At 46.9% G+C, this 243,793-nt stretch overlaps 5 protein-coding genes across 7 annotated transcripts in view; 1 reads left to right on the forward strand and 4 right to left on the reverse strand.

Moving 5' to 3' along the window:
• LOC140468043 (zinc finger SWIM domain-containing protein 5-like) overlaps nt 1-59,087 on the reverse strand; it is a 110,805-nt gene extending 51,718 nt beyond the window's left edge. The window contains exons 1-4 of the mRNA XM_072564216.1: nt 58,849-59,087; nt 53,714-53,915; nt 6,232-6,588; nt 527-675 (exon numbers count right to left, since the gene is read on the reverse strand). Of these exons, the coding sequence (XP_072420317.1) occupies nt 527-675; nt 6,232-6,588; nt 53,714-53,828 (621 nt within the window). The 5' untranslated portion in view covers nt 53,829-53,915; nt 58,849-59,087. The remainder of the gene's footprint in view (nt 1-526; nt 676-6,231; nt 6,589-53,713; nt 53,916-58,848) is intronic.
• A 62,240-nt stretch (nt 59,088-121,327) lies between these two features.
• Nucleotides 121,328-129,006, reverse strand: c46h19orf53 (chromosome 46 C19orf53 homolog). The gene is made up of 3 exons (XM_072564217.1): nt 128,858-129,006; nt 127,371-127,426; nt 121,328-121,581 (listed from the first exon to the last, which is right to left on the reverse strand). Exons 1-3 carry the CDS (start codon nt 128,949-128,951, stop codon nt 121,459-121,461), a joined length of 273 nt encoding a protein of 90 aa, XP_072420318.1. The 5' UTR covers nt 128,952-129,006; the 3' UTR covers nt 121,328-121,458.
• A 3,597-nt stretch (nt 129,007-132,603) lies between these two features.
• mri1 (methylthioribose-1-phosphate isomerase 1) lies at nt 132,604-142,291 on the reverse strand. Its single transcript, XM_072564218.1, has 6 exons — nt 142,011-142,291; nt 140,880-141,118; nt 138,692-138,861; nt 136,972-137,148; nt 135,388-135,612; nt 132,604-133,382 (listed from the first exon to the last, which is right to left on the reverse strand). The coding sequence occupies exons 1-6, from the start codon at nt 142,140-142,142 to the stop codon at nt 133,246-133,248; spliced, it is 1,080 nt and encodes a 359-aa protein (XP_072420319.1). The 5' UTR covers nt 142,143-142,291; the 3' UTR covers nt 132,604-133,245.
• An 8,101-nt stretch (nt 142,292-150,392) lies between these two features.
• On the reverse strand, nt 150,393-196,672 carry LOC140468047 (AP-1 complex subunit mu-1-like). Of its 3 annotated transcripts, none has more exons than XM_072564219.1 (12): nt 196,539-196,672; nt 187,188-187,344; nt 182,473-182,540; nt 180,955-181,085; nt 176,941-177,088; nt 172,492-172,618; nt 169,710-169,852; nt 165,446-165,517; nt 163,546-163,704; nt 160,960-161,085; nt 158,205-158,280; nt 150,393-155,894 (listed from the first exon to the last, which is right to left on the reverse strand). In XM_072564219.1, the coding sequence occupies exons 1-12, from the start codon at nt 196,578-196,580 to the stop codon at nt 155,872-155,874; spliced, it is 1,272 nt and encodes a 423-aa protein (XP_072420320.1). In that variant the 5' UTR covers nt 196,581-196,672; the 3' UTR covers nt 150,393-155,871. The 3 variants fall into 3 exon arrangements, with proteins under 3 accessions (XP_072420320.1, XP_072420321.1, XP_072420322.1); XM_072564220.1 differs by having other exon boundaries at nt 196,544-196,646; XM_072564221.1 differs by lacking the exon at nt 196,539-196,672 and adding an exon at nt 196,328-196,446.
• Nucleotides 196,673-214,632: 17,960 nt separating this feature from the next.
• LOC140468048 (erythropoietin receptor-like) lies at nt 214,633-238,267 on the forward strand. Its single transcript, XM_072564222.1, has 8 exons — nt 214,633-214,804; nt 222,530-222,665; nt 224,110-224,288; nt 225,719-225,870; nt 227,798-227,951; nt 229,348-229,435; nt 231,997-232,084; nt 234,179-238,267. The coding sequence occupies exons 1-8, from the start codon at nt 214,705-214,707 to the stop codon at nt 234,917-234,919; spliced, it is 1,638 nt and encodes a 545-aa protein (XP_072420323.1). The 5' UTR covers nt 214,633-214,704; the 3' UTR covers nt 234,920-238,267.
• The last annotated feature ends 5,526 nt before the right edge of the window (nt 238,268-243,793 follow it).

Raw genomic sequence — 243,793 nt, forward strand, 5'->3', positions numbered from 1 at the left:
ACTATCTATTGTCAGTGATACTAAAAAAGTCTCAAAGTGGCCAGAGACCAAAGGCGATCTGTGTATGTGGAACTGTACCAGAGAATGTTTTTTCCTTTTGTTCTCAAAATTGCTTGGAGTGGACGCGGTGATATCAGTGGAAGTGTAATAAGTCAGACATCTACTTACAGCCAATTGTATTCAAAATGCAACTCCAAAGCTTGCCTTTCAATTCTCCAGCTCTCAACAATTTCTCATACCTCACTACTTCCACTCTTGAAATATGGTCTGGAGGGAAACTACTCAACTGAAGCTAAAAAGGTCAAGGAAAGCAAATGACCAAGTGCATACCAAGGTCTCCAGACTTAGATAAGTGATGTCTGTCAAAAAAAAACTCAAGTGACAGTCCAGCAAGAAACAGATTTATTTTGACAAAGATATTGCTTTCAGAAACGCTGAAGAATGACAGAGATATTACAGAAAGCAGAGGCCTCAATCACCCACAATCGTGGGATTTTAATTGGTTGAACTCACTATGGGTGCTCACCTTGGCAAACATGGAGTGCAGCTGCTTACTAGCTCCGTAGTATCCACTGATTGACAGCAGCACTTTCACTTGCTCCTGTACCTGCTCTTCATCCAGATGCCAGCAGTTCTCAGCATCAATACTTGCACCTGCTGTAGGGTCAGGAGCACCTGCAATGCAATGTGGAAAGCATTTTCAAACTAAGCAAGGTACAGCCTGGCTTTTGTAAAACAATTACACACAGGGAGTAGCATCCTACTAAATGCAAAAGCACAGGAGACAGGTGAGATACTCAGGTGTACAACATGGAAACAGGCCCTTCAGTCCAACTTGTCCATGACGACTAGATATCCTAAACTTATCTAGTCCCATTTGGCCTATATAACGCTAAACTCTTCTTATTCATCTGCTCATCCAGTTGTTTTTTAATTGTTTAATTGCAGCAGCCTCCACCACTTCCTCCATACCTGCACCACCTTCTGTAATAAAAGTTGCCCGTTAGGTCCCTTTTAATCCTTTCTCCCCTCCCCTTAAATCTATGCCCTCCAGCTTTGGACCCCTCTATCTGTGGGAAAAAAGACCTTTGCTAATCACTATCCAAACTCCTCGTGATTTTATAAACCACTATAAGGTCACCCCTCAGCTTCCGATGCTCCAGGGAAAACAGCCTCTCCCTACAGCTCAAACCCTCCAACCCTGGCAACATCCATTTAAATCCTTTCTGAACCCTTTCAAGTTTCACAAAATCTTTCCAAAGACACGGAGACCAGAACTGAACACAGTATTCCAAAAGTGGCCTAATCAATGTCCTGATACAGCCGCAACATGGCCTCACAATGGCTGAAGCTGGACTATTCTAATAGGCAACTACGTTTTCAGACCAAACTGGCTTGTAACCTGGTGTCATTATGGACTTGGCATAAATTAAAGCACAATTGCAAATTTGCTTATCCAAGTTACATACAGTAAAAAAAACATGAAAACATTCAAAGTTTAAACAAACAAATATTGAGAACTCTGCCTTGTGCCTGCGTCCAGTTTTTAGGCAGACTCTCCTCAGAGTCTCAATGAGTTGAACGATATTTTATAGCGAAATTTAAAATAAAAGGGTTGTGTTCAGTTCATTTTCAAAGAATACACCCACCAATTCTTTTAGAAAAAAAAAGTCATTGCCCCATCAACAGAAATCAGCAGAGCGGGGACACCGTACAAGGTCATAGCAATTAGATCGGAAAGGGATCTGAACTGTTCACCAGCATCAGGGAGGCAGTGGCCAGAAAACTTACTGAATCAGCCACATATACGGTGTCTGCAAGAGGGATTCTGCAGTGAGTTGCAGAAATATTTAAGCAGCTTGGCCAGGACAAAAGCAGCCCACACTACATCTTTAATATGCACTCCCTCTATTAGCTGCACATGAGTAGTTTTATACTATAAACATGCAGCAGTGCGAGAAACACCAAAGATTCTGTCTGTGCTAACCAGCTAGAAGAGAGAGGACAGCAGCCTCCAGGGAACACCACCACACCAAAAGTTCCAAGTCATACAATGTTTAACTTGGAAATGTAATTCCTGTTCCTTTTTCGTTACTAGGTCAAAATCTTGTTACTCCCAACCTAACTGCAATGTGGAACTATACAGATGCAAGGAATGCAGCCACTGAGGAATATCAGCAGGTTTTAAGGAGGACCACCTCTCCAGACAAACATATAACAAACGTACAAGCATTCTGCTAACACTCGTGGTATACCGAGGAATGGTCACATGGGGAAGACATGATACAGCACTACCCACAACTGAGAACAAACAATCTTTGCCTCAGGTGGAAATAATGTCAGACATCACATTACTTTAACAAGTAGGCTGTTTGCTATAGCTCTGCTCAAATCAGAATCAAAACAGATGGCAGAAAGCAACCAATGTGCGAAGAAACATTGCCAAGACATTTTACGTGGTATAAAAGGGAATCATAGATCTTACTCCCCAGCACTCCCTGTTGCAAACACTGATACTCTATCCACCCTGCGCACTCTCACCATCTGCTGCATCATGGATTCAGAGAAACATTTCAACACTTTGAACACCCATCGGGGCAAAAGCAATAGCAGAATGGACCCACAACAAAAATATAATTTGTTAGGCACATCCCAATCACAATGTCCTTTCCAACTGCAGAGCTGGAAATCAGCCACTTCGTTCAAATGGGTAAAAAAAAGAGTGTGCCACCAGTGCATTGTAACATTAAGATCCCTTGATAGGAGGATGCACTGAACTGCTTTGATCTCGCAAGGCAGTACTGGAAAGGTCTCCTGAACAGACTTAACAATGCCCATCCCTTCAGCAGGCTAACTCATCGGCATGACTTGTCATTGCCCAGAACCTGCCCCAAGGGCAATTCAGCCATTCTGAACAGTACATTCTGATCATTATATAATAACCAGCTTTGCCAAGAGAAAAAGAATGCTCATATAATCTCAATTTTTTAATACAATCAGGTTGAATGCGTTGCACGCAAATTTGATGAGCAGTTTTAAACATACTCTCGCTGTGTACAGATTAGCCCTGCTACAGATTCACTTCTATTTGTAATAAACATATGACTTAGCCCACCTTCAGAACTGGGAACAAATAGCTATTGGAGTGCGATCCTGATCAGAAGTAGTTTAGATAGTGCCGACCAATTTGTCATCTTAAATATGAAAAGCCAGATACAATAAAACCTCAGAAATCAGCCCTAACCATTTGCAATCATTCTATGAGACATTAAAAACTGAATACTTATAAAAGGTGATGTTACAATTCCCATGACAGTACTCAAAAGGAGAAAGCAGGTTTGCCCAGTGGCCTGGCCAATTCCTCATTTAACCAATACCACGAAAAACAAACATTATTCATCCAACAGCCAAATGTTGCACTCCAAAGCAGTTGGCACATTTACCAATGATACTTCAAAAATAATTCAACATGTGAAATGCTTTGACAGTTTCCAACATTTTTGCAAGTCCAACTCTAAAGCTGGTATAATCATTGGCAAAAGTAACGTCAAAGTCAACATAGTCCCAGTGGAGCAGAGGGCTGCTCTCTCATTGAAAGAGATGACTGGTGGCGGTTTAACCTGAGGGTCACCACACCTCAAGTGAGGGAGAGATTGAGGAGGAATGTCCTTCGTGGTAACCTCAGTTGTTGCAGGACCTGCAACCAGTGCTGTTAAAACATCTGACCCCAGTATATCCGTGCTACTCATACCATAGAGAGAACATTATCATCAGCCCGAATCACAAACGCCCAGCCCCTCATTGCCAAATGCTCCTTACTCACTGGTCAGTTGAACCACATGACTTGTAAGCTATGTCACATCTGAATCAGAGATGATCTCCAGACCACACCGCCCACTTCAATCTTTGTAATATTGCTAACTTAGTCCCTGACGCAGCCTCAGCCTTCTGAAAAAGAACATTCTGCAACACAAGCCTGGACTATTCCAATTCTCTCCTATTAGTGGTGCCACACTCTAGCTTCATGAACACGAGCTCCTGAAAACATGGTGCGGCCTGCAACTTAACTTGCATCAAATTCTGCTTACTCAGCCTCTCACACTCACTGAATTACACTGATTTCCTGGTTCACACCCCCCCCACCAATTTTTGCAACCTTGACCTCTTACACATTCAATTCTCATGGCTCCACCATCCATGGTCATGTCTTCAGCTGCTGGGGTATCAAGGTTTGGAATTCGACCCTAAAACACACTGCCTCTCTTTCCTCCTTTGTGACCCTTCTTCAATGTAGACCAAAACGGTCTTAATATCACAAGTCAATTTTGTTTGACACTGCTTCAGAGAACCACCTTTAGACATTTATGTTAAACGGAGGACATTTAACAGTTCCGCACAGGAAGACCTTTCAGCCCACCATGTCTGCCCCTACCATGAAGCTATTCTAAACCAACCTCATCTGTCTGTACATGAACAGCTTATATTTGTAATGTGCGTTTACTCAAATAGATCTCAAGTCCATTCTGATTGTTATGTTCTACACAGGTCTGGTTCCACCCTACTTCAGCAGAAAGATGGTATCCTGTTCCTTTCTCCATCTGCTTAGTTAGCTCCCTGTTAAATAGACTTGCACATTGCAATTCCAGATACACATTCAGTTCGACAAGAAATGCACAGAAACTGAAGACGTGGCAGTCTTGGAAAATAAGCCCCATTAAAAATCTTGCTCTAAATAAAAAGGGTACAATTTAGGAAGTGCCTGAGAATGCTAAAATGAAGAACAGAGATGCAAACTATGGAAATGGTTTCTCCACGCTTGGCAAGCATCCACCAAGAACAAGTGTGGGCAGACTCAACTTCTCACATCATAATCTTGCCCCAAAATGCAACAGTAGAGCGTCAGCACAGGTAACAAAATGGCAAGTATACACTTTAGGACCTGCACTGAAGGCAGAATGCAGAGAGCTGTCTCCTACGTTGTGCTTTGTGAAGCACCAGATTCCAATTAAATTCAGGCTCAAAACAGAAGGGGATGCTTTTGTTTGTGGAGAGCAGTATAACTAGAGGCTGTCATTATGAAGACAGTCATCAAGAAATCCAATAGACAACACAAGTTGTTTACTCAGTGGTGAGAACGTGGGACTCACTGCCAGATATAGATGTGTTTAAGGGGAGGATGATCAAGCAAATGAGAGCTTCAGAACAGGAAAGAGGAAAGGAGAGTAGAGTGGGCCATAAACACTGGCACAGAGTAGACCATAAATACTGGCATGAACTAGTCAGTTGAAACACCCTTTCACTGTCTCTGTCTCTGTATCTCTCTCACACACATAGGAGGTGGGGTCTATCTGTTTGTCTGTCTCACACACACACACGGGGAGTGGGGGGGTTGGTGCCATTCAGCCTTGATCTGACTTTGGTCAGAGTGCCACATTCCCGACAATCTCCGACACTCTTGGTAGTCATCAAATTACCTTGGCTTTAAAAATATTCAATGACGCTGCCTCCACGATTTTTAACTGAAGAGAATTCTCAGGAGTTTCCAAGCCTAGAAAAATGCCAAGTATGATTTAGAACGGAAGACCCCCCCCCCCCAACCATTGCAAGTCCTAGTTTTAGTCACCCCAAGGGCAAACATCATTGTCAATTCCTCTCAGGATCTTAGGCTTCAGTGAAATTACAACTCGCTCTTTGAAACATTAATAGATACAGGCTCAGCTTGTCCAATCTTTTCTAATCAGATCGATTCAACTGATAGCTGGTGTGAAGCTTTGTGTGACCTGACAAAACTTGAGAGCAAAAAGAAATTAGAGTCCCAGACCTGAACAAAAATCTTCATCTCAAGGATATAGATTGCTTAAACACATACCAGCCACCAAGCAAGATGAAAGTACAACAAAAAAAAAGAAAGAAAATGCAATCCAAATAAAATGTGAATACAACACAGCACATTCATAGAATCATACAATGTGGAAACAGGCCCTTCGGCCCAACAAGTCCACAGCAACCCTACCCAGACCCATTCCCATACACTTACCCCTGATTAATGAACCTAAGCTACACATCCCTGGACTAAAAACTCAAACTATGCTCCACTTAAAGCTACTAGCATCACCATGAAGATCAAACATCAAATGCAAGCATCAAAACTGCTGTTTAAACTCAATTGGACCAACAGCAAAGTGACAGATTTGTGACAGATCTAGCCGAGAACACAGCCATGCGCCTTACCGTGCACTTGATTAATTTCTGAACAAGACGAGAGAATTTCATCAGCCAGTTTCTGTGCGGTTGGAAGAACTTCTGTGTGATGAGCAGTGATGAGGTACTGGACGAACTTCTGCAACTGGTCGCGGTTCATTTGCGAGAGCGTTTCGGAGATGGGGAGCCGCAGCTCCACCTGCTGAGCCTTGCGGATTCGGTATAGGGAAAGGGCCACTACATGGCCACAGTAAAAGATGTCCTTATTACCACAGCCACACGTGACAGAGGTAATCTTGCAGCGGTCAAAGCTGATGGCAACTTTGTACATTTTCTCAGGTTCACCCTGGTTGGCGAGCTCAGTCACAGTTCCACTCAAATGAAATCCTGTGAATAATAAACAATAAGCATTTAAGAACAGACCAAAAAAAAAATCAAATTTCAACTGTGCCCACAGGACTGAAAAAGATGAATTAAGCATGTGTCATGTTCCACTATCTAGTGCTAAGAAGGGGTGGCATGGTGGCTCAGTGGTTAGCAGTGCTGCCTCACAACGCCAGGGCCCCGGGTTCAATTCCAGCCTTGGCCAACTGTCCGTGGAGAGTTTGCACAGGTTTCTTCTGGGTGCTCCAGTTTCATCCCACAGTCCCAAAGATGTGCAGGTTAAGAGTGAATTGGCCATGCTAAATTGCCTATAGTGTTAGGTGCATTACTCAGAGCGCTTCAAGCGACTGTTTGTGTGGAGTTTGCACATTCTCTCAGTGTCTGCATGGGTTTCCTCGGTGCTCTAGTTTCCTCCCACAGTCCCAAAGATGTGCACGTTAGGGTGAATTGGCCATGCTAAATTGCCCGTGCTAAATTGCCCATAGTGTTCAGGGATGTGTAGGTTCGGTGCATTAGTCGGGGGGGGAAATGGGTCGGTGTGGATTTGGTGGGCTGAAGGGCCTGTTTCCGCACTGTAGGGAATCTAATCTAATCAAACTAGAGGACAGTAGGCTATGTCCGCTAGAAGGATCCAGGTTTAAATCTCACCTAGGTTCTTAAATCAGTCCAGGAATTAGGTGCCCTGTTTTGGTTGCAGCAGCCCTTTTGCTTGTGTGGTTTTTTTTGGGTGGGGGAGGAGTGTGGTCAACTCCTATTAAATAGGCACAGGAAAGTAGGATACTAGGACAGGATCTTGGCCGCATTGCAGCGTCCCCCTGAGGTTAAATAGCCTGCCAAGTACTAAGAGATGAAATGAAGTTTCGGCTTGGCTGTGGCCCAACCCAATGAGACAAAGTCTCCCTTCTTTCCAGGCTTGGAGAGGGGAAGAATTTGGAGCAGGTTCACAATTACACAGCACAGAAAGTGCCCACAGTTGGGTCACAGTATGGTCATTTCCACAAGGGTTTTATTTTAACTCAGAGCTTAAGACAGCAGCATTCATGAGTATGGCCCCACTTACCAATGATCCTTCTCTAGCTCCTACAACAGACCAGCCAAGCTAAAGAAGACAACATTGTCAAATTCAGGGAGCTACACCAGTCTCTTGGAATCAGTGAGGAGGGGGTGTCGTGGGGAAGGAGAGATACAACATATCAACGGTGTGTGCCTTGAAAGAACTGCAAGAAAATCTGGGGTCAGACAAACTTGTTGGGACAGTACTGACAGCTTCACTCTATTCGGAGTATGATAATCCTCACCCAAAAAATGTGCTCAAGAGCCAAAGTAAAATACCTCCAAACAGAGTAAGTTATCTCAAAAGCAAGGAGGAAAGGATTATTCGATGCAGCTTCCTGACAGTCCAGTGGCTCAAAATGTTTCGCACGTGGAAGACAAACCACATGATGAAAATGAAAACTTCAGAACGATGATATTTTGATAGCAGGTTGGTCGCTGCACCAATGCAAGTCACAGCGTTGCTGCAAGCTGGAGTTAAACACTAAAGTCAGCCAGCATGAAATTACAAAGCTGAAGGAGACTGGAGACACTAGGATTTTAAAAATCTGCAGCAGAAACGCAGTTCAACTTGGATTAAAAATGGAAAGCGCTAAAACGAGGGGGCTTTGCTGCTCTGAAGCGACTCCCAGATATACAGCTGGACACAAAGAACCAGCAATGCTGGATTCATACACACTCACAAACCAGGTAAATGCACGCACATAAACCGTGGAAATCTGATACATTAAATTAAAAAGAACCTTTTTGCAATCTTAGTAGTTTCGAAATCTAAGCAGAAATAGTTCACAAACCTCCAGTTCAGAGCTATTTTTAAACAAAGGTATCCACTAATTTCTTCAAAACAAGAGTGTAAATTGTTCGCACTGTAATACACACAACCGATCGCGACAGGAGAAGTGGGCAGCTAAAACAATGCAGTCAAACCTGGCTCATGCTGCAGACATTGCAAACCACTGCTAAATGTGTTTTTTTAAAAAAAGGCCATTAGCAATGGAACTGCCACCCCTCAAGAGGGTTTCACACCAATAACTTGTTCCAGGAGAGTGAGGAAGGGGAATGAAAATGAAGCCATTTTCACAAATGCCTCCCTTGTTGAGAAGGTAATTGATGCTCTCAGCTGTGATGCTCACAGTACCACATCACACCTCCATCATCCTAATTCCCCAGGAGGAACCAGCCTATCCCCAGGCTCTGCTGGAAGCTCATCTTTCCTTAATTAGTTTTAATAAATGAATCGATGGCAGACAGATGACACTGGTCCTTAGTTTACTGGACGTCTATGGAGTTGCACTGACTGCAGTAGAGGGGTGGGTAAGGCAGGAGTTGCACATTCCCTGGGGAGCAATCAATCAGCTGTCTCAAGTCTCAACTCTGTCCAAGGCAAGGGGGAAAAATAAAAAGTACAAAGCAGTCAGTACTCAGGACCCCACAGCAATTGCCAGAGGACTGAATTATGGATAAACCTGTGCAACATTATCTCCTGGGTTTGTAGGTAGGTTTAACAGTTCAGCACATTCACTTTGTAGACATTAGGATAACAGACACCAAAAACAGACAATTACAGCTTTTGCTCCTTTTAAAAAGTTTTCAAAAACTTGTTAGTACTTCTTGGCCTCAGCTGTTCCAATCAAATTCAGAAAGGAGGTCAAAACTCTTGTTATTGCATGCTCCTGCACCAAGTAACAAGCTTTAATTATTATGGAAATTTAAATCCATGCAATGTACGAATGGTTAACACGAACAATTAATATGCCACTAGGAAAGTGCGTTTTTGCACATCAGGCATACTTCGTTCAAAAAAAAAATTTAAATTAAATGGGGCTTTGCCTATGAATACTGCACTCTGATGCAATCAGCTAATTTCATCCCATGAACAGTAAACTTTGCTCTCCCAGCAACTTAAAGTGCACACTGCTATAATTGTGTTCAGCATGCAGTGCAGCAGTAAACAGCTGGTCATCTGCTGTTCAGCGAACATGAGCTATCTGCTGATTGCAGTATTTAAATCCATTCTGTCCTGACCCTTCTCCCTACAATGCCCATTGCAATCTTTTGTCCAAGTTTCATCTGCAAGCCAGTGTAATATGGTTACACTGGCTCACATTAAGCTGCCCTTCCCATTCAAACTGTTCAGATCAAGTTCAGATTTCTATTTGATTAATGCATGTTCTACAGCAGGCAGTAAAGAACAGGTCGGACAGGCACAGACCCAATACTTTGGAAACAGTTTGTGGGACGGATTGAGTGGCGTCAGTTTCCTCCACGCTTAAATCAGATTTCAGTTCATCAAGTGCTCTGACAGACAAGGGTCTGATAATAATGGTAAGATCCTGGGGAGTGTTGCTCAGCAGAGACCTTGGAGGGTAGGTTCGTAGTACCTTGAAAGTGAAGTCGTAGGTAGATAGGATAGTGAAGGCGGCATTTGGTATGCTTTTCTTTATTGGTCAGAGTATTGAGTAGGTGAGTTGGGAGGTCATGTTGCAGATGGACAGGACATTGGTTAGGCCACCTTTGGAATGCTGCTTTCAATTCTGGTTTCCCTGCTACAGGAAGGATGCTGTGACACTTGAAAAGGTTCAGGATTGATTTACAAGGATGCTGCCAGGGTTGGAGGGTTTGAGCTATAGGGAGAGGTTGAACAGGCTGGGGCTGTTTTTCCCTGGAGTGTCAGAGGTTTATAAAATCATGAGGGGCATAGATAGCATGAATAGCTAAGAACCTTTCCACAGGGTGGGGAATCCAGTACTAAAGGGCATAGGTTTAGGGTGAGGGAAAGATTTAAAAAGGACCTAAGGGGCAACATTTTCACGCAGAGGCTGGTGCGTGTGTGGAATGAGCTGTCAGAGGATGTGGTGGAGAAGGAAGAGGAAGCCGGGCAATGCAGGGGTCGAGAGATGCTGGGGTATGAGAACTAAGTGGGAAGAGCACTTAGAATTTATTGTCATAAATATTTTTCCAAGAAAGATACAATGAAAAGTGTTATAAGTTGCCCTACCAGGAACTGACTTGCCTTCCAAGTGATATTGTGATTGACTACAAACGGATAGGTTGGATCCAAGAATGAATTCTTCAGAGAACACAGAAAAGAACAGGATAACAGTAGAAGCCACTGCAGACTGGACCACAACTGGGCAGTCGAAAAAGGAATCTGTCAAGTGCAATCGCATTCAGTTGGACACCTGCGGCTTGGAGGAGGATTTTGCCAGGTGCCATCTCAAAAACTGAACACAGGTTAGGGAGAAGAAGGATGCATTTACCTTTAACAGAGTCATTATCTGCGACGTCTGAGACTGCCGCAGAGCAAAAACATGACTGCAGGTTCTCAAACATGAAACTGCAACAAAGATGAGCACAGAAACATGACAGGACATTCAAGGATGGTTCAAAAGGGAAGGACAGAACATGCTGGAGGAACTCTGGGGGTCCAGCAGTATCTGCAGCATTCTTCCTTTATTTTGGTTGAGAAGGAGGAAGAGGTGCTTTCTTTTGGGAGAGAAACAGTGATGACAAAGTTGAAGGCAATTTACTATTCTCTATTCCAGGTACTTTAAAACAAAGAGGGATAGAGAAGTTAGGTGGTGAATAATTTAGTTGGAGTCGGGTTAAGGAAGCAGGTGCGGCAATGAAGTTAACAATATTGAGATAATTACATCAATTTTGACAATCAGGCTTTGATGCACTGCAAGCTTCGTTCAGAGAATTTCAGCATTTTCTCCTGGTATTTCTTTCCAAGTTTAGGTGCTCAGAACAGACAAGAGAACTGCCATACTGCAGTCAATCTTAATTCAAGAAGCAGCTAGCAACTCTTGCATAACTGGGCAGAGGTGGAAATAGGCAGCAAGACGCGATCAGTTATGTTGAGGCTGGATGGAAGAAAATAGCGAGCGCAATGCTAAATGCGGTCACTATATCATGGCAGACTGGTACAAAAGGTGAAGTCACGTGGTATTAGGGTTGAGCTGGAAAGATGGATACAGAATTGGCTTAGTCATATGACGGCAGCAGTGGAAGGATGCTTTTTGGAATGCAGGGTTGTGATTAGTGATGTTCCACAGCTAGCATTGCTATTTGTGGTCTATGTAAACGTTTTGGAGGAAAACGTAGCTGATCTAGTTAGAGGAATCTCGATTACCTGAAAGACACGGGCAGCAGTAGTTCGCTTGGATAATCGAATGCTGGATAACAGTTTAGCCAAGCATCGGGACCTTACAGTCTTCCTGGATAATCTGATATTCAGATAAACGAATGCTGGATAATCAAACGTCAGATAATTGAGGTTCCCCTGTAGTAAGTTTGTGGACAGTTAGGACTGTCAGAGGACGCAACAAGATATAGGTCAGTTGGAGGCATGGGCAGAAAAAAGGCAGATGGAGTTTAATCCAGACAAATGTGGTGTGATGCATTTTGGAAAGTCAAGTACAAGTGAAAATTATACAGTGAATGGCAGAACCCTTAGGAGTATTGATATGCAGAGGGATCTGCGTATGCAGCTCCACAGATCACTGAAGGTGCCAGTAGATAAGATAGTAAAAAAGGCTTATGCATGCTTGCTTTCATTAGAAGGGGCATTAAGTATAAGGATAGACAAGGTGTGTTACAGCTTTATAGAACTTCAATTAGGCCACACAGGGAATATTGAGTACAGTTCTGGTCACCACACTACCAGAAGGATATGAATGCTTTGGAGAGGGTACAGAAAAGTTTTAATGTTGCCTGCTATGGGGGAATTTGAGTTATGAAAAAGAGGTTGGAGAGACTGTGCTTTGTTTCACTGGAATGTTTGAGGTTGAGGAGCACTGACACAGAAAAAGGTTTAGAAGACTGTGAATGGCATGGACAGAGTGGAAAGAATGAGGATGCAGGGTTCAATTACTAGGGAAAAAGGTTCAAGTTGTGGAGGGATTGGCGGGGAGGGGGGGTTGTTACAGATGTGCAAGACAAGTTTTTCACACAAAGGGTGGTGAATGCATTGCCAGAGGTGGTGGTGGAAGCAGATACAATGGAAACATTCAAGAAGCGCTTGGATGAACACACAAATAGGAAGGGAATAGAAGGATATGGATCCTGTAAGTGAGGACAGTTTTAGTATGGAAGGGCAAAGTGCACACTTGGAGGGTCTAAGTCCCTGTTCCTGTGCGATGTTGCTCTTTGTTCTATGTATGCATCAGCAAGATTAAAGGCCTAGTGGGGAAAAAAGTATTTAATTGAAGTCATGCAGCAAGCTTGTAAATCTTGAACTTTTGCTGATAAGTTATGTACCTTGTTAGAATTTTGAGAAAAACCAAATGATTTTATTCTTCAAAAGGACCAGGTACCTTTCACTAGCCAAACGCTGTTTGTTAGGCAGTGACAGATAGACCCATCCAATCCCCAGCAAGTGTAATAGCCATCAGTGCAATGCATCAACTAAGTTCCCATCTAATTTTCACCTGCAAGACCTCGAAATGGTTTAGTCTGGGACTCCAGCAAACAGGCCTTAATAGCAAGGGTCAAGAGGCAGATGACTGACCTCAGACTCCCGAACAGAGACAAGATAGTAAGACAATGGCACTTGCTTATTGCTAGTCAACAGTCCTGTTGGCACGATTGCCACATACTTGATGCCACACAGGCAGACTGTAAGCCAAGCGCTGCAATTCACACCAAACAGAAAAGGAGACTGAATGGCTTCAGACTTGGTCTTGGGTCTAAAGAGTTTTCACTTTCACCATTGGTGGCCATGACTTCACTTGTCTAAGTCCAAGCTCTGGACTTCTGCCTTTAAGCCTCTGCTTATCTTTTATCTCAAGGCTCCATTTCAAAACTTACAAAGTGCTTGGTTACATAGCTTAATTCACACATTACCAAACACAATTCACACAAACACATGCTGGGGCGAAGAGGAGATTCACCAGCATGTTGTCTGGGAGCATTTCAGCAAGGAGACGCTGAATAAGATCAGGTGGGTTTTTGTTTTGGAGCAGAGAGCGCTGATAAGAGGTGGGAAAAGATGACAAGGGGCACAGTGAATAGAAAGCAGCTTTCCCCTACCCCACCTCCTCTTTAGTCAAAGGATCAATAACAAGGGGGCATAATTTTAAAATAGAAGGCAGGACATTTAGAGTGGATTGGAGGCAAAGCTTTTTCATCCAGAAGGTAAGCTGGAAAGCATTGTCTGGGAAGGAAGTTGAGGTGGGAAACCGTAACCTTTAAATAGTACTTGGATAAACACCTGAGATGTCAAAATTTAAGGCAGTGGGCAGAGTGCAGAAAAGTGGGATGAAATAGCAGTCATTGTGTATTTTTGGCAGAGAAGAGAAGGCCTTCTGTACTATATGATTATATAATTTAAAAAAAATCTCCCTCCCAATTGAATTTGTCTCTTGCTTGGGATGCAGCATCTAATATTCAGGGAAGGCTCTAACCACCTATTCATCCACTGAACTTCAGCGAGTCAATGGTGGCTTTTCTTGCCCAACATCATCTTTCCAGCAGTGGTCAAGAAACTATTAAAGGGGAACAAATGCCAGGAATTCAATCCCCTCCCCAGCTTCCCCACCTCTCTGCAAATTCAGAACAACTGCGCACCCAACATAGATCAAACTGAAACCCATAGACTTGGCAATTGCCAATCAAATCAGAGCCATTACCAAACATTGGAATCAAATGTTTCACTTTGAAAAAGGAGGGCAGTACCTTTTACTCTGGGTGGGGGAGGTGGCAGGGGATCTGTCACAAACATAAAACACTTCATAACAGTGCGAAGGAGCCAAACAAAAAAAATGTCCAATTTGTTGGTCATAAAGAAAGAAAAATAGTATCTTAGTTCATTAGGGAAGGGAGCACACCGCACTAGCTCACTTCCTAATATTGGCCAGCAAAGATCCAAGCTGCATGAACAGCACAGTTATCGTGCACTTATCAATAGGAACGCCAAGCAAAGGGAAGGAGTGGATTGGTTAGCAAGTCCCTAATGCATGTCCGTGCACGCAGTGGGGGTCTCAGAGGAGTTCAGGAAATCCAAACTGCTCCCTGAGGAGCCATTACAGCTCTTAGAACAAAAAGGCATATCATTGCTGCAAGCTATATAAAATGACATCCTTCTCTCTGGAGAGAAACACTTTATCCCCTGCCAAAGTCGTAAGGCTCTTTTTTGGTCAGGACTGACTAGAGCTTAGTGTGTGCAGCTTATGTAAATCAAATTTACTTTAAAAACTTCATAACTGTGACAGAACTGTGCAAAAACCACTTCTTCACCCTCCCAGATCTTAGGAAGGTCAATTACAAACAATACAGATACCTCAAAGTTACAGGACCACACATGGGAACGGTGCTGATCACTGCAAACTGAAAATTTTGCGATAACTGCTCAATTGGAAACCAGCTACATTCAAGACCCAAAATAAGTCTCAGCAAATTTACTCAACACAGACACCAACGCTGAAAAACAGTTGAAGGATAAGAGAGAAGGATGCGTACATTTTCCAGTGAAGAAGAGAGGCATGTCCTCTCTCGGTCCAGATTTTCTGAGTATCCATTTTCGATCTAAGATGTTGAATTTAGGGGCCAGTCAGAGACAGGAGCGTAGAAGTCCAATGACAGGAATAAAATCTATAGATACAAATGTGAGTGTATTTTAAAGTTTGCTAAACCCAATTTAGATGGACACATATTAATAATATGCTGGGTATGAAAAATAAGTTTGAATTTTATTAAATATGTAATGACACACCAGGTGCAAAACCAAAAGAGAGGAAGAACATAAGGTTCCTGTTTTATCAAGAAATACGCAAGCCTCGCTCTAAAGTTGACATCCACTGCAACTGTGCCAGAGCTCAATCCAGTGTCCCTGGCTTTTCTTCTTAAATAAATCAAATCTGTTTTAACTGAAGCACAATGACATTTTGCAGCTTGCATGGAGTGTTTGGGAGTGTAGAACGCCCCTTGAGGATGGCAGCTTCACAGAGGGAACAGATTTCACATGGCCTGGCGTGAAGGGATCAGTTTCTGAAGATAAACTGGATGTCATTCCAGTCAGGTACAAAAGCTGTGGGGTGGGGAGGGTCACCACTAAACAAGGATATTCCAAAACACAGTGGGAAAAATTAGTTAGATCAAGTCCTTCCAACTTTCACTACTCCATGTAAGGTGACAAGAAGCGGGTTTCCTTTGCATAGTTAGAGGGGAATAAAATATGGTAGTTAGCAAGGTAGAGCAGAAAGGGTTGTTTATTTCCTCTAATCAACCTGCTCAGAGATGTTATTATGCACCTCTTGAGCAAGTGGAACTTGAACCCAGACCTCTTGGTCCAGGGGTAGGGACACTACCACTGCGCCACAACAGGACATCGGATTCTCTGTTTCACCAAGTCTTTTACTGGAAAGCAGCAACCATTTCAATTCAGCCCATAACTGGCCTGCGATTTCTTCCATTGCCAGTAGCAGGTCATTAATTAACAAACTGCATGGCAAACCCATTGCAAAAACCCCACTGCACTCGAGAAACTAAACAGATCAGCTGACGAGGAAAATATATGAAGCGAAATAGATGAAGGCGTTTCAATGAGCCTCAGGAAATGGTTACAAGCTCAATCTCTAGTCTACTGCTTATTGATGGGATTCAGCCCAGTGTACAACTGACCTTGGGAAATAAGTGAAAAGTGATACCTTACATGGCGAGCATCAAATACAAGTATCAAAGCTTGCCATACCATGCTTTCACTGGCAGTCAAATGGGTTTTCCAACTTGCAAAATGGCTTCTACGATCACAGTAGTTAAGGTGACTAACTTAGTCAGTTGCCAAATGAATGCTGAGCACGCCCCTAAGACTAAATATGTTTCCAACAGACCTGGTTTTCCTTGCTCCCCTGCACTAATTAATACAGCACACAGCATCTTTCATTTTCCAACTTGAAAAGATCTGCAGCTCTTTCATAGCTGTCCTATGCCAAGACAGTAAAAAAAAGACTCATGTTCAACCAGTATGAGAGAAGCTTTTCCAACAAAATTACGACACAAAAAGGAAACACCAGAGGAGAGCACCGAGTTTGGAGAGTTTTTGTTCGTTCCCAACAGTTGCACGTTCACTTTGCTGATCATTCACTGGCTATCTCAAACAGTTGGCCTGCAATCATTAAAATTAGAAGAGGTACAATTTTCTTGACAGAGCAAGTATTTCAAAGCTTATTCCTATAACTGTTTCTAATAGCAACCCTGGCCCCATATTTCAGTTGGTGTCCAAGGTCACTACCTTACCAATCATTCCTTCATGTATGAGCTACACAGCAAGTCTGTTTTATCCAACGGTGGGTGGGGGGGGGAACAATCATGGATTCTACCCTCACAACACATCCCAGCACTTCAGGAGTTGACAGAAGCAACTATTCCACCTTTTTGACAAACTAAATCTCAGTCTTTCATATCCCTTAACCCCACGCTGCCTCTGTACGGGACAACAGCAGCTAAGAACTACGTCAATGTAATGTCATAGAGATGTACAGCATGGAAACAGACCCTTCGATCTAACTCTTCCATGCTGACTAGATATCCTAACCTGACATAGTCCCACTTGCCAGCATGTAGCCCATATCCCTCTAAACCCTTCCTAATCATATACCCATCCCCCACCCCAGGGAAAGACCTTGTCTGCTTACCCTATCCATGCCCTTCATGATTTTATAAACCTCTATGAGGTCAACCCCCTCAGCCTCCGACACTACAGGGAAAACAGCCCCAGCCTATTCAGCCCCTCTTTATAGTTCATTCAGCCCCTCTTTATAGTTCAAATCCTCCAACCCTGGCAACATCCTTGTAAACCTTTCCTGAACCCTTTCAACTTTCACAACATCCTTCCAATAGGAAGGGGACCTGAAATGCACGCAATATTTCCAAAGTGGCTTAACCAACAGCTGTACAGCTACAACATGACTTCCCAACCCCTGCACTCAATGCTCTGACCAATAAAGGAAAGCATAGCAAATGCCTTCTGCACCATCTTACCTACCTGCAACTCTACTTTCAAGGAGCTATGAACCTGCAGTCCAAGGTCTCTTTGTTCAGCAGCACTCCCTATGACATTACCATTAAGTCCTGCTAAGATTTGCTTTCCCAAAATTCAACACCTCACATTTATCTAAGCTAAATTCCATCTGCTGCCACTCAGCTCATTGGCCCATATGATCAAGATCCCACTGTAATCGGAGGTAACCTTCTTTGCAGTCTACTACATCTCCAACTTTGGTGTCATCTGCAAACTTACTAACTATACCTATTTTCACATCCAAATCATTTATAAGAACGTGTAAGAGATGAAAGCAAAAATCCATCATTATCACTTTTAAAAAATTTAGATTGGAATTCGACGCCCACAAATAAGTGAATCATAGAATTCCTACAGTGCGGAAACAGGCCATTTGACCCAACAAGTCCACACCGACCCTCTGAACAGTATCCCACCCAGACCCATTCTCCTACCCTATTACTCTACAATTCCCATGACTAATGCACCAGACCTACACATCCCTAAACACTATGAGCAATTTAGCATTGGCCAATTCACCTAACCTGCACACCTGGGTCTCTGGCACCGTGAGGCCAGCAGTGCTAACCACGGAGTCACCGTACTGCCCCAAGTGTTCACACATAACGACACAATGGTCAAGCACCAAGACTAAGCTTCTAAATGAATGCTGCCTTCAAAAGCACAAATTACAAATTAACATTGGGAACTCCATTTCAAAAAAAAAAATGACAAGTGGTTCAAGATTTTGGAAATGAGCTGCTTTGGCTACAAAATTTTAATTGTGCTCAACTTGGAAAAATTAAACGACTGACCACTGTGCAAAAGATAGAAGTGCGCTTATGCGCAAAACAGAGCAAGCTCCCATCTCTCCATCTGGCTGGCTTTAATTTCCTTCTTTCCAATTGGCTGCAGCAGCTCATCTGCTGCCTCTTCAGAACAGGAAACAGAGGTATCAGCTGATGACCTTCCAAAATGCTAATTCGGTCTCCATATGGCTACGCATTAATACAGTTATCACACAGCGATGAACACAGGGGCTCAAATTGAAATCTCATACATGTACGTCTCCATCTGAAATCATAGCCCCAGCTAAAATGGGAACACATGCTGCGAAACATTATCCTTCACACGACCATGCAACTGTTTCTTGCTCCATTGTCTGCTGCAGTCCCACACACACCGAAACACCCAGTGCTGGGTGCACATTTGCAAAGCCAGGGCAACCACTCTGAGTGCCCCAACAAAACAGCTGGAAGTGTAAACAAGTTCCTCGGATGGCAGTGACTTTAAATAGCCAAGTGCATTGTCCATTGTCGCGGCTGGTTTAATCCCATTCTTCCACAACCCAAATGCACTGACGTGCAATAGGTCAAGTGTGACAGCCACCACTGAACCGACTTCTGCAGTACTCGCGTTCCAAGGCTCAGCAGTTCTGCACTATTCTGAGCCATCTTGCTTGCTACAATATTCACTGCTGTAGCACACATTCTGTAACACTCACTACAGCAACCGCATTTTCAGAACCAAAGTTACCATCAACACATTCAAGCGTTAATAATAACAGGTCACTCCAAGGTTAATAAGTGCCCTTTGTGGGGAAGAAACAACACACTTTAGCCAACTACTAGTACTGCTTTGAGGATAGGCTGCAGAGCTGATAAAGAAAAACATTAGAAACGCATGTGAAATAGAAAAACCAGAAATAAGCAGAAATAATGCTACGTAGCCCTCCTGAACACAATCAGAACCTCCATGTGCACCAGCCCATGGAGATGTGCAGAGATGTAAATCTACCAAATGCAAACATTGTTTTTATATTTGCATTCCACTTTTAGTCCACTGTGTAACTACTTTTGGTTACAGATCTTTAGGCCTGAATTCAGATCCAGAAGACATTGTCCAGGTAAATTCAACTTTTAATGATAACATTAAAATAGAGAGATACAAGCAACATTTGAAATGAAAATGGACAAGATTTAATTGGAGCTCATACCTACACCATGCACACCCCAGTAAACAGTTAATCACCAGATTTTATTTTTCAGGAACTAGTTTTCCCAGGGAATGCAGAGGAGAGCCCATTCCAACTTATCATAATACAAGGAATCAGTGGGGAAATGACAGAGAAGCAATAGCTCCTCCCTAAAAAAAACTGCAGTGTTAACTATCAGCACATTTCAATATAGCAGTTGTGCAGAATTCACTTTTTTTTTAAAAATGAAAGTGATATAAGTCTGGGTTATAAAACAAAACATCTGAAGTACCAGACCAATTTAAAATATAGTTTGATGTATAATTGGTCCCACCTGAATCATCAACCGATGTCAAGTACAAACTAGTCTGCCGCGCACATCAATTGCAAGTTTACCCCATTTCATCCCTTCAAGCTTTCCTTTGACTTCTGGATACTGGCCATGGCTCAGTTAGTAGCTGTCTTGCCCATGAGCAAGGTCATGGGTTCAAGTTCCCATATCAGATAGCTGAGCACAAAAATATATGCTATCACTGATGAGTGCTGTATCGTCAGAGGGCTCAGTTTTAATCTTTTTCCTAAAGCTACATCTCACCGTTGAGACAAGTGCTAAAGATCCTTTGGTTATGATGGACCAGAAATGGGATGTCCTGGTCAATATACAACCAATATCAGATGAAAGATGATCACATTGCTGCTCAGGGGACTGTGTACATTTGGTTGCCATATTTCCTGTATTGCAGCCAAAGAATAGTTACTGTTTTATTTTGCCGAACAACATCCAGAAATTATGAAAGACGTGACAATGCAACTGCGGGTCATCAGTGAGAAAGTCTGAAAATTCAAGTCCCTGTATCCAATTGGTATAACCAACAACAGTGAAGCCCTATCATTCTGTTACAATCACTAACAGCACTGGGCAACTAATGATCTCACATAAGGACGGAGTTTCCTGATCACTCGCATACACAATAATGTTGCAACTTCAGACTGTAGTAGACAACGCAGAAGAATTCTGCGACCATCTCCAGATTGAAGCATCATATAGATCATTCGCATTATCTCCAATGGTCACAACATCAGAGAAGTCAGCTGTGGGCCAATTTGATCCACTCCAAGTGCTTTCAAGAAACAACTCAGTACAGTGAATACTGAATATATATCTTGACAGTTTCCAGATGGACAGAGATACTGCAGAATCAGCTATATTTCTAGCTAAGCCATTCCTGTGAAGCTACATACCAAGATCTAACTTAAATGGAACACTGCCTGGATACAAAGTTCACTAAAAGTAGAACAAATATATAGACCATTCAGCCATTTTAAACCTACTCTGCTATTCAACATGATCATGGATGATCTCTTTCCTTTTCGAATTCCACATTTCCCACCTACCCTCAATAACTTTAGATTTCCATGCTTAAGACTTCATACATCTGTCTTAAAAAATATTTAGTGACCTTGTCTCCAGCACCTTTGAAGGCAGCAATATGGCACGACCAGGAAAGGTTTCCGTGCCTGAAAGGGGATCCATCATTTTTAAAACAATGTTCCTTGTTCTGGACTGATCCAGGTGAGGAAACATCCTTTCCACCTTGTCAAAACCATTCACTATCCTCCACACTTAAATCAGGTCACTGCTCATTCTAGTGGTCTCAAGTGAAAAGGAAGCCTAATCTCTCCAAATCATCCCCAAGACTACCCATTCATTCTAGCCTGGCACCAATGCATGCACATCCGTTAAGTAAGGAGACCAAAAACCGCACAGTACAAGAGATGTGGTCACACCAGTGCCTTATGTAACAAGCATAAAAGTGAGATGTTATGTTCAAATCCTCTTATAATAAAGGAAACCATCCCACCAGCTTTCTTGATTACATGCTGTGACTCATGCAATAAAGCACCCAAGTCCCTTTCCACCTCAAATCCTGCGTTCTCCATTTAAACTTACACTGCTTTTTAATTGTCCCTGCCAAAATAAAGAACACTGATTTTCTGCAAGCTGCCAGCTGCCTGTCCTCTCACTTAAGACAGAAAATTCCACCTGCAATCTCCTCCTGTCATCTTCACAGCATTCAGGCCTACTTACCTTGGTGCAGTTGGAAAATTGAGGCAGCTTAATTCTCCTTAGCCAAGTTGGCGGTATAAACTGTAAAAACCCAAGGCTCCAATTCAGACCCAATAGACTTGACTCATCACATTTTGCTAATCAGAGATCCACTTGCATACGGTGGCTTTTGCCAGTGAGCCAAACTTCTACCCATATCAATATTACCCACTATACCACCAGAGCTTTTACTTACCATAATAAACCTTTGTGACACTTTGTCAAATGCTTCCTGGAAATCCAAGCACAACATAGTACAGTACTGGGTTCCTAATAAAAACATACTGTATTCCTTCAAATGGAGCTCACTGACAGAACCACGGCAACTCTCCCCAACTGCCTTGAAGCTTTTGGGATGAGCAGCTAAAGGCTCAATTCTAGTACCTTCCCACAACAGATGCCAAGCTAACTGGCCAATGGTTTCCCAATTTCTGTCTTTCGCCCGCCCTTACTCCTTGAGAAATAGTTATTTTGGTTACTTTCCAATCTGATGAACCCATTACAGAATCTGGGGAATTTTGGACAGTTAACGCCAATGCACCAACTACCTCAAGAACAACCTCCTGTCTGGACCCAGAGACTTGACAGCCTGCAACTCCATCAATTTGCTTAGTACTGTTTCCCTCGTGATTGCCATTTCATCAAGATACCTTCTCCTTTCCATATCCTAATTTACGGTATTAACATAATTTTGTGTCTTCACCTACCGTGAGCTTGTTATTCTCACTCAAGGACTAATGTTCACTTTACTCACTCTTTTCCTTTTTAGAAACCTGTAGAAACTCTTGCTGTCTGCTTTACATTTCTAGCTAGCTCTCAAATTCTAATTTCCGCCACCTAATTAATCTTTTGGCATTGTCATTGTTTATATTCTGACTAATCATCTGACCTACCACGCATTTATACCGATAAGCTTTTTCCTTAAATAGAATATAGATGGGGGTGCTCCTTTTAGAGATTTTCCTTTAAGTACATATTCTGTGTATTCTGAAGCATTGCCATAAATGTCTGCCACTGCGTGTCTCTATTGATCTAAACCAGAGCCTAGTATGCCAATTCACTTCAGCAAGCTCAGCTTTCATTACATAGTTGCCCTTATTTAAGTCACAAGTATAGTCGCAGCCCCAATCTTCATCCTTTAAAACTATGTAAGACTCAAAAAGATTCCAAAACATGCTGCTAAGAAACTCTCTCAAAAAGCGCTGTCAACTCCTTATCTAGGCTACTGCTACCAATTTGATTTTTGTAGTTTGCGTGTAGATTAAAGTCCCCTATGAACAACAACTATCCTTGAGTCACAAGCATCCAATATTTCTTCTTGCATGCTTTGCCCACACTGTGGTCATTGTTAAGGGGCCTATAGGCCACACCCATTGGTAACTTCTTTCTCTTATTCCTCATCTATACCCAAACAGATTCCATTATCTGATCCAAGGTCATCAACTATTATGCAAATGCCATCCTGAATATTGCCGCCATTTCACCTTTATCTCACTTCTTCCACCTCTTCTTCTTGAATGTCATAATTCAGTATTCAGGGCGTAATCCTCATCATCCTGCAACCATGTCACTATAATGTGTATCAGATTGTACGCCACCATTTACTTTTACTTTGACTTTGTGATGAATGTTGCACAGATACAGAGCCTTCATTTTTGTTCAAAGGCATTTTAGGTTTTTGCCTTGTATTTTCTGACCCTTACTGCAATGCATAGCTCTGGCTAGATGAACCTGATGATTTCCAATTTAATGATTACCTCTCATCTTTAATCTTTGGTAGATTGCAACTTTACACATTTGACACCTTAGCCCCACTACTCAGATTAAAACACCGTCCCTCCTGTAGAGAGAGTTATACAGTTCACAAGGACACTGGTCCCAACACGCTTCAGATGTACACCGCCCCAGTGCTGGTGCCAGTCATCCACAAATCTGAACTCACTTCACCGACAAGTCTTTGAATCCAGTGGACTGGGAGTCAGAGTTACACAGCATGGAAACAGAACTTTTTGGTCCAACTATTTGCCAACCAGATACCCTAAATTAATCTAATTCCATTTGCCAGCACTTAGCCCATATCCCTACAAACCCTTCCAATTCATATACTTACCCAGATGCCTTTTAAATGTTGCAATTGTACCAGCCTCCACCACTTCCTCTGGCAGCTCATGCCATATATGCACCACTCTCTGCATGAAAAAGTTGCCCTTGGGTCTCTTAAATTTTTCCCCTCTCACCCTAGTTCTGGATCCCCCTACCCCACGGAAAAGACCTTGCCTGTTTACCCTATCCATACCCTTATGATTTTATAAATCTCCATAAGGTCACCCCTCGGTCTCAGATACTCCAGGGAAAACAGCCCCAGCCAATGCAGCCTCTCCCTTTAGCTCAAATCCTCCAACACTGGCCACATTCTTGTAAATCTTTTCTAAACCTTTTCTAGTTTCAAACATCCTTCCAATAGGAGGTAGACTAGAATTGGACACAATATTCCAAAAGTGGCCTAATCAACATCCTGTACAGTTGCAACATGACGTCCCAACTCCTGTACTCAATGGTCTGACCAATAAAGGAAAGCATACCAAACGCCTTCTTCATTATCCTGTCTACCTGAGAGTCCACTTTCAAAGAGCTGTAAACCTGCACTCCAAGGTGTCTGTTCAGCAACACTCCCCAGGACCTCACCAGCAAATGTATAAGTCCTGCCCTGATATGCCTTTCCAAAATGCAGCACCTCTCATTTATCTAAACTAAACTCCACCTGCAACTCCTAGGGCAACATAGGGTTATGCTTGGGCAAAACATTTTCTTTTGAGAAGGTGTTAAATCTAAGAACTATTGGCACAAACACAAAGCTCTTCAATTCAGAGCAGAGTTCAAAGTTATTCCTGTCCCAATGTCCAGACATCACGAAGACAGCACTCGAGCAGTCAATATGTTCAAATGCTACTTAAGATGTGGTGTTGGTCTGAGGCCATGAGAAACACTCGAAGCCATCTCAATGCCATGACAATAAATGGCCGGTCTATTCATGTACATTCATTGCACGGCTGCTTCACAGCTAAACCAACTGCACGTGGCAGTAAGAGCACAAGGTGAGTCACAAGTCACTTTCAAGTCCTGGCTGATGCACTTTTAAAAATGACAAGAGGACAACGCAGTATTCTTATTTTAATTAATTTATTCTTAAAATCTGGTTCAGTTGGTCACATTTATATTGAACACATTTGTAACAGAGCAGGAATGGCTCTGCAGTGTCGCAGTACACCAGAAGGTTAAACCTGATAAGACTTTCACTGACAGACTGACAGGACAGTATTTTCACTTCCAAATGAATAATTTCACTATCAAATGTGCTTGCCTCTTGAATGCAATTTGAATACTGCATTTCATTAACAGATTTAATTGGTTGTTAAGACACTGGAAGATCTGAACAATGGCTTTGGGATGTTGTGGAGGGGTGGAGAGAAGAAAAAGAGAAAAATTTTCATAGCAAATTCTTGCGACAAAGCACGGTGTTGTTATTGGACAGCATTGAAACTGGCTTCACATCTAACAATAATAATGATCTTCCATTTTTAAAAAGCTACAAGATATGATTTCTAAAATTTATAACAGGGGCAAGAGAGCTGAGCAAATCCATTTGAGTAAGGAGAAAGGATGGACTTAATCTGGCCCATTAAGTGTGAATAATTCCATACATCTACAAAGCTCAGACAGCAGAGTTTCACCAAAAAATGTATTTCCACAGCTGCATGAAACATCAAATTGCATTTAAAAAGGGACTTGGTAAGATTGACCTTAGCAGGGTGTTACAGTAATTGTTCAGGCCAGCAAGTTGCCCACAGATTCCACAGGGATAAATAGACACTGGGTGCTTTCATGCAAAGAGATTGATGAATCATAGAATTATGTTCACTGTAATAGGGAGAATGAAGGCACTGAAAACTGACTAAAAACAGCTATGTAATCCAGGAATGTACTGCAGTTCTAATCATTTCATGTAACAGGACCCCAGAACAGTGCATCAATTGCAAATTTCTTTAAATTATAGATTATGAAGATGTGTTTTGCAGCATTTAAACAGGCTGATTTTCTTCCTGCAAAGGGTCATGGCTATTGTTAAGTCTGTTCCACTCTTGCAGAAAGCTCATTCATACAGATATGATGGAATGAAAGCTAAATGCTGAACATTTCTGCAGGAAAAATGTGCTGTACTGCAACAGAAAGCAAACGTGCTTTAAATATCTAGGACAGGCAAAATCACCTTCAGTCAGAACCAACTGTCTTTTTAAAAGAGAAAAGCTCTGATCAGTGCTCAGAATGGAGGACAAAAAAAACAAACAGACTGGGAGTGGGGAAATTGGGTAGAGAGTAAATTGAAAGAAAATGAGCAGATTTAAGAATTAACAGAAGTTACATAATACCCTTGACCCTGTTTGTCATCCATTTGAGATCATGAATCAGTGTCCCTTATGCATCAATCTTAACTTCCTATCCCTTCAATTACAAAAATGTTATCAACTTATTAAATTTAGCTTTAAGTGACAACTGAGGGGAAGAATTGTGAATTTCTATCATCCTTGAAACATGACAATTTCCTAATTTCATTTCTGAGACGGTCTGAATGCAGTGTTTGGACCTTCTGAGACTCCAACGACTGCAAACAGTTTTTCTCGACATTCGCTAGCCACTCCCTTTTAAACATTTTTTTTTAAATTCCAAAATTATGCAATGTTCAGAATTCCAGAGAATATAACTCTAGTTTATGTAGCTAAACCTCAAACGTAACCCTTGTAAATCGACATTGCATGTCAAAAGAGTCCCATAGTTTTGACACCCTAGACAATACAGAATCAGAACAGGATAAATTGAATGCATTAACAGAATTAAGGACCAAAAGTTTATTCTGAATCTGCAGTTACTACGGTCAAAAAGGTTGCATGCACTGCTAATCAATCAGATGATGTGAAACAGCAATCTCAGTCTTAGTCATACATCATGGAAACTGACCCCTCGGCTGGTCCAGTCCATGTTGACCATAATCCCAAACTAAACTCGTCCAACCTGCTTGCGCTTGGCCCATATCCCTCCAAACATTTCTTCATGCACTTTTCCAAATATCTTTCAAATGTTGTAACTGTACCTGCATCTGCCAGTTCCTCTAGAACACAGGTGAGGAATCTTTTCATGTTGGAAGGCCACATTATGTTGGTTGTAATCTAATAAGGCCACATCCAAGAAACTTCAATTACATATTCTTCAAAATTCACATAATTTTGTAAAAATCTAACTACTATTGTCACTTCAAATGGAAAGCCACGTGCACTGTTGTCAGAAATTGATAAACATTGCCGCACTGGATACCAGCAGGCTCTCACCAACCAGCCTCGGGCAGGAGCAGCACCAGTCAGGCAGGGAAGATAATGTACATTCTAGAGCCACATTATAACTAAACCATGAGCATAGCAGGTGTCGAAATGGCCCTTATGACTTACTAATGTTTTTAATTGTGGCGGTCAGTTTGTGAGGATTATTTCATTGAATTTTCTTTTACTTTCTGGTATTTTAAATACATTCATTTTAAGATTAAATGAAAAATAAACAACGAAAAAAATTAATAAAAAAATTTGTTCTGCAAAATTTGGATTCGTTCAAAAGGCCACACACAAAGGCCTAGACGGCCACAGGTTCCCCACCCCTGCTCTAGAAGTTTATTCAACATACAAACTACCCGGTGTAAAAACATTGCCTTGTATGTCTTTTTGAAAATCTCTCTCCCATTACCTTAGAAATATGCCTCAGTCTTGAAATCCACCACCTGAGGGAAAAGATACCTGCCATTCACCTTATCGATATCGTTCATTATTGTTATAAACGTCAGTACAGTCACCCTTCAACCTCCAATGCTCCAGTGAGACAAGTCCCAGCCTATTCAGCCTTTCCTTATCTTGTAGATACTTGTGCAGAGGTCGAATTTTGAAAACTTTTTTAAATCTGAAATTAGTGGGTCGACTTATACACGAGGTATTGTCTGAGGGGATGAATATTTATCTACAAAACAGACAAAATGGGAAACTTACATTCCTGGCAGATCCCGATCCCAGGTTCTGGAATGTTCCCTGTAATACGTTTGGGCTGCAGTAAACCGCGGGTAACTGAAACTGACTCCACGGAAACGGCAGTTGCCCCATTACAGTAATTCTGAAAACCTGTGACGGCTGGCAGACTGGTAGACTTGGAACATAGCAGTACAGCCAGCAGACTGGAAAGTCAGAGCGGAGCACAACGGGCAGGGACACACACTCAAATGTTGATCTGTAATTGTGAAGAACTAGGACCGACTTATATGGAAAATACAAGATGCTTGGGCCAAAATAAGGAGTCGACCTATACACAAGTACATACGGTAACTCAAAACCTCCGTTCCTTGCAACATCCCAGTAAATGTCTTCTGAACCCTCATCAGCTATAACAGGGAGACCAGAACTCCAAAAGAGGTCTCACCAACATCCTGTACAACCTCAACATTATGTCCCAACTCCCATACTCAAAGGTCTGAGCAAAGAATGCAAGCGTGCTAAACGCCTTCTTAACCCTGTTCTCCCATTCCCCCTGGACATTATTCTTCCTTGAATTGATAAAATCAATACAATTTAACTCAATAACATTTGTTTGCTCGAATGACGGGGATTGCACTCGAAAACAACCTATTGGTGCGTCAGACTTTGGACCAGCCAGAGGAAGTAATACAGTTTCACCTAAAATAAAGTGTCATTCAGAGTACATGAAAGAAGTGCCCCATTGCAGCAGAAGCCTTCCTGAGAATCTGATAACCAGCCACAGAGGCTGAGCCAACAAGGTTTCTGATGTTAAATGAGTGCATTTGTGAAATGGACAGCTCAGAACCAGAATGAGTATGCAAAACAATATAGTATGGGTCTGTCAAACATGTTACCCAAACTTTCAAAGCACAAGTAACTCCTGAATCTTGAGCTTTCGATCACAATTTGCATTGCACATGTAAAAAGACCATATTCAATGCTCAGTAGGAGTGGACTGCATCAGAGGCAGCTTACCAAGCTTTCATGCAACCATAGAGTCATAGAGATATACAGCATGGAAACAGATCCTTCGGTCCAACCCGTCCATGCCGACCAGATATCGAGGGCACTCTAAACAAAAGAAAATCCTACAACACATGAAGGAGGGATGTTTTAAGCAAGTACACCATGAACGATGGTTAAGATTGTATAAGGCAACCGAAACCATCCTTCTCACCAAATGTACAGCTCCCATGCATTTATAAAAGGTAGTTGCTTCAGTTCCCAATCTCACCCAAGACGATGGAGGAAGAATTTAAAACATCAGTTCAGCATCTCATTTGTTACGCAAGCATGTTTGGTGTAAAAAAATTGCAGGTACGCACGCATGAAACCTGGTTCAAATCCTTCCCGCCCTATCAGGTTGCTCATGAAACTTGCAGCTTGAGCAATAAGACTTGATCAAGGGGCCCCTGACCGTACTCACAAGCTGATGTTCCATTGGGACAGGCTGGATTCCATTTGTACATCATGGAAGCACTAGCACTCATTTATCAAAATCAGTCCCCAGGACCAGAAAAATATCCAAGGAAACATTGGAACGCTCTGTGTGTCAAGTCCTGTCATTGCACCATTACTATAAATGGAGGTGACTGCAAGTTCACAGAAGTTTCTTGGACAAAAAGCAGTTCAGACAAGATTCACAATTTATTCCTTGAAGGGCTTACTTTATCAAGAAAAGCTGAATAGGTTGCAGAATCCCTACTCAACTAAAGAATGAGGGGGGTTGAGGAGGAGAGGCACGATTGTAAAACAAGTTGCTAAGGAGACTTGGTTGGGTGGATTTAGAGCATGCTTCCCCACAAAAAGGAATCTGTAACAAGGAAGTTTTGATTTTAAGGGGGAAAAAGTATCTCTATCATAAATGGAATATGAAGGAGATGGTTCTCTCAGAGGGTCGTTAATCCGTAGGATACTCTTCCCCAGGAAGTAATGCAGGCCACTGAATGTACTCATGGAGGAGATGGATAGATTGCGATAGTCAAGGGCGGAGTGTGTTATGGGGACAGGCGTGGGAGAGAGAGAGTGGACAGCAGACCACAACCAGTTCAGCCAGGACCTTAATCAAATGACCTGCTCCTGCCTCCAGGCGACATTACTATACTGCAGGAGCTCAATTCCCTGGTGTAAAAGCAAGTGCTCTCAGAAGAAGGGGAGAGAACTGAACATTTTACAGAATCAAAATGAATGAGAGCCAGCTTTTCAAGCCTGCGCTGCCATTCAATAGCCACGACTGATCCTCTATTTCTAACTGCACTTATCCATCTGACCCCTCCTGTCACTGTGCTCAAATCTCAATCTGAATTTTCAAAATACTCAAAGTGGCACAGACCTTCAAAAATACACAGTCCTTTAAAAAGGAAACACTTTCTTCTCTGCCCAACAACTGATCAAGTGTCAAATCCAGCTACCCAACAAGAAATCAATAAAGCATGGCAAGCTGAAATACAAATGAAGAGGAGAAAGCAATTAGATTCCCCTGCATTTGACCAAAGAAATATTTCCTTTTTAATTTTCTATTCCCAAAGGAAGCTGCAAAACTTAATAAGAAACTGAAGAAAAATCATTAGAATAAAATGATTAGCTCATCAAACTGGACAATATCTTAAGAACTGCAAACAAGTCATTTTCCACCTCAGAACAAAGCCACTATTTACTGAGCCCGGTATCCAGTGTTTGGAAGAGAGGATTTAAGGAAGGGTCTCAAAGCTTTGCATCAGTGATTCACTGGATCTGAACTGTGGAAACAGCACAAGAAAAAAAAGTTAGGGACGGATGTCAGAGTAAGTTCAGTTTGACAATAGTGGATGTTTAGACTCAGCAAGGGGTGCAAAACTCCAGTTTCAGTTCTGTTTAAAATTCAGTTTTTCAGCACTGGGTCATTCTTCCCAATGCAAGCCTTGCAAGCAAATGTCAGTATTATATCCTTCTTTGTGGTCACATCGCCTCTTCCCTCCCCCACTCAAGACAAGGGTGATGTCAGTTGTGCATGCAATCCACTCTGGCGACTTGTCCTATCTCTATCTGCACATCGCAACGTTAAATTATACCATAAAATTGGATTTATAAAACAAACCAACACACTTCACATGCCTGTCCTCCCCTGTGCACAGTCAAAGAATAGGCATGAAGGCGTAATGCACGTCAGATTTTACAGCTTGCTGGAAATCCCTTGGACTGGCGACAAATTACGCAGGCTTTGGACCACCCAATCACGCTTTACAAATGATCCCATAACATCGGAAACATCAAAAGCTAGTTTATATAGTGAGTGAAGCAAAAACCACTAAAGCATTCTCCATAAAATTCTAAGTGGTGAGATGAATGTATGTAGCGTATTATTCAATCCACTAATTTGAAGAATTCTGATTCACAGAATGACAGAAGGAACTGAGTTTCAAAAAGGTTTACAGTTTCACAGTAAATAAAACTAATCGTGACCAATTCCAAGCGCTTGATGTCAAAACAGTCAGCAATTATGCAACAGACAGATCAACAGTGTGCTCCAGCAAACAGTTAAAACCTCATCCACAACAAACCCAGCTAAACAAACAAACGTCAAATCCCACTACTCAGTTTACATGGGGCTGCAAAGTTAACATAGCTCTGGGTTTCTTGAAATCTTAGGCTGGGAACAGCAGCCCCCAGATCAGTGAAAACTCAGTGGAGGGAAGTATTAAAAAAAGGCATGAGAAACTAGACGATCATTGAACTTGCATAAAAGCCGCACAACTATTGAACAAATCAAGATAACAGACATACACTTGTACGTAGCTTTCCACAACTAGACATGCCGAAAGCACTCAGCATTTCTGAAGTGTAGTCATCACTGTAATGCAGAAATTAGGTCAAACGTGAAGTACAAAAAACATTTTACACGATGACAATGTGCTCCAATCATCACAAGCAACAGGAGTTGCCATTTTCCTTTGCTCTGTGTATCACTGGCCAGTTAAAGGCTTTATGGTGACAAGATATGTAGTTTCCAATGGCACTTGCATGCTTCTGCTCACGATTGTTTCTAGAGTACCACAGATGTGACTCCAAAACACAGGCAATATGGAGTAAACGCTGTTTCACAACTTTAGGGCACATTCATATCAGGAAAGTGGGTTGAAGCAAATCAGTTAAGAGTTTGAAAGGCAGCATGGAGTTGCTGTCAGAGTTTGGAAAGATGGAACAGGGTGTTTTGACTGGTTTGGGGGAAATTCTGTGCAACTATTGTGAACTTTCAAATCTCTCTTTTAAAAGGAGTCGTGAATGTATTTACAACTTCATTTTCAAAGAGTCCAGTAGGGCAGAAGGGTCACCACGCATAAGGATCACATCAATATTCTATACGTTGAACATCAAAGTTTGAACAGTTCCTTTTTCCTGAGGTATTATTTCCCTGCCTGCTGCAGGTTTGGTCCAATGCTTACCCCGTAGCTTCACCGAAATTAATCTCTTGAAACTTCCCCTGCAATCAGATGTTCAATGGAGAGGAAGAGTACTAGGTGACAGCTGGCCCTTCCAATTGCCTGCACAGACTCACTTCTTCCCAGTCTATGGAGAAATGACACACCAAGCCAACATACTTTGAATCACGTTGAAGTGTGATTTTCATATATGACGCTCGATCATTTTACATTGTTAATAGCTGAAGAATAAGCTACAACCACCTTGATTGTACCACACACTCATCCCCCGATACAACGCAACTTAAAAACTTATTGCCAGCTATATTTTAATCTTCAGTTCAGATACACAAAATATGCCACCCATCTTGTTTCACTACATTTCCCACAACACCTCTGCAGTCCAGCACACCATTATTGGAGAACTCAAATTGCATCAGTGTTTAGGGTGCATCTTCATTCCAGAACAACATATATAGCTAGCTAATAGACTAACTAGTGGACCAAAGCAAGGTGAGCAGACTCTTGTAGAAAGTCACTATGTGCCATCTCAACTGGGTTTCTTGTTCCTCATGTCCCACACAAGAGCCCACAAAGGAAATATAAAGTAATGCAAATTACAAAGCAAGATCATGTCATATTCTAAAATAGCATTTTCACAATGCTGTACAGGACTATGCAAGTACAAAAATTAATACTATTTCATACAAATGTGTTTCGGCAACTTTCATTTCTAGGACTGTTAATGCAAAATGATATCGCCCAGAGCACTTGGAGTCATTTAAAGGAGATACTGGAGCAGATGAGCAATATCGTGGTCAGTGGGGTTTCTTGGGGTAGAGAGTTTAGCTGAGAATTCCAGAGCGTTGGGCTCAGGGAGCTGAAGGTTTGGTCACCAACAGAGCAATCAAAATTCAATAGCTTCTGGGTTGAGAGGAGATTACTGATTAGAAAACGGCATTGCAGAGGGATTTGAAACTAAGACGTTTTTGAATCAAAGTACTGATTAACCTCTTAGAAATACTTTGCATTTTAGTAGTTAACATGGTGAAAGGCTAGGGCTGAATTGAGGAGAGGATGTCCAGGAAGCAGACATGGACAGAAGGATCTCTTTCTCCATACTGTAAAAACTGACTATGAACACCAAGACCGCATCATAGTCCCAGATATGCCTTATGGTTTAAAATTAGGGACAACACACAAGCTTCTTTCTGGGCCAGTTATAATTTACAAGTGTGATCGTGTATTACCTTTAACATACAAAAACAGTGCTCCATAGATTACTGGGGCTGATGGAGATGTCAGGAATTTGAGGTAGATTTGAAGTACAGGTGAAAATCCAGGACCGAGGCAATTGAAAACAAGGGCAATGACTGGCAGCTCAACAAGGGGCTAGAATCAGAACCAACTTACATCTTGCATTTAGGGACATCTTTTTTTAAAATTGCTTAATATTTAATTAATGTAAAACTCTGAATTCTTAAAATCCCAATTAGAAACTTTTTGTTTTAAACAACAAGAGTCCAGACCGATGACTCAATTTTCGGCAACAAGCACACCAAATTCTCCATCTTCAAGTGTTTGCTTCATTATCCCGTGCTCTGCCACAAAATGAGTAACAAGAATGCAATCATTCCTGCTGCACAACAGTCACTTGCTTCACCAAAGTCTTACAGGCAACTAACAAGATATCAGGTATCCGAGTCATTTGCACAGAAGAGTTGCTTTTTGAGACTTGGCACTTGCAGTTCATAATCGGGGATTCGGGATCTTGTAGGTGGATCAGTGCTTAGCCACAAAATAGCATACCACACAACCTCACTATACTCGCCTTTACCCTGATTCTGTTACAATCAATCAGTGATCTATGCTCCAATGCAGCGATAACAGCTGTCAGCACCCTACACAGATTGGCCTGGGGAGCCCAAATATTTCTGTCTTTACAGGCAGCTCAGGTACATATCACTTCTTACGGTGCCAAATCTGAAACCAATGCCTCCATTAAACCCAGCATGCTCAAGTTGCTCAACGCAACAGCTTTATTTTTGAATCATCAACTAACGAGGCAACAGCAAGAACAGCCCTTATAATCTTTGAGGCCCATGCAAGTAAAACAGGACAAACGAGTGTGTTAAGCAGAACCAGAAGCGGTGTTACATAGAAATGATTTGTACAACCTATGTGGGGCCTTGGAACTGATTGTTCTTGAGAGCAGGCAGTTTCAGTGGGTTAGTCAGCCCTGGGAGTTTCACAGCGCACAGTCTAATCTGAAATGCAAGATACACAATTCCAAATGAATGTTTAAATTGTCAGGATCAGGCTTCAAGGCAAATGATGTGCCTCCTTTCCTGAGTGTGTCAGGCCAACTGCGGCACCTCAAACAGGCATCTACACAATCGGTTATTCAACATCATTCGCAGACTACGATTGGGGTCCTCAAAATTGTGGTTCTGAAACAGACCTCAACACTGTCAGTTTCCTGGCTTTCACCTGATCAGAGAGCAAAGTCTGGCTCTGAAAGTACAGTCATAGTACACAAAAGAACAGCAATATCTAAGCAGCTACTACAGCAGATTTGAAACTGAAATGCAGAAATAAATTAATTTGATTACTTGAGCAACAGCATTTCAGCGGAAAATAAAAGTAGTAACTTTGAAAACTGCTAGACCACTGAAAGACAGGAAAAAAAATCATACTTCTACATGGAGTATGTTTGACATTTGGCACTTCAGAACTATCCAGCACTAAAGCAGCAACAAGTTACACCTCTATGCCCTATGCTAGTACTACAGAGGCATCATATACATTGCAGAGAAAATCTGCATGAGCATGGAACACAAGAGAACAGGGCATGACACACAGTTCCACAAACAGCCCATGACAGCAACATCCTGCATTATTTCAGCATGTTCACAGGGATGATGTGGGGTTTAAGAGTATTAGAAGTTAAGTCCAATCTTTGGCCCTGTTTAAAATCAGAAATTCAGAGAATTCCTAACACCATGCAGGTCTGATGGGGATGTTTAACTAAATGTCTGAACTACAGATTGATCATCAGGCACTCTGTTCTAGTTTTGTTCTGCACTAGAACAGTGCAAGGCAGAATGCTGACGAGCATAAACCAACATCCCTGTGAACATATAAGGCAGGATGTTTCGACAACGTGTGAAGAACAACAGGACCTTAATCGGATGGGCCAATAGGCCGAGGAGTGGCAGACAGAACTTAATTTAGATAAAAGCAAGGTGCTGCATTTTGGAAAGACAAATCTGGGCAGGGTTAATACACTCAATGGTAAGGTCCTGGGGAGTACTGCCGAACAAAGACACCCTGAAGTGCTGGTTCATTGTTCCTTGAAAATTAAGTCCCGGGTACATAGGAGAGTGAGGTGTAAAGATTAGAGTGGTGCTGGAAAAACGCAGGTCAGGCAGCATCCAAGGAGCAAGAAAACAGACGTTTCTGGCAGGAGCTTTTTATCATGCCCTTCGCCGACCTGTGAACTAATCTAAGCCCATGCCCCTTCACTATCCCATCATCCAGGGACTGTTTAAATTCCCCTAATGTGGCTGAGTTAACTACATTGACAGGCAGGGCATTCCACACCCTTACCACACTGTGTAAAGAACCTGCCTCTGAGATCTGTCTTAAATCTATCACCCCTCAATTTGCAGCTATGCCCCTTGTACAAGCCGACGCCATCATCCTAGGGAAAAGACTCACTGTCCACCCTATCTAATCCTGATCATCTTGTATGTCTTTATTAAATCCCCTCTTAGCCTTCTTCTCTCGAATGAGAACAGGCCCAAAGCATGGAGGAGTTGGACTGATGGGTCTGCTTCTGCGCTGTACATCTCTATGACCCTATAACTTTCCTCTGTTCCTCTTCATTAATTTACTGTCTCTTTAAAGGGAAGGATTGCTGAGGGAAGGGATAAATCTGAAATGAGAGGAGAGAAAACAGTATAGATTACTCAAACCTACAAAATCCAAACTAGTCACATTACATGAAATTTTAGTTGCTTGCCAGAGGATCTGCAGCTGTGAGATTTGCTTAGTTCAAAGCCACTGGAACAATGGCAGGCTCTAATCTAATTCATTGCCATTTCCCTGGTCACATAACTCACCAGTAACACACTAGCAAAAGGGGTGAGTCAGAGGGGAGGGTCACAGAAACCTACAGAAAGACTGAAACTTCCTGAACTATTCATATACCAGCTGCTAAATATTCCCTGGGGTAACATTTAGATAAATAAGCTACCATCATCAAACCACTCTCATAACAAGCTTTTAAAGTTGAGAAACTCAGATCCATCGAGGCACTTAAGAACGGTTTCAACTTGCTGTGGCAAAGTGGGTAACTAATTCAAAAGCCCACACTGAGTAATGTTTGCTTATGATACAAGAAATAAAAAGAGCTAGCTAGAAATGCAGTAACTGATTCACAGCACAGGACAGATTTTCAGAATTTAAAACCATTTATCTTTAGCTTCCAAAAGGTAGAGACAGCATAGCCAATACAATACTGAAGTATACTCGTTCACTCAGTTTAAGCTAATCAATTGCAGTGGCGTCACTGGGCTGAATACAGGACACTACAACAAGACTGAGGTCCAGGGAATTGGAAAATGGGTAAGAGATTGGTCCCTCCCAACCCCCGAAGAGTTCTCTCCAGCTTAAAACTCAGGAACCATGACAAGCACGCTTTTACCAAAGCAAACAGCAAAAATGACTTCATTATTCCAGTAGGGAGAAGTCTGACATTTAATATCTATTATCAAGATATTACTAAATCTGTAAGGTAGTAAATGAGGACTTGGACAAGGATTAACTCATGGAAGAAAGGACGTATTAAAGGTAAGCTCATACCTGAAAGACTGGATTTTCTTTTTTTGCAGAGCTCACTAGCACAGCAAATCATGAAGTGATGACCAATATTATTGTCGTGTGTGGACTTCCAGCAAGCATTTGATAAATAACCATAAAAAATGGCACACAATTATCAGAAACCTTGTGACAAGCGTCAATTAGTGATTTTCACATAATAGAGGAAGGATAAAAGGCAGACTTTACCATAAATATCAATGCTTTGGTCAAGAGGAAGAGGATATGAAAGTTTGCAAATAAAAGTGTTAGGAAGCTCCATGTAATGCGTTGATAGAAGCTGGGGATTACATGAACAGTTAAAATTGTGACAAAAGTTGTCCAATATGGGAGCGCAAGCATTGCGATCTGAAACAAACCAGCATGTTTTCAGAGCAAGAAACTAGCAACCATGGAGCAGCGAATATCATTTTAAATGTCTGCCGACTGAAACCACTAAGCTTGTGCACTGGGATCAAACTAACCAAGATGTTGGCCTTCGGAGTTAGAAATGAGAGAGGGGAATTCAGCCATGCTGAATCATGGCCAGGCCAAAAGCTGAAGTACTCAGTTACATTCTAATGTAGTAAGTCACAAAGAGAAATAGAAACTTAGTTGGAAGGGATGTAACAAACTGACATGATTCAGTATCAAGGGTCAGATGATCAGGACAGACCATTGACTTATATTCCCAATAGTAAATATGATCGTTTAGAATATTTCAAATGAAGGAAGGCAATTCTATGTAATGGGAAGAGCTCTCACTGTATATGATTGCAAAATTGGAGCTTTCAGGAAAGAAATCAAAGCCAGCACTCTCATAAATGGCATTGAAAATATGCAACATGGATACTGGGTCATAGAACGTGCACCAATAGGAGAGAGAGGATTTGCTGGATAAGAACATAAATCACATAATTTTTCTGATCCCCCAAACTGAGGGCAAGTGGCAGCTTGTGAAAAAAAAGCCCACTGTTGTGTCAGTGATGTAAACAGCATTACTAGCCACTGATAGTTAAACAACTATAGAGCTACACAACAGGAACAACACTCACATATCTAGTGACTGAATAACCTGCAGATCTCCTACCGAAGCCAGACTTCCAGAAGAGATTTCAGGCAGCAATGAAACAGTTTGAGCTGACTTGAAGAAAGCTAAGCGATCAAAAGTAAACACGACCACCCTGCAATTTGCATGGAGGCTTTTCACGGCAAGCAAGAATAAAAGACAGAGCGATCCAGAGAGTAGGTGGAAGTCAAATCCACAAACAAACTGCTTGATGCACAAGGACAGGCATTACTTCAGAAAATGAAGGTGTTTGACTCCAAGTTTGGAAGAGTCCCAACTCATTTGGCCCAGTTAAGATTCCCTAGGTTTTCATTCCTCTTCAATGCATGTTACAAAATTTCAACAGGAAGTACAAAATCAATCTTGGTGCAAGTCCAGAACATCCTCTCTTATACAGGGTGCGAGACTAAGACGTCATTTATTTTGTAAAAGGGCAGGTATAGGCTGAGTGAAGCAATTTGTCATCAGGTAATTAAAAATAGCCTGAAGCACAAGAGGATTCCCAGCTACTTCCCTCAGCTCATATTTTCAACAGATACCATTTCACTTAAACCTACAGTCCCATCTTGGCTCGCAAGTAGAAACAGAACATGATGTGAGGGAAGGTATAACTTTTACTTAATATCGGGGGAGTAGTAGCATAGTGCTATGATCTTGACTAATGCCCTGTGGCCTCTTCTATATTGGGGAGACAGGCCACCTACTTGCAGAACGTTCCAGAGAACACCTCTGGGACACCCGGACCAACCAACCCAACCACCCTGTAGCCCAACACTTCAACTTCCCCTCCCACTCCCCCAAGGACATGCAGGTCCTTGGACTCCTCCATTGCCAGACCATGGCAACACAACAGTTGGAGGAAGAGCGCCTCATCTTCTGCCTGGGAACCCTACAACCACAAGGGATGAACTCAGATTTCTCCAGTTGCCTCGTTTCGCCTCCCCCCACCTTGTCTCAGTCAAATCCCTCGAACTCAGCACTGCCTTCCTAACCTGCAATCTTCTTCCTCACCTCTCCGCCCCCACCCCACTCCAGCCTATCACCCTCACCTCGACCTCCTTCCACCTATCGCATTCCCAACGCCCCTCCCCCAAGTCCCTCCTCCCTACCTTTTATCTTAGCCTGCTGGACACACTTTCCTCATTCCTGAAGAAGGGCTGATGCCAGAAACGTCGATTCTCCTGTTCCTTGGATGCTGCCTGACCTGCTGCACTTTTCCAGCAACACATTTTCAGCTCTGATCTCCAGCATCTGCAGTCCTCACTTTCTCCTCGAAGACTAATGCCCTGGGAACATGGGTTCAGATCCTACCTATCCTACTGGTGATTATGTAACCATTGCTGATAAATGTAGAGTCCCATCTGGCTCACTCGTGTCTTTTAGGGAAGGAAGACTAGCATCCTTACCAAATCTGGCCTTCATGTGGCTTCAGACTGACAACAATGGAATTGACTCAACTAACTGCCCCCTGAAGGCCTTAGCAAGTCATTCAATTTGAGCAATTAGGATTGGGCAATTAAAACTGGTCCAGCCACCCACACCCATGGATAAGATTTTGAACTAGTGACATAAAGTCTGATTGCATTCCCCAAGGGATTTAATAATTCTATTAAGTATTTCTGCAGCCATGGTGATTTATTTTCAAACAGTATTAGGAGACACAACCTGGAGACTAATAGTATCACTTACATTGGGAGAGTTTAGGAGTGAAGTAATTAGTAAGCATTAGACTTTCACATTGGAGACATTGGAAATTTTGGGACCTTGGGTGAAAATAGCATGGCAGAAAGCATTTCAGTTTATTTAAGCAGTTTGTAGAAGCAATGCGTAAAACATTCGCTGCTGATGAAGGGAGATAATTTTAGGACTTGAGAAAGCTGACTTCAGTGTAAAGAGTTCAGCTCGACCAGAAGTGTTGGTTAAAACCCTGAAGGGGTTATTTGAAGATGAGAAAAATTTAAGCTCAGTTGTATCAGAATTCAGGAAGAGAGTCAGATTCTCAAGGTGGTGAATTAAATCCACACAGTTAAATTAAACCCTGTATGTGAAAGGGGGGAGAAAAAAAACTTCTGAAGAGAGTACTGAAAAGGGAATGTTTTTGGAAATAATGGATTTGTTTTTTACCAGGCGCTCTGATAAACCAAACTATTTCAATGTGCGACAAGTTTGTCCTATTTTTTGGAGTCAGAGATGTACAGCATGGAAACAGACCCTTCGGTCCAACTCGTCCATGCCCACCAGATATCCCATCCCAATCTTGTCACACCCGCCAGCACCCAGCCCATATCCCTCCAAATCCTTCCTATTCATATACTCATTCAAATGCCTCTTAAATGTTGCAACTGTACCAGCCTCCACCACTTCCTCTGGCAGCTATTTCCATACACACACCACCCTCAGTGTGAAAAAATTGCCCCGTAGGTCTCTTTTATATCTTTCCCCTCTCACCCTAAACCTATGCCCTCTAATTCTCGACTCCCTGACCCCAGGGAAAAGACTTTACCTATTTATACTCAATTTCGTAAACCTCTATAAAGTCACCCCTCAGCCTCCGACGCTCCGGGAAAACAGCCCCAGCCTGTTCAGCCTCTTCCTATAGCTCAAACCCTCCAACCCTGGCAACATCCTTGTAAATCTTTTCTGAACCCTGTCAAGTTTCACAACATCTTTCCGATAGGAAGGAGCCCAGAATTGCACGCAATATTCCAACAGTGACCTAACCAAAATCCTACACATGAACTTGCTTCATTGTTGAACCAAAATCTGCAGCATGATATGTTTGCTGCAGTGAAAAAGACCTTGATAAAACCACACAAAAAGATTCACCAAACCAGATCAGTCTTTCTTGTCCAGTAATAACATGAGATGGGGATCATAACAGTGGCCTCTGGCTAATTAGTACATAGCTCCCTCCATTTCGTAGCTCTCCCTTTGAACATGCGTTAACAGAAAGGGGTTTGACAATACCCAAAAGACATCCAAGACCTCTGAAGGCACTTCCATATCTACTGAAGTTAACATTTTTCAATCTTATAAAAGCTCCTTCACATTACAGAAAGGACCACTAAATTACAACACCCATTTCCAGCACACAAAGAAAAACAGCGATGCCAAATGCAACAAAAGTTAACGAACCCTGTCTTTAGAAAGATCTTTTGTAACATGACAATGCTTACAGTCCAGGCTTGCCCAAAAACAAAATATCCAACATTGCTAACATAACTCTGAAAGGAGCCCCAAAGGAAAATCTAAAGAGTAGGCGAGAGAGACTGGGGATTTTTTTGTTTGTTAAAACTCTTCTTCTGCCAGAGACTTTGGTCAGTGTAATGAAGTTGGTGGCAACAAAGCATGAAGGAGGGAGATAAGACTCAAACCTCAGTTTCACTGTACCTGGTGCTGGCCACCATCTTAATTTGAGGAACATGGCAAGTTTTGGGGGGGAGAGAAGAGAGAGAAATGATAGAGAACACTGAAAATTAATTAAATATAAAATGGCTGGTACTAAAAAACAGATGGCAGTGAGACGTTTCAACTTTAAGCCGTGCAAACCTGCAGTTCAAGCACATTACAGGCAGAAGGGAGCCTGATGGACCTCACTTTTTTTAGATTTCCATTCTGCCATTCTACTCCTCCCTCTAAGAATGCAGCTCCTGTTAGTGCTCAAATACATCCTCCTGATGAATCCCACAGGGGACTGTTGTCTCAACTTCACATGTGTGAAGCACCTCTTTTTGATCTACAGGCACGTGAAATTATCAATCTCGAAGACTAAGCTATCAATCACAGTCAGGGGTTGCAACAAGACACTTGGAACAAAAGCTGAAAATGTTCGTTCAAACACAGCTTTCGTTCAAGGCTGTGCTAACATCCTTAACTGTGCTACCCGTAAGTCCAATGGTCACTTCCTTTAGCTCTTTAAGCAAGGGGGTGGGGGTGGGGGGAGATAAACAGCTTTTATGCTACAGTTGAATACAGATCAACAACCTTTTGTGCAAAATGAAAAGGCTGTGCGTAATTGTAGGACAAGGCACGTTATTTCGTTAACATGCAACGGCTTTAAGGATGAACAGTTAGAACAACTGAAGCTGGAGCAAAGCAGTATTTAGCCTCTTTCTTTAAAGATGTATAAAAATAAAACATCTACTAGTGTGATTGCACTTTTCCCTTGCCAACCGCTGATTGGAAGTTCCAATTTTAGCAAACAGGAACTGCAGGAGCCATGAGTAATTGCGTTGTTTCCTGAACAATTTTCTCTCCACACCTCATCTCTTCTCGGCCTACAACTACTTCCTTCCAGGGTTGTCTCTGATGGTCACTTGAATTCACCACCATCCATCCACCCACCCACCCACCCCACAATCCCTTACTTCCCAACAACTGTTCCACCTTCAGCCAGAAGCTTGACACACTGGAACTGCTTTTACTAAGGAATGGAGAAGTAAAGGAATTGAAAGTCCACCTCTCTGATCAGATGGTCACCTCTCTTTAAGCAAAATTCCAACGTACTTCAGAGGTGAGATGGCTTTCCACCAAAGATGCTCTATAAATGCAACCTCCTTTATTAAACTAAACAATCCAATTTAAAATTGCAGAATTGAACCCTAGTTAAAAAGGGGGAAATTCATTTTAGCTAAAACTGCACAAGAAAGTAAGTCCAACTTTTGCATGGAAAGTGGGACTAACGTAAAAATTTCAAAATGTCGTATTCCAATTGCAGATTGATAGTAAGGTGTAAAACAGTTGACACTGAGGAACTGGTTTGCTGCATGGTCTTGTCATTTCAGGATCTGGGACCGCTGACATGGGCCAAAGGGCCACTTCACTACCACACGAGTCTACAGTCACAATCACTAAGAGAGTGACACGGACAGGTTCAATTTTAGAAGAACGGAAATGAAAAGCAAGGGAAATTATGTTAAACTTGCACCACCAGTGGTCCATCCACTTTGTAGAAAGGGTTGTTGTTATATGATGGTTAAAAAAGTAAACTTTTACCTTACATTATCTGATTTTAATACCTGGGAGCTTTCTCAGATGACATTTTAAAAAAGGAAAATGCTGACATGAGCTAGCCAAAATGAACACCTGACAACAGTCAACACCAGATCACAAAACCATTTGAACTGAAATTAACATCTCTAAATTGCAGTCAGTCCTGCATTGCGTTTGATTATGTGAAATTTCCAGAATGCTGGGGGAGATGAAAGACCTGTCTGCAGAAAATCTGCCTTGGAAAAGCAAAATTAAGTCAGACAGAGGAATACACAGATCAACTGCTTCAGGAAACAGCTTTCGGCATTGTGGAATGATAGATTCATAACAGAACTGGAAAGTTAGCCTCTTGAAAGAGATGCTTGGTGCAATGCAAATCCAAAGAAAGCATGACTAACTTCACCAATACACAAAATACAAGCCATCAAACAGCCATGGCGAGAGGATAAACCGCACAAAGGTGGTTAAAAGGCTCTATAAACTGTAGTGTCTTGATCATGTATTGTGATGGAAGTTTCCCTTAAATTTTTAGAATATCATTCTCTCAAGGAACCAGTTAGGAATATTGTGAATCCACTTCAGTGTACAACAGCTTACACAGACAAGGAGGTGGGGGTTAGAATTTTTAAATTAGTGAAAAGATTATTCAATTGTGCACAGCATTTACACGGCTGGAGTACTGTTTACTTTCAGTGCATCACAACTGAAAGAATGGAAACGGAAATTAATTTGTTTTGTGCAAATGATAGCAAGTGAACCAAGTTGATGTAGACCTCTGATGGTTTAGATGGCTGCATGTTTGAATCTTGTTCCTAACCATATACTTAAAACTGGTTTTGGAAGGAGTGAAAATTACTTTCAAATTACTGAATAATAAAGACATTTTCCTTGAAGGCTCTATTGGTGGACAGATTGCCTACTGTGTACAAGGTTTTTATGTTAGTTTGTCATAGTTCAGATTCTGGAAGTCCTGAACCCACTAGCTGACATGTATGTTGATATTCAACTGGCACTGCTAAAATCTGACTCCTTTAGGCTCACAGCAGTCTTGGAGGCCCAGTTGTCTCAGGCTATGACTACATCACTCGCTCATTCAGGTATAGTAGACTCTTAACAATCAGGGGATTAAAAAAATACAACTTTTTATTTAACTAGGCCGTAAGAAAACAGAATCTGAAGGAAATCATGGCGGACCAAATTCTGTCAGCTGGGGGAAAAAGCCAAGTATTGTCTTCCAGCTCTTCACTGGAGGAATCTCAACCAAATCTTGATGCCATGCTCTTTCAGCAATTGCTCTACATTTTCATCGGAAACATCTGGTTTCTCTTGCAGACACGAGGACAAATCGCCTCTTCTGTGCATTTTCAAATTCTAAAAGATACTACAGGGTGACTCCCAGATCAGCGGAATCATTTTCCACTGTTTCAGTTACCCGCGGATTACAGCACCCCAAACATATTAGAGGAACCAGGGACTACGAGGCTACTATTTCCCATTGAAATGAATGGGTTCGCTCCAACCTGTGGTTTCAGGTTTCCGCAGTAGGCCCCGGAATGTATCCCTTGTGGGTACGGGGAAGGTTGACACTACTGTATTGGCCTCCGTTACAATTGTTGACAAAACATCCCATGCTTTAATAATTTGCCACTGATTTAATTACTTTTCATGAAGAAAAAAGCTTCCACCCCCTTTCAATATCAAAGCCCTTGATATTAAAAACAATTATTTCTTCCCAGGCCTGCCTACACGATCGAGATCCAGGATAACCCCAAAACTGATGTGCTCACTCCCTCGAGAGTTACTGCCAAACCTGCTCAGTTCCTCCAGCAATTTGTTCATTTCAGATTTCCAGTTTCTGCAGTATGTCACTTTTAATCACCTCATTCTTATTGACTCCGATCCAGAGTACCCATGAATTCACCAAGGTGATGTTATCTCCACGCACAATTTATACCTGGTTTAAAAGAATGGCCTTTAACATTTCCACAGAAATGATTCCCCAACTGGGTCACCTAACACTGACCAAATGCAGTTGGCACCCGAGTAGAGACCAGGGAAGGAGACCGCGAAGCAAAGGTAACTTGAGGTCAAGCAATTGGAAACATTCAAAACCAGTTAGAATCTCCAGGGCCCAATGTCTATCAAGCCACTACCTGACAGATAGTGTTACAAAATATTTGACCTTGGATTAGATTCCCTACAGTGTGGAAACAGACTCTTCGGCCCAACAAGTCCCACTGAACAGTAATCCACCCAGACCCATTTGCCTCTGACTAATGCAACTAACACTACGGCTAATTTAGCACAACCAATTCACCCTAACCTGCACATCTTTGGACTGTGGGAGGAAACCGGAGCACGCAGAGGAAACCCACGCAGACACGGGGAGAAAGTGCAAACTCCACACAGTCAGTCGTCCGAGGCAGGAATTGAACCCGGGTCCCTGGTGCTGTGAGGCAACAGTGCTAACCACTGAGCTACCATGCCACCCTTAGCAACTTATCCAATCCAAATTCTGGACTTTCCTCCAGTGACCTCTTAAAACGTGCCTGTGAACTGAGCTAGCACAGGACCAGACCAGGCTGAAGGGTTTACACCTGAAACATTGATGCTGCTGTTCCTCACACTCGGCCTGACCTGCTGTGCCTGGCCAGCTCCACATTTTTCGACCCTGACTTCTCAGAGTCTGATATGCAGTTACTTAAGAGCAATCGCTTGACAAAAACACTGAAGGGCAGTCAGTACTTGCAGAGCCATGTCCAGGCATGAGTCAGCACCGTTAGCAGGGTTAAACCAAGTTTCCTCTGTAGCTTTGCCCAAGGCCTGAACTGCAAACGACTGCAGCATTACTACAGCACCTGCTGAGTAAGCAGAGCTGCTCTCCGCTAATGTCTGTGCGTTAGTACACAGTTCACACACTGATCACTTCAGACTGGCCATTCTTTCACCTACTTGGATTAAATTAGCCTACCAAAGCACCGCTGTGCAAGACAGATCTTCACTCTGTGTCTGAAGACATCACATTAATGCAATCATTATGCATTCTTCCTCCCTTAAAAAAGGTAACAAAAGACAAACCACAGCACAACAACAACAACAAAAGAACAAAGCATTCGGCATGGGGGTGCTGTAAGGAAGTTGTCACAGTTAAAAATACAAAGAAATTCACAGCACACATACTGAGGCAATTTCAGAGGAGGGGACCTTTAGCTTGACAACATTCGGACCTTTCATCAGAATACAAGAATACAGCTTTAGACATCCAAACAGTTAACGGAATTCAATAAACAATTAAAATGCTGGTCTAATAGTAATCGCAGAACCATTTTCAACCAATCTTGTTCATTAATGTCCTTTAGGGAAGGAAATCAGTATCCTTGCCCAATCCAGACGGTATGCATCTCCAAACACACAGTTAATTCTTAACTACCTTTCAAAATGGCCTATCAAGGTACAGTACTCTGGCCAAGAATGCTAAATAACTGTTCAGTTCTGGTCATCCTATCACAGGAAGGATAGTGTCAAGCTGGAGAGGGTTCAGAAAAGATTACCAGGATGCAGCCAGGAGTGGAAGGTTGGAGGCTGGATAGGCTGGGACATTTTACCTACTGGAGCATATCAAGATTATGGAGTGATCTCACAGAGGTTCATAAGATCATGGAGAGTATAGATAAGATAAATGGCAGGTATCTTCACCCCATGTTGGGAGAATTTAAGACCAGTGGGCATGTATTAAGGTGAGAGCAGAAACATTTAAAAAGGTCGCGAGGGGCAATTTTTGTATTAAAAACAGAGGGTGGTTCACGTGTGGATGTGGGTACAGTTACAATGTTAAACAGACATTTGGATAGGTACACAAACAGGAAAGGTTTGGAGGTATATGTGCCAAGCGCAGACACACGGGAGTAGTGGACTAAAAGGTCTGTTTCCGTGCTGTATGACTCTTTGACTTGCTCAAAAGACAAGAATTTTTTTAAAATTTGAACCTTTAATTTTTCAGAATTCCAGCAAATGTTCAACAGTTTCGATGTCCTAAATTTTTAAACATTTGCTACTTCTCGTCTGTTATGTCAGCATGTCGACCTTCCTGCTCTCCCATTCCTCACAACAGACCAATAACCATCAGGCATGCCTGCCCTTCAACAGAAGCGCCCTCATATTCATGGTACATCATGCAGCTGATTTCTGGCCTCGTGCAAGTGTTTGTAACAATCAGCCACCCTGTACATCTTTAAGGCACAAAACTAAAAACAACTGCAGATGCTGGAAATCTGAAACAAACAAATTGCTGGGGAAACTCAGTGGGTCTGGCAGCGTGTGTAGAGTGAAGAATGGTCACTGGACTTGAAACGTTAACTTTCTCTTTCCATCTCCAGCAACTTCCAGCTTTCAGACACACACTTATTTATCTGGCAGTAACTGCCTCAGATACCTGCAGAAACCTCAGATCGCAGAAATTCATAACTCAAGACAGCCATTTCAGTGTCTATCAGAAGCAATTCTAGATTTTCAAAACAATAGGCACCAAGTAAGTTCTTTTCTCAGACAAATAAACTTTTCAAAACCTGTAAGACATTCCCTCCATACCAGGCAACTAGTAAGTCTCCTCTGAACCCTTTCCAATGCTTCCACATCCAGAAACTGTATGCAGTACTCCAAGTGCAGCCACATTAGAGTTTTGTACAGCTGCAGCATGACCTCGTGGCTCCGAAACGCAATCCCTTTATCAATAAAAGCTAACACATCATACGCCTTCTTAATAACCCTACCAACCTGGGTGGCAACTTTCAGGGATCTATGGACATGGACACTGAGATCGCTCTGCTCACCTACACTACCAACTGGATAGACATATGGACGAGAAAGGAATTGTGTACGATAGATGGGTTTCAGTTTGGTACCACAGGTCAGCGCAACATCGAGGACCAAAGGGCCTGTACTGCGCTGTCATGGTCTACATTCTATGTTCTGCAAAGCCTGACATCTTTCCCAAAAGACATCCATCCTGCCCTAAACCTGAGTTTTAATTTGAAAAGGGAGTCTTAAAATGATATGCACTTTGTAAAACTGGGGCAAGTTTGACCTGTTGGAGCGGGTATGACAGCATGACCCTCTAGGGTCAGTACTGGTGGGATGTAATTTTAAACAGAAGTGGAAACAGAACCTATAATTTTTTTTTAATTCCTTTTGAGTCATTTTTGGGACACAGGTTGCACTGGCTAAGACTGCATTAGCTGATCCCCAATTGTTCAGAATGCAGATGTGAAGAGTCAACCACACTGATGAAAGTGTGGAATCACAGGTAAGCCTGACTAGACAAGGATAGTAGAGTTCCTTGCTTACAAGAACACAAATGAACCAGACAGGTTTTTATGACAAATGACATAAATGACAATGCTTATATGGCTACCACTTGGCTAGCCTTTTACACCAATTCATTTTTCATTTAAATTCCTCGTCAAAGTGAGATCTGAACCCATTTCCCCAGAACACAGGCCGGGGCTGAAAACAAAAAAGGCAGGAAATTACAGCAGGTCAGGCAGCAGCCTTGGAGAGCAAGCTAATATAGAACAGAATCCCTACAGTGTGGGGACAGGCCATTTGGCCCAACAAGTCCACACCAACTCCAACGAACATCTCACCAGGACTCGTCCGCCTACCCTATTCTTGTAACCCTGCATTTCCCATGGCTAATCCACCTAACCCGCACATCTTTGAGTGTGTGGGAGGGAACCAGAGCACCCAGCAGAAGCCCATTCAGACACAGGGAGAACTTACAAACTCCACAGTCACCAGTGGTCAAAACTGAGCCCAGGTCCCTGGTGCTGTGAGGCAGCAGTGCTAACTGCCGAGTCTAGATGTCTCAGGTCTCTGAAGAGTCATCGAGACTAAAGATGTTAGATTGCTCTTTCTCCACGGATGCTGCCTGAGCCACTGCAATTTCCAGCATTTTTTGATTTCAGTGCAGATTCCAGCATCTGCAGTAATTTACTCCTACGTAGGCCTGGGCTCCTGGGTGACATTGCCACTACAGTACAATCTTGAATATCTGAATGACTCAGGAGGGGAGTATTTTATTCGGATAATTGATCTGATTGTAAAACAAGTGGTAATTTAGGAGTGCTGGTCATCCGAACATGCCTCAGTTATCCAGCCATAACACTGTTTAACTGATAACTGATCTGATCGTAAACAAGCAGTAATTTGAGTGTCAGTTATCAAACATGCCTCAGATATCCAGCAGTGCACGCCATATTGCCGTTTAACTGATAACTGACTGCAGAGTTGCCTAATGCCGTTTTTACGGGACCTTGAGATCTTGTTTGGATAATCTGAAATTCAGATAACTAATAGGTTCCATAACAGGGTGCACTGTTGTAGAACAGGACTTCTGTATTAGAGCTAACAGAAGCACATTGAATCAAATGGCCTCCTTCTGTGCTGAAACCTCAATGATATAGGAACATTCATCACACACTCCCCTCTGATAGAGTTATAATATACCAGCAGATATCACCTGAAGTGTATTAATTAGACTTTGTCGACAATTGGCAAACTTGTATGCACACCTGTAATACTGGAACTAAATTATTCAGTATCAAATTTTACAGCAATTAACAGGTTGTTAGATGTGAGAACAAACATCCTCTTCATCCACTACAATGAAGCTAGTTTAAAGCAGGGTGTTAAAGCATTTGCCTTCACGTCAGTGTGCAGGAGGGAGCCTGAGGGACCGTGGAAGTTTAAATCGAGTACCCAGTAATTTGTCTTTTCAGATACCGAGCAATCTTCCCATTCTGACCTCTGGATTTACCAGCAGTGACATAATCCTGTCAAAAACAGACCTTCAAAAACCTCCAGGCCAACAGCATCAACACAGGACCAACAAGCAAGTGCATGTACACACTGGTCTGATCTTCAAAAGTCTGGAACATCAGGGCCTGAGCACTAAGGCCACAGGCCCAGCTTAGAGGAAATAAGATGGAAAAACGCAACATTAATTCTCTTTCTATTATGGCGTAGGTCAGTATGGGTATTCAGTTCAATTGCAGGTACACCTACACTAAATGGATTGCTGCGGCTCAAGGTACCAGTTCACCACGACCCTCAAGAGCAACCAGTGAAGGTCAGTAAATGCTAGTGCTACCCATATCCTGCCAATGATTTAAGCAAGTCAGGTATCACTACAATTCAAAATGTGATGCCCTTGCTTCTACCCCAACCCACATAAAAGGCTTCCAACACTCACATTTGAGCCTACTAATATCTTCTTTTCCCAACATTTGGATTTTTCTTAAGTTAACAAGTAACACGAGCAGTAAATGACCAACAGAATTAATGAATCAACCAGCTCTTCCTACCCTAATCACAGGATGGCCACTTTTCAGTCCATCACCGTTGAATCCCACAAGTTGAACGGCTTGTTTGGAAAGGCAGAAACGACAGAACTGCATGATACAGTTCAAGCAAATCATCTAAGCAGACACCTGCCAGTGGTCTCTGAGGGACCTCGCTATACATTATACATAATTATAGACCCCAAACAAAATCAGTTTAGGGAAACCCAGAGGCCAACTACTCAACACAGGCAGAAGTCACTGGTGGAGTGAGTGCAGAAAGGAAACCTGGATTATTTACTGGAGATTGAGAAGACGGAACATTAAATACATACATAAATTTGCCACCCCTCCACTTTAAGCCACCACTACATGGGTCCATCGCACAGATATTGGCACGTCATAATTAAATACCAACAGGGAACAGCTTTCATGACTGTTTGATCCTCAGGGCAACTGGTCTCCGTGTCCCATCCATAGCCCTGCCCGAGACCCCACTCAGCTGACAAGAAGGGTTCAGTGCAGGAGCAAGCAATCAATACAGGATTTAAAAGGAATCTGGATTCACATTAAAAAGGCGGCTGCAAACAGAGAAGGCTGCAGTATGCGAACAGCAGAACGTGTGTACAAAACAGCTGACTGGCACGTCAAGGCTGCAACAGGTTGTCTGCGCGGCAGGCAGCTTTGCATACAAGTCAAATTCTACTTTTATGATTCAGGTCATTCATTATCCAAGGCCCTTGGGTACATCCTAAACTTTATTGCAAATGTAACATTTGCGCACGTTTGCCAAAATTATTCACTCTCATGCACTGCTGGATTGGTTCAGTCAAGTGACCTTGCAAGTGCAAAAAATAAGCTTGTTAAACAATCCAGAAACAGACACCTGCCCGTGGTTTCACAGGGACCTCGCGTATGAATTATACATAATTACACACCCCAAACAAAATCAGTTTAGGGAAACCCAGAGGCCAACTACTCAGCACAGGCAGAAGTCATTGATGCACTGTTACCACACAAAGGGAAACTGGATTACTGACTCATCGTCTAATCAGCTTTCAGAACTGTGCAAAAGGTTCGCCTGTTATGCAAGCACTAGAGGCGTTGATTCTTGTACAAGCCAGACAAGGAACTATAACTCAATTTTAACAAAAAAAATCCACAGCACATTTTCAGAGGTCAATCGAGATTGAACTTGCTGGGCTTATACAGCTTAGCAACTTTGGAGGAGGTGGAAATTAAACCTTTTTTGGTAATATCACCAGGGTCCTCCATTGAGTAAATATATTCCATTTCGCCTTGCCCCAACACTCCTCCAAAACCACCAACTCAATCGGAACATCAGAACGCCTTTTAACAATTCAAATGCTTTTATTTAGAACGTAGGGGTAGGAAATTTGACACCTCAAGTCAACTCTGCTATTTTATAAGATCATGGAAGGTCTAGTTGTGTACTCAACTCCACTTTGCCTGTCCTGCCGATCCCCCCTCCCCAAAAACTCTGAACTCCCTTATTCTCCAAATATCCAAACCAACAGTGAATGCATACAACAGCCAAACATCCATTGTCTTTTTAAGGGAGAGAATGCCACATGCAAATGACCTTCAGGGGAAAAACATTCTCCCAATCCCAGGATTGAAAGAATGATATCTTATTCTTAAATGGCGCCCTCTCAAAGGGAAGCCACCTAGTCAGAATCCACCAAGCCTAATCGCCCCCATGACCTTACATTTCTCAACAAACTATCAGATCATTAAAGCTATCACAACCAGACAACCACCCTGTTCACACACCTGCAGTAAATGGGAGCAGAAACCTTGGCTGGTTTCACACTACAACTCCCATCTCCAGCAAGGAGATTAACACAGCCTTTTCCACAACTGCGGGATGGGTTTTCCAGCTATGAGGCACTCTTGTGAATTATCGGCCGTCACATTTCTTTTGATTGCAACAATTTCAGACAGCACCCTGGAATCGTTTATCCTCACCTCAGAAAGCAGATGGAAGCCAAGGTTTACAACTCATGTGAAAGAGTACAACTCCAACATTCCTGACCCTCATTCCTGATGAAGGGCTTATGCCCGAAACGTCAACTCTCCTGCTCCTCGGATGCTGCCTGACCTGCTGTGCTTTTCAACTCTGCGATGTGGATAGTCATGCGCTGAACTTAACGTGGTATTATTACAGTGACTTCAACTCTGATCACCAGCCTCTGCAGTCCTCGCTTTCTCCTGCAACTCCAGCATAGTATAGCACTCCCTCAGTATTGCCGTGGAGGATGGGCCCCGATTCATCACTAAAGATTCTAGAGGAGTTCAAATCACTATCATTTGGTGGAGACAAGGGCGGTCCCCAGAGAAAGGTGGCTGCTATGGTGGCATTGTAATCTCCAGATGCCCCTGCTATCTAAGCACAACAGAAAACAAAGACCACTCAATATCTTAGACTATTCAGTTTAACATTGAGAATATGGCACAGCCCCATCGGTGATGTCTTCCTTTCAACTGTAGGTTGTTCCCCAAGCCCATATGAATTCCATTCGTTATTTTTTCTTTTAATTTATTCATTTGCAGGATGTGGGCATTGCTGGCTGGGCCAGCATTTACCCAGCTGTCCCTAGTCGCCCTTGAGAACATGATGGTGAGCTGTCTTCTTGAACTGCTGCTGTGAGTTAACCCACAAAGCAGTGAAGGAGGGAATTCCAGGATTTTAACACACTGACACTGAAGGAACAGTGATATATTTCCAGATGAGGATGGTGAGTGGCCTGGAGGGGAACTCCAAGGGAGTGGTGTTCCCATATATCTGTTGCCTTCGCCTTACTAGAAGAAAGTGGCAAAGTGCTGCACTGCCATCATCTTTGGACCAGACTAGCATCACAAAGGAAAAACAGTATTTTTCATTCTGATTTTTTTTTTGCATATTATTAAGTGCCTTCTACATCTACAGGTCTCCATGGATCTGAACCACAAGCTCCTACAAGCAGACCGCATGAAGAAATAACACTTTGTCCAAACATCCTTTGGGACATTTCCACTTCTGTGGAAATATGCAGCGCTTATGCAAGGTAAGTGCATGTGCGTAAGCATCTCACTGTGATAATGTCTTAACCAAATAGAGGCGCGCCAACAGACATGACCTGCTGTGTGTACACACATCAAAATTTGATTAATTTTCTTCAGATTTACAGCATTCAACAAATCTTGCCTGCAGTTACTTGATAATGTACTCACCTACTTGCAGCACCCGATCTATGGCTCCAGTTTCCAATAATCGCAATCCTTTGTTGAAGGGAACTTCACCATCCTTCTCCCCTTCCTGACACTGATAGCTAAGTGATGAATACATGCAAATCTCTCGCTCATTCCTGGGGAAGGACCAGAAAATAATCCTCCGTTGAACTGGCTCCGGAATACGAGAAAATCTCTCCTCTACCTAAAAGTGAAATATTAACAGAATAAAGGAAACAAAAATTGAACAGTACGGTAGAAACAATACAATGCCTACTTCAAAACCTTAAGACAACACCAAGTGAGGAAGGCACTTCCAAAATGCATTGTGGTTATCAGAAATGGCCAACTGAAAATTTAGCTTTTGGAGTTTAAATCAAAGTAATATCCTTGCTGCAATGTTCAGTGACATTCTGAAAAGCAAACCAATCCTATGCGGACCAGAATGGTAACCACTGACAATTACTATCCAGCAACAGTGCAGACCAAGGTGCCCCCTTTAAAAAGGGTAGATAGTTACTTAGGCTCATCATCAGTCACTCTCCCATCTTCTCAGCCCAATCCTGTCCTCTTTAACCGCTGTGCATTCCAAAGCCTTTTTTTAAAAAGCCTTCTCCGTGACTCACGAGAAGTCAATTAAGGAAAGCCATATGAAAGGCAAGCGACATGGTCACTTGGCCCATCAGGTCCATTCTTTCCACAGATCATATTGGGATAAAATATACGTGGACAGCACCCAAACCACTAAACTGAAGTGCCACATATTTTCCCCTTCATTATTTGTTGGCAGTTCAAGTCCCAAGCTTTTTACGCAGCCTCTGCACCAACAAACATAATCGCAGACTTCTTTTAACCTATGCAAAGTGAGTACTTCACCTGCTGATTACATTACTGACCACTTCAAGAAGCAGCCAAAAAGGTGGGGCCAGTGAGCTAATTGAATTTCCACCATAATCACGAATCATCCCAGAGCCAACATGCACACTTGGAAATCAGTGATGTTAGTGTCCAAGCACTTAAGGCACTCGCTGTAGCTCCACTCGCCAATACCTCAATAAACACGTTAGCCCATTTATTTTATAGGAATTTGATATGAGAACACTGGGCAGCTGTACAACATCAGCAACAGCCTTACATGGTGGAGTGATGCCAATACACTGAGAAACATTGCACTTAATTCAAGATTCTTAATTTGATACCTCAACCTGCCTCCCACCTTCATGGATGTCCAGCGAGAGAACACCCTTCGGAGTAATAGAATTACCTTCAAGATTTATTCTTGCCACACTTCCCAGTTGCCCACCTTACCAAGACTCTAGAGGACAGGGTTGACATCAAAATGCAATGAGAGGGGAGAAAGGCTTAAAAGGGACCAGAGAGGCAACTTCTTCCACACAGAGGGTGGTTCTTATGTGGAATGAAGTGCCAGACAAAGTGGTAGATGCAGATATAGTCACAACATTTACAAGACATTCGGACAGACACATTAATAGGACAGATTTAGAGGGATATAGGCTAAACGCAGGTAAGTGGGACTAGTTTACTTTAGGAAACTTGGTCAGCATGGACGAGCTGGACTGAAGGGTGTGCCTCCATGCTGTATTACTATGTGAATGCACAACATGCATTCACGTAGCACCTTTAAGGCAAACATACCAAGGTACTTCACAAGAGCATTATGAAATAAAATCTGAGTTACTTCAAGAAAGGATTGTTAAAGGAGGGACAGACAGTGGAAGCAGGGACACAAATGGTTAGAAACTGGGCTCGGCTTATACAGCAAGCAATGTAGGTCAGCAAACCCATGAGGTGACAGGCAAATGGGACTCGATGGGAGTTTGCGCATTGACAACAGTTTCAGAAGACTGACAAAGAAATGCCAGCCAGACTCGGGCGAACCGAACGCGCGAGAAACCTCAAGTGAAAGGACATTCCAATGTTGTAAATGGGTTCAGAAGACACTCACTTAAGCATCATTTCTGACTTTGTAAGAACCCTTTTGATGGTGACAGCCTTTAACCTCCCTCATTGACATCTGTTATTCTGCAAATAGCATATTGTAGCAACACTACAAGAAACCACAAACCACGCTATTTTTCTTGGAGATTTCCACTTTGAAGTGGAAAGGCTTTGTTATGGTGCCCTGGTAGTTGCTACAGCTCCAATCGCCTTGAGACAAAATTATGCCAGTCCCAAGATTGTGGGATTGCTCTGTCCTGGGAGGACAGAGGGGTGGGGGACAGAACATACTTCCACACCCACTAATAACCAGGCTGCATAATTAAACAACCACTTTATAGAATCGACAGTTTGGAAATTTTTACGTTTAAAGGCAGAAATCAAGGACGGCCCAAAAACTGTCAATGCAGTGCAGATGAAGCAGTCAGCAACTTCAATCTTTGAGACAAATCAATTTCAGATGAGAAGCTCCAATCAGAAAGCCAAATGCCAGATTAAAAAAAAATCAGCATGTACACGGAACACAATGCACAGCTGGACTGATAATAAGAAGGTTTTACAATTACAACTGGGTATGGCAGAATTATGAATTTAATCTGAGATTTATGAAGCTTGCGACAACACCCCAACCAAAAAAAACTTTGAAGTCATGCTGGACCTATATCGTGTGAACAAGCCATTTACCCACTGACTTGAAGTGGTCAATTTCTGGACTGAGGCTAGCAATGAAAGACTGAACAATCTTTAAATTAAAAACCATTTCAAATAGGCTCAATTTCTCTCCCTTCCCACAACTTTTTTTTCCTTGAAAAAGAATCTGCATGGGCTCAAACTCTTGTGAACAGCTTCAGCAAAGAGACTGAAGTAACAAAGTCAAATCTGAATCTTCACTGTTCTGACATTGCTTGACACTCAGACCTCCTTGCTGGGCTAGCAGCAAGCCCCCAGGGAGGAACTGAACGAGGGTGGGTAAGGAGAGAAAAGGGGAATTAAAAAAAGACTAAAGAGGGTGTGGATTTGAAGTCTGACACTTCTTCAGTAACATGCATCTTCTGGATGTTTCATGTGAAAACAATGAATCTCTCCGCAGATAAATCTACAGGCTCATATATCACACATCTGCTCTCAAACAAAACTTACAACCATGCAAAATACATTTCAGAACACGCACTACAGAAATCAACTGTGATATTCCGCATCAGAAACTATGTAAAAACAAAAAGGCCACATTCTCCACGAAGGCTCAACTAGCTAGATTCTCATTTCAGGCAAACAATTCTGTGTGTCAATTAATTAGAATATTTTATCTGCTTTCGTGACAGCCAAAGGAGAGCCCTTCCTTTTCTCCTGATGTTATGCCCTTTGCTGGCTTGAAATAGCTTTGTGCAAATTAAATCAACTTTACAAAACAAAATTAAGAGTCAATTCAAGCTATTCGCAGACCGCTTCCGTACAAACTTGCTGGCAAATAACTTAACAAAAGCAGTCATTACTGTTATCTGCTGGATTACAAAAACCCTAGAATGCAATCTGCAGTGAAATGCCAGAGTCTCTCACTAATACCAGCGCTAAAATTAACTGCAGACACAAGGGGAATTATACCCAGAAATGTGATGACTTCGACTGTAGGAATCAATTCTGGGATTCATGATCATACAGGAAGAGGAATAAGGGGAAGGGGGGAAAAACAGAAAAAGGAGGATACTTAAACTATTCATCTATTTAAAATCATTTTAGATGACCCTGTACTGGACAACAGACTTTAACCAGTACGTTCAGTTCACAATATCAAATTTTCACTCAATTTTCCCACTGCTCCTTGATTACAATTCTGTTAAAACCTGTTCTCCCTTTTTTTAAAACAATTTTACAAACTACCCCCCTCCACTCTCAGGATACAGTCTAATCCTCCAATTTTCAATTAAACAGATTACGAAAAAAAACCCTTGCCAGCTTTAACAAAAACTTTATTTTTGATTATTCAATCTGGGCAGCGAACGCAAAAAAGACAGCACTTTTTTGTGTGGGGGGGGGGGCGAAAGAGAAGAGGAAAGACCTGGACAAACTGCAGGTTTCTTAAAAAAAACCCTTGTTATGACTTCTTTTAGAAACAAAAACTTCAATTTCTGATTAGATTAATGAGGAGGGGGGTGTGTGTTGGGGGAAAGAGAAGAGACCATGACAAACTGTATGCTTCTTTATTAAAAAAAATCCCCCTCGTAAGGATTTCTTTTAAAAACAAAACTTCAGTTTCTGATTAGATTCATGAGGAGGGGTGTGTATTTGTGCGTGTTTTTGTGTGTGGGGGGGGGGGGGGAAAGAAGAGAGAGAAAAAAGACCCCACTTTTTCTGAGTGCGTGGGATGGGGGGGGGGGGGGGGGGAAGAAGAGAGAGAAAAAAGACCCCACTTTTTGTGTGTGCGTGGGATGGGGGGGGGGGGGGGGGAGACAAGAAGAGAGAGAAAAAAGACCCCACTTTTTCTGTGTGCATGGGATGGGGGGGGAGACAAGAAGAGAGAGAAAAAAGACCCCACTTTTTCTGTGTGCATGGGATGGGGGGGGAAGAAGAGAGAGAAAAAAGACCCCACTTTTTCTGTGTGCATGGGATGGGGGGGGGGGGGGGAAGAAGAGTGAGAAAAAAGACCCCACTTTTTCTGTGTGCATGGGATGGGGGGGGTGGGGGAAGAAGAGAGAAAAAAGACCCCACTTTTTCTGTGTGCATGGGATGGGGGGGGGGTGGGGGAAGAAGAGAGAAAAAAGACCCCACTTTTTCTGTGTGCATGGGGGGGGGGAGAAAGAGTTTTATTAAAACAGCAGGTCTTTTTCTTAAAAAAAAAGAGAATAATCAAAGTGGAGCTTGAAATTCAAATTCTTTGAAATTAAGGGAACAATTCGAATGTGCAAAGTGGGGGATGAAAAAAATCGAAGTAAATGGGGGGGGGGGAAGAGAGAAGAAATTAAAAGAAAAGCAAAAAAAAGGGGGGAAATTAAATTCAGGAGAATTGATTGAAATGAGTGTTTTGCTTTTTTTCTGGTGAGATGAAAGTTGAGAGTGTTTGTGGTGGTGGATTTGGACAGGTTCTGACAGCTCAGGGTTTTATTGCCTATTGTTTTCAGACCCCCCCTCTCTGGGTTGTTTCAGTAATTTGGTGTTTAATTCCCCCCCCCCATCCCCCTCACCTGCTCGAAGGGCCATTTCTCCGCCACTCTCTTGGCGCTGATGTCCAGCAGGGTGTCGGGCTTGTGCAGCCTGCCGTGGGCCGGCTTTGTCTGGGCCGCTCGAGCCGCTGCGGCCGCCGCGGCCGCCGCCGCCGACGCCGCCGCCCCGCAGTCGCCCAGGCACAGCCGCTTGGCCGGCGGCTCCGCTCCGCCACCGCCGGACGCCGCCGCCGCCGTTGCTGCTGCCTCCGCCGCTGCTGCCGCCGCCGCCGCCGCTGCTGCTCCACCGTCCGCCATCGCCGACGTCTCGCTCACAACTGACCGCACGCCGGCTCCCGCGCGCCCCTTTTATAAACTCGCCCGCGCGCCCGCCCCCGCCGCCGCCGCTGCTCCCGTCGGCCACGCCCCAGCCCCAGCTCTCAGTGGCCGGCCGCGCTGCCCGTCATCCGGGCGCCACGCCCGCCCCGCCTCTCAGGTGATCGGACGCGCTGCCCGTCATCCGTCCGCCCTGCCCCCTCACCGTCAGCCCCGCCCACCTCCCCTCCCAGTGGCCGGCTGCGCGCGGCTCCACGCCCGTCCGCCCCGCCTACCCCGCTTCCCGGTGGCCGCCAGCCCCGCTTCCCAGTGGCCAATTCTGCTGCCCGTCACCCGCCTATCCCACTCCCAGTGGCCGACGGCGCTGCCCGTCATCCGCCAGCCCCCCCCACTTCCCAGTGGCCGGACGCGCTGCCTGTCACCCTCCCGCCCCACTTGCCAGTGCTCGGGAGTGCTGCCCCCTCCCCCCGACCATCTCGGCCAATTGCTCAGTCAATCATCCGCCCCCACCAACACTCCTGTTACCCTATTGGTCAACATTGCGCCCAGTTACACCTTCATCCTGCCCTCCCCATCCTCCAATGGTCATCTGCACTGTCCATCTCTGTGCTGCGCTTTCCCATTGGTCAAACATCCTATCCATTATTTACCAACCCGGCCCAACTGCCTTATTGGTTGGTCCTTCCAGTCGCCACCGCCGCTGCACCGCCCAATCCACAAACGGGCTGCCAAATGGGCCCGCCCACCGAAGGCGGGGCGAGCTGTCAATCACCCCCTGAGTTTCCCCACCTCCCCAGCTGCAGGAGAATTAATGATGTGTATTATTGCAGCCTGAGTCAATCATGCTCATGTCTGGGGCAGTCTGGTCTGGGGTATTTTAAATCATTGCCAGACAGGGGAAATAAAAAGGAACTGTAAATGTGCAGCATTCAAACTACAAAAAAAAGTCATCTTAAGCAAACTGCGTCAGCAAATTCTGAAAATCAAGTGCAAACCCTCCAAGGTCCCAGATTCAGTTCATACGCTGAGTCAAGATGGGTTTGGGTGGAATTAGCAATGGTTGGTCTCGCCATCCACTAAGATAAAAGAAATCACTCTCTGATTCCAATTATCAGGACTAGACAGCGGTGCTGTGGCCATCCCAAGAGGAAGGACTGGGGCTCAGCTGCAGGCTTTAGACTCCATGGTCATGGAACGAGTGGCCGACATTCATGACTAACGGGGAGGGATACCAGGGGAAAGCAGGGCCTGTGGAAAACGCGCACCCAAAACCCGTGAGGAAGCTGATGGAGGGAAGAAAGCTGGCAGGAGGGGAACGAACACGGCAGCAAGGAGAAAGTGAGGTCTGCAGCTGCTGGAGATCAGAGTCGAGGGTGCGGCGCTGGAAAAGCACAGCAGGTCAGGCAGCATCCGAGGAGCAGGAGAATCAACAATTCCCGATGAAGGGCTCATGCCCGGAACGTCGATTCTCCTGCTCCTAGGATGCTGCATGACCTGCTGTGCTTTTCCAGCCCTCCTCCCCACCCCATCCAGCGCAGTCAAAGCCCACCCAGATTACCCAAAGAAGAAAGGTCACTCTGGGCTCGAAATGTTAACTCCGCTTTCTGTCTCTGCACAGATGCTGCCAAGAGCTACTGAGCTTCTCCAGCAATTTGTTTTTGTTTCAGATCCACAGTTCTTTGTGTTTTTTGGATTATTGGTCATTCATAGACTCACTACAGCATGAAGACAGGCCATTAGGCCCTTCGAGTCTGCACTGACCCTCTGAGGAGCATTCCACCCACTCTAACCCCATAATCCCACATTTCCTATGGCTAATCGACATAGCCTACCCATCCCTTGACTCTATGGGTAATTTAGCATGGCCAATCTACATAACCTGGACATCTTTGGACTATGAGACAAAACCAGAGCACCCAGAGGAAACCCACAGAAACACTGGGAGAATATGCAAACTCCCCACAGACAGTCACCCGGGAATGGCACCCAGGTTGGTGGCGGTGAGTCAGCATGCTAACCACTGAGCCACCACGCTGCCATTGATCATGTTATTCCTAAAACATATACACCAGACCTTGCTTTTAGTAAGATTGTATATTTGTCAAAATACATGTTGACAATAGATGTATTTTAATTTATTTAAATACAAGTAGATAGGATAGTGAAGGTTTGGTATGCTTTCCTTTATTGGTCAGAGCATTGAGTACAGGAGTTGGGAGGTCATGTTGCGGCTGTCCAGGACATTGGTTAGGCCACTGTTAGAATATTGCATGCAATTCTGGTCTCCTTCCTATCAGAAGGCTGTTGTGAAACCTGAAAGGGTTCAGAAAAGATTTACAAGGATGTTGCCAGGGTTGGAGGATTTGAGCTAAAGGGAGAGATTGAATAGGCTAGGGCTATTTTCCCTGGAACTGATAGAGGTTTATATGAGGAGCTTGGATAGGATAAATAGACAAAGTCTCTTCCCTGGGCTGGGGGAGTCCAGAACTCGAGGGCAGAGGTTTCGGGTGAGAGGGGAAAGATATAAAAGAGACCTAAGGGGCAACCTTTCCACCCAGAGGTTGGTGTATGGAATGAGCTGCCAGAGGAAGTGGTGGAGGCTGGTAAAATTACAACATTTGAAAGGAATTTGATATATGAATAGGAAGGGTTTGGAGGGATATGGGCCGGGTGCTGGAAAATTGGACTAGATTGGGTAGGGATCGCTGGCTGGCATGGACGGATTGGACCGAAGGGTCTGTTTCCATGCTGTGCATCTCTATGACTCTATAACTATTCGCTAATTTCTTTTTCATTCAAGGTATTCTGTTGTTATAGCATCGGGTGGTGTGGAACATTTATGGAACTGCGCAATGGGTGTTTAAATACCAAATCCAAATTCTGGGCCAACGCACTAATCTTCTAACTGGCAATCTCACATACTGGTAACAAGCTGTTAGGTAAGAAAAGTTGAATTTTAAAAAAAGCTTAATGTGCATGTGGTACATGAGATGCTCTGCAGAGGCTGGATATTGGTGAAGAGATCATTATTCTGAATCTGCTTATACTTGAACTGAACAGTTTTGAACTATTTGCAACTGATACCGAATGCCTGAGAATGGAAAGTGACCCATTTCTAGCTGTCACATCCCTTTTTGATCAGTGCCACAGTCTGCGTTAGGTTTTAAAACAGGGTTAATAGAAGAGAGAGAGAGAGAAAGAGAAAAAAACAAGAACTTGTTGTTTTTCTCAGTCATACACACATCCCAAAATAACAGCCCATGTCTGTCTCTGGAGACACTGGACAAAGGAGAGGCCATTCAGCCCTACTTGCCTATTCTATCATTCACTTGGACTGTCGCTGATCTTTGCATTAAGTCAATTAACTCACCCTCACTTTGTTTTACCGGCTGTATAAAAATCTATCAGTCTGCGCCTTGAACATCAGTTGACATTCAGGAGTTGGGTGGGTTGGGGTTGGGGTTGGGGTGGGGAAGAGAAACTTCTAGATTTTCCATGTCTTTTGTGTAAGAAACTGTTCCCTGATTAGCCTAGCTCCTGTTTTAAAGCTGTGACACCTCCCCCCCACCCCGCCAGCCTTGTTCCCTATCTCAGGAAATAGTTTTACCGTGCATACCCTGAATTATTTAAATACTTTGATGAGATCACTCTTCAGTAAACCAGATCAATCGAACCACCCCCACAATCTAACTCATTTTAAGTCCTGGTATTATTTCTGGCAAATCTGCCCTGTTACTCCCTGCAGAAAATTGAACAAAGTACTCCAGATGGGACCTCACAAACGCTCAGTAGGTTGATAAATCATTTCCTCACAGTTGTATCCTCCTTCTATTTTGGTAACGATATACTAGGTTTTAACGATTTATGCATAGAGACAACTAAATCCATCTAGCCTGTAGTCGTTAAGAAAATATTCCAAATTTTGCCCTCAAACCCAAAGAAAATGGCCCCACCCTGAACTCTGTGATCCCATCACTTAAGTCCAAGTCCCATTGTAAGTTCCTCATGTCCACACAGCCTCTAACTCAATGTCAACAGCAAATTTGGAGATACAATTCTCTATTTCTGTAGAAATACTTCAGAAAGCTACAGGACAGAGGGGTTTGGGAGTCCTTGTGTATGACTCACAAAATACTAAGTTCGATGGGTAATGGGGAAGGCAGGTCAACTGTTGACCTTCATTTCAAAGAGAATAGAGTTCAAAAGCAGTGAGGTTTTGCTAAAACTACATGGCACTAATTTAACTAAGATAGACTGTGTCTGAAATGAAAACCAAAAGATCTGCAGATGCTGGAAATCAGAAACAAAAACAGGTATTGCTGGAAAAGCTCAGTAGGTCTGGCAGCATCTGTAAAGAGAAATCTAAGTTAATGTTTCAGATCCAGTTCCCTTCCTCAGAATGCATTAAAATCTTGTCTTAATTTTTTGAATCTATAATTAGGATTGTTTTCATAATCATAGATCCATAGAGATGTACAGCACGAAAACAGACCCTTTGGTCCAACTCGTCCATGCCGACCAGATATCCTAAGTTAATCTCGTCCCATTTGCCAGCACTTGGCCCATATCCCTCCAAACTCTCCCTATTCATGTACCCATCCAGATGCCTTTTAAATGTTGCAACTGTACCAGCCTCCGCCACTTCCTCTGACAGCTCATTTCATCCACGTACCACCCACTGCGTGAAAAAGTTGCCCCTTAGGTCTCTTTTAAATCTTTCCCTTCTCACCTTAAACCTACGCCCTCCAGTTCTGGACTCCCTCATCCCAGGGAAGAGACCTTCTCTATTTATCCTGTCCATGCCCCTCATGATTTTATGAATTTCTTCAGCCTCCAACGCTCAAGGGAAAACAGCCCAAGCCTATTGAGCCTAAATGTTGGGAGCAAGTGGCCTCCCTACAGCTCAAACCCTCCAACCTTGGCAACAACCTTATTTCTGAACCATTTCATGTTTCACAGACCAGAATTGCATGCAATATTCCAAAAGTGGCCTAACCAATGTCTGTACAGTCGCAACATGACCTTCAAATTCCTACAATCAGTACTCTGACCAATAAAGGAAAGCATACCAAATGCCTTCTTCATTATCCTATCTACCTGAGATTCTACTTTCAAGGAACCATGAACCTGCACTCCAAGGTCTCTTTGTTCAGCAACATTCCCTCAGACATTACCATTAAGTGTGTAAGTCCTGCTCTCACAGGAACTCAGACGAATGGCGAGGGGGAATCTCATAGACACATATAAAATTCTAACAGGACAGGGTAGATGCAGGGAGGATGTTCCCGATGATGGGTGCATCCAGAACCATGGGCCACAGTCTGAGGATTCAGGGCGGACCATTTAGGACAGAGATGAGGAGGCATTTCTTCACCCAAAGAGTGATGAGCCTGTGGAATCCATTACCACAGGAAGGAGTTAATGCCAAAACATTAAATGTATTCAAGAGGTGGCTAGATATAGCACTTGGGGTGAATGGATCAAAGGTTATGAGGAGAAAGCAGGATTAGGCTGTTGGGTTGGACAATCAGCCAATGGTGGTGATAATTGACGGAACAGGCTCGATGGGCCGAATGGCCTCCTCCAGCTCCTATCTTCTATGTTTCTATGTATAGGCGCCATGATATGGCAACATAAACACTTTTCACGTTTTTTTTGTGTTATGCTTTGTTCACAATAAATGACTAATTCTGTTCTCAATTAGGCCTCTGTTCCTGATGAAGGGCTTTTGCCCGAAACGTCAATTTTCCTGCTCCTCGGATGCTGCCTGAACTGTTGTGCTTTTCCAGCACCACTCTAATCCAGAATCTGGTTTCCAGCATCTGCGGTCATTGTTTTTACCTAATTCTGTTCTCAAAGTCAAAAAAAGAATTGTGAAAAGTTTTGTGTCCCCCTTAGCTAAGGAAAGACAATGCAGTCCAGAGAAAGCTCACAGAGTTGAATCCAGGCTTGGAGGGTGTGTCCATCAAGGACAGATTGAGTTGGTTTGGCCTGAACCCATTGGAATTTAGATGGATGGGAGGTGACCTTATTGAAACAAACAAGATTCTGAGGGGATTTGACAGGGTCGATGTGGAGAAATTGTTTCCCCCTTTGGGAGAGTCCAGAAAGTATCATCTCAGAATAAAGACAGAGAGGAGGAGGAATCTCTTCACTCAGAGGGTAGTAATCTGTGGAATTCTTGATCGCAGAGAGGCTGGCAAGACTCGCTCATCCAAATATATTCAAGGCTGAGATAGATGATTAACCAGTTAAAGGAATAGATGATTAACCAGTTAAGGGAATAGATGATTAACCAGTAGGGAATGAAAGGTTACAGGGTAGAGGCAGGAAGTGGAGCTCAGGTTTATCAGATTGGCCATGACCTTATTGAAAGGCTGAGCCGACTCGATGGGCTGAATGGCCTCCTGTATCGTATGATCTTTATTCCTTCACGTCATTAAGTATAAGTGAAGCTGAGACCTCAGCACATATCAGAGGAGCAGCACAAGTCGCATTTACCCCGAGGGACAAATCTTCTATCCTGCCTTTCTGATACTTGCCTCCCGTCAATTATGAAGGCACGAAGATGACTCAGTGCACACTCAGTTTTGCTCGTCACCTCCCATGCGAACTGTATTGGAATTCCACATAAACAGCAGCTATTGGTGTTTCCCTAGTTATGACGCCAATATCCTCCACTCCTAAAGGGGAAAGTTTAATAAAGCTTGTTTGGGAGAGGCTGTTCTCATATTTCCATTTCCAAACAATCGCACCCACGTCTGACTGTATGCATTAGCTCTGAATGCATTGAATGGTTAAGAAGTCACTGTAATTATGCCACTTTAAGTTCAGTGCATGACTATCCACATAGTCAAGAGTGTGGGGTTGGAAAAGCACAGCTGGTCAGGCAGCATCCAAGGAGCAGGAGAATCGATGTTTCGGGCATAAGCCCTTCATCAAGAATGTGGGCCAAGGGGGTTGAGAGATAAATGGGAAGGGGGGGGTTGGGGGGTGGAAGGAGCTGTGAATGCAATAGGTCGATGAAGGTGTGGGAGAAGGTGATAGGTCAGAGAGGAGGGTGGTGCGGATAAATGGGAAAGGTGATGGACAGGTCAAGAGGGCAGTGCCGGGTTGGAGGCTTGGGACTGGGAATAATGTGGGGGGAGGGGAAATGAGGAGACTGGTGAAATCCACATTGATCCTGTGTGGTTGCAGAAGATGAGGCGTTCTTCCTCCAGGCGTCGGGTGGTTAGGGTGTGGTGACGGAGGAGGTGGCCCAGGACCTGCATGTCCTTGGCAGTGTGGGAGTTGAAGTGTTCAGCCACGGGGCGGTGGGGTTGGTTGGTACAGGTGTCCCAGAGATTTCTCTGAAATGATCCACAGGTAGGCGTCCTGTCTCCCTGATGTAGATGAGACCACATCAGGTGCAACAGATACAGTAGATGACATTGGTGAAGGTACAGGTAAATGTCTGCCAGATGACTATCCATATAGTCTGACAATAACAGGCGAGTGACCAAGTGTGGCATCAAGGAGCCTTGGCAAAACTGGAATCAACGAGTATCAAAGATAAACTCTCCGCTCGTTTATACTGGTACATGGGAAGACAGTTATTTGTCAATCATCTCTGCAAGAGTTCATCATGGTAGTGTCCAAGGCTCAACCATCTTCAGCTGCTTCATCAATGACCTTCCCTCCAACATAAGGTCAGAAGTGGGGATGTTTGCCAATGATTGCACAATGTTCAGTACCATTCGTGACTCCTCAGATACTAAAGCAGTCCATATTCAAATACAACGGATTCTGGACCATATCCAGGCTGAGACTGACAAGTGGCAAGTAACATTCGTGCCACACAACTGTCAGGCAGTGACCATCTCCAATAAGAAACTAACCACCATCCCTTGACATTCAACAGTATTACCATCACTGAATCCACCACTGTCAATATCCTTCGGGATTACCATTGACCAGTAACTCAACTAGACTAGTCATGTAGACACAGTGACTACAAGAGCAGGTCAGAGGCTAGGAAAACTGCAGTGAGTAACTTACCTCCTGACTCCCCAAAGCCTGCCCATCATCTACAAGGCACAAGTCAGGAGTGTGATGGAATACTCCCCACTTGCCCTGGATGGGTGCAGCTCCAACAACACTCAAGAAGCTCAAAACCATCCAGGATAAAGCAGCCCACTTGATTGGCACAGTACCCACCAACATCCACTCCTTCCACCACCGACGCTCAGTAGCAGCAGTGTATACTATCTACAATATATACTGCAGAAATTCACTAAAGATCCTCAGACAGCACTTTCCAACCACAACCACTTCAATCTCGAAGGACAAGGGCAGCAGACACAGGAGAACTCCACCCCCTGCAAGTTCCCCTCCAAGCCACTCCCCATCCTGACTTGGAAATATATCGCAGTTCCTTCACAGTCACTGGGTGAAAATCCTGAAATTCCCTCCCTCTTGGCATTGTGGGTCAACCCACAGCACATGGACTGCAGTGGTTCAAGAAGGCAGCTCGCTCCCACCTTCTCAAGGGGCAGCTAGGGATAGGTAGTACACGATGACCCAGTCAGTCCCAGGAATGAATTAAAAAGGTCAGAGAATTGATGCTTATTATTGGGCCGTGAACACGAATAAACCCAGAGAAAGCAGCTTCCTTATAGCTGACAAGAAGTTTCTGAATCATAGGTAACATTGTATTCTTGCACATTGATCCAGGAGCTGATCCATGTTATTGTGCTGGGGTCTAACTTTACTCTGTGTCTTCATAGATAAGGCAGCTGAGGGACCCGTTCACCTCTCTCACACTGGGGCCCACTCCCCTCTCCTTCACACTGGGGCATGCTCCCCTCTCTCTCGCACTGGGGCACACTCCCTTCTCTCTCGCACTGGGGCCCGCTCCCCTCTCCCTCGCACTGGGGCCCGCTCCCCTCTCCCTCGCACTGGGGCACGCTCCCCTCTCCCTCGCACTGGGGCCCGCTCCCCTCTCCCTCGCACTGGGGCCCGCTCCCCTCTCCCTCGCACTGGGGCCCGCTCCTCTCTCCCTCGCACTGGGGCACACTCCCCTCTCTCTCGCACTGGGGCCCATTCCCCTCTCTCTCGCACTGGGGCACACTCCCCTCTCTCTCGCACTGGGGCCCATTCCCCTCTCTCTCGCACTGGGGCACGCTCCCCTCTCCCTCGCACTGGGGCCCGCTCCCCTCTCCCTCACACTGGGGCCCGCTCCCCTCTCCCTCGCACTGGGGCACACTCCCCTCTCCCTCGCACTGGGACCCGTTCCCCTCTCTCTCGCACTGGGGCCCATTCCCCTCTCTCTCGCACTGGGGCCCATTCCCCTCTCTCTCGAACTGGGGCCCACTCCCCTCTCTCTCGCACTGGGGCACACTCCCCTCTCTCTCGCACTGGGGCCCGCTCCCCTCTCCCTCACACTGGGGCCTGCTCCCCTCTCTCTCTCGCACTGGGGCCCCTTTCTCTCTCGCACTGGGGCCCGCTCGCCTCTCTCTCGCACTGGGACCCGTTCCCCTCTCCCTCGCACTGGGGCCCATTCCCCTCTCCTTCACACTGGGGCACACTCCCCCCTCTCTCTCTCGAACTGGGGCCCGCTCCCCTCTCTCTCGCACTGGGGCCCATTCCGCTCTCCCTCACACTGGGGCACACTCCCCTCTCTCTCTCGCACTGGGGCACACTCCCCTCTCTCTCTCGAAATGTGGCACGCTCCCCTCTCTCTCGAACTGGGGCGCCATCCCCTCTCTCTCGCACTGGGGCCTGCTCCCCTCTCCCTCGCACTGGGGCACACTCCCCTCTCCCTCGCACTGGGGCCCGTTCCCCTCTCCCTCGCACTGGGGCATGCTCCTCTCTCTCTCTCTCAAACTGGGGCCCGCTCCCCTCTCTCTCTCACACTGGGGCCCGCTCGCCTCTCTCTCGCACTGGGACCCGTTCCCCTCTCTCTCGCACTGGGGCACACTCCCCTCTCCCTGGCACTGGGTCCATTCCCCTCTCCTTCACACTGGGGCACACTCCCCTCTCTCTCGCACTGGGGCCCGTTTCTCTCTCGCACTGGGGCCCATTCCGCTCTCCCTCACACTGGGGCACACTCCCCTCTCTCTCTTGCACTGAGGCACACTCCCCTCTCTCTCACACTGGGGCCCGCTCCCCTCTCTCTCGCACTGTGGCACACTCCTCTCACTCACACGATTGCAACAGGCTCCTCTTACCAAGTCAGCAGAGTTAGAGATGCCTAATGTCAGAGTCCATTCTTTTGTGCGGCCTAGCATTGTGACTCATACATTATTGGGTGTAACTGACTTGGAGCTGTCCAGCTTTAATGCAGTAAAGCATCTCAATGCTTGATACGGAGATACATGACGTATTGGGATAGATGGACGAAGAAAGGGCTTTAACAGCAAAGGGATGGAGAGTGATTTCGGGAAGGTTTAACATCAGTAGTAGTGGCAATAGTCCATAGGCTAGCTCTGGCTAATATTCTGTTCCCACTCCACATTTCTATCCTTCCTTTGACATCCTGCAAGAGCAAACCTCTATCCATCCCCGACCCAAATCATTTCAGTAATAGAGAATTTGAAAGATTCACAGCCTTTTGTGTGCAGAAACTTCCCATCTTGATTCAAGAGCTTAGGCCTGTGATGGTACAAGTGAGGAAGGGGTTGTGGGGGGGGTGGTGGGGAACACACAAAGAGCTGGGATGGGGGTGGGGAGACACAGAAATGGGGGAGAGCTGGAGGAGGTGACAGAGACTTGGGGGTGGAGGGTGAGGTGTGGGAAGAGGGTAGTCTGCACAACACTATCTGTGTGGGTGCCAATATACCTTTCGTGACCAAGGTTCAGCTCAGGGACTATGGATAGAATTTGAGCACACAGAGGAAACCAAGTGCGAGGTGTGAAGAAGCTAACAGCTGAGGTATTCAAGAGCAGCGCTGATGAGAAAGGTACAGTGCAAATAAGGACATGCCTCACACCTCCCATAACAAGGTGTGAACTGAAATCAGGAAGCCATCTTTGAGGGGATGCAACCTCATTCATGTCTGTCGACTAGAGTTTTTATTTCTCACACAGCTGGAGGGGCTAATTTAAAATCAAAGCGAATACCATTTGACTAAATGCAATACACAATATCTTGCCCCTCCGAGTGTCCTTGAACAATCCATGGAAACAAGAACTGAACAGATAAAGCCTGGAGGCCAGATTTACCTTTTGTGGGTGTCAGAATGACTTGCAATGGAAAAAATGAGGCACATGCAAGAGGGTAGGAGCCAGGCAGCAATAAAGGAAATAAACAGAGAAAATAACATGAAAGAACTGTGGGAAAGAGAAAAGCGCAAGTTAAATCTCTGGGCAGAGCTCCAAAAAACCTGGAATAAGAAATAAAATACTTTGACAAGTGGCCGGATATCAGTTTCTGTGTTCTCCTCACCCTGCCAATGTCGGGGAAATACAGAGAAACCCCACTCCTTCTTAAAAGTTAAAAATCACACAACACCACAGGGCGCCACGATGGGTCAGTGGTTAGCACTGCTGCCGCACAGCGCCAGGGACCCGGGTTCGATTCCAGCCTCGGGTGACTGTCCGTGTGGAGTTTGCATGTTTTTCCCGTGTCTGCGTGGGTTTGCTCCGGTTTCCTCCCACACACCGGCCAGGTGAATTGGCCGTGTTAAATTGCACATAGTGTTAGGTGCGTTAGTCAGGGGTAAATATAAGGTAGGGGAATGGGTCTGGGTGGGTTGCTTTTTGGATGGGCAGTGTGGACTTGTTGGGCCAAAGGGCCTGTTTCCATACTGCAGGGAATCTAATCACCAGGTTATAGTCCAATGGGTTTATTTGGAAATATGAGCAGAAGGAGCAGTGCTCCAAATAAATCTGTTGGACTATAAGTGTACAAAGGTGCACAGGTTAGGGTGGATCGGCCATGCTAAATTGCCCATTGTGTCCAGGCTAGGTGGGTTAGCCATGGGAAATTCAGGGATAGGGTCTGGGTGGGATGCTCTTCAGAGAGTCAGTGTAGAATTGATGGGCTGAATGGCCTGCTTCCACACTGTAGGGATTCACAAAACAGTCCCATGGTCATCATTTGACTCCAAATTCCAGATTTTCATTGAATTCAAATTGCACCATCTCCCATAGTGGGATTCGGCCCCAGGACATTGCCAGAGTCTGTGGATTAATGATGGAGGGATAATATCACTTGGGCATCCCCCCCGCCCCCGCCAAGGGGGATAACTGCTTCTAATATCCTGGGCATGTGAGCGACTTCCATATGTGGGTGACCACCAGAGTTTGCCTAGGCCTGGATCCCCTCTACAAATATTCCTCGGGAGACATCACATCGTCTATTCCTGTAGTTTATGATCAAGCAGCTTAGATTGGAAACCACCACCCCTCAGATAACAAACCTTCCCACCACTCCCATTGCCTGTCCTTTCTATCTCAACAATCTTGTCTTTGTTTGGCAGATACACACACAGTTCTAACATTGCGTTGGAAAGAGAGCACACTTATTGATCATGAGCTGCATTGGGAGTGTCAGTCTAGATTTTGTTCGGGTCTTTTCCACAGCATTAGGGAGTCCAGAACTAGAGGGCATAGGTTTAAGGAGAGAGGGGAAAGATTTAACAAGGACCTAAGGGGCAATATTTTCATGCAGAGGGTGGTGCGTCTATGGAATGAGCTGCCAGAGGAAGTGGTGGAGGCTGGTACAATTACAGCATTTGGAAGCTATCTGGATGTGTACATGAATAAGAAGGGCTTAGAGAGATATGGGCCAGGTGCTGGCAAATGGGACTCGATCGGTTTAGGATATCTGGTCAGCATGGACGAGTTGGGCAGAAAGGTCTCTGTTTCTGTGCTATATGACTCTATGATTCTGCTAATGGGACTTACAGTCATAGAGTCATAGAGATATACAGCACGGAAACAGACCCTTCGGTCCAACCCGTCCATGCCGACCAGATATCCCAACACGATCTAGTCTCACCTGCCAGCACCCAGGCCATATCCCTCCAGACCCTTCCTATTCATATACCCATCCAAATGCCTCTTAAATGTTGTAATTGTACCAGCCTCCACCACTTCCTCTGGCAGCTCATTCCATACACATACCACCCTCTGTGTGGAAAAGTTGTCGCTTAGGTCTCTTTTATATCTTTCCCCTCTCACGAAACGCCTTCTGCACTATCCTATCTACCTGCGACTCCACTTTCAAGGAGATATGAACCTGCACTCCAAGGTCTCTTTGTTCAGCAACACTCCCTTGGACCTTACCATTAAGTGTATAAGTCCTGCTAAGATTTGCTTTCCCAAAATGCAGCACAGGGACTTAAGCTCTCAATCTTCTGATTCAGAGACCAGAGTGCTCCCAACAATTAGGCCACTTATCAAATGCAATCAAAACACACAGACATTCAGCCCCTTGAGCCAACTCCACCATTCATTAAATCATGGCTGATCAGTTGGTGTTCTAAATCCCACATTGCCACCTTCCCCTATAACCTTTGACCCCTCACCTAACCCCCCCCACCTTAAAAACTACTCAACATCCCCACCTTCATTATTTCTGAGGCATAGGGTTCCAAAATTCTCATGAGGAAATAAAGAAATCGAATCTCTGATCCCTAAAAGGATGACCCTTCATTTTTAAAACAGTGTTCCCTCATTCTGGGCTCGCCCATCAGTGTAAAGATGCTTTCCCATCTCACCTTGTCAAGACCAGTCTGTCATGTCAGCTGGAGTGGAGTCAAGCCTGTCCTGTCCCAAATCTACCCTCGGAAGCCAAGCCACTGATTTATCAGAAATCCCTGCTATATCTTAATGGATGCAGGAATTCCCAATTTTGCGCCTTCCCTTCTCGGGTCAGGCCACGCGTCAATCTGTCTCATCCACCACACAAGACAGGACCTCTCTTGCCCAATGGTTCGTAACCGTTAGGCTGCCATACTTCGCTGAAACACCCTGCTCCGACTTTTTAGCCGTGTTTCAGACTTGCCGATTGGCTACCGCTCCCTCTTGGCTGAGGATCCCAACTTCCAAAGTGACCCCTTACCCTTCTCACCGCTGCTTGATTAGCGACGGGCAGCAGGTCTTTAGGCTTCTGCCCGACGGAAGGTCAAACAGAGTCCCGTCCGCAAAACAACTGCTCACCGCCAGGAAGTTGCCAGCCTTGCTCACAGGACAGCATTCCGGGAGTGAGAAATCTCCCCTCCCTACAGCTGAAGGGGACTCTAACCCACTGACTCACAGCATCACGTTCTCACTGATGGGAGCTGAACGTTTGAAGTTTGCTTTTTGTCTGTTATTTGACGGAATTTTGAAAATATTTTCTGGTAAGGTCTCGACTGAGCTCCATCTGCCACATGTGTTCTTTATTGATGGAACGCCAAACAGATGTATTGATTGTACAAAAAGAGTAAAATTGGACCGCAAACATAAAAATAAGCTAATTTTCATCCTCGAGGCATTTTGTCCCAACCTACAAGTTTGAATTTGCTTCAATAGAAACAATTAGACAACATTAGACACACTGTTGTATTACATCAGACACTTGGGGGGGGGGGGGGGGGGGGGAGGTGGGCGTATTTGTTTTCTTTCTTTTAAATATGAGGATTACTTTCTGCTTCCCACCTCTTCAAAAGTTGAAAGCTCTTCAGACATCCTTGAAGTCAATCCTTGTGTGTCTGAATCCACACTGGCTTACATCAGCATTGTACCCCAATTCAGATCGTCAGTTGCCAAATCTACTTCTGTTTCCTGGCTGCTCACTCATGACAATTCTTATCTTGTAACGGTGCCTCGGCCCTGTCTCTTGGTCTGGCATGGCCTGGTCTGTCGATGGTTCTTGCTTGTATCTCAGCAGGATGCTGGAAGAACATAGTAAACCAGGCAGCATCAGGCAGTGGGGAAGTAAACATTTTGGTTATAACCCTTCTTCAGGACTTTGGGGGGGGGTGGGGCCGGGGGAGGGGTGGGGAGGTGAAGGGAGAAGGTAATGCTTAACATTTTTTTTCCTAAACTCTGCTTCATTTTCCACTTTGTACCTGTTTTTTTTGTACCCAGGGATCTTTGTATCTAAGATGGTGGTGAAAGGTGTGGGGGTTGGAAGGGTTATGGATGGGGAGAGGGGCAGAGTGGTGAGGTACTGATTGGTGAGGACAGGTGGTGGGTACAACCTGGTTGGTCGATGGGAGGAATTAATCTGATTGGTAGATGGAAGGGAGGGACGGTAGGTGGAATGGAGGGGAGAGCAGCTAAGGTTTCCCAGAGAGCAAGACAAGCTGAGGCCTCTTCAAAGACTGCTGATCTTTTCACATAATTCCTTTATTTTTCACGTTTAAATTAAGAAAGCTTTACTGTTAACTATTACCTTATTTATTTTTCTTTCCACTTATTCTGTGAATTTTTTTTCTAAACTCTGTTTCTTTTTCCATTTTGTACCTACATTTTGTTTGTACCCAGGTATCTTTATATCTAAGATGGCACCGTGTGTGGTGGCATGATACACTTTTCACCGTACTCCTGTGCTTGTGACAACAAAATCCAAATCTAATCGAGAAATGATCGCACGGAGACAGACCATTCAGCCCATCACATCTGTCATCTAACCAGCCCCCTTGATTCTCAGCCCACCTCCCAGCTCCTGATCCATAGCCTCACAGGTTCTACTGCTTCAGGTGTTGATCCAGGGTCCCTCTTCAGTGAAAGGAGGGTTTCCACCTCAATCATTGGACTGGGCAGTGAATTCCAGACACCCACCAGCCTCTGGGTGAAAGCTATCTTCTCCAATTGCCTCTTCTCAGCCCAGTACCAATCATCTTAAAATCTTGTGCCTACGCTGGTAACTGACCCACGTCCACATTATCCAAATCTCTCATTATACACTTCCATTAAGTCATCCCCATTGGTCTAAGGAAAACACCTCTAGACTACCCAATTTTCCCTCACAGCTGCGATTTTCAAGTCCTGGTGACAACATTCTCATGGGCGGCACGGTGGCTCAGTGGTTAGCACTGCTGCCTCACAGTGCCAGAGACCCAGGTTCAATTCCCGCCTCAGGCAACTGCCTGTGTGGAGTTTGCACGTTCTCCCCGTGTCTGCGTGGGTTTCCTCCGGGTACTCCGGTTTCCTCCCACAGTCCAAAAAATGTGCAGGCCAGGTGAATTGGCTGTGCTAAATTGCCTGTAGTGTAGGGTCGGTGTGGACTTGTTGGGCTGAAGGGCCTGTTTCCACTCTGTAAGTAATCTAATCTAATCACAAATGTCCTCTGCACTCTTTCTCAAGAGCAATGATGTCCACCTTGTAATGTTGGGACTAGAATTTTACACAAACTTCCCAATGTGGCCTGACTAGTGTCTTTATATCATTCAAGCATCAAATCCCTGCTGACCCAAACCTGATCTAACGAAGGAATGTATCCCATGTGCCTTCTTGCCCATCTTGTCCACCTATCTCCAATCTTCCATGACCAGTGGACGCACATTCCTGGGCTTCTCACTCTCTCTACCCATTTCACTATCCTGTTTATCAGGTTTCTCCATGCTTTTCTGGTCCTCCACAAATGCATACCCTCTCGCTACTCCTGACTGAATTCCATTTGCCACCTTTCCATCCACTCGACCAACACGGAGGTGGTGAGAGGGTCCAAAAACTGACCCTCATACCTTCAGACGGTGGTCTTTCCTCACTGCACCTTGGAGGCAGCTGCCCCAAGCTTTAGTGCACCCCTCAGCACGTAGTCCTGGACCTTGAACTGTGCCACTCGGTCAGGATCAACTCCTTGCTCTGGAAGACCAACAACTTTCAAACAGACCAAAGAGTGTCTTTCACCGCGTTGATGGTCCTCCAGGCGCAGTCAATGTTTATGTCAGTGTGCGTCCCACAGAACAGACAGTAGAGTACAGAGTCCAGGTTATAGTCCGACAGGTTTATTTGGAAGCACTAGCTTTCGGAGTGTTGCTCCTTCATCAGCTGATGAAGGAGTGGCGCTCCAAATGCTCGTGCATCTAAATAAACCTGTCGGACTGTAACCTGGACTCTGTGCCCTACTGGTGTTGTGTGAGTTTTAACTTTGTCCACCCCAGTCCAACACCAGCACCTCCAAGTCCTGAAACCCATTAGTTATTGCTGTAACCTCTTGTATCCTCCTCTCTTTTCACGACTATTTGTAATAGTCCCCTGAGAACGCACTGCTTCCCTCAACTTTCATAACTCCTCAGAACTAACCACTTTGACCATTCTTGTTTTGGTGTGGATTTGTCTGTTCAGATAAGGTGAAACCTCAAGGTGTTTTTCAAACACTATGTATTAACACTGCATCCATGGTGATAAGGCAGCAAATATCGGTGCCGTGAGCGATTCTTGTTCCAACCTCTGAGCAGAGTCTCGCTATGTGTGACTGCTGATGTGACTGCTATATCACAACACATCTGACAGGCTCTTCTGCACATGCCTGAAAGCTTATGTCAGCAACATTTTCAAAGCAATTCCTTCTCATCACATCCAGTGGGACTTGCACTTCACATTAAAGCTTGTATGTAAACTGCCCAGCTATAGGAAGGATATCATTAAACTGGAAAGGGTGCAGAAAGAGATTTACTAGGAGCTTGCCAGGGTTGGAGAGTTTGAGCTATTGGGAGAGGCCGAGGCGTGATCTTATACAGGTTCAGAAAATCATGAGGGGCACGGATATGGTAACTAGACAAGGTCTTTTCCCCGAGGTAAGGGAGTCTAAAACTAGAGGGCATAGGTTTAAGAGAGGGGAAAGATTTAAAAGGGCCTATGAGCTATTTTTTTCACACAGAGGAAGTGGTGGAGGCTGGTACAATTACAACGTTTAAAAGGCATCTGGATGGGTATATGAATAGGAAGGGTTTAGAGGGATATGGACCAAATGCTGGCAAATCAGACTAATTCAGATTGGGATGTCTGGTTGGTGCAGATGCGTTAGACCAAAGGGTCTGTTTCCGTGCTCTATGAACCTATGTGAGCTGCTGTGGAGAGAAAACAGGAAGAAAATTGGAAAATTAAAATTATCCTAATGTTGAACCTTTGAATATGGCAGTGTAAACTCTCTGTACTGCAGGTGCTGGCCTCGTCATATCAAAGAACTTTCCTTAGGGTGTAGATTTCACATAAATCTGGGATGTAATTCAAACATAATTGAAAGAAAATGGATGAAAGCATGAAAACTTTACTCGTTCTTATAGTGGTCCTCTGCCAAAATGTTGCAACATAACTACATAATCTACGGTACGTTTTATACCCCGGGGCAGTCACTCTACAGCTGCTTTGAAAGTTCACCAAAAAAACCAAAGGGAAATCTAAAATGTTACCTTTTCTCTTCAAATTCTCAGTTTTCTCAGGACAGAAGCAGTTCCTTATCCAGCCTGAAGTACAACTACAAGAACTGATAAGCACGGATCCTACATTACCGCTTCCTAACAGACTCCCTCTGCTGGTACATGTGCATATGGTAGCTTCCAGTGGACAAAAATGCACAAATGCAATTTTCTCAAACATCTTACTGTGCTGTCACATTCCAGACAGATTTTTACTGCTTTGCTCTTGGCCATCCCATTATCAACACCTCTCCGAATCTTCACCAAGAGACGTCAATCCAAGTTTTAATTAATTGAGCTCACCGGATAAACGTGTCAACTGACCATAAGATCGGTAAGAACAAAGAAACATTCAGTTTGTGTGGTGGGTCAGTTCGGCTAATCCTGGATGAAGCAACAACTCCACACCTCACCTCAGGAGCAAGGGGCTTTCCTGCACCAAACTCGGATGTAAACTCCCAGGACAGTGCCACCTGGTGTGCAGCCTGAGAAAATATCTATTCTGACATTGTTAAAAATCACACAACACCATGTTATAGTCCAGGTTATATTTGGCAGCACTGGCTTTTGGAACACTGCTCCGTCATCAGGTGATTGTGGAGTATGATGGTGCGTGATTTTTAACTTTGTGCACCCCAGTCCAACATCGGCATCCCCAAATAATGTTAGATTAGATTAGATTAGATTACTTACAGTGTAGAAACAGGCCCTTCGGCCCAACAAGTCCACACCGACCCGCCGAAGCGCACCCAGCCATCCCCATTCCCCTACATTTACCCCTGCATCTAACACTACGGGCAATTTAGCACAGCCACTTCACCTAACCTGCACATTTTGTTCTGATATTGCAAGCTCCCAATTCTCTCTGGGCGAAGAATTTCCTTATGGATTTTCTGCTGAGTTTCTCAGTGGCCATCTTACATTGATGGACTCCACTTCTGCTCTCCCCCTGCAAAGGAAACACTCTATATCCACTCCATTAAACTTTTTCATTGCTCCCCAATTAGGTCATTCTTTGGCCTACACTTTATGTTGCTGATGTAGGCTTTCAGGCATGTGCGGAAGAGCCTGTCAGATGTGTTGTGATATAGCAGTCACATCAGCAGTCACACGTAACGAGACTCTGCTCAGAGGTTGGAACAAGAATCGCTCACGGCGAAGATATTTCTTTCATGACGAGATTCAGTCTCTTCATCTTTACCAGATTAGTGCTTCGTGCAATGGCTCCTGTCTTCATGGACTGTATGTTTCAATAGACTCAAGCCTGCATTGTTCTATCCTCTTGGCGTCGTCAAGACACAGTGGGTCAGACTTGACTTTGGACAGGGAACTGAAGAGAATGAAGATGAATTGCAAAATGTCAAAGGAATCTGAACCCTTCGGGGGCTAAGTCTTAATGCAAGCAATTCACCTGTATGGTATCTACATTTATATAGCGCCAATAAGGTTGTAACATGGCAAAGCTTGGCACTGGGTCACACTAGGGAACATCAGGACAGGTGGTTGAAAAGGAATAGTTCATAAGGACATTCTTTTAAAGTTCATTTGTGGGATGTGGATGTCACTGGCTGGGCCAGTATTTATTGCCCCGTCCCTAGTTGCCCCTTGAGAAGGTGGGGGTGAGCTGCCTTCTTGAACCACTGCAGTCCATATGCTGTAGGGTAGACCCACAATGCTGTGAGGGGGGGAATTCCAGGATTTTGAACCAGCGATAGTGAAGGAACGGTGATATATTTCCAAGTCAGGATGGTGAGTAGCTCAGAGGCGAACTTGCAGATGGTGGTGTTCCCCTGTATCTGTTACCCCTGTCCTTCGAGATGGAAGTGGCCGTGGATTTGGCAGGTGCAGTCTGAGGATCTTTGATGAATTTAAAGGGGGATAGAGAGGCTGAAAGTCTCTTCAGGAGGGAATGCCACATTTGGTTGCTAGAGAGATGACATCTACAGCCATCAGTGTCCAAGTACAGGAAGAGAGGGCAAAGCAGTACCTCTTGGTGGGTTGGAGAAGGTGACAGAAATAAGGTGGGTAAGGCTAGGGAGGGAGTTGAATGCATCAGGTCTTCAAAGTTGAGGCATCGCTGACCCAGGAGACAAAGTAAGTCAGGGAGATCATGGGCATTGGCTAAAGAGGATTGGTACATGTAAGGATACAGGAGGTAGTCTTCCATGTGCTGAAGTTTACAGAGAGATGGGAGGTTAGCCAGCAGAGTATTGGAATAGTTAGCATGGGAAAAGCCATGCAAAGGTTTCTGCGCTGTTTTAGTCAGAGATAGAGAGAATCCTGATAGGTATGGGGATCAAGGGTTACAGGAAGAAGGCAGGAGAATAGGGTTTGAGAAACACATCAACCATGATTGAATGGGACAGCACAGACCCTATGGGCCAAATGGCTTACTTCTGTTCCTGTATCTTGGGGTCATATAGGAGGGTTGCTTTTCTGGGACTCGCCACAAGAACACAAAGCTATGGTCAGAAAACTTTGCTTGTACAGGGTAGGAGATATTTCCAGACAGTTGCAAGTAAGGTATCCAGTTTTCCCAGACAGGCGCAGAGGTACATCCCCTGTGATTTCATTTCACATCTTTTAGCATTACAGGGCATTCTCAAGTTTCATAAAAGGAACCCCTGCTCCACTTTATGATCAGAGAGCAGGGGTCCACCAGAAGATATTTTGTCGTTCACCAAATAATACCCTAAATTTAACCCATATGAAATGTTAACTCTGCTTTCTCTCCATGGATGCTGCAAGACCCGCTGAGTTTATGTTTTCATTACGTACCTGTTATCCTTTTAACAGACACTGGATCCCATGATGTTTCACACAGGGATAAGTATAAAAGATAGATATAAATACATGGAGCTCCTATAATTGGGCGCTATGGCAGCTCAGTGGTTAGCACTGCTGCCTCACAGGAGCTGGGTTCGATCCCAGCCTCGGGAGACTGTCTGTGTGGAGTTTGCATGCTCTCCCCGTGTCTGCGTGGGTTTCTTCTGAGTGCTCTGGGTTCCTGCAAAGATGTGCAGGTCAGGTAAATTGCCCAAAGTGTCCAGGGATGTGCAGGCCATGTGGTTTAGCCATGGGAAAGGTGGAGTGATAAGGTATGGGGGTTAGGTCTGGGTGGGATGCTCTTCAGAAGGTCAGTGTGGACTTGATGGGCTGAATGGCCTGTTTCCACACTGTAGAGATTCTATTCTATTCTTTTCAAATCTTGGATACTGTCTCAGGGACTGAGATTCGCTATTTGCATTGTAGCAATATCACAGCTTCAGCCACTCCGAGTCCCAGACTAATGCTCTGAGCGCATGGGTTCAAATTCCCACTGCGGGAACTGGTGAAATTCAACTGGAATAATAAACTGGAATCGGAAGCCAGTCTCAGTGAACTAATGCTGAAAAAAAGCCTCCTTCTTTCACGAATGCCCTTCAGGGAGAGAAATGTGCTGCGCTTACCCTGTTTGACACTACATGCGACATGCTAAACCCACAGTAATGTTGCTGAGTCTTCTGAAAGACTCAATTCAAGGACAGTTAGGTATGAGTAACAAAATGCTGGGTCTGCCAACAACGCCCACACCCCATGAAAGAGCAAATTAAAAAATAGCGTATATGCTGCACGAGAATCGAAGTACAAGGAAGTTTTGGGATCTGCACAGCATGCAATGCTTTCTCAGTGTGTACAGAGTCCAAGTAATGACTGTACATACGATGAAAAAATAGACATTCTAACAGCCTGCAATTGACAACAGATGGCAAGGAAATACCCACAGCTTTAACAATCTATACATCTAAAAACCCATACCACTATACTGACTGTAGTAGCGCTAATCAAAAAGGCTAATGGAATGTTGGCGTTCATCTCAAGGGGGCTGGGGCTGGATTACAAAGGAGAGGAAGTAATGCCAGACTTGCACGGAGCTTCGGTCAGATCCCATCTGGAGAACAATGTTCAGATCTGGGCACCACATCCCGGGTCTCAGCCTGCTGATTCACCGGGGTTTAATACATGCGAGGATACGTTGCCTGGCCTTGGATTTTATCCCCCCAACGAGCTTAGAAGGTTGAGGGAAAGAATTCCCATGGTGTGGTGGTAGTGTCCCACCCACTCTCCCTTCCCCCCAAAAGGTATCTATCTCTCCCCCCAACACCACTCACCTCTGGGCTCTCCTTCCCCCTTGCCATCACAATGTCCACCACCGTCCCCACTCCTCTCCTCCCATTCCTCATAGTGGTGCCCCCTGGATATGTGGACACTTGCTTTTAGACCAGCTCTCTGGTGAGCAACATGAGAAAACAAGTGTTATTAATTGCAGCAATTATTTATAACAATGTCATGGTGGCTCAGTAGTCAGTACCGCTACCTCACAGCACCAGAGACCCAGGTTTGATTCCAGCCTCAGGCGACTGTCCGTGTGAAGTTTAGCACGTTCTTCCTGTTTCTGTTGGGGTTTCCTCCAACTGTCCAAATGATGTGCAGGTTAGAGTGGATCGGCCATGCTAAATTACCCATAGTTTTCAGGGATGTGTAGGTTAAGGTGGATTGGCCATGCTAAATTACCCATAGTGCCCAGGGATGTGCAGGTTAGAGTGGATCGGCCATGCTAAATTACCCATCGTGCCCAGGGATGTGCAGGTTAGGGTGGATTAGCCATGCTAAATTACCCATCGTGCCCAGGGATGTGCAGGTAGGGTGGATTGGCCATGCTAAATTACCCATAGTGCCCAGGGATGTGTAGGTAAGGGTGGATTGGCCATGCTAAATTACCCATAGTGTCTAGGGATGTGCAGGTTAGGGTGGATCGGCCATGCTAAATTACCCATAGTGTACAGGGATGTGTAGGTTAGGGTGGATTGGCCATGCTAAATTACCCATAGTGTCCAGGGATGTACTCTTGGAGGGTCAGTATGGACTCGTTGACTGAATGGCCTGTTTCCACACTGTATGGATTCTAGGCTTACTGCATTCGATCATTGCAACAAATGACTTTACCATTCCAGGTTATTCTCACCAGCTGACCTGATGGGATTTGAACCTGCGTCAGCAGTGCATTATAGCCCAGGTCTCTGGATTGCAAGTTCAGTGTTAATCCCACCATCTCCCCACAATGATAGTCCTAACAAGCTGCAGATATCTAAGTTCTTCAGGGCTGATCCTACAATGCCTTCCTTGGTGACATCCAATTATTTCCACAATTATTGACGTTTTATTTATTTATTCATTTTGTGAGACATGGGCATCATTGGCTGGGCCAGCATTTTATTGCCCGTCCCAAGTTGCCCTCGAGAGGGCGGTGGTGAGCTGATTTGGAATCCCTACAGGATGGAAGCAGGCCATTCAGCCCAACCCTCCATCCCACCCAGAGTCATTCCCCTACCCTATCCCTGTAACCCTGCATTTCCCATGGCTAAAGTGCTTAACCTACACACCCCTGAACACTATGGGAAATTTAGCATGGCTAATTCACACTAACCTGCACATGGCAGCACAGTCGTTAGCACTGCCTGCCTGACAGCCCCAGGGACCTGGGTTCAATTCCAGCCTCAGGCGACTGTCTGTGTGGGGTTTGCATGTTCTCCCTGTGTGGATTTCCTCTGTGTGCTCTGGTTTCCTCCCGCAATCAAAAGATATGCAAGGTTAGGGTGGATTGACCAAGGTAAATTGCACCTAGTGTTCAGGGATGTGTAGGTTAGGGGCATTAGTCAGGGGTAAAATGTAGAGTAGTAGGGTAGGTGAATGGGTTACTCTTTGGAGGGTCAGTGTGGACTTGTTGGGTCAAAGGGTCTGGCTCCACACTGTAGGGATTCTATGATCTTTGGACTGTGGGAGGAAACCAGAGCACCCAGAGGAAACCCCATGGGGAGAATGTGGAAACTCTGTAGACACAACCTCCCGAGGCTGGAATTGAACCCGGGTCCCTAATGCTGTGACGCAGCAGTGCCAACCACTGAGCCATTGTGCTGCCTTCTTAAACTGCTGCAGTCCACCCATAATACCAGTAGGGAGGCGATTCCAGGGTCTTAACATTTTCCAGTGCATCCATAGCTTCGTGACTCCAAATATTGAATTTGCCTTGTGCGACCTTGAATCTCTGTTCCCTCCTCCTTCTCTCACAGCCTCAAGAATGTTTCTTGATTAACCTGTTCTCCATCATTTACCACCTCATACATCCACAAGCAGATCACTGACAGCTTTTTGCAAGCCTGAGAAGGATCTAGTTTCCCTTGTCTTTTGGTGCATGTCAAAGCCTCCAACCCTCGGCTCAATTGCTTAGCAGTCTTTGTGTTTTATTTGAAATCTTCACCCCTCTTCCCAAAAGCAAATCGCAGAAAAAGTCAAGGAGCAGTGCCATAAAACAAGCTATGACGAATCCCAAATTTCAGCCAATATAGATTACCTTTGCAGAAGTGAGCTTTTCTCTGATAAACTTAATGATGTTACGGATCTAAATGCGAAAGACAGGGTTAATACACATATGGCAACCACTGAACAATGCCAAATTAAAACATTTGGCAGCCATTTATGTATGACTTACAATCTCCCATCTTGTTGTGTTAGCAACAGTCTTTAATCTTTGGATCTAGTTCAATATTTGGCATTATTAACCATGCACAGACCTCTCTCCTTACATGGGCTTTCAAGGCTTTTATCACATCTTCCGAAACCACTTCAGAGAGAAAACAAAATCGTAGTTTCCAATGAAAACTCCATTGAGAAGTTGAGCACATCCGTATTTAGCTGTGATTTACTGCAGCTCATATAATAATCCTTCACTCCATGCCAGAAAACTACACGTTAGTAGGCTATGTTAAAACAGAAGTTTGGTCCCTTTAAGGCACACAATTCCATCAAAGAAAATCTCTTACACAGCACACCAGCAAAATATATTTCAGGGGAAGCTAAAGCAACAAATCACAAGATTAAACTTTTCCCATTGTTAGCCATTAACAGTCTTCATTAACAGCTATTCACCTCCTAGACACATCATTATCCTTTGTCTATCCAACTGTTCTCTCTCTTTAAACTCAATCCCTTTCTCCTGTTTACTCCCTACCCCCAAACCCCACACTATTTTCTCCATGTAACATTTTCCTTCTGAGGAAGGATCACTCAACCTGAAACATTAACTCTGATTTCTCTCCACAGATGCTGCAAGACCTGCTGAGCTTTTTTTTAAGATTAGATTCCCTACAGTGTGGAAACAGGCCCTTCGGCCCAACCAGTCCATACTGACTCTCCGAAAAGTAACCCACCCAGACCCATTTCCCTCTGACTAATGCACCTAACACTACAGGCAATTTAGCACGGCCGATTCACCCTAACCCGCACATCTTTGGACTGTGGGAGGAAACCGGAGCACCCGGAGGAAACCAACGCAGACACAGGGAGAATGTGCAAACTCCACACAGACAGTTGCCAGAGGCTGGGATTGAACCTGGGACCCTGGTGCTGTGAGGCAGCAGTGCTAACCACTGAGGCACCGTACCACCCCCGCCTCTGTCTCCTGCAATTTCTGTTTTTTTTTCACCACGTTAAACTTCATGCAGTCACAACTATAGACTCTATCTCCTCTGCAGAGGTTACAGAACAGGTTCACCAGGATGTTGCCTGCAATGGGGGATTTTAGCAATGAAGAAAGGTTGGATAATCTGGGTCTGTTTTCCCTGGAACGCAGGAGGTTGAGGGGATGACCTGATAGAAGTTTGTAAGATTGTGAACGGCATGGATAGAGTGGAAAGTATGAGGCTTTTTCCTGGGTGGGGGGGGGGTCAATTACTAGCGGACACAGTTTCATGGGGTGGTGGGGGTTGGGAAGGGGAAATTAAAAGAGATGTGCGAGGCAAGTTTTTCACACAAAGGGTGGTGAGTGCTTGGAATACGCTGACCGAGGAGAGACAAAACAACTGCAGATGTTGGAATCCAAAGGAGACAAGCAGGAGGCTGGAAGAACACAGACACAGCAGGCCAGGCAGCACCAGGAGGTGGAGAAGTCAATGTTTCGGGTATAACCCTTCTTCAGGACACAATATCAGCATTCAAGAAGCACCTGGATGGATACATGAATAAGAAGGGAATAGGGGGATACAGGATCCTGCAAGTGAAGACAGTTTTAGTATAGAAGGGCAAAATGTGTCAGCACAGGCTTGGTGGGCTGAAGGGCCTGTTCATGAGCTGTATTATTCTCTGTTCTTGCTAAGTGACAAAAAATGGCCACTTGGCACAGTAGCAAGGGACATCAGAACAGATAAACATGAAATTATTATATCCCCACTTATGGAAAATATTTGAGTCTCTATAGAATTATACAGAGCAGCGGTGGCCATTCAACCCATTGTACCTTTTCCTGGTCATTGATAGAAGCCTTCAGTTAGTCCCACTCTCTCTTCCTTCTCACCAAAGGCCATGCAAACCTTTCCTTTTCAATTAATCATTCTGCCACCAGTCAGTGTGTTTCAGATCAAAACAATCTCGTAAAGAGTTACATTTGCATAGCGCGTCGCAGAGCTACTTGATGCTTGACGGCCAGTGAGTTACTACTGAAGTGTGGTCACTGCTGGAGAAACTCATGTAACAGCATATGTGGGGACAAGCGAAACACTAGAGACGTCAAAATAACGAAAGGGGCAGACAGTGGTTGGGGGGAAGGGAGGGTGAGATGCTGCGTGCTTCTTTCTCTGTCAACGTTTGACTTCAGCTTGTTGTCAGGCGATGAGATTTGAGAGCTACAGGCTACTTCTCAAATCCACTCCCCCCCCCCCACCCCCACACCTTGCCTCTGGTGGGCCAGGGTTTCCCAGGGTCTCGGTGAGGACGCTGCACTCACTCAAGTCGGCTCCGAAGGTGCCCGTGAAGCACGTCCTCTGGCCTCCTGTGGAGGGCTCTCTCACCGTCGTAAAGGTCCAAGTAGGACGCTCCTCTCAGGAGTCACGTGCCAGGCACAGGGATGGCATGACCCGCCCAGTGGAGCTGAGATACTGAACCTTGTTGTCACTGGCTGATGTTGGATTTCCAAAGCTTGGAAAGGAGCCCGCGAATGTCTGAGATCTCATCGAGGGTTTTGATCGTAGGTTGGTAAAGGACCTTTGTCTGATGGATTGGCAGAGACCAGTCCCTGCGCGACCCATAGAGTCATAGAGATGTACAGCACAGAAAGGTTGAATCCATTTGATCCAACTTGTCCACGCGGATCAAACCTAATTCTAGTCCCATTTGCCAGCCCATGGCCCATATCCCTCTAAACCCTTCCTATTCATATATCTATCCAGAAGCCTTTTAAATGTTGTAATTGTACCAGCCTCCACCACTTCCTCTGGCAGCTCATTCCAGACACGTACCACCCTCTGTGTGAAAAAGTTGCCCCTTAGGTCTCTTTTATATCTTACCTCTCTCACCCTAAACCTATGCTCTCTAGTTCTGGACTCCCCCATCCAAGGGAAAAGACTTTGTCTATTTAGCCTATCCCTCATGATTTTATAAACCTTTGTAAGGTCACCCTTCAGCCTCCAATGCTCCAGGGAAAACAGCCCTAGCCTACTTAGCCTCTCCCTATAGCTCAAACTCTCCAACCCTGGCAACATCCTTGTAAATCTTTTCTGAACCCTTTCAAGTTTCACATCTTTCTGATAGGAAGGAGACCAGAATTGCACGCAATTTTCCAACAGTGGCCTAACCAATGTCCTGTACAGCCACAACATGACCTCCCAACTCCTGTACTCAATACTCTGACCAATAAAGGAAAGCATACCAAACACCTTCTTCTCTATCCTATCTACCTGCGACTCCACTTTCACTGAGCTATGAACCTGCACTCCAAGGTCTCTTTGTTCAGCAACACTCCCTAGGAACTTACCATTAAGTGTATAAGCCCTGCTAAGGTTTGCTTTCCCAAAATGAAGCAGCTCGCATTTATTTGAATTAAATTCCACCTGCCACTTCTCAGCCCATTGGCCCATCTGATCATGATCCTGTTGCAATCTGAGGTAACCTTCTTCACTGTCCACCACAACTCCAATTTTGGTGTCATCTGCAAACTTACTAACCATTCCTTCTATGTTCACATCCAAATCGTTTATATAAATGACAAAAAGCAGTGGACCCAGCATAGTGTTCCGCAAGGATCTGTTTCGGGACCATTGCTGTTTGTCATTTTTATAAATGACCTGGAGGAAGGGTTAGAAGGTTGGGTGAGCAAGTTTGCGGATGATACGAAAGTCGGTGGAGTTGTTGACAGTGAGGAAGGATGTGTCAGGTTACAGCGGGATATAGATAAGCTGCAGAGCTGGGCAGAAAGGTGGCAAATGGAGTTCAATGTAGGTAAGTGTGAGGTGATTCACTTTGGTAAGAGTAACAAAAAGATGGGGTACTGGGCTAATGGTCAGATACTTGGTAGTGTGGATGAGCAGAAGGATCTTGGTGTCCATGTACACAGATCTCTGAAAGTTACCACCCAGGTAAATAGTGTGGTGAAGAAGGCATATGGTGTACTGTCTTTTATTGGTAGAGGAATTGAGTTCCGGAGTCCTGAGGTCATGTTGCAGTTGTATAGGACTCTGGTGCAGCTGCATCTGGAGTATTGTGTGCAGTTTTGGTCACCATACTACAGGAAGGATGTGGAGGCACTGGAACGGGTACAGAAGAGGTTTACTAGGATGTTGCCTGGTAAGGTAGGAAGATCGTATGAGGAAAGGCTGAGGCACTTGGGGCTGTTTTCATTGGAGAAAAGAAGTTTTAGGGGTGACTTGATAGAGGTGTACAAGATGATTAGGGGTTTAGATAGGGTTGACCATGAGAACCTTTTTCCACATATGGAGTCAGCTATTACAAGGGGGCATAGCTTTAAATTAAGGGGTGGTAGGTTTAGGACAGATGTTAGGGGTAGATTCTTTACTCAGCGAGTCGTGTGTTCATGGAATGCCCTGCCAGTAGCAATGGTGGACTCTCCCTCTTTATGGGCATTTAAACGGGCATTGGATAGGCATATGGAGGATAGTGGGCTAGTGTAGGTTAGGTGGGCTTGGATCGGCGCAACATCGAGGGCCAAAGGGCCTGTACTGCGCTGTATTTTTCTATGTTCTATGTTCTATGGATCCTTGTGGCACTCCACTGGTCACAGGCCTCCAGTCTGAACAACAACCCTCCATCACCACCCTCTGTCTTCTACCTTTGAGCCAGTTCTGTATCCAAATGGCTAGTTCTCCCTGTATTCTGTGAGATCTAATCTTGCTAACCAGTCTCCCATGGGGAACTTTGTCGAACGCCTTACTGAAGTCCATATAGATCACGTCCAATGCTCTGCCCTTATCAATCCTCTTTGTTACTTCTTTAAAAAAACTCAATGAAATTTGTGAGACATGATTTCCCACACTCAAAACCATGTTGACTATCCCTAATCAATCCTTGCTTTTCCAAATACGTGTAAATCCTGTCCCTCAGGATTCCCTCCAACAACTTGCCCACCACCAATGTTAGTCTCACCGGCCTATAGTTCCCTGGCTTGTCCTTACCACCCTTCTTAAAAAAATGGTACCATATTAGCCAACCTCCAGTCTTCTGGCACCTCACCTGTGACTATCGATGATACAAATATCTCAGCAAGGGGCCCAACAATCACTTCCCTAGCTTCCCACAGAGTTCTAGGATACCTGATCAGGTCCTGGGGATTTATCCACCTTTATGCATTTCAAGACATCCAGCACTTCCTCCTCTGTAATACGGACATTTTTCAAGATGCCACCATCTACTTTCCTATATTCTATATCTTCCATGTCTTTCTCCACAGTAAACACTGATGCAAAATATTCAATTAGTATCTCTCCCATCTTATTAGGTCCACACCACCGTTCCCCAACCCCCCCACTCCCAAACCAACCAACCAACCCTCCCTCCCCTCCTGGGACCTTCCCTTGCTGCTGCAAGAGGTGTAAACCCTGCGCCCACATCTCCCCCCTCACCTCCATCCAAGTCTCCGAACATCCTTCCACATCCGGCAGAGATTTTCCTGCACATCCACCCACTTCATCGACTGTGTCTGTTGCTCTTGATGTGGTCTCCGCGACATGAGGGAGACAGGACGCCAACTCACAGAACGTTTCAGGGAACATCTCTGGGAGACGTGCACCAACCAACCCCACCACAAGTGGCTGATCACTTCAACTCCCCCTCCCACTCCTCAAAGGACATGCAGGTCCTGGACCTTCTCCACCACCAACTGGAGGAAGCATGCCTCATCTTCTGCCTTGGGACCCTTCAACCCCACAGCGTCAACGTCGACTTCACCAGTTTCCTCATTTCTCCTGCTGCCACTTTGTCCCGGGTCCAATCCGCCAATTTGGCCCCGCCCTCTTGAACTGTCCTACCTGTCCGTCTTCCTTCCCACATATCTGCTCCACCCTCCTCTCTCACCTATCACCATCACCCCACACTGCATCTAGCTATCGCCTTCCAAGCTAGCTTCCCCCCAGCCCCACCCTCACCCCCACCCCCACCTTCCTATTTATTTCTCAGCTCCCTTCCCCACCACCCCCAAATTCCTGATGAGGGGCTTATGCCTGAAATGTCAACTCTCCTGCCCCTCGGATGCTGCCTGGCCTGCTGTGCTTTTCCAGTGATACACTTTGCGAGTCTGATCTCTGGGGCGGCACAGTGGCTCAGTGATTAGCACTGCTTCCTCACAGCGCCAGGGACCCGGGTTCGATTCCCACCTCGGGCAACTGTCTGTGTGGAGTTTGCATGTTCTCCCTGTATCTGTGTGGGTTTCCTCCGGGTGCTCCGGTTTCCTCCCACAGTCACAAAGATGTGCAGGTCAGGTGAATTGGCCGTGCTAAATTGTCCATAGTGTTAGATGGATTAGTCATGGGTAAAATGTAGGGGAATGGGCGAGTTGCTCTTCGGAGGGTCGGTGTGGACTTGTTGGGCCGAAGGGCCTGTTCCCACACTGTAGGGAATCTAATCTAATCTTCAGCCTGCGCTTTCTCCTTTGACTCATGGACGTTGGGCCCACGCTCTCATATGCCTTGGTGGAGGTGTAGGAGACGACTGTGAGCTCAGAGGCTGCACTGACACAAACATCATCTCCTTCCTGTAGCTCAGAGGATGAGATGGGCCTGGAGCTGAGCTAAAGGTAGATGAGGATGACCAAGTCTCCATGTGTTTTGTGGATAAGTTTCAGTCCAGCAAGGAGTTTGCTGAGAGGTGAGGTTGAAGATTGCAGCGAGGAAGATTGTGATTAGATTAGATTCTCGACAGAGTGAAAACAGGCCCTTCAGCCCAACAAGGCCACACCGACCCTCCGAAGAGTAACCCGCCCAGACCCTCTGACTAATGCATCTAACACTATGGGACAATTTAGCATGGCCAAATCACCCTGACCTGCATATCTTTGGACTGTGAGAGGAAACCAGAGCACCCGGAGGAAACCCACCCAGACACAGGGAGAATGTGCAAACTCCACACAGACAGTCACCCAGGGCTGGAGTTGAACCAGGGTCCCTGGTGCTGTGAGGCAGCAGTGCTAACCACTGAGCCACCATGCCATCCCTTACTTACTTGACTCTACTCCCAATATGAGCTGGGGTTTGTGGTGGATCCTAAGCTTAGAATTGAAGAGCAGGCAGAGGATGGTGACAAACCCCTGGGAATGGTGCAGAGGAAACAGAATGTAATCCATCATGTTTGACCTTGGGTGAGAGATCCCAGAAGGGTCAGTACGAGGGTCAGCGCTGCCATCTGCATTTCTCTTTAGTTGGCAAAAGGTTGAGATCATGTTCGAGGTGCCCCTTTGAGGGTGGGCTTACATCTCTGAAAGGAGAGAGAGAAGGCAGTTGAGGAGGATTCCGCAATCAGTGACCAACAGCCAGAAAATGCCTCTGCAGTTACAGTAGCGGAGATGGTCAGGATTACGGAGATTACTCCGAGATCTATTGACATGCTGCTCCTCCTACCAAAAGGTGATAGAGATGTCATGGAATCACGCTCATTGTATTTTGACAGGGATTTCATCTGCTCCTGCGGTCTTGTCTTTTAAAGAGGGATGAGTTTTTCTCCCCCCCAACACACCAGGTTAGAGTTGTGCTGAGATGGTAAGGGGTAGAATGCTGTGGGATAGAGAAAGCAGGGTCTCAGCCATCACTGCATGAACCCCTTAACTCTCAACGTTGATGGTGGTGTCAAAGGTAGAGACCATCAGGGTCAGGTTTGTCTTGCTTGCTGGTAGTATAGTCACTTCCCTCTGCAAGGAACTACAGAGAGTTATGAACACAGCCCAGTGCATCCCACAGATCAGCCTTCCTTCTAGTGACTCTGTCTATATTTCCCACTGCCTCGGGAAGGCAGCCAACACAATCAAAGTCCCCTCCCACCCTGGTTATACCCTCCTCCACCCTATTAACACATCCCAACAGGTTTAAGAAAGCTTCATCCCCACTGTTATCTGGTTTATGAACAGACCTCTCATCTATTAGAGTTGGTCTTTCTCTGTAGCTGTAACACTATATTCTTCATTCTGTTCTATTATCCTAATGTACTTATGCAAGGGATGATTTGTCTGGAAAGCATGCAAAACAATACTTTTCACTGTATCTCGGCACATGTGACAATAATAAATCAAATCAAATTTACAGGTATATCCTGAAAATGCCCCCTTCTCCTAACTCCCTGCCTGCCAGGAGATAGCCAATCCTTAATCCATACTAAAGACCTCCAGTACCATGGACTCTTATCTTATTAAGTAGCCTAATATGTGGTCCATTATCAAATGCATTTTGGGAATCCAAACATATTATATCGACACGTTCCTCTTTATCTATCCTGCTCCTTATGCCCAGAAGTTGGCGGATGACACCAAGATTGGTGGTATAGTGGACAGTGAAGGAGGTTATCTAAGATTATCACGAGATCTTGATCAATTGGGTCAATGGGCTGAAGAGTAGCAGATGGAGTTTAATTTGGATGAATGTGAGGTATTACATTTTGGTAAAACAAACAAGTGCAGGACTTATAACAGTTAAAAGTAGGGCTTAGGGAGTGTTGTAGAACAGAAAGACCTAGGAGTTCAGGTGCATAATTCTTTGAAGATTGCATCACAGGGTGGTTAAGAAGTCATTTGGCATGCTTGCCTTCATTCTGAATGTACGTTTGCCTTCATTGCTCATATGTTTGAAGATAGGTGTTGGGACATTATGTTGAGGTTGTATAGGATGGTGGAGAGGCCTGTTCTGCAGTACTGTATTCAGTTCTGTTATAGGAAGGATATTATTAAACTGGAGAGGACTCAGAAGAGATTTACCAGGATGTTGCCAGGAATGGAGCATTTGAGTTATGTGGATAGGCTGGGACATTTGCCCCTGGAGTGTAGGAGGTTGAGGGGTGACCTTATACAGGTTTATAAAATCACGAGGGGTATAGATAAGGTGAATAGCTGGTGTCTTTTCCCCAGGGTGGGGGAGTTTCAAGACTAAGGGGCATATTTTTAAGGTGAGAGGGGAAAGATTTTAAAAAGATGTGAGAGGTAGTTTTTTCAAACAGTGAGTGGTTCGTGTGTGGAATGAACTGCCAGAGGAAGTGATGGATGAGGATACAGTTACAAGTTTAAAAGACATTTGGGTAAGTTCATGAATTAGAAATATTTGGAGGGATATGGGTCAGGAGCAGGCAGGGTGGGACAAGTTTATTTTGGGATTATGGTCAGCATGGACTGGTTGGACTGAAGGGTCTGTTTCTGTGCTATAGGACTCTAGGACTCCTCAAAGAATTCCCATAAGTTTGTCCAGTGTGATTTTGTCTTCATTCTGACTCATCTTGATTGTATAATTCTAAATGCTCAGTTACTACAGCCCTTATAATAGATGCTAACATGTTCTCAATAAGACATTAAAGCCAACTGCCCTACCATTAGAGTACTTTTGCCTGTGTTTGAGTAAGGGTGTTACATTGGCAATTTTTCCAGGATCATAAGATTACTACTGCTACCTATCTATCTACTTGTATCTACCAGTGCCTCCACTATCTCTGTAGCTACTTCTTACAATATATTAGGGTGCAACCAATCGTTCCAAAGGACTTAGCAGCCTTTAGCTCCATTAGTTTCATTAGTACATTTTTTTCTAATAATACTTATTATATTTATTCCCTCTTCCCACGTTGTCCCTTGACTCTTTAGCTGTTTTTGGAATGCAATTAGGGTCTTTCTTTATTAAGTATTGATTCAACCGGAACAGTCTCAACAAACACATCTACCACCCCCTGAGAAAAGGAACAGGAAGTGACTTCACCACAGGAAATAACACCACCACAGGAAATGACATCACCAACCCAAAGAAACTCAAACATATAAATAGAAAGCAGGAATTTTCAGCATTGCTTCACCTGAGTCCCACCGATGATGTTACCTAGTCAGGTGACAAAATGTCTGGAAATGAACCTTCCCACTCAGCGAGCAAACCTACATACAAAACTTCAACCTGAGCCACAAATCTTCCCAAACTTTATTCAACTCCCCTGCCATTTCTGGGTTCCCCATTATTGTTTCCCCAGCCTTATTCCCTAAGGTCCCAACATTGACTTAAACCACTCTCTTCCTTGCTGTCTGTTTTGATTTGACTTCCAAGTTCATCCTCAAAGTTTATTATAAAACCATAAGACATGGGAGCAGAATTAGACCATTTGGCCCATCAAGTCTGCTTCACCATTCAATCATGTTTCTCACCTCATCCTCCTGCCTTCTCCCCTTAATCCTTGATCTCCTTACTAATCAAGAACCTATCTACCTCTATCGTAAGTACACTCAGTGACTTTGTCTGCACACTATTCTGTGGCAATGAGTTCCACCCTCTGTCTGAAGAAATTCCCCTCATCTCTAAAGGGTCACCCCTTCACTCTGAGTCTGTGCCTTCAGGTCCTAGTCTCTCCTAGGCACGGTGGCTCAGTGGTTAGCACTGCTGCCACACAGCACCAGGGACCTGGGTTTGATTCCAGCCTTGGGTGACTGTCTGTGTGGAGTTTGCACATCCTCACCGTGTCTGCGTGGGTTTCCTCCGGGTGCTCTGGTTTTCTCCCAAAATCCACAGGTCTGCAGGTCAAGTGAATTGGCCATGATAAATTGCCCATCATGTTAGGTGTATTAGTCAGAGGGAAATCTAGGGTAGGGGACTGGGTCTGGGTAGGTTACTCTTCGGAGGGTCGGTATGGACTTGTTGGGCCCAAGGGCCTATATCCATACAGTAGGGAATCTAACCTTATCTACTAGTGGAAACATCTTCTCCACTCTATCCAGGCCTCTCAGTATTCTGTAGGTTTCAATAAGAACACCTCCTCATCTTTCTGAACCCATCAGGGACAGACCTGGATTCCTCAACAATTCCGCATATGACAAGCCCTTCATCTCCCAGATCATTCTTGTAAACCTTTGTTGGAACCCCTCCAAGGCCAGCACACCCTTCCTTAGATACAGGGCCTTAAAACTGCTCACAATATTACAAATGTGGTCTGACCAGAGCCTTATACAACCTCAGTAGTACATCTCTATCCTTGCAATCTAGCTCTCTTGAAATGAAAGCTAACGTGTATTTGCCTTCCTTACTGCCAAATGAACCTGCATGTAAACCTTAATCGAATCCTATATAAAGACACTCGTGTCCCTTTGTGCTCCAGATTTCTGAAGCCGTTCCCTATTTAGAAAATAATCTATGCCTCTATTTTTCCTATCCAAGTGCATATTCTCACATTTTCCCACATTGTATTCTATCTGCCACTTGTTTGCCCACTCCCCTAGCCTGTCCAAATCCTTCTGCAGCCTCCCAGCTTCCTCAACACTATCTCCACCCCTCCACCTATCGTTGTGTTATCTACACCTTAGCAACAATGTCCTTAATTCCTTCATCCAGATCATTAATGTAAAACATGAATAGTCATGGTCCTAATATTGACCCCTGCAGAACTCCTCTAGTCACCGGCTACCATCCTGAAAAAGATTCCTTTGGCCCCACTCTCTTGTGACGAGACGGGGTAAATCTCTCTGCTAATTTAAACCAGCAACATGGAAAAGATTCACCCCGTGCTGTAATCTGTTAACATTCCAGAGGCAAAGAATGATCCCAGAGTTCACTATTTAAAGTAAAAATTAACGACGTTATTCTTTAAGTCCATCAGAGAATATTAAAACCATCAACTATTTACAACTCCTTTCTCTTAAACCTATCTTTTACCTCCCACTCGACAATACTAGTCTGATTAAAAAATACGATTAAGATTTACAAACCAGTCAGCTCTGCCAATTCTTCTTTGTAGATTTTCCTCTGTAGGTTCTCTTCAGGTTGGCTTCGATGTTCTGCTGTGCAGACTCCCCACAGACGGTACCTTTCAGATAGCTCTTCAGCTGGCAGTCTACATTTGTTGGTCTTTGGTAATTCTCCCCCTAACTATTCAAAATGTCTGGTTTTATACCACAAAACATTGGATTGTTTCATTGGTTTTAATATTATCAGAATGCTAAATTCAAATTTGATTGGATTTTGGCATCTTGGGCATAATTTAAACTGAATGGCTGAATTTGAATTTGTTTTTGTTTCGTGGCAACCCATCTGCTGCTATTTGTTTCGACCAAGTGTTACATTGTTACCATGTTCAGGACTCTCTGTGCTTTGTCAGTCGTTGCTAGCTTTTCAACTCTCTTAAAGGTACTGTACACCTCAACACATCATAACACTCTGCCTTCTGCCAGTCAGCCAATCCTCTATCTATGCCAGTAACCTTGCCCCTAACACCTTGGGCTCTCACGTTTTTTAGCAGCCCCTGTGCGGCACCTTGTCAAAAGCCGTGTGGAATCCAAATAGATCACATCCACTGGCTCTCCCTTGTCTACCTTGCTCATTACCTCCTCAAAGAATTCTAACAGATTTGTCAGACAGGACCTCCCCTTGATAAAGCTGTGCTGACTGAGCCATATTTTGGCATATACTTCCAAGTCCTCTGCAATCTCATCCTTAATAACGGACTTTAAAATCTTACCGTTGTCTGGGTTAGAGTGGTGCTGGAAAAGCACAGCAGGTCAGGCAGCATCCGAGGAGCAGGAAAATCGATGTTTCAGGCATGAGCCCTTCATTAGGAATAGAGGCAGGGCGCCTGCAAAGTGGAGAGATAAAAGAGAGGGGGGTGGGGGTGGAGAGAAAGTAGCATAGAGTACAATAGGTGAATGGGGGTGAGGATGGAGGCGATAAGTCAGAGAGGAGGGTGAGGGAAGGTAGCAATGAGTACAATGGGTGAATGGGGGTGGGGATGAAGGTGATAGGTCAGAGAGGAGGGTGAGGGAAGGTAGCAATGAGTACAATGGGTGAATGGGGGTGGGGATGAAGATGACAGGTCAGAGAGGAGGGTGGAGTGGGCAGGTGGAAAGGAAGATAGGCAGGTAGGACCAAGGTCAGGCTATCTTGCCGATAACTTCCCATCTTCTGCCTCCCTCTCTTCTTAAACAAGGGTGTAAAGTTAGCTATTTTCCAGTCTTTTCAGACCACTCCTGACTTCAATGATTCCTGAAAGATCACCACTAAAGCCTTCACAATCTCCCCAGCTTTCTCCTTCAGAACACTGGGTTGTAGCCCATCTGGTCCAGGTGAACTATCCACCTTCGGACATTTCAGTTTCTTTTGCACCTTCTCCTTAGTGATGGCCACTGCCCTCACCTCTGACCCCTGACTCTCTTGGAAGTTCTGGTATGCTGCTGTTGCCTTCCATTATGAAAACTGATACAAAGGACATATTCGGTTCCTCCATTAATTCTCTGTTTCCCATTACTGCTCTTGCCTTTCTCTTACCTTGCGTACATCGATAAAAATCTTCTTTTATATTGCTAGCTTGTTTACCCTCATATTTTGTCTTGGAACAAAGAAATTTTACAGCCCAGGAATAGGCCCTTCGGCCCTCCAAGCCTGAGCTGATCCAAATCCACTGTCTAAATCTGTCGGTCAATTCCTAAGCATCTGTACCCCTCTGCTCCCCACCTACACATGCATCTGCCCAGTTGCATCTTAAGTGAATCTACCGTGCCTGCACCTACTACCTCTGCTGGCAATGTGTTCCAGACGCCCACCACCCTCTGTGTGAAGTACTTGCCGTGTGTATCCCCCTTAAACTTTTCACCTCTCACCCTGAAAGCGTGACCTCTCATTATTAAATCCTTCACTCTGGGAAAAAGCTTATCTCTGTCTACCCTGTCTATACCGTTCATGATTTTGTAGACTTCCATCAGCCCCCCCCACCCCCCTCAATCTCCTTTTTTCTAATGAAAACAATCCTAACCTACTCAAACTGTCTCTTCATAGCTGGCAAGTTCCATTCCAGGCAACATTCTCGTAAACCTTCTCTGCACCCTCTCCAAAGTGTCCACATCCTTTGAGTAATATGGCTACCGGAACTGTACACATTATTCTAAATGTGGTCAAACCAATGTGTACAATTTTAACATGACCTACCAGCTCTTATACTCAATGCCCCGTCCAATGAAGGCAAACATACCATATGCCTTCTTGACCACTCTATCCATCTGTGCAGCCACCTTCAGGGTAACAATGGACCTGAACTCCCAGATCTCTCTGCTCATCTTCTTCTCCCTTATTGCTTTTTAAATTATCCTCTGTTGATTTTTAAAGGCTTCCCAACCCTCAGGCTTCCCACTAATCTTCACCACATTGCATGTTTTTTTTTAATGTTCCCCTTGACATCCCCTGTCAGCTGTGGTTGCCTCGTCGTCCCCTTGGTATGTTTCTTCTTCCTCGGGATGAATCTCTGCCGTGTCTCCTGAATTACCTCCAGAAACTGCAGCTGTTCCTGCTCCACTATCTTCCCTGCCAGACTCCCCTTCCAATAAAAGTTGCCCCTGAGGTCCCTTTTAAATGTTTCCCCTCTCACCCTAAACCTATGCCCTCTAGTTCTGGGTTCCCCCAACCCGGGGAAAAGATCTTGTCTACTTATCCAATCCATGCCCCTCATGATTTTATAAACCTCTATAAGATCATTCCTCATCTCCGACGCTCCAGGGAAAACAGCCCCAGCCTGTTCAGCCTCTCCCTGCAGCTCAAAATCTCTAATCCTGGCAACATCCTGGTAAATCCTTTGAGGTTTAGTGCCATCTGTTCAGAAATTATTACAGGAACAGTCGGGACTTGAATCCAGGCCACTTGCCTCAAGAGTAGGGACATTACCACCATACTACAAGAGACCAGCAGGTAGTACGGTGGCTCAATGGTTAGCACTGCTGCCTCACAGCACCAGGGTCCCAGGTTCAATTCCAGCCTCGGGCAACTGTCTGTGTGGAGTTTGCACGCACTCCCTATGTCTGTGTGGGTTTCCTCCCAGAATTCAAAGATGTGCAGGTTAGGTGATTTGCCTATGCTAAATTGCTCATAGTGTAAGTTGCATTAGTTAGAAGGAAATGGGTCTGAGTGGGTTACTCTTCAGAGGGTCGATGTGGACTGGTTGGACCAAAAAGCCTGATTCTACACTGTAGGGAATCTAATCTAATTCTAGCCAGCTCCACCCTCATGCCTTTGGAGTGACATTTACTGAACTGTAATAGCATTGCATCTGACTCCACCTTCTCAAATAGCAGGGTGCATTCTATCATATTGTGGCCACTGCCCCCTAGAGATTACTACACCTTCAGCTCCCTCAGCCTTATTACACATCACCAAATCCAGAATTGCCTGTTCCTTATTGGGTTCGACCACAAGCTGCTCTAAAATAAAAGTCTCGTCGATGTTCCACAGGTTTCTTGGGATCCGTTACCAACCTAATTTTCCCAGCCCACCTGCATATCAAAGTTCCCCCATTATAATTGTGTGCCTTTTCTGTCTCCTGACTTATTTTCTTCCCCACACCCTGACTACTGCTAGGAGACCTCTACTGTCAGGGTCTTCTGTCCTTTGCAGTTCCTCAGCTCTGCCCACACAGATTCCTCACCTTCCGACTCGATATCACCTCTTGCTATCAATTTAATTTCATTTAATTTCTACCTCTTCCATCAGACAGAAGATACAGATGCTTGAACACATGCAGGAACAGCTTCTTCCCCGCTGTTATCAGACTGCTGGACAGACCTCTCAAATTTCAAATGTAATGTTGACCTTTCTACTGTGCAGTCTAACCTTATATGACCCTTTATGTCCTTGTTTCATCGTAGATCATAGAACCCCTACAGTGTGGAAACAGGCCATTTGGCCCAACACGCCCACTCCAACCCTCCGAAGAGTAACCACCCAGACCCATTCCCCTACCCTATTACTGCCTCACTGCTGCCTCACAGCGCCAGAGTTCTGGGTTCAATTCCTGCCTCAGACGACTGACTGTGTGGAGTTTGCACATTTTTTTTTGGGCGGCACGGTGGCACAGTGGTTAGCACTGCTGCCTCACAGCGCCAGAGACCCGGGTTCAATTCCCGCCTCAGGCGACTGACTGTGTGGAGTTTGCACGTTCTCCCCGTGTCTGCGTGGGTTTCCTCCGGGTGCTCCGGTTTCCTCCTACAGTCCAAAGATGTGCAGGTCAGGTGAATTGGCCATGCTAAATTGCCTGTAGTGTTAGGTAAGGGGTAGATGTAGATGTAGATGTAGATGTAGGGGTATGGGTGGGTTACGCTTCGGCGGGGCGGTGTGGACTTGTTGGGCCGATGGGCCTGTTTCCATACTGTAAGTAATCTACTCTACATTTACTCCTGACTAACGCATCTAACCTACACATCCCTGAACACTATGGGTAATTTCCCATGGCCAATTCACCCTAACCTGCACATCCCTGAACACTATGGGGCAATTTCCCATGGTTAATTCACCGTAACTTACACATCCTTGAACACTATGGGGCAATTTCCCATGGCCAATCCACCCTAACCTACACATCTTTGGTCTGTGGGAGGAAACTGGAGCACCCGGAGGAAACCCATGCATTCACAGGGAGAATGTGCAAACTCCACACAGTCACCCGAGATGGGAATCAAACCCAGGTCCCTAGCGCTGTGGGGCAGCAGTGCTAACCACTGAGCCACTGTGCCTCCCCTGATCTGCTATGATCTGCTTGTATTGCTTGCAAAACAAAACCTTTCACTGTAGTTAGGTACATGTGACAACAATAAATCAAATCAAAATCAAATCAGATCTTACCAACAAGGCAAACCCACACCCTCTCCCCACCTGTCTGTCCTATCATTAGATAAGTATCCTTGGATATTGAGTTCCCGGCCCTAATCTTCTCACAGCCAGGTCTCTGTGCACCATACTCACCAATTTTAATCTGTGCTACAGCCTCCCTTACCTTTGTTTCATATACTGAGGCGAGAGTGTGGTGCTGGAACAGCACAGTCAGTCAGGCAGCATCTGAGGAGCAGGAGAGCCGATGTTTCGGGCATAAGCTCTTCATCAGGAATGACAGATGAAGGGCTTATACCTGAAACATTGACTCTCCTGCTCCTCGGATACTGCCTGACCTACTGTGCTTTTCCACTCTCGACCCTGATCTCCAGCATCCGCAGTCCTCACTTATACAGTGCGCATTTAGAGACTCACCCTCAGTCCTGCATTGACAGCCTCCCTTGCTATACGTGTCTCCTCATCTGCTGTGTCTGAAGTTAGATTCATGACCCTTCTCATACTCTCGTCCTGGAAACTTTCATAACCTGTCCAGACTTGCCTTTAACGTTTTCCATAATTATCCATGCAACGGAACTGACCCCCCACACACTTGGTCTGGAGCCTTATCCACAGATCCATTTTCTCGTTAACCTGCTTGAGTCATCTTGCGTTAGCTTGAAATCTTTCCCAGTCCCTCTAGCTTACCACCAGTCTCTGCCGCATGCCACGTTTTTTCTTTCCTTCCACATTTGATGCCTTCAGACCATTCCCATTGACAAATCCCATCGTCCAGATAGGCCACTCCCCGCCCGGCTGGCAGTGTCCAAGAGACAGGGAAGGTGAATGTTTGGGGCTTGTGTAAGTCTCAAGCACCCGTTCTTTGTCTCTTCTACCTCGTGAGGCTGTTACAGTGGATACGCCAATTAAAATACCTCCCACAGTTTAAAGATGAGCAGATTAGGTGAAGTGACCATGCTAAATTGCCCGTAATATTCAGGGATGTGTAGGTTAGGGGGGATTGGCCATGCTAAATTACCCATAGTGTTCAGGGATGTGTAGGTTAGGGTGGATTGGCCATGCTAAATTACCCATAGTGTTCAGGGATGTGTAGGTTAGGGTGGATTGGCCATGCTAAATTACCCATAGTGTTCAGGGATGTGTACGTTAGGGTGGATTGGCCATGCTAAATTACCCATAGTGTTCAGGGATGTGTAGGTTAGGGTGGATTGGCCATGCTAAATTACCCATAGTGTTCAGGGATGTGTAGGTTAGGGTGGATTGGTCATGCTAAATTACCCATAGTGTTCAGGGATGTGTAGGTTAGGGTGGATTGGCCATGCTAAATTACCCATAGTGTTCAGGGATGTGTAGGTTAGGGTGGATTGGTCATGCTAAATTACCCATAGTGTTCAGGGATGGGTAGGTTAGGGTGGATTGGTCATGCTAAATTACCCATAGTGTCCAGGGATGTGTAGGTTAGGGTGGATTGGTCATGCTAAATTGCCCGTAATGTTCAGGGATGTGTACGTTAGGGGGGATTGGTCATGCTAAATTACCCATAGTGTTCAGGGATGTGTAGGTTAGGGTGGATTGGTCATGCTAAATTACCCATAGTGTACAGGGATGTGTAGGTTAGGGTGGATTGGTCATGCTAAATCACCCATAGTGTTCAGGGATGTGTAGGTTAGGGTGGATTGGTCATGCTAAATTACCCATAGTGTACAGGGATGTGTAGGTTAGAGTGGATTGGCCATGCTAAATTGCCCCATAGTGTTCAGGGATTTGTAGGTTAGGGTGGATTGGCCATGCTAAATTACCCATAGTGTTCAGGGATGTGTAGGTTAGGGTGGATTGGCCATGCTAAATTACCCATAGTGTACAGGGATGTGTAGGTTAGAGTGGATTGGCCATGCTAAATTGCCCCATAGTGTTCAGGGATGTTTAGGTTAGAGTGGATTGGCCATGCTAAATTACCCCATAGTGTTCAGGGATGTGTAGGTTAGGGTGGATTGGCCATGGTAAATTACCCCTAGTGCCCAGGGATGTGTAGGTTAGGGTGGATTGGCCATGGTAAATTACCCCGAGTGCCCAGGGATGTGTAGGTTAGGGTGGATTGGCCATGCTAAATTACCCATAGTGCCCAGGGATGTGAGGTTAGGGTGGATTGGCCATGCTAAATTGCAGCTGAAAATGTGTTGCTGGAAAAGACCTGAATGACCTGCTGCGCTTTTCCAGCAACACATTTTCAGCTCTGACCTCCAGCATCTGCAGTCCTCACTTTCTCCATGCTAAATTGCCCCATCGTGTTCAGAGATGTGTAGGTTAGGTGCGTTAGTCAGAGATAAACGTAATGTAATAGGGGAATGGGTTTGGGTGGGATACTCCTCAGAGGGCCAGTGTGGACTTGTTGGGCCAAATGGCCTGTTTCCACACGGTAGGGATTCTATGATCTATGATGAAACAAGGACATGAAGGTCATAGAGTGAGGCAGACAAGGTTATACTGCACATTGGCAATGTCAACATTAAATTTGAAATTTGAGAGGTCTGTCCAGTGGTCTGATGACATCAGGGAAGGAGCTGTTCTTGAACCTGGGAGGTTCCCTCTGGAAACTGCTAATTCCCGAATTTTAATCCGATCTGGTCACACTTCCCAGGGCCCTGCCTTTGATCCTCTCCATCCCTTGTTGCTGTCTCCGTTCATTAGCTATGCTCTGTGTCTCTGACCACAGCAGTGATCTTCGACACAGAGATCCAAGTGAGACTTTAATCTCTCTGAACCGGTGCAAGTGACAGGAAAAAGCCCATTTGAAATCAAAGGTTTTCAAATCCTTAATAAGAGTTAATCAGACTAGAATGGGTAGGGGAGAGGAAGGAGAGGTGGAGCTGGGAAGACTGTGGAAAGAAGGAGAAATAGAGAGTGGAAATTGGCTGAAACACTGGGCTCAGAGTACAAAGACACCACTAACCCTTGCTTGATTACTCCCTCCACCCATTTGGAGTATCATTGTTTTTCACATTTCTTGAAAGCTCGACTGATTTGGAAATACGATGCAAGCATATAATTGGCCTTGAGCAGAGTCGATGCTAATTCAGACGACCACAGACCAATTATTTCCAGCTCGGCTCTCTTTCAGCACGTATATTGGCACAAAACGCAAGCCAGAAAGTCAAAAATCCACAGGCACCAATTTGTTTCATTACAAAATATTAGGTTGCAACATGTATGGCTCCTGCGTTTCCATTTTACTCGCAATTCTCCTGTCTTCAGCAGTCCCCTCAGGGTCCAGGATGACATGTTTCCATTGTAGAGGGGTGTGTGGGTTCTGCGTTTGCTGAATATTCCAACCCTGGCAGCGCAGACTCTGCCCCAGACTTGGCAGGCAGTGTTTGAAGAGGTTGGGTGAGTGGGACGCTCTGGTTCATGGAATCCTTACAGTGTGGAAACAGGCCATTTGGCCCAACAAGTCCACACCGACCCTCCCAAGAGTAACCCTACATTTACCCCTGATTAATGCACCTGACCTTCACATCCTGGACACTATGGGGCAACTTAGCACGGCCAATCCACCCTAATGTGCACATCTTTGGACTGCGGGAGGGAAACCGGAGCACCCCACGCAGACACGGGGAGAACGTGCGAACTCCGCACGTGCACAAAGCTGGACTCGAACCCAGCTCCCTGGCTCCGTGAGGCAGCAGTGCTAACCACTGAGCTACTGTGCCACACTTGCCCCTGCTTTGCACTTGGCCTCCACTTGCTCCACTGGGTGATGCTCAAAGTGTTTGGTATCATTGCGAATGCTTCTTCTCCAGTGTTTGGCCCGCGATGGCGGGGATATATTGCATTTATTTCGGGAGGGCTGCCCTTGCGACTTTTCCTCTGCACCCCCAGTGATCTCTTGCCACTGCAGAGCTCAGAGTAGCGAGTCTTGTGTTGAGCAAGCAAGTCACGTGGGCCTATCCATCAGGCGTGGCCAGTGCCCCCACATTGGGAGTGTTAGAGGACACTCATGTTGGGTCGTCCATCCTGCCAGTGGATTCGCAGCTCGACAAGGCGGGAAAGCTTACCTTTGCATCCAGTGACTGCCAATGGACTGTCTCCTGTGACAATATTTACAATGGAACTGCTGTCCATTAACTGTAGCACTATCACTGTAACCAAGTGCGAAAAGTTATCATTTCCTTTACGATTGTCGATGTCAGGGATTTATCGTTTGTTCCCTTCCACAGTGACATTGAGTCAGAGAGACGTACAGCACAGAAACAGACCTATCGATCCAACTCGTCCATGCCGACCAGATATCCTAAATTTATATGGTCCCATTTGCCAGCACTTGGCCCATATCCCTCCAAACCCTTCCTATTCATATACCCGTCCAGATGCCTTTTAAATGCTGCAATTGTACCAGCCTCTGCCACTTCCTCTTGCAGATCATTCCACACGGGAGAAAGTGAGGACTGCAAATGCTGGAGATTAGAGTCAAGAGTGTGGTGCTGGAAAAGCACAGCAGGTCAGGCAGCATCCGAGGAGCAGGAGGATTGATGTTTCAGCATAAGCCCTTCATCAGGAATGAGCCGGAATATCGATTTCCCTGCTCCTTGGACGCTGCCTGACGTGCTGTGCTTTTCCAGCACCACATGCTTGACCCTGAGCTCATTCCATACACGCACCACCCTCTGCATGAAAAAGTTGCCCCTTAGGTCCCTTTTATATCTTTACCTTTTCACCTTAAATCTATATGCTCTAGTTTTGGACTCCTCTATCCTGGGAAAAGACCTTGTCTATTGAGCCGATCCAGGCCCTTCAAGATTTTGTAAACCTCTATAAGGTCACTCCTCAGGCTCCGACGCTCCAGGGAAAACAGCCCCAGCCTGTTCAGCCTCTCCCTGTAGCTCAAACCTTCCAACCCTGGCAACATCCTTGTAAATCTTTTCTGAACCTTTCAAGTTTCACAAAATCCTTCCTATAGCAGGGAGACCAGAACTGCACGCAATATTCCAACAGTGGCCTAACCAATGTCCTGTACAGCCGCAACATGACCTCCCAACTCCTGTACTCAATACTCTGACCAATAAAGGAAAGCATACCAAATGCCTTCTTCTCTATCCTATCTACCTGCGACTCCACTTTCAAGGAGCTATGAACCTGTACTCCAAGGTCTCTTTGTTCAGCAACACTCCGTAGGACCTTACCATTAAGTGTAGAAGTCCTGCCCTGGGTTGCATGTTGCCTGCAAGGCTGGCATCCCTAATTGCCCTCAAACTGAGGAGCTTTTGATGCCTATTTCAGAGGGGAATTTGGAGGCAACACTTTTACGTGAACCCAGAGTCACATCCAGGCAGCAGAACCTTTTCCCTATCACACACAGGTGAAACAGATGGGTTCTTACAGTAATCCACGATGGTGATCATCAAATCCCTACAGTGAGAAAGCAGGCCATCAGCCTATTGAGTCCACACTGAGCCCCCTAAGAGCATCCCATACAGACCCATTCCCCTACCCCTTCATTTCCCATGGCTAACCCACCTAACCTACACATCCATGAGCACTATGGGTAATTTAGCATGGCTAACCCACCGAGCCGGCACATCCTTGAGCACTGAGAGCAATTTAGCACGGCCAAGCGTGCACACCTGTGGACTGTGGGAGGAAACTGGAGGAAACCCACACAGACACGGGGAGAATGTGCAAACTCCACACAGACAGTCGCCCGAAGCTGGACTCAAACCCGGGTTCCTGGTGCTGTGAGACAGCAGTGCTAACCACTGAGCCACCCTGCCACCCCAAGTTCCTGGATTTATGGTCCAGATTCATCCATCGGAATTTAAGTTCCACCAGGGATTTGAACACCAGGTGCTAGCCTGGGACTTGGGGTTACCCATCCTGTGAACTGTCTCGTATAATTGAGGTGTTAAACCACGGGCAGTGTGGTTTAAAATACTGTCTGCCTTTTCTCCCTTTCTCATTTGGTCGGATAGTTCAGTTGGCTGGTTTGTGATGCAGTGTGACACCAACAGTGTGGGTTCAATCCCCACACCAGGTGGTTGCCATGAAGGACTCTCCTCCTCAACCCCTCCCCTCGCCTGACCCTCAGGTTAAACTCACCACCAGCTACCTCTCTGTGAGACTGTGATGACTTGATCTCATCCCTGACCTTTAACCCTATTTCACTGGAATTCTTTACTTGAACCTGACATTTTGTGCTTGCTATGTTTTGGGATATCAGATAAAAGTGGGTGGTCATAGAATCATAGACTCCCTGCATTGTGGGAGTAGACCATTTGGCCCATCGAGCTTCCGAAGAGCATCTCTCCCAGACCCACAATGCCCCCACCCTATCCCTGCAAACCCTGCATTTCCCATGGCTAACCCAACACATGTCCCTGCACTCTATGGACGATTTAGCATGGCTAATCTGCCTTAATCTGCACATCTTTGGATTGTGGGAGGAAACCGGAGCACCTAGAGGAAAACCACACAGACACAGGGAGAATGTGCAAACGCCAGACAGACAGTCGCCCAGGGCTGGAATCGAACCCGGGTCCCCGAGGGCTGGTATGCTAGCCACAAGAGAGCTCTGAGAAGGAGGATGGCCTCTTTGTGAACCTCCCCCTTTGAAAGAAAATTGCACCTGGATCGAGAGGAAATGTACCATTGCCGATTGAGTATAAAACGCAAGTTCAAAAGGATTGGGGCTGGGAGGAGCTGGGTGGGTGAAAAGTTGAAAGATATACTGTGATCTCACCGCGTGTGTACTTTAGAAAGTGGTTAGGAGCCTTGCCAAATCCGTTGGCACATCCTTCATATGCAAGACACAAATCAGAACTGGTTCAGATCCAAGATGGCGGCGGAGGAAGACTCTTCAGCGGGAGATCGTCTGCTCCATCGGTTCCTTCCCTGTTCTATTCTTACTCTTTTGTGCTTTCTGTCCTGTTCTTTCTTCTCAGCATGAACTCAGACTCCCAGCCTCAGAGTGGACTCAGACTCCCAGCCTCAGTGTGGACTCAGACTCCCAGCCTCAGTGTGGCCTCAGACTCCCAGCCTCAGTGTGGACTCAGACTCCCAGCCTCAGTGTGGCCTCAGACTCCCAGCCTCAGTGTGGACTCAGACTCCCAGCCTCAGAGTGGACTCAGACTCCCGTCCTCAGAGTGGACTCAGACTCCCGGCCTCAGAGTGGACTCAGACTCCCGGCCTCAGTGTGGACTCAGATACCGGCCTCAGAGTGGACTCAGACTCCCGGCCTCAGCATGAACTCAGACTCCCAGCCTCAGAGTGGACTCAGACTCCCGGCCTCAGAGTGGACTCAGACTCCCGTCCTCAGAGTGGACTCAGACTCCCAGCCTCAGAGTGGACTCAGACTCCCGTCCTCAGAGTGGACTCAGACTCCCAGCCTCAGTGTGTACTCAAACGCCCGGCCTCAGAGTGGACTCAAAAGTGCCGGCCTCAGAGTGGACTCAAACGCCCAGCCTCAGAGTGAATCCAGACTCCCGGCCTCAGCACTGACTCAGACACCCAGCATCAGTGTGGACTCAGACTCTCGGCCTCAGAGTGAACTCAGATTCCCAGCCCCTGCACAGACTCATATTCCTGCCTCAGTGTGGACTCAGACTCCCGGCCTCAGAGTAAACTCAGACTCCCGGCCTCAGTGTGGACTCAGACTCCCAGCCTCAGCGTGGACACAGACCCACGGCCTCAGTGTGGACACAGACTCCCGGCCTCAGCGTGGACACAGACCCCCGGCCTCAGCGTGGACACAGACCCACGGCCTCAGTGTGGACACAGACTCCCGGCCTCAGCATGGACACAGACTCCCAGCCTCAGTGTGGACACAGACTCCCGGCCTCAGCATGGACACAGACCCCCGGCCTCAGCGTGGACACAGACCCACGGCCTCAGTGTGGACTCAGACTCCCGGCCTCAGCACAGACTCAGACTCCCGGCCTCAGCGTGGATTCAGATTCCTGCCTCATCATGGACTCAGACTCGCACCCTCAGAGTGGACTCAAAAGCCCGACCTCAGCACAGACTCCCGGCCTCAGCATGGATTCAGACTCCCAGCCTCAGTGTGGACTCAAACACCCGGCCTCAGAGTGAATACAGATTCCCGGCCTCAGCACTGACTCAGACACCCAGCATCAGTGTGGACTCAGATTCCCGCCTCAGAGTGGACTCAGACTCCCGGCCTCAGAGTGGACTCAGACTCCCGGCCTCAGTGTGGACTCAGACTCCCGGCCTCAGAGTAAACTCAGACTCCCGGCCTCAGTGTGGACTCAGACTCCCGGCCTCAGTGTGGACTCAGACTCCCAGCCTCAGTGTGGACTCAGACCCCCGGCCTCAGTGTGGAATCAGACTCCTGGCCTCAGACTCCCAGTCTCAATGTGGACTCAAACACCCGGCCTCAGAGTGGACTCAAACTCCCGGCCTCAGAGTGGACTCAGACTCCCAGCCTCAGTGTGGAACCAGATTCCCAGCCTCAGCGTGGACACAGACTCCCAGACTCAGCGTGGACACAGACTCCCGGCCTCAGCACAGACTCAGACTCCCAGACTCAGCACAGACTCAGACTCCCGGCCTCAGCACAGACTCAGACTCCCAGACTCAGCACAGACTCAGACTCCCGGCCTCAGCACAGACTCAGACTCGCATCCTCAGTGTGGACTCAAAAGCCCGACCTCAAAACAGACTCCCAGCCTCAGTGTGGACTCAAACTCCCAGCCTCAGAGTGGACTCAAACTCCCGGCCTCAGTGAGTACTCAAACGCCCTGCCTCACCAGAGACTCAGACTCCCGGCCTCAGCGTGGACTCAGACTCTTGGCCTGAGAGTGGACTCAGACTCCCAGCCTCAGTGTGGAACCAGATTCCCAGCCTCAGCGTGGACACAGACTCCCAGCCTCAGTATGGACTCAGACTCCCAGCCTCAGCACAGACTCAGACTCCTGGCCTCAGCATGGACTCAGATTCCTGGCCTCAGTGTGGGCTCAGACTCCCGGCCTCAGAATGGACTCAGACTCCCAGCCTCAGTGTGGACTCAGACCCCCCGGCCTCAGTGTGGACTCAGACTCCCGGCCTCAGTGTGGACTCAGACTCCCAGCCTCAGTGTGGACTCAGACTCCCGGCCTCAGTGTGGACTCAGACTCCCGGCCTCAGTGTGGACTCAGACTCCCGGCCTCAGTGTGAACTCAGACTCCCGGCCTCAGTGTGGACTCAAACTCACGGCCTCATCATGGACTCAAACTCCCGGCCTCAGTGTGGACTCAGACTCCCGGCCTCAGCACAGACTCAGATTCCCGGCCTCAGTGTGGACTCAAACTCCCAGCCTCAGCGTGAACGCAGACTCCCATCCACAGTATGGACTCATACTCGCGGCCTCAGTGTGGACTCAGACTCCCAGCCTCAGTGTGGACTCAGACTCCCGGCCTCAGTGTGGACTAGAACACCCAGTCTCAGAGTGGACTCATACTCCCGGCCTCAGTGTGGACTCAGACTCCCGGCCTCAGCACAGACTCAGACTCCCGTCCTCAGCGTGAACTCAGACTCCCGTCCTCAGCGTGAACTCAGACTCCCGGCCTCAGTGTGGACTAAGACTCCCAGCCTCTGTGTGGCCTCAGACTCCCAGCCTCAGCCTGGACTCAGACTCCCGGCCTCAGTGTGGACTCAGACTCTTGGCCTGAGAGTGGACTCAGAATCCCGGCCTCAGCGTGGACTCAGACTCCCGGCCTCAGCACAGACTCAGACTCCCGGCCTCAGCGTGAACTCAGACTTCTGGCCTCAGCATGGACTCAGATTCCTGGCCTCAGTGTGGACTCATACCCCCGGCCTCAGAGTGAACTAAGTCTCCCGGCCTCAGCACAGACTCAGACTCCCGGCCTCAGCGTGGACTCAGACTCCCAGCCTCAGCGTGGACTCAGACTCCCGGCCTCAGTGTGAACTCAGACTCCCGGCCTCAGTGTGGACTCAGACTCCCGGCCTCAGCACAGACTCAGACTCATGGCCTCAGTGTGAACTCAAATTCCGGGCGTCAGTGTGGACTTAAACTCCCAGCCTCAGCGTGAACGCAGACTCCCATCCTCAGTGTGGACTCAGACTCCCAGCCTCAGTGTGGACTCAGACTCCCGGCCTCAGTGTGGACTCATACTCGCGGCCTCAGTGTGGACTCAGACTCCCAGCCTCAGTGTGGACTCAGACTCCCGGCCTCAGTGTGGACTCAGACTCCCGGCCTCAGTGTGGACTCAGACTCCCAGCCTCAGTGTGGACTCAGACTCCCGGCCTCAGCGTGGACTCAGACTCCCGGCCTCAGCGTGGACTCAGACTCCCGGCCTCAGTGTGGACTCAGACCCCCGGCCTCAGTGTGGACTCAGACTCCCGGCCTCAGTGTGGACTCAGACTCCCGGCCTCAGCGTGGACTCAGACTCCCGGCCTCAGTGTGGACTCAGACCCCCGGCCTCAGTGTGGACTCAGACTCCCGGCCTCAGCGTGGACTCAGACTCCCGGCCTCAGTGTGGACTCAGACTGCCGGCCTCAGCACAGACTCAGACTCCCGGCCTCAGTGTGAACTCAGACTCCCGTCCTCAGTATGGACTCATACTCGCGGCCTCAGTGTGGACTCAGACTCCCAGCCTCAGTGTGGACTCAGACTCCCGGCCTCAGTGTGGACTCAGACTCCCGGCCTCAGAGTGGACTCAGACTCCCGTCCTCAGTGTGGACTCAGACTCCCGGCCTCAGTGTGAACTCAGACTCCCGGCCTCAGTGTGAACTCAGACTCCCGGCCTCAGTGTGAACTCAGACTCTTGGCCTGAGAGTGGACTCAGAATCCCGGCCTCAGAGTGGACTCAGACTCCCGGCCTCAGTGTGGACTAAGACTCCCAGCCTCAGTGTGGCCTCAGACTCCCGGCCTCAGTGTGGACTCAGACTCCCGGCCTCAGTGTGGACTCAGACTCCCGGCCTCAGTGTGGACTCAGACTCCCGGCCTCAGTGTGGACTCAGACTCCCGGCCTCAGTGTGAACTCAGACTCCCGGCCTCAGTGTGGACTCAGACTCCCGGCCTCAGTGTGGACTCAGACTCCCGGCCTCAGTGTGAACTCAGACTCCCGGCCTCAGTGTGGACTCAGACTCCCGGCCTCAGTGTAAACTCAGACTCCCGGCCTCAGTATGGACTCAGACTCCTGGCCTCAGTATGGACTCAGACTCCCGGCCTCAGTGTGGCCTCAGACTCCCGTCCTCAGTGTGAACTCAGACTCCCGGCCTCAGTGTGAACTCAGACTCCCGGCCTCAGTGTAAACTCAGACTCCCGGCCTCAGTATGGACTCAGACTCCTGGCCTCAGTATGGACTCAGACTCCCGGCCTCAGTGTGGCCTCAGACTCCCGTCCTCAGTGTGAACTCAGACTCCCGGCCTCAGTGTGGACTCAGACTCCCGGCCTCAGCATGGACTCAGACTCCCGGCCTCAGTGTGAACTCAGATTCCCGGCCTCAGTGTGAACTCAGACTCCCGGCCTCAGCACAGACTCAGACTCCCGGCCTCAGTGTGAACTCAGACTCCCGGCCTCAGCACAGACTCAGACTCCCGGCCTCAGTGTGAACTCAGACTTCTGGCCTCAGCGTGGATTCAAACTCCCGGCCTCAGTGTGAACTCAGAGCCCTAGCCTCAGCATGGGCTCAGACCCCTGGTCTCAGCCTGGAAACAGACCACCGACCTCTGCGTGTACCCAGACTCTCAGCCTCAGCGTGGACTAGGCGTGGCTGTCTCCCAGCCTGGCTTGGTGATCTCTCAGTGACCCAGGCTGACCTCAACATGGTTGTCCGATCTTGAGGTGACTCTAGAGCAGTCTCCCAGCCTCAGGGGGATGAAGGTTAGCCCAGCATGGAGTCAAGGCCTGGTGCACACTAAAAGATAGGTGTGGACAGGGTTTGTAGGAGTGTTATTCCAAGTATTTTACTTCTTTCGTTTTCTAATTTATTTCCCCCCTTAGAATTTGTACATACGAATCTGTACCATTGCATCTGAGATGGCGCCCGAATTGTAAACTTCTCACTGTCCTCATTTGAGCGCATAAAGTAAATTCTAACGCACGAGTTTATACTTCAGCAGAGGGCCCACTCAGTTCCATGGAGAAAGCAACAGACTCCCCAGGTTTCCAGGTCATTCGAAAAAGTTCCCAGACTTGGAACGCATTCCTAACAAAAGCGGAAAGTGCTGGAGAACTTCGTCAGGACTAACAGCGTCTACGGGGAGAGAGCGTACAAATGTAGGGAAGTGTTGCTTCGGGAATTTAGTGCATATGGCATCCAGTATGGCCTCCTGTACGTGCGGAGGGAGGTAGTTGTTGTCCTGGAGGCAGTTCAGAGGAAGTTCACTGGAGTGATTCCGGAGGTGAAAGGTTTGTCTTGTGAGGAGAGATTGAGCAGTTCAGGCCTATCGTGTCTTAGAGTTTCGAAGAATGAAGTCGACGGATGAGGAGATCTAATCGAGGTCCATACGATGCAGAAGGGGATTGGCAAAGTAGATGTAGAAAAGAGCCGTTTAAAACGCGAAGACATAATTCCCAGGTGAAGGAGTGGGGATACTCAAAACAGAGATGAGGAGAGATTACTTCTCTCAAAGGGAAAGAATCTGTGGAAGTTAGAGTGTGGTGGATGCTGGGACATTGAGCAAATTTAAAGAGGAGATAGATTTTTAATCAGTAATGGGTTAACAGGTTAGGGAGAGCAGGCAGGTTAGGGAGTTGAGGCTGAGATGAGATGATTGTATTGAATAGCAGGGCAGGTTTGAAGGGCTGAATGGCCTACTGTTTCTAGCTCTATATTCTTACCGTCTCGTACAAACACGGCAGCTGCAAGGACAGAGGCGAGGAATCCTGCAGTGAGAAACTCCCCTCCTGTCTCCCCAAAACCTGTCCACCATCGATAAGGCGCATGTCAGGAGTGGGGTGGAATAATCGCTATTTGGCAGCTCCGATAACACACGACGTCACCTGGGACGAAGCAGCCCGCGTAATTGGGGATGCAAAAATACAACAAAATACAGCGAGAAGTTTCCATTTGTCACTTCTGAAGAATATGGGAGAGAAAGCCTTGAGTCTGTCTAGTCCTGAGCTAGCTCCTCTCCGTCGATGACCCTTCCCGCTCCTGCTGCCGTCTACACCAGACCCCAACAACGTCGGAGTCGCCGATCGACCAGGCGCCATCTTGGGCATCAGGCCTACCCTCCACTGCCTGTGGTGGGCGCACCGAGGCCAGGGGCGCGTCTCTCGCCACTGGGCCCACCTCATCAACGTAGCCATGATGTCCTTTCACCGCCTCCAGCGACAGACCCAACCCAACGACCCTCGGGCGCCTACCTTTGATGATGTGGCCCCCCGGCCCCCGATTCCAAGGATGGACACCAGCTCGGGAAAAGCAGGTCGGCGCTGACTGTCCTCCGCGTGCACCCGCCCCATCCCCACCTCCCTCAGACTCTCACCTCTCAGGGACAAGGGAAGTGAGCCAGAAAAAAGAATAGAGAGGGGATTTTCAAAAAAAGCAAAAGGGGTGGAGGATCTGAGCTACAGGGAGAGGCTGAATAGGCTGGGGCTGTTTTCCCTGGAGCGTCAGAGGCTGAGGGGTGACCTTATAGAGGTTTATAAAATCATGAGGGGCATGGATAGGGTAAATAGACAAGGTCTTTATTTTACCATGGAGGAGACCAAAACAAAGGTGAGAGGGTCTTAAGGGGCAACTATTTCACACAGAGAGTGGTGCGTGTATGGAATGAGCTGCCAGAGGAAGTGGTGGAGGCTGGTACAATGACAACATTCAAAAGGCATCTGGATGGGTGTATGAATAGGAAGGGTTTGGAGGGAAATGGGCCAAGTGCTGGCAAATGGGACGAGATGAATTTAGGATATCTGGTCAGCATGGACAAGTTGGACTGAAGGGTCTGTTTCCGTGCTGCACATCTCTATGACTACAGATAAGGCAAATGGCAGGTAAGGGATTTCAAGACCAGGGGGCATATTTTTCTGGTGAGAGGAGAAAGATTCATGAAAGAAATGAGGGGCAATTTTTTTTTACACAGAGGATGGTTCGTGTGTGGAATGAACTTGCTGAGAAAGTGGTGGATGAGGGGACAGTTACAACATTTAAAAGACATTTGGATAAATTCATGAATAGGAAAGGTTTGGAGGGATATGGAGAAAGTGAGGACCGCCGATGCTGGAGATCAGAGTCGTGAGTGTGGTGCTGGAAAAGCACAGCAGGTCAGGCAGCATCTGAGGAGCCTTCCTGATGAAGGGCTTATGCCCGAATCGTCGATTCTCCTGCTCCTCAGATGCTGCCTGACCTGCTGTGCTTTTCCAGCATCACCCTCTTGACTTGGAGGGATATGGGCCAGGAGCAGGCAGGTGGGGCTGGTTTGGTTTGGGGATTATGGTCGGCATGGACTGGTTGGACCGAAGGGTCTGTTTCCGTGCTGTACAACTCTGATGACTAAGAGGAAAAGGCAGGAAAGTGGAGTTGAGGATTACGAGATTAGTCACGATCTCAATGAATTCTAGCGCCGAATCGATGGGCTGAATGGTCTGTACTTACTCCTAGCTGTGACCAAATGACCCAAGGGCTGACTGTGAACACACCCATCAGTGGAGCAGGAAGGAATCAGTTGTCCTGGTCATGCCTGTAGAATAAACCATGGGCTCACTACTTGAAGGGAACTGCAGACGAATATTTCTCGAGTTCAATTTATTTCGAGGACTACTTTAGAATTAAAGCAAATTGTGGGGTTCCACAGCCTTAACATTTTCACTGGTGTTTCATTTTGTCATTAAAGGATACAATTACCTTATTAAGCACATTTTAAAAGTTAACTGAGAGTTTAATTACATACACGTTTGGAAACCGCAAAGTCAACTGAATTAAAATCACAGTGAAATTAAAGGATTACACAGTACGTTCTCTTGCACAGAAAGTCACTAAGGATATAGCCGGGTTAGGAAACAAATATTACTCCGTGGTGCCGTAAAATGTGCAGAGAAGGAACTTAGACACCCTAAAGCATACCAGGATATTCACCAAAGCCAGCAGAGGGATTTCCATTACACTTATGGAACACCAACATAGTCACATCAGCGTTGGCCTGGTGCTACTGGAGCGCAGAGGAGATTGCAGAGGATCAAAGCACTCACCCTTGGATCATCGGGAGTTGCCATGGGTTAAGCCATGAGGTTTAGTCTTTCTATCATGTCACGGCAGGATAAATAGACAAGGTCTTTACCCTGGGGTCAGGGAGTCCAGAACGAGAGGGCATAGGTTTAGGGTGAGAGGGGAAAGATATAAAAGAGACCTAAGGGGTAACTTTTTCATGTAGAGGGTGATACGTGTATGGAATGAGCTGCCAGAGGATGTGGTGGAGGCTGGTACAATTGCAACATTTAAACGGCATCTGGATGGGTATATGAATAGGAAGGGTTTGGAGGGATATGGGCTGGGTGCTGGCAGGTGGGACTAGATTGGGTTGGGATGTCTGGTCGGCATGGCGGGGTTGGACCGAAGGGTCTGTTTCCATGCTGTACATCTGTATGACTCTATGACACACCTCAGGAGTAGGCGGGACCTAAACCCAGGTCTTCCAGCCCAGAGGCAGGGATACTACCACTGAGCCACAAGATCCTTCAGGACAGGGTGTCAATGGATGGGTGCCATGGAAGGGTTGACAAATCGTTCCCTAAGAATTAAGCATCCACTTGGACATGTTACTGGGCCAGCAGGCTTGAACTAACGCTCAGGCGTTATAAGTTCAAATCCCATGTAGGGAATGAATGAATTGATTAATCTGGAATAAACAATGGAGTCACGGAAAGGGCCATTTGGCCCATCGAGGCTGTGCTGACCGGTCTACACCAATCCCACTTTTCAACACTTGGCCGGCAGCCGTGGATGTTACGATGTTTCAAATGCTCATCCTCAATGACTCTCCCCGGCAGATCCTTCCAGATTCCCACCCGACACACAAAAACCCTCAAATCCCCTTTAAATGTCCTGCCCCCCCCCCCCCCCCCCCACCTTCACACTATGGACGCCCCCTTGTTATCGACCCTTCAACCAAAGGGTTCTTATACACTCTGCTCAGGCCCCTCAGAATCTTCCTCACTTCAATCCTCTCTCAGCCTTCTGCGTTCCAAAGAAAATTACCCAAATTTATCCAGTCTTGCGTCGTAGCTAAAATGCTCCAACTCAGGCAACATCGGGGCAAATCTCCTCTCCGGTGCAATCCAGTGTGTTGCCTTGACAACCGTATCCTACTGCCTTCTGGGAGCTGTGGGTAAGGTTTCGGTTGAGGGAAGGGAAGGAGGATCCAACAAACTTCAGCGGCGGCTATTGTTACCGCAGGGCTGGTGACTGCAAAGTTTCATCTCGCGACTCCATTCGGTGTCCCCACCCTGACTGTGGACATCCCCCAGGTGCCATTGTGGTAACCTAAGGGGGGACGCACAGTCCACTGCACCCACTGTGTTCAAAGTGCCCCCTGCTCCCACTGCCGACGCAACGCACCCTCAGACAGGGCGGGGTAAGCAGCTGACTTCAGAGCTTGCCCCCTCACCCCCCCCCCCCCCCCCACTGCCCGACTCTCCCGAGAGGGAGTACCGCACGCTCTCACGGACACCGTCCTCGCCATCTGGTTGGGCGCTGTCGACCCAAACGTTTAAAGGCCCTGCATCTGCCTGGTGGCCTGGCAGGTACTTATCCGGCAACCGGACGTCATCGCGCGTGTGTCAGAGCTGGCTGTGCATCAATTGGTCGCCCGCGTTACAACAGCAACTGCAAAACCCACGCCATGGGCGCTGCAGTGCCTTTGGACGCCCTGGAGTTGTGAAAGGGACTGCTGAAGTTCACCCGCTCGCCTTCCAGTTTCCAAACGTGCCTCAGATTATATGTTTGCAATAACGTTTGGCTGCAGACAAAGGCAGACATATGGCTCTGCTCTTAAGTGTATGCTCCAAAGTGCGTGATAATCAGAGCAAATTTCACAGCAGTTAACATCTGCCTTTTATATGCAGCCTGTGTATAATTACCAGCTATCATTCGCTAATGCAAAGTAGCAATTCATGGCACAGTTACCACTGTTTGTTTGGATACAAATCTCTCCCTCAAACATCGAATATTCCAGTCGGCTGTTCTGGACAGGACAGGATTTTTGCTTTACAGAATGTTCCCTCTGCATGCCAACCTTGACGATGATCTGCTTGTGCCGACTCGCACCCACAATATCACAGCTGGGTCAGGTTGGAGCTGCAGAGCTCCGGACACATTTTCAAAGAGTTTCGTTAAGACAGTCGCAGAACCCACTCGGTTGCACCTTGAAGCCTGAAGGTCCGATGGGATTTACAATGTCAACAGCTTGCAAGCCAGGTGAACGGCGGACCACGTCGGGTATATTAAAACACACAGGAACAGAAGATCTGTGCAAACTTCCAAACACAGTCAACACTTTCAAGGCTGGCCTCAAGGGCTTGACTCAAACATGTTAGAGTATCTTTGGCCCTGTTTACATTCAGTAATAACACGTTGTGTATCGCTGCTGGGAGCAACATTTATGCTGGCGTACAAAGTTAAAAATCACACAACACCAGGTTATAGTCTAACAGGTTTAATTAGAAGCACACTAGCTTTCGGAGTGTCGCTCCTTCATCAGGTGATAGTAGAGGGCTCGATCGTAACACAGAATTTATAGCAAAAAGTTGCAGTGTGATGTAACTGAAGATTTTTTAAAAAAGGGTTTGTGATTTACACATGAAAGAAGTGAAACTATCACTGTATTCTAACAGATACAATTCTTCAATGTATAATTTCAGTTACATCACACTGCAGATTTTTGCTATAAATTCTGTGTTACGATCGAGCCCTCCACTATCACCTGATGAAGGAGCGTCGTTCTGAAAGCTAGTGTGCTTCTAATTAAACCTGTTGGACTATAACCTGGTGTTGTGAGATTTTTAACTTTGTACACTCCAGTCCAACACCAGCATCTCCACATCATGCTGGTGTGGCGCTGCCACCTAGTGGTAATGCTGTTTTGTCTTGTTCTCATCAGGACATTTCACACAAACACCAACTCAATGGGAAAACCAACACCTCTAAGGAGTGAGCGCTGATTGCTGGAATCTGACTGGAGAATGCACTAGCTACTGATGATTGACAGTTAATTGCCGGGGCTCCGTCTAAATTTTAATCCAGGTAAATTAACGCAGATGGGCCAAGGCATTGTCCTGGGAAATAAGGCAATGAATAGTTGTCACCTATTACGTTGAGTTGAGGCAGCCGCAGTGCACGTACATGCCCATTCTGCTTGTAATCACCACGGCTCTGTCTATTTAAACATGTAGTTTCTTTAATGCTGATGTGCATCACTCTGCAAGCCCAAACTGATAGTCTTAAGTCCATGGTCAGCGTAACTCTTTGCACACTTAGGATTAGCGAGTTTTGAGAAGATTTGAAGCTCAGGTTGAGGTTCTGGATGTAGGTTTGCTCGCTGAACTGAAAGGTTCATTTTTAGATGTTTTGTCTCTATACTACATATCATCAGTGAGCCTCCAGTGAAGCGCTGGTGTTATACCCTGCTTTCTACTTATGCATTTAGGTTTCCTTGGGTTTGTGATGTCATTTCTTGTGTTGATGTCATTTCCTGTTCTTTTTCAGTAACTTCAAGTTGTCTCAAAGCACTTTACATTCAGGTTGAGTATTCTTTCCTCAGGCACAATTCTTCCCCGCATTACAGCCACGACATACTGTGACTGTCAATGGGTGCAAATCAGTGAAACTAGTCATGGCCCAAGGAGTTTACTGGTGGTAATTGGGGACCAAGTCGATGTGTTTGTTGATAGAGTTCCGGTTTGGTGTTATAACCTGGGTGTGAGAACTGGAGTCCTCACTGTTTTCTTCATCATGTGATCTTAACCAACTTTCTTCAAAACGTCGTCTGGTTTTACATGGAAAATAGCAACCTGTGTGGCCCCCATTACAAATGAGATCTGAATACAAGGGAAACTGGATCAAGCTGAAGAGTTGGGATTCAAAAACCATTTTTGTTTTAATTTAACTTTTTTTTTCCCTAAAAAAAAATTATTTTGTGCGACAGAGTAGCACTGGCAAGGCTGGGAGTGATTGCCTAATTACAATGCCACCAATTTTGGTGCTGTCCAAAGCAGAGTAGACAGTGAAGAAGGTTCTCAAAGATTACAAAGAGATCTTCATCAATGGGTTGAGAAATGGCAGAGTGAGTTCATTCTGGATGAATGCGAGGTATTGCATTTTGGTACAATAATCAAGGTTATGGCTTATACAATTAATGGGTAATGCTGCGGAACAGAGGGATAGAGGGGGGCAGGTACATAATTCTTTGAAGTTTGCATCACACATAGTGTGGTTGAAAAGGCGTTTAGCATGTTTGCCTTCATTGTTCAGTCCTTTTGAATACAGGAGTTGGGACGCCACGTTCGGGTTGTACAGGGCATTGGTGAGGCCACATTTGGAGCACTGTGTCCAGTTTTGATCGCCCTGTTCTAGGAAGGACATGATTAAACTGGAGAGGGTTCATAAGAGACTTACAAGGATGTGGCCGGGTGTGGAAGATTCAAATAGACTGGGACTTTCTTCACTGGAGGAGATTGAGAGGTGACCTTGCAGAGGTTTATAAAATCATGAGGGGTTTAGATAGGATTAATGGCAGGTGACCTGTCCCTAGGATGGGGATTTCAAAATTAGAGGGCATATTTTTTTCAGGTGAGGAGAGATTTTAAAAAAATGCATGAAGGGGAAATGGTTTTTGAGAGCGGTTCGCATGCAGAATGACCTTCCCGAGAAAGTGCTGGATGTGGGTAAAATTACATTTAAAAGACATTTGGATAAGTACATGAACAGGAAAGGCTTGGAGGGTTATGGGTCAAGAGCTGCCAGGTGGGACTAGTCTAATTTGGGATTATGGTTGGCATGGACTGGTTGGAAAGAAGGTAAAAACAAAGACTGAAAGAAGGCTGAATAACTGGAGGCTCTGTTCCTGTGCTGTATGACTCTGTCACTGTATAACTAAAGGATCTGTTCCTGTGCAGTATGACCCTGTGACAGTATACCTGAAGGCTCTGTTCCTGTGCAGTATGACTCTGTGATTGTATACCTGAAGGCTCTGTTCCTGTGCAGTATGACTCTGTGATTGTATACCTGAAGGCTCTGTTCCTGTGCAGTATGACTCTGTGACTGTATACCTGAAGGCTCTGTTTCTGTGCTGTGTGACTCTGTGACTGTATAACATGAAGGCTCTGTTCCTGTGCTATATGACTCAGTGACTGTATAACTGAAGGTTCTGTTCCTGTGCTGTATGACTCAGTGACTGTATAACTGAAGGTTCTGTTCCTGTGCTGTATGACTCAGTGACTGTATAACTGGAGGCTGTGTTGCTGTGCTGTATGACTCTCTGACTGTATAACATGAAGGTTCTGTTCCTGTGCTGTATGACTCTGTGACTGTATAATTGAAGGCTCTGTTTCTGTGCTGTGTGACTCTGTGACTGTATAACTGGAGGCTCTGATCCTGTGCTGTATGACTCTGTGACTGTATAACATGAAGGATCTGTTTCTGTACTGTATGACTCTGTGACTGTATACCTAAAGGCTCTGTTCCTGTGCTGTATGACTGACTCTCTAATCCAGTGACAGTGACACTGTGTGCATGATTTTCTTTACAGCATGTGCTCAAAAAGAAACGCCCAGTCAACACAATGCAAAATACATTTTTTTTAAATGAATGAATCAAAATGTATCCAAAGAGGACAAAGGTATATTGGCGATATCACTTTGCAAGCTTTGCTGAGCTTCTTTCCGATATCTGGATACATTCCAGGCTGGTAAATGTCTAATTGTTTGCCTTGCCCTTCTTCTGTGGCGCTTTGACAATGTTCAGTTTCTTGGGCATGTTGGAGCTAGCTTTCATGGTGACATCATGCTCAATCTTGTTCCTTATAGCAACTTCCAGGTTCTGCGGAACAAGTTTAAAAAGAAGCAAAAGAAAGTGAGGTCTGCAGATCAGAGTCGAGAGTGTGGCACTGGAAAAGCACAGCAGGTCAGGCAGCATCTGAGGAGGAGAATCGATGTTTCGAGCACGAGCCCTTCATCAGGAATGAGGTTTGTGCCCCAAGGGGGCCGAGAGATAAATGGGAGAGGGTTGGGGCTGGGGGGGAAGGTAGCTGTGAATGCAATCGGTAGGTGAAGGTGGGGGTGAAGGTGATAGGTCGGAGAGGAGGGTGGAGTGGATAGGTGGGAAGGACGATGAACAGGTAGGACAGGTCATGATGGCAGTGCTGAGCTGGAGGGTTGGATCTGGGATTAGGTGGGGGGAGGGGAAATGAGGGAACTGGTGAAATCCAGTTTGATTCAGTATGGTTGGAGGGTCCTTCCTCCAGGCGTCGGGTGGTTAGGGTTTGGCAGTGGATGCCCAGCATCTGCATGTCCTTGGCGCAATGGGAGGGGGGAGTTGAAGTGTTCGACCATGGGGCGGTGGGGTTGTTTACTGGGTGTGTCCCAGAGATGAAACGTTCCGCAAGTTGGCGTCCTGTCTGCCCAGTCTAGAGGAGGCCACATCAGGAGCAATGGACACAGTAGATGACATACTTAGAAGTACAGGTAAATCTCTGATGGATGTGGAAGGCTCTGTGGGGGCCTTGGATGAAGGCGAGGGGGAGGTATGGGCGCAGATTTCGCACTTCCTGCGGTGGCAGGGGAAGGTACCGGGACGGGCTGGTGGGTATGGATCTAACGGGGGGGGGGGGGGGGGGGTCGCAGAGGGAACTGCCTTTACGGAAAGAGGTTAGGGGTGGGAAGGGAAATACATCCCTGGTGGTGGGTCCCACCCTGTCTCCTGTAAAAATGCTATCCCTTATTCCCAATGCTTCCACATCTGCTGCATCAAAACCAATTCCACCACAGAACATCCCAGATGGCCTCCTTTTTCAAAGACCGCAATTTCCCCTCCCACGTGGTCGACGATGCCCTCCAGCACATCTCTTCCCCTTCCCACACCTCCACCCTTGAACCGCAACCCTCCGCAACCGCAACAAGGACAGAAGCCCCCACTCCCCCACCCCGGTCTTCACCTTCCCCCCTACTAACTTCCGTATACATCGCATCATCCTCCACCATTTTCTCCACCTACAAACGGACCCCACCACCAGGGATATATTTCCCTCCCCACCCCATCCGTGTTCTGGAGAGACCATTCCCTCTATGACTCCCTTGTCAGGTCCACACCCCTCACCAAACCACCCTCCCCTCCCATCACCTTCTCCTGTCACCGCAGGAAGTGCAAAACCTGCACCCACCCCTTCCCCCCTCACCTCCAACCGAGGCCCGAAAGGGTCCTTCCACATTCGACAGAGATTTCCCTGCACCTCCACACATGCCATCTACTGTATCCATTGCAATGTCTCCTCTACATTGGGGAGACATGACGCCAACATCTCTGAGACACCTGCACTAACCAACCACACCACCCCGTGGCCCAACATTTCAACTCCCCCTCCCACTCTGCCGAGGACACGGAGGTCCTGGGCCCCCTTCACCGCCGCTCCCTCACCACCAGACGCCTGGAGGAAGAACGCCTCATCTTCCACCTCAGGACCCTCCAACCCCATGGCATCAATGTGGATTTCATCAATTTCCCCATTTTCCCTCCCCCCATCTTATCCCAGTCCCAACCTTCCAACTCGGCACCGCCCTCTTGAACTGTCCCACCTGTCCATCTTCTTTCCCACCTGTCTGTTCCACCCTGCACTCCACCCTATCACCGTTACCCCCACCTTCATCCACCTATCACCCTCTCAGCTACCTTTCCCCCCTCCAGCCACACCTCCCTCCCATTTATCTCTCAGCCTCCTTGGGCCACAAGCCTCATTCCTGATGAAGGGCTTATGCCCGAAACGCTGCCTCTCCCACTCCTTGGCTGCTGCCTGTGCTTGTAAGAGGAAGTAGTAAAACGCCTCGAAAAGACTTGCAGCCTTAATGCATGCAAAGCTTCAGCACTGCACGAGAGTAAAACATCTCCTTCTGCAAGCCTTCTCTGACCGCCATGCCAAGGGGCACAGAGACAAAACACAACCAAGTGTTGGCAACACAAACACTGCCTGGGCAGCCCGCCAACTTATAACTTCTGGGCACCAGTGGGAGTGGTCAGTGCATTGAGTATAGGAGTTGGGAGGTCATGTTGCGGCTGCATAGGACATTGCTTCGGCCAGTTTTGGAATACTGCGTTCAGTTCTAGTCTTCCTGCTACAGGAAGGGTGTTGTGAAACTGGAAAGAGTTCAGAAAAAAATTACAAGGATGTTGGATGGCTTGAGCTATCAGAAGAGGCTGCATAGTCTTGGGCTGTTTTCCCCTGGAGCGTCAGAGGCTGAGGGATGAACTTATTGAGGTTTATAGAATCATGAGGGGCATGGGGAGACAAGGGCTTTTCAGAGGCCTCTAGTCCAGAACTAGAGGGCAGAGGTTTAGAGTGAGAGGGGAAAGATTTAAAAGGGACCTGAGGGGCAACTTTTTCACACAGAGGGTGGTGCATGAATGGAACAAGCTGCCAGAGGAAGTGGTGAAGACTGGTACAATTGTAGCAGTTAAAAGGCATCTGGTTGGATGTATGAATAGGAAGGGTTTGGAGGGATATGGGCCGGGTGCTGGCAGGTGGGACTAGATTGGGTTGGGATATCTGGTCGGCATGGACGGATTGGACTGAAGGGTGTGTTTCCATGCTGTATATCTCTATGACTCTATGACTAATTACAGCATCTAAAAGGCATAAGGATCGGTATATGAATTGGAAAGGTTTAGAGGGACTTGGGCCAAGTGCTGGCAAATGGGATGGGTTGGACCAAAGGTCTGTTTCAATGCTGCACAATTCCATGACTTTCTGACCTCTGAGGGAAGCTTGTCGCGACGTGGTTGGCAAACAGCGCGGGTAAACGTGGCCATGTGTTGCTCCAATGGGCTGTTTGGGGTAAAGTTAAAGGTCACGACAGCATTCCCCCTCCACTCCACACACAGGAAACTCACTGAATGTGAACAAACCCATCTGGAGTGCATGTGCTGAATGCTCCTGACCATCCAAGGAAAGAGCTGCAAATGTCTCACAGCATAGAAAGTTGGATAAGGGAGCAGGCCATTCGGCCCCTTGAGTCTGCTCTGCCATTCTAGATCATGGTTTGATCATCGACCTCAATGCGATTCTCTCGGACTTAATGCCTTCAATACCTAATTCACTCGATGACTTGATAGGCTGGGACAGCAGGTTGGGAGGTGACTTTATCGACGGGGGGTGGGGGGGGGGGGTAATGAGGGATATAGATAGAGTTGGTGGTAGTTGTCCTTTCCCTAGGACAGGGGAGATTTCAAGACGAGCGGGCACATTTTTAAGGTGAGAGGAGAGAGATTTTAAAAAGTCATGTGGGGGCAAATGTTTTACCCAGAGGGTGGTTGGTATGTGCAACGAACTTCCAGAGTCGATGTGGGTACAAATTACAACATTTAAAAGGCATTTGGATAAGTCGATGAATAGGAAAGGTTTGGAGGGATATGGGCCAGGAGCAGGCAGGTGGGACTAGTTTAGTTTGGGGATTCTGTTCAGCATGGACTGGTTGAAGGATCTGTTGCCGTGCTGTACGATTCTATGACTGAATCTTCACAGCCTTCTGGGGTGAAAGGTTCCAAAGATTCATCTCCCTCTGAGTGAAGGAACTTCTCTTCATCTTAGTCCGAGTTGGAAGTCCCTCAGTAATCGGACAGGGAGCTTGCAATGAGCAGCAGCCCAGCTTGCTAACTCTCCGCTCGGTCTGCCAAACAGAGAGACCTGCATTTATATAGCGCCTCTCATGGACCGCAGGGCATCCCAGGAAGCACTGCCACTGGTTTAAAGGTAGGAACCGCCCAAAGAGTGACGATGAGTAAGAGCCACTTTGAGATTATTTTGTGAGAGGTTACAGGACATCACAGACAGAGCCCCGGGAAGACGGGGAACTGTTTCTCTACGTTGCAAAGACAGTTATGGAGGTTACGTGGTAAGGTACTGTTTGAACCCATGTGACAAACACTTACAAAGATGAGAAAGGGAGAAATCCCAATCCCATTGGGTGTATGCGTCCCCCAACACACCAGTCAACATTGCTCTCTGGCTACCTCTGCTGGCAGAATTGCAGCACTGCAGCATCACCCTCCCTACCTTTACGGCTTGTTACACTCTTGAGTTGGGTTCAAGTCCTTGCCTGGCAGGAGAATGGGAGTGAATCAGCACCTGAGGTGGGCTGAGGGAGGTCCTCTCATCCTTCCCGGATTGGAAAGCGGAGGAGATAACCTCGCTGTTCCAGTAGAGCCAGAGAAGGTGACGCTGGGGTCTGGCTTAGGCAAATAAGGGATATGTGCTCTGTCCCGGGCAAAATGGCAGGTGGGTTTGGCATCGCAGGGGTTAAAGTTCTGGAGAAAGAGGGGCGAATGGTTGGGGGGGGGGGGGGAACCTGTGAGGGCGATGGGAAGGAAGCAAGGAAATTTGTTGGGCATGTCGAGGATGTAGATCTGCAGTTACGGAGACAGGGTGTGGGAGTAGGCCGGATTAGATTGCCCTTTGGTGCATGGCCATGGAGTTGAAAAGCTGAATGGCCTCCCCCTGTACTGGAAACGACCATAGAGGCCGCCCTGCGGCCCTCGCACATCGAAGGCGTGCACCGAATCCCTCCCCCTCCCCCTCGTTCTCTTCACACACACTGGGGTGGGGCCAACCAGGCAGCTCCCATCAACTCTCCGACCAAAATCTGCTCACAGCCTCAGCTGGGGGTGGGGAGGGGAGGTCACAGTCTCCCCTTGGGAATGAGAGGGTTCTGCAGTGAGGCCCCCACTCCCGAGATCTGAGATCAGAGGCGCAGCTAACGCTAAACACCCCCCCCCCCCCCCCCCCCCCCGATTCCGAGTGCTTTACTACGGTGTGAAATGCTGTCATCTTCAAAACAAAGCCCCGCTCAAATCCACAGGTGGCTCAGTGGTTAGTGCTGCCGCCTCACAGCGCTGGGGTCTCGGGTTCGATTCCCACCTAGGGCGACTGCCTGTGTGGAGCTTGCACATTCTCCCCGTGTCTGCGCGGGTTTCGTCCCACAGTCCAAAGATGGGCAGGTTAGGGTGGACTGGCCATGCTAACCTGTCCCTCAGCGTCCAGAGACATGCAGGCTCGGTGGACTAGCCATGGTAGTTACAGGGATAGGGTGTGGGTTGGATGCCCGATCTACACACCACCGATTCTGAGAGTCTAAGGCTCGAATCAAATTGAATTTATTGTCACGTGTACCGAGGCACAGTGAAAAGTTTTGTCTTGCGAGAAATACAGGCAGATCACAGAGTTAAGTAGCATAGATAGTAAATAATAGGTAAACAGCAACAAAAACAACTCAAGGATTGGAGATGATCGTGTAATCCTCCCTCCCAGAGAGTGAAGGCTGGCTCACTTTATGTACACCAGGCCGAGTTAGGATAGATTTTTCGTTAAGCGGGGAGTCCAGGGTTATGGGGGACAACAGGAATGCAGAGTTGAGGTCACAGTCACATCAGCCAAGATCTGGTTGAAATATGAAACAGGCCTGATGGCCTACTCTTACAGCCAATTCTTATCATTTTAAACTGTCGTCCACGCACTGAGATAGATGCAACCAACCTTCTATTTCTCCTGCTCTTCAGTGTTTCCCCACCTACTACACACAGGTTAAAATACAGCTGTAAACACGCACTCATTTCAAAACACGTACCTTCTTCAATTTCTGCTGTTGAACAACTCGAGTCTTTTTTGGAGCGATTATTCTCCCTAACAAGGAGTGGGGTAAGGGAAACAAAAGAAAGGTTATCAGCCAGGGAAACCACAAATCAGTGGGTACAATTCTATGAAGGGGGTCAGTTGGCTGGGTTGCGATGCAGAGGGATACTATCAGCGTGGGTTCAAACCCCACAACGGCTGAAGTTATCATGAAGGACTCTCCTCCTCAATCTCTTTCCTTGCCCGAGGTGTGCTGACCCTCAGTATAAATCACCACCAGTCCTCTTTTGCTTTCTAATGGCAGAGAGCAGCCCTTGAGTCCAGCAGAGTCCTGTTTCTCTGTCCGCAGAAGCTGCCAGTCCTGCGGAGTTCAAGCAGCAATTTCTGTTTAAGCTTATTTCAGATTTACAACATCCACAGCTCTTTGTTTTGTAATGCAAACCTCAAGGACAATGGCAAACTTAAATTTACTGTAACCAGGCTTGATGTCGAGGTGCCGGTGTTGGACTGGGTGGACAAAGTTAAAAGTCACACACAACACCAGAAGTGAAGTGAAACTAACATGGTCATTCTAACAAACAATCAAGCTTTTTTTCAATGTATAATTTCAGTTCCATCACACTGTAAACTTTTGCTATAAACTCTGTGTCTTACGACCTTATACTCCTCAACCACCTGATGAAGGAGCAGTGCTCCGAAAGCTAGTGTTTCCAGTTAAACCTGTTGGACTATAACCTGGTGGTTGTGTGATTTGTAACTTTGTCCACCCCAGTCCAACACCATCACCTTCACATCATTGTTCATGAGGAAGGATAAGGAGCACAATAGATACACAATGGAAACGTCATCGTCATCTGCATAGTATCCGCCCAGGGCCAACAGCAGCCCCGCCCCTCACCCAGGCCCCGCCCCTCAAACCGAACCCCTTTAACCCAAGCCCCGCCCCTCTCCACAGATCCCGCCCCTCACCCAGGCCCCGCCCCTCAAACCGAACCCCTTTAACCCAAGCCCCGCCCCTCTCCACAGATCCCGCCCCTGACCAGACCCCGCCCCTTAACACAGGCCCTGCCGCTCACCCTGCGCCCCGCCCCTTAGCACCAGCCCCGCCCACACACTGCGCCCCGCCCATGAATCCAGGCCCCGCCCACACACTGCGCCCCGCCCATCAATCCAGATCCCAGACACCAGGCCACCCAGCTCAGACCCCGCCCACAACGCACAGGGCCCCGCCCACAACGCACAGGGCCCCGCCCACAACGCACAGGGCCCCGCCCACAACGCACAGGGCCCCGCCCCCTCCCCCTCCCCCTCCCCAGGTTGTGCCCAGCTCCTCCCCCCGCCCCCCAGGCCCGGCCCTCTCCCCCTGTCGCGTACCGCGGCTCCCGATTCGCCCCGGGATCGGAAGCAGGTCCCCCGCTGCCGCCGGCGGGACTATCGTGATGAGGGCGTCCCCTCCTGCATTGCCGCAGATACATCCCTCACCTCCTTTCCGGGGCTGAGCGACTCCGCCTCGCTTCCCCTTCGGCTTCTTCCCCGCCGGGGCCCGCGCCGCCAGCTTCAACCGACCCTGCGCCATGGCGACCAGTTACAGCGGGATTGTGGGATAGTGAGGGGCGCGGGATAGAGCATTATGGGATAGTGAGGGGCACGGGATAGAGCATTATGGGATAGTGAGGGGCGTGGGATAGTGCATTGTGGGATAGTGAGGGGCGCGGGATAGAGCATTGTGGGATAGTGAGGGGCGTGGGATAGAGCATTATGGGATAGTGAGGGGCTCGGGATAGAGCATTGTGGGATAGTGAGGGGCGGGGGATAGAGCATTATGGGATAGTGAGGGGCGGGGGATAGAGCATTGTGGGATAGTGAGGGGAAAGGGATAGAGCATTATGGGATAGTGAGGGGCGGGGGATAGAGCATTGTGGGATAGTGAGGGGAAAGGGATAGAGCATTTTGGGATAGTGAGGGGCTCGGGATAGAGCATTGTGGGATAGTGAGGGGCACGGGATAGAGCATTATGGGATAGTGAGGGGCACGGGATAGAGCATTATGGGATAGTGAGGGGCGTGGGATAGAGCATTATGGGATAGTGAGGGGCGTGGGATAGTGCATTGTGGGATAGTGAGGGGCGCGGGATAGAGCATTGTGGGATAGTGAGGGGCGGGGGATAGAGCATTGTGGGATAGTGAGGGGCGTGGGATAGAGCATTGTGGGATAGTGAGGGGCGGGGGATAGAGCATTGTGGGATAGTGAGGGGCGGGGGATAGAGCATTATGGGATAGTGAGGGGCGGGGGATAGTGCATTGTGGGATAGTGAGGGGCGCGGGATAGAGCATTGTGGGATAGTGAGGGGCGGGGGATAGAGCATTGTGGGATAGTGAGGGGCGTGGGATAGAGCATTGTGGGATAGTGAGGGGCGGGGGATAGAGCATTGTGGGATAGTGAGGGGCGGGGGATAGAGCATTATGGGATAGTGAGGGGCGGGGGATAGAGCATTGTGGGATAGTGAGGGGAAAGGGATAGAGCATTTTGGGATAGTGAGGGGCTCGGGATAGAGCATTGTGGGATAGTGAGGGGCTCGGGATAGAGCATTGTGGGATAGTGAGGGGCTCGGGATAGAGCATTGTGGGATAGTGAGGGGCTCGGGATAGAGCATTGTGGGATAGTGAGGGGCGGGGGATAGAGCATTATGGGATAGTGAGGGGAAAGGGATAGAGCATTTTGGGATAGTGAGGGGAAAGGGATAGAGCATTGTGGGATAGTGAGGGGAAAGGGATAGAGCATTGTGGGATAGTGAGGGGAAAGGGATAGAGCATTGTGGGATAGTGAGGGGCACGGGATAGAGCATTGTGGGATAGTGAGGGGCACGGGATAGAGCATTGTGGGATAGTGAGGGGCGGGGGATAGAGCATTGTGGGATAGTGAGGGGAAAGGGATAGAGCATTATGGGATAGTGAGGGGCTCGGGATAGAGCATTGTGGGATAGTGAGGGGCGGGGGATAGAGCATTGTGGGATAGTGAGGGGAAAGGGATAGAGCATTGTGGGATACAGGAGGCCAATATGAATGACATTGTGGGATATTGAGGGGCAATAAGTAGCAGCATTATTGGATAGTGAGGGGCAATGGAGAGGGGGCATTGGGATAGTGAGGTGCATTGTGGAGGGCAATGGATGGGGGCATTGTAGGATAATGAGGGGCAAGGAAGGGGGCATTGTGTGATAGTGAGGGGCAATGGAAACAGAAACAGGAGTAGGCCATTCAGCCCCTGAGTGCAGATGGGTACTGAGATTAGAGTCAAGATCAGTGTGGAAAAGCACAGCAGGTCAGGCAGCATCCCAGGAGCAGGAAAATCAACGTTTCAGCCAAAAGCCCTTCATTCAGCTCCTGAGCCTGTTCTATCATTCCACGAAACCATCCCTTAAACTGTTTGCTTAACAAGATGTATCAATCTCAGTTTTAGATTCAGCATCCAGTGCCATTTATGGGAGAGAGTTCCATAATTTGTGTATAGAAACTTTTTTTAACATCTCTCTCTTGAATGGAATGACCCCTATTTGTAGAATTCCCAACCAACAGAAATAGTTTGTCTCTATCTATCCTGTCTTTTCCCCTTAATAAACCCGGCTATGGCAATCTGTGCAAGACATGCCAGATCACCGACATATATATTATCATCACACGTGGGGACACCACCCACCACATACACGGCAGGTACTCATGTGACTCGGCCAATATTGTCTATCTCATATGCTGCATGGTATTATTGGTGAGATCAAGCAGATATTATGATAACAGGTGAATGGTCACCGCACAGTTGGGTACACTTCAGCCTCCAATTTTCGGGTAAGTGTCCTCCAAAGGGGGTTTCGAGAAACACAACAACACAGAGCAGAAACCGATAGCCAAGTTGTGTACCCCTGAAGATGGCCTCAAACATGTTCTTTGGTTCATGTCGTGCTAAATGTGATCCCTCCATCTGTATCTGTAAAATTTTCCTTACTGTCCTGTTTTGACACCATAACTTGTCATGATCTCTCCATCTCAATTCGTTTGTACAGTTTTGGATTACTTGTTATATCAGTCAAATTCTCGGCATGAGACTCTTATACCAAGTATGTAATTCTAGTCATTTGGTTTGTCTCCCGCAGCAGTTTATTTTCAATTTTTTTGGAATTATCTTTTTTACATCAATAAATTGGATTAAACGTCACCCCTCCACTTCTTATTCAGCTGTTGACACTTTACTCACACTGTCTGACACTCTTGATCACCTCTTTATTTGGCCGGTCAACACTCTACTCACACCATTTGTATGAACTTTGGTTCTCTCCGATTATAAAATCTGTGTCTGGGTGCTCTCGACACTTCACCTGACGAAGGAGCAGCGCTCCGAAAGCTTGTGATTTTGTATAAACCTGTTGAGCTATAACCTGGTGTTGCCATGTGACTTCTGACCTTGTCCACTCCAGTCCAACACTGGCAACTCCACATTATATTAAGAGCAGGGATGACGTGGACCCCCCCCCCCCCCCCCCCGGCATGAGGAGTGACGGTAGTGAATTGTGTAAGTGCATTTGAGGGATGGCTGGACAAGGAGACGAGGGAGAACGGAACAGAGGTTCATTTAGAACACAGAACAGTACAGCACAGGAAGAGGCCCTTCAGCCCACCATGTCTGTACTGACCATGATGCCATACTGAACCAATCCCATCCCTCTGCGCACATCTTCCTATTCCTTGCCCGTCTGTCTAAATACCTCTTAAACATTGCTATCCTATCTGCTTCTCTCACCTCCCCCCAGCAGCACATTCCAGGCACCTTGCGTTAAAAAAAATTACCTCGCACATCTCTTTTAAACCTCCCCAAACCCCCCCTCACCTTAAACCTGTGCCCCCTCGTATTTTCAGCCTGGGAGACACTCCGACTATCCACTCTATCTGTGCCTCCTTATTTTATACACTTTGTCAGTTCGCGACCCCTACCGCGGTCTCCAAAGCGAGAAACAACCAAAGTTTGTCCAGCCTCTCCTTATGACTAATACATTGCAATACAGGCAACATCCCGGTAAAGCTCTTTTGTACCCTCTCTAAAGTGTTTAGGTAGATTCAAATGAGGGATGATAGAAGAGAGGCTTGGCTGCGGTGTCAACATCACCAGATTCTGTTTGTACGCCATCTTAACATCACGGAAATAAGCAGGGACATCGATGCACACAAGATGATGCCAAATCAGTTTAAACCAGCATCCAGTTTATTGTTAAGGACAGACAGGAAAGAAAATAGAAGATTTGAGATAAATCTTGAGATCACGTTCAGGTTTAGGAGAATCTCTACAGATTGGAGATTCGGCCCATCAAGTCCACACTGACCCTCGGAGTAGCAGCCTGTCCCTCTACTCTATCGCCGTAAACCTGCATTTCCCATGGCTAATCCCACTGAACCTACACATCCTTGGACAATATGGGCAATTTAGCACAGCCAATCCACCTGACCTGCATATCTTTGGACTATGGGGGGAAACTGAAGCACCCGGAGGAAACCCACGCAGACACTGGGAGAACGTGCAAACTCCACACGGACAGTCGCCAGTGGGCGGAATCGAACCCAGGTCCCTGGTGCTGTGAGGCAGCAGTACTAACTGCTGAGCCACCGATGTGGGGCAACACAGTGGCTCCATGTTGACGATTTTCAAAAACAGGGAACATGCGAGCGAATTCTCTGGTTTGGGGAACATAAGGAAAATCAAGTGATGAGCAAGCATTCAGCAAAAATGAGGAAGGCTTCCGATGGTAAAAAAAAACTGAAATGTGAGAATCGAAAGGGTCAGGGGAGGAAGGGGCGAAGAGGAGGTGTACAGTCAGCAAGTGTGGCTCATGTCCCAGTCTGCATTTTGTCAGCCAGTGCTTTCTGAAGTTTTCTGGGATCGTGAACCCCAAACTCCGTGATGATTCCCGCCGTGATGAGGCTGTGAGGCGTAATGTCAAACGCGGGATTCCACACGCCGATACCTGCAGATGACAGAAAGTAATCCCTTTTGAATGAAAACGGTTTTTCCTTATGACAGTGCTGCCCTTTGGTGCCTTGTCACAGTTCTATCACTGTCACAATGTCAGCTTTGATTCAGTTGGTACAGCGTTAGATGGATGAATCATAGAATCCCTATTGTGTGGAAACAGGCCATTTGGCCCAATGAATCCACAACAATCCTTTGAAGAATATCCCACCCAGACTTATTCCCCTACCCCATTATCCCTGACTAGTGCACCTAACCTACACATCCCTGAACACTATAGGGCAATTTCACATGGCCAATTCATCTAACCTGAATATCTTTGGATTGTGGGAGGAACTGGAGTACCCAAAGGAAACTCACACAGACATGGGGAGAACATGCAAACTCCACACAGTCACCCAAGGTCGGAATCAAACTGGGGTCGCTGACGCTGTGAGGCAGCAGTGCTAACCACTGAGCCACCATGCCAGCCTACACTGCCTGGAATGGGAAGGTGGTGACAATTTGACAGTGTCATTGGATTGGAGACCCAGGCTAATGCTGGAGGGACATGGCTTCAAATCATACCACCCTCGCTGTTGGAATTTGAACTCAATGCATAAATCCAGCATATGAAGCTAGCCACTAGTAATGGTAACATATTGAAACCCCATCTGGCTTGTGAATGTTTACTCTGTCTGGACTTGTTGGGCCAAATGGCCTGTTTCCACACTGTAGGGATTCTATGATTCCGTCCACTGGTAAGACATAGGATGCTGAGCTGCATGGTGTAAAGACAATTCCTCCATCAACATCGGCAAAATGAGGGAGCTGGGCATTGACTTCAGGAAGCCAGGTGGACAGTCTGCTCCTATGGTGGGAGATGGTCGAGAGCATCCGATTCCTGGGAGCGACAATCACCAACAATCTGTCCTGTTCCACCCACATAGAAGCTGCAGTTGAGTGTGTGATGCTGGAAAAGCACAGCAGGTCAGGCAGCGTCTGAGGAGCAGGAGAGTCGACGTTTCGGGCATAAGCCCTTCATCAGGAATGCCCTTCATCAGCTCATTCCTGATGAAGGGCTTATGCCCGAAACATCGATCCTCCTGCTCCTCAGATGCTGCTGTGCTTTTCCAGCACCACATTCTCGACTCTGGTCTCCAGCATCTGCAGTCCTCACTTTCTCCACATTGATGCTGTAGTCAAGAAAGCACACCAACATCTTTACTCCTTCAGGAGGCTAAGGAAATTCAGCATGTCCACAAGGACTCTTAGCAATTTTTATTGATGCACCACAGAAAGCATCCTATCCGGACGCATCGCGGCTTGGTACCGTAAGAAAGTACAGAGAGTTGTGAACACAGCCCAGTCTATCCCACAAACCAACCTTCCGTCCGCTGACTCTGTCTACACTCCCCGCTGCCTCGGGAAGGCAGCCAACATCATCAAAGACCCCTCCCACCCCAGTTATACCCTCTTCCACTGTCTACCATTGGGCAGATAATAGAAAATGTTTGAAAACACCCGATTCAAGAACAGTGTCTTCCCGGCTCTGATCAGACATCTGAACAGACCTCTCATATATTAAAGCTGATTTTTCCCTGCACCTTCTCTGTAGCTGTAACACTATACAGGTAGCCCCTGTAACTTTTCGCAAGTTTGCTTTATGCCACTTTACTTTTACGAAAGACCTACATTAGTACCTGCTTTCGCTAACCGGAAGAAAGCCGAAGAAGATTTTCGCTTTTACAAGGAACGGCAAAATCTTTCCCATGTAAATTAACACTTGTTCGCTCTACACCATTTCAGCTTACAACAGGTTTCATAGGAACGCCCTACTTTCGGATAGCGGGGAATACCTGTATTCTGCGTTCTGTTCTATTACCCTGACATACCTCTGTAAGGGATGATTCACCTGAACAGCACGCAGCACAATACTGTTCACTGTATTGTGGTACAATGTGACAAGAATAAACCAAAACCTTCAGGGTGAAGAGGACTGACCTGCAACTGCTTCTTACCTGGCGCAGCAACACGGGTCCCATTGAAGTCCGTCAGCTCTTTGCCAGGCCGTTCCTCGATGACGATCTGCTCCCCGCTGTCCAGCGTCAGGTCACATGATGAGCTCGGGGCTGCCACGTAGAAAGGGATGCGGTGGTGCAGAGCGGCAATGGCCACCTGGTAGGTCCCGATCTTGTTGGCTGTGTCGCCATTGGCCACCACCCGATCGGCCCCCACCACCACGGCTGCGTGCACGCACAAGGTCGGCCGGTTAGTCGCCCGTGCGGTGAGACGCCGCCGCGCCCTGCATCCGCGGAAACGCTCAAGTCAAACCGGAACCGGCCTGATGGCCGGCACCTTCCCCCACACAGAGCCGCCAATCAAATCCATACCCCCAGACAGAGCAGCCAATCAGATCCATACCCCCACACAGAGCCGCCAATCAGACCCACACCGTTCACACAGAGCCGCCAATCAGACCCATACCACCCACACAGAGCAGCCAATCAGATCCATACCCCCACACAGAGCCGCCAATCAGACACCACTCACACAGAGCCACCAATCAGATCCATACCCCCACACAGAGCCGCCAATCAGACCCATACCACCCACACAGAGCAGCCAATCAGATCCATACCCCCAGACAGAGCGGCCAATCAGATCCATACCCCCACACAGAGCCGCCAATCAGACCCATACCACCCACACAGAGCAGCCAATCAGATCCATACCCCCAGACAGAGCGGCCAATCAGATCCATACCCCCACACAGAGCCGCCAATCAGACCCATACCCCCAGACAGAGCCGCCAATCAGACCCATACCCCCAGACAGAGCAGCCAATCAGATCCATACCACCCACACAGAGCCACCAATCAGACCCCACCCCCACACAGAGCGGCCAATCAGACCCATACCACCCACACAGAGCCGCCAATCAGACCCATACCCCCACACAGAGCCGCCAATCAGACCCATACCCCCAGACAGAGCAGCCAATCAGATCCATACCCCCAGACAGAGCGGCCAATCAGATCCATACCCCCAGACAGAGCCGCCAATCAGACCCATACCACCCACACAGAGCCGCCAATCAGATCCATACCCCCACACACAGCCGCCAATCAGACCCATACCACCCACACAGAGCCACCAATCAGACCCCACCCCCACACAGAGCGGCCTATCAGACCCCACTCCGCACACAAAGCCGCTAATCAGACTGATACCCCCACACAGAGCTATCAATCAGACCCATACTGCCCACAGAGCTGCCAATGGACACTATGCATAATTTATCATGGCCAATCCACCCTAACCCACACATCTTTGGACTGTGGGAGCAAACCGGAGTACCTGGAGGAAACCCACGCAGACACGGGGAGAACGTGCAAACTCCAGACAGACAGTCGCCTGAGGCTGGAATCGAACCTGGGTCCCTGGTGCTGTGAGGCAGCAGCGCTGACCCCTGAGCCACCCCTCTCCCAGAATCAGACTCCATCATTAGGAATGAAGAGGGGGTGTGTCTCACGCGACCGATACCACCTCTGCCACACCCTGCGCTGTGACCTCCCCCTTACCCCCACAGTTTGAGGCGTTACCTGATATCCTTTTCTCCTTCATCGCCATGGAGACCATACTGTCGGCGATGAGCGTGGCTGGGATCTTGTCATGCACCAGTTCGTAGGCTGTGAGCCTGGCCCCCTGGTTGTATGGCCGAGTCTCTGTACAGTAAACGTGTTCCAGACGACCCATGGCCCACAGCGAGCGGATTACACCTGTGGCGGGGGAGGGGCAGCCAAAACCAATCAATACTTTTGACCAATCGCGTTACGACACACACATCTGGTGCAGGCCCCAGTTCTGCAGTCATACAGCCTTCGGCCCAAACCCAACCCATCCCATTAGTCTGCGCTTGCCCCATGAGCCCTCAAAACCGTTCCCCTTCACGAGCCACCGCGCCACAGACCGCTCTCCAACTTGCAGTTGTTTAGCGACGTCCCAATGCCCAACGGCCAGGCAAATTTTGATCCTGAGCCACCGGACTTTTATGACAAGTGTGCAGATTTTGAGCAGTGAGAGAGAGAGAGAGAGAGAGACGGTCTGAGAGGTATAGCAAGGAGGAGCCCAGAACCCCTCAATAGATTGTAAGAAGGTAGTCTAGACTCTAATGTGCTGAGTCCCAGATGCAGTGTAACTGCTCAATGTTAAGCAAAGCACAATTTATTCAAACACTATAGTTAAAATGCAAACAAAAGAATGGAATTTCAAATAACAACTCAATTGGAAAACTTAACTTAATAAGAGATACAGTAAAACTAATACCAATTAACTTTTCCAACATAGGAGAAAGTGAGGACTGCAGACGCTGGAGATCAGAGTCAAAAAGTGTGGTGCTGGAAAAGCACAGCAGGTCAGGCAGCACCCAGGGAGCAGGAGAGTTGATGTTTTGAACATATGCTCTTTCTGATATATATAGTAACATCTCACAAACACATCCCTTGGCAAAAATTCAGAAAAACAGATTTGACTCCCAGGTAACTCAGCAGCAGAGAGCAACGCCAGCTTCTAGCTGTTGCTGAGAGAGGGTAAAGATAACTGCTATTTATACAAAACCCCAGCAGCTCGGCCCATGTTGAGACTCCAAATGCAACTGCTAAACCTAAAATTAAAAAAGAATTCTAGAAACCCTGGTCTGAGAGAATGGCCACACCCAGCCAGGCTGCTTCTATTGTTCCAACTTTAAAAAGAAAAGAAAAATTTCCTGCTTTCAAGTAGACAGCTCACTACTTCTATCTTAAAATCTCTCCTTAAAAAAAAGGACAAACTAACTTTGTAAAGAGGTGCTGGAAAAGCACAGCAGGTCAGGCAGCATCCGAGGAGCAGGAAAGTCAGCGTTTCAGGTAAAAGCCCTTCATCAGGAATAGAGGCTTTTGCCCGAAATTTCGATTTTCCTGCTCCTCGGATGCTGCCTGACTTGCTGTGCTTTTCCAGCACTACTCTAATCTAGACTCTGGTTTACAGCATCTGCAGCCCTTGTTTTTTACCTAACTTTTTAAAGACACAGCATTGTCACAAAAATGTTAATGAACCAAGCTTGAGGGATCCGTTCCCAATCCAGTCCCCAAGGTGTGACAGCTGAAGGGGGCGGGGGAATGTAATCAGGGATGCACAAGGGTTGGTATGAAGATACTCTGGAGGTTATAGGGCTGGAGGAAGTGACAGAGATAGGGAGGGACCCAAGGCACAGCTTGGAGAGCTGAGGCAGAGGAAGCAAAAATAAAAAGCCCGGGGGGGTTCGCAAACAGATGCAGGTCTTACCCAGTGCTGTACCATATCCTGCAGTTGCTAGTGAGCCGGTGTTACAATGCGTGAGGATAACTACTTTGTCTGTGTTCGCCCTGGAGATGATGTGTTTCGCCCCGTGGTCTCCAATACTTTTATTGTCCCGGATGTCCTTCTCCAACATGGCCTCGCATCTGACAATCAGACTTGATATGGGGAGGATTAGCAGCTGAATAAAGTTCACAGATATGGAGGCTGGTACAATTACAACATCTGGATGGGTACATGCATTGGAAGGGTTTATGGGACCAGATTAATGTAGGATATCTGGTCACCCTGGACGAGTTGGACCGAAGGGTCTGTTTCCATGCTCTATGTCTCCACAGAAATACGAGGAGAAAGTGATCACTGCAGATGCTAGAGATCAGAGTCGAGAGTGCGGTGCTGGAAAACCCAGCAGGTTCAGGCAGTATCCGAGGAGCAGGAGAATCGACGTTTCGAGCAACAGCTCATTATCAGGAATGCTCTTCATCCCATTCCCGATGAAGAGCTTATGCCCAAAATGTCAACCCTCCTGCTCCTCGGATGCTGCCTGACCGGCCGTGCTTTTCCAGCGCTACACATTTTGGCTCCGTAGAAATACTGATTGTGGAATGCAGTGGCGTAATGGGAATGTGCAGTCCAGAACACCATGTTAAAATTAAAGGGCTCCTGTGGTACAGTGATAGTGTCCCTAGCTAAGAGATCCAGGATCTTGCTCCAGTGTGTAATAGTGGGCCGATTAGGAAGCTATCTCTCCTCGCGGACCCAGGTTCAAAGTCACGCTCAGAGGGAAATCAGTGGTATTGTTACTGATCCAGCAATCAGGCTAAACGGTTCAAATCCCACACCAGCAACTAGCGGAATTTAAACTCAATTAATAAAATATTGAAATAAATGCCATTATCAGAGGTGATGACCATAAAATTATCATTGATAAATTGTTAAAACTCATCTGGTTCACTAACGTCCTTGGTGGAAGGAAATTGCCATGCTTAACTGGTCTGGCCTACATTGACTCCAAACCCATCGCAATGTTTTTGACTCTCTTATGTCCTCTGCAGCAGTAAGTTTGTTCAATGTTTTTCAAAATAAAAAGGCTACTGCTTGCTTGAGAAATGTTGACCAAGACATCAGCAGAATTCTTTATCTCCCCTGTATTTTGTAGACATTGTGTGTTTATTTCGACTTGCATTTCCGTAGCACCTGCAGCGCAGCAAGAGAAAAATGTCCCAAGACACCTCCACAGACAAGGTTTGACTTTGGGTCACTTTAGAGAAAGGCGTTGCGATAGGTGGATGAGGGGTTCGGCTTTAAGGAGCGGCTTAAAGCGAGAGAGAGGTGTCCCGAATTGGGAGTTTCAGGTAAGAAGTCCTGAGTTTAGGGTCCAAATAAGCGAACGCTCAGATGAAGTTGGGGATGGATGAGGATCTTGAATCGGAGGTGGCACTGAGATTACTGGAGAGGAGGTTAAGGAGACAGGTACTAGCTGATGTGGGGGCCAATTAACTCATTGGTTGGATAGTTCTGAATAACAGCAACGGGCATGGGCTCTGTTCCCACCAGGTGGGCCCAGGATTTGTGCTCTTACCCCGTCCCTGACGTTCAAAGGCAAAAAAACTGCCAAGAGCATGGTTCAGGATGAAGTGTTGACTGAAAATGAGGAGAGTATTTGCCATTGAGGAGAGCACGTGTGAATTAATCAACAGGAAGGGAAGTGAGAGGATGAGGACTAGTGCAGGGTTAGGGCTATGATTAGAATTCGGTGTAAGGTGAGGGTTTGGGTTAGAGTTAGGGTTCAGGATAAGGTTAGTGTTTGGATTTAGTTTCAGGATAAGGTGAGGATTTAGACCTGGGTTCAGATTAAGGTTAGGGTTTGGGTTAGAGTTAGGGTTCAGAGTAAGGTTAGCATTTGGATTTGGGTTCAGGATAAGTTTAGGGTTAGGGTTCAGGCGGATGTTTGGGTTAGGGTTCAGGATAAAGTTAGGGTCAGGGTAAAGGTTTGGATAAAGGCTAGAGTAGGGGTTGGAAGATGCTACATCACCTGTAAAACAGTACATTGCTCATCAGTAAAGCAGGCCGGTTGTGAAGTCCCCTGTGTTGATTTGAGGAGGAATATTCAGATGCAATCCCCATTCCCATGTTGTTCCCTCTCTCTGCAGGGGTCGCTTGGTCTCCCACTCACCTTTCTTTGAAGCTCTCCGCTGTGGAGTCCGGCCGCTCGGCCTCATGTGACACAAAGTCAGAGAGATCCCGCGCTGCCCGGGCCATGTTCACCGCCGTGGGCCTGGAGGTCACCAGGTATGCCAGCGACTCCAGGGCAAAGGTCACCAGGTCGTCCTTCGCGGCTCCCTCCTCTCTCCGGTCAAGTTCCACGGCCAGGCTGAGGCAGCCCACAATTGCGATGGCAGGGGCACCCCTCACCTGGCAAGGGCACAGTGAGGGGCAGGGGGTTAGACATGGCAACGTTAGACAGGAGCCCCAACCCAGGGGTTGGGAGGAGGACAGAGCGAGCACTGCCCCGAGGTGGAATCACACCATGAAACTGTGGGGCAGAAGGGGTTAGTGAAAAATCCAGGAAAGTGGGGCTGGGGTTAGTGAGGCTAACGCCTTGCCTCTACCCCAGGGCTGGAGATGGAGAGGGGAGGGTGGGGGAGGCAGTACTGAGTACAGGGGAGTGGGAGGTGGGTAAGTGGGTGCTGGGATCTGAAGAGCAGCTCGTTCAGTTGGTTCCTGGGGGTGGGTGTGAAACAGGAGCCAGGGTCTGATGACAAGGGAAGTTTTTAACAACATGGTGAAGGGAACCACATAGCAAAAGCAGGATTTCAGCTTCATATTTCCCCATACTCCCCCTCTTGTCCCACTCTCCATTCCCACACTCTCACTCGCTCACTCTCCTCCCTGCATCCCCACTGTCATCCTCTCTCTGTGTCTCACCCCCTCCATTCCCACACACTCACTCTCTCTCTCCTCCCTGCATGCCCAGTTATCCCCTCTCTGTCTCTGTCCTCCCTGCATGCCTAGTCATCCCCCCTCTCTCTCCATTCCCACACTCATCCCCTCTCTCTCCATTCCCACACTCTCCCCCTCTCTCTCTCTCTCCATTCCCACACTCTCCTCCCTGCATGGCTACAGCCACCGTCTTTCTCTGTCTCTCCCTCCTTCAGTCACTCTCTCCCAGTTGCTGTCTCTCGTCCTCCCCGCGCCTCCTTTTTATCCCTGTACTTTCTCTGTCCTCTCCCCCTCTCTATTCCTGCATTCTCTCTCTCCCTCCCCAGTACAGTGGGAGTGGAAAGGCCGCGATGCAGACCCGGACCTGCATTTCTCTAATGGCCCTCCATGCAGCTTCCACGCCGGGGATCTCCTGGTAGACGCTGCGCTCCGGCAGCAGCCTCTGGTTGAGGATGTGCAGGCTGCCCCGCCGGTACCTGACCGCCTCCAGGCTCATTGCTGCCGGCCAACAGAGAGACTGTGTCCCGGGGCAGGTATGCACACGCTCCGGCTGGAGTAGTCAAGAGCACAGGGGCGCTGATCCTGCTCCTAGCGGGGCTGACACTGTAGCCCGTGTTTTAGAGATTGTTACAGCTCACTCAGTACATTTGTTATAACTCACTGAATACAATTGTTACAACTTCCTGAATACAATTGTTACAGTTCACTGTGAATGCAACTGTTACAACTCATTCCTAATACATTTGTTACAACTTCCTGAATACAATTGTTACAGTTCACTGTGAATGCAACTGTTACAACTCATTCCTAATACATTTGTTACAACTTACTGAATACAATTGTTACAGCTCATTCCTAATACAATGATTACAACTCACTCTGAATGTAATTGTTACAACCCATTCTGAATATAATTATTACAGTTCACTCTGAGTATAACTGTTACAACTCTGAATATAATTGTTACAGATTATTCCTAATACATCTGTTATAACTCACTGAAATCAATTGTTACAATTCACTGTGAATGCAACTGTTACAACTCATTTAGAATATAATTGTTACAGCTCATTCCTAATGTATTTGTTAGAACTCACTGAATACAATAGTTACAGCGCTGAAAGTAGTTATTACAGCTCATTCCGAATACAATTATTACAACTCACTGAATGTAATTGTCACAACCCATTCTGAATATAATTGTTACAGTTCACTCTGAGTTACAACTCTGAATATAATTGTTACAGCTCATTCCTAATATATTTGTTATAACTCACTGAATACAATTGTTACAACTCTGAATGTAATTGTTACAGCTCATTCCCAATACAATTATTACAACACACTCTGAATGTAATTGTTACAAATCATTCTTAACGTAATTATACAGTCATAGAGATGTACAGCATGGAAACAGACCCTTTGGTCCAACCCGTCCATGCCTATCAGATATCCCAACTCAACCTGCCAGCACCCCACCCATATCCCTCCAAACCCTTCCTATTCATATACCCATCCAGATGCCTTTTAAAAGTTGCAATTGTACCAGCCTCCACCACTTCCTCATTCCATACATGTACCACCCTCTGTGTGAAAAAGTTGACCCTTAGGTCTCTTTTGTAACTTTCTCCTCTCACCCTAAACCTATGCCTTCTAGTTCTGGACTCCCCCACCCCAGGGAAAATACTTTGTCTATTTATCCTATCCATGCCCCTCATAATTTTGTAAACCTCTATAAGGTCACCCCTCAGCCTCCGACTCTCCACGGAAAACAGCCCCAGCCTATTCAGTCTTTCCCTATAGTTCAAATCCTCCAACCCTGCCAACATCCTTGTAAGTCTTTTCTGAACTCTTTCAAGTTTCACAACACCTTTCCAATAGGAAGGAGACCAGAATTGCACGCAATATTCCAGCAATGGCCTAACCAATGTCCTGTACAGCCGCAACATGACCTCCCAACTCCTGTACTCAATACTCTGACCAATAAAGGAAAGCATACAAAAGCCTTCTGCACTATCCTATCTACCCGTGACTCCACTTTCAAGGAGCTATGAACCTGTACTCCAAGGTCAGCAACACTCCCTAGGACCTTACCATTAAGTGTATAAGTCCTGCTAAGATTTGCTTTCCCAAAATGCAGCACTTCGCATTTATCTGAATTAAACTCCATCTGCCACTTCTCAGCCCATTGCCCCATCTGATCAGGATCCTGTTGTACTCTGAGGTAACCTTCTTTGCTGTCCACTACACCTCCAATTTTGGTGTCATCTGCAAACTTACTAACTATACCTCTTATGCTTGCATCCAAATCATTTATATAAATGATGAAAAGTAGAGGACCCAGCACCAATCTTTGTGGCACTCCACTGGTCACAACTCACTGAATGTAATTGTTACAATTCACTCTGAACATAAATGTTACAGATCACTCTGAACATAATTGTTACAACTCACTGAATATAATTGTTACAGCTCATTCTGAATATAATTGTTACAACTCATTCCAAACGTAATTGTTATAACTCACTCTACAATTGTTACAATGAACATTGCAACCATTTCTGATCAATTCTGAGCTTATCTCTCATCATTGGTTTGCACATCGACATAAAGGATCCAAAATAAGATTGCACAAGAAATATGTGGATTATTTTCATCAAATTTAGAGAATAACATACAGTTTAATCTCATTGCGTCCATTGTGAATTATCTGTTGGGTCAGTTGACTTTACCCCAGTGTTGCAGATTTGGAGTTGGGGCTAGGCTGTGATATCAAGCCCTGAAGTCTCCTTAGTTCCCTTGATCATCTACCCAGTATTTCTCATGTGTCCAATTATGATACTGTTAAAACTACCAGTCCTGAGGCCTGGTCATATGCTCTGGAGAATGCAGGTTCAATAAACCTGAGTGGGAAACCAACACAGACAGTGCTGGAGTAACGCAGCAGATCTTCCAGAGTCTGAGGAAAGTAAGAATCAGAGTTAACATTTCGAGTCCAAATCAACTCTTCCCTTTTTTATTTATTTCAGTTTTCCAGCATCCACAGTTCTTGTTTTTATTGGAGTATAAAACTATTTTCAGTCATGGTGACCATGAATCAGGCTGTTGTTAAAAAACAAAGGTTGGTTCACTCGTACCCTAAGGTAAGGGAAAGAAATCTGTTTGTCCTTACTTGATCTGGCCGACATGTGACTCCATGCTCGGAATCCTCTGGTAAGTAACTTACCTCCTGGCTCCCCAAAGCCTGTCCACCATCTACAAGGCACAGGTCAGGAGTGAGATGGAATACTCCCCGAGGAGGAAGTGAACATTGCAGATGCTGGAGGCCAGAGTCGAAGAGTGTAGTGCTGGAAAAGCACAGCTGGTCAGGCAGCATCCAAGGAGCTCGAAATGTCAATTCTCCTGCTCCTCAGATGCTGCCTGACAGGCTGTGCTTTTCCAGCACCACACTCTTCGACTCTGGACTACGCCCCACTTGCCCGGATGAGTGCAGCTCCAACAAGACTCAAGAAGCTTGACCCCATCCAAGGCAAAGCAGCCCACTTGATTGGCACCACATCCACAAACATCCACACCCTCCATCACCAAAGCTCAGTAGCAGCAGTGTGCACTATCTATAAGATGCAGTGCAGAAATTCACTGAAGATTCTTAGACACCGCCTTCCAAACTGACAACCATTTCTGTTTCGAAGGACAAGGGCAGCAGGTATCTGGGAACACCATATCCTGCAAGTTCCACTCCAAACCACTCACCAGCCTGACTTCAAAATATATCACTGTTCCTTCACTCTCACTGGGTCAGAATCCTGGAATTGTCTTCCTAAGGAAGCTACCGACACACACGGACTGCAGTGGTTCAAGAAGGCAACTGACCACCACCCTCTCAACAGGCTTGTTTAAAAACTACTTGATTGGATTTATTATTTTCACATGTACTGAGTTACAATGGAAAGTATTGTTTTGTGTGCTGTTAGAAACAGGAGAGGAGTGGTCACACTGCTTGGAGTTTTCTACTGGCCTCCGCAGAGTTCCAGGGAGGTGAAAGAGAGGATTAGCAAAATGATTCTGGGTAGGAGTAAAAGGAACAGGGTGGTCATTTTGGGGGACTTTAACTTCCCCAACATTGACTGGAAATGCTATAACTCTAGTACGTCGGATGGATCAGTTATTGTCCAATGCGTACAGGAGGGTTTCCTGACACAGTATGTCGAAGGGCTGACAAGAGGGGAGGCCACACTGGATCTGGTGCATGGTAATGAACTAGGCCAGGTGTTTGATTTAGTTGTAGGTGAGCACTTTGGAGAGTGCGACCATAATTCAGTTAGGTTTAGTTTAGCGATGGAAAGGGATAGGTACATGCCACAGGTCAAGACTTATCGATGGGGCAAGGGCAATTATAATGCGATTAGGCAGGAATTAGGATGCATAGAATGGGGTAGCAAAATGGGGGGGGTTCCGACAATGGAAATGTGGAGCTGGTTTAAGGAACAGATATTGCGTGTCCTTGATAGGTATGTCCCTGTCAGGCAGGGAGGAAGTGATAAGGTAAGGGGACCGTGGTTTACAACAGAAATTGCATCTCTTGTTAAGCAGAAGAAGGAGGCTTATGTGTTGATGAGGCAAGATGGTTCAGATGAGGCGACAGAGAGTTACAGATCAGCTAGGAAGGATTTAAAGAGAGTTAAGAAGAGCAAAGAGAGGACACAAGCAGTCTTTAGCAAATAGAATAAAGGAGAACCCTAAAGCTTTCTATAAGTATGTGAGGAATAAAAGGATGATTAGGGTAGGAATAGGTCCAGTCAAAGACAGAAGTGAGAAGTTGAGTGTGGACCCTTTGGAGAGCAGAGAGGTGCTAAACAAACATTTCTCATCAGTTTTTACTCAGGAAAAGGAGACTATTATAGAGGAGAAGAATGAGGTACGCGATATTAGACGAGAAAGGCTCGAGATTTGTTACAAAGGGGTGTTATCAATTTTAGAAGGAGTGAAAGTAGACAAGTTCCCTGGGCCAGATGGGATTTATCCGAGGATTCTCTGGGAAGCTAGGGAGGAGACATCAGAGCCTTTGGCTTTGATATTTGAGTCGTCATTGTCTACAGGTTTGGTACCAGAGGACTGGAGGATTGCAAATGTTGTGCCTTTGTTCAAGAAGGGCAGTAGAGATGACCCAGGTAATTATAGACCAGTGAGCCTTACGTCTGTTGTAGGAAATGTTTTGGAAAGAATTATAAGAGATAGGATTTATAATCATCTAGCAAGCAACGATTTGATTTCAGATAGTCAACATGGTTTCGTCAAGGGCAGGTCGTGTCTCACAAACCTCATTGAGTTTTTTGAGAAGGCGACCAAGCATGTAAATGAAGGTAGGGCAGTTGACGTGGTTTACATGGACTTCAGTAAAGCCTTTGATAAGGTTCCACATGGTAGGCTGTTGGAGAAAATACAGAGACATGGAATTGAGGGTGATTTCGCAGTTTGGATTAGAAACTGGTTTCTAAAAGAAGGCAGCGAGTGGTGGTTGATGGTAAATATTCAGCCTTGAGTCTGGTTATTAGTGGTGTGCCACAAGGATCTGTTTTGGGACCACTGCTGTTTGTCATTTTTATAAACGACTTAGACGCAGGCATAGGTGGATGGATTAGTAATTGTGCAGATGACACTAAAGTCGGTGGAGTAGTGGACAGTTTGGAAGAATGTTACAGGTTGGCGGGGGACTTGGATAAACTGCACAATTGGGCTGAGAGGTGGCAAATAGAGTTCAATGCAGCTAAATGTGAGGTGATGCACTCTGGGAAGAATAACAGGAAGGCAGAGTACTGGGTCAATGGAAAGATTCTTGGTAGTGTGGATGTGCAGAGGGATCTTGGAGTCCATGTGCATGGATCCCTGAAAGTTGCCACCCACATGGATATTGATGTTAAGAAGGCATATGGTGTGTTAGGTTTCATTCATAGAGGGATTGAGTTCCGGAGCCGCAATATCATGCTGCAACTATCCAAAACGCTGGTGCGGACACACTTGGAATATTGTGTGCAGTTCTGGTCCCCATATTTCGGGAAGGATGTGGAAGCATTGGAAAAGGTGTAGAGGAGATTTACCAGGATGTTTCCTGGTCTGGAGAGAAGGTCTTATGAGGAAAGGCTGAGCGACTTGAACCTGTTCTCATTGGCAAGAAGGCGGCTAAGAGGGGATTTGATAGAGACATACAAGATGATCAGAGGATCAGATAGGGTAGGCAGTGCAAGTCTTTTTCCTAGGAGGATGACATCAGCGTGTACGAGGGGGCATAACTACAAATTGAGGGGTGATAGATTTAAGACAGACATCAAAGGCAGGTTCTTTACTCAGAGAATGTTAAAGGTGTAGAATGCACTACCTGCTGATGTAGTCAATTCAGCCACATTAGGAAGATTTAAACAATCCTTAGATTAGTACATGGATGATTTTGGGATAGGGTAGGGGTACAAGCTGAAAATAGTTTACAGGTCGGCGCAACATCAAGGGCAGAAGGGCCTGTTCTGCGCTGCATTGTTCTATAGGTAATAGAAGAGTGCAGAATATAGTATTACAGCTACAGGGAAGCTGCAAAGATCAACTCTAATATCTGAGGGGTTCGTTCATAAGTCTGATGAGCTGTTCTTACATGTGTCGGTATGTGTATTCAAACTTCTGTCTGATGGAAGAGGGATCTTTGATAATGTTGTCTGCCTGCTTATGGCAGCGGGAAGTAGAGGTGGAGTCAATGGAACGAAGACTGGGATGGACTGGGCTGTGTTCACAACTGTCTGCAATTTCTTGCGATCTTGGGCAGAGCAGTTGCCATACCACGCTGTGACGCATCTGGATAGGACACTTCCCATTGCTGTGTGTTTGGTAAGCGTTACTCTATTGGGGCTGAGGGAGAGGCACGGCTGCAGGGAAATGTTTCAGACGTGGAGTGAGCATTCAAGAAGGGTTTGTGTTATACTCAGTAAGCAGGTGGAATGGAGAAGACCTGTTTGAGGTGGTTTTCACCAATTTGTTAAGGGGCCTGTTTGCATTCGAGTGGCCTCAGTAAGAATGGTGATCACAGTGACCCAGAAATACACCCTCTTGAGTATCAACTGTGTGAACTCTAGAATACAAGCTGGAGTGGTGCAGTAGTAGTGTCCCTACCTCTGAGCAAGCAGGCTTGGGTTCAAGCCCCACCTGCTCCATGGATGTGTCGACAAATTTCTATTCAGAGTGTTTAGGGGTGGGACGGTAGCTGAGCGGTTAGCACGGCTACCTCACTGTGCCAGGGACCTGGGTTCGATTCCACCCTCGGGTGACTGTCTGTGTGAAGTTTGTACGCTCCACTTGTTTCTGCATGGGTTTCCTTCAAAGATGTGTGGGTTAGGGGGGATTGGCCATGCCAAATTTCTGTTAGCATCCAGTGATATGACAGCTATGGTGGATTAGCCATGAAGAATGCGGTGTTACAGGGTTGTGTCTGGGTGGAAAGCGGTTTGGAGGGTCAGTATGAACTCAATAGGCCGAATGGCCTGCTTACACACTGTAGGGATTCTATGATTCTGCAAAGGTATCTTTAAGGTGGCACGGTGGCTCAGTGGTTAGCACTGCTGCCTCACAGCGCCAGGGACCCAGGTTCGAGTCCCACCTCGGGCACCTGTCTGTGTGGAGGTTGCACATTCTCCCCGTGTCTGTGTGGGTTTCCTCCGGGTGCTCTGGTTTCCTCCCATAGTCCAAAGATGTGCAGGTCAGGTGAATTGGCTATGCTAAATTACCCATAGTGCTAGGTGCTTAAGTCAGGGGTAGGTGTGGGTTGGGATTGGGTCTGGGTGGGTTACTCTTCGGAAGGTTGGTGTGGACTTGTTGGGCCGAAGGGCCTGTTTCCACACTGTCGGGAATCTAATCTATCTGAGTTCCAAAATGGTACACCATCATTTGCTGTGTGTTTTAAAACACAAATTCATCTGATGGTTTCTCCCAGTATGGTTACTGCAGTCTTTATTAGAGGTTAAGAGGGGGATTTCCAGCTGATTTATTTTTATTCCCTCTGAGACAGAGACATCACAGACAACTGTAACCCCACACCCCTGCTGAATGCAGCTATCCCAGTATGTGGTCTTGAGCACCATAATAAGACAACCTCAATTTGCCATCAGGAGATTCACACCAAAGGCTCCTGGGATGACGGAGCTCTCCTGAGTTGAGAGAGTTCATAGAATTCCAACAGTGTAGGCCATTCCACCCATCGAGTCCTCACTGCTCCTCCGAAGAGCATCCCACCTACTCCCACCCCTCTACCCCGTAACCCCACATTTCCTTTGGCTAACCCACCTAGCCTGCATAATCCCTGAACACTATGGGAATCTTGCACCCTTAGGGTTCCAGACTAGATTAGATCCCCTATAGTGTGGAAACAGGCCCTACAGCCCAACAAGTCCACACCGACCCTCCAAAGAGTAACCCACCTAGACCCATTCCCTTCTAACTGATGCACCTAAAACGATGGGCAATTTAGAATGGCCAATCCACCCTGACCTGCACATCTTTGGACTGTGGGAGGAAACCGGAGCACCCGGAGGAAACCCATGCAGACACGGGGAGAATGTACAAACTCCACACAGACAGCTGCCCGAGGCTGGAATCGAACCTAGGTCCCTGCAGCAGTGCTAACCACTGAACCACCATGCCACCATTCCGTTCAACTTTACATCAACAGCAAAAATGAGACACAAGAATCCAGCAGCAACACAGCGAGTGCCTTCCATCTGTTTATTGACATTAACTGACGTCACAAAAACATTAGCTTTCAGGGACACCCAAGTCCCTTCATTGGTCAATGCAAAATTACAAAGGGGTGCTTTTAGTAACATGACAAACCCCTTAGCTTTTTAATTCATAAAAACTCCAAAAAAAATTCCGATTCATGTCGCCCACGTACTCACGATTTTCTATAAACGAAAAATAACAAACACGAAAAGCAGAGAGATCCCCCAACCTCAATATGATGTCAGCCAGAGGTCTTGCTGATACGAAGAATGTATAAAATTCATGAGCTTTCAGCTATACAGTTTTAGATCATCTGGCGAGTCAGTGCAATTAAAGGCAATGGAATAAACTCCATTTTTATTTTCAGGGAAAAAATTACAGAGATGAAAATAAGTTGACGTGGTTTGGCAATAAGAAGCAAACTCTTCACCTGGAGAATGGTCAGTCTGTATCATTTCCAAACAAATGGAGTAGTAATTGATGTGAATTGTGTTGGTGACCTTAAGAGAGAGCTTGATAAACACAACTTTGAATATAGGAGTTGTGAAGTTATGTTGTACAAGACATTGGTTAGCCCACTATTGGTGCACTGCATTCAATTCTAGTCTCCCTCCTATAGGGAGGATGTTGTGAAACTTGCAAAGGTTCAGAAAAGGTTTACAAGGACGTTGCCAGGGTTGGAGGGTTTGAGCTATGGGGAGAGGCTGAACAGGCTGGGGCTGTTTTCTCTGGAGCGTCAGGCTGAGGGGTGACCTTATAGAGGTTTATAAAATCATGAGGGGCATGGATAGGGTAAGTAGACAAGGTCTTTTTCCCTGGGGTCGGGGAGTCCAGAACTAGAGGGCATAGGTTTAGGGCGAGAGGGGAAAGATATAAAAGGGACCTAAGGGGCAACTTTTTCACACTGAGAGTGGTACATGTGTGGAATGAGCTGCCAGAGGAAGCGGTGGAGGCTAGTACAATTACAGCATTTAAAAGGGTATATGAATCGGAAGGATTTAGAGGGATATGGGCTAAGTGCTGGCAACTGTGACTAGATTAATTTAGGATGTCTGGTCGGCATCAACGAGTTAGGCCGAAGGGTCTGTTTTCATGCTGCACAGCCCTAAGATTCTAAACAAGAGAGGAACAGAAGATGACGTTGACAGTGGAGATGAAGTAAAATGTGCAGAGGGTCACGTCCACTCACATTGCCATCAAGAAAGACTTTTAATCCCCAGTGTTTTGTTTGAAATTGCATTTAAATTTCACCATCAAACCGACATCCTCAGACTATTGGGCCTTAGATTCTTAATTAGGCAGAATGACCTGTTGCTCCCCTCCCTCCCCTTCCCCCACTCCTTATTAGGGCTCATCCCAAACGATTTAGTGAACTTTACAATCTGTGGATGCAAGTAAATACCTGCTGGAGATCAGAAAATTGGAACAGGAATTGCTGGCGAAACTCAGCAGGTCTGACAGCATCAGTGGAGAGAGAAACAGCGTTAATGTGTCATGACTCTTCCTCAGAATGGGACACTTGCGCCTTCAGCGTTTCTGTTGCCCAATGAAGATGGCTAGGGTTTGGGGAGTCTTGAGGAACTTGGACGAAACCAGGGTATTTAGCATTTACAAAGTCTAAAACGTGGTTCTGGAGAAGGGGATGGAATGGGTCACGTGATGAGAATGAGAGAGGAGTGAAGAAGCTCACAGAACACTGAAAAGATCATCAGGGATTATTTTCAGGAAGAAGGCCTCAGGGTCACGTTGACCAAATTATATGGCGTCGGGACATGCTGGAGAAGGTAGTTCAAGGAAGATCAGAGCAGAGACGAGGATGAAAGACAATGATGATACTTGGAAAACAAAAGCGGGTGGCTCTTCCAATTGACTGAACCAGTCCACACTGGTGTTAATTGTCACAAAGCTAGTCCCTTTTTCCTAAAAGTAGTTCCTTGGCTCAAGGAGACTGTGCGCTTGATTTTTTTTCAGGAGGGGTAATAAACCAGGCTGGGCTCCGATCAATCTGGTTTGGTACAGAGATGAAAAGGATTTTGACAGGCCTTTTGTTTACATGCGAACAGATGAGACTTCAGGCCAAAGTGGTCATTCTTTAGGGGAGTGGTCAGCACTCTTAGCTGAGCTGAGCAGTTTTTAGTCCAGTCTTGAACTGGTTGGAAGTTCAACAAGGAGCTGTGTGGAAACTCTCTCTCTTTTCTGCCCTTTAACTTCAACCTGTAAGTATGTGTTCCATTTTTAAAGGGGGTTTGCTTATTGGGACTGTACTGCATATTCGGAACAGCATAATTAAGTCTAGTTAGACAGACTGAGTTCTGTAGGGATTCTTTATTCTGTTCTTTGTGTTTCGTTGTGTAATTTTGTGAATACATTTTTATCTATTTTAAAATTTAGTAGTCAACCTAGCTACCTCACTCAGTGTAATTTTCACTGCACACTTAATGAAACAAATTGCAAAGTTAAGGTCTGGGGCTGCCTGCTTAAGAATGTTTTGAGTGGTCTGGCCTCATCTATAACGTAATGCTCCAATCAAAATGGGGAGGCAGTAGCATAACAATACCGGTGAGTGCTCACATGTGGCTCAGTGGTTGACACTGCTGCCTCACAGCACCAGTGTGCCAGGTTCGATCCCAGCCTTGGGCAACTGTCTGTGTGGTGTTTGCGCATTCTCCCTGTGTCTGTGTGGGTTTGCTCTGGTTTTCTCCCACAATCCAAAGATGTGTCGGTCAGGTGAATTGGCCATGCTAAATTGACCATAGTGTTAGGTGAGTTTGTCAGAGGAGGGTGGGTTACTCTTCAGAGGGTCAGTGTCGACTTGTTGGGCCAAATCGCCTGTTTCCACACTGTAGGGAATCTAATCTAAACACGTGCATGGAGTTGCACAATCAAAAAAGCACACATGCCTACAAACTCACTCACATGTACAGAAGCACAAACTCGCAATCAAGAATTGGCACACAGCCTGTCTCACACAGTTAAAAAAAAAACAATACCGGTGACTAGGCTAGCAATTGTGACCCTCGGGCTAGTGTTCTGAGGATATCAGTTCAAATCCCAACATGGCAGATGGTGAAATTTCAATTCAGTTTTTTTAAAAAACAAAAATCTGGTGTTAAAAGTCTTGCTTAATGAAAACCAGGTAACTATGGGTCATAAAAACTCAGCAGCTTCCCGAATGGCCTTTCCGAGAAGGGAAATCTGCCACCCTTACCTAGTCTGGCCTGTGTGTGACCCTGGACCCACAACAACATGGGTGACACAGTGTTGACTTGAATTTTAGTAAAATCTTTGTTAGGGATCCACACGATAGACTAATCAGTAAAGTTAGATCATATCTGATTCAGCGTGAGCTTAACAACTGGATACAAAATTGGCTTATAGTAGGAGACAGAGACTGGTGGTGGAGGGTTGTTTTTTTCAGACTGGAGGCCTGTGACCAGCAGAGTTCCACAGGGATTGGAGCTGGGTTCACTTTTGTTTGTCGTGTATATCAATGATTTGGACGAGAACATAAAGAGGTGCGATTAGAAAGTTTGCCGATGACACCAAAATTGGTGACATAATGGACAGTGAAGAAGGTTACAAAGATATCTTGATGGATTGGGTCAACTGGCCGAGGAGTGGGAGATCGCGTTTAATTTGGATAAATGCGAGGTTTTGCATTTTGTTATTGCAAACAAAAACAGAACTTTTACAATTAATGTTGAACAGAGAGACCTAAGAGTTCAGGTACATAATGCTTTGAAATTTGTGTCACAGAGACAGCGTGTTTAAGAAGGCATTTAGCACACTTGTCCACATCACTCAGATATTTGAGATGTTCATGTTGAGGATGTGCAGGACATTGGGTGAGGCCTGTTCTGGAGTACTGTGTGCAATTCTGGTTGCCCTGTTATAGGAAGGATATTATTAAACTGGATGTTGCTGGGAATGGAGAGTTTCAGATATATAAAAAAAATAGACTGGATACTTTTTTCACTGGAGCATTGGAGGTTCAGGGGTGACATTGAAGATGTTTATAAAATCATGGGGGGGGGGGAAGGCCAAGATAAAGAATGACCAGAATCTTTTCCCAAGGGTGGGGGAGTTCAAAATGAGGGGGCATATCTTTTAAGGCGAGAGGAGAAAGATTTAAAAAGGACAGGAGGGGCAACTTGATTTACACAGAGTGTGGAATGAGCTGCCAGAGGAAGTGGTGGATGTGGGGACAGTTACAATGTTTAAAAGATATTTGGATAAGTACATGAATAGGAAATGTTTGGAGGGATATGGACCAGGAACAGGCAGGTGGGACTAGTTTAGTTTGGGGATTATGGTCAGCATGGACTGGAAGGGTCTGTTTCCGTGCTCTAGGACTCCGTGTGGTTGGCTCTTTGCTGCTCTTGGAATTTTTTGATTCCTTACCAGGCTGGTATTCATTGCCCATCCCTAACTGCCCAGAGAGTTGAGAGGCAACCACATTGCTGTGGGTCTGGAGTCACATATGGGCCAGGTTGGGTAGCAATGGCAGATTTCCTTCCCTGAGGGGCATTAGCTTTAGTTCTGCACAACCTCAACAAGACGTCCCAACTCCTATTGTCCAAGATCTACTCAATGCAGGCCTTGGAGTGAAGGGATTTTTTTCTGTGCTGTATGACACAATGATTCCCAATTAGGTTTAGGCAATAAATGCTTCTCATCTTTGCTCATCTAAATCCAGGATTGTTACTATCCATTTCTTGCCCTCTCATCTGCTTCCCCGGACATACATTTACACCATTCACTTCAACCTCTGCCCCTGGTGGTAAGTTTCTCAGTCTTATTTCTGTCCCTAGATAAGGAAGTTTCTCCTGAATTCCCTGTTGGATTTCTTGCAAACTACCTTATATTACATCCTCTAGGTACTGCCCTTCCCAGTGTAACACTCTCTCGGTTTCCAATCTGACAGCTGCACAGTCATTTCCAACGAAATCGATGCTTTAATTTCCAAGTTTATAATCCCCAGGAAGAAGAAATCGGAATTCGAGTTCTCAAACCGCTGAGCCGGGACATTTCCAGGTTACGAGTGCATCACTTTAAGACAGGTGCCTGGCCAACCAGGGGTGACATCGGGAAGCATTTGGGATTCTCAAAAGGTCAAGCACAATCTTCAAGACGGTGAGCGAGTTTCCGTCAGGAAGGACGTTGAAGGGACGCGGAGCAAAGGTGAAATGGACTTGAGCGTTGAGTCGGTCTAACAGGACAGTCTCAAGGGGCTGAACAGCCTTGGCATGCTTGCATGGTACTACATCAGGCTGCCTTCACAAAGTATTTGCTGCCAATCTCTACTCAAGAAGGTGAGCGTATGTGACAAAAGCGGTACAATAAATGATTGCATGAATGGATCAGGAGAGATATTAATGGGATGGTGAAAGCCACTGGTTCAGTGGGAAGAACCAGCCTGTTTTTCTTTCCCCCATACGGCATAGTAAAGGGTTAATATTTCTCGGTTGTTAATGTATCCGCAGTTGGTAATCTGTAATGCAAGACGCACAGTTAAAGGACAATCGATTTTGAACGTTTTTCACATGCTGTTGAGACAAACAAATTCAATCCACTCCAACATCAGAGCTCTTCATTTCTACCATTGGATACACAGAAAGGCTACCTCAGTAACCCCAGCCCCAGAGTCCCTGGCTTTGTCAAAAGTGAAGGGTGGGGTTTGGGGTGGTGGGGGGGTGCGGGTGTGACATTGTCAATGCTCAGTCCCACTCTCTACAGTTCAGAGTGACTGAGACCTTACCATGCAGTGGTGTCACAAGTCTGCTCTGTGCTGCAATTCACTAACTTCTGGGGCAAGCACAGTGACTCAGTGGTTGGCACTGCTGCCTCACAGCACCAGGGACCCGGGTTCGATTCCACCCTCGGCCGACTGCGTGGAGTTTGCACTTTCTCCCCGCTGTGGCGGGGTGGGTTTCATCTCGCAGTCCAGAGATGTGCAGCTTAGGGTGGATCAGCTGTGGGATATGCAGGGTTACAGGGATTGGATGGGGGTGATCCGAGGTTTGGTGTGGACTTGATTGGCTGAATGGCCTGCTTCAATGGTGTAAGGATTCTATGGTTTGCAGGCTAATCGGAGTAGTGCTTAAAAATTAACGTCTGCCTCTCATGGACTTTGTTCCTTCATAGCAATGGAAAGTTGACAAAGGTTGGGCCTGTGCCCATTGGAGTTTGGACGAATCATTGAAAAGGTATAAAATTCTGAGAACAGGTTGGATTCTGGGAGGACATTTCCCCCCACTCAGAGAATAGGAAAACAAGGAATATGGTTTAAAAAATAAGGTGTCTCCCATTTGGACACAACAAGAATGATTTTCTTTCGGAGGGTCAAGAGTCGAAGGATGTGTCTTCCGTAGACATTAATGGAGGTGGGATCATTGAATGTTCTTAAAGTGGAGGTAGGTAGACTCATGACTAGTCAGGGAACAAAGGTCATCAGGGACTAGCAGAGTACAGGCTTGAAAATGATCTGCTATTGTCTTATTAAATGGGTTAGGTTGTCCTGGTTTTTTTTCCCAGTTGAAGAGAGGTTTTAAAGGTAGAGGCACTGAGCAGTCTACCAGAGCCACTAGAGGTAATGCCTTGGGTTTTTTTAAAAAAAAAGAAGTTGGAACAATAGAAGCAGCCTGAATGGGTGTGGTCAAACTCTCACAGAACCATGAGTTTTAGTTTTAGTTTTCAGTACTTGATGTTGGAGGTCTTGAAGAAATGGGGAAGCTATTTTTCCCCTCTCTCGGTGACAGCTAAAATGCTGGGGGCTGTCTCCTTTCTGCTTGAATTGCTTGTGAGACAATTTGAATTTGCCTTTTGACAAGGGTGTATTCATGGAAGCTCCTTTATTAGTGATAGTTACTGTATCTATTATTCTCTTAGACTTTCCAGTAGAATGTGGGCGGCACAGTGGTTAGCACCGCTGCCTCACAGCGCCAGAGACCCGGGTTCAATTCCCACCTCAGGCAACTGTCCTGTGTGGAGTCTGCACGTTATCTGCGTGGGTTTCCTCCGGGTGCTCCGGTTTCCTCCCACAGTCCAAAAATGTGCAGGTTAGATTAATTGGCCATGCTAAATTGCCCATAGTGTTAAGTGAAGGGGTAAACGTAGGGGAATGGGTCTGGGTGGGTTGTTCTTCGGAGGGTCAGTGTGGGTTTGTTGGGCCGAAGGGCCTGTTTCCACATTGTAAAGTAAAGTAATCTAATCTAATCTAATTATTCCAATTCATTCTTTCTTTTGTAGTGTTTTAATATAGCAGATGATTAAAATTTTGCTTTAAATCTGGTAGTTTGATCAATCGAATTGCACCTGAAAGGTAACTTCTTACATTTACCTTTAAAATAAGAAAAGTTTTGTGTCTCATACAATCCCCTTCGGCCCAGCAAGTCTACACTGACCCTCTAAAGAGTTATCGACCCAGACCCATTCCCCTACATTTACCTCTGATGTACGCACGTGACCTACATATCACTATGGGGCAATTTTAGTGCGGCCAATTCACTTAACCTGCACATCTTTGGACTGTGGGAGGAAACCGGAGCAAACCCACACAGACACTGGGAGAATGTGCAAACTCCCCACAGTCACCCAAGGCGGGAATCGAACCTGGGGTCCTTGGCGCTGTGAGACAGCAATGCCCCCAGGTCGAGACCTATCTTCTGACTATTTTGATGGGGTTTGGTCTGATCCATAACACATTGCGGGTGTATTTGTTCTTCAACAGAACTGTAATAGCTAGACACACTAAACCCAAGGGTTTAAACTCATATCTCTCTTGCAGCAAGGGAGTACTGACCTCCACTCTGAGTTATATATCTCACCCACGGCAGTGCTTGGTAACCACTCTTCTCTATAATTTTCATGTACCGCACCTATGATACGAATAAAGAGAGCCAGGAGTTAATCACATTGCAGAAGTCGCACAATTGAATCCTTTCTGATGAGGTGGTGCCGGCATTGGACTGGGATGGACAAAGTCACATGACGCCAGTTAGTGTCCTTATTTGAAATCCCAAGCTTTCAAAGCGCTACTTCTTCGTCAGGTAAAGGGAATACTTTCAAACGAGAAGGTTACAAACAGGAGATGGACAGGCAGAGGCTCCTCGTGCACCCCGCCCATTTTTTTTATCCCGGAGTCAGAGAGATGTACAGCATGGAAACAGACCCTTCGGTCCAACCCGTCCATGGCGACCAGATATCCCAACCCAATCTAGTCCCACCTGCCAGCACCCGGCCCATATCCCTCCAAACCGTCCTATTCATAGACCCATCCAAATGCCTTTTAAAATATTATAATTGTACCAGCCTCCACCACTTCCTCTGGCAGCTCATTCCATACATGTACCACCCTCTGTGTGAAAACGTTGCCCCTTAGGTCTCTTTTATATCTTTCCCCTCTCATCCTAAACCTATGCCCTCTAGTTCTGGACTCCCCCACCCCAGGGAAAAGACTTTGTCTATTTATCCTATCCATGCCCCTCATGATTTTGTAAACCTCTATAAGGTCACCCCTCAGCCTCCGACGCTCCAGGGAAAACAGCCCCAGCCTGTTCAGCCTCTCCCAATAGCTCAAATCCTCCAACCCTGGCAACATCCTTGTAAATCTTTTCTGAACCCTTTCAAGTTTCACATAGGAAAGAGACCAGAGTTGCACACAATATTCCAACAATGGCCTAACCAATGTCCTGTATAGCCGCAACATGACCTCCCAACTCCTGTACTCAATGCTCTGACCAATAAAGGAAAGCATACCAAATGCCTTCTTCACTATCCTATCATCTTGGGTGATACTCAAAATATCCCAGTCGTTTTTGAAGACCGTACTCTGCTGTTCAAAGCTAGTCACTGACAAACCCAGATAATGCACTAAGCTGCAGGAGACCACCATTAGGAGAGAGACCAAAGGCCAGTTGAGCAGTAGAGATGGGATCTTGGTAAATTTGGGATTCAAAATTGGGTTTATGAAAAGGAGGGATGGTTCATTAGGTACACAGTACAGACTGTGGGAACATTAAACAAACTCCCTGTTTTATCCCTGTTGATGCTACAAGGAAATGCTGACGACAGCTATTTCCAATGGCAGTGAAGTCTCGGGCATTAAAAATTAAGACAATTTCACGAACAAAATTAGAAAACAACTCGACTTGTGCAAGACAGTAGTTCAGAACTTACTTCCACAATGATAACTGATGTCGCATTGTGTGCGGTTTTGGAATCCTTACCTCAGGAGACAAAGGTTCCCCAGGCTGATTCCTGGGACGATGGGGCTATCCTATAGAGAGCGATCAGGCAAACTGGGCCAGGATTCGAAGAATGAGAGGCGATCTCACTCCAACCTACTAAACGCTCAAAAGGGATAGACAGAGTAGATGCAGGCAAGATGGTTCCCTGGTGAGGGAGTCTAGAACCAGAGTCACAGATTAAAAATAAGGCAGATGCTACTTAGGTCTGAGTTAGGAGAATATTTTCAATCAGAAGGTAGTGAGATTTTGGAATTTCTTATCCTAGAGAGCTGTGGAAACTCTATCTTTGAGTATGTGTCAGGTAAAGATTGATGGACTTTTGATTACTAGTGGCATAAGGGGTTATGGGATGAGATTGAGGTAAGTAAAAGATTTTGAAATGTTCGCTCAACCATGATGGTATTGAATGGAGGGGCAGGCTTGAATGGCTTATTCCTATCTTCCCCTGTTCCTCTGTGGGGTCAATTAGGCATTTGGTCATAAGGATTTTGAGGATTGCTGTCAAAAGAAACATATTATCAATGTTCTTTGTCTTGAGTTTATCAGGACAGAATTGCAAGAATACCAAATCTCAAAGGGAAGGAAACAGCTATTTATACTATATGAGAAGAATGATGCTGGTTGACAGGAGCACTCCGAGGTGTCACCATGGGAACAACTTTCGCTCAAAAAAGCTTTTGACAGTGTACCTCCCCCCTCACAGTGATGTTCATGTTGGGTCATTGTTGACCTGTGAAAGATCGCCTCTGTCCAGTGATGGCACGAGGGGAAAGGCTGGCATTTGGAGATTGGCACAGGTCAGCCATGTTGTTGTTGAATGGTGGCAGAACAAGCTCAGGAAGCTGGGTGGCCTCCTCCTGTTCCCATGCTGGTACTATAATACTGAGGCGCCGAGCTGGTTAAGCTGGAGTTTGGGCCTTGGCTGGTCAGGGTTTTATTTGACTTAATGCCGCGTATTACAAATATAATGAAAAGCATTGTTTAGTGGCGCCACTCCCCGGGCGCCATCTTAAAACCAAAACCCGAGCATATAAAGAGAGAGAAATAAAGCAGTAAAGTTCACCTTCTAGCCTTGTCTCAATGAAGTAGGGTGGGGTCCGGATCAGAGCTCCTCCACCCCAATGCTGAACCAACGGCACTGCTCCGACGGTGCTTCTGCCACCATCTCGCCTCCACCAACACCACCACCTGCTGACATTCTCTGCCATCTACACAGCCACCATGCGCAGACTCACCACCCACCCCTGTCAGCCGCCTGGGTTAGATAAGCAGTTTCTAACTGTCCCCATGTCAGGCACGTGCACTGACCTGCACCCCCGAGACAGTGAAGTACGGGATCTCAAACTTGACGGAGATGGGCCGTTTCCCCTCGGTGGTTTCACTCTCCACACTTGGAAGGCCAAAGTGAGCCCGCATTAGATACTCCTTCCCGCCCTGATGAGAGAGAAAGCCATAAAAAACAAAAACCCCGTTCATTACATCAGAACAAGCAATTAGAAATTGCAGAACCAAGTCCAATTGGCCCCGATTTCTTCCAAGCTATCTAGTCTAATCCTGATGTGCAAGGGCTGGTAAACTGTAAAACCTGTGCCCACACCTCCTCCCTCACCTCTATCCAAGGCCCTAAAAGGAGCCTTCCACATCCAAAGTTTTACCTGCACATCCACTAATATCATTTATTGTATCCGTCCGATGCAGTCTCCTCTACATTGGGGTGACTGAACGCCTCCCAGCAGAGCGCTTTAGGGGACATCTCCGGGACACTCGCACCAATCAACCACACCGCCCCATGGCCCAACATTTCAACTCCCCCTCCCACTCTGCCGAGGACATGGAGGTCCTGGGCCTCCTTCACCGCCGCTCCCTCACCACCAGACGCCTGGAGAAAGAACACCTCATCTTCCGCCTTGGAACACTTCAACCTCAGGGCATCAATGTGGACTTCAACAGTTTCCTCATTTCCCCTTCCCCCACCTCACCCTAGTTCCAAACTTCTAGCTCAGTAACTGTCCCCATGACTTGTCCGGACTTGTCCTACCTGCCTATCTCCTTTTCTACCTATCCACTCCACCTTCTCCTCCCTGACCTATCACCTTCATCCCCTCCCCCACTCACCCATTGTACTCTATGCTACTCTCTCCCCACCCCCACCCTCCTCTAGCTTCTCTCTCCACACTTAAGGCTCTCTGCCTTTATTCCTGAAGGGCTTTTGCCCGAAACGTCGATTTCGCTGCTTCTTGGATGCTGCCTGAACTGCTGTGCTCTTCCAGCACCACTAATCCAGAGTGCAAAGGCTGGTGTTGGACTCGGGTGGACAAATATCACCCAACACTGGGTTATAGTCCAACCGGTTTATTTGGAAGCACTAGCTTTCGGAGCGCTGCTCCTTCCATGAGGTAGCTAGTGGGGCTGGATCAGAGGACACAGAATTTATAGTAAAAGATCAAAAGTGTCACACAACTGAATTGAACAAACCAAGTTTGCTGTTAAGTCTTTAATCATGTAGAATGGGGGATGCAGGTTTCGATACATTAATCCCACATTTAACAGCAATCTTGGTTTGTTCAATATGTTGCATCAGTTGTATGACACTGTGATCTTTTACTGTAAATTCTGTGTCCTATGATCCTGCCCCACTAGCTACCTGATGTAGGAGCAGCGGTCCGAAAGCTTATACGTTCAAACAAACCTGTTGCACCACGACCTAGTGTTGTGTGATTTTTTTTAAAACTCACTCATCCTGTCCTTTCCCTTTCCCTTTCCCCTTGATCACGGTTGCTGCAGCTCTTAAAGAAAGCAGGTTGCTCAACTCTAGGGATGCCCTCTACTTCCTGAGTCAGATGTTACATGGGAAGGCAAATGATGTGTGTTGAAAACAAGGCTTTGAGCCACCACCAGAGGGCTCCTGGCTAAACAGGTTCAGGAGAGGCCACAGTCTCTGAGCTGTCATGACTGGGCCAGCGACGGCCTAGTGGTCTTACCCCTAGAACGTTGATCCAGAGACGCAGTTTCCTGGGGGACCTTGGTTCGAATCCCACCACAACTGAATTTGGATTCAATAAAAATCTGGAATTAAGAGTCTAATGATGATCATTAATCCATTGTCAATTGTTGGGTAAAATCCATCTGATTCACTCATGTCCTTCAGGAGAGGAAACTGCCATCCTTACCTGGCCCGGCCTTCACGTGACTCCAGAACCACAGCAATGTGACTGACTCTTAACTGATCTCTGGGCAGTTAGGGATGGGCAATAAATGGTGCCTAGCCAGTGACACCTCCATGGGGTGAATTATTTATAAAATCCCTCCTCATGTACTTGAAGAGTGACGCAAAGGACACTGCGCATTACCCAGGATATGTCCTCTCTGCAGAATAACTGATACTCTTTGGGTTTCAGGGCTTTGTCATTGCTAAATGCATCCTTCATAAAGGCAAGAAGGAACAGCATTTATGTAGCACCTTTCACAACCCCAGGTCATCCCAAAATACTTCAGGGCTGGCGGAAGACGTTTCAGGAGGTGTTGGGATGCAGGAGACAAGGCGGCCAATTTCTACACAGCAAGATCCCAGAAACAGCAACACATCCGAGTGTGTTTTGGTGATGCCAACGCAGGAGTACATTTTGGCTGAGGTACCGGTGTCAACCCGGTCGCCTTCCTTCAGGGTGGCTGCTGTGTGGACCTTTGACATCCACCTGGGATCGTGTCGACGGGCATCCCTTTCCCACCTCATCATCTCCGCTCCACCCCCACCCCGACAGTGCAACAACGGAACTCAACTCCGCCCATGAATCTCAAACCGGGCTTGATCCCCCTAAACACTGACTCAGAGCCCTAGGTGGTTCACATTGATCCCCCTGAATGTCCACACGCAGCGCATTGGCTCCTACTTACAGGTAAGGATTTGATGGTCCACACTACGGTGTTGTTTTCAGGAACCCACTTGGCACTGCCCATGGTCGTCTTGAACTTGGGTGAATCGGCGTCGCTGGGCACGGGGATTACAATCTCCACGTTGTTGGCCACCGACTGCTTCTTGAACTGACTCCTGGCCTGGAGGAAGACATTGACGCCTTTATTACCAGCTAATTCCTCTCCTCATTCCCAGAGGGTATGGATTTCTCCTGGTGCGTCAGAGCCTTCCAGAGCTCACTCTCACACACCCCCTCTCCTCGTAGGGATGGACCGTGCTAACTGGCTACAGGCTTCCCCTGCTATCCCAAACTAGTGCTTTCCTAGGAAATCTTCTGTAAGCCAAAATGGCGCAAAGGGAAAAGCAATCATGCTATTCGTAAAAGCGAAAATCCTCTGATTTCTTTCAGTTAGCGAGGACAGGTATCATATCTAAGTGAAAGCAAACTGGCACAAAGCGAATTTTCGAAACGTGGGGGATACCTGTATTGCACAACACAGGCATCACAGACTCGGCGGTTTCTGACTTTGGACACTGCACACTGCCCCCACAATTTCTTTTGGGGATGGCTGGACAAGTGTGGAAAGGGGCTTCCCTGCTGGATATTCCAAGGCTGACTGCAGAGATACCACACTCAGAAGGGACTGGTTAGCTCGTTCAGAGGGATGGCTGGAGAATGGTACTGGATAACACCACCAAACAGTAGCAGGGGGTGCAATACGCTGGCTGGGGATATTATAGAGTCATAGAGATATACAGCACGGAAACAGACCCTTCGGTCCAACCCATCCATGCCGACCAGGTATCCCAACCCAATCTAGTCCCACCTGCCAGCATATCCCTCCAAACCCTTCCTATTCATATACCCATCCAAATGCCTCTTAAATGTTGCAATTGTACCAGCCTCCACCACATCCTCTGGCAGCTCATTCCATACACACATCACCATCTGTGTGAAAAAGTTGCCCCTTAGGTCTCTTGTATATCTTTCCCCTCTCACCCTAAACCTATGCCCTCTAGTTCTGGACTCCCCCACCCCAGGGAAAAGACTTTGTCTATTTATCCTATCCATGCCCCTCATGATTTTGTAAACCTCTATAAGGTCACCCCTCAGCCTCCAACGCTCCAGGGAAAACAGCCCCAGCCTATTCAGCCTCTCCCCGTAGCTCAGATCCTCCAACCCTGGCAACATCCTTGTGAATCTTTTCTGAACCCTTTCAAGTTTCACAACATCCTTCCGATAGGAAGGAGACCAGAATTGCATGCAATATTCCAACAGTGGCGTAACCAATGTCCTGTACAGCTGCAACATGACCTCCGAACTCCCGTACTCAGTACTCTGACCAATAAAGGAAAGCATAATAAACGCCTTCTTCACTATCCTATCTACCTGTGACTCTACTTTCAAATTCGGAGTCTACCACCCTGGCTTTGCCCCCCGCAAGAGTATCGGGGCAAAAACAAAACCGAACGATCAGCATGGATTCTTGCGTGGCGATAGGAAAACTGGCTGTAGGATGCTACTTATGGGTTCGAATCCACAGCACTCGGTGAAATTTGAATTCAGTAGAAAGTTAGCCCAATGGCAACCAGAGTTAACTGCCTGGTTCACTCATTTTGGAAATCTGCCGTCCTTACCCAGTCTGGCCTTCACACGACTCCAAACCCACAGCAATGGGGTCTTATCTGCCCTCTGGGCAATAAGAAGGGCCTAGACATGGCACCCACACCCCGTGAATAAATTAAGACTTAAATTTTAATTGAAGTTCAGACTGATAGGGTCCAGGGCCCTTCATGCTTACTCACTCTTCCATGTGTTGGTGGCTGTCAGTCACTCACTCAATATTCAGCAATTGGAATCTCAGCAATTTTATCTTTTACCTTGATCAGATATTCCACTCGGCTGTGGGAAAACGTCTCGATCACAGATTCAATCCAAATCAGAGGCTTCACCTGAACAAAACAAAAATAAAAGAATTCTTGAAATGGAGTTCTCGTTTCTTAAAAAAATTCCAACTCGTGAACACAGAGTCAATTTTTGTTTCATATAAAGTGAAGGTATTTTCTAAATGATATTAGGACGCACCTGGGGCAGGTGGGATTTGAACCCAGGTCTCCCGGCTCCGAGGGAAGGACACGACCAACCCATGCTAGGCCCAGGAAGGGTTGGCAGCTGATCGAAAACAGCTGAGAAACACAGGTTTGTATCTGTAAACCCTCAGCCCCTGACAATATTGGAGTCCCCTCGCCGCTTTGTTCCAGTTATTGTTCCCGATAAAGTCCACTCCTTCTCACCATTCATGGGATGTAGGCATCACTTGGCATTTATTGCCCGTCCCCAGCTGCCCCTTGAGGTGGTGGGGGGGGGTGAGCGGCCTTCTCAGACTGCTGCAGTCCACCTGCTGTAGGTCGACCCACAATGCCCTGAGGGAGGGAGTTCCAGGATTTCGACACTTGAAGGAGCGGCGATATATTTCCGAGTCAGGATGGTGAGCAGTGTGGATAGGGGAACTTGCATGCAAGATGGTTGAGGTTGTGAGTTGGAAAGGTGCTGATAGAGAAGCTTGGATGAGCTGTTGACCCCTGCGAATTGAGTACAGTTGTTGGGATGTCATGTTACAGGATATTGGTTAGGCCACTTTTGGAATATTGTGTGCAGATCAGGTCTCCCTCCTATCGGAAGGATGTTGTGAACCCTAAAAGGGTTCAGAAGAGATTTACAAGGACGTTGCCAGGGTTGAAGGGTTTGAGCTACAGGGAGAGGCTGAACAGGTTGGGGCTGTTTTCCCTGGAGCATCAGAGGCTGAGGGGCGACCTTATAGAGGTTTATAAAATCATGACGCGTGTGGATAGGGTAAATAGCCAAGGGCTTTTTCCCAGGGTAAGGGAGTCCAAAACTACACAGCACAGGTTTAACATGAGAGGGGAAAGAGTTAAAAGGGACAGCATTTTGAAAGGTTAGAGTCATACAGTCATCCAGCACAGAAACAGACCCTTTGGCCCAACCAGTCCATGCTGACCATAATCCCCAAACTAAACTAGTCCCAGCTGCCTGCTCCTGGCCCATATCCCTCCAAACCTTTGCTATTCATGTACTTATCCAAATGTCTTTTAAATGTTGTAACTGTTGTAATGACTCAGACAAAACTTAAAAGGGGTAACATTTTCACACAGAGGGTGGTGCATGTATTAAGTGACCTGCCAGAGGAAGTGGTGGAGGCTGGTACAATTACAACATTTAAAAGGCATCTGGATGAGTACATGAATAGGAAGGGTTTAGAGGGATACAGGCCAATGGGACTAGATGAATTTAGGATATCTAGTTGGCATGGATGAGTTGGGCTGAAAGGTCTGCTGTATGGCAACTCTATGACAAAACTCTTCTTGATGCATCGAGGGGGAATGGATGGCTGATTCCTTCTGATCCCACAGTGAAGTGGAAGGGGACTCAGTGAAAATCTTCAGTGAAAAGCGTGGTATTCCATGGGACCCCAAGACCGTACAAAATGGACAACTGAAACACCCAACAAATGGTTAGTAACGCCATGCCTGGCATCACCATCCCTCAGATCTGCTCGCTCTCTCTCTCTCTCTGATTCTCACTCCCTCCCCACTGTAACTGTCATCCAACGCCTCCCTCTCCGAAACATTCCACTCTAAAACCCCCAAGCAGAGGTTGAACAAAAGGGTTGTTTAGTTCCCATGTGGCATGCCTGGCTTCAGCGATTCAGTAATTCCCACTTGGGATTATTGCTACTATCATCATCAGGGGAAGCAATAAATACTGGGCCTAACTCACATGAACCAATTGAAGAAAACATTAAGAGAAAATAAGAAGAATTGATGATGCAGGAAATCTGAAACAAAAACAGAAATTGCAGAGAGTGAGAAACAGAAATAATGTTTCAAATCCAGCGACCCTTCTCCAGAAAGGACCCAGGTAATGTTAACTGCGTTTCGCTCTCAGCCAGATCAGCTGAGTTTTTCCAGCAGTTTCTCTTTTGGTTTCTGATTTCCAGCATTCACAATTCTTGCGTATTTCCTTCCCTTCTTCAGAAATGTTAACTCTGTTTTTCTTCTCTCTCCACTGATGTGGCACTTCTGTTCAGCGTCTCAGTCAATCTCTGTTTCTTTGTAAAAGACAAATGGTACTTTGACTGAGAATGTATAGCCAGCCTCAGGAAGGTTCTAGAAAAGTGCCCTGCGTTGTTATGGCATTGGTTTCCTTTTCATTCGTTGATGGGATGGATATGTCCCTGGAATTCTGTCCATCCCTGAACTAAACTGCTTGTTCAGCCATGTAAGAGGAGGTGATTGCTGAGTAGTATTATTCATAGAATCCCTATAGTACAGTAACAGACCCTAGGGCCCAACAAGTCCACAACAACCCTCCGAAGAGTATCCCACCCAGACCCATTTCCCTACAACTCTACATTTACTCCTGACTAATGCCCCTAACCCACACATCCCTGAACACTGAGCAATTTAACACAGCCAATCCACCCTAACCTATACATCCCTGAACAATATAGGCAATTTAGCATGGCCAATCCATCCTAACCTGCACATCTTTGGACTGTGGGAGGAAACCAGAGCACTCCGAGTTAACACATGCAGACACGGGGAGAATGTGCAAACTCCACACAGACAGTTGCCCGAGGCTGGAATTGAACCCGGGTCCCTGGCGCTGAGAGGCAGCAGTGCTAATCACTGTGCTGCCCAGACTATGAATCCAGATACTCAGTTTTCAGAAATGGTCATCTAAAATTAAAAAGAGATCTTTATCAATTGGGTCAATGGGCCGAGGAGTGGCAGGTGGAGTTCAGTTTGGATAAATGTGAGGTGATGCATTTTGGTAAAGCAAACATGTACAGGATTTGTACAATTAATGATAGAGTCTTGGGCAGTGTTATAGAACAGGGAGACCTCGGGGTTCAGGCATACAGTTCTTTGAAATTTGAGTCAGAGTGGTTAAGAAGGCATTCAGCATGCTTGCCTTCATTGCTCAGATCTGGGACAATAGGAGATGGGACGTCATGTTGAGGTTGTGCAGGACTAACGCTCAATAATGCCCTTCAGGGAAGGAAATCAGCCATTGTTACCTAATCTGGCCCATATGTGACCCCAGACCCACAGCAATGTGGTTGCCTCTCAACTCTCTGGGCAGTTGGGAATGGGCAATGAACACCAGCCTGGTAAGGAATCAAAAAATTCCAAGAGCAGCAAAGAACACAGAGTCCTAGAGCACGGAAACAGACCCTTCCAGTCCACGCTGACCATAGTCCCAAACTAGACTAGTCCCACCTGCCTGCTCCTGGTCCAGATCTCTCTCCAAACCTTTCCTATTCATGTACTTATCCAAGTGTCTTTTAACAATTCTAATTGTCCCCACATCCACCACTTCCTCTGGAAGCTCATTCTACAAGTGAACCATTTTCTGTGCTAAAGAAATGGCCTTTTTAAAAAAATCTTTCCCCACTCACCTTAAAAACATGCCCCTTAGTCTTGAAATCTCCCACCCGAGGGAAAAGATACCTGCCATTCACCTTATCTATACCCCTCATGATTTTACAAACCTCTATAAGGTCACCCCTCAATCTTCTACACTCCAGCGAAAAGTCCCAGGCTGTCCTTATAACTCAAACCCTCCATGCCCAGCAACATCCTGGTAAATCTCTTCTGAACCCTCTCCAGCTTAACAATGTCCTTCCTGTAACTGGGTGACAGGAAGTGGACACAGTGATCCAGAAGAGGCCTCACCAATGTCCTGTACAACCTCAACATGGCTTCCCAACTCCCATTGCTGAGAGTCAGGAGTTACGTAAAGGTCAGACCAGGTAAGGACAGCCGATTTCCTTTCCATTACGGTATCAGTGAACCAGATGTGTTTTCATAACAAATCAGTGGTCAGTCCACTTTCTAACTGAATTGAAGATGACCCTCTACCCTGGTGGGATTTGAATCTACATCCCAGGAACATTATTCTGGGTTACTCAGCGAGTGACCGAACTAGTGCAGCGTACCCCTCCTCTTTGTGAACAATTGACCGACCCCCCCAGGCCCATTCCATCATCTGCACTTCTCCAGAAAACAGAGGGAACACAGTGCAAACCAAAACATTTAATTCAGAGGATTTGTCACTCACGTGGATGTTTAGTCGATAAGACATCAGTTCAAAATCTCCGTCCGGGGGAATGAAGGATATCGTCCGGTCGTTTTCAAAACGGGAGAGCCTCACACACTGGTGGAACTTCACATCTTCCATCTCGACAGATTTACTCTTGCCTCCTAAACCCAGGGAACAGAGAAAAGCATTAGCAGAATCGGGAAGCAGCGTGCAGGACCCAAAAGGTCACTTCCGACTAAATTATGATTTAAGAAAGAAAGATAAGAGATGTAAAGCTAGAGGGGGGTGGGGGTGAGGGGTGGGGGGGGGGGGGGGGCGGATGCAAGCAAGCATGCAAGGAAGGGGGTGGGACAGCACAAGAGGGAGGGAGGGTGCGAGGGAGCAAGAGAGCACATGGGAGGGGGTGAGGGAGTGAAAGAGTGCGAGGGAGGGCACGAGGGAGGGAAAGAGGGCAAGGGAGCGAGAGAGTGTGCGAAGGCAGGCACGAGGGAACTACCAGGGAGGAGGCGAGGGAGTGAGAGTGTGCGAGGGAGGGAAAGAGGGCAAGGGAGCGAGAGCATGAGGGGGAAGAGGGAGAGCGCAAGGGAGGAGGTGAGGGAGAGGGAGACGGTGCGAGGGAGAGCGAGACAGTGCGAGGGAGAACAAGTGGGAGAGCACAAGCGAAAAAGAGAATGATTGAACATAAAAAGCACAAGTAGAGTTGACCTCCTCTGACTTCCTCTTGCATTCAGACTATCCCAGCTGACCTGCTACCTCAGTACCTCATTCCACATCCAATCCCCATTAGCTTTCATGCTCCAAGATTCTAACAGGCTAGTCTTGGCTCCAAATATATTCACTGATTGAATCGCCACTGCCCTGAGGTAGGGAAAGATTATAATCCCTCTGCAAGCCTAATTCAGGGGTGCTAGGTGCAACAATGCACCAAGATAGATTTAATGGTCATACTGATGCAGCTAGGACTGACCTACAATCCACAGTGCTACCTCATATGAATGCACTGTCACAGCAATCACTCAGTAGGGATTAGTTTATTTAAAGCATTAGAGCACATTGTAAGTTATGATGCAGATAGTGAGCAAACCAACTGATTTGTGTGTCTGCATGCAAGCAAGCAAGCACTCTCATTGCCAGGCAGTGTCACAAGCGGAGCTCAAAGTTTAGGAGATGAATGATCTTAAAAGCAGGGTGCATATAACAATGCACTACCTCAGGGTGGGCAGAGATTAGAGGGATGGGGTACTAAATATGAGTGATTCCCTTATTTGACTGGGTTGTATTGAGAGATAGTGGCACATCAGCACAACTGAATGATTTGTGCAGACAGAATGCACCCACATGGAACATGATGGAGCCCATCCTTATTCTCTGGCAACTTCTTCCTGTTTTTCTGGTTACAGCCCACAGACCACTCGTTCCTCCTTTGGGTGTTTTGAAAACCTTGTATTCTTTTCCACATCTCGTGCTTCCGTGGCAAACATATCCGCTTCTGCTTTCGTGTGGTTACAATCTGTCCGACAGTCCTCGGGTGATTCAAATCCAGCGAGAGATTTTTACTCCGAAACTTCTTGTGCTTTGCCAGTCCCTTCAGCTCTTCACAGCGCTGCTCAGGTGCTGCCCTCCGGGGCAAGCAGCAGCCAACCGAATCAGTGCCCATCTCCAGCCAATGTGCCCCTTGGTGGGCACAGGTTGGCACGTGATGCAATGCCTCTGTTGCCCCTTGTCCTTCAGCTGCTCAATACATGGGGAAACTATATGTTTTGTTGAGAGTGAGTGCGAGGGGTGGGCAGGGAGAAACACTCATCTTCGAATAATACACCAAAAGCCATATCAACAAAGAATTTGAAGTTTACAAAACAAGATCTGTTTACATCAGGACTTGTGAGCGTTGCAATTAATTGGAGAGGGAGGAACAAATCAACTGCTCAAATGGATAGACAGGGAATAAAGGAGGCTATAAATGATCTTGAGATCTAGGGTGAAGCTGGTTAGTTCAGTTGGGTGCATGGCTAGTTTGCAATACAGAGCAATGCCAACAGCGTGGGTTCAATTCCCATCCGAGCTGTGATCACCATGAAGGTCCTGCCCTCGAGACCACATCCCTCAGCTGAGATGTAGTGAACTCTGATATGGCAACAGTACCATTCAAGATTGGAGACGGTTACAGAGGGTGGTGAACATGGCCCGGACAATCACAAAGGCCAACCTCCCATCGATAGAATCCATCTACCATTCCCGCTGTCAAGGAAAGGCCGCCAACATTCTCAAAGATCCATCCCACCCTGGTAATGTTTTTCTACAATCTCTACCATCGGGGAGAAGGTACAGAAGCCTGAACACACGCACCAGCCGGTTTTGTAAGTTTCTACCCCACTGTTGTTAGAATACTGAATGGACTCACATACTCTTAACATTCCCCTGTACCTGTGTTTTTGTTTTTGCTGCTGTTTACCTATTATTTACTGATCTATGCGACTTAACTCTGATCTGCCTGTATTGCTCGCAAGACAAAGCTTTTCACTGTGCCTTGTGACAATAAATTCGATTCAATTCAACCACCAATCATCTCTCTCTGATGGGAGAGTGAGCGCATGCTGATGATGATTTGACCTGAAGCAGACCATTAAAAGGGACGAGCCACATTCTCATCACTTCTCCAGGCAAATGCTCTTTCGCACGCGACACCAAGGACCATCACACAAAGCAACCACTTCTTCTGATGGCAGAGCTCTTTGGGGTTCTCTCATCTGATGAGACAGCTGCCCGAGCTGACAAGGACGGCTGCCAATGAGCTACTTACGTCCTGTTAGCTCGAAGAGCACCTTGTCGTTCAGCCCCAGCCGGAGTTCCGGCATTCCGGACAGAAAAACCCGGAGCTTCACGCTGCCGACAATCTCACTCTGCAGAACGTTCCCGTTGGCGCTGACCTGCCCAAATAATGAGGAAGAGTGAGCGGGAAATATAAAACCACACGTGGGATTTACAATGTTCCGTCCCACTCACCTCCCGCCTCAGCCCTGATCTCATCATACCGTGGCCTTGGAGAGGTGGGGGGAGGGTGGTCGGGGGGGGGGGTGGAAATCCAAGCAGTTTTACTGCAGTGGGAATAGAGACAAGGGAATTGTGGGCAACCCAGAGATACTGAGGCTGTTCCCCGTTGAGCAGAGAAAGTGAGGAGACGGTTCTATAGAGGCATTCAAAAATCACAAAGAGTTTTGCTGGAGTGAAAAGGGAGAAACCGTTTCCAGGGGTGGTACGGTGGCTAGCACTGCTACCTCACAGCGCTGGGGGACCTGGGTTCAATTCCCACCTTGGATGACCAGCTGAGTGGAGTTTGCACATTCTCCCTGTGAACGCATGGGTTTCCTCTCGTGGTCGAAAGATGTGCAGGATGGGGTGGATTTGTCATGATAAATTGCCCATCGTGTTCAGGGATGTGTAGATTCGGGTAAATTGGCCATGCTAAATTGCCCCATAATGCCCAGGGATGTGTAGGTTGGGTGCATTAGGATAATAGGGTAGGGGAATGGGTCTGGCTGGTTTTCTCTTTGGACGGTGAGTCACAGAGTCATAGAGATGTCCAGCATGGAAACAGACCCTTCGGTCCAACCCGTCCATGCCGACCAGACATCCCAACCCAACCTAGTCCCACCTGCCAGCACCCGGCCCATATCCCTCCAAACCCTTCCTATTCATATACCATCCAAATGCCTCTTAAATGTTGCAATTGTACCAGCCTCCACCACTTCCTCTGGCAGCTCATTCCATACACGTACTACCCTCTGTGTGGAAAAAGTTGCCCCGTTAGTCTCTTTTATATCTTTCCCCTTTCACCCTAAACCTATGCCCTCTAGTTCTGGACTCCCCTACCCCAGGGAAAAGACTTTGTCTATTTATCCTATCCATGCCCCTCATAATTTTGTAAACCTCTAGAAGGTCACCCCACAGCCTCCGACACTCCACGGAAAACAGCCCCAGCCTGTTCAGTCTTTCCCTGTAGCTCAGATCCTCCAACCCTGGCAACATCCTTGTAGATCTTTTCTGAACCCTTTCAAGTTTCATAACATCTTTCCAATAGGAAGGAGACCAGAATTGCATGCAATATTCCAACAGTAGCCTAACCAATGTCATGTACAGCTGCAACATGACCTCCCAACTCCTGTACTCAATACTCTGACCAATAAAGGAAAGCATACCAAACGTCTTCTTCACTATCCTATCTACCTGCGACTCCACTTTCAAGGAGCTACGAACCTGTACTCCAAGGTGTCTTTGTTTAACAACACTCCCTAGGACCCTACCATTAAGTGTATAAGTCCTGCTAAGATTTGCTTTCCCAAAATGCAGCACCTCACATTTATCTGAATTAAACTCCATCTACCACTTCTCAGCCCATTGGCCCATCTGGTCAAGATCCTGTTGTAATCTGACGTAACCCTCTTTGCTGTACACTACACCTCCAATTTTGGTGTCATCTGCAAACTTACTAACTGTACCTCTTATGCTCGCATCCAAATCATTTATGTAAATGACAAAAAGTAGAGGTCCCAGCACCAATCCTTGTGGCACTCCACTGGTCACAGGCCTCCAGTCTGAAAAACAAACCTCCACCACCACCCTCTGCTTTCTACCTTTGAGCCAGTTCTGTATGCAAATGGCTAGTTCTCCCTGTATTCTATGAGATCTAACCTTGCTAATCAGTCTCCCATGGGGAACCTTGTCGAACGCCTTACTGAAGTCCATACAGATCACATCTACCGCTCTGCCCTCAATCTTCTTTGTTACTTCTTCAAAAAACTCAATCACGTTTGTGAGACATGATTTCCCATGCACAAAGCCATGTTGACTATCTTTAATCAGTCCTTGCCTTTCCAAATAGATGTACATCCTGTCCCTCAGGATTCCCTCCAACAACCTGCCCACCACCAAGGTCAGGCTCACTGGTCTATAGTTCCCTGACTTGTCCTTACCACCCTTCTTAAACAGTGGCACCACGTTTGCCAACCTCCAGTCTTCCGGCACCTCACCTGTGACTATCGATGATACAAATATCTCAGCAAGAGGCCCAGCAGTCACTTCTCTAGCTTCCCACAGAGTTCTCGGGTACACCTGATCAGGTCATGGGGATTTATCCACCTTTACCTGTTTCAAGACATCCAGCACTTCCTCCTCTGTAATCTGGACATTTTGCAAGATGTCACCATCTATTTCCCTACAGTCTATATCTTCCATATCCTTTTCCACAGCAAATACTGATTCAAAATATTCATTTAATATCACCCCCATTTCCTGTGGCTCTACACAAAGGCTGCCTTGCTGGTCTTTGAGGAGCCCTATTTTCTCCCTAGGTATCCTTTTATCCTTAATATATTTGTAAAAACCCTTTGGATTCTCCTTAATTCTATTTGCCAAAGCTATCTCATGTCCCCGTTTTGCCCTCCCGATTTCCCTCTTAAGTATACTCCTACTTTCTTTATACTCTTCTAAGGATTCACTCGATCTATCCTGTCTGTACCTGACATATGCTTCCTTCTTTTTCTTAACCAAACCCTCAATTGGTTTATTTATCCAGCATTCCCTGTACCTACCAGCCTTCACTTTCACCCTGACAGGAATATATTTTCTTTGGATTCTTGTTATCTCATTTCTGAAGGCTTCCCATTTTCCAGCCGTCCCTTTACCTGCAAACATCTGCCTCCAATCAGCTTTCGAAAGTTCTTGCCTAATACCGTCAAAATTGGCCTTTCTCCAATTTAGAACTTCAACTTTTAGATCTGGTCTATCCTTTTCCATCACTATTTTAAAACAAATAGAATTATGGTCGCTGGCTCCAAAGTGCTCCCCCACTGACACCTCAGTCACCTGCCCTGCCTTATTTCCCCAAGAGTAGGTCAAGTTTTGCACCTTCTCTAGTAGGTACATCCACATACTGAATCTTAGCATGGCCAATTCACCTAACCTGCACATCTTTGGATTGTGGGAGGAAACCGGAGCACCCAGAGGAAACCCACGCAGACACGGGGAGAATGTGCAAACTGCACACAGACAGTCACCTGATGCTGGAATCAAACCCGGTTCTCTGGCGGTGTGAGGCAGCAGTGCTAACCACCGTGCTCTGAACTGAGAGATTGCAAGCACCCGTGCGATACGATGTGATGGCAGTCCCAGCATGTACTGGAAAATTGAAAATATGTAACACTTGGCTGTGAAATGGATACCTGAGTTTTGGTTGCTGATTTGACAGCAATTCGAATTCAACCAGTTTAAATTATGTCCCAGAATACTAAAACCCCATCGAGTTTGAATTTATTGTTTTGTCAACATCAAACCAATGAGATGATCTGATGTTGGGGGTATAAAAATGCGGGCATTTTGAAAATTGGAGCGAGAACAACTGCCATCGAGACAGATCTAAGAAATTAGGAAATAGCCTCTATCAAAGGTACCTTTTCATCTGAAACACACTCACAGTAAAAACCAACTTGGTGACCAAGGGAATTCAGCAGCCAGAAGAATGAAGTCACAGAAGATGACAGCAGCTGTATGGTTTTGAAATTAAGTTGATGTAATTTTAATTTGTGATTGGAACAGAGGAGAGATTATTGAGCGTGAAGACCAGTCAGTGGAAGGATACTGGTGGGGACGACGGGAGAGGAAGAAATGGGGTGCTTGGAGGCCTTCGTCGTGGCGAATAAATGTGTGCAGGGACTGGATGTCCATGGTGAAGAGGTGGGGTTGGGGGCCGGGGAAACGAAAGTCATGGAGGAGGTGGAGGGCGTGGGTGGTGTATCAAACATTTGTGGGGAGTTCCTGGACTAAGGGAGTTAGGACAATGTCAAGGTATGTGGAGATTCCTGAAGAGGAGCTTATGCTCAAAACATCGACCCTCCTGCTCCTCGGATGTTGCCCGACCGGCTGTATTTTTCCAGTGCCACACTTTTTGACTCTGACCTGCAGTCCTCAATTTCTCCCTCTTATTGGAACAGCATATTGTTATAGAGTTGGAGACAGGTAATAAGCACTGAAGAGAAACCGGGGCTTAGAGTTGTGAATAGTTGTTGTTTAATGTTCACCTTTAGAGTTAAAATAATAAATTGATGTTATTTTCTTTAACTAGTGGAATTGGTGAGTTCTCTGTCACTCGTTTTAACAGATTATGAGGCGAGATGAGCTTTTCTGGGCGTTTGGTTTAATTAACGGAAGGATTCACTGCTGCGTCGTAACATTCCCCATGAAAAGCAACACTCACCAACACATTGACCCCTTCAATGACGTCAATAAACACCTCGTTCTTCTTGTACTTGATGCCTTCCGACCTCCAGGACACTGCGTTAGTGACGGTGGCCGGAGGGCGTGGTGCAGCTACCTCCAGTTTGTGTCCTTGTTGCGTGATGTACCTGTTCAAATCAAAACAAGAGCAACCCTCCTGTGAGTCAGCTCACCTTCACTCCCGATCAGAACACAGCAAGGCAGAGAAAGTGTGGAATCCTAACTTGACTCCTCCCCAACCCCCCCTTTCAAGTGGCGACCGTCCCCAAAATCAGCTCCCAGAATACCCAGTCTAAGCTTCCCTTCGGCCCACTTCCAATCAAAAATCGCGGCCTCCAAACAGAGCAGTCAACCGCTCAATTGATATGAATGCAATACAACCTGGGAATGGGTCAGGAGCATTCAACCATGTTGGATTATTGATCAGAGCTGAATCAGTGTCTCTGAAGGAGATCTTGGTGGTGATAGTGACAATTGGGGTCGGTGAAGGACACAAAGGGAGGTGATGCAGAGAATGAATGCCAACCTACGATACCAATTCCTGTTACAAAGGATGTTCCGAAAACCTGGGACTACGTTTTACTCTGGTCGTTTCACGTTAATCCAATCGGGTGAAGAATCACAAGGCTTTTGGCGCCTCACAGTTTTTTATTTATTTGTGGGATGAGGGCGTCGCTGGCTGGGCAGAATTTATTGCCCCATCCCTAATTGCCCGGAGGGCGGTTAGGGATCAACCACATTGCTGTGGGTCTGGAGTCACATGTAGGCCAGACCAGGTAAGGATGGCTGATTTCCTTCCCTCAAGGATATTCATGAATCAGATGGGCTCTTCCGACAATCAGCAATGGATTCACGGTCGTCATTCGGCTGTTTAATTCCAGATTTTTTTATTGAGTTCAAATTCCATAATATGCCATGGTAGGATTTGAACCCAGGTCCCCAGAGCAGTATCTGGGTTAACAGTCCAGTGTCAATACCGTGAGGCCATTGCCTCCCCAACTGAAAGGTGCATCAGGGACAAACAGTAATCCTCCTGCTCCTCTTCCTCATGTCCCAACTGTGACTGGGCATCTTCATCAAAGGGAGAGGAACAAATGGAACTGGAGCGACCAAAACAACATTGGCCCATCTCACTCTCCCGATTGGGATCACACCATCCCGGCAGAGATAACCGACACTGTTCCTGGTGTTGAAAGGGGCGTCTCACCTCTCTGGGTGGAGAGGGACAGGCATCAAATGCGGGTCCATGTCTGCGCCAACTGCGAATGGATGTGAGAAGAAATAAAAAGTGAAGGGGGAGTTCTCCCAAACCAGCCGGAAGACACTGGCCATTCCCGGTCTGGGAACAGGGCCCAAGGCTGTGGTGTACCTCTCGGCTCTGAGTTAACCCTCCATGTTGTGGAGCTTGTGTATCTGCCCCACCGTAGCGAGAGGTGGGTCCTTCAGCCTCAGAGCCTGAAGGGATTGGGTCTGGGTGCAAGCCTTGCCTGGGGTTTGAGGGGATGGCGCGATAGGTGGGGAACGGCTGGGGGGGAAAGAGGGCAGAATGCGTATTCTACAGCAACATAGAGTCATAGAGATGTACAGCATGGAAACGGACCCTTCAGTCCAACTCATCCATGCCGACCAGATATCCTAACCTAATCTAGTCCCTGTTGTGGTTCTGTTCGCCGAGCTGGGAATTTGTGTTGCAGACGTTTCGTCCCCTGTCTAGGTGACACCCTCAGTGCTTGGGAGCCTCCTGTGAAGCGCTTCTGTGATCTTTCCTCCGGCATTCTGCGCTTCACAGGAGGCTCCCAAGCACTGAGGATGTCACCTCGACAGGGGACGAAACATCTGCAACACAAATCCCCAGCTCGGCGAACAGAACCACAACAACGAGCACCCGAGCTAGAAATCTTCTCACAAACTTTAATCTAGTCCCATTTGCCAGCACCCGGCCCAATCTCCTTCTAAACCCTTCCTATTCATATACCCATCCAGATGCCTGTTAAAATGTTGGAATTGTACCAGCCTCCACCACTTCCTCTGGCAGCTCATTCCATACGCGTACCACCCTCTGCGTGAAAAAGTTGCCCCTTAGGTCCCTTTTACATCTTCCCCCTCTCACCCTAAACCTATTCCCTCTAGTTCTGGACTCCCCCACCCCCAGGGAAAAGACCTTGTCTATTTATCCTATCCGTGCCCCTCATGATTTTATAAACCTCTATAAGGTCACCCCCTCAGCCTCCGACGCTCCAGGGAAAACAGCCCCAGCCTGTTCAGCCTCTCCCTATAGCACAAACCCTTCAACCCTGGCGACATTCTTGTACATCTTTTCTGAACCCTTTCAAGTCTCACAGACTTAATCATCACTAACAAACAGATCCGCGTCACACCTCGGCCCGACATCTAAGATATCGCCAGCCGGGTTTGTGAGGCCATTGCCACAAAAATAGCACGTGATCTTTCAGGAGTGACATGGGGTAACATTTCTTCTGAGAATCAAAACTGATGCTAAATCAAAGCAGGAATACGAGTCAAATGATCATCCCTGACCATACTGAATGGTGGAACAAGCTCAAAAGGGCCAAATGGCCTACTCCCACTCCTATTTTCTGGACTTTATTAATTTAGAGTGACTTTAAAAACAAGAGAATCAGAATCCCTACATTGTGGAAACAGGCCCTTCAGCCCAACAAGTCCACACAGACTCACCCAAGAGTAACCCACCCAGACTAATTCACCTGGCCGACACATCCCTGGGCACTATGGGGCAATGAAGGCAAGCATGCAGGTACAGCAGGTCGTGAAGAAGGCTAATAGCATGCTGGCCTTCATAACAAGAGGGATTGAGTATAGAAGCAAAGAGGTGCTTCTGCAGCTGTACAGGGCCCTGGTGAGACCACACCTGGAGTACTGTGTACAGTTCTGGTCTCCAAATTTGAGGAAAGACATTCTGGCTATTGAGGGAGTGCAGCGTAGGTTCACGAGGTCAATTCCTGGAATGGCAGGATTACCTTACACTGAAAGACTGAAGCGACTGGGCTTGTATACCCTTGAGTTTAGAAGACTGAGAGGGGATCTGATTGAAACGTATAGGATTATGAAAGGATTGGACACTCTGGCAGGAGGAAACATATTTCCGCTGATGGGGGAGTACCGAACCAGAGGACACAACTTAAAAATACGGGGTAGACCATTTAGGACAGAGATGAGGAGAAACTACTTCACCCAGAGAGTGGTGGCTGTGTGGAATGCTCTGCCCCGGAGGGCAGTGGAGGCCCAGTCTCTGGATTCATTTAAGAAAGAGTTGGATAGAGCTCTTAAAGATAGTGGAGTCAAGGGTTATGGAGATAAGGCTGGAACAGGATACTGATTGGGAATGATCAGCCATGATCATATTGAATGGCGGTGCAGGCTCGAAGGGCTGAATGGCCTACTCCTGCATCTATTGTCTATTGTCTATTGTCTAATTTAGCATGGCCAATCCACCCTCACCTACACATCCCTGGACACTATGGGCAATTTTGCACAGCCAGTCCACCCTAACCTGCACATCTTTGGACTGTGGGAGGAAATCGGAGCACCTGGAGGAAACTCACACAGATGCGGGGAGAACATGCAAACTCCACACAGACAGTCGCCTGAGGCTGGAATCGAACCCGGGTCCCTGGTGCTGTGAGGCAGCAGTGCTAACCACTGAGGCACCATGCCGTGGATTGTTTTTTTTTCCTTATCCAGGTATGTGCAGTGTGTGCCAGGGGATAGCATTGAATAATGGGACAGGTTGGTGGGGCTGAAAGGCCTTGACTTATTCCCATGTGGAAGAAGGAGGCCTACATTGTTGTATCCCAGAAGCATTTACAAGTGATGGCAGTGGGAGGGGACACACTGGTGCATTCGTACAGGGCCTACACAAGGCCTCGCAGAAGTGATCGCTGCACAGCGACCGACCCATAGTTCAGCCCTTGAACAGGCGCACAGCAGGGAGACCAGCTGCAAACACACTCACTCCTGAAGGATCTTGCTGTCTGTCGTCTGCGGGAAACCAAAATCCATCACTTCGTCCAGGAGCTCATAGATAATGACAAAGTTGTCTCGAATGCTCTCCTCCTCCAGCTCCTTAAAGTATTCGGTGAAGACCTGGAGAGAGTGCAGTTTGGAGCTTTTAGGAGAAACGGGTTCAAGTGAAAAAACAATGGACAATAAATGTGGGTCCGGCCAACAACATCCTGTGAATGGATATTAAATAAAAGCAAAAGGAGGAGATTTCAGAACCCGGTCGGAAGACGAAAGAGAAAGGAAAACAAAAGTTTGCTCTGACCTTAACCTGAAATCCATGATTCACAGAATCCCTCCAGTGTGGAAAGAGACCATTCGGCTCAACACTGACCTTCCAAAAAGAGTAATCCACCCAGACCTCCTACCCCACTATCCCTGCAATTCCAATGGCTGATCCACCTAGACTTCACATCCTTGGACATTATGAGCAATTTAGTATGGCCAATCCCTAACCTGCACATCTCTGGGAGGAAACGGGAGCACCCAGAGAAAACCCATAGACAGTCACCCAAGGGTGGAAGCAAACCTGGGTGTCTGGTGCTGTGACACAGCAGTGCTAACCACTGCACCCAGCGTGCCATCCTGGATTCTTGTTGGTGAGTATGATGCTGTTAGACCAGGAACTCTGTCTTTTACCCCTCCCCAGCCCAGACCACTCTTTGACGCCCTCCGCTATCTGATCCACTTGGAAACGTTGATAATGAGGGGTGCCGAAAACCTAGAGAGAGGAAAGGAGAGGGGAGGGGAGGGGAGGGGAAGACAGAGGGGGAGGGAGTGAGGGAAGAGGGCGGGAGTGAGGGGAGGGGGAGAGGGGGTAAGAGGGAGGGGGAGGGGGAGGTAGGAGAGACGGGGAAAGAGAGAGACCCAACAATCACCTCCAATGTCTACACACTCGCCATTGGAAGTCCAGGCACTGTGTTCAGGAGCAAGCCTCCCTGTCGGTTCACTCCTCTCCTCCTACTCCAGCCGATCACCTAGAGTGGCTCATTTCCCAATGACGGGTGGTAGTTACGCCAGCTGAGGGGATCCTCGCCCATGGGTGCCACCGATTCCACCATCTCTGATCCAACGAGACGACCGATTGCCAGGTTTTTAGACCAGCCTCGGTTAAGTGCTCACATAGCAACCCTGGGGCACTTGGAGAGCGTTTTGGCGATTTTGTTATAACATTTGTCTCTGGTGATGTGTCCTGTTCACTGAGCGACAGTGGGTTGCTCTGAGAGTGCTTTGATGCAGCCTAGAGCTGTACACAGCGATGGGACAATCTCTCCCGCTCTTTCTGCCTGCTAATGGGGTGGGCATTGGAACACTTGGTTTGTTTGGCCATATTGTGAATTTTAACCAATGTCCTGGAGGGGGACTCAAACCCAGGGCTTCTGTCTCAGAGACAGGGACTCTACCCATTGCAAAACTAAGACTCCAAAGTGTCACTCATCCAATGATTTAAATATAAATAGAGTCCTCTTACCTGGACGACTTTGTACAAAAATGCGTAGACGAGTGAAGCGTTTGCATTTCTTGTCGTTGTTGCAACCACTGATCACCCAGGTTAAGAAAACATTTGGCTGTATTCAGCGTAAAACCGCATTACCCTCCCCACTGATCTGCATGTCCTCCTCTCCTGACACATGGCCATGATCTGGTTTAAGAGGGTGCAGGTTGCTGGTTGGCTCTGGTGTCTCACTCAGACCATCCAGCTCCAGAGGGAAGGACGATGGCGTTGATGCTAAACTCTGCCGTTCCCTCAGCCGGAGCCCCATTCCACAAACCCATCCAGTGGAGGAAGTGGCCAGGAATGTCAAAAGATGGTGCACTGGGGCCCAAATCAGCCACGGTCGTACTGAACAGCACAGCTGAGTTGACAGACTGAATGGCCTATCCCTGTTCCGATGGGCGTCGGGCACAAAAATGCCATCAGAGCTTCATCATGGGCTCTGGGCTTTTTACTTAAAGGGCAAGACCTACTTACATTAGAAGCAGTTCAGAGAAGGGTCACTTGGGTGATTCCTGGCATGAGGGAGTAATCTAATGAAGAGAGGTTGGGCCCATAGCGTTTGGAGTTTAGAGGAATGAGAGAGGGTACCATACAAAAGTTGAGAGGGGGAACCTCACAGGGTAGGCGATTTGTTTCCCCTCATGGGGTTGGGTTGGGGGGAAATCTAAAACTAGGAATCATAGAATCCCTATCGGCCATTGAGTCCATATCGACCCTCCAAACAGTATCCCACCCAGACCAATCCTATCCCTGTAAATCTACATTTCCCATGATGAACACACCTAGCCTGCATATCCCTGGACACTATGGGCAATTGACCATAGCCAATCCATCCTAACCTACACACTGTTGGACTGTGGGAGGAGACCGGAGCATCCGGAGGAAACCCACGCAGACACGGGGAGAATGTGCACACTCCACACAGACATGAATTAGGGGAGCATGGTTTGATTAAAAATAAAGAGATCTCCCAATCCTAACAGAGATGAGGAAGGATGTTTCTCCTCAGAGTTGGTCTTTGGAACTCTGAGGGTTAGTGGAGGTTGCATCCTTGGACATATTCCGGGTAAGGTGCGACAGATTTTGGATTGACATGTGAGTCATGGGTTACAGGGCAAGAAAGTGGAGTTAAGGCTACATCAGATCAGCCTGGGGGGTGTAAGGAGAGGGAAAGAGACACTGGGGGAGGGGAGAGGGAATGAAATAAGTAAAAATAAGGACTGCAGATGCTGGAAACCAGAGTCTAAATTACAGTGATGCTGGAAAAGCACAGCAGGGCAGGCAGCATCCGAGGAGCAGGAAAATCGACTTTTCGGGTGAAAGCCCTTCGTCAGGAATGCTCATCGTCCTGGTGAAGGGCTTTATTCGAAACTTCGAGGGAGATGGGGAGAGGAGAGAGGGAAGAGGGAGACTGGGGAGGGGAGAAGGAAAGAAAGATGGGGGAGGGGAGAGGGAAAGTGAAACTGGAGGAGGGGGAGAAGAGGGAAAGTGAAACTGGAGGAGGGGGAGAAGAGGGAAAGTGAAACTGGAGGAGGGGGAGAAGAGGGAAAGTGAAACTGGAGGAGGGGGAGAAGAGGGAAAGTGAAACTGGAGGAGGGGGAGAAGAGGGAAAGTGAAACTGGAGGAGGGGGAGAAGAGGGAAAGTGAAACTGGAGGAGGGGGAGAAGAGGGAAAGTGAAACTGGGTGGGGGGAGAAGAGGGAAAATGGAACTTGGAGCGGGAGCGAGAGACTGGGGGAGGGGAGCGGGAGCGAGAGACTGGGGGAGGGGAGCGGGAGCGAGAGACTGGGGGAGGGGAGCGGGAGCGAGAGACTGGGGGAGGGGAGCGGGAGCGAGAGACTGGGGGAGGGGAGCGGGAGCGAGAGACTGGGGGAGGGGAGCGGGAGCGAGAGACTGGGGGAGGGGAGCGGGAGCGAGAGACTGGGGGAGGGGAGCGGGAGCGAGAGACTGGGGGAGGGGAGCGGGAGCGAGAGACTGGGGGAGGGGAGCGGGAGCGAGAGACTGGGGGAGGGGAGCGGGAGCGAGAGACTGGGGGAGGGGAGCGGGAGCGAGAGACTGGGGGAGGGGAGCGGGAGCGAGAGACTGGGGGAGGGGAGCGGGAGCGAGAGACTGGGGGAGGGGAGCGGGAGCGAGAGACTGGGGGAGGGGAGCGGGAGCGAGAGACTGGGGGAGGGGAGCGGGAGCGAGAGACTGGGGGAGGGGAGCGGGAGCGAGAGACTGGGGGAGGGGAGCGGGAGCGAGAGACTGGGGGAGGGGAGCGGGAGCGAGAGACTGGGGGAGGGGAGCGGGAGCGAGAGACTGGGGGAGGGGAGCGGGAGCGAGAGACTGGGGGAGGGGAGCGGGAGCGAGAGACTGGGGGAGGGGAGCGGGAGCGAGAGACTGGGGGAGGGGAGCGGGAGCGAGAGACTGGGGGAGGGGAGCGGGAGCGAGAGACTGGGGGAGGGGAGCGGGAGCGAGAGACTGGGGGAGGGGAGCGGGAGCGAGAGACTGGGGGAGGGGAGCGGGAGCGAGAGACTGGGGGAGGGGAGCGGGAGCGAGAGACTGGGGGAGGGGAGCGGGAGCGAGAGACTGGGGGAGGGGAGCGGGAGCGAGAGACTGGGGGAGGGGAGCGGGAGCGAGAGACTGGGGGAGGGGAGCGGGAGCGAGAGACTGGGGGAGGGGAGCGGGAGCGAGAGACTGGGGGAGGGGAGCGGGAGCGAGAGACTGGGGGAGGGGAGCGGGAGCGAGAGACTGGGGGAGGGGAGCGGGAGCGAGAGACTGGGGGAGGGGAGCGGGAGCGAGAGACTGGGGGAGGGGAGCGGGAGCGAGAGACTGGGGGAGGGGAGCGGGAGCGAGAGACTGGGGGAGGGGAGCGGGAGCGAGAGACTGGGGGAGGGGAGCGGGAGCGAGAGACTGGGGGAGGGGAGCGGGAGCGAGAGACTGGGGGAGGGGAGCGGGAGCGAGAGACTGGGGGAGGGGAGCGGGAGCGAGAGACTGGGGGAGGGGAGCGGGAGCGAGAGACTGGGGGAGGGGAGCGGGAGCGAGAGACTGGGGGAGGGGAGCGGGAGCGAGAGACTGGGGGAGGGGAGCGGGAGCGAGAGACTGGGGGAGGGGAGCGGGAGCGAGAGACTGGGGGAGGGGAGCGGGAGCGAGAGACTGGGGGAGGGGAGCGGGAGCGAGAGACTGGGGGAGGGGAGCGGGAGCGAGAGACTGGGGGAGGGGAGCGGGAGCGAGAGACTGGGGGAGGGGAGCGGGAGCGAGAGACTGGGGGAGGGGAGCGGGAGCGAGAGACTGGGGGAGGGGAGCGGGAGCGAGAGACTGGGGGAGGGGAGCGGGAGCGAGAGACTGGGGGAGGGGAGCGGGAGCGAGAGACTGGGGGAGGGGAGCGGGAGCGAGAGACTGGGGGAGGGGAGCGGGAGCGAGAGACTGGGGGAGGGGAGCGGGAGCGAGAGACTGGGGGAGGGGAGCGGGAGCGAGAGACTGGGGGAGGGGAGCGGGAGCGAGAGACTGGGGGAGGGGAGCGGGAGCGAGAGACTGGGGGAGGGGAGCGGGAGCGAGAGACTGGGGGAGGGGAGCGGGAGCGAGAGACTGGGGGAGGGGAGCGGGAGCGAGAGACTGGGGGAGGGGAGCGGGAGCGAGAGACTGGGGGAGGGGAGCGGGAGCGAGAGACTGGGGGAGGGGAGCGGGAGCGAGAGACTGGGGGAGGGGAGCGGGAGCGAGAGACTGGGGGAGGGGAGCGGGAGCGAGAGACTGGGGGAGGGGAGCGGGAGCGAGAGACTGGGGGAGGGGAGCGGGAGCGAGAGACTGGGGGAGGGGAGCGGGAGCGAGAGACTGGGGGAGGGGAGCGGGAGCGAGAGACTGGGGGAGGGGAGCGGGAGCGAGAGACTGGGGGAGGGGAGCGGGAGCGAGAGACTGGGGGAGGGGAGCGGGAGCGAGAGACTGGGGGAGGGGAGCGGGAGCGAGAGACTGGGGGAGGGGAGCGGGAGCGAGAGACTGGGGGAGGGGAGCGGGAGCGAGAGACTGGGGGAGGGGAGCGGGAGCGAGAGACTGGGGGAGGGGAGCGGGAGCGAGAGACTGGGGGAGGGGAGCGGGAGCGAGAGACTGGGGGAGGGGAGCGGGAGCGAGAGACTGGGGGAGGGGAGCGGGAGCGAGAGACTGGGGGAGGGGAGCGGGAGCGAGAGACTGGGGGAGGGGAGCGGGAGCGAGAGACTGGGGGAGGGGAGCGGGAGCGAGAGACTGGGGGAGGGGAGCGGGAGCGAGAGACTGGGGGAGGGGAGCGGGAGCGAGAGACTGGGGGAGGGGAGCGGGAGCGAGAGACTGGGGGAGGGGAGCGGGAGCGAGAGACTGGGGGAGGGGAGCGGGAGCGAGAGACTGGGGGAGGGGAGAGAAGAAGAGTCGGCGGGGGGGGATGGATGGAAGAGAGTTAGTTAGGGAGAAGTGAGAAAGAGAGGAGGGGAAGAGAGAGTGAGAGAGAAAAAGAGTGGGTGTGTGTGGAATAGAGGTGTTGGGGGGAGGAGGGGGAGGGTGCGAGCACAATGAAGTTAATGAGCACAATGATAGTGACAAGCCCTGGACACCTCACTGAGCTTTCCAGCACAGACTAATCTATAACCAAACAAACAGTCTGTCTGTTGAGCCTGTAAGTCTATTCTCACCAATGGCTCCAGGCCATTCCGAGCATGGATTTCCCACAGGATGGTGAAAGGATACAGTACAGGTTGCTGTGCTTAATCCACAGGAAGTGTACTTTGCCACGAGTCAGCAGCGGAGACACGACCCCTTCATCTTCCTTCTGTGTTAACATCGGAATGAAGTGCTCAATCTCCGACATATCCACATCCCCTTTGTAGTTCCGACATATCAGGAGCTGCCCCGACGGAAAGATTCAGGAAAGGATTCTCGAGTTAGAAGACAACTAGAAACACAGGAAACAGACACTGCACACGTTGATGTCTTGCTTCTCATGGAGCTGCTTGCTGGCCTGAATCCAGAGGCTGCAGCTAGCGGTGCATCACTCTCTGCTGAGTGTGACTAACTCAGAGATTCCCCTGTCCTTACGGCCTGTCGCAGGTTGATACACAAGGACGGAAGAGTCTGGAGCAACAGCAGACCATTCAGCCCCACCAGACTGTCCCACTGTTCACTGGGATCATCTCAGCCTCACTCCACTTGCCCGTCCGCTCTCCCTAACCCTTTAACCCATTAGTCATCAAAAATCTGTCTAGCTCCTCCTTGAATTTATTCGATGTTCAACATCTATAACCCTGAGGGCTGTTGAATTCCACAGACTCATGACCCTTTGAGAGAAGGAATTCCTCATTTCTGTTTTAAATCTGCCCTTCCTTATCCTAAAACGATGACCTCTCATTCTAGATTGTCCCACATGAGGAGAGATTCTCTACATCTGCTCTGCCGACTCCCCTTTAGCATCTTCTATACCTCAATTAGATCTCCTCTCATTCTTCTGAACTTGAGAGAGTGTACGGGCCTGAACTGCTCAATCTCTCCTCATAAGACCTCTGGGATTGTACCTCATTAGTTCCATGTTATGAACACATCTTTCTTGGCTTCCAAGTGCCAGAGTGGGGCTCAAACCTGGAGCATCTGATTCAGACGCAGGGACGCTACCCCCTAAGCCACAAGATGAGCCTAAACATCACTGCCCTCCCCTTTCTTGCTACTCACAGCTGTCTGCCCTCAGGTAGATGTACAAGGTGTAATAAATCAGCTTGGACTACAGTTATCTTCAAGCGTCCTGACCAATATCTACCCCTTAACCGACATCGCCAAAACCATCATTGTTATGTTGATGCTGGGGCAGCTTGCTGTGTGCAGATGGTTTCTGCCTTTTCCACATTTATGTAAGACGGCACCATACAAATGAGCTCGTTGGGCCTCACAGAGTTTCTGCTGCCTCTTTTGAAGACCGTTCCAATTACTCCCACCTGTATCCCGGGACACTATAAGGCAACTTACCAATCCACCTAATCTGCACATCTTTGGATTGTGGGAGACACAGACACGGAGGGGATGTACAAATTCCACACAGACAGTCGCCCATGGATAGAATCGAACCTGGGTCCCTGGTGCTGTGAGGCCGCAGTGCTAACTATTGTGCCACTCTAACCTCTTCCTCAATTCAAATTGCCCATAGTGTTAGGTGCATTAGCCAGGAGGAGGTGGGACTGGGTGGTTTGCTCTTCAGAGGGTCGGTGTGGACTTGTTGGGCCGAAGGGCCTGTTTCCACACTGTAGGGAATCTGATCTAATCTAATCTAAACTCCTTCATCTACTGCCACAGCTGCAGGGCACAGGAACCAAATGCTTGTAACATCAAGGAACTTTGAGCAGATCTGAATACCAGACCTTGTGGGCCAGGCATACCAGCAGGACCAGGCTTGAAGTCAACTTTTGGTCAACTTCTTTCCATATCTGCTCAGCAGCACTCCAGCCTGCAGTAGACATTCCCATTATTAAGAAACACACTTGTCACCAATTGCTTCCCGGATGAGCAATAAATGATGACTTTTCCTGCACCAGCTATGTCCTGAGAGAATGGTTACACCCCAATGCCAGTCTGAACTAAATGCAAAATACGCAAGGTTTATCAAATGATCGATCATTATTTAGCCTCCTTTGTCTCTTTTTTTCCCATTTTAGGAACAATCTTTTCTCCGGAGATTAATCTGCAATTCTTGTGAGACTCCAGTGGGAGTTGGCAAGGGGGTGCTGTGTCTCACTGGATGTGGGTGTCAGTAACTGTCACTGGCCAGGCCCAGCATTTACTGCCCTACCACTAATTGCCCAGAGGTCAGTTAAGAGTCAACCACATTGCTGCAGGTCTGGAGAGTCACATGGACGTCAGACCAGCAAAGGACAAGAGGGATTTTCACAACAATCGTGGTTTAATGGACCTCATTAGAGTCTTAAATCCAATTGACTGCAAATTCCATCATCCACTGTTGTCGGACTTGAACTCAGGACATTATCAGGGTCTCTGGATTAAGTCCAGCGGTAATACCACTAGGTCATCACCTCCCACGTGCGCTCCCTTCTTGTTCAATTCCAACACATGCAGTTTGATTTGTAACCTTGATGAGTGAAGTCAGAACTACTCTTGTGGCAAACTAAATGGGATAGGCAGTGGCCATAGCAACCCAGATTTCAAAATGGCGGGCCAGTCACTATCGAGTAACGTCAGATTTCTGTTTTGAGCCAATAAAGTACACTCTATCGGCATATGGTACAATATTTGATATTTTGATAACTTTACTTACAAAGAATCATTCCTTTCAATTTAAACTCTGCCTTCATTACCTTTTACCAGCATCTGTAGCATCAGCTTACTGCAAGTGACTGACTTCAAGTTGGTTGTAAATGAGATGGAATTTGATACCTTTTTTGGCTTTTAGAAAGTCTGAAATTTTATATTTAATCTCCACATAAATAACAACAATTTGCAATTAACATATCACACCTTTAAGAGTGGCAAAACTACCTTCGCAGGAGTGTACAAAGTTAAAAATCACAACACCAGGTTATAGTCCAACAGGTTTAATTGGAAGCACTACCTTTCGGAGTGCTGTTCCTTCATCAGGTGGTTGTGGAAGACAATTGTAAGACACAGAAGTTATAGCAAAAGTTTGCAGCCTGATGTAACTGAAATTATACATTGAAAAATACCTTGATTGTTTGTTAAGTCTCTCCTCTGTTAGAATGACCATGTTAGTTCCACTTTCATATGTAAATCACAAAACCTTTTTTAAAACTTACATTCTCAGGTTAACTTTAACAATTGGTTCTGGATTAGTGGTGCTGGAAGAGCACAGCAGTTCAGGCAGCATCCAAGTAGCTTCGAAATCGACATTTCGGGCAAAAGCCCTTCATCAGGAAGGGCTTTTGCCCGAAACGTCGATTTCGAAGCTCCTTGGATGCTGCCTGAACTGCTGTGCTCTTCCAGCACCACTAATCCAGAATCTGGTTTCCAGCATCTGCAGTCATTGTTTTTACCTCGTTGATTTTAACAATTGGTGTCAGTCCAGATAAGATGTTGAAGGTGTTGGCCCCCTGTGTGCTGCTGTCTGTGCCATAATGTTTAGACTGATTCTAATCTAAAAAAAAGTATTTTTCAATGTATTTTTCAAGTGCAAATTGTGTGAGGGGGGTGGGGGGGGGGGGGGGGTGGGGGTGAAAGACAGATTGATCAACAGTCACTTGTGTTATAGAACTGGAGTATTGTTGAAAAATAACATAATTCTGTGAATATTTTGGCCTCGCATTCATCAGGACAGAATCGCAAGAATGCCAAATCTCAAAGGGAACAACAATTTAGCAAGTGGATGGATGGTAACGGGATCCTGGGCAGCACGGTGACTATTTGGTTAGCACTGCGCCTCACAGCGACAGGGACCTGGGTTCGATTCCACCCTGTCTGTGTGGAGTTTGCACACTGTCCCCGTGTCAGGGTGCTCCAGTTTCCTCCCACAGTCCAAAGATGTGTAGGTTAGGGTGGATGGGCCAGGTTAAAGTGTCCCATCGTGTCCAGGGATGTGCAGGTTAGGGTGGATTGGCCATGCTAAATTACCCATAGTGTTCAGGGATGTGCAGGTTAGCGTGGATTGGCTATGGGAAATCCAGGGAGTGGGATGCTCTTTGGAGTGTTGGTCTGGGCCAAATGGCCTGTTTCCATACTGTGGGGATTCTATGATCTCCCCACAGCACCACCTTACCCAATGCATCAGGGAACCACCACCCCCCCCCCCCCCCCCCGACCAACAAACTCCACCATCACTCCCTGCCCCCTCCACATTTTGGTTTGAGCGATTAAGAAGTGACTTGATCGAGATGTTTGATTGAGGAAGTAAACAGAAACTTCCTGGCGACAGAAACATTTACAGTCCAAGGACACAGATTCCAGGTAAGTGGGCGATAGAGGTTTTATTAAACACAGTGAGTCAAACTGATTTGTACTGCATTGCCTGAAGGGCTGATTAAAGTGTTCAACAGTAACATTCGAAAGGTAAATGTTTGAAGATATAAAGAAAAATCAAGAGGATGGTGAAAGAGTTTAATAATTGGGAATAACTGGGAATAATTGGAACACTCAGGTACCACAGGCTGAATGAAAGATTCAGCACAGAAAGAAGCCAATGATCCTATCGACAGAAAATGTTTTGCATATAAGAATTATAAAGTACATTGGAGGAATTGACTTATAGTCAAAACACCTTGGGAGAGCAGCAACATTCCACAAACAGCCATGAGGTAAACAACCTGTTAACCTGACACTGTTTGAAGGAGGAAATATTGGTCAGGATAACTCTGGAGGAAATGCTCTGTTGATGAAAAGACTGATGCAGCATCTGAGGTACCCACCTCAAATGGCCAACAGCAACTCGGGTCGATCTTGACTCACTCCTGGCTAGGCCAGCGTTGTTTACCCATCCCTAGTTGTCCCTTGAGTTGAGTGGCTTGCAACCTATTTCAGAGGCCAGTTAAGTTCAGATGGATCTGTGGGTCAGGAGTAGGCTACTTTCTCCAGCGCTTTCTGACTTCATTTCAGATTTCCAGGGTTCACTCAGGGCCCATTTGAAGTCAAGCAGAGATTTCCTCAACACCGGGAGAGAAAGATCTGCATTTTTATAGCACCTTTCACAATCTCAGGACAGTTCAGAGCTCTTTAGAACTTTCTCCCTTTTTAGTTAGTTTGTGGGTGTACCTACAGTGTGGAAGCAGGCTGTTCAACCCAATGAGTCCTCACCGATCCTCTGAACAGCATTCCACGCAGACTCACCCCCTACACTATCCCTACCCTGCATTTTCCATGGCTAACCCACCTAGCCTGCACATCCCTGAACACTAGGGGCAATCTAGCACGGCCAAGTCACCTCACCTGCACACATTTGGACTGTGGGAGGAAACTGGAGCACCCAGAGGAAACCCGCACAGACACAGGGAGAATGTGCAAACTCCATACAGACAGTCGCCCGAGGGTGGAATTGAACCTGGGTCCATGGTGCTGTGAGGTAGCAGTGCTAACCACTGAGCCACCATGCCGTCCCAGATATAGACTGCTGCAGTTCAAGAATGCAACTCACTTGTCGTCGTATTTACCCAGATGGACCACTGCTCACACCTTGTGGTATTTGCCACCTCTACCAGTGTGTGGTACTGAGTGATGGGTGTTGGCAGAAGTTCACTGCCACCTATCCTCTGTTTTTGCCCAATCTAGTACTTAGTGGTAGAGGATACACCACTGTAGAGTATCTATAGAACAAACACTGTTCTTTGAAAACAAGAAGGCTTATTGTATGACAGCAAGAAGTACAACAACATGTTTTCAGGCAAATTGTGTGAGCCATCAATAGTGTCATGACATCCAAACAGCCCCAAAAGTATTTGTGGAAATATTGAACTTTTATATAGAGTCATACAGACAGTAAGAAACTACAGAGTTTGTGAACACAGCCCAGTTTGTCACGCAAACCAACCTTTTGGTCCAACCCGTCCATGCCGACCAGATATCCCAACCCAATCTAGTGCCTACTGCCAGCACCCAGCCCATATCCCTCCAAACCCCTACTATTCACATACCCATCCAAATGCCTTTTAAAATGTTGCAATTGTACCAGCCTCCACCACTTCCTCTGGCAGCTCATTCCATACACGTACCACCCTCTGCGTGAAAAAGTTGCCCCTTAGGTCTCTTTTATGTCTTTCCCCTCTGACCCTAAACCTATGCCCTCTAGTTCTGGAAAAGCCTACTGGACCGGATATACATACATGTTTGTTTGAAAAAAAAAACACACAGTCTAAAGAATGCAAAATCAGTAGGTAGCTGGATAGAGAGAGAACCTGGACTATATCACCTGGTGAGGTGTCAAGGAATATTCAAAGGGATGGACTTAAAATGGAAGAAATCTGTAACCGCTTGTGAGTTATCGTAGAATGCTAACATGACGGTAGGTCGCACAGCAGTCTGGGCAAGACATGTTTTGTGCCTTCTGCCCCTTTCAAAAATAGAGGGCAAAAGGCACTTCAACACTTGTCTGTGTGCGCTAACGGAAACCAATGTGCTATTGAACGGACAGTCAAGAAGACACACAACACCTCTTCTTCCTTAGGAAGCTAAGGAAATTTGGCAAATCCATAAGGACCCTCGCCAATGTCTAGAGCTGCAACGTAGCAAGCGTTCTATCTGGATGCATCACGGTTGATATGGCAACTGCTCTGCCCAGGACAGTAAGAAACTACAGAGAGTTGTGAACACAGCCCAGTCCGTCACGCAAACCGACCTTCCATCCATCTACACTTCCTGCTGCCTTAGGAAAACAGCCAACATAATCAAAGACTCCTCCCACCCTGGTTATAATCTATTTCACCCCCTTCCTCCTGGCAGAAGCTTCAACGGAAAAGGTTTAAAAGTTTAAGGAACAGCTTCTTCCCTGCTATTTTTGATGACTGAATGGACCTCTAATTTCAAATCTAACTTCAATCTTGCTTTTTCTGCACCTTCTTTGCAGCTGGAACTTTGTTTTCCTCACTCTGTTCAATCACCCTGTGATCTCTGTAGAGTTTGATCTGCCTGTACAACAAGCAAAACAAAACCTTTCACTGTATTTAAGTACATGTGACAGTAATAAATCAAATCAAAAGGTGCCCATTTGTTCAAATGAGGTATCCATGTGAACTAGCTCGGATGCTAACAGTAGTGCGCATGAAAATCATCATTGGAAGAACAATCCATTAGGCACCCCTGCACCGAAGGTAAAATGATTCTCTCTGAGTGCCAGAAGGAGTCAGACAGATAAATGTAAACAGGATAAAAGAATTCCAACTAACATGCCAGGAATCTCAAAATCAACTGCTTAGCCATTGACACTATCCACTGTTCAGAAACAATCCAGAAACTAACCTATACATATTAGGGTGGCATGGTGGCTCAGTGGTTAGCACTGCTGCCTCACAGCACCAGGGTCCCAGGTTTGATTCTGGCCTTGGGTGACTGTCTATGTGGAGTTTGCACATTGTCTGCGTGGGTTTGCTCCGGTTTCCTCTCACAGTCCAAAGATGTGCAAACCAGGTGAATTGGCCATGCTAAATTGCCCATAGGGTTAGGTGCATTAGTCAGAGGGAAAAGGGACTGGGTGGGTTACTCTTTGGAGAGTCTGTGTGGACTTGTTGGGCTGAAGGGCCTGTCCCTACACACTGTAGGGAATCTAATCTTATAACTTCCATAATTTTTCTTCAAACTCACTTCTCATTTCTAATCTGCATGTATGTGTCGTGTTATTCTTTCTTCCAATGTCTAGTAACTCAAACTCACTCTTTTGTTAACTTAAGAAATGGGCTCCTTTTATAATAATTTAGTCTCGGAGAATGCCATCAACAAGTTTGGTGATCCTTTTCCAATTTTACATTGTAGCAACCAACCAAGGTGGGGGTAGTCTGTGGGTGAATAACGAAAGGGAACCAGTTTATCCCTCCTCATTACGAGGAGGCACAGGAGCTGAAACTGGTGTACCTGTCTAAGAACTGTAATAACTCTGGGAACCTTGCCCAGTCTCTGCTACCTAATAAAATGAGGTTACAAATCACAACGCCAGGTTACAGTCTAACAGGTATATTTGGAAGCACTAGCTTTCAGAGCGCTGTTCCTTCATCAGATGATTGTCACCTGATCACCCACGTCCAACACCGGCGTCTCCCAATCATAATAGACTGGGTACAAGCCATTAAATACAGAAACAGACCCTTTGGGCCAATCAGTCTACGCCAAACATAATTCCAGACTAAACTCGTCTGATCTGCCTGCTCCTGGTCCATAACCCTCCAAACTTTTCCTATTCGTGGACTTACTTGACTGTTCGTTAAATGTTGTAACTGTACCCACAGTCATTACTTCCTCAGGAAATTCATTCCACACATGAACTCCCTCTGCATAAAAGAAAATTGCACCCCCCCGTCTCTTTTAAATCTCTCTCCTCTCACATTTAAAACGTGCCCTTAGTCTTGAAATTCCCCATCTTTGGGAAAAGACAACTACCATCAACTCTATCTATCCCCTTCCTGATTTTTGTAATGGTCACCTCTCAACCTCCTACACTCCAGTGAAAAAAAATTCACAACCTGCCTCACCTCTCCTTATAACTCAAATCTTATGCCAAACCCCCACTTTCTCAATGGCCATTAAAGATGGCCACCAGATGCTGGTCTAACCAGTAACACCCACATCCCGTGAACACAGATCGTTAAACTGCAATAACACAAGCTCCCACAATCATTAATAATCTAGGGGTTTTTTTTTCTTGTGATATCATTTGAGGCATAAAGACAGACCAGGGAAAACCTCTCATCTCTTTGTGAAATCACAACACAGCATTTATTTTTTTACCTGAGGGAGCCAATACCGTTGAATATCTCATCCCAGACTCACTCTCCACTGCACTAACCCCCAGACTTAGGGGCATCAGTTTACATTTTCTTTCTCGACGCTCAGCTCACTGGAGCGAGACCTGAACCCAGGATCTTCGGACTCTGGGCTAAGGAAGCCATCCACTGAGTTAGTAACATTAAACCGGCGAATACTGCTGAGTCTGCTACCAGTTTGATTACTGCTGTGTACAATGCAGATTACCAAAGATCTGGGCAGCTAGAAGTAGGAACTTTACCTTTGGAAATTAAAACAAACCGTGTGACGTTAAATCAGGCGAAAGTCGAGAAATTAGTATGTACCTTCTAAGAATAAAAAGCTCTCTTAAGTGCAGATACAGTGACATCATTAAGGCCTTGCCACATCAAAACCAAGTAAGTATGGTCCTGCATTTGTTTGCAAAAGCCAGATTAACTCACACCAACATTAACTGCCTCGCTTCACAGTTGATGTCCATCTTTAGCTGCTGAAAAGGTGAGGGCTGGAGTGCTTCTGAACCACTAAATCTCTGGGAGGCACAGACTCCAGACTAATCTGGACTCCAAATCGTGTGGACAGGAACAACTCCCTCCCACCCACACCCCCCCTGAGCCATGCGGGTTAAACTCCCTCTCCCTCCCCCTCCCTTACCTTGCCTTTAAGGTCCAGAATAAAGACTGCAGAGGCTGACATTGGGAGCTGGAGAAGTTGCAGAGAGTCCCAAGGAGCCAGGCAGAGAGCAACTTCCTCCTTCCTGCCTTCCAGGTTGTCCTAGTCACACGCCCACGTCAGCGTCGGCAGGTACATCTTCCAGGGACCCACCCCTTAAGGGCGCTGCCTCAGGTGAGCCGTCTCAGCTTTTGGGAACCGCCGACAGGAAACAGCCACGGGAGCTGAGCAAAACCCAGGCAGGTCGGGGGGGGGGAATCTCCCCACCCCTCCTAGTCCAGCCACACAGGCAAAAGGACCAGAAGGAGAAAGATCTGGGAGAATAGGAAAGGAGTTTGAGGGGTTCGGATTATGTTCAGTTCGTTTTTAATCATCCCGGTGATTTCTCAATCAGCAACAGTGCAGGCAATAATTATCCAGGAATTCGTCTCTTCTGAGAGACACCACAAGGCAAGTTTCGGAATGATTGTGCAAAAGTTGCAGAATCCTCCTTCTCATAGAATCCCTGCAGTGTGGAAACAGGCCCTTCGGCCCAACAAGTCCATACTGACCCTCCAAAGAGTAACCCACCCAGACCCATTCCCCTACACGACCCCTAACCTACACATCCCTGAACACTACGGAGCAATTGAGCATGACCAATCCACCCTAACCTGCACATCCCTGGACACTATGGACAATTTAGTATGGCCAATCCACCCTAACCTACACATCCCTGAACACTATGGGCAATTTAGCACAGCCAATCCACCCTAACCTACACATCCCTGGACACTATGGGCAATTTAGCACAGCCAATCCACCCTAACCTACACATCCCTGGACACTATGGACAATTTAGTATGGCCAATCCACCCTAACCTACACATCTTTGGATTGTGGGTGGAAACTGGAGCACCTGGAGGAAACCCACGCAGACATGGGGAGAAGGTGCAAATTGGGCACAGATAGATTAGGTTAGATTACTTACAGTGTGGAAGCAGGCTCTTCAGCCCAACAAGTCCACACCAGGGATAGTCACCTGAGGCTGGAATCAAACCCGGGTCCCTGGCACTGTGAGGCATTGACTCTGGGATCTAATCTGTGTTGAGGGAAGGGAGACTATCCCTTGAACGAATGGGCCGAAAGGCCTTTTGCACCTTCATCGTGATGGAATATGGCATGTTTCCCATGCCTCATACCTGACGCTTTCATGTTTGTCATTGTCCAGAACCTCCCAGCACCAACTTGACAATAGGAAATGACCCCCAAATGGCAGCATCTTCAAGGTCAGGGGGTCACTGGTTGCCCCCAAGGGTCACTTCTTTTAAAAAAAAACTCTTTCATGGAATTCGGGCATCTCTGGTAAGGCTGGCATTTATTTCCACATCCCTAGGCTTCTATTAAACGCCTCTGGGCCATTTCGGAGGGTGGCTAACAGTCAGAATGGTGGAGCTCCCTCCAATATGGCACCTACAGCACACAGACTGCAGCGGATCATGAAGGCAGCTCACCACCACCTTCTCAAGGGGGCGACGAAGGACAACTCACCCTAACCCTAACCCGGCCAACAACATTCAAAATCCCACGAGTGAAATTTGAAAAAAAAAATCTTTAAAAATTAGGCCTGATGTAGAGGTGCCAGTGTTGGATTGGAGTAGACAAAAATCATGGTGTTGTGTGGTTTTTAAACATTAGGAGTCCCCTTTAGGTAAAAACAATGACTACAGATGCTGGAAACCAGATTCTGGATTAGAGTGGTGCTGGAAAAGCACAGTGCTTCAGGCAGTATCCGAGTCCCCTTTAGGGCAGAGATGAGAGGCAATTTTCTTTAGAGGATTGATTAGATTAGATTCCCTACAGTGTGGAAACAGGCCCTTCGGTCCAACAAGTCCACACCAACCCTCTGAAGAGTAACCCACCCAGACCCATTTCTCTATGACTAATGCACCTAAACTATGGGCAATTTAGCATGACCAATCCACCTAACCTGCACATCTTTGGACTGTGGGAGGAAACCGGAGTAAACCCGCGCAGACGCGGGGAGAATGTGCAAACTCCACACAGACAGCCACCTGAGGTGGGAATTGAACCCAAATCCCTGGTGCTGTGAGGCTGTAGTGCTAACCACTGAGCCACTGTACCACCCCAGTCTACAAGTGACCTGAGGAAAGAAAGAAAGCTTACCTTGGCCCTTAGTCCTGATAGCTATCAAATTACCTGTAGGATTGTGACTTTGGAACTCTCTGCCTCAGAAGGTGGTGGTGGGGGGAACATTGAGTATTCCTTTTAAGAAAGCTTCTTGTTGAGGACAGTTAAAAATCCCACAACACCAGGTTATAGTCCAACAGGTTTATTTGGAAGCACTAGCTTTCGGAGCACTGCTCCTTCATCAGGTGGTTGTGGAGTATAAGATCGTAAGACACAGAATTTATAGCAAAAGTTTACAGTGTGATGGAACTGAAATGATGTATTGCAAAAGACCTGGGTTGTTTGTTAAGTCTCTCATCTATTAGAATGATCATGTTGGTTTCAGTTCTTTCACATGTAAATTCCAGAACTTTCTGAAAGGTACATTCTCAAGTGACCTTTAACAATAGGTGCCATGTCGGCCCAGATAATGCATTGACGGTGTGAGGTGCCCTGTGTGAGGCTGTCTGTGCCAATATGTTCAGACTGATTCTAATCTAAAAAAGGGATTTACAGAATCTTACATGGATTCAAACAGTTTTTCAGCAAAATAAAATGTAATAATACAAAGTTCACCTCACAAACTTACATGTGTGTGTGCATGTATGTGTGTGTGCATGTGTGTGTGTGTGGGTGGGGGGGGCGTCAGGGTGCGTATATTTGAGCGTCTGTGGTAGAGTGTGTATGTGTGTGAGTGTAAAGGGGTATAAGTCTGTGAGGGGGGTGTGAGTATGGGTGTCTGTGTGTGAGCGTATGAGAGAGAGCTTGTGTATGAGAGAGGATCTGCGTGAGTGTATGGTTCTGTAGGAGTATGTGTGTGTCTGTCTGTCTATCAATGAGTGTATATCTGTCTCTGTGTGTGTGTCTGTCTCTCAATCTCTGTGTGACTGTGTGTGTGTGTGTGTGTAATGCAGTGGGGTCACCTGGAGTGTGACATGAACCCAAAGTCCTGGTTGAGGCCATCCCCATGGGAACCGAACTTAGCTATCAGCCTCTGCTCGGCCATTGTGCGTTGTTGCCTGTCTCAAAGTCCGCCTTGGAGGATGGTCACCCGAAGATCCGAGGTCGAATGTCCCAGACCGCTGAAGTGTTCTCTGACTGGGAGGGAACTCTCCTGGCTGGTGATTGTTGTGCGGTGTCCATTCATCCATTGCCGTAGCTTCTGCTTGGTCTCACCGATGTACCATGTGTCAGGGCATCCTTGCCTGCAGCATATGAGATAGACAATGTTGGCTGTGTGGCATAAGTACCTGCCATGTACATGGTGGGAGGTGTCCCCACACGTAATGGTGGTATCCGTGTCGACACTCTGACACGTCTTGCAGTGCCTACCGTGAAAAGGTTGTACGGTGTTGCCCTGAAAGCTGGGCAGTTTGTTGTGAACAATGAGCTGTTGGAGGTTTGGTGGTTGGTTAAGGGTGGGAAGTGGAGGTATGGGGAGGGTCTTGGCGAGGTGCTCATCCTCATTGCTAATGTGTTGCAGGCTGCGAAGGACATGGCGTAGTTTTTCAGCTCCTGGAAGTACTGGACAATGAAGGCTACTCTGTCAGTTGCAGCTTGTGTCTGTCTCATGAGGAGGTCATTAGAGTTTCCCACTGTGACACGTCAGAACTGGCGGTTGATGAGTTGAGCATCGTACCCCGTTCTTATAAGGACATCTTTGAGCACCTTCAGGTGTTTGTCATGTTTCTCCTCAACTGAACAGATCCTATGTATGCGCAGGGCTTGTCCTTAGGGGATGGCTGTTTTAATATGTTTCAGGTGGAAGCTGGGGAAGTGTAGCATCATGAGGATATCCATGGGTTTGTGGTAGAGCGAGGTGCTGAGGTGCCCATCCTTGATGGAGATGCGTGTGTCCAAGAATGAGACAGATACTAGAGAGTAGTCCATGGTGAGTTTGAAGGTGGGATGGAACTCCTTGATATCACTGTGTAGTTGTTTCAGTGACTCCTCATTGTGGATCCAGAGGAAGAAAATGCCGTTAATATACCTAGTGTATAGTGTTGCTGACTGACCTGCTGTGTTTTTGCAGCACCTCACTTTTCGACTCTGATGTCCCCAGCATCTGCAGTCCTCACCTTCTCACAGATTGTGAATAGCTGGGGCCCAAGCACTGAGCCAGTGTGGTACCTGAGATCCACTCCAGAAATGACCCATTTATTCCGAGTGACATAACTGCACGGAGACCAGTATCCCATCGTCAAGTCACCTTTTACTTAGACATGCGCAGTACATGGGCTCTGACCAGCAAGCTCAGAGCTAGTACCTAGCGTGAACAAAGCCCCTGCCACTCCTGTTTCTATGTGTCAGCCAGGGCTCCCTGATTGGCCCAGGTTAATAGCCCCAATCAGGGATCTCATTGAGATCCAACCTGGTCAACCCCGTTCCAAACACTACACCTACTCTTTGGGCTTAAGCTCCCTAGAAATTAGCTCAGTGCCAACTTTGACGAGTTTTTCTCCAAGAGTCCTGGCAAGTCTTCTTGCACGATCTTCCTAAACTCACTTCATTGCCTCTGCACCGTGCCCCTATGGGTGCTCTCCACCTTGTCATATCATCTCTGTCACCACAAGGGGTGGTACCAATCACCACCGGGATCTGCGCTGACATGCTCTTGGTCAAGATCTGGCAGTCTGCTGCTGCCCTGCTCGGCGTGGTTTATTTGCCCCGGGTATGTGAGTCTGGGGTTGGTTGGCAGCCTGCTATGCCAACAGGGTAACAGGCGGGTTTGCTGGATGTTGGGGAAATGTGCATTATCACTGTCCACGGAATGTCCCCTTTGACGTTGGTAACTGATGGAGATCCACTGGCCACTCGGGTGTTTCCTTTCCTCCTGGTGGTGGAATACGGATAAAGATTTATACACTTGTTCTTCACTATGTCAGTCACCTGAACACAGACAACCTGGATGCTGGGGAAAAATAAGCACAACTGCTGTAGGCAGTAATGTGGGGGGAGAGGCAAAAAACACAGGAGTATTGGACATTCTGTTAAAAAAAATTAAAAGGCAGCTGGATGGATATATGAATAGGAAGGGTTTAGAGGGATATGGACCAAATGCTGGCAAATGGGACTAGATTAATTTAGAATATCTGGTCAGCATGGACAAGTTGATCTGAAGGGTGTGTTTCTGTGCAGTGTATCCCTCTGACTCTGACTCTATGATACCATTTTGTATCTGTTAAGTGTTCTGTTATCACATCCTTTAGAATGGTTCCAATGTTTCCCCCTACTTCAGGGGATTCCCAATTTACAAACATTTGCATTTATGACTGAGATCCCATGATAATGTAAATTATAAGGATGGAAAAGCAAATGTCTGTTTGTGCTCGCGAATGGCTAATTTATACTGCATGGTGTTGTGTTCCGACTTGAGTACAAATCAATTTACAAATCTAGAGTCATAGAGATGTACAGCATGGAAACAGACCCTTTGGTCCCACCAGTCCATGCTGACCAGATATCCTAAATTACTCTAGTCCCATTTGCCAGCATTTGGCCCATATCTCTCTAACCCCTTCCTATTCATCCACCCTTTGATGCCTATTAAATGTTGTAATTGTAGCAGCCTCCACCACTTCCTCTGGCAGCTCATTCCACACCCTCTGTGTGGAAACGTTGTCCCTTAGGTCCCTTTAAACCTTTCCCCTGTCACCTTAAACCTATGCGTCTCTAGTTTTGGACTCCCCCATGGTAGGGGAAAGACCTTGGCTATTCACCCTATCCTTGTCCCTCACGGTTTTAGAAACCTGTTTAAAGCCACCCCTTACATACTCAAGAATGGAAGCCATTTGTAACCTAGGGATTGCCTTATTGATGTAGCTTGTTTGTAATTCTTGTTCCCTCCTTTTGTAAAATAGCAGAGTTATATTGGTAACCCTCTAACTGGCTGGGATTAGATTAGATTCCCTACAGTGTGGAAACAGGGCCTTCAGCCCAACAAGTCCACACTGACCCTCCGAAGAGTAACCCACCCAGACCTGTTCCCCTATATTTACCCCTGACTAACACGATGGGCAATTTAGCACAGCCAGTTCACCCGAACCTGCACATCTTTGGATTGTGGGAGGAAACCCACGCAGACACGGGGAGAATGTGCAAACTCCACACAGACAGTCACCCGAGGCTGGAATCGAACCCGGGTCCCTAGCGTTGTGAGGCAGCAGTGCTAACCACAGACACTGTGCTGCCCAATAATCTACAGAATAAGTCCCACTTTTGGTTAAATTCCCTGCTGTCAGAGGTTGTGTGGTGACTCAGCAGTGGGCAGCACAATGCCTCAGTGGTTAGCACAGCTGCCTCACAGCGCTAGGGACCGGGGTTCGATTCCAGCCTCAGGTGACTGTCTGTGTAAAGTTTGCACATTCTCCCCGTGTCTGTGTGGGTTCCCTCCGGGTGCTCTGGTTTCCTCCCACAGTCCAAAGATGTGCAGGTGAGGGTGAATTGGCCAGGCTAAATTGCCCGTACTGTCTAGGGGCGTGTAGGTTGGGTGTGTTAGTCAGGGGTAAATATAGAGTATTGGGTTTGGGTGGGATACTCTCTGGAGGGTTGGTATGGACTTGTTGGGCTGAAGGGCCTGTTTCCACACTGTAGGGAATCTAATCTAGCATGATTGAAGGTCTTTCGATCGGAAAAAGATACTGAGGGAAAGGAAAATGAGATTGTCCTCACTTCAGCAGCTGCTGTAGGGGCTGGGATTTGTTGGGTTTTTTTTGCTGTTGTATTTTGTTTTTCACATGACTGTCCTCCCCACTTGACTCTTCTGTTCAAAGCTGATTACAACTAGCTCTCCCTGCCAGACAGAGCAAACACAAGGATTGACTATGCTGTGTGGTTAACTGTGACGCCTCCGGCCAGTGTACTTGCTGGGTTTATCTATGTTACCAGCCAAAGCCACAGGACCCACTCCGTCATAAATAAGGAACAGCGAGAACCTCCTTTCCAATCCCCCACCACGACCTTTCCCCTTTGCCTCTGGACTGTTGACAAGGCTATGCAAGATCTCACAGCCTCCCGTGGGTGCCAAGTCAACAGGTCAAAACAGAGAGGGAAAAAAAAGCTATTACAAGGACAGGAAAATATTTTAGCAACAGGGTGCCACTTCAAGTTCACGCAATGTTTACTAAAGTTAAAAGAAAACGTATTTTTCAAAACTTGGGAGAGTGTCTTAAGTCTGTGAGGAGGTGCATGTGTGAGTGTGGGAGTGTGTGTGTCTGTAAGGTTGTGTGTGGGTGTCTGTGTGCACATTTGTGTATATGTGTGTCCATGTGTATGTGTGTATAGGAGTGCCTGTGTGTGTGTGAGAGAGAGTGTGTGTATAGTGCAATGGTGGTCACCTGCAATTTGACATGAACCCAAGGTCCTGGTTGAGGCCCTCCCTATGGGTACCGAACTTAGCTATCAGCCTCTGCTCGGCCACTTTTCGACTCTGCATTCACTACACACACACACACACACACACACACGCACACACACATACACTTTCTCACACTCACAACCCCCAACCCAGACAGACAGACACACACACACACACACACAGACAAAGACCCACATACACATATATATTTTTTGTGGGGTGAATTTGTACTTTCAGGGTTACATTGTACTTTGCTCAAAAACTGCATGCATTCATGTAAAACTCCGTTATCTCACTTTTTAGATTAGAATCAATCTAAACATCAGGTCATAGACAGAGAACACAGGGGGCCAACACCTTCAACATATTGTCTAGCTATCACCATTGTTAACAGCTAACCCGAGAATGCAACTTTTTAAAAAAAGGTTTTGTGATTTACACATGAAAGAAGTGAAACTATCAGAGTATTCAAACAGATGAAAGGCTTAATAGACAATCAATTTTTCACTGTATAATTTCAGTTACATCACACTGTAAATGTTTGCTATAAATTCTGTGTGTTAGGATTGAGCCCTCCACTACCACCTGATGAAGGAGCAGCGCTCCGAAAGCTAGTGTGCTTCCAATTAAACCTGTTGGACTATAACCTGGTGTTGTGTGATTTTTAACTTTGTATACCCCAGTCCAACACTGACATCTCCAAATCGTAAGTATATGTTGGCTGTGATGGAGTTCCATTTTACTTTCCATAATCAGTATGTCTCATTCACAGGTTTTACTGGGTTTTTTCTTCTGGGATAGAAATCAGGAGACAGGAAATGGGACTTTTTCTACAAAAAGTGCCCAAATCATCCACCCCGTTGGTGCGTTATAAATAAAACAGCCCTGTGATAAAAATGTGATCATTTACATATAGCTTTGCATGCACTTAGTATCACAAAGTCCCTAGAGTGTGGAGGCAGGCCTTTCGGCCTATCAGGTCCACACCGACCCTCTGAAGAGAATTTCACCTCGGCCCGGTTCCTGTCACCCCTGCATTTCCCATGTCTAATCCACCCAGCCTGCAGATCCCTGGACACTATAATGGGGCAACTTAGTCTGGCCACTGCACCCTGACCTGCACATCTTTGGGCTGCAGGAGGAAACTGGAGAACTCAGAGGAACCCCACGCAGACACGGGGAGAACGTGCAAACTCCACACAGACAGTTGCCTGAGGCTGGAGTTGAACCCGTGCTAACCACCGAGCTACCTACCTCTTCTAGCTGATCATCGTATTCGCACTGAGGAAAATTTGGCAAGACTGGAGTTGTCTTCTTTGGACCAGAAGAGGCGGAGAGGAAGTGTAACTGAGGAGTGTAAAAGGAGTTGAGATCGTGTATCCTGTAGATACACGTGTGGCCGAGACAGAAGAGAACATATTGTTTTCCTGAGCAGCCCATCAGGGGTGGCACTATGGCCCAGCGGTTAGCACTGCTGCCTCACAGCCCAATGAGACCTGAGTTCAATTCCAGCCTCAGGTGGCTGTCTGTCTGGAGCTTGCACATTCTCCCTGTGTCTGTGTGGGTTTCTTCCCACAATCTAAAGATGTGCAGGTTAGAGTGAATCGGCCATGCTAAATTGTCCATAATGTTCAGGGATATATGGGTTAGGTGTGTTAATCAGGGATAAATGGGGGGATGGGTTTCTCTTTGGAGGGTTGGTGTGGACTTATTGGGCCTAATGGCCTGTTTCCACACTGTATGGGCTCTATGATTTCTAGGAAGAATTAGGAGATTTGGAAGGGAATTTTGTTGGCCCACAAAGGAGCCAGTGGGGCCCTGGAACTCCCTATCTGAAAGGGTCATCAAGGCAGAAACCCTCAATGCATTTTGAGAGGTCCCTGGATGCCCACCTGAAGTGCTGTCAAGACCACAAGTGTATAGATTGTAATTGGGAAAGTGGGATTGTGCTGAGTCCCTCCTTCTCAGTTGGTATGGACGCAGTGAGCACCCCTAATGCTGTAAAGTTCCATTTGTGGAATCTTAAAACGAGGGAATAGTTCTGTGTGTGACAAAGGACTGGCTGTTTCTTTTCCGTTCCTGTCACTTCCAGTGCCAAGCCTCCCAACGTTGGCATTATCCCACACACCCTGTGCCTGGTGATTGGAGCAACAACATTATACACCTCTCAACGGTGGAAAACAGCCCCAATGGAAGGCCATTGGAAGCAGATTCAAGGCTCATTTGCAAAAGGATAAATACTTTGAAATGGAAAAAGAAACAGTTGCAGGGCTATAGGACAAACTCTTTCAAAGAGTCAAATTGACAGTGATGGGCCGAATGGCCTCGTTCAGAAGGGGAACAGCAAAACAAGATACGAGGGGTGACACTGTTGAACTCTAGTGGCATGGAAATGCTCGCAAGTGAGATGCCGAAGGTGAGAAAGGGAACATCATCAGGAATGTAGTGACTCCTTTTACTTGGAATTTCAGGCTGTGACAGAAAATGATTAAATTTTAACGATTTGCCTCAATGCTCTTGTTAGGATAGCCGACGTGAGCTGATGATGAACTGCCTTAGCCTTAGTAAAAATCAAAAGAACTGCAGATTCCGTAAACCAGAAACAAAATTAAAGATTGCTGGAAAAGCGCAGCAGGTCTGGCAGCATCTGTGGAGAGAAATCAGAGTTAACGTTTTGGATCAAGTGACCCTTCCTCAGAACAGCCTTAGCTGTCACTTTTTCAAAAGATTTCTTCATGGGATGTGGGATCAGTGGAAAGGCCAGCATTTGTTGCCAATCCTTAATTGTCCTTGAATTAGATTAAATTCCCTACAGTATAGAAACAGACCCTTCGGCCCAACAAGCCCACACTGACCCTCCGAAGAGTAAAGCACCCAGACCCATTCCCCTACCCTATATTTATCTCTGACTAATGCACCTAACACTATGGACAATTTACCATGGCCAATTCACCTGACCTGCACATCTTTGAACTGTGGGAGGAAACCAGAACACCCAGAGGAAACCCATGGGGAGAAAGTGCAAACTCCACACAGACAGTCGCCCGAGGCTGGAATTGAACCCGGGTCCCTCGTGCTGTGAGGTAGCAATGCTGACCACTGAGCCACTATGCCACCCCATTTGCATAGCATTTTTTGGCCATTTCAGGATCAAGCACATTGCTGTGGGTCGTATATAGTTAAAAACGACAGATTTCCTTCCCTAAAGAACATTATTGAACCAGGTGGGTTTTTAACAACAATTGACAGTGGTTACCTCAGCGTCATTAGATTGGTTTTTAATTCCCGATTTTATTGAATTCAAATTTTGCCATCTGCTACTGTAGGATTTGAACCTATGTTCCCAGAAAATTAGCCTGAGGTGCTACAGTATTAATCCAGTGATATGCTACCATTCACCTCCACTGGTCTCTTGAGCAGTCCTGACCTTTAATTAATTCTATCATTGGCTGCCTCAGACTCTGAACTCTGCTACTCCTTCCCTCAACCCTTCCTCCTTTAAGGTGGTCCTCTGATGGAGATCCTTAGCCCCCTGTCTTACATACCAACTCGCGTGGCTGTGGTGTCAAATATTGTTTGACAACCCTGCTGCCAAGCACCTTGGGAGGTTTATCAACAGTAAGGCGCCTTGCAAATGCAAGCGTTTGTTGCTGTGTTCAAGTCCATGGCAAGCGAATGAGGAGCCACTGACTCTCAAACGCACTTCTGAAGAATTCAGCTGGAATGATCAGATAAAAAAAAAACCCTCAAAACCACCACATTGTCACATTACGGGCTTTCTTTAATCTCATTTCCTCTACTCGCCCTTTCTTCTTTCTTTCCCTCCTAAAAATTAATCTTTGCACATCTTTCACTGAGTGCTTCTTCCAGTCAATGTTCTTTCTTTTGAACATCCGCCAAGGACATTGTGTTTTGCATTATCAAGATCTCTGAAAGATTGGCTGTCCTTTGAGATCCACACATTGACTGGCCTGCTTCCTCCATGCCTCTGTTTCTTTAATGTTACGTTATTGTTTTATTACTCTTTCAGGGAATGAGGGGTATCAGTGGTAGTTGCTGCTCGCCCCTCATCACCCTGAAACTCACTGGCGTGCTGAGGCAATCACAGAGGGCGACTAAGAGTCAGTCACATCACCATGAGTCTGGAGTCACATAGGGACCCGAAGGCAATCCCTACTTTGTGGAAGCAGGCCATTCAAAACTGCATCCCAACCAGACCCCCACACTATCCCTGTAACCCTTCATTCCCCATGGCTAGCCTACCTAAGCTCCACATCCCTGGCCTGCACATCTTTGGTTTGTGGGAAGAAACCTGCACAGACATGGGGAGAACGTGCAGTCGTCTGAGGGTGGAATTGAACCCAGGTTACTGGCGCTGCGAGGCAGTAGTTCTCACCATTGAGCCAACATGTTGCTTCAGTTAGGGAACCAGATAGGATTTTATAACATAACAGTTTAATGCCACACCATCACCGATCAATTGCAGATATAATTAATTGATTCCACCAGATTCTCTGTGGGATTTGAACCCATGACCCCTAAGCACTCACCTTAACCCTACACCATCATCTCCTGCAAATGTCATGTTAGAAAGTCCAGCAGGAGGACAGCCTCTCCACATAGACTTAAAGTTGTGTAAGTCATTTTGCGTCTGCAACAGAAACTATGGCAAGAATCAAATTACCCAGGATAGTGCAAAAGGCACCATAGGGCTTTGGTACTAGGGCAGGAAACTGTGATGAGAACAGTCTGTTAATGTCAAAATTGATTTTATTCACTCGTAGATCATGGCTGGCTGGGCCCAGCATTTATTGCTCCATCCCTAGTTGCCCCTTGAGAAGATGAGGGTGAGCTGCCTTCTTGAACCACTGTAGTCCATTTGCTGTAGGAAGACCTCTAATGCCTTTAGGGATGGAGTTCCAGGATTTTGACCCAGTGACACTGATGGAACAGTGATATATTTCCAAGGTGGGCTGGTGAGTGGCTTGAAGGGGAATTTGAAGGTTAACAGTGTTCCCATCTATCTGCTGCACTTTTGGATGGAAGAGGTTGTGGGTTTGGAAGGTGCTGTGTAAGGGTCTTTAGTGAAGTTGTGCAGTGCATCTTATAGACATGATTTGGCATCTTATAGACGTTACATAATGCTGCTACTGAGGGTTGGTGATGGAGGGAGTCAATATTAATGAACGTGGTGCCAATCAGACAATAAAATGGAAAATCCAAATGTGACAGTTAAATGCATTTAAATTGTAGGGTGAATTATATTGAAGAGTCATTGACTCAATGCCCCTCTGACTGCCAATTCACCAGGTGACCATCTGAAGCAAACGTAGATAATGCTGGAGAAACTCAGCTGGACTGGTGGTATCTGCAAAGCGAGAGAAACACAGAGTTAATGTTTTAAGTTTGGAATGATTCCGTAATAAAGAAAAACATTTTCTCACCCCTTTTGGTTCTGAAGAGTCATACTAGATTTGAAATGTTAACTCTATCTCTGCTGTGTTATAGTTATTCAAACGTCACCATGGCAGATCGTGGAATTTGGATTCAGTGGAATTAAATATCTAATGATGATCATGAAACCGTTGTTGATTGTTGGAAAACACCCATCTGTTTTCACTAATGTCCTTTAAGGAAGGAAACTGCCATCCTTTCCTGGTCTGGCCTAGACGTGACTGCAGACCCACAGCAATGTGGTTGACTCTTAACTGCCCTCTGGGCAACTAGGGATGGGTCACTAAATGTTGGACCTGGCCAGTAACACCCTCGTCTTATGAATGAATGAATAAATATAAAATATTTCAGCTTTCCAAACGTTTGGCAATAAAATAGACCAGATCCCATGGTGAAAGTGGATGACCTGCAGCATGGTGAATTAGTTGGTGTATGCTTGACTTAGTGCTTGCAGGATCAAGACCCATGAAACGCAAAATTTAAGGTGGGAGCCCCCAGTGTAGAATGGGGTGCTGTCGTTTCTTGTTGAATATTAAACTGAGACCCCCAGCAGCCCTTTCAGAGTGAACTGTGATGATGCTGTACCTTTAAGAGATTATTTTGTCCTGGTTTCTTTTAGAGAGAGATTGAATGAGAGGTGCCCAGCTAGCTACTAAAGACCTGCACTATCCTTAAAGGGAGATGCATCTTGTTCAGTCCTGATGCCTTTAACTCCATCCAACCTTTCCTTCTTTTCAATTTTAACCCCTTCTCGGGGCTGAGTTTTCTCATCTGTCCCATGCCCTGGGGAGCATCTGTTTCCTTGATAAAAAAAGACTCATAGAACATAGAACATTACAGCGCAGTACAGGCCCTTCGGCCCTCGATGTTGTGCTGCCCTGTCATACTAATCTGAAGCCCATCCCACCGACACTATTCCATGTACATCCATTTGCCTGTCCAGTGACGACTTAAATGCACTTAAACTTGGCGAATCTACTACCGTTGCAGGCAAAGCATTCCATACCCTTACTACTCTCTGAGTAAAAAAACTACCTCTGATATCTGTCTTATACCTAACTCCCCTTACTCTAAAGCTGTATCCCCTTGTGTTTGCTGTCCTCATACTTGGAAAAAGGCTCTTCCTGTCCACCCTATCTAACCCTCTGATTATCTTGTATGTCTCATAGGATCCCTACAATGGGGAAGCAGGCCATTCAGCCCTTTGAGTCCACACTGACCCTCTGTAGAGGATCTCACCTAATCTCCATGACCCTGCATTTCTCATGGCTAACACATCCGGCCTGCACACTATGGAGCAGTTTAGCATGAACAATCCACCCTAACCTGTATATCTTTTCTCTGTGGGAGGAAACCAGAGCACCCAAAGGAAACCCATCAAGGACCACAAGGAGATTGTGCAAACTCCACACAGTTGCCTGAGGGTGGAACCGAACCCAGGTCTCTGGCGCTGTGAGGCAGCAATGCTAACCACTGAGCCACTGTGCTGCCAAAAACATGATGCAAAGTATTAATTTAACCTCTTGTTTGTGTGTATAGATCCATTTTTTGGTCCCATATCAGCCCTATTCCTTCTTATACCAACTTTTTTGCTGCAATGAAGTTATTGGGATTCCTTTGATGTTGGTCTTTTTTTGTAATCTCCCTTTGTTTCTTGTTTTTGCTTGTTCACCTTCCTTCTGTATTCCGGTTGGTTTTTGACTGTATGTACTAACTGACAGCCATCACCAGCTCAAATATTTCTTCTATCACTTAATCTCTATCTCCTTTGTCATCAAGGATATGTTGTCCTCCTCTTGCCCTTTTTAAAAATATACTTGATTCATAAGAAGGGCTTATGCCCGAAACGTCGATTCTCCTGCTCCTTGGATGCTGCCTGACCTGCTGCGCTTTTCCAGCAACACATTTTCAGCTCTGAGCTCCAGCATCTGCAGTCCTCACTTTCTCCTCATAAAAAATATTGTTGTACATCCGTAGTCACAAACCCAGTTTGGTTCTGCACAGCCATATATCGAAGAAACAAACAAACATTGATGTTTGACTCTATCCAACAGATAGGAGTGTTCCCTCCCAGTTGGAGGACACTTCAGCGATCTGGGGCATTCAACTTCAGACCTTCGCGTGACTATCCTCCAAGGCGGACTTCGAGACAGGCAACAATGCAAAATGGCCAAGCAAAGGATCTCTTCCTTGAACCGGACGATATATATTTACGTTGGAGGCACTGGTATAGTTTAATACCAAATGGACCCCCATTGTACTTAGGCCGGAAGACCTCAGACAGTAGTCTTTCCCGACTGTGCCTTGCTGCCCCAAGTTTTAGTGCGTCCGTCAGCATGTGGTTGTGGCCTTTTGAGGTAGTTAAAAATCCCACAACACCAGGTTATAGTCCAGCGGGTTTATTTGGAGGCATTAGCTTTCGAAGTGCTGCTCCTTCATCAGGTGGTTGTGAAGCAGTATCATAAGACACAGAATCTACAGCAAAAGATTCCAGCATCATGCAGCTGAAATGATATATTGGACAAACCTAGATGAAGTCTTTCCTCTCTTAGAATGGGTTACAGGTTTCGGTTCACTAATATGTAAATCCCAGAACTTCTTTTAAGTCACCTTCTCAAGATAACCTCAGGTTTTATAACAAAAGATGCCATCTCAATTTTTCAATAATTTTACATGTTTGTAAAGTTAAAAAAATTTGCTAATAGCTATATTTACAAAAAAGGTGCCATCTCAGCTCAGACAATGCATTAAAGGTATAAGGTTAAAGTCTGTCTGTGTCCCAAACTTGAGTCAGACTGGTTCTATTTCGAAAGTAGAATTTACAAAATATTACAAGGATTGACTGCCTGTAGGTTATGTGTTTTTTAAGCAAAATAGAATGTGTCTGCAAATATAAATTCACCCCATAAGCTTACATGTGTGTGTGCATGCAGGAGATAGAGACAGAGTGAGTGTGTGCATGTGAGTGTGTGCGTGTGAGTGTGGAAGCTTGGTAAAGTATGAGTGTGATGGGGTATAAGCCTGTGAGAGGGTGCGTGTGCATGGGGCTGGGTTTGGGGTGTGTGTGTGTGTGTGTGTGCGCGTATGAAAGAGACCTTGTGTATGACAGAGAGAGGGTGTGTGTGTGTGTATGTGTGTGAGAGAGTGTGTAGTACAGTGGAGTCACATGTAGTGTGACATGAACCCAAGGTCCCTATTGAGGCCCTCCCTGTGGGTACCTAACTTGGATATCAGCCTCTGCGTTGTTGCCTGTCCTGAAGTCTGCCTTAGAGGATGGTCACTTGAAGGTCTGAGGTCAAATGTCCCAGACCGCTGAAGTGTTCTCCAACTGGGAGGGAACACTCCTGTCTGTTGATTGTTGTGCGGTGCCCATTCATCCGTTGCCATAGCCTCTGCTCGGTCTCACCAATATACCATGCCTCAGGGCATCCTTGCCTGCAGCATATGAGCTAGACAATGTTGGCTGAGTTGTATGAGTCCCACGTACATGGTGGGAGGTGTCCCCACGTGTAATGGTGGTATCCATGTTGATACTCTGACATGTATTGCAGTGGTTGCCATGGCAGGGTTGTACGATGTTATGGTTGATATTGTCCTGAAGGCTGGGCAGTTTGCATTGAACAATGGTCTGTTTAAGGTTTGGTGGTTGTTTAAAGGCAAGAAACAGAGGCGTGGGGAATGTCTTGGCGAGGTGCTCATCCTCAGTGATAATGTGTTCCAGGCTGCGAAGAACATGGTGAAGTTTTTTTGGTTCCTGGGAAATACTGGACAATGAAGGACACCCTGTTGGCTGTAGCTCATGTCTGTTTCCTGAGGAGGTCACTACGGTTTCTCGCTGTGGCATATCAGAACTGGCAGTCGATGAGTTGAGCATCATACCCCATTCTTATGAGGGCATTCTTGAGCACCATCAGGTGTCCATCATATTCCTCCTCATCTGAACAGATCCTGTGTATGCGTTGGACTTTTCCATAGGGAATGGCTGTTTTACTATGTATAGGGTGGAAGCTGGAGACGTGTAGCATCATGAGGATATTCGTGGGTTTATGGTAAAGTGTGGTGCTGAGGTGCCCATCCTTGATGGAGATGCATCTGTCCAAGAATGAGACAGATACTAGAGAGTTGTTCATGGTGTGTTTGATGGTGGGATGAAACTCATTGATATCACTGTGTAGTTGTTTCAGTGACTCCTTGCCATGGGTCCAGAGGAAGAAAATGTTATCAATATATCTGGTGTATAATGTTGGCTGGAAACTCTACAGAAAAGACATCTTGTGCATGAAAATGTGACATATTGGGGTGCAAATTTGGTCCCCATGGCTGTTCTGTGTGTCTGGATGAAAAACTAGTTGTTAAAGGTGAAGACGTTGTGGTCAAGGATGAAGCAGATGAGATTGAGGATGGTGTTTGGGGATTGGCCGTTGTTGGTGTTGAGTACTGAGGCTGTTGCCGTGATGCCATCATTGTGGGGGATGCTGGTGTAGAGCACTGAAACGTCCATTGTGACGAGGAATGTTCCTGGTTCGACTGGCCCGTGGGTGCTGAGTTTCTGTAAGAAGTCGCAACAGAAGCTGGGGGTCCCCTGTACAATGGGTTTCAAGATGCCTTCGACATAGCCAGAGGGTTTCTCACACAGGGTTCCAATGCGTGATACGATGGGATGTTCTGGTGTGCTGGCTTTTGTGATAAAATGTGTAGACTTTGCCAAACCTGTCTTTTGCCTGATGGTAGCCCATTCTGCAGCTACTGCTTTCCCTGCCAACCTTTGGTTCCAGTCTGTCCAGCCAAAATCTGCTCTTACCCCCCCCCACCCAACGTGAAGTTCACTTTCCACCACTGCCCCCTTCCTCCTGAGTGGTGAAAAGCGCTGATTCTTTAAATCATTGAGAAAGAAAGTTTTTGAAATACGTAACCCATCTTCCAGTTAAGATGCGAGGTGGCGTGTCCAATCATAAGGGAGGGTGGACATATCTAGTTCTTTCTGAGGGGGCTGGGTAATAGAGTGGGAGGGACAATTCCTTTGTCCCCGCCTTCACCAGCCCCCTAAGATTTGCAAGGCAGCTTCATGTTAATGTGTGTGTGTGTGTGTGTGTACTAGTGACTGGTTTCAGAACACATCCAGAAACAGTCAGTGACACTTCTGGATCACAACAGGAAAAAGCTCACAGAATGATTCACCACTACTGCCATCTCCAAACAGGATTCTACTTCCTTGTCTTCATGACTGCTGCCGCTCTGAATGCGAGATCATTGAATCTGGAAGACAAAAGTAAGGCTTTTACCTCAATGTTTATTACTTTGGCTGTTTCTGTGGACAGTGTGGAAGGGACCTTGGCAATTTGTCTTCTTTGCAAAATTATACTTTATTTAAAACAAAATGTCTTTGTATGAGTCGCAGGTGCAATTTGGTTCTGTACAGTTGCACGTCAAGGAAAACATGCAAACATTGACCTTATCCAAACAAACCGAAGACACGTCTTAAATTATTGACAGTTTTAGGGATTAGGGTCAAGGGTGAAATCACCTTTTCCTGCTCCTTCACTTTGGTGCAAAACATAATTTGTCTTTTTGCTGTAATTTACAATTCTGAGAGCAAAAGACTGCCTGACAGGTTGGGTATTCTGTAACAAGAGTTACGCCTGATTGAGATTGCTGCCTCTTCGGGAGATTTACAGCATAAATATTTCAATATTGTGACCCAGAATTACATGGCTGAATAATTAAACAGCCCCAACGTATAGTTTGATTTTTCCTCATGGAGTGAACCGTGTAGATGTTTTGCAAAGTGACTGAAGGAGGCATTTACTTTGTGAAATTTACATGAAATTTAAAATCATTCCTCTCTCCTTCCACGGACATGCCTGGCTCGGGCCAGTGTTTACTGACCATTCCTCATTGCCCCTTGAGAAGGTGGTGGTGAGGTACCTTCCTGAACCGCTGCGGTCCGTGGGGCATAGATACGTTCCGGGGGTGGGGGGGCGGAATATTTGACTCGGCGATACATTTCCAAGTCAGGATGGTGAGTGGCTCAGAGGGGAAGGTGCAGGCGATGACCTGGGAAAGATTTCCTTCACAGCGCTGTTACTTCTTCTGCTAAAATGAAAATCGTCAAATCATTTCTCTGTTCTTCCATGGGTTTGCGTGGGTTTCCTCCTGGTGCTCTGGTTTCCTCCCACGGTCCAAAGATGTGCAAGTTAGGGTGAATTGGCCATGCTAAATTGCCCCATAATGTTCAGGGATGTATAGGTTAGGGTGAATTGACCATGCTAAATTACCCATAGTGTTCAGGGATGGGTAGGTTAGGGTGAATTGGCCATGCTAAATTGCCCCATAATGTTCAGGGATGTATAGGTTAGGGTGAATTGACCATGCTAAATTACCCATAGTGTTCAGGGATGGGTAGGTTAGGGTGGATTGGTCATGCTAAATTACCCATAGTGTACAGGGATGTGTAGGTTAGGGTGGATTGGCCATGCTAACTTGCCCATAATGTTCAGGGATGTATAGGTTAGGGTGAATTGGCCATGCTAAATTGCCCATAATGTTCAGGGATGTGTAGGTTAGGGTGAATTGGCCATGCTAAATTGCCCATAATGTTCAGGGATGTGTAGGTTAGGTACGTTAGTCAGGGGTAAATGTAGAGTAATAGGGGAATGGGTCTGGGTGGGTTACTCTTGTTGGGCTGAAGGGCCTGTTTCCACACTGGATGATTCTATGATTCTAACCCTGATGTACCTGCCTGAAAATGGGAATAGTCCGGTTTCCAACTCAATCTGTCCTGTCTTGGGGAATTAATTCCAGAACTAGGACTTGAACCCATATCCTTCATGATGAAACGACATGGCATGTGCTAAGCTACTCGGGTGCAAGGTTGTCAAATATCTCTGCTACTGCGGGATTTGATTCCTTCTGACACCCTCAGCCAGCCCTGCACTGGTTCGATTATCAACCATGCAACAAAATCAATGGAGTTCCATTTACGGCTTCCAATACAGTGGCATCGCAGTCAGGGCTAGTGAATCAGAGGCCTGGATTAATAATCACAGTGAGGCGAGTTCAAATCACACTGTGGCAGCCTTGAGGAATTTAAATCCAAGTAGTTGGGCACATTTGGAATGAGATGTTGATCAGGAAAACCGGTGGATTTGTCACAATGACCCAGTGGGTTCACTGATATCCTTTTATCTGCTCTCCTTACCCGGCCTGGCCAACATGTGATTGACTCGGTCGGTTTGCGACGTGGGGAGAATCGATGATTTGAGGGGGAACTTGAGTGAATTAAACTTGTAAGACCGCAGGGCGAAATGGGATTGATTTGGTTAGTATGAGGAGAGCCAACGAGGGCTGGATGGGCTGAATGGCATATGTTCTGTGGTGTAACGATTCTGTATGAATCCCTCAGCAGCATAAAACATCCCTCTCAATGCTTTTGTTCCCGGTTAAGCTCTCAAACACAGTTGGACTTAGAGTCACAGTGCTGTACAGCTCAGAAACAGACCCTTCAGCCCAGATCGTCCATGCCGACCTGATATTCTAACCTAATCTAGTCCCGTTTGCCAGCAGTTGGTCCATATCCCTCTAAACCCTTCCTATTCATGACCCCATCCAGATGCCTTTTAAAAGCTGTAATTGAACCAGCCTCCACTACTTCCTCTGGCAGCTCTTATTTAATAGCTCCATTGGAGAGGACAGACGCAAAAGAATATTAACTTCCAGGCAAATGAACAGACTCTGAGCTGAACCTGGTCTCTTCGGAAGGGGAGAAAGCGATGCGATGGGTTTGCAAAGAAAACAAACAACAGTTTTGTTTTGCTCAGGTATCTCAAGATACCCCTTGCTCGGCAGAGATAATGTGCAAACTGCCGAGCGGGCTTGTTGTTTTTCACAGGGCTTACCAGCAATGATGCGAGCAGCGTGCCTTATCTTTTCAAACACGTGCTTCAGTTTTGATGGGGACATTTGGCGCTCTGGATAACAACCTGCTGACAATTGCGCGTAAAAACTGTGTAATTTATTGGGGGAACATGCGTGGTTGGCGAAGATTAGCTCTCCTTCCCAGCTTCTTTCACAAAGACTCGTAAAGCAGAAAAACAAGCCCAAACCACCTCCCCCAACCCCCGCCACTCCAATCTTTTCTGGGCTCTTGCTGTGCATCTAATTCAATAAGCGCCAGAAGCTGGTGTCAGACTGGGGTGGGGGTGGGGGTGGAGGGGAGGGGGGGGGGGGGAAGAAAGATCTGGCTTGCAGGATTCGGAAGGGCCCCTTCAGTCTCTGAATAGATACCCCCTCAAGGTAATGCCAGCTGTTTCAGGAACCAGGCAGAGCTTTCTGGGTCCAACTGATCTGATCTGAACAATCCCAGTGTCCATACACCTCTCTGTTCCTTTCTCTGCTCAGTACCACCATCTTGAATCCATTTGCCTCCTGTGGCAAATAGGTATCATGGTGGCTCAGTGGTTAGCACAGCTGCTTTGCAGCGCTAGGGACTTGGATTGGATTCTGCCCTTGGGTGGAGTTTGCATGTCCTCCCACAGTCCAGAGGTGGATTATTGGCCATGCTAAATTGCCCCGTGGTGTCCAGGGATGTGAATCAAAGAACCCCTACAGTGTGGAAGTGGGCCATTTAGCCCATTTAGTCCTCACTAAGTATCCCACCTGGACCCATCTCCCTCCTCTAACCCTGTAAACCTGCATTTCGCATGGCTAATCCGCCTACCCTGCACATCCCTGCGTATTGTGGTGTGCAGGTTAGCCATGGTTAATAAGGGGATAGCATGCAAAGCTGGGTCTGGTTGGAGGGTCGCTGACTCGATGGGCCGAATGGCCTCTTCCTGCACTGTAGGAGTTCTCTAGGTTGGATTGGAGAGTGGAAAAATTGAGGGCCTTGTGGTGGAGCTGAAAAAGTGTCAGATTTCCAAATGCAGGGTACAATGTACACGGCCCCCATCCAACCCATTGGCAATGGGGGAAATGGGGGTACATTCAATCAGGTGGGCAGTAAGAGGGATGAGGAGCCCCCTGACCCTTTCCCATGCACCCACTCCGATTTAGAGCTATTGAAGGGAGACCCATGATTTGGCTTTTCTCTCAGACGAGGGCAAAAGGCAGGGAATGAATACTCACCTCACGGTGTCCTCCTCCTCCTCCTCTTGGGGAGACCCCAAAGGTCAGGAAGGGTCGCCAACCACATTGCCTTTGGAGCCATGACCCCAATGCACTTTCCTCCCTCACCCCACCCCCGTGGACAGCTGAGCACAGCACCAGAGGGCAGTAGCACCTCCTCTCTGTGTTCCACTTTTGGCCAGGCTTTGCACATGCGCATTTCCAGCAGTTGGCGAGTGGCAGGTCAAAGGTCATGCAGCTGTACCAGGTGAGGATAGAAAGGAATTGGATGGCAACGTTCGATGATCGACTTTTTAAAAAAAATAATAGTAATAGCTTGCATTTGTGTGGCACCGTTCCCCACCTCATGGTGTCTCTGCACTAGCTTCGCAGCCAAAGAACTGTAGCCCCTGTTGTGACATCAGAAACATCACATCCAATGTTTGAGCAGTAATACCCACACAACTGGCGGTGAGATATCGACAGGACAATGTGTTTTATTGAAGTGGGGTCTAGGACCCCATAATGGCCTAGACCCTCTGGTCTTCAGGTTGTCGGAAATTGGTCGTACCCATTATGATATAGGATGGGAGCTCCCAGATACCCTGCTCATTGACCACATACTAGTTGCCTAGGAAGTTGAAACTTCCAATGGACAGAACCCTCCAAATCAGTCTCTGATTCTGTACTAGTGCCAACTCCTGGCCACAGTTGTTGGAAGGAATCCCGAGGGACAGGATGTACATGTCTTTGGAAAGGCAAGGACTGATTAGGGATAGTTAACATGGCTTTGTGCATGGGAAATCATGTCTCACAAACATGTTTGAGTTTTTTGAAGAAGTAACAAAGAGAATTGATGAGGGCAGAGCAGTAGATGTGATCCATATGGACTTCAGTAAGGCGTTTGACAAGGTTCCCCATGGGAGACTAGTTAGCAAGGTTAGATCTCACGGAATACAGGGAGAACTAGCCATTTGGATACAGAACTGGCTCAAATGTAGAAGGCAGAGGGTGGTGGTGGAGGGTTGTTTTTCAGACTGGAGGCCTGTGACCAGTGGAGTGCCACAAGGATTGGTGCTGGGTCCTCTACTTTTCGTCATTTACATAAATGATTTGGATGTGAGTATAAGAGATATAGTTAGTAAGTTTGCAGATGACACCAAAATTGTAGGTGTAGTGGACAGCGAAGAAGGTTACCTAAGATTACAATGGGATCTTGATCAGATGGGCCAATGGGCTGAGAAGTGGCAGATGGAGTTCAATTCAGATAAATGCGAGGTGCTGCATTTTGGAAAAGCAAATCATAGGAGGACTTATACACTTCATAGTAAGGTCCTAAGGAGTGTTGCTGAACAAAGAGACCTTGGTTCATAGCTCCTTGAAAGTGGAGTCGCAGGTAGATAGGATAATGAAGAAGGCATTCCTTTATTGGTCAGAGTATTGAGTACTGGAGTTGGGAAGTCACATTGAGGCTGTACAGGACATTGGTTAGGCAACTGTTGGAATATTGCATGCAATTCTGGTCTCAGGGTTCAGAAAAGATTTACAAGGATGTTGCCAGGGTTGGAGGATTTGAGCTATAGGAAGACGCTGAACAGGCTGAGGCTGTTTTCCCTGGAGTGTTGGAGGCTGAGGGGTGACCTTATAGAGGTTTACAAAATTATGAGGGGCACGGATAGGATAAATAGGCAAAATCTTTTCCCTGGGGTGGGCGTAGAACTAGAGGGCATAGGTTTAGGGTGAGAGGGGAAAGATATAAAAGAGACCTAAGGGGCAACGTTTTCACGCAGAGGGTGCTACGTGTATGGAATGAGCTGCCAGAGGAAGTGGTGGAGATTGGTACAATTGCAACATTAAAGAGGCATTTGGATGGGTATATGAATAGGAAGGGTTTGGAGGGATATGGGCCGGGTGCTGGCAGGTTGGACTAGATTGGGTTGGGATATCTGGGTCGGCATGGACAGGTTGGACCGAAGGGTCTGTTTCCGTGCTGTACATCTCCATGACTCTATGACTCTATAACTCACCACTGAGCATCCCGATCACTCATACTGAGCCCTCCATGACACACCCCGTTCCCCTCCTCCACTGGTCACTCCAATAATCACTCAATTTGAAACCCCAACTAGACCACCCCAGACAATCCAACGTCTTCCTTAAGTCACTGACAAGGTGATTTTCAGACCTTTAAACATGGAATATAGCAGCCACGACTGTAAAAAGAGCATGGCCTCCACCTTTTTGGATGATTCATGCACAATTCATTATTTTCCCCATTTCTGACATTAAACACTGACCACATTCATTGCTTAAGGGGTGTTGGGATACCCTACAGCCATTTACCACTGTATAAATGAAAGGTGTGTGTGTGTGTGAGAGTGTGTGGATGTGTGTGGGTGTGTGAGAGAGAGAGTTTGTGAGTGTGTGAGAAAGTGTGTGTGTGTATGTCTGTGTGTGCGAGAAAGAATGTGTGTTTGCATGTGTGTGTGTATGTCTGTGTATAAGAGTGTGTGTGTGTGGGAGAGTGTGTCTGTGTGTGCATGAGAGAGTGTGTGTGTGAAAGAGAGAGTGTGTATGTGTGTGTGTGGGAGAATGTGTATGTCTGTGTTTGTGTGTGTGAGAGCGAGAGTGTGTGTGAGAGAGAGAGTATGTATGTGTGTGTGGTGAGTGTGTGTGTCTGTGCTTGTGTGTGTGTGTGAGAGAGTGTATGCTTATGTGTGTTGGAGAGTGTGTGTGTCTGTGCTTGTGTATGTGTGAGAGAGAGAGAGTGTGTGTGTGTGTGTGTGTGAGAGATCACTGAGTGTCATGATGTGGAGGTGCTTGCGTTGGACTGGGGTGTACAAAGTTAAAAATCCCACAACACCTGGTTAGAGTCCAACAGGTTTATTTGGAAGCACCAGCTCTCGAGGCACTGCCTCTTCATTAGGTGATTGTCTGATGTGAGTGTGTTATTGTATATAAGTGTCTATTGTATATGTGCGACCACTGTGTGAGTGTGTTTTTGTGTGCCTGAGTGAAAATGAAACAGAAGATGGAGGTCCACGTGCTTTGACCATCACAGTTTATATAAAGTAACAACAAAGCAGAAAGGAATACTGTATTTTGTTGGGACAAAAACCCTTCGAAATAATAAGTCAAAGCCTGCTCTTCTAATCCAACTAATATCACTGAGAATAACTTGACCTCTTCGCAAAGAAGGCCATTTGTTCATCTCGGGAAAATTTTCACAGTTATGATAATTAGTGGCTCAGTGGTTAGCGCTGCTGTCTCACTGCGCTAGGGACCCAGGTTTGATTCCAGCTTCAGGTGACTGTCTGTGTGAAGTTTGCTCATTCTCCTCGTGTCTGCGTGGGTTTGCCCCAGTTTCCTCCCACAGTCCATGGATGCGCAGGTTAGGGTTGATTGGCCATGCTAAATTACCCATAGTGCTCAGGGATGTGTAGAGTGGATGGGTTAGCCAAGGGAAATGCAGGGTGACAGGGATACAGTAACGGGGTGGGTCTGGGTGGGAAGCTGTTCGGAGGGTCAGTGTGGACTCAATGCTGACCAACACGCCACCAGATGGTCGGTTTACAATGCAGATTGACGCCAACAGCGTGGGTTCAATTCCCACACCGACTGAAGTTATTGTGAAGGTCTCTCCTTCTCAACCTTTCCCCTCACCCGAGGTGTGGTGACCTTCAGGTTAAACCACCACCAATCGTCTCTCTGAATGAGAGAGTTGGGGTTGGGTAAGTTTACTTTTCTGTCTGATTGCCATTTCGGACCCGCTATCCTGGAGGGAAGGCCTTTCTCAATCAGAGCACTCCCAGGCCCTATGTGTTAGTCAGGCAGCCCTCAGCATTCCCCTGCCTGTTCGAGGTGACTGACATCAGCTCTGTTCTTTCTCTAGTGCTCCTGGTGACAGCGGCAGGGCCTGAGCCATTGAATTGCTTCACCCAGACCCTGGAAGATCTCTATTGTTTCTGGAATGAAATGGACGATGGTGACCCCAGTAAATACCGATTCTCCTACCAGTACCTGTACCAGTATGTGGTTATCAATTACTCAGGACTCGACCGCTTTCGCTCAGACAGACATGTGTTTTCACAACCAAATGTGTTCCTTTCTATGCTCAATGTTGCATCTTTTATTTTGTGAGTGTATATGTGAGCGAGTGTATGTGTACGAGTGTGTATGAGTGTGTGTGTGAGAGAGAGTGTATGTGTATGAGCATGTGTGTATGTGTGTAAGAGAATGTGTGTGTGAGAGAGAGTGTGAGTGTGTGTGTGAGAGAGAGAGTGTATGTTTATGAGCGTGTGAGTGTGTGTTTGTAAGAGAGTGTGTGTGTGTGAGAGAGAGTGTGTGTTTGGGTGTGTGTGAGAAGAAGTGAATGTGAGTGTGTGTGTATATGTGTGTGTGTGTGTGAGAGACTGTGTGAGAGAGGGAGTGAATGTGTGTGTGGATGTATCTGTGAGCGAGTGTGTGTGTGTGCGAGTGTGTGTGTGTAAGAGTATGTGTGTGTATGTGTGTGTGTGTAAGAGTATGTGTGTGTGTAAGAGCGTGTGTGTATGTATGTGTGTGTGTGTGAGTGTGTGTATGTGTGTGTTTGTGTGAGTGTGTGTGGTTGCTGAAAACAAACTTTTATTTATTTCTATTCAACCAATTCCTTTTCGTTTTTACATGCAGACTTCTAAAAGTTTCACTCTCTCCATTTGAGCCTGGCCCCACTCTGAGAATTGTGTCTCTCTAAAATTCTGGCCTTGTGTTCTTCTCCTGAGTTTAACTGCTCCAAGGGCATTTGTGAATAGCATTATTTATTATTACAGTCAACAATGGTGATAGTGTCTTCAGTTGTTGGGCCCTAAACCTTGACACTCCCTCCCTAAAACTCTCCATGCTTCCTTTTAAAGAAGCCCCTATCTCTTTCACCAAGGGTGGCTGAGTGGTTAGCACGGCTGCCTCACAGTGCCAGGGACCTGGGTTCGATTCCAGTGACTGGGTGGAATTTGCACGTTCTCCCTGTGTCTGTGTGGGTTTCCTCTGGGCGCTCTGGTTTCCTCCCACAGTCCAAAGATGCGCAGGCTAGGGTAGATTGGCTGTACTAAATTGTCATGTAGTGCCCAGGGAGCTGTGGGTTAGCCATGAAAAATGTAGGATTACAGGGATAGAATGGGAGGGTGAATCTGGGTGGGATGGTCAGTGCGGACTCAATGGGCCGAATGGCCTGCCTCCACATTGTACGAATCAAGCTTTTATCCAGCTGGCCCTAAACTCTCCACCTAAGGCTCCGAGGTGACTTTGTGCTGTGTTCCTATATAAATGCAAGTTCTATGCTGCGATGATGAATCAGTGGAAGGCATTGGGGTTAATTTTAAGCCTGCCTTTCCCCACCTCCCCTTTAGAAACTGACTGGGTAGAAATCGACTTGCCCACGTGTGTCCCCATGTTCCATTTTGACCTGTCCTTCTGCAATGTTTCTTAATTCCCCAGGGACGATAATGAGAGGAAAGAATGTCACCTTTCCGTCCAAAGGATTGGCGGTAACATGAACCGTTACATCTGCACACTTCCCACAATGGATGTTTCTCTGTTTGCTCCCTTGGAAATCGAGGTGTCACTGAACTCGAGTAGGGTCAAGCAGCGGCTGATCATCTACATCAACAACGCCGGTGAGTGTGACTTAGAAGTGTACCATAGGAACGGCCATCGTTCAATGGGTTACGCTCTTGTTGGTCCAAGACTCACTCCAAGAGACTTGAGCCATAAGTATGAGTGCTGCATTGTCAGAAATACCCCCTTTCTCACAAGACGTTAAATTGAGGTTCTGACCATGTTCTCATGTGGCCAGGAGAAACCCCAGGGCACCTTTGAAGGTAAGACACATTGCAGCCCGGCACCAAGCAAAGACGATCTGACGCTGCTGACTGTGGGAGCCTATTCTGTTTCTGAAATTACAAGACAGTCAAAGGTAAAAGGGACAGCATGGTGGCTCAGTGGTTAGCACTGCTGCCTCACGGTGCCAGGCACCTGGATTCGATTCCAGCCTCGGGCAACTGTCTGTGTGGAGTTTGCACGTTCTCCCTGTGTCTGTGTTTCCTCTGGGTGCTCCGGTTTTCTCCAACGACGTGCAGGTTAGGGGGATTAGCCCATGGGAAAAGAAGCGTTGTGAGGAGTGGGATGTACTTTGAAAAGTCAGTGCCGAACCCAATGGGCTGAACAGCCTCCCTCTGCAATGTCAGGTTTCTGTGTTTCTATAAGGTCTCCCTAGCCCTGCCCTCTCATTAGAGAGTGATGAGTAATGATGATTTAACCTGAGGGCCTCCACCCCTCAGGTATAAAGTTAAGAAGTTGGAACTTGCATGCCAACTTCAGCCTGTGTAGGAGTTGAACCTGCGCTGTTGGCATCACTAACCAGTCATCCAGCCATATGAGCTATCCAACCCCCATTATAGTAAGGGTTTTAATGTGCTTCACTGAGCAGCAGCCCATTGTGAGACACACTGTGGAGAACTGCGAATCTCTCTTATAAAACAAACTTCAATTTCTTTGCTCCAAAGGTCAATTAAACAAGATCCTTTCGCAGCCCGATGTGAGATTCGGATTGGATGACATTAAAGACAAACTGCTGTGCTATAACTAAAACATAAATAAAGCCCTTTATAACCATCTGTCACATTAAATTGTCTCAGCCTCTGCAGGTAAATCTTTGCAATGAATGACCTTCCAAAGGGACTTTTCTGCAGCTAGCAATGGTTATTCTGAATGAAGACAGGCAGGTTCGATGGGCCGAAGGGCCTCTCCCATGCTGCTTAAGCTAATCAATGTCTCACCATGAGCAGAGTTCCAAATGCTCGACTAATCTGTTCGGAGTTGACATTACTTGAGGATAAAATGTTGGAAAGCAAAACATGGAACCTCCATGTTTTTCAGCAGGAGATGCCTTGGGAACTGTATGATCCCCAGTTTCACATGATCTTTAACTCAGCCTCGATCTCATTGAATGCCGGTCGGAACGGACTCAAGGGGCTGAATGGCCTCCTCCTGTTCCTGTATTACTAACACAAGGGCCAGAAATAAACCTCAGTTTTTCTTCCCTCAGTTGTCTTAGATCCACCATCTAATGTGACCGTGCAACGGACTGGAAAGCCTGGCCAACTGCATGTCAAATGGTCAGCACCACAGCTGAAGTACTTGGAAAACTCCCTGTTATATGAAGTCAACTTCTCTTCCGTCGGTTCCAACATGCAAAAGGTAAGAGGGTCTATGGCCCACTACTTGATTCAAAGACCCTTCCTCACCCTTCTTAGCTGATCTCGAGACATCCCTCCCAGTTAGTCTGTTCAGCTAGAGTATTGTCTCTGAAGGATGTCAAGATGTTTAGAGAGAGTACAGAAAAAAATAATGACATGGGTTCCTAGGATGAAGGATAGATTGGAGAAGCTAGAGACAGTTCTTCTTAGAGAAGGTTAAGAGGAAATTTGATACAGATGTTCCAAACTATGAGGATTTAAGACAGAGTAAATAGGGTTGAACTGTTCTTGTCAGTCAAAGGATAGAGAACCACAAGACATTGATTTAAGACAAAAGAAGCAATAATGACTGGACATTTTGATGCAGTGAGTGCTAGAGGAGAGATGTCATTAATCGTGAAAGGGTTCGGAAAAGATTTACATGGATGTTGCCAGGGTTGGAGGGTTTGAGCTACAGGGAGAGGCTGAATAGGCTGGGGCCATTTTCGCTGGAGCATCGGAGGCTGAGGGGTGACCTTATAGAGGTTTATCAAATCATGAGGGGCATGGATAGGGTAAATAGACAAAGTCTTTTCCCTGGGGTAGGGGAGTCCAGAACTAGAGGGCATAGGTTTAGGGGGAGAGGGGAAACATTTGAAAAGGACCTAAAGAGGCAAATCTTTCACAGAAAGGGTATTGCATGTATGAAACGAGCTGCCAGAGGAAGTGGTGGAGGTTGGTACAATTACAACATTTAAAAGGCATCTGGTTGGGTATATGAATAGGAAGGGTTTAGAGGGATATGGGCCAAGTGCAGGCAAATGGGACTCAATTAATTTAGGACATCTGGTCGGCATGGACGGGTTGGACTGAAGGGTGCGTACCACACTGTATACCTCTGACTCTAAGTGGTTTGCATTTGGAATGCAGCATCAGGATGTGTCATGGAACCAGGTGTAAACGGTGGGGTCCGTAAACGAATCGGATAATTAAAAAAGAAGGGCAGGGTCGGGCAGAAAAAACAGATTTGTTGGGTTTGGTGAATTGCTCCTTTCCGAGCTGGCATGGGTATGATGGACTGAATAGCCTCACTCAGTTTCACAACTGGTCCAGGTGCGTATAACGCGACAGCGTCTAGTGCTGAGATGGAAGAGTTGAATCTTACTCCTCATCTTAGGCCTTCATGTCTAATACTAAACAAAGGTAAAAACAATGACTGCAGATGCTGAAAACCAAATACTGGATTAGTGGTGCTGGAAGAGCACAGCAGTTCAGGCAGCATCCAACGAGCAGCGAGATCGACGTTTCGGGCAAAAGCCCTTCAGAAGGGCTTTTGCCCGAAACGTCGATCTCGCTGCTCGTTGGATGCTGCCTGAACTGCTGTGCTCTTCCAGCACCACTAATCCAGTAATACTAAACAAAGCCAGGCCCAGTTCATGCTCAGAATGGCTGTCGACATCCCCTGGGTACAGGGACAGGCGATGATGAGCTGCACAGTGTCAGTCAGTGAGCTGGGAGCAAGGACAGAGTTTTAGCAAAGTTCAGAAAAACAAAATAATTTGTTTGGCAGCACGTCGAGGTTGTTGATTCAGCAGTGAAGCCGACTTGTGAAATTTGCTCGCGGCAGAGTCTATTCCAACAGGGCTCAAGTGATCAGCCCACTCCCCACATAGCAGCAGGATTATTCCTCCATTAAAATGCAGTGAATGTTGGACAACACAAATGGCTGAGGGTAAAGGTTCAATCGCAATCACTTACAGCTGTACGATTGGCTTGTGGGGGAATTATCCAACCATCTCCATTCTGCCTGGGAGTAGCGCCTTCGTGCTCTGAGGTCCTGTCACCGTTACCAACGAACACAAAGCCCCGTGCGTTCCAAATGAACGATTTATCATGAGCTCGTCCACCTGTGCAACGTATTACAACATCACCTTCTCTGACCTGTGTAGGTGGAGACTGTCAAAGAGAAGACAGAATGCACCATTCTGAAGCTGAAGCCTCAGACTGAATACCTTGTCAGTGTCCGCGCAAAGCCCGATGGAGTCTCCATAGATGGCTACTGGACGGAATGGTCTAAACCTGTGTCTGCCATTACTGATTCAGGTAATAGAATTGTCTCTGCCTTTTCTGACCAATTGACGGTGAGCGTACCCAGTGCATTGAAGAATGTAACAGTTATGTGGTTTATAAGCCCCTTAGAGTAATGAAGCATTACGTCTTTAGCCCGAGTCAGAGATGTTTCTCAGCAGTGGCAACTTTCGTTGACTTTGGAGATCTCAAGAAAGGACTTTTTCCCTAGTAGGAATAGTTGATTGGAAGCTTGCTCTCTGTAAAAATTGTACGAAACCTTTATTCTCGTAACAAACATCTGACTTGTACACCATTCTGGATGTATACATGGCCCACATATCCCTGAGTAAATGTTTTAAACAAAGAAACCCGACTCTGGTCTAAGAGGAAATGAAGGGTTAAACTCGCCCTTCCTGAACCACCTAACTTTACGGGACTTTCTTAGAGGGTTCCCTGCACAGGGACAGTTCCTGCGGCTGGAGCTGAGAGCTGGATTCCACAAGATGCGCAAATCCAGCTTCTGCAGTTCCAGTGACGCTCTGGCCATTGCAACGTCAGTGCTCGTGTCACCGTCCCCCTCGCATTGCCCTCGTTCGAGTAATCAAATTGAGGTGGTCTTTGAATGTGGGCCCTAAGTTTCCCACAGAGGGATCAAGAGCATTAGGTGATTGATATAGTCCAGCAGAGTCCAACATTAGGTCGAGTTCAAAGTGTGATTCAGTTCAAACACCAGGTTGAGAGGTCATTTGAGTTATCACGGACAGACAGCAAATCAAAGTGCCATTGGCAATGATAGCCTGCACTGAGATCTGGATTTTATAAATGTGTGCAAAGTTAATACTCAAACATCAAAATATGAGCTCTGTGCAATTTATATAATTACCTTCAGAATTACTTGCAGTGTTTAAAAGGAGTGGAAATGTCATTTTATGCAAAACCCAAAGAGAACAATGCAGTATTACCTATTTAATCAGTTCTGATATGAATGTTGGACATCATATCATCCCTGCCCCCATCCCCATCCCCATCCCCATCCCCATCCCCATCCCCAACCCCATCCCCACCCCTGCCCCCATCCCCATCCCCATCCCCATCCCCACCCCTGCCCCCATCCCCATCCCCATCCCCATCCCCAACCCCATCCCCACCCCTGCCCCCATCCCCATCCCCATCCCCATCCCCATCCCCATCCCCATCCCCATCCCCAACCCCATCCCCATCCCCATCCCCATCCCCATCCCCATCCCCATCCCCATCCCCAACCCCATCCCCATCCCCATCCCCATCCCCATCCCCATCCCCACCCCTGCCCCCATCCCCATCCCCACCCCTTGCAGTTCCCCATGGTTCCCATGTTAAAGAAAACAGGAGGCAGATGCACGATTGAGAACTGTGAAGAATTCACATGCTTTTCTGTTCTGTTTCCCAGATTTTGATCCTTTGATTCTAACCATGTCCTTGGTCCTTGTCATGATTATCATGTTGCTGTTTCTGACCATCCTCATGACCCACCGCAGGTAACCGGATTTTCTGTTGGCAGGGTTAATCTAATCATTAATCTAGCAATTCACTGCATCTGAGATAAAGGAAGAGAAAGGGTTAAAAATTCAATGCATGGCGATAAACTGACACCGCTCAAGTTGGTAGCATATCTGCCTCTTAGTCAGAAGGTTATAGGTTCATATCCCTTTTCAGACATTGAGTACACAGTCTAGGCAGGTCCTCCAATGTGGTACTGCAGTGGCTGTCTATCAGATGAATTATTAGCCAAACCCTGTTTTTAGGCAGCTGTAGGAGGTTGGCACGGTGGCTCAGTGGTTAGCACTGCTGCCTCACAGCGCCAGGGACCAGGGTTCGATTCCAGCTTCAGGTGACTGTCCATGTAGAGTTTGCACATTCTCCCCGTGTCTGCGTGAATGTGCTCCAATTTCCTCCCACAGTCCAAAGATGTGCAGGTTGGGGTGGATTGGCCGTGTTAAATTGCCCCATTGTGTCCAGAAATGGATTGGCTATGGGAAATACAGGGATACAGTAGGAAGTTCTTCAGAGGCAGTGCATGCTCAATGGCCGAATTGCCTGCATCCACACTGTAGGGACTCTTATGATCCTACTCCAGTATTTGCTGTGTCGCCATAGTCTTACCAGACTGTAGGAGCTGCTCTCTCATGAGAAAGAGAGAGAGAAGCAACTGGTAGTCATTTAAGCTGAGGGCCACCAGACCTCAGGTGAGGGAAGAGTTTGAGAAGGAGAGTCCTTCATGGCAATCTCAAACCAATGATGGGAATTGAACCCACACTGTTGGCATCACACTGCTCTGCAAACCAATCATACAGCCAACTGAGCTAGACCAACCTGCCCTACTCCAGTATAGAATCCTTACAGTGTGGAAGCAGGCCCTGGGGCCCAACAAGTCCGTAACGACCCTCTGAAGAGCAACCCATCCACATCCATTCTCCTACATTTACTAATACACCTAGCTTGCACATCCCTGTACACTATGGGGCAATTTAGCATGACCAATCCACCCTAACCTGCACATCTTTGGACTGTGGGAGGAAACCGGAGCACCTGGAGAAAACTCACGCAGACACGGGGAGAATGTGCAAACTCCACACAGCCAGTCACCCGAGGCTGGAATCGAACCTGGGTCCCTGGCACTATGAGGCAGCAGTGCTAACCACTGTGCAGCCCTAAACCAAAATGGAGAATGTGGGTATTCTCTCAGAAAAAAACAGAGGGGGCAATCAAAGTGAAACGAAAAATCCTCACAGGGAGTGACTAGCTGGATATGGATGTGATGATTTCCCCTGGCCTAGAGCTCTCAATCCAGGTGAGATAATCTCAGGATAAGGGGCAGGCTCACTTGGACTGAGAGGTGGAGGAACGTCTTCACTCAGGGGCTGGTGAACCTTTGGAATTCCCAGAGAGCTGTGGCAGCTCCGTCATCGAGCGAGCTCAAGATGGTGGGATGGCGCAGGAAAGTGGGATTGAGGTCAAGATCAGCTGGGAATAGCAGGGCTAGATAGAGGACTGAATGGCCTCCTCCTGTTACCATGGGAATTAAAGATAAAAGGGTTGAGCAGGTCCCTTTGTCTCTGAGTCTCATCTCAGAGACCTGATCCAAATGTAGTGAAGATAAATGCTAACCTTTGAACCTTAACCCAAAACCAAACCCACTCTGGGTGCAACAAGTGGCTTTAGATCCATCTTCTGCTCTCCAGATGAAGGTCGGTTTCACAGGTCAGCACAACATCGAGGGTCGAAGGGCCTGTACTGTGCTGTAATGTTCCATGTCCTGTATACTATAATATACAAGGATGGTGCCAGGGTTGGAGGGTTTGAGCTAGAGGGAGAGGCTGAACAGGCTGGGACTGTTTTCCCTGGAGTGTCGGAGGCTGGGGGGGTGACCTTATGGAGATTTATAAAATCATGAGAGGCATGGATAGGCAAGGTCTTTTCCCTGGGCTGGGGGAGTCCAGAACTAGAGGCTGTAGGTTTTGAGTGAGAGGTGAAAGATTTAAAAGGGACCCAAGGGGCAAATTTTTCAAGCAGAGGGTGGTGAATGTATGGAATGAGTTGCCAGAGGAAGTGGTGGAGGCTGGTACAATTACTGCATGTACAAGGCATCTGGATGGGTAGATGAATAGGAAGGGTTTAGAGGGAATGGGCCAAGTGCTGGCAAATGGGACTAGATTAGATTAGGATGTCTGGTCAGCATGGACGATTTGGACCGAGGGGTCTGCTTCTGTGCTGTACATCTCTGTGACTCCAAGAGCTGAGCGTCCCACGGTTCAGAATCCTTTGGCAGTCTCACAAAGAAAGGCCACCAGTTCAGCGAGATAGGCACATGGGAAACGCTAATCCCCAGACAGGAGCCAAAGTTCCATTTGGGTTGACTGAACGTGCATTTAACTGAACCGTCCTTTGTCTTTGCATCGAGCATTTTGAGATAAAGGGACAGGTTCCACTATTAATGCATCCCTCACTTGATGCATACAAGGAAACCTTGTCACATCATTTAGATAATCAAACATATTTACCTCCGTTCAACACCAACTGGATCTTCTTTCATTTACAGAATGATCAAGGAAAAAATTTGGCCTCTGGTGCCCTCCCCTGAGAACATGTTTGATGGATTGTTCACTGTGTACCAGGGAAACTTCCAGGTAAATCACGGCTTTAAAGCACATTCTGAGCAACTGCACGTTCAAACTATGGAATGTTCTAGAAACTGAAAGCCAACGTCTCGTCTCTTGTGCTGAATCCTGTGGAGTACGGCTCCATGACCACATCGAATCCTTCTAGTTTGGTTTGTTACCAGCCAGGGTAGACATGGGCAAAGTGAACGGACGCTGGGCACAAGAAGGAAGTGCCCAGGATCCTGGATGGAGATGGGCTCCCAAACCCACCCGCTTTCACAGCGAGAGGTTAAATCGAGGGTCATCTGCCTTTGCCTAAGGTCGTAATGACCCTATGGCACCATTCGGAGTTCAGCAGAGTTTTCCACAGCCTCCCAATTGATTGAGAGATAAGTGTCAGTGTCACAACAGCAGCTCTTCATGCTGATGACGTGGATCATTGTGGGAGCTTGCTGTCCTCAAATTGATTGTCGTTGCTCCTTCATTCTCAACTGTGCCTGCACCACAATCGCACCGAGTTGGCCATAAACTCGTGGGGCGGCACGATGGCACAGTGGTTAGCACTGCTGCCTTACAGCGTCAGAGACCTGGGTTCAATTCCTGCCTCAGGCGACTCTCTGTGTGGAGTTTGCACATTCTCCACGTGTCTGCGTGGGTTTCCTCCGGGTGCTCCGGTTTCCTTCCACAGTCAGGTTAGGGGAATTGGCAAAGTCAAATTGCCCGTAGTGTTAGGTGAAGGGATAAATGTAGGGGAATGGGTCTGGGTGGGTTGCGCTTCGGCGGGTGCGTGTGGACTTGTTGGGCTGAAGGGCCTGTTTCCACACTGTAAATAATCTAAAACACTTGGTAAGGTTACAAAATATTACAGAATAGAAAGAGGCCCTTCAGCCCATTGAGATCACACTACTCATCCAGCACCTAACTATTCACTTTCCCAGACCTGGTACATAATCTTGTGTGCTACGGCATTTCAAGTCTTCATTTAAATATTTCTCAGATGTTTTATTGATTCCCGCCAATCCCAGGCTTTCAGGAACTGCCTTCCAGATGCAAATGTCTGAAATCCCCTCTCAGTTTCCTGCCAATTACTGTGCCTCCTGGTAATTTACCCCTTTACTGAGGGGAACAGTTTGTCCGTATTGAAACAAGAAAGGACAGAAAGTGCAGGAGAAACTCAGTAGCTCCGGCAGCAGCTGTAGAGAGAGAAAGAGTTATTGTTTCAGGTTCCAGTTGACCCTTCAGAAGCAGACTCGAAATGTTAACTCTGTTTCTCTCTCCACAGGTGCTGCCAGACCTGCTGAGTTTCTCCAGCAATTTCTGCCCTTGCACGTTTTTAGCATGTTTTCAGTTCTTTTGGTTTATCTCATTCCTACCGACCCAGTCTGTACCACTCCCTGTACCTGAGTCAGATCCGTCAATGCTCACAGCTCCATGGAAAGTAACCTTAACCCCTGTTGTCTGTGTAGATGTAAAGGGTGCTCTGTTAACGTGTAATGTATAGAAAGGGGAGGCCTGTAGGGGGGAGGAGTACTGAATGAAAAAATACGGAGACAAATCTTGGAGTAATGTTGGAGGGGGCTTTGTCTGAGATGTTGGTGGGGGAGGAGGGGAGTGAAATTTAAATGCCTTTGTTGGAATGATTTTCCTCACCAATACAAGTCTGGGAGTGCCCAGTCCTCATCTGGTAATGCCCAGTCCTCGTCTGGTAATGCCCAGTCCTCGTCTGGCAATGCCCAGTTCTCGTCTGGCAGTGCCTAGTCCTTGTCTGGCTGTATCCAGTCCGTCTAACAATGCCCATTCCTTGCCTGGCAATGCCCAGTCCCAGTCTAGCAATGGCCAGTCCTCGTGTGGCAGTGCCTAGGCCTTGTCTGGCAGTGCCCAGTCCATCTAGCAATGCCCAGTCCCAGTCTGGCAGTGACCAGTACCAGTCTAGCAATGCCTAGTCCTTGCCTGGCAATGCCCAGTACCAGTCTGACAGTCTGACCTGCTGTGCTTTTCCAACACCAGCCTGGCAGTGCCCAGTCCTTGTCTAGCAGTACCCAGGCTTGTCTAGCAATGCCCAGTCTTTGCCTGGCAACGTCCAGTCCTCTCACAGATCATGGTATTGTTTGTGTGTTGCAGGAGTGGCTGAACTGGAGCAGCGCACAGATCTGGTGGAACCTGCAGTTCTTCAGCACCGACGAGATAGCCAGCGCCCTGGAGATTTTGTCCGAGACAAAGACATTTCCTCTGGGTCTGCCCGCAGCCAAGCATCAGGAGGGCTTCCTGGACGAGCGAAGCTGCCTGGTGTCCGGGCCCAACCCGTTCAAGCCACAGCAAGACAAAGGCCTGGTGGGTGAAGGCAAGCCCGCTGCTGGAGCACCAGAAGGGCCCGACACCAGGGAGGTCTACGTCGTCTTGAATCAGAATTTCTTCGCCGGTCGCCCCTCTCTGCCCGACACCTGCAGCCTCGTGCAGAGCAGCAACGACGTCTCGGACGAAGGGATGCCTTTGACGTTGTTGTTCGAGGGTTCCAGACCGGGCTCCGAGGACGACAAGTCGTCCGTCGGAGAGAACTCTTCGGGGCGAGACTCCATCTCACGTCAGTCATCACTGTCGAGCAGGATCGAGTTAGGGACTCCTGAGCAGCAGGTGGCCTTCCACTCTGACCCCAGTGGACAATTACTTTACCTGAGTCCCTTAAGGTTCAAGTTGGAGAGCGACAGAAATTATCCGTACCTTCTGATGTCAGACTCGGGGATTTCAGCTGATTTCAGCACCACAGACGTCCCATCACACAGGAACACAGCAAGCTCATACACAAATCTCTACAAGAGGGAAGATCTCCCGAAGTGCTTACACACTGTACACCTGGAATCTTGAGATCTACTCGATTGGCCGCGAAAGGTCTTCCCCCATCACTTTACTTGTGTGAGCTGCCTTACATCAGAGTTCACCTTGGGAGGGTCTCAAGATTGTCTTGTTGTTTCATGTCATTCAATTGAGCTGGAAGGACAGGGCGAGTAAATTTGCTACCGTGCCCGGATAATAAAGTAACATGCCACACGAATGTGAGTGCAAGCAAGCAGTGGGACCTTATTCAGATCAACGAGGTTAGCACGGCACTTTAGAGACAACTATCGGTCGTGACAGACACAGTTCCTGCTCGGAACCGTTCAACTAATCTCATGAGGAAGGGGTCGGCGAGAGGGATAGAGATGTGGGCTCATGTACGCACTACAGAACAGGAAGACAGAGGAGGCAATGGCACCTGCTCGCTACAGAGAAAGAGGAAGGGTGACAAGGTTCAGGCCATTGCCAGGGAATGTTCACTTTGGAGAAGAAAGCAGAGACTGTGAAGACAAACCTCTTTATGTGGAGTGTATTAATGGCTCAATCTCGGTGACAGTGTTTGAATGTGCAGTGACATGAAGATGTGAATGCTTGTCTGAGTTTTGAGGTTTGTGAACACTGTTCAGGAAGGCTCAACAATATCCCCTTTCCACCACCCTGACACATACTCTCTCACACACACACACACACACACACACACACACTCACACACTCACTCATACTTGCTCTCACACTCACTGGCACACATACACTTTCTGTCTCACTCACACAGCACATACACACACACACGGGCACTCTCTCTCACTCACTGCACTCTCATTTACATACACACACACGCTCTCTCTCACACTCACTGGCACATGCACTTTGTGTCTCTCTCACTCATAGACACACTCACTTACTCACACACACAGGCACTGTCTCTCACTCACTCATACATTCACTCTCACACTCACTGACACATGCACTCTGTCACACACACATACACTCTGTCTCTCTCACTCACACACGCACATGCACCCTCTCTCACACTCACTCACACACTGTCTCAATTACTCTCACACACATACTGTCTCTCATTTACACACTCACATGCACTCTCACACTCTTTCTCATTCACTCACACCCACACACAGACTTTCTCTCTCTCACACACACACATGCACTTTCCCTCACACTCACTCACACAGGCACTGTCTCTCACTCACTCACACACTCTCACTCACATACACATGCACTCTCTTTCACACTCACTCACACATATATACACACACACACACACACACACTCTCTCTCTCTCTCCCCCGCACACACGTTTCATTGCAAGCTGTGTACAGTTAGCTGGTTTCCGTTGAGGTGATGGTAGGGATAGTACAATCTGCCTCAGGTTAATTCTGTGGTGCTGGCTGTGACTCCGTGTGAATCTAAGGTCAAAGGTTCAGGCCCCAGCCCAGAGAGAGGGGTTCAAATCCAGACTGACCCTCACAGTGCAGAGGTGACCACTACCCCTCAGATGAGATCTCACCCATTCTTCCCTCTCGTGTGAAAGAGCATTAACTTGTGGGGGTAGTTTCCCTGGCCCCCTTGACCAATATTTATCCTTCAGTTGAAGCACTAAGACAGATTATGACAGCACGTTGCTGTTTTTTGGGAGCTGTCTGTGTTCAAATTAACTATATTTCAGCAGGACTGCACTTCAAAACCTGCTTGGCCATAAAGGGTCCTGGGACATCCTGGGGAAGAAGATATAAGTCCTTCCTCCAATGATCCTGGACTAGGGAGGGGGACATTAGATCTGCTCTCTGGATTTAAGTGGGGTAGGAGACTCAACTGTGATGGTCACTACAGTTTGTACTGTCCAAAATATGAACAGCAACTGACTGAAGTAAGATGCTGAATGGGAGAACGGAGAAGGAAGGGAGTGGGGGACTGAAAGTCAGCGATGTAACCAACATATGAAACCAACATGCAGGAGAACAATGGAATTTTTTTCACTAACCACAGAGTTTATCAGTTCTTAAAGTGCTGTCACATCGATGACTAAACATTATCAGCACAGAGTCTGGGATGGAGGATAGAGAGAGAAAAAAAAACTGAATGTGTGTGTTCTTCAAATCACAACACACCCACTGCATAGTTCCAGGAATTCTGTGGGGACTTTGTAGGGAAAATACAATGGTCTTTCTTGCATTCCCATGAGACTGGGTGTCTTATATTAACACAGGGTCCAGTGGGAAGCCATGAAATCTGTTCCCACTGGCAATATGGAGATACTTTAAGTTCACACTTGAACACTGCTTGAGCAATTTAGTGTGACTGGAAAGTGTATTCATCCCATTTTAATTCCTGGAGGCTTATCATGAATGTGGCAAACTCCACCCTTGTGAACCCTCATTACTGAAAATTATACACTTCGTATACATTCCTAAGGGCAGTTGGCTGAATTATTTAGACAATCTTGCTCTAAATATTACTCAGGTTTTGCTGAGTCTCTCAGCGCAGTGCGGAAAAGACATTTCTCCTGTGCTCTGGTGCTTGTACCTCTGTCAGGCTGTGGAAAGAACAAAGGAGGTAAAGCCCATTTGACACTGGATAGAGGTGGTGCAATGAGTCACAGTGTTGATATTTTTATTACACCCTGTTCTGACGTACCTCTGAAGTGGGTTGGGCTTGAACCCGGGACTTCGAGCTCAGAGGTGGGGACACTACCACTGCACCACAAGAGGAAAAACGTGCCATGCCCCCAAAATACAGGGGTCCCCAATTTACAAACACCTGACTTACAAATACTTGCGGAGTGCCTTCCCAGACAGGGATGTAATTTTGAAGATCTGACGTACGATCATTTCCTGCGCTGACAAATAGCTCCTTTATATTGTGTGCCAACTTGCAGACAAGTCAACCTGCAAACAGCCTCCGTTAGTGACTTGGGGACGAGGTTTGGTGGACAAGTAGGATGTTCCTGGATATTTATTTCCCCTCATGCAGAGGGGAACTAAACCCTTCTTGTTTTCCAGTGACTAAGTTAAATCATGTCCTGGTGATTGTGCTGTCGTGTAATTGTGTGCCATAACACCACTGATAACAATCTGCTCAATTTCCTGCTTATAACCAGAAAGACATCTTGGCTGAAGGTGCACATTGCTGTAAAACAGAAAGAGAGACAATATCCTGACACAGCAACTGTACATAATTAACGTTTTAGGTCACTGGCATTTTGTCTGATTTATTTTGGATTTCCAACGTCCTGTACCTTTGGTTTCACTGTAAAATGTAAACTTGTGTACATAAACTGTTTATTCTTACAGAAAGCATTTTTTAAAACATTCAAAAAGTATTTTGGATAACTGTTCCCTATTTTGGATATTTTTCTATGAATAAAATGGATTGATTTTATTTAATACACATATTTGTTTCTTAGCTCTGTGTTGACTCTTTTTGTATTTATACTCTTAAATATCAAAATTTGACTTCGTTAAGGACTGTGGCTCATTCACACTTAAGTTGTTCCCTTTGTGGGCATGATTGGTTGCATTATCAATTATCACATCGTTTGAACGTATACCTGTCTTAATTTCAAGCAAAAAGTATATTTTGTAATTATAATTAAAAATCAGGAAAGGCAACCGTGTCACCCATCCCTGAAGGAACTACTAATAAAACTTGGAAATCACACACACACACACACCTTGGAAATCAGACACACACACACACACATCTGACTTGTCCTTTAAGTATTTTTAATCAATCCACTTGGATATGTTATCTGGAGTGGGTGGGACTTGGAGTCATAGAGATGCACAACACAGAAACAGACCCTTCTGTCCAACTCATCCATGCCGACCAGATATGCCACATTAATCTCGTCTTATTTGCCAGCACCCGGCCCATATCCCTCAACCCATCCAGATGCCTTTTAAACATTGCAATTGTGCCAGCCTCCACCACATCCTCTGGCAGTTCATTCCATACACCCACCACCCTCTGCGTGAATAAGTTGCCCCTCAGGTCCCTTTTATATCTTTCCCCTCTCACCCTAAACCTATGGCCTCTAGTTCTGGACTCACCTACCCCAGGAAAAAGACCCTGTCTATTTATCCTATCCATGCCCCTCATAATTTTATAAACCTCCATAAGGTCACCCCCTCAGCCTCTGAGGCTCCAGGGAAAACAGCCACAGACTATTCAGCCTCTCCCTGTAGCTCAAACCCTCCAACCCTGGCAACATCCTTGTAAATCTTTTCACAGTCCTTTCATGTCTCGCAATATCCTTCCGATAGGAGGGAACCAGAATTGCACACAATATTCCAAACGTGTCCTGTATAGCTGCAAAATTACATCTCAACTCCTGCACTGACCAATAAAAGATAAACATACCAAGTGCTTCCTTCACCACCCTGTCTCCCTGTGACTCCACTTTCAGGCCAGAGGTAGGGAGACCACCATTAGACCCTTCTGACTTGTGTACTTTAAACGGAACTCCAATATGCTTCATTTCTGAGTTTTAAACCCCTTTCTTCCCCTCTGGGTTTAATGTGTGCTTGGGAGGGAGTTGGAATCTCTCCATATCCACACCCAGGTAGGCCTGTACCCGCTAGTCTCCTCTACGTTGGGGAAACAAAGTGTAGACTGGGTGACTGTTTTGCGGACCACCTACGGTCCATCTGCCAAAGAGACCCTGATCTTCCAGTTGCCTGCCATTCACCACCCCACCCTGTTCCCTGGCTGACAGCTCTTGTCTCAGGTTTGCTGCGGTGCTCCAGTGAAGCTCAGCACAAGTTGGAAAACCAGCACCTCGCTTTCCTTTCAGGGACCCTGCAGCCTTCTGGATTCAATATCGAGTTCAACAATCTTAGGACTTCAGGCATCTTTTCCCATTTCCTTACCTCAACCACCACACACCCGGCCTTGTTATCATATGTCTAGATTAGAGTGGTGCTGGAAAAGCACAGCAGGTCAGGCGGCATCTGAGGAGCAGGGAAATCGACATTTCGGGCAAAAGCCCTTCATCAGGAATGGAGGCAGGGAGCTCCAGGATGGAGAGATAAGTGGGTAGGGGTGGGGGGGGGTGGGGGAAGGGACTGGGGAGAAGGTAGCAAAGACATGGTCTGCTATTTCACACAACCCACTGTTAGCCCCTAACAGTCCTCATTAGTAGCTATTCATTGTCCCTGGCTTATCGTTATCCACTCTTTTGTCTGTCCAAGTGTTCTCTCTTTTGTTGGGTTCTATTTCCACCTAATGTCTACTTCTTGCCATCCCACCCCCCAAGTCTTCTGCACTAAATACATCTTTTTCCTAGCTATCATCAGTTTTGAGGAATGGTCACTGGACCTGAAACATTAGCTCTGCTTTCTCTCCACAGCTGCTGAGCTTTTCCATCAATTTTTCTTCTTGTTTATGATTTCGAACATCCACAGTTCTTTTGGTTTCTATACGCCCCCCTCCCCCACCCTCCGCCAGCACTGGGCCACAAGTCTCTGCATTTTGTAAAGAAGCATCATTAGCACCCTATCGCATTGGAATAAGTAGCACTGTCGACCTCTGGACAAACTTGTGTTAAAAATGGCTGTCTCTGGAGGTGGTTGCTAAGAAATTGGTATTTATGGGCCCTGTCTCTGCTAACAGCCAGACTCAGCCTTTGACCTCTCCTTTCCCCCATGCTCCCTACTGTCCGAAGAAATCCACGACTGTCTGTTTTGAGTTCACTGAACCCTCATATCTCTTTGGGGGCAGAAGTTTCAAAAGTTCCCAAGCCCGCGAGAAGTGAAGGCATTTCTAACCCAGTGGCCGACCCAAACGGTCACCGGGTAAGAAACAATGTCGACGGACCCAGGGGCCCAGAAACAGGGAGAGAATGGAAACAGACATTCTGGACTATTTGGGAAGAAGACTTTGTGCTAAAGATTGCAACACTGGCAAACTATTATCTATTGTGCACTTGTGCTACCTGGGCGGGTGCGAAGTCCCAACTCTGTTAAAACACCCGATAAGTTAATCTCTTGCTCGTCAGCCATGTAGCAGCTTAGGAGGCTCCATGGCAGTGAGCAAGTCCCTGAACTTTTGACATCCTTGTTCGTGATATGCCTGTGTCAGTGGAATAAGATTAGAGGGTCCTGCTCATCAATCCCCAACTGACCAGTGCAAGGGCGCGAAAGGAGATCGTTTTCAGAAGCATTCACAACTTTCTGCACAGAAGCAAAGGAGAAACGTGTCTAAGTATTGCGCGGGAACTCTCTCCCAGAGCAACAGGGTTGTCCCATAGCATTGGACAGGAAGAGTCAAAGACCATGGGTGCATGGACATTAATTGGATCCAAGTGCACAGAAAAAACTCAGCTCCCACATTTTAAGCGAATATAAAGCCTGTTATAAATTCCCAAGTTCCTGGGACCAAGGGGAATGGGCAGAAAGCAGGGACAGGGTTGAATAATCAGCCATGATCATATTTAATGGTGGGACAGGCCTGAAGGACCTACTCCTTGGTCCTGTTTATAAACTCATAGACAAGTACAGCACAGAAACAGACCCTTTGGTTCAACTCATCCACGCTGACCTAATATCCAAAATTAATCTCGTCCCATATCCCTCTAAACCCTTCATATACCTATCCAGATGCCGTGGGTGGCACAGTGGTTAGCACTGCTGCCTCACAGCACCAGAGACCTGGGTTCAATTCCCGCCTCAGGCGACTCTCTGTGTGGAGTTTGCACATTCTCCCCGTATCTGCGTGGGTTTCCTTCGGGTGTTCTGGTTTCCTCCCACAATCCAAAAATGTGCAGGTTAGGTGAATTGGCCATGCTAAATTGCCCGTAGTGTTAGGTGAAGGGGTAAATGTAGGAGAATGGGTCTGGGTTACGGGTCGGTGTGGACTTGTTGGGCCAAAGGGCCTGTTTCCAAATGTAAGTAATCTAACCTAAATGTTGCAATTGTACCAGCCTCCACCACTTCCTCTGGCAGCTTATTCCATACACGTACAACCCTCTGCGTGAATAAGTTGCCCCTGAGGTCCTTTTTAAATCTTTCCCCTCTCACCCTAAACCTATGCCCTCAAGTTCTGGACTCCCCTGAACCCAGGGGTAAAAACCTTGAGTATTTGCCTTATCCATGCCCCTCATGATTTTACAAACCTCTATAAGGTCACCCTTCAGTCTCCGATGTTCCAGTGAAAATAGCCCCAGCTTATTCAGCCTCTCCCTACAGCTCAAACACTCCAACCCTGGCAACATCTTTTCTGAACTGTTTCAAGTTTCACAACATCCTTCCTATGGGAGGGAGGACAGAAATGAATGCAGTATTCCAAATTCTATGTTTCAACAAGAATTGCTACGGCTCAAGTAAACATGGCAGATGTATTCTGAAAGGCAACTCTGCAGTGACTCCGAGACCAAATGTTGGGGGTCATTGTTGACAACAGCTTGCATTTATGTAGCACCTGTAGGTTTCCCATGGCACTCCACAGGAGTGCTATCAAGGACAATTTGAAACATATATGGAATATTAGATATAGGGGTCAGTTAACTGGACTGCGATGCAGTGTCCCACATTGGTTGAGGGTACCACCTTCTCAACTTCTCCCCTTGCCTGAGGTGCGGTGACCCTTAGGTTAAACTACTATTTGTCTCTCTCCAGTGAGAGAGTACCCCTATGGTCTGCTAGGACTGTGGATGACATTACCCTTTGTTTAAAAAAGACACGAGGGGCAAATGTTTTTACACAGAGTGGTCTGCGCCTGGAATGAACTTTCTGAGGAAGTGGTGGATGTGGGTACAATTTCAACATTTAAAAGACATTTGGATAAACACACGAATAGGAAACATTCGGAGGGATATGGGCCAGGAGCAGGCAGGTGGGACTAGTGCAGTTTGGGATTATGGTCAGTATGGACTGGTTGGGCCGAAGGGTCAGTTTCCATGCTGTCTGACTCTATAACTAAAGTTCACAAGATACGGTTGAAAAAGAATCTTAAACAGACAGAAGGTGCAAAAGAAATCGGAGCAGGAGTATACCATCAGCCCTCAAGCCTGCTCCACCATTCCAGAAAACCATAGTGAGTTTTGGGAAGATTTGTAGCTCAGGCTGAGGTTCTGGATGTAGGTTTGCTCGCTGAGCTGGAAGGTTCATTTTCAAACGTTTCGTCACCATACTCGGTAACATCTTCAGTGAGCCTCCGGATGAAGCACTGGTGGTGTAATCTGCTTTCTATTTATATGTCTGTGTTTCCTTGGGTTGGTGATGTCATTTCCTGTGGTGACATCATTTCCTGTTCTTTTTCGCAGGGAGTGGTAAATGGGATCCAAGTCAATGAAAACGAACCTTCCAGCTCAGCAAGTAAAACCTACTTCCAAGAAGACCATGGCTAATCTGATGTGCCCTTGAATCTGCTTTCCAACCCTATTACCCCTTGACTCCTTTGTACTTCGAACCTCTGCCTACTGCATCCTCCAAAATACTCAACCACTCAAAGGCTTCTGTGGTGCAGTGGTAGTGTGCCTGTTGCTAAGCCAGAAGGTCCCGGTTCAATTCCCACCTGTCTTGAAGGCATAATATTGCACGTCTGAACCACTTGATTAAAATATAGTCAGTGACTCAGACACTGCCAACTCCCTGTGAAACAAAAGCCAACGACCCTCTGAGGAAAGTTTTCTCCACCTTAATGGGAGAATCTCTATTTTTGAAAGGATCTACTGGGGGAATACATCCTCTCAGCGTCCACTCTGTCATGTCTTCCACCCTCCCTAGCAGAATGTTACATATTTCAGAAAGCTCACCCCCATTCTCCATTGGATGCCAGCCCAATCTGCTTATCCTTTCCTCATGAGACAGCCCCCTCCAGAAGGCACAAATGCCAATGGTGGAGCGATGGCCTAGTGGCATTGTCGCTGGACGGTTAATCCAGAGACCC

The sequence above is a fragment of the Chiloscyllium punctatum genome, chromosome 46 (genome assembly GCF_047496795.1).
Source record: "Chiloscyllium punctatum isolate Juve2018m chromosome 46, sChiPun1.3, whole genome shotgun sequence".
Classification (NCBI taxonomy): Eukaryota; Metazoa; Chordata; class Chondrichthyes; order Orectolobiformes; family Hemiscylliidae; genus Chiloscyllium; species Chiloscyllium punctatum.

Excerpts from the sequence above, each read along its gene's own strand:
- mri1 (XM_072564218.1), bottom strand. The coding sequence starts at position 142,142 with ATGAGCCTGGAGGCGGTCAGGTACCGGCGGGGCAGCCTGCACATCCTC. Across the intron at positions 141,119-142,010 it reads GGGCCATTAGAGAAATGCAG|GTGAGGGGTGCCCCTGCCAT; the intron begins GTCCGGGTCTGC and ends TGCCCTTGCCAG. Across the intron at positions 137,149-138,691 it reads AGGATATGGTACAGCACTGG|GTGTAATCCGCTCGCTGTGG; the intron begins GTAAGACCTGCA and ends CCCCCGCCACAG.
- c46h19orf53 (XM_072564217.1), bottom strand. The coding sequence starts at position 128,951 with ATGGCGCAGGGTCGGTTGAAGCTGGCGGCGCGGGCCCCGGCGGGGAAG. Across the intron at positions 127,427-128,857 it reads CGCTCAGCCCCGGAAAGGAG|GGAGAATAATCGCTCCAAAA; the intron begins GTGAGGGATGTA and ends ACTCCTTGTTAG. Across the intron at positions 121,582-127,370 it reads AACAGCAGAAATTGAAGAAG|AACCTGGAAGTTGCTATAAG; the intron begins GTACGTGTTTTG and ends CTTGTTCCGCAG.
- LOC140468048 (XM_072564222.1), top strand. The coding sequence starts at position 214,705 with ATGATTCACCACTACTGCCATCTCCAAACAGGATTCTACTTCCTTGTC. Across the intron at positions 224,289-225,718 it reads CATCTACATCAACAACGCCG|TTGTCTTAGATCCACCATCT; the intron begins GTGAGTGTGACT and ends TTCTTCCCTCAG. Across the intron at positions 229,436-231,996 it reads ATCCTCATGACCCACCGCAG|AATGATCAAGGAAAAAATTT; the intron begins GTAACCGGATTT and ends TTTCATTTACAG.
- LOC140468047 (XM_072564219.1), bottom strand. The coding sequence starts at position 196,580 with ATGTCAGCCTCTGCAGTCTTTATTCTGGACCTTAAAGGCAAG. Across the intron at positions 169,853-172,491 it reads GCTCTTCGAGCTAACAGGAC|GAGGCAAGAGTAAATCTGTC; the intron begins GTAAGTAGCTCA and ends CCCTGGGTTTAG. Across the intron at positions 165,518-169,709 it reads CTTATCGACTAAACATCCAC|GTGAAGCCTCTGATTTGGAT; the intron begins GTGAGTGACAAA and ends TGTTTTGTTCAG.